Source organism: Pogona vitticeps, chromosome 1, assembly GCF_051106095.1.
Source record: "Pogona vitticeps strain Pit_001003342236 chromosome 1, PviZW2.1, whole genome shotgun sequence".
In the NCBI taxonomy this organism is placed as follows: Eukaryota; Metazoa; Chordata; class Lepidosauria; order Squamata; family Agamidae; genus Pogona; species Pogona vitticeps.
This window is the reverse complement of record NC_135783.1, coordinates 45,455,248-45,708,442: the sequence shown is the minus strand read 5'-3', so window position 1 is coordinate 45,708,442 and position 253,195 is coordinate 45,455,248. Positions and strand designations below refer to the sequence as shown.

The 253,195-nt window shown below is 39.6% G+C and overlaps 1 protein-coding gene and 2 long non-coding RNA genes across 4 annotated transcripts; 1 reads left to right on the top strand and 2 right to left on the bottom strand.

Moving 5' to 3' along the window:
- The first annotated feature begins 34,545 nt into the window (after nucleotides 1-34,545).
- ZFAND3 (zinc finger AN1-type containing 3) lies at nucleotides 34,546-185,839 on the top strand. 2 transcript variants are annotated; one of them, XM_072991544.2, is made up of 8 exons: nucleotides 34,546-34,933; nucleotides 36,402-36,587; nucleotides 83,458-83,498; nucleotides 86,569-86,595; nucleotides 127,435-127,614; nucleotides 147,798-147,863; nucleotides 163,652-163,822; nucleotides 183,305-185,839. In XM_072991544.2, the coding sequence occupies exons 3-8, from the start codon at nucleotides 83,471-83,473 to the stop codon at nucleotides 183,457-183,459; spliced, it is 627 nt and encodes a 208-aa protein (XP_072847645.1). In that variant the 5' UTR covers nucleotides 34,546-34,933; nucleotides 36,402-36,587; nucleotides 83,458-83,470; the 3' UTR covers nucleotides 183,460-185,839. The 2 variants fall into 2 exon arrangements, with proteins under 2 accessions (XP_072847645.1, XP_020640705.1); XM_020785046.3 differs by lacking the exon at nucleotides 36,402-36,587.
- LOC144585837 (uncharacterized) lies at nucleotides 58,030-72,715 on the bottom strand. The gene is made up of 2 exons (XR_013540403.1): nucleotides 72,155-72,715; nucleotides 58,030-72,099 (listed from the first exon to the last, which is right to left on the bottom strand). It is a non-coding gene; the product is annotated as an uncharacterized LOC144585837 (long non-coding RNA).
- Nucleotides 185,840-228,148: 42,309 nt separating the features above from the next.
- Nucleotides 228,149-245,745, bottom strand: LOC140706909 (uncharacterized). Its single transcript, XR_012086843.2, has 2 exons — nucleotides 242,552-245,745; nucleotides 228,149-228,291 (listed from the first exon to the last, which is right to left on the bottom strand). It is a non-coding gene; the product is annotated as an uncharacterized LOC140706909 (long non-coding RNA).
- Nucleotides 245,746-253,195: the final 7,450 nt, after the last annotated feature.

Sequence of the window (253,195 nt, the reverse complement as noted above, 5' to 3'; positions counted from 1 at the left end):
CTTCAGACAAACACTGGCTCTATGGCTTGGAAATGGCGATGAGCACCATGCCCTAGAGTTGGACACGTCTGGACTAAATGTCAAGGGGAACCTTTACCTTTACCTGGATCTACACCAATTTGTAGATTAAATTCACTTTTGTCTCAGAACCAAATTTGCCCAACCTTCTTCAATCTGGACCTCATACAGGTTAGTCCAGATCAGTCCGATTCAGTGGTACACAGTCCAAATAACACTAAACTGTGCAAATAACATTGCCAGCAACGTTATTTCTTGCAGTGCTCAAATCTTTATTGCTTGGCACAGTAAATTGCATTGGAGTGAATGAATAGGGATTTAGTGGCTCCTCTGTAAGTTCCAGTGATTCAAATGGGTCTACTTTAACTTACTATGGTAAAGTAAGTTACAACAAGAATAAAACCATTTAAATAAATGGAACTTATATTTATTTATTTATTTATTTATTTGTTTGTTTGTTTGTTTGTTTGATTGATTGATTTATACCCCGCCCATCTGGTCTAAAAGACCACTCTAGATAAATTGATGCATTATTTGACAGCCTTACTCCAGTGCAATTTACTATGCTAACCAACAGGATTTGGGCCATGATGTTACTTCCAAGCTCTGGTGGGTTTTGTTGTTGTTGTTGTTGTTGTTGTTGTTGTTGTTATGTACCATCAAGTTGTCTGCATTGTATGATTACCTTGTGAGTGAGGGATTTCCAATGTGAACTATACCACAACATCCCTGCTCAGCTCATGCAAACTGAAGCTCATGGGTTCCTTTAGGGAATTAATCCATGTCATTTTTGGTCTTTCTTTTTTCTTGTGGCCTTCAATCACTCCCAGCATTATTGTCTTTTTCTATTTTCTCCCCCCAAAGTAGGACAGCCTTAGCTTAATCATTTTTACTACAGAAATAGCTCAAGCTTGATTTGCTCTATGACCCATCTATTTGTCTTTCCGGTAGTCCATGGTATCCACAAAGCTCTCCTCCAGCACCACATTTCCACTGAACCATTTTTTTCCCCTGTCAGCTTTCTCCACTGTCTAGCTTTCACATCCATACATGGTAACTGGAAATATAAGACTGGGAATGACTTTGTTCTTGGTCTCCAGTGACACATTTGCCCTTGATGATCATTGTCTATTCCTGGGGGTCTGAAAGGGCTGCAATGTGGTGAACTGGGAAATCTACTTCTGTCAACCCAGCTGCATGCTCCTAAATCCAATATCTGAAAGTAAATCAATGTGTGACTACATTTGGTCATGACTGTCCCTTGTCGCATTGTATTTCTCTATTTCTCTATTGTGTGTCACCATTCCCTTGACTGCCATCTCCCTCTGCTCTCTCTCGTTCTGCTTCCATCTTTATATAGGTAAAGCAGAGGCATATATTAACTGCTTATATAGCACAATCAGCATAGCACAATGCTGTGACTGAGCTACAAAATATATTAGAAATAAATTATGAATTTTGACCCTTTAAAACCCACCAGAATATTGATTTGTTTAGCTAAAACATAAAGGGTGGTCAGACAGCAACATTAATGCCATGCAAAGGCAGACCAGATGCCCATCCTTTCCAGTGCCCTTTATCTAGCTTAGTGTGGTATTTTAATTTCTTATCTTACATTAAAATATTATATGGATGTAGAATAGATGATTGTGGGACCATCTGGGGAGATTCTTGCTCATCCAATTTAAAGCCTGAAGCATTATAGTCTACTTTTTTCATATCAAAAGTGATAAGGGAGTATATGTTACTTTATCTGTATTTAATTATCCTTTTTTAAATAGCAATATTCACATTACTTTATTTATAATAAATGGATAATCCCATTCAGATTCATACTGATCTCTTAAGCACGATTTTGCCTCAGGGGGTCAGCTAAATTATGCATTGCATAGAAAATGTTTTTATCTTGTCTTCTCTTTTTAGTGTAACAAAACATTCTCTTCTTATATTTTGGGGAAAAAATAAACAAGAACATCGTTTTATTCTTGGCAGAGTTCATTATTCGAAGGTACTGATCTCTTTCTTGAATGGCACCACACACTCGTAGTCTTTATGTACCTTTTATGACATCAGTAATTTTCATCCTTTTCATCCTAGCAGTTTCCACCTGTAATTGACTTCAGGCAATATCCCTTTTTAAATCCCTTTAACTGAATCTGTATATACTGTATTACCTTGCATAAGGAGTCTGCAATCATTGCAATATTATACAGCCTACTGAGTAGGCCTGTTGCTGCTCTTCATTTTCCTCCAATTGTCACTTCTTTTGAGGTCTTTTTGAGCAGTTCACAAAGTCTACAGGGATGCCTTCAAAAATGGCTACAGTTAATTTAGAGCCCATTTATGTGAATGACTACTCTAAAAAACTGCATTTACTTCAAGTTTTTCACTTCCAGATTTTTTTTACCTGTCACCATCCTGTTCATTCAGCAACCACTTCATTAGCCTCAACAACTGTGATATGTCGAATTTAACCACCTCATTATGCACTTCTTTCCCTGGACCTTTCGTGGTGTACACTTGAAATGTGCAATGCTATCATTAGTGTTTGATTGGACTGAACTCAAATCGTTTGTTGATTTCCTTTGCTTTCTGTCTGGTAAACAGCTCTTGACCCATGACTTCACATCTTGACCTGTGTTTCCTTGTCATGTTTAATGTCTGTTTTCAGAGACCAAGGACCTCTTTGCAATCATATGATATCTGTGTAGTTCTTTTACAGAACATTTTAAAGGTTTTTTTCCCTTTCTAAATTTAAACTGCAGCCATAGATGAGAAGGGCAAAAGCAGAAATGAAAAACAAAGAGAAGCCTTCATACTTTCTTCACCACATTGCTCATTAATATGCAATATCTATGTATGCCAGGTCAGTAGCATTCCATTCCCTGATCTTTCAAGGTTAAAAACAGAGGACAGATCCTTGTGGTGTCACAGAAGGCTGGCAAGCATGGGGTGGCATGCCTTGTGCTGCTGCCACTAGAGCTCATGCAAGAGAAAGCTTTATGGATTGTGACGCCGGTATACCATTTTCTTTTTTCTTTCTTTCTTTTTGTGTGTGTGCTGAAAACGGCCCAATAGGTCCAATGCCAACATGTCAACAAGCCAGGAATGAGAGCAGCCAACTCAGAGGGAACCAGTGGGTACATGCATTGAACCCATTGTGCCATTTGAAGCAACAGATTGGCCCTTCACATGAGCCAGTGAGCCCTGTGCTGGTCATAAATAGCTGAAAATGTACCTAGGATTAAAGCCATCTCTCTCCCCCTCTCTCTCTCCTACACACAAAATCAAATTATCTCCTCTGCTGCTGCATTCCTTGAGATGCATCTCCCCACTTGCAGACCCAGAGATGCATAGCATTTCTGAGACTTCAGCCAGCATGCTAAGATCAGACAGCACCAGCAATATCCTTGATGAAAACTCTGTTGTTTTCTAAAACTTCTCATATAAGCTTACATGAGTGTAAGAAGGTCCTTCTCCAGCGGGGGGGGGGCGCTAGTGGTGAAGGCGGGAAAAAGACTAGGAGGCCCATCTAAATTTTCATAAACATCGTTTTTATTACAAACAGTTTCCAACTCGCGTGAGTCAAAGGGATCTTGTAACAGATGATCCGGTAACAAGTTATAACGCTTAGGACGAACAATTGGAGGAACATCTTGATCCCCTAATAGGGAGCCGGCCCAAACTTCTCGTGGTCCGTCATCTGTCTTATGGGCGCACTCCTCACTGCGCACACCATGCCGCAGCATGGGTGGCGGGCCCAATCGCCCTCCAAAGGCCTCTTCTGAAACTCCGGGCCAGGACGAATCACCCGCTGCCCTCCTCCAGGGTAATTTAGGGGGAAAACCGATACTTTCCATTCTAGAGGCTCAATGCCCCTACCTCTAGCTCCCGTAGTTAATGGGTCTGGGAGCAGTCCTCCTCCTGTCATTAGGTTGGGGAATCCCGGAGTCGCATCAGTCCCTTGGGTCTGGCTGAGAATGGGTTCTGTTTGCACCCCTCTGTGCCTAGGTCTGTCTGGATTGAGATCCGTCCAAGTTCTGAATTCGCGCGCGCTTTCTCCCTCCTTTATCTCCTCCCACATAATCAAATCTAACTCCTCCCCTCCTTCCTCCACAAGACACACCTCAGCAGCCTTTTCGGTCACTATCTCCGTTTGATCTAACTCTATTAACACTCCTTCCACACATCCTCCTTCCTCTATATCTTCTTTCCCACCAGAGGACGGCACACTGCCTTCAGCTCCTTCACAATAAGGTACTAAATTTATGATTAAGAACTGAATTAGACTACAGATGTAAGCCCTATATGGGGCTGCCTTTGAAGATTGTCTAGAAAGATTGGTGCATGCACACTAAAGCCTTAAGGTTTAGCAAAAATACTGTGCTGGTTTAAAAATAGCCACATGGGTTGCCCATCTGTTTCCAGATTGCACACACACAAGAAAAAATGCTAGTTTTACCCCAATTCCAAACTAATAAGGACATTAAGGTTTTTATGAGGAATTGCCTGTTCTTAAACTACTACAAAAAAAATGCCTTCAGAGGCCCTTCTTGGTGTCTTCCAGTTCCTGAAACACAGCAGTAGACAACATGGAGCCAGTCTTTTCTGGTCTGGGTGGCAATGTGTTCTGCTTTATATGGGATACGTCTCCAACTGTCTTGTGAAAATTACAATCTTGCATGGCCTTAATACTACTGGAGTTTTTACAACCGCGCATACTGCCTAAGGTAAGTTTTATTATGCGGTCATAGACCCGATTATACAAAGGCAAATACAAAGAATAAATACATAGTATAGTATAAAATCTTGCTATAGCATTTTGCAAATTCTCGTAGGTAAAAATAAAAACTTAGCCACTAACTGTATTGTGATTTGATTCTCTCCAGACAGCAGAAACTGCCTATCATTTGTATGGCTAGGAGGGACTTTTCTGGGCTAGAGTGACTGTCAATCTATCCAGCACTAACCAATTGTTCTTCTTGCCTGCGGATTTAAAGAGAGTCCTGCCTCTCTGCTGAGTGTTCTCTTTCCCTCTCTGTTGTCTGTTGGAAGTCAGTTGGTTTTGTTGTTAGTTCGCTGTTATCTCTTCATGACTGTAGGTAATGAAATGTTTTTTCCTGCTACTAATGTCTCAAAGTGAGTAATTGAGACTATGGGTGGACTGTCTGGGAACATGAAGCTATTTTACTCGCTGGACCTCTATACTTCTGCATATCAAAAAGGAGAATTTTAACCAGAAATTCAAAACTCAGCAACAAACACTGGATTTTGTGTGAAACGGCATGACATGCTGCTACACAACTTTGCCACTATTTTGATTGATGGAGACTTCCCCACCTCTGGCATCGGCTGGCCCCTTTACTTCTGGTTCCATGTTTGTTTTTATCTTTATTCTCAAATCATCTTTCAAGAAACTAGCATGGAGTTCAGCTTCATGCTTGAGACTCAATTTTTACCATTTTCCTTCTGATTGTAACTACAGCTGAGGACTGTGGGTACACTTCTTTCTTCTAAAGATGCATCTAGGCTTCTCATTTTACTACAAAAGGGCAAGACTGTGTGTCTCACAGAAAGCAGGTGAGACTGGCCTAAACCTCTCATGCTTCTGTGTCGTCGCCTCCTGCCCCTGCTAACAACAGGAATAATCAAATTGCTGGAATAAAACATGTTAACAGCCCTTCCCCCCAAAAATTGAAGGGGTGTCTGGTTCATATATGTATGAAAGGCAAAGAGCCTTAAGAAGACAGAGCAGAAGCACTGAAATTGTCTATTGGAAGCATCATACCAGGAGACTAAGCTGGCCCACTGGTCATCTGGTTACAGTCTTGGTCATTATGGAGGATATACTTTATTTCTAGTTAAATTATAATACAGTAGGACCCCCTCCCCACATTTTTAGAGGATCAGTTTCACAATCATTATGGAGGATATACTTTATTTCTAGTTAAATTATAATATAGTAGGACCCCCTCCCCACATTTTTAGAGGATCAGTTTCACAATCATTATGGAGGATGTACTTTACTTCTGGTTAAATTATAATACAGTAGGACCCCCTCCCCACATTTTTAGAGGATCAGTTTCACAATCTACCATGGATGCCTGAAACTGAAGATATGAGGAAACCCTATGTACAGCATACAAGGGGGTTGAACAAAGACCGCAAAGTGATTCCCTTATATGTTGTATTTTGGACAGCAGAAAATCATGGATAAGTGAAACTCTGGATATCAAACCCGCAGATATGGGGATTACCATAGTCCTTTCTAAATTTGCACTGAACAGTATAGGCAAGCAAATGCATATCAAGAAGGGCCCTGCTTTGTTTGACCTTCACCTCTCAAAATTGTTTCATATAAACATGAACATTTTATAAAGAAAAATGAAAAGAAAAATCCTTCTTGCACCTTCTAGTGGCAATATATTAAAATATATTGCTTTAGAAGTACTTAATAACTGTGTGCTATCAAGACATTTCTGTCTTATGAATGTCAGAAGTGGTTTATCATTCCCTTCTTCTGAGGGTACCATCGTACTGTGCAGGTTGCCCAAAGCCATACAAGCTAGCTCCACACTGGAGAACTGAACCCTCAGCCTGACTCACTGAGATATCCAGACAGCTTTAGGAATGCCTCAGGCTCCTTAAAATATGGCAAAATTGTCCATCTTGCCTCCCTGAGCTCACAAAAGGACTTTTTGAGCCATTCCCCCCCCCAAAAAAAATAGTTCCCCATCTCATTCTAGCAGTTTTGCACCTCTGAAACATCTCTCTTCTATCCACTGGTTCTCATTCCCCTATTACCTTTAGAAGCAGGTGAAATACAGTACTGTTAAAGCTTTTCATTTTATTTACTACTGCCTGCTACTGACTGACTGACTGTATGTATACTGTATATGTATTTTATTCTGCTATTGCTTGTTGGTCGTTTCATCAGTTTCTAACTCCTCCCGTTCTGTCATGATTTTAAACTATTAACCACCTCAGCCAAATCAGTAGAAGTTAATGCTATGGTGTTTTACTCTGTTACCAGAGAGTATATTCCAATGAGTTCGATGAGGCTTCTGAGGAAGCATGGATAGGGCTGCGTTCATTGTAAGAGATGAATGAGCTGGATATTCCTCTGCTTTGCCATGCATCAAGAAATTTCATTCTAAGCACCAGTGAGAAAGATAGAGGATTTGTTTGTTTGCTTGCTTTGTATTTCACCATCTCAATAAAAGTAGCATTTGTGCATCTCCTGAGGCTTCTTGAAAGAAGAAATATACCTTGCCTCAAGAATTTGTAAATAAGCAATATTTTAGAGAAATAAAGTGCATGGGAAACAATCTGCACACTTTAAAACTATGAATGGCTAAAAGATGTATATATATGTGTGTGTGTATATATATACTGTATGTGTGTACACATTTTAAAAATGGGGGAGCACAAATTGGATAAAATGTGTGAATAAATGTATGTGTGTTTGTGTGTTATGTGCTCTCAAGTCGCATCTGGCATAGAGTGACCCTAATAAGGTTTTCAAGATATGTGAGATATTTAAAGAGATGTTTTGCCATTGCTCCCGTTAACTTCCATAGCTGAGCAGGGATTCAGACCCAGTGCTCCTGAGTCCGACATTCCGTCCCCTGCACCACACTGGACACCCAAATAATTGTGTATAATTGGTATAATGTATAAAGAAGAGTGCCCAGTGGAGATGTGCACAGACACCCCAAACCAACTTTGCACCTGAACAAAACAAAACAGTTTAGTATCCTCCATGCCACATTCTCATTTGGGGATACTCCAAATAGATCCTTATCTGGGACTGGGTTGGTATTTCTGCTTCTTTAAGAAAACCAAATTTCCATCAGTAAGAAAGTGTGAACAAGACGCCTCGTGGTGCAGTGGTTAAAACGCTGTACTGCAGCTAAAACTGTGCTCACGACCTGGGGTTCAAATCCCAGGTAGCCGGCTCAAGGTTGACTCAGCCTTCTATCCTTCCGAGGTCGGTAAAATGAGTACCCAGCTTGCTGGGGGGGCAATGTGTAGCCTGTATAATTAAATTGTAAACCGCCCGGAGAGTGCTTGTAGCGCTATGGGGCGGTATATAAGTCCAAATAATAATAATAATAATAATAATAATAATAATAATAATAATAATAATAATAATAATAATAATAATAATAATAATAATAATAATAATAATAATAATAATAATAATAATAATAATAATAAGTCACTGACTGAATGGTGAAGGTGGGAGAGAAAGGGCTGCATTCACACTGGAGCTGTACAGAGAGCTGGATGTTTTATTCCCTCTTGCCCTTTTTTCCAACCTCAAGGAGAAAGACCCATCAGCTTTCTAAGGCAAACATGCACTGATGGAAGTTTTGATTTTTCCTCTCTGTTTTTTGTGTTGTTCCAACACCAACCAAAGAAATGAACATGTGAGTACCAAAACATTTGCAACTGCACCCATTTTCTGAGAGAAGGGTTGCATTTTCTGACAGAATTGCAAGGGTGCCAATATTTTTGGCCATGACTGTAGGTCGCCTCTATGCGTGAGCCAACCACACCTCAACTGCCCTTATTTCCAATATTGTGGTTAATTGAGCCACTTCAGAATATTGGACAATTGAACACAGGGAAAGTGCTGAATTTGCCAATATCATGAAGTGGCTTTTTATTAAGCCATTTCACTACATCAGAAATTGACACTGGAAGGAGCCCTCAGAGCTTTGATAGCTGCAAGGCTCCATTTTGGTCTGTTCCCAGTGCTTTCATGCACTGGAAACAGACCAAACTAGAGCACATCAAACCTCACCAAAAAAGTAGAAGCCCATTACTGGGACTCGAAACAATGTGGGTAGGGACACTTTGGAAGCAAATTGGTCCATTCTACAGTAGTAATTACATTGTGAGATTGCTGGGGGAAAAGTGAACCAGTCCACCCCACAGAGCACCAAACACTGGGACAAATGCCAGATGTTCAAGATTTATTGTTTAAAAGCCTGACTGAAAAGGAAGGCCTTTACCTGCTGACAGATGGACAAGAGAAAGGGAGTCTTCCTTGCTTCATGGGGCAGTGCATTTCAAAGCCTAGGAGGCATATAGAGAAACATAGGAACAGTTAGCAGTGATGCCTCAAAATATCCAGTATGGGAGTTCCGGCTTGACACCGCGACGAGACAGCAGCAGGAGGACAGAGCTCTGTCCCCTGGGCTGAAATTCTGACCTGCTTGGGACACCAAACGGTGTCGGAACCACCCTGGAGGGGTGGTGAACTGGGGGGGGGAAGCCTGTTGATCACGGGGGGGCGGCAGCCACCCCGTTCGATCCAGGAAACTCCCTAATCAGCCAACGGGCAGAAACAAGCAATCTTTGCTTGCCAAGTCGTCAGTAGCTGACTAATGAGAACAACAATCAAGCGATATAACATCAACGTTACTACGGGTGAGATAACTAATTGCTTCTGATTACCCCTGGACAATACAATTCCTATTTATAAGGGAAAGAACCTTCTATCACTCTCATGAATTATTAACGGCAGATAATCTGGAGAGAGGATAGTTGATATGAAAAAATATTATGAAGATTAATTGGAATTAACTACTGTACTCATTCAAATACATTTAAATACTTTAAGAACATTATAATTTGGGAATTTTCTCATAAGTTATTATAAGACAAGTTTCGATGCATGTTCCGACTCTTGTTTTGTCTACCTGAACTCTTTTGGCGTAACGCCTAGAAACACTGACCTTGAACATTCCTGTTCATCTCCCTTTGATTTTTTTATGCTCGGCTGGATAAAATTAACCCTAAAGTGGTTTTTTCTTTAAACTGCACCTTGGCCCAAAGTAAACCTTTTGGAACTGTCTCCAGAGACTTGGAATTTTAGTTTTTGTCAATGCAGAAATGTGGAAATTAGGCTACCAGGACATGGCTACAAACACAGAATTGAACTGTAAGGCTTGGCGCTTCTGAATTTTGGTCCAGGCCTACTTAGCCAAACTGACTAGCTGGCATAAACCCGTGGAAATTAGGCCATCTGGCCGCGGATACAACTACTGCATTCTACATTGAATTGGACTGTGAGACTTGGGGACCTTGAACCTTGGCTTAAGCTGGTGGGTATCTGGAGCAGAATGGCACAAGGACAATTTTGGGAGGAAACAAAATCTGCTCTTCAGACAATACTAGAGATAGTGACATCCCACTATCAAGAGGCAAAATTATCCAATCAACATCGGGAAAATTATAGTCAACAAGCAGTTGGGAATAACGAAGAAGGAAATGTGCCAGATGATGTAGACCAATCCAAAGAGGAGCCGGAGGAAACTAACCTAAAAGAAACCTCAACTTTGGACCAGAGGAGAGTACTAAGGGAAGACAAGGGGACAAAAACAGTAAAATTAACCAAAAAAAACCCTGGAAAACTCATCGAAGATAGACCAAGTGCTTAAAGAGCTAGTGGACATAAACCAGATGCACAAAATAGTTTCAGAGGGCATGAAAGATGGCATAATGCTTAGAGATACAAGAACACAAAATGAAAATAGGGAAATGAGAGAGGGAATTACTTAGAAAGATGAAAGGGAAAAAATGAGATGGGGCCCTTTAATGCTGGAAAACATGTATATATTTAACATCGAGAATTGTAAAAGGGTATACTGTATTCTTTATATTAAAAAGTAGAATTAAATTGAAATAAGGGAGCCCTAATCAAGATAAAGATGCAATATGGTGGTCTTTCATTTTAGGTAAACTAAACTAGATATAAAGCTGGAGTATGGACCTGGAACTACCTTTAATAAGAATGTTATTAGAAGACCTGAGAATATTGTATATTAGGAAAGTAGTGTTATGATAATAGCCATACTATATATCAAAATATGTATATGAATGGTTTGAATGTTTGAAAGATGTTTGGAATCTGGGGGATAATTGGGAAGATACTGAGATGTAAAAAACAAATAACTGTAAGCAAATATGTAACACGATGTTTGACAAGCACAAACTAATGTAGATAGGTTGAAAAACTAATAAAATGTTCATAAAAAAAATATCCAGTATGAATCTTGCAGCTGAGAAACCTCATAGACAATATAAAAGGACTATGATAGTCAAGTGTGACTTCTAAATATTGCTTACTGCTATCACAGAACCAGATGATATAGAGGTAAAAACAGCTGAATAATTGTATTGTGTCCTCCATTTATAAATCAGCTAATGCAGTCTTTTTTTTTAAAACCCCTGCTAAGTTTCATAAGCAAAAAATTAACATTATAATCTGATACTTCAATATCCACAGTAGTATGTAGGGAAGATACATTTAATGATAATAATGAAGAATCAATGTTAAAATGGGCAGAAACCTCCCAACTAGCCCTTATTCATGATAGCAAACCCCTCTTTCAGTACTATGAGATGGCAACATGGCTATAGCCTGAACCTGGTACAGTGGTGCCCTGCATAGCAACGTTAATCTGTGCAGCAAAAATCGTTGCTATATGGATTTGTCGCTATGCGGATTTAAAAAGCCCATAAGAATGCATTGAAACCCTTCAATGCATTCCTATAGGCTTAAAAGTCATCTTTTAAGCGAAAATCCTCCATACAGCGGCCATTTTGGGTGCCCGGTAAGCGAGGAAATCCGTCCCTGTTTTACCCGGCGGCCATTTTGGAACCACCGATCAGCTGGGGGAAAACATTGTTATGCGATAATCGGTAAGCGAAACAGCTTACCGATCATCACAAAGCGATTTTCCCCCATAGAAAACATAGTCGCTATGCGGATTCATCGTTAAACGGGGTGCCCGTTATGTGAGGCATCACTGTATTTGCCAGTGAGCTTATGGCCGAACAGTAAGTGAAGTTAGTCTGTGTTGGTGTTGTTTAGTTGTTAAGTCGTGTTGGACTCTTCATGAGCCCATGGACCAGAGCATGCCAGGCCATCCTGTCTTCCACCACCTCCCGGAGTTGGATCAAATTCATGTTGGTAGCTTTGATGACACTGTCCAACCATCTCGTCCTCGGTTGTCCCCTTCTCCTCTTGCCCTCACACTTTCCCAAATCAAGGCCTTTTCCAGGGAGTCTTCTCTTCTCATGAGATGGCCAAAGTACTGGAGTCTCAGCTTCAGGATCTGTCCTTCCAGTGAGCATTCAGGGTTGATTTCACAGAGAGGTAGCAACAAATAATGTAAGTCTCAAACCATCTATTTCAAATGCTCATCCACCCCTTTGCTACCATCCTACTCCTCCTGGATTAAGGTCAAGGAAACCTTTTTTTATAACCTTTGCGAATCTTCAAAGGATAATGGAGAAAACCAGGATGATAATGTGGAAAGAACTAATCACCTCTTAGAATGGATGGCACCCCAAGAAAGTTAACTCAAACAGGGATTTATCAATGCAAGAGATCATTTAAGTAGATCAAATGAACGTAGGTTTAGAAAGGGGAAGAATACTATAAGCTAGGGTCAGAAATCACACAATACACTTGCCCCTGTGTGTGTGCGGGGAGGAGGAAGAGACAACACCTAGGAGTTTGATTGCCATTTATAAAAGAAAATGCTCCTTTTGTGTATACATAACAACTACTTGTCACATAGACATTTAACAGATGATGCATTTCCTGGCGTAGGAATAATCTCTGCATGTCAGGATTTGATTTCTGCTGTTAAAAACACCGTAGCAAGTGCAGTAGGAAAAGGAAAATAACTGGCAACCCATCATCTGAAATAAACAGCTAGCAGTCTTTTCAACAGCTATGGATAATTAGACATGTCAGTAAAATAAAGATTCTGTGAGAACTTCACGAGCCCCTCTTTGGGGTTGTGGTAAAAAAAAACCCTAACCAATGCAAACATCTTGTGAGAAAAAAAACAAGCCATGTATCTCGTAGAAGCATGTTCTACACTTGGATCCTTAGGTTCCAACAATATGGTTACTCAGATACGCATTTCCTAGAGCTTATCAGGCCTTACTACCTCATCATTGTGGTTAGGATAGCAGCTTAATTTTGTAACCTTGCATAAAGCAGTACATTTAACTACTGTGTAAGAAATCGTGGTACAAATAAGGAGTATACATAGAGCACCACCTTGCGTGCCAATGGTTTCAGATTCAATTCCCAGCAACACCGGATGAGTGGGAGATACTGGAAAGCAGCTGTCTTGACTTGATATATGGCAGCTGTCTATGTAGCTTCACTGAAGTCAATGACACAGTAGTTCCCTCATATCGGTGGGGGATCGGTTCCAGGCTCCCCGCCCCCCCGCAGATGCTGAAAAATGCAGAACACTATTTTAATAGTGACACTATACATCGCATGGTCTCGGGCTTCCTCTAGTGGCCAGTTCTGGTAACTTCATCATTAAAATATATATATATATAACTGGGTTTTTTTTTTCTTTTCTTTTCAGACCATGGATAAGTAAATCAGCAGATACTAATCCTATGGATAAATGGGTCCTACTGTGCTTAATTTTTTTTGCTACATTTATATCCTGCCTTTCTGTTAGTGAACTCAAGGAAGTGCACATGGTTCTTTTTCTCACTGTTGTATTTCATAATACAAGTAGGTGGTATTGGGCTAGACATCCAACATTACCTAGTGACATTGGTTTCCTGAGTCCTAGTCCAATATTTGAACCATTGTTCCAAATTACCCACTTAAGAAGATTCATACATTTGACTGTATGTTTCCAACGTAAGGGCAAATCAAAACTTGGAAGTAAGGTAAAGGTAAAGGTTCCCCTTGACAAATTGTCCAGTCGTGTCCGACTCTAGGGGGCAGTGCTCATCCCCGTTGCCAAGCTGTAGAGCCAGCGTTTGTAGCTTGTTACATATAAGGCATTTTAATCTATGCTTCTTTTTCAAATAATTAAGGGTTAACACAGGTAGAATACAACTGAAACCAAAACCTTCCCAACCTTTGAATGTGAAAACTTTTACCCTGGCTCAACTTTGGGCCAATATTGTGGCTGTATCTCTGAAATGGAAGAGATTTGGATTAGGTGGAGCTTGGCTCCTCCCTTGATCTGCCCATTCTTTGCTTATTTTAAGGCAGTCCCTTCCTATCTCTAGTGGAAATCTGAGAATGAGCCTCTGCCAAGGCAGACCAGTAGTCTTGTCAGCCTGTGGGGCATACACCTTACCCTACCACCTACATCCAGTACATCTTTGAGTTAGGATTGCTCTAGAAATAAGGGTGGCAAGGCTTTATGGATATGGTCTGCTTTTGCCGCAGGACATTCCAACTTGTGGCACCCCTTTTCAGGATTTCCTAGGCATCCAGTACTCAGAAAAGGTTTCCAAGTCTCTTTTTCTGGAGGTGTTCTGAGACCTTGAAGCTTACCCAAGACCACAGAGGCTGGATCCTCTGCACTAAGGCACAGTGGGGAACTGAACTCCCAATCACTGACCCCAAATGAGGTACTCTGACTCACTGAGCCACTCAGCCATGAAAATAAAACATTGTTGTCTGTTGAGATGCACATCAAGCTGATCTGAAGGGGATAGCTATGGTGGACAGCTGAAGAGTTGGAAACCAGATACAGACAAAATGTATTAAAATACTGCTGTCAAGAGTGACATCTCTAACTTCTTGGCAACTTGAGATCAAACTCACTGACAATAATTAACTCCTGGTTTTTCTTTGCTATCAAGCCCAAGTTCAGATAAACTGGCTACTTAACTGTTGTCTCAATGAATTCCATCAGTTTATCTATTCATGAAACGTGAAGCAGATGAACAGATAAATAGCAATCTAAATACAGTATTTTCTTTGAGGAAGGAGATGTCGACCCCATCCTCTTATTACCTCTTCCTGTTTGCATTAGGAGTGATACCAATTGAACTCCTTAGTCCTATGTCAGATGTAGTAGAATAAGTCTCTCCACCCATGCCCAAACTTCCCCTTTTCTTCTGTCAAGATTTCTCACCTTTCTCACCAATGCAAAAGCACAACTTCACCACTAGCTAGAGTAGTGCAATTGCAGGTGGTCTGGAGCACTATAAAGTGGCAGGAAATTCTTAATCAGTATGTATGCTATCATTGTACTATGACTTATGAGAAGTGGAAGAGGCACTTGTGTGACTTTACATCTCATGCACCAAAATAACTTGGTTGGCTTTAGATAGGGATGAGGGTGGAGGTAGATGGGCTGTCATGTGCTGCTCTATCTCAGGTAGCAAAATGGCTATGTCGACCACAAGAAGTTGCTTGTTGCTTGGCTGAGGCTCATTCCCAGATTTCTGATAGGAGTAGGAAGGGGTTGACCTTTTCAGGTTGCTAGAGGTGGCAAACCTCCCCCCAGCCTGAAACAATCAGTGTTAAAGAACATCCTGCGGGAAGCAGGAGAAGGGACAGAATCAAACTTCAGACAGGACTTTGGTACTGTTAACCATGGGATCCAGTACTTTTTTGGGCTACTGCTCCCAGAGTCCCCCAGCCAGCATGGCCAAGCTTGATTTGATGGTAGCGGTGGGATCTCGCAATAGTTCTCTTTTACACCCTTACCAAGGCAATCCTCTTCCAGCCTGCCTGCCTCATTAACAGTGATGTGAAAATTACCCAAGCCCTACTTAATCCTTAAGCTAGCATGTGAAGCCCACACATGTTCAGCAGAGTGTTAGCCCTGCCTCTTCCATTCTGGGATGGAACATGGCAAGGGGACTGTCTGAAGAGGGAAAAACTGTTCTGTCTGGGAGCCTCCCCACACGAGCCTGCCTATGTGGCAGGCAGACATTCAGAGCATTAAACAAACAGACACAAAAACCCCTCTACTTTTTTTGAACTACAGCTTCCAGAATAATAATCTTAGAACTGCACCGCTGTCAAGGAGGCATGGTGGGGAACTGAACTCCCAACCTCTGGCTCCACAGCCAGATACTTATACCATTGAGCTATTCAGCAGTTCTCCCCATCAGCACAGCCACTGGGCTTGGGGGAAGTCTGGAAGATGGAGCTCCAAAAAAGTAACTTTCCCAAGCTCTGCAGGTATTTAGGAAATGAAGCCTTCCTATCATATCTCCAGTAGGAAAAGCTTTACGGTTGTTAAATTCAAAGGAGCTTGTCAGGAGCAGGGAAGCCAGCTGAGCTACCCAGGAGGACCTAAGCTTAAGGCTTCTACATATCATTCTGGCCTTGCTCCATCTGATTCACAGACATGTGGCCAGAGAAGATTTTTGGGGTGGAGGCATGAAGATGCATAATGGCAAATCTTTACCTGATAAAAAACCACTGTAAAGCTGTGAATTTTTCTTTTTGGGTGTTGTTGTTCTAGGCAGCGGGGCAGCATCAGCTTGTTCTTAAACTTCACATGTTCAGGGGTAGCTTGCTGGCACTGACGATCAAAAACTCTGTTAACAGAGCTGGGCCAAGAAACGGAGCCTGAGGCAGGTCATGGGTGAGGCTGAAATGAGAAAGAGGTATGAGAGAAATACCCACAAGCCGCAGATGACTCATTGCCACTGTGTTCTGACAACACCCAGGGTGTTGGTAACAGCCAAGGAGTAGACACATACGTGCCACCATCTACATCTTGTGGTGCCTGGCAGCTGATCAGCAATATAATAACTTCAGTGTAAACTTCAGATCAACAACAGTTTGTGCACACACCCCAAATGAAATGTATGCTGGTTTTAGTCAATATTCCAACCTATACATATGCAAGTTTAAACCTACATTTAAAATGGCTGATTATATCTTTTATGTGGAGACCATGAATGGACAAGGGTATTCTCAAACTCTCACATTGATTAAATTCACAGGTTCCATTGCTGTCCTTTCAGGAACAATCAATCTACCATGTTTCCCCGAAAATAAGACAGGGTCTTATATTTTTTTGCTCCAAAAAACGCATTAGGGCTTATTTTCGGGGGATGTTTTATTTTTTTCATGTACAACAATCTACATCTGGTTGCTGCATAATGCTGCACAATGGTGGAGAACGAGGTTTCACTTAATTGGGGCTTATTTTCTGGGATAGGGTTTATATTATGAGCATCCTGAAAAAAATCATACTAGGGTTTATTTTCAGGTTAGGTCTTATTTTCGGGAAAACAGGGTACTGTATCTTAACACAGTTATTTGGTCTGATGCACACACAGTTTCTGAATATTCTGAGTGATATTCTAAAAGAAGAATTCCATCTGTTTTATACTGTATCTTAGTTGAAAGCATCACACTTGATTTAGAAGTAGAATATAACATATAGAACTAGAACTACATTTTGCATCAAATCAGTTCAGCGGAAAAATACATCAACTCAACAGTGACTTCAATATTTGATTTAAGGCATAAGTTTACACTGAAAAAATATATACTAGTTTTAGCAACAAAAGGTGAGCTGGAGTACAGTGAAGACAGAGAAGTTGTTACTTCCACTTGTACTGGAATGAAAAGCAGTCCATAGCTTATGGACAGATGTCAAACATGTCCAATCTAATTCTGGCACATGAAAATATGGGTTTTGAGATTTACTAAATGGGTATTATATTGCAATCATTTTGCCTCAGAGCCACATATTACATGGCCAGCCCTAGTAACTTATTAACTCTGACAATGGCCTGGGAAGCTTACTTTTTTCAGTCAGTATTACCTGAGCTGAGAATTAATGTTTCAGAAGCAGCAATGTTGTCAATATTTTAAATTTTGTATGTAGGTGTTACAATACAGTTAAGGGGGTGCAATAAAGTTGCCCTGAAAATGAATGTATGTTTAAAAGTACAGTTTGGCAATACAGTGGTGCCCCGCATAGCGACGTTAATCCGTTCCAGGATTAACGTCGCTATCCGGATTCGTCGCTATGCGGAGGGGGAACCCATAGGGATGCATTATACTCTGTTTAATGCATTCCTATTGGGGAAAAACTCACCGGTAAGCAAAGATTCCCCCATCCGGCCGCCATTTTCGCTGCTCAGTAAGTGAGGGCAGGGCGCAAAAACGATGCAGGCGGCCATTTTTTGCACCCGGCAGCCATTTTGGAACCGCCAATCAGCTGTTTTATAAACTTTGCAACATGAAGATCGATAAGCGAAACGCTTACCGATCATCCCGATGCGATGTTTAGCCTAACTAAACATCACAATGCGATCGCAAAAAACATGTCGCTATGCGGATTCGTCGTTAAACGGTGCGCTCGTTAAGTGAGGCACCACTGTAGTTTACTATAGTCATGTAAAAACATTTTTTAGGTATACCAAAACAATTAGCTAGCTGAGCAAGGTCACCAAATCATAAACATCCTAGCAGCTGAATGCTATTTTGGTTATGACTTTTAGATATAGAGATGATATATACATATGTGATAATTTGTACTTTTGGTACAGTGGACCCTCGACTTACAGATGGCTCGACTTACAGACTTTTCGAGTTACAGACTTATCTGGCTGCAAAATTTAGGTTTGACTTGCAGCCGGGGAATAGACCTACAGACCAGGGGGAAAAAAAACAAAATGGAACAGAAATGGAATAAAAACGGTCGGTTACAGATTAATTGTTTTTCAATGCATTGTAGGTCAATGGAGACTCAACCTACAGACTTTTCGACCTGCAGCCACCATTCCAATACGGATTAATTCCGTAAGTCGAGGGTCCACTACAATTTCAATACCTTTGTATTGCAATATTTGGCTTTTCCAGAATTTTATGTTTTCAAATTTTGAAGCTACAGGACTATTTTCATACAGGTTCTCCAAATATTGTTAAGTCAAAACAAGAATTGTTATCAATATAATGACAGCTTGCTAAATTGTAGATTACAGACCATTAGAATTATAATATCTGCAACAATACAATTTCCTATTGGAAAATTATTACTGGATTTTTAAGAATTTGGACTTCCAAGGCCAAGGTTTGTTTATAGTTAAGAAGAAAGAAAAACAATTGGTAAGACTTATATATATAATGAAAGACTCACTTTCTCTCATTCAGTTCATAAGAAGATGGCTCTATGTTACAACACACACACCGGATAACCATAATAATCATGTTGCCATGCAGCAGCAGCAACAACGAGTAGCATGGATTTTCCTCCATTGATTTTAATTGAGCATTTAGAAAATTTGAGCATTTAGAAAATTTGTTATTTTTCTCTATGCTATTAATATGGTTAGAAGCTCATTTACTTCATATATTCTTACTTTTGATATCCTTGCTATATTTCCATGCTTTTAAAAGTTATTTTGTTACTTTTAAATGATGTGTTTTAGAGATGTATTTTCTGTTTGGTTTTTTAAACTTGCCTTTTTAAGGCTAGAAGCTCCTTTATTTTTTTATAATTTAAGTTTCCCCTACAACTTAGGTTTTAACACCTGCATCTTTTTGCAAGTTGTAAGGAAGGACTTTTTAAAAAAAAAGGCATTTGTGACTACAGATTTTTCTTAGCTGTGAGATTTGTGGACATTACAACTTTGAAGTATTTTGTGCATATGGAACATAGAAACAAGGTAAATAAATAGTATGTAGAATTAGACAAGCTGATTTTGTCTGGAATTATTACAACAAAGAAAAGACTTATACCTTGATACTCAGGTGAATTTTGATATGATTACAAATTATTGCTTGACTTCATTCTGGAATTAACCCTTTTTGGGGGATGCTGCCAGCTGTGATGGAACACAGGCTTCTGATTTTTTTAAAATGTTATTCCTGCAGGTAATATGTATACTGGCAAACATTATTTTATTTGTGATATTTACTCTTTATCTTTTAATAGTTAATAGCTATTGTCTTGAAGCCATTTTTTCTTTCAAATTTCAGGCCATTTTCTTACATTTTTCTCTTTTTAAATAAAAAAGAACTAAAGGAATGTTTATGTAGCAAGTTGCTCATTTGGGACACAATATTAATTATGGTTAGTTACTTTGGTCGTTGCAACAATTTACATAAACTACTTTTAAAAGCATGTTTCCTAGCTGTGCCCTAGGCTAGAGATTGATTTGATCTAGCAAATGATACTGGATATATAAAGCAGCAGAAGCACAATGAAACTTCTGCATGGGTAGGGTTGCCAGATATATGTGTACGAAAAGGAGGACATAGAAAGCCAAAAAGGAGGACAAAGGAGGACATATTGGGGCTCTGTGCACGGGGTGGGGTAGGGTGGGGGGCATGTCACTTTTGGAATTAGGTATTGGGGAGAATAGCTCTTTGATCATGGGGCAATACCATAGGCATTCAACCTACTCAGTCTTGAAAGGTCAAGACTGGGAAAGTTACATTTTCCGGACTACAAAACTCAGAATCCACTGGCCACTGTGTTTTCATGTTTCTAAAAATGTTTAAAAACAAAACAAAACAAATCTACATATACACTTACTGGGCTCCCAGGACCAATGGAGACAATCTTTTCCTTCCTTTAATGGAGACCCATCCCCCTTGCTTTATTTATTGGTTTTTTTATTTTAATAAAAGCATAATAAAGTGAAATAAAAAGTTTTTAAAGTTGTGTGACAGATTTGAAACACTTTATAAAAACCAGGAAAAAAACAGAAGGTGTGGATTTCTCTCAGCTTGAGAAATGCAAAGGGTGGAGAAAATGGATTTGCAGACAGACAGACACACACACACAAAGCCATTTTCTCCACCCTTTGCAATTTCTCAAGCTGAGTGAAATCCGTTTGTGTGTGTGTGTGTGTTCCAGCTTCCACAAGCATAGGGGATAACTCTGCATATGCTCCTGGACCTGGAAACACACTCTGCACATGCCTCAGGGTTGGGGTCAGGGCAGAAGGGGGGATAAAAGTGCCTCCTGTTCCCCGGCTTTAGGAGGAAGGAGATACAAAAGCCGGACATTTTGAAGTTTTTTAGTCTTGCCTGCCGGACGGAGGACATGCTCCTCAAAAGTAGGACATGTCCTCCTTTTGCCGGAGGTCTGGCAACCCTATGCATGGGACTCCTCATCCGTTCTCCAAAATATAGGCCCTTGACCTCTTGAATTTTCAGTTTATCAGTGTTTCAGAGGATTTTCAGGAAAAGGCTGGAATGCAGGGGTGTGGCTGCAGGAGAAATAAGGAATAAACAGACATTGGATAAAGGGTGCCTGTGTGAATAGGGTTTCCATACATATGTGTAATCTGCCTCTGAATTGTTCTCCCCCATCCCAAACTCTCACTTCATCCACATGATCCCACACTGCTTCTGAGAACATTGGAACTTCAATGGTTTGAAGGAACAAAAGGGAGAGCTACAGTACAAGAAAGTGAATATTTGCATGCACATTTTTGTATTTCTGCTGCATTGGACTCCACTCATTTTATGTCTAAATTTGAAAACATTATTTTATGGCGTGCCCTATTAAAGTATTTTCACTTTATAGTGGTGGTCTTTAATGCACTTTAAAAGGAAAAACTGAGTAATATTAATCCACTCAAACACATTACATTTAGTCTATAATAAAGATTAGCAAGTAAATTTTTACTATGTCCCTCACAATTTTTGTTCTCTTTCCCCTCTCGTTTTCAAAATATTGCTCTGCATACTTAACAGGCTAAAGGAATGAAGGCAAGGGTGAAGAACATATGGCTCTCCAGATGTTCTTACATATTATTACTCCTATCACCCTCCTGCTGGCTAGGCAGGCAAAGGCTCCTGGGAATTAGAATCCAAGAAAATTTGGAGAATCCCTGTTCCCCATTCTACAATATGCTCAGAAGAATAATGCTTGAAAGATTGCACAATAAAAATAAAAATGAAAAAAATTATCTATCTTTTCCAACTCCTGAGAGAAAAATACAATACTTAGAATTGCTTCAGAGGTGAAAAAATCCAGTCTGATTTTTTTTTATCAAGGAAGCAAAGCTATCTAGATGTATACTTTCCTGTGTACCAAATCCCCTAGAGAAAATTGTGTCTCTACATAATCAGCCTGTTCCTCTCTTGTTTATTTGGTTCAAAATCACTGCCAGTTGATGTATGCAAAGACAACTCTTGAGAAGGGCAGGTGGAGTGGACCACAAGTGGTACAGATCTTCCTTCCCATTTTGAGGGCAAAATTAGCATAACATGAGGAAACCACTCATCGCATTCTAACCTGTTGGAGAGACTCTCCATCTGATTGAAATAATCACTTTTTAACACTCCCTGCCTCACTCCCTCACTCCCCTCAGCTGGTATTTTATTTTTCACCCTCAGAACAAGTTTGTCTCACAATATGAGTATTTTGGAAAAATCTGGGTGCAGATAGCACATAAAAACATTATCAAACAGGACATATTTTAATTGCTGGGAGTTAAAGAAAGAGAAATGGAAGTATTGCCCTGCCATTAAAAGGAAAGGATCTATAACTCAGAACCTACATACATATTTCTGTTTTCCAAGATGCTGCTGCCAGTAAAGCAATTAGAGAGGACCAGACAGTTACAACATGAGCCAGGCAGACAGGCACTGGTGACAATACTTACATAAAATATGTCATCCATACATACAGGTTTGAAATGCTTGTGATTAAAGCATTTTACTGGTTATAACATGTGATTTTTGATCCAGGCTGTGTGTTCACCTCCTATCATTATCATTGAATTTATGGAGTATTTACTTATATACAACATACTAACACTGTCCATCAACAAAGCAGTCTCAGACAAGCAATGTACAGTTGGCTGTGGCTATATTCTGAAAAGACTGTTTTACAATTTTTACCATCTCTCTTTTGCATTAATATGCTCTTTGTGTTGAAATGATGACTCTACAGCAATCAGTTCTGTCTAAAATCATACAGGATGGCAGGGCCAAAATACGAAAATTATAATGAAAAACCGAGATATCTGAAATCTCACAAGTTACTAAAAGATAAAATAATTTACAGCCTGGACACTGATACTACCTTTGCAAGAAAAAGACAATGAACATGAAAAAAACATGTATTATGTTAAGATGACTTAAATGAAAGTGGATGGAGAGATTTTGCAGACAGAAACAGAAAGTGGCTCTGGATAGAGGTGTATATGTCAGTCATAAGCACATATAAGATTGAAGCCATAGAGGCACACAAGTCTGTTCTAAAAAGATGGGGATCCTGTCTGCAGACTCATGATTTTCCATTTAAATGGAAGGAAATGTTCTCAAGGGGCATACATGGTTTTTATAAAGTGGAGTAACAACAGTAGTGGAGCACATCCATCAATACGCATGCGATGTGCACGGTTTTGCAGGTTAGCCCTTAATGAGGCACGGTGAATGGAATCTCACAGAGAAGTAAAAAAAAAACAACTCTTGACAGGGAGAAAGAAAGAGCTTTAGCTTCATGGCAGCATATATGCTTTCCCTGCAAAAGTGCCCAAATTCAATCTCTAGGCTGAACTGCAGAAATCGATCTGAAATGCTGAAGAGTCACTGCCACTCAGTGTAAAGAATACTGAGCTAGAGTTACCCGTGGGTCTGATTCAATATAAGGCAGCTTCCTATGATGGAGAGAGCAGTATCTGTGGAATGTTTTCGCTTTCAAGCAGGTATTGCAAGCACAGAAAGAGGCGGCAGAAGGGTGACCCTACTTGTACTGAGGAAGTTGTAAGGCTTTGAAAGTGCCTTCCAGCCTGCTAAGTGAAATGGCTTTTCTTCTGCGAAGAACAAAGGAGAATCTCCTCCTCTCTGGTAGCAGTCACTTTCCTTATCTGATTGAGAAATTAAAACTGGGGAAAATAGCAATATTTCTCCAGAAATTTGTTCACACAACCCAAGAAACTGACTAGAATCCCTTGGCTTACATCCACTAGTCTAAGTCAGATGTCATAAATCACCGAGTGAAGAGCTGCTGGTTAAGACCTTGATGCTTATATTTCTCACGGGTCGAAATCCTGTTGCTTAGGGCACTAGTCAACTCCTTTGTAAGTTCCACTGATTCAAATGGGCCAACCCTAACTACCACTTACTATGATAAAGTAAGTCATAACAAGAGTTTGAATCAATGAAATTTACAGAAAAATTAACTCACCAGCATTGATTCAATAGTGCAATTTACTATCCTAAGCAACAGGATTTTGGCTGTTGTATGCTGTCATACACCTGACATGTGACAAAAAAAATGCAAGCCTCAACTTCTTAACTAGTGGCAAACCATCATGGCAATTTACAGTTTGACTTACACTGGTGGGCATAACTAAATGCATTCTGATCATTTTGGGGGGAGGGAAGAAGGATAAGTTCTATTTTTTTAAAAAAACTAATTTTTCCTGACATCAAAGAACTTAGAAGTAGGATGTGTTTATTTGAGGGTTAGAGTAAACAGCAACTATCCCAGGGCAAGAGAAACATGGAAGAGAATACCACCTGTGATTCCCAGCTGAAAAAATAAATTTATTCAAACACAACATTAACAATCTATACCTCAGCTTGGACAATATATTTCTCTCACAGACTTTGGGTTGTAGTCCTTCATTTGCTTACAGACAGCCACCCACTGTAAGGTTAGCAACCATCAACAAGAGACCTTGTAGTTTTGTGTGCAAAAGTTTATAGTAAATAAAATTTGTTAGTCTTTTAATGGGCCAAAAGACTCCTTATTATTGCTCCCAGAACACAATCCATGTACAACTGTGGTCTTAGTTACAGCTGGGAACATTTACAGTATAGCCTACTGTGCCAAATATTGAGAAACTGTGTTCTGCTACAGTTTGCCATCCTTGAATCTCTATGACTCCACAACTGTAAACATAAACACAGATTGCAGAGTCACAGCAGGAGCTGAAGTAGCATTGATAAAATTGGACTCTTTATAAGAATGGCTCCCTTAGAAGTACATTGAATATATCCAGCTGATACTTACACTCTGAAGGATAAAATTGTGTCATTTATCCATGTATTCCCATTCAAATTTGTTGCAAGCAACGTATCTGATGAGACACATTGATTCTCTAGTTAATGGAAACTAATAAATTGATTTTTTTAAAGGCCCATTTAAAATCAAAATACAGCTTTCTTTCCTTCCCTGCCCTTATATTAACTCAGCCTTTGCAGTTAGAGCCTATACATGATTATTTGAAGTGTATCGGTTTCAGTCTGATGCCGAAGCCAACAAACCCTAAAGGGCAGTTAGATTTCTGGAATACATAAAGATTAAGAGTGTGGTCTTACACACCAAGTCTGGGCAAGAGAGAGAACATGATTCATTAGGGCTGACTTTTCTCCTTGCAGACTCCAGTAGCAAGGGAGACTGACTGCTGCTCTTTAACTGCATTACAGTCTTAGAACACAAATGGACTTAGCATAAGGAGCATCTGTTTCAAGCATTAAATCAAACACAGGGAATCGGGTTATTATGTGAAAACAGGGAAAATAAAATACTCTATTCAAAAAATGCAGCGGATAACCAGAACTCCGACAATAAACAGAATCAGCGGATGTCAATCAGGGTAATCCTGCCTAGTCACATGAACACAAAAGGAAAGAACATTTCCGTTTCAGCAGCCTTCCAATTTTTAATTGGCGATCCCCGGATATATTGATCTACAGTTCATGTTATTGTCAATTACTTCCATATATCCAGCATCTGAAAGGTGGCAGTTGGGGAATACTGTGCTATAGGATTCCTCTTCATACTACTGTTAAAAGCATTGTTATGCAAATTAACTATAAAATGATTGCTGCCTGTTTGCTGTGTTACTTTCTAGGTCACAAAGGTTCCACCATAACAAGTTTCTTAAGCTGCTTAGGTTTTCTTCAATTTGTAGCTACTGTACAAACAGTAGATTTTCAAAGATTTGGAGGTGGTACTGCAGCCGCTAACCTAGCAGTTCGGAAGCATGCAAATGAGAGTAGATAAATAGGGACCACCTCGGTGCGAAGGTAACAGCGTTTAAGTCGCACTGGCCATGTGACCATGGAAACTGTCTTTGGACAAACGTTGGCTCTATGGCTTGGAAACAGGGATGAGCACCACCCCCTAGAGTCGAACATGACTGGACAAATTGTCAAGGGGAACATTTACCTTTACTGCAGCTGCATTTCTGAAGGCATCTGCTATTTTCATGTGTGTGTGTTGAAAGAGGTGGTTCTTTACTCCTACTGAATTTATGGAAAACCATTAAGCCTGAACAACATCAAACACTTAACAAATATAAAGCTGACCGCTGAAGAATTGATGCTTTTGAATTGTGGTGCTGGAGGAGACTCTTGAGAGTCCCCTGGACTGCAAGGAGAACAAACCTATCCATTCTAAAGGAAATCAACCCTGAGTGCTCATTGGAAGGACAGATCCTGAAGCTGAGGCTCCAGTACTTTGGCCATCTCATGAGAAGAGAAGACTCGCTGGAAAAGACTCTGATGTTAGGAAAGTGTGAAGGCAAGAGGAGAAGGGGACAACAGAGGATGAGATGGTTGAACAGTGTCATCGAAGCTACCAGAATGAATTTGACACAACTCCAGGAGGCAGTGGAAGACAGGAGAGCCTGGCATGCTCTGGTCCATGGGGTCACAAAGAGTCGGACATGATTAAATGACTAAACCATCACAACAAAAATAATATATTGCAGTAATATATTAGATGGCAAATAATAGCGACAACAATGTCAAAGAACAGCAAGTGAAGTCATTATAATATGACAATCACTAAATGATCATTAGTGAAATATACAAGCAAATTCCATTTCTTCAAAGCATAGATGGCAAATAAAATATTGAAGCATTATTGTTATGACATTAAACCCCAACCTAGTCTAACATTTTCTTCAGATTTAGCAGTCTATGAAAAAAAGCATATCTACAACACTTAGAGTTCTTAGATGGTTTCAGTAAAAAGTTCCAAAAAGTCTAAATGTATTTTTAAAAAATTATCCAGGAAAAGTTAAAAAAAGTTGAAAACATTTCTCAAGGGGGGGGGCAGGGAATTAAAAAAACACGCAAAATGAAGCTTTCTCATAAAATCTAACGGCAATGCTGTTAAAAAAAACAGCATTTTTCCCTGAAGGAGGTAAGCATACTGAAAGCAAGAAAATTACAGTTGAAATAGAAGATATAACTAGAAACATCTGCCATTAACAATTCCAACTGCCAATCAAGGCCTTTCTACAGCAATAGTCTTTTCATTCTTCCCTGTTAATATCACTTGTTTCAATCCACAGTTCTTCTAGTTAGTGGTCAATTAGTTTAGTGATAAAAATGTGTTCTTGACATGATCCAAATTCTTCAGGAATGTTCCTTAAATTCCTTTTTTTTATACTATGCTTGCTTCAGTGTTCTTCCTCAGCTTTGACACTAAGAGTTCATGGACTACTAATGACTGACAGAACTTTATATCAGATGATGGAGAGGTTTTACTCAAATACATGGACACAAAAATGACATCAGAAACAGTAATACTAAAAAAACCTTCAGTCTCCCTGGATGCTTTGTCTTTGATCTTCAGATGGCCATCTTTGAATGAAAGAACTTCCAAGATAGATTCCAAAGGGAACAAAACCTGTTATGTGTTAGGAAGCAAATGTCCTGGCTATGTAGGAGACCTGTACAGTTCATGGGACAAGCTGCTAGTTTACTTCAGGTAGATCAGTTCCTTTCACAAAAGGGAATGAGCAGAGGCAAGGTCAGCAGGAGTCTGCTTGCCAATGGTTCAAGGAATCTCTTCTGATAGTACACACAGAATTTATATCTCTTAGCCAATCTCTTTGTCTCTGGTGTTCAACTATTTCCAATTAGCACTCAGAAAGTCTTGAAATGCTGGCTATAATTTTGCTATAATCTTTTCTACCTGTGCCTTTCTCTAGGGCTCTTTGGCCATGTTCTGAAGGTTGTTCTTCCTGACGTTTCACCAGTCTCTGTGGCTGCCATCTTCAGAGGACTGGAGTAGGAACTCTGTCCATGCTCTGTTGCTATTTGTTGGATAGTTGAGTATTTATAGCTGTAGGAACAGCTTTTGTCTCTTTCAGGAGATAGGGTGATGATGGTGATCAGCGTGTTTTTGTTGTGGATGTATTGCTGTGATAAGGGGGAGAGATTATCTGTCACTGTGATTGATGGGTGTCTTTAGCTGTTCTTTTTTGTGCAATAATCCCTGGTCCTTGTGGCTGGGTAGAGTTCGTTGACATTTTGCAGTATTTTTCACTGTATTTTTCAGTGCTGGGACCTAGGCCTTGTTAAGTTTTAGACTTTCCTCTTTTTTGTTCAAGCTCTACTGGTGTTTATAAATTTCAATGGCTTCCCTGTGCAGTCTAACATAATGATTGCTGGCGTTGTCCAGTATTTCAGTATTTTGAAATAGAATTTCATGTCCATCTTTCGGGCCAAAGAGCCCGAAAAACCCAAAACAACCATCAGATCCCGGCCGTGAAAACCTTCTAGAATACAAATGCAGGTTTGTCTCTATTACTCCCCAACTGTTGTATGTTTTATGGTAACTATCTGAAAATTCCTTCTATTTGTATTTTCTGTATATCTACTCTCTCCCCCTAATCTGATGTCCTCCCCTGGATCAATTATAAACCACACTCTGCTATTACCAGGAATTTTAGAAAAAACACTTTTCTCTACAGTATTTTATAAGTGGATATCTGTTTATCTAAACCTGGAAATATTTATCACCGACCAATTATCTTGGAATAACTCTTAATAACCAACATTAAGATGTATATCTGTCACCCCAGAACATCCAGTAATACTTATCTACCACTGATGAGACATGCCACCCAAGTAGGGCTTCTTAACTTTCATCACATTTTATATTCCCCTCTTCTCCATAACTGCATAAAAGTTTGTCTACAAAAGCTGCATTCCATGTATATAAAAGCCATGAAGGCTTATGCCAAGTACAATCCATTTGTCTTAATTATGCCACAAAATCCTTTGCAGAATTTTATTACTTTACTGCATTTGTAGGTCAGAATGTACAAATATATTTTCTGCTTTAATGACATATGGTATATATTTTCTCTAACTCATTGTTAAGAGGCATCAGGAGGTGTATTGCATTTTAAATAACTACAGTGGTGCCTTGCATTACGAGCGCTCTGTTTGACGACGAAATCGCTATGTCGATGTTGCATTTCTATGGGCTTTTTAAAATCACATGACGACGTTTTCGTTTTACAGCGATTTTCGCAGAACGAATTAATATCGTCATGCGAGGCACCACTGTACTAGGTTTTTCTACTCCTGTTTTTCTCATGCAGGAAGTTAGCAACAAGAAAATAAAGGGACAAACAAGGTACCTCTACTTGTTTACTTTATTGCTGCTTTCCAAGGCACAGGAGAAGAATTATTTTAAATAAAAAGCAGCAATTCTATTCTTCTGCCCTTTTACATTCTGCATTGGTAAAAAAGCCACTCTATGCAGCTAGGTAGGTAATTTTTGATCCTGGAATTCATTGTTTCATTGTGAAGAGAGCTGTCCACCTTTGATAGATCTGTATATTATGTCATTTGGGAAGCCCACAATTAGCAGGTCCCTTTTTCCCTCCCCTCTTGCTGATTGTGCTCCATGCTTTCTAACTTCTTCTACATTCCTGATATGTTAGAAGGAGGCAAAAAAGTTTGCCAGCTCAGAATAACACAAATACCTTCAGCATGGGCAGTTTTGCATTCTCAACTCACTTTAATTACTATAGCATGGCTATGTAGTACAGAAGTAAAATGGGCTTGATTTGCTGCCCTAATATTAATTGTACAGTATTTCATTGAGAATATATATTATAGCTGTAGAAATGGGCAATGTATTTTTAACATAAACCATTAAGAGAACATCTGTCATTATATACATACTCACCATACCACACCCTCATTATAAAATGTTATTTAAAATAAGAACGGATAATGCAGCAACCGGTGTCAACTGCATTACACCCCAGCATGTTCCAACCAGCCCAGGTACTGATCCTGGGCTTGTCTGCTGTTTTGCTACCAGAGTGTGGAAATTGCATGTTCATTTGGAGTCCCCATTCTGGACTTCAGCTTGAGGTCCAGCCCTGACTGCCACTGTCTCTAAACAAAAGAACAAACAGATACAAAATTTGTATAAGAAAGGGCACCTTTGAAAATCAGTATTTCCACTGCCAGTCCACTGTTCAGGTAACCTGAAAGTGGTGACACATATAAAACAAAGTTATATTAATGGGGAATTCCATTAGGAAATTGCAAAACTACAATTCAGCAAGCAGTCAATTTCTGTCATTTCAGGTTAGTGTAAAGACAATGGATTTATATCCTGCTGCATGTACTAATGGTCAACAGTTGCTGCTGCCATGGTCACTGCACTGATTTTTCATTTTAACTGGTCATGATTTTCTGTAGCCATTTATTCTCATTGTTGCCTATGTTCTCCGCCCTCCACTTTATTTCTGCACCCACATATATAATTTGTTATCTGAGCACAATCCTTTATACATCTAAGGAAGAGAATTCTAGACCATGAAAGCTCTACGCAATTTAAAAAAATTCCTTTAGATTACCACATGATTATTTCCTGGCATCTTCTGGTATTTTTAGAAATGTTACCACTATGTGTGGCTTTTACGTCTGAGGAAGCAAGTTCAGGATTGTAACAATGTTGTAATTCTATGGTAACAGCAAGTTAAGATCTTGTTCCTGTTTTTTTTCCTCCTTGGTTTTAAAAGTTAAAATAAACAGGAATGCTGATACAGTGGGGTCTTGACTTAAGAACGGCTTGAGTTAAGAACATTTTGACTTAAGAACCGCTCTCATAGGAAAATATTGACTTGACTTACATACTTAGATGTGAGTTAAGAACTGAAAAAAACCACGTGGGAGGAAGGGAAAGTGCAACATTTGAACTTTCATTTAACTGTTGGCCAGTGAAAAGGGTGCCTGTCTGCTTCCTCACTCCTCCCAGCATTTAGAGAGTGGATTGGGAGACAGTCTTCAGACTGCCTGGTACTGTACTGCCTGGACTGTATTTTCCCTGCCTTCCCTGAACCTTTCTTGACCTAAGAAAAAAAGAAACAAAATATCCCCCTCTAGTGGTCGAAGGCAGAACAGCAGCTTCCCATTAGTTTCTATGGACAGAAAAGAGCAGATACGGATCAAATGGTTTTCAATGCATTCCTATGGGAAATGCAGATTTGACCTGAGAACTTTTTGACTTGAGAATCGCCTTCCAATACGGATTAAGTTCTCAAGTCAAGACCCCACTGTATAAATGAAGTAGAGGTGCTCTCGTGCCTTTAATAGCAACATCGCTAGTAGGCATCCTTCAGTCTCGAAAGACTATGGTAGCGTGCTCTGTATGGAGGACTTGGAACAGCGTCTAGTGTGGTTGAGGAGGCCAATTCGAGAGTTACAATCTCTTCCACACTGAAGACAAATCCAATCTGTCCCCTGTCCAGCTCCCTGGTTTTGCTTCCTTTGTGACTTCCTCTTTGCCTCGGCCTGCTGGACAAGGGTCTCTTCAAATTGGGAGAGGCGGTGATGTACCGCCTGCCTCCAGGCTGAACGATCAGATGTCAGAGTTTCCCATCTGTTGAGGTCTATTCCTAAGGCCTTCAGATCCCGCTTGCAGATATCCTTGTATCGCAGCTGTGGTCTCCCTCTGGGGCGATTTCCCTGCACTAATTCTCCATATAGGAGATCCTTTGGAATCCAACCATCAGCCATTTTCACAACATGCCCAAGCCAGCGTAGACGTTGCTGTTTCAGTAATGTATGCATGTTGAAAATTCCAGCTCGTTCTAGGACTACTCTATTTGGAACTCTGTCCTGCCAGGTGATACCAAAAATCCGTCGGAGGCAACGCATATGGAAGGTGTTCAGCTTCCTCTCCTGCCGGGCACAAAGTGTCCAGGACTCACTGCAGTACAGGAGTATGCTCAGGACACAGGCTCTATAGACCTGGATCTTGGTATGTGTTGTCAGTTTCTTATTGAGCTATACTCTCTTTGTGAGTCTAGAGAACATGGTAGCTGCTTTCCCAATGCGTTTATCCAGCTCGACATCTAGAGAGAGGGTGTCAGAAATGGTTGAGCCAAGGTACACAAAGTCATGAACAACCTCCAATTCTTGTGTGGAGATGGTAATAGAGGGAGGTGAGTCCACACCCTGGCCCATGACTTGTGTTTTCTTCAGGCTGATTGTTAGTCCAAAGTCTTGGCAGGCCTTGCTGAAACGATTCATGAGTTGTTGGAGGTCTTCAGCAGAGTGGGCAACAATGGCTGCATCGTCTGCAAAGAGGAAGTCCCGCATGCATTTCAGCTGGACTTTGGTCTTCGCTCTCAATCTAGAGAGATTAAAGAGCTTTCCATCTGATCTAGTCCGGAGATAGACACCTTCTGTTGCAGTTCCAAAGGCATGCTTCAGCATGACAGCAAAAAAGATCCCAAAAAGTGTTGGTGCGAGGACACAGCCCTGTTTCACTCCGCTTCGGATGTCAAAGGGATCTGATGTTGAGCCGGCAAAAACTACAGTGCCCTTCATTCCATCGTGGAAGGACCTGATGATGTTAAGGAGACGAGGTGGACATCCAATCTTGGGAAGTATTTTGAAAAGGCCATCCCTGCTAACCAAGTCAAATGCTTTTGTAAGGTCTATGAAGGCCACTAAGAGTGGCTGTTGTTGTTCCCTGCATTTCTCCTGCAACTGTCGGAGGGAGAATACCATGTCAGTGGTGGATCTATTAGCTCGAAATCCACACTGTGATTCTGGATAGACTCTGTCTGCAAGCACCTGGAGCCTCTTCAGCACAACACGGGCAAGCAGCTTCCCTACAACGCTAAGAAGAGAGATACCACGGTAGTTATTGCAGTCACCCCTGTCACCTTTGTTCTTGTACAATGTGACAATGTTTGCATCCTTCATGTCCTGTGGTACTCCACCTTCCCTCCAGCAGAGACAAAAGATTTCATACAGTTCAGTGATGATGATCCCCTTACCGCATTTCAGCACTTCAACAGGGATGTTGTCCCTTCATAGCAACATAACACTATGAAATCTGAGACCTTTTGTGAGGAGGATAGAGAAACAGCTAAGAGTGAGCCGTCCCCTCATGTAAGTGAGGTAGAATCAGAAAGATCAAAGAAACCTGAGGCAAGAGGACAAGCAGAAGAGGTAGAGGAAAGTCGCCAGTTGAAAGTAGAGAGAGCTCGAGAGGAAGGAGCGCACACAAAACAGAAGCAGTTGGGACCGTTAGAGAGACCAGATGCAGGAGACAGGAGATTGTTATACCGCGAAAGAGGAAAAAATACCAGTAGAAAGACCAGAGGCAGGAGACAGGAGATCGGTGTATCGTGAGAGGGAGAAAACAGATATATATTTTAACTACAGAGGAGGGAAATTTCTAGAGAGACAGAGAAGGTGTGTCTTTAGAGAGAGTGAGTCCGGGAAAACAGAGATGCCCAAGTCTTTTCAGTTCCTGTCAAAAGACTTGCAGTGAACCCGATAAGCGAGGAGGATGAAAACCGAACTAGCAGTAAAATAAGACCCATCATCCCTGGTTTAAGTCCGGAAGAATGGACTGTACTAGTGTACCTGAAGAAACAAGGTCCAGCACGCCTGGTACATCACATCCCACCAGAAATAGAGAAAGAAGTCCTGAGAGAGGGAGATTGGGCCCGCCACCCATGTTGCGGGACTTTGTGTGCAGTTCGAAACAATTTTCTGAGAAAACCAATGGAGGAGGAAAGAGCAAAAACGTATTATTAAAAGATTTGAACGACGAGAAATCTCTGTTATAATTTTGGGAGAGCTCGCCATCCCAGTTATCAGTTCAAGGTTCTGTTTGTAACCAAGAAGAAGTAAACACATCTGTTAATAAAAATACTTTATTTTGTAATTCTGACTCTTCATTTGTGTCTCCTGGAAGAACAACACCTCAAGATAATAGAGAACGCACTCACACCTTTCCGCCAGGCTCCCCCCAAACCACTGATTTTGTTTCCTTTTCAGGTTAAAGAAACAGGACAAAGGTCTACAAAAGGAGAACGAGGAAATTCCGCTACACTCCCCCTTCTAAACTGGAAACAGTCTGTGCAGTTCTACTGTACTGTATAGGCATTCGCTCAGAATTATTTCCAACTAAATCCGAAGGTGCTCAAAACCGCGTAAGCGTGTACAAAATCGCAAAATAAAACGTTAGCATTCTCTTCCTCTAAAATAAAAACTAAATTCTCGAGAAGAGGACGGAAGTAGGAGTACACAATGCCAGCCGGGGAACCCCGACAGGAATTCCCGCGGTCGCTCCCGCCTAGTCAGGGAATTCCATAAGCGCAGGAAAGGGATTCTCCCATAAGAAGGACTTGACTTCCCACTTACTTCCGGGTTCCTACTGTTTTAACGCATGCGTAGGGCTCCCTCTGCCTCACCCCCGGGATCCAATCTCTTCAGACTGTACCACTAATGGACAACAGCGTAGGGGGTTCCAGGTCTTTCCCTGACTAGTATTCTGGCACTCATTTGTCTTGGAATGCTTCCAGCTTTAAAGCTAGGACAATTCTAACCCTGTTGAAAAGCAGCTGTTTTAGCTACAGCCCTTCTTCTCCTCTTTCGTGGCTTCTACCTGTTTCTTCCCATTGGTATGCTCCCCTCCCAGTCGATCCTGCGGACGGGCAAGACCACCGTACTCGCCTGAGGGGAGGAGCCGAGGGCATTGTTGGGTCAGGGGGCGCACGCTACCCGCCGGGGTGGCGTGTTGCAAGCCCGTCACAACTCGCCGGTAGCCGCCGCCCGCAGCTCAGTGTCACCTCAAGCGCCACAGGGTGCGGCCGCCTGCCTTGCCGCCGCCGTTTTTTTGCCGCCGTTGCCGCCGCCGCGGCCATCGCCTCAATCTTCACCCACCCACCCTGCCACCCCTGTAGTGGTAGCGCCCGACTCCAGCTGACCGGCCTGGAATCCCGGTTTCGAGCCCCGGCCTGGACCCTCCCTCTGCCTTGAGCCACCCCGACCCCGAGAGAGATCTGGTGCCGCCGCCGCCGCCGCCATGGGAGATACCGGCAGCGAGCGCAGCAAAGCCCCTAGCTTGCCGCCCCGCTGCCCCTGCGGGTTCTGGGGGTGAGTACATGGTCGAGGGAGGAGGAGGAGGAGGAGGGAAAAAGGGGCCAGGCCTGTTGTGGCGAAGGGTGGGGGTAGGAGAGGGGGACCGTGGGGGGGGGGTGAAGCGGCGGCGGCTGAACTTGGCCTTTCCTCGTCCGGGCGGTCGGGGCGGGGGCGGAGGCGGAGGGGGAGGCCTGGCTTCGGGGAACGAGGGCCACAGCCTGGCCTGGTGGTGCCGCCAGTGGTGAGGCCGGGCCAGGGGCGCGGAAGAAGGGTTGAGGAAGAAGGGTTGCCTTCCTTCCCTTTCCCTCAGAGGGGAGGAAGGCGGCGGCTCTTCTTGTGTCACAGAGAGATCCCTTCGCCGGGCCTGCATCCATCTCGGGGGTGGGGTGGGGGAGGCCGGGGCTTAGAAGGCCCAGTCATCTCCTCAAGGGGGGGGGGGGTTCTGGCAAGAACACTTGAGATTACCTCCTATGGGGCTTCCCTTTCCTCCTCCTCCTCCTCACACCTTCGACCCCACTGATCCCATCTCCAGCCTGTCTTCCTTTTCCTTTCCTTTTCTCTTGGCAATGTGGCAGGTCGTTACCGTGTCATTCTTAGCTGTTGCCACATTTCAACTCTGTTTTACTTCCCAGGCCTTGACATCGTGGCAGGGCCTTCACAGTGGTTCATACAAATGGCAGACAATTTCCCTCAGAAAGAGTAGCTTCGAGTCCTTGCTTCTTCCCCTTTCAGTGTTTATTTTGTTGCTTTTGCCATCATCTGACGTTACCAAGATCATTTCTTCCGGTCTTAGATTTTCAGGTACATAATAACTGTATGAGCAGTGTAGGTCTCAGTGCCTGAGAGAGGAGGTACATAGAGAGTGATGGTCTTGTTTGTGAAGAGTTCGTAGGCCGCTTTTGTGTAAAAGGTTTTGCTTTTGGCACACATGACACAAAATATGAATGCTGTTATGTACAGTAAACATCCTAGTTCTGGTTTGCCTCATTTTTTTCCCTTTTCTGATATTCCTTCCAAGAAAAACCAGGTAGAATGTATGGAAGAAGATTAAATGGCTGGAGTTGTCCAGTAGAAACATCCAGTCTATGTTGTAGAGTTTGATTGTAGTGGTAAGCCTAGTACATTAAAAATTTATATATATATATAATTTATATATATAAAAACACAGATACAAACAGTGGCCAAAATCTAAGATGTTTGCGGAAGTGTCATTAGTTTTGGTTGCTATCATGCACCTCTGTCTTGCTGTAAAGACATACTGTATTCTAGAGGCCTTTCCAGTCATCCATTGCTGGGTTTGGGGTATTCTGGGATTTGCAAGTGAGGATAGAAGATTGTGCCTTCCCCTTTTTGCTGAATTCCACTTCTGTATAAGGGGAAGTCATGCCCAAGAGCCCATTATGTGTGCACTGTGTATGATGCGAATTATAACAAGTGTTAAATATTTGAGTAGAATTTATAATCTGCCCTGATTAATTCACAGATGATCATGCCATAACACGCTTATTAGTCTTAAAGTGCTACAAGAAACTTTGGGTAGAACCAGTGATGTGTGAACAGAAGTCTGCTCATGCAGAGGGACGGGCCATCTCTCCACTGCAACCCCACACTGAAAACCTGCTCTGGAGGATTGCAGAACTCTCCAAAGAAGAATTTGAGGATACTTGAGGTGAAGAGGACCTCCTCCTCAGTTACTTTAACAAAAGTTATTCAGTCAGGAAAACATTGGTGCATTTTACTTGTTGGGCTTGTCACAAACATGTTAATAAAGGTAATGAAGGAGATATGTAGTTATATTTGGCATTTGACTACTGCTAAACCTTCTGGCTACAGTGTTCTGTTTCTATGAATACTTATTCAGCCTAGTCACCTGTGATGAGCATAAATTTCTTTTAGCAGGAAAGTTTTTGTGCAGTGGAGTTTTTAAATAATTCATATCCCACCAATATCCCACAAACAATACTAGAGATGTGTGTGTTAGACATACGTTAGTAGACATGATTATATATGTATAGTTTAAGAGAATGTGATGCCTTAGCCCTTATACCTTCAAGAAGATGGCCTTTGCAGTTAAGTGATGTGTATATATTCCAGGAAGTAGATTAGAGAGGATCTTGGGGACTTTAAAGACGTACCGTACCCAAGTTGTCTTGACAGATGGCTGTCCAGCCTTTAAATACGTGATAAAGAAAATCACATAATTTAAATGCATGTTATTGTGCAAGCCTTTTAAAACTGATAAGTCATTTAATCAGGACTTTCTTGGCTTTTGTAGTGGATGGTTGTGTTACATGAAGGCTCTGAAGAATGATTAATTTCATTTGTACCATTTGCTCCCCCATATGCTTGTTTTACTTAGTCTTATCATATCAACATTCCCCCCAAAGATTTTGATTCCTGTCCTCTTTATTATCACTTCAGTCTTATTTCACTTTGCATTACTAATATGCTAAGATGGAAAGATTTTCTAGAGTGAGCAGTTTGGCATATTAGTACACTTAAACATTAATTTTAATGTTAGCACACCTTTACTTCCGAATTTATTGATAAAATTATACCATCTCTCTGTATAAAATGTCTCTTTATCTGGGGACAAACTGGATGTGGTACACTGAAAATTTCTTCCCATATCATTGGATTTCTCAGGATATTAAAATCCATGGAGGATTTCGCTTTCTTACATTTTGCATTATAAAGTACAAGACAAATGAATAACTGACATGTCAAAAGTCAAGGAAAAACAGAACCTCTTAAAGTTTTGGTCAATTTTCTAAAGTTAATAGCTGCTAGTCATGTATTGTATCTGACATCAGAGGCAATATGACCCTTCATCATAGTTGCTAAGAAGCATGGACTCTTTTGCACTCTTAAATACTGTATGTTGCCTGCTGCTTTACTGAGAAATAGCTATGAGAAGTATAAACCATATTGTTACTATGTTCCTGGCCTGCTTGTGGGCTTTCCATACTCATTACAAATAGCAACTTTCTTATAATTAACTTCTTTTTTCAGTAATTAATATTTATGCATTGCATCAGAATTATAATGGACTGAAGGATGGTTTCATTCACTTTTTACATTTAAATTTATTTTCAAATCTTACACCTTTAGTATTGTCATCTCACTAAAAGGCAAAGAGATATATCATACAATTGAGAACTGGCTTGTGCTCTGTTTTGTAGATGTTGAAGCAGCATCAGGATAGAAATAACTAAAACATAGCTATTCTGTTATAGGGAAATAAGAAAGTAAATTGTTCTTCTTTTTAAAGTTGCAAGTATTTTGTTTAATACATTTATATTCTATCCTATATCCTAAGACCCAGTGTGGATTTAATTTAAATCCAATCAATTTAAATCACAATTTAAATAAAAATGGATATTTTTGACAATTTAAATACAATTTAAAAAATGATTTTTTTAAAATTGAAACTCGATTTAAAAAAAACACTGATTTTCATCCATCCTGCTAATACCCCAGAACAGAGTACAAAAGAGGGGACAATTCAATATTTTAAAACAGTAGTAATGTATGTGCTCACATATGTCTGTGTTCACACGTTTGCTATGGGAGCAATAGTGAAAAATGATCACTTTTTAAAAGTAATTTTCCACTTCTGTCCTGTAAGTAAGCAACTGGTTGGTCACTGACAACAGAATGTTGGATTAAATACACTTTGGTCTGATCACGTAAAACTTGACATAATTAGTGGAACAGAAAGAATTGTACTGAAACACTCTTTAGGAGTAATTTTTATTTCATTCTCTTTTAAATTCCTGGATTGTTTTTATCAGTTTGATGGCTTATGTGGTTAGTTTTAATTTTCTGTTTGTCTCAGTGTAAAAGTTTTAATTGTTTTCTTCACTTTAAAATTTCCTATCTAAAACATTTGCACTCTTTTAAATAGTATGTTGCCTGCTGCTTTACTGAGAAAGAGCTATGAGAAGTCTAAACCATATTGTTACTATGAAACAGGAGAAACTTATAGCTATATGTACAATTCTCTTTTTATATGGCTTACATTATAGCTGAACTTTTATGTTCCTGGGTCGGATTACAGTGGTGCGCTGCATAGTGACGAAAATCAGTGCCGAAAACATTGTTGCTATCCGGATTCGTCGCTATGCGGGAACCCCCCCCCATAGGAACGCATTAAAATATATTTAATGCATTCCTATGGGGGGAAAACTCACCGCTATGTGGAAATCCTCCATCTAGCTGCCATTTTCGCTGCCCGGTAAGCAAGGAAAGGGCGCGAAAACACTGCGGGCGGACAGTTTTCCTGGCGGCCATTTTGGAACCACCAATCAGCTGTTTTTAAAACATCACTATGCGAAAATCGGTAAGCGAAACGCTTACCGATCATTGCAAAGTGATGTTTTGCCATATAAAACATCGCAATGCGATCGCTTTTGCGATCACAAAAAACTCATCGCTATGCAGATTCGTCGTTAAACGGGGCACTCGTTAAGCGAGGCACTACTGTATTAGTATTGTTATAATGATAACTACTATAGATCTATAGTTGGTGATTTGTATTTCAACATGTTAGTTGTATTTGTAGGGAAACAGTACTAGTTGCTCTGCAAGATGATCTCCTAAGGGAGGCTGACAGGAGCAGTGTAACCCTGTTGATGCTTCTGGATTTTTCTACTGCCTTTGATACTGTTGACCATGATATCCTTCTGGGAACACTATCGAGTTTAAGGATTGGGGGCTTTGCTTTTTGGTTCCAGTTCTTCCTTGATAGCTGATCATAGATGGTATAACTTGGGGATGCTGTCTCAACTCCTTGGGACTTCCATTATGGGGTCCCAGAGGGATTAATTATCTCCCCAATGCTTTTTAGCTGCTAGGAGAAGTCATTTGGAGAGCTAGAGTTTGCAGTCACCAGTACGCTGGTGACACACACCTCTATTTCTCTTTTGCCTTGTCTGCAGAAGATGCTGTTCAGGTCCTTGAGTGTTTCCTGGCATTGAAAATGGACTAGATGAGGAACAGTAAATTGAAACTGAATCCACATAAGATGGAGATTTTGCTGTTAGGGGGATTGTCAGACTGGATAGGGGGTAATTTACCTGGTCTGGATGGGGTTACACTCTCCCTGAAAGATCAAGTCTGCTGCTTGGGGATACTCCTGGACTAGGCACTCATTATGGAGGTTTAGATATTGGCTGTGGCTAGGAGTGCCTTTTATTAGGTTTGGTTGATGCCCATTTGTGCCGCTACCTGGATAAAAAATGCCGAATAACACTGGTTCATGCTTGGTAATCTCAAAAATATACTCCTGCAAAGCTCTACGTAGGGCTGCCTGTGAAAACAATATGGAAACTTCAGCAGGTTCACAATGTGGTGGCTAGACTAATTTCTGGGACTAGTATATTCAGTCACTTTTCCCCAGTCTTGGCTCACCTACATTGGCTCCCTATCTGTTTCTGTGCTAAATTCAGGGTGCTGGTTATAACCTATAAAGCTCTTAACAGTTTAGACCTTGATACCTGTCAGAATGTATGTCTGCCCCAGAAACCAGCTATCAGTTCACATTGTTAAAGGTGGCCACACCAAAAGAAGCTAAAAAGGTGATGAGGTACTGGGCTTTTTCCATGATTGCCTCTATTCTGTGGAACAAACTTCCAACTGAGGTGTGCCAGGCTTTGTCCCGCCCCCCCCATTAGAAAACTAGTAAAGGCAGGAGTTATAAGACAGTCTTTAAGGACGTATCCCCAAATGTTCTTTTTATCAATTTTTAAATTTAGGCTCCTCAAGATCCATATAATAAAACAACCACCTCAAACACAAAGGTTTTTTTAAATGAATCTCGAGGAGATTGTATTATATGGGGTGGTGCTGGGGGTGAGAGATTTGGGGGATTATATCTTACTCTGTAAACTGCCCAGAGTAGTGCATTTTCACTAATAGGGTGAAACACAAACCAAATAAAATAAATAAATATTCAAATATTTTGTATATGCTTTCGATAATGTTGTTTTGAGTTTTTCTTCTTATTTTCCTCCTTTTCCCCTTTCCTTGTATTTATCATATTTATGAGCATTGTCAACTAAAGCTGAGGTAGTCTGAATTTATTGTACAGTGGTGCCTCGCTTAGCGATTGCTTCATTTAACGAGGAAATCGCTTAGTGATGACTTTTTCGGAGTGTTTTTATGCTTCGTTTAACGATGGTCCCTATGGGCGATTTTCGCTTAGTGATAGTTGGGACCATGCTTCGCATAGCGATTAAATTTTGGGTCCCCTGTTTCGCTTAATGATGGTTTAAACAGCCTCATGTTTGCTGTTTTTTAAATGTTTTTCTGTTATTTATAAAGTTAAAGTTTACTCTTTAAAATGTTTGAAATCATAAAGTGCACTTAATAAACCTTTGTTAATCAAATTTGACTTTGTTCTGACTCTTTTTTAATTTGTTGTATTTTCCCCCCATTGAGATGCATTGAATAGGTTTCAATGCATTTCAATTGGGGAACTGCGTTTTGCTTAGTGATGTTTCCTATGGTGATTTTCGCTTAAGGACGGCAATTCATTCCTATTGGAACAGATTATCCGGTTTTCATTGCATTTCAATGGGAAACCGTGTTTCGCTTATTTTTTTAACCAATTAACATCGTTAATTTTTTTAACCAATTAACATCGTTAAACGAGGCACCACTGTATTTATTTTTTTCAGCTTTGTTTTGGTAATTAGTTGTTGGATGTATTTTTGTTTATACTCCCATTTTTATAGACACTTTTAATGAACATAACTATGTTGCTTTCTATTTATGCTTCTTTTTGATGATGGTGGCAAGTTGTCAAATATTTTCAGATAGTTATAAAACGTAGACAGCTAGTTTTTATTTTCAGAAACTTAGAAATCCACATCAACCACAAGTTGAGTAACCACTTTGACCCACTGCTACCTTAATAGCATGCATTCTTTATTGTTGTTCAGTTTTTTTCATCATGTTAACTTTCTGTTCTAAATTTACTCCCTGATGTAGAAAAGAGAATGAAATGCAGCTTGTTATGTCTCATGTTTCTTACTAAGCACAGCATCTCTTTTTCTATTGCTTGTTAGCGCTGCAGTAAATAAGGAAGTCCTCCCGCACTGAATGGGATCTTAGGTTTTTTTTATTGTAATGTAGGGCTCTGATCTAAACTACCCTGTTTTCCCAAAAATAAGACCTAACTTGAAAATAAGTCCTAGTATGATTTTTCAGGATGCTCATAATATAAGCCCTGCCCCCAAAATAAGTCCTGGTTAAGTGAAAACCCGCCCTCCACCATTGTGCAGCAACCAGAAGAAGATGACATGACTGTATTTGAATAAATATAGATTGTTATACATGAAGAAACTAAAACTTCCCCTGAGAATAAGCCCTAATGCATTTTGGAGCAAAAATTAATATGACCCTGTCTAATTTTGGGGGAAACACAGTACTTGTTACCTGACATTTTTGTTGATTGAATGTCACCTTCAACTGAACCAAAGTATGCTGGTAGTAAAGCATCAACAACCTACACGCCTGCTATCTACACAAGTTTTGCTTTGAAGATATTCAAAGCAAGTCTTGGTCATCAGTAGTACAAATCTCTGAAGACACATACTTTGGGATGGTATGGGGAGAAAGCATTTTTAAGTCTGACCAGACATCTTAAATGTCTGGCCATTCTGAGGCTTGAGCAAGACAATGGATTTGTCTATATATAATGTTTTTGGGGAGTTAAAACAGAGGACAGCCTACCTTGGCACATGCTCATTGCAAGTCTGTGCCTGTTTTAAAGCCAAGCCAAACCCCAGAATAGCACAGATTGAATATATAAACATGTTTTTCATGTGCTACATGGCATACCTGGCATACCTGCCAGTGTTTTAAGACTGGCAAGCTTGCCAGACCAAGATCTGAGGTAGAAAACAATTTTTGATAATCTGGAATTTTTCACAAGGTGAAAAGCCGCTGTATTGCATTATCTGTCAGTACAAACACCAACTTGAGAACTTACTCAAGGGAAATGAATGTGTTCACCTAAAAGACATACCTTTCACTTGCAATTAAGTTATTCACTCCCTCTCCTTATATTTTTAACAGTTTGGTTGTCAGAAGTGAGCACTTTTCTTAAGACAAAGTGCAATGTTTTGCAATGTAGACTCCTACCTTCATGTGCAGAATGTAATGTGTGTAGAGAGTTTTGTAGACTTATCAGAGAGTAAGAACACAGTTGCAAACTTTTGGCATTTACTTTCATATTATTATTTTTGTCTTGAAACTTCTTACAAGTTTCCAATTAATAGTGTGCTTTGGTTTAATTTCCTGACACTACTATTTGTTCCAAGAAGAAAAAAATATTTGGTCTTTTATATGAAAAGACAGTTGTTCTACTTGGTGATGCAATCAAAATATGTTATGCTTAGAAGTAGTACTTGCCAAAGATTGCTTTTTCTGCCCATCATCATAGTTTTGTAAGGGAAATGCCTAAAGGAATGCACTTAAATAAATAGGTTGTAATGTGGAAATATTGACTCTTGCTCTTTCCACTAAAATTTCTACTTCTGAGATGTTTCTCAGAGTTTCTAAAATGTAATTTGTGAAAGTGGCTGTTCCAGTACAGTACTGGTTTGCAGTGGCTTTTAAATTGACAACAGTTATTTTAGTTTTTTTTTTAAATATATATATATATACACTGGTTTATTTCAGTTAATAGTGGAAATTTTTATTTTTACCCAGGATTCCACCACTTTGATAATTAATTGAAGCAATACTGAAAATAGTGGCATTACAGTACTACAAATTTTAAAAGGAAAGGGTGGGTATAAATTCACATATATGAATATCTCTCAACTTCTGTTGTTTCAACTGCACGGTGTGCCTAGATTGTGATCATATTTAAAAGGCCACTTAGTGTTGCATAGCAGTAGGAATAGCCTTAGAATATAACTGGCAGGATATTGCATTTGAGCATTTCAGAAAAAGATTATTTCCTTAACACCTTGTCTTTATTTTGTACAAGGCAATTCTCTTAGGAGCAATGAAGCAGACCACCCTCCTCCAGCTCTCATTTTATATATGCACAGTTTATTAGATAGCTCCTGTGTCAGGAGCGAGATTTAGGAAGCAACAGTGAGATACAGGAAGCTGGACTAGATGGGCCCTTAGCCCATCAGGGCTCTTCTTATGTTCTTATGTAACAGGAGTCGAGTGTTAGTAACCATCTACGTTGGTAGCCCCATTCTATTAAATAGCTTGTTCTTTTGTGAAATTTCTCCGATTCTAAAGTTAAATGAGTTTTTCTTCTTGAAATGATGTTTGATGAATAAAATTAAGGTGAATAAAATATAATTAATTCTTTTGTTCAGAATATTTTTTTTTTAAAAAACTGTGATTCTATCATTTAAAGCAAAAAAGCAAAGCATGATGCTTATATACCACCTGATAGCGCTTAATGCACTCTCTGGGTGGTTTACAAGTTAATTATGCAGGCTGCATACTGCTTCCCTGCCCCCCAGCAAGCTGGGTACTAATTTTACCGACCTCAGAAGGATAGAAGGCTAAGTCAACCTTGAGCCGGCTACCTGGGATTGAACCCCACATTGTGAACACAGTTTTGGCTGCAGTACAGCAGTTTTAACTGCTGTGCCACAAGGGTGGTTAGTTCAAGCAGCGTACTATTGTGTATTAATGACAACAGTTTTGTGAACCTAGAATTGATCCTAGTAAAAGTATTGCTCACCTCTCTCTCTCTCTCTCTCTCTCTCTCTCTCTCTCTCTCTCTCTCTCTCTCTCTCTGTGTGTGTGTGTGTGTGTATTCATATATATACACATACATTGCAAAAGATAAATTCACACATTCTGGCCCATATTCAGAGTGCTGGTAGCACTATTGTCGTCTCATAATATCTTCCTTAGTTTTCTCTAATTATTCCAGGTTTTTAAAAAGAGGGAGGAATGACCAAATCCTGTGCTAGAAGTTACCTGGGACTAGATCCTTTTGGATATGATAGGATCTGCTCCTATGTAAATTGAGGTATCACTTTTCCCTTTTTAAAAAAGCCGTGATTTGAGGTGGCCTGTTAAAATCTTTAGACACTACATTAGTTGACCACCCTGTTATAAATAAATAGATGAGATAGTAGTAATTATTAGAATGTCTGCTAAAAATCAATTGGTCCAGTTTTCTTCACTGCAGGAGTTGTAAGGCAAAACTCATTATTCCTATGTATACATGTGTTCTTCCCTTGGCTTAAGGTATCCCTTTACACAAAAGAATGTTACAATCTCCTTGAGCAACAGCTTCTATTTTTCTAATATTATAATAGCCAACTTAAAACAACTTTGTTGACAGTTGAAGGTGTTGATGGGTGGTCTTCTCAGAGTGGCATTTGGGCCCATGTAAATTATAAAACTAAAATAATTGTGGATTTCTGGAATCTTCGAAGTATACTTGTTGGCATTCACTTATTCATCAGGGGGAACCTTTTGCTTAAAATGTGAAGTAGGTGTTAACATTTTCAAAATTAAAATTGATGCTGAAGATGGACTAATATAGTGGATTGAAAATGTTTCAAAGGTGGAATTGAACTTGGAGTTGTGAGATCAGTGACATCTAAAATGCAATTGTTTCAAAATTGTGAGAAATACCCAGCAGGAGAATTGGCTAAAGTCTAAACTAATGAACAACTTAAATTAAACCATTGGGGGCCTGGTTTTCAAAGAAAAAAAGGGTTGTTGCCCAATTTAAAATGTAATTGATAAAGTAAAGTCTCATATGGATCAACCAACCCTACATATAAATTAATGATTCACAGAAAACTGTTGCTAAGTTGTAGACAGCTTCAGCATATCATTGCATTCATTCTTTTAAAAAGTAAACTTCCAAGCTCTACCTACAGGTGAGGGGTGATAACATTATAAAATGATATCTGCTACCTGTTGTTTTAAAAAGTACTTCTATTATCTTTTTCTATTTAAAAACAGCCTAGTTAAGGCAAGGGCAACTTTTTTGGGTTGACCAATGTAATGTTTTAGCCCTGGTTAGATCAAAATACAGAGATATGCCTAGAGAAACTATTTGGAGTGTTGCATCTTAGGCTAGGGAGAGAAGCACTTCCACTGTACACAACTGGAACAATGCCTATTATGAATTTTTTCAGTTATCTCACAGAACGGTAGAACTAACACAGTCATTTTCAACATTAAATCCCAAACACTGGAGAAGTAACTAAGAAGCCTATAGACTAAATATCTAGTAGTTATTGTAGATGTATAAATTCCTCCTTGCTTAAGCTGGTTAAGAATTGAGATTGTCTTTTAGTGTGATTTTTCTGTTGAAGGCAGATTTCAGACCATATACTTATTGATTTACAAACCAAGACTGCACTTTAGGACAGTCTTTTATTTTTGAAACTGAATGTTGTGCTGATTTCTTTTTATTTAAGTTCATTAGCTTTGTTGCTGTCCCACTTGTTTCTGTATCAGTGAATACTTGTGTACAAGTAGTTTAACAACATTCTAATGATTATTTAATTAGGATTGGAAACAGTTGGAAATATGGGAAAACAAGAGGCCAGTCTCTTTATATAGATACTATGTAGACAGTCACAAACGTCAATGTCCTGCAGATGTTTTGAAGTCTTAGCCACACTGCCTCTGAATAGCAGGTTTATAGTTTTCTGCACTCCTGTAGGGTATCTAGCTGGGAATGGCTGGTATAGAGCCGACCCAGTTCTCATGCAAAAGGAAACTTATTGTTCCCTCCCTCCCTCCCTGACTTAACCTTGAGAGATGCTTATAAGCATTATCAGTTAGTTAAGAGTGCATATCAGGGGATGCACTGATTTCCTATGTTTTCAAATTGTAAGGCTAAGACTAAAAACTTAAGAGTTTTGATAAATAGTGTATTTGAAAATAATCATTTTTTCTTTGCTCTCAAATAATAACATAAAAGGGATAAGATTTGATTCAAGAGTAATTTCTTGAGTACAGGACCTATAAGGAGAGCCAGTGTGGTTACTGGAGCGTTGTACTAGAACTTCAACAAAAACAGGAAAGTTTGAAACTCAACACAACTTGGCTCCCAGCTCTGAAAAATACAGCGTGCAAAAGGTCAACGAACTCTACCCAGCCACAAGGACTGGGGATCACTACACACAAAAGACCAGCTAATGACACCCATCAATCACAGTGACTGATAATCTCTCCTCCTTATCACAACAATACACCCACAACAAGACACACTAATCACCCATCTCCTGAAAAGGACAAAAGCCTATCTCACAGCCATAAATACTCAACTCCCAAGCAAACTACACCAGAGCTCAGAGTCTGTCCTCTGAAGATGCTGGCCACAAAAACTGGTGAAATATTAGGAAGAACAACCTTCAGAACATGGCCAAAGAGCCCAAAAAACCCATATCAACCATTGGATCCCGGCCGTGAAAGCCTTCGCGAATACATGTTGTACTAGAACTTGGGAAACTTGTGTTCAAATCCCTGCTTGGTCATGGAAGCTCACGGGGGGGGGGGGGGACGGGACAGGACAATGGTAAACCATTTTTTGAACATTTCACATACCTCATAAATCCTGTCAGGTTTGTCATTTTTTGGAAACAACTTGACAGCACGTAACAAGGGCAAACTTCTAAAATTTATTTTATATATTTATATGGTTTCTTTGTTATCTTTCTCCTATAAAGAGACTCAGTCTGGCTCATGCTCACTGAAAAATGCTTAGGGTTTTTGTTTGTTTAATTTTTTGGTTTTTGGATTGTGACCACTGAATGGACAGTTGCTTTTCTGCAAAAAGAAACACATCTGCCCTCAAGGGTTAATCTCCCTGTATCATACTGAGAGTCCAAGATAATAAAATGCTTCTCTCTTGTGCTCTCTAGTTTATGCAATTTGCTCAGTTCTCCAAACCCCCTTATACAAATACAGTCATGGCCAAAAGTATTGACACCCTTGCAATTCTGTCAGCCCTTCTCTCAGAAAATTGTTGCAGTTGCAAATGTTTTGGCACTCACATGTTCAGAGTGGTCCTCACTGACCAGATAGGCAGGGTATAAATTAAATAAATAAATAAATAAATAAATAAATAAAATAAATTTCTTTGGATTGTGTTGGAACAACACAAAAGCAACAACAACAGAGAAGGAAAGTCAAATCTGATACAATCCCACACAGATTATTTGACATGCTCCTTAGTACAGTTTTCAACCCACAGGTTTATATGTATGCTCAATATTGTTATCAAAGTAGGGCAAAATGAAATGCAATAAAGAAAAGGACAATTATAACAATTAACACTCTGGTTTGCATAAACATCCTGGCAACAATGGGGTTACTTACATGAGTCAGTTATCCTTGGAGGTGTTAAAGCCTTGCTTTCTGCTTTTAAGACGGTGGCTATTTTAATTGAAGACTGAAATGACAAGTTTAATGAGAGCCCTGTTGGAAGAAATATTTAATCCTTATTCAGTGATAATGAGATAGGAAGCCCTGTCTTTGTCTAAGCCAAGAGAGATACATTTGAACTTTTTGCTGTTCTTGATCAGCTGTTTCCCTTTTGAATCTCTCTGAAGTTCTTTAAAGCAGTGGTCCCCAACCTTGGGCCTCCAGATGTTTTTGGACTTCAACTCCCAGAAATCCTGCCCAGCAGAGGTGGTGGTGAAGGCTTCTGGGGGTTGTAGTCCAAGAACATCTGGAGGCCCAAGGTTGGGGACCACTGCTTTAAAGGATAACAATTTATGTTAGGGATAGTGTGTCAAGGAAGGCTGAATTGTTCTGTCTGGTTTCTGAATATTGGTGTTTATAATGACTGGTTTTGTGTCCATTTATTTTTCCATATAGCAGTTGGCCTGTTTGTCTTACACAAAATATTATTGGGTCTTGATGGCAGAAAATGTTATATGTCACATTGGAAGATGAGATGTACAAAAAAACCCTGATGTTGTAGGTGATATTAGATTCTTTCATAATATTTTTAGTGCAGACACGAGAGGAGAGTTGACGTCAGGGTTTTCACTGGATTTGCTTTGTTCATGTGTTTATTACATTTATTGCTAATGAGGATTCCTTTCAGTTTGAGTATCTGTCTATGTAGGCCTCCCACCAAAAGAGGAAAGGAAATCTTGTCTAGGATAGGCTATTGATCTGCAAATGGTACATTTGAGTGGTTTTGGTTGGGAACTGTAGATTACAGTTAAGTGGTATTTTGTTCTTTGTTCTCAGTTTGTTATATAGATGTTTTTAGCAGTGTTGATTTGTTATGTTTTCATTTCTTACTGCAGGCTGAGTAATGCCTTTTATAAAGCCCCCAAGTTGAGAATCTCTGTTTGGCAGGGCTGAGTAAACCAGGTTGTATCATATATATGGTGGGCCTTTAAACAATTGGCTTTGTAATGTGTTCTGGGTAAAAGTTGAAGTTGTATATACAGTGGTGCCTCACATTACGACGTTAATTTGTTCCAGCGAAATCGCTGTAGAACGAAAACATAATGCAAAAAGAAAAAACCCATTGAAACGCATTGAAACCCATTTGAAACGCATTAAAATCTCCAACTCATCATCAGCGTCAAGCGTAATGCGAAAAGAAAAATGAAGTTTATGAAGCGTAATGCGAAAAGAAAAACTCAACGTCCAGCAAAGATCCTCCATAGGGCGGCTGTTTTCGCTGCCTGTGCAGCGAGGAATCCATCCCAGAAAACAGCAGGGGGGCATTTTGTTTATCCGGCGGCCATTTTGAAACCGCCGATCAGATGTTTGAAAATTGTTGTTTTGCAAAGAATCGGTTCCCGAAGCAGGGAACCAATCATCGCAAAGCGAAATTCCCCCATAGGAAACATCGTTTTGCGATCGCAAAAACTTCATCGTAATGCAGTTTTGTCATTAAACGGGGCAATCGTAAAGCAGGGCACCACTGTATATGAGTAGCTGTCTGTTGGTTTCTGCTTTGAAATGATGCTTATCTATTCTTCGTAAAATTTGAACGGTTTTGTCTAGAAAGTGGACATTTTGCATTTAATGGTTTTTAAGTTGACACTGATGATGAGTTGGAAGTTATTGAATTTCTGGTGAAGCATCAGTTGTGCCTTATTTCCATGAATCCCAATAATGAAAATATCATCAATAAATCTCAGAAGGGGATTCTGTGGTTAGAAGCTGAGCAAGCATTGTTCCGTTATACACGAAGATGTTGATATAATGTGGGGCCTTGTGTGTGCTTCCTTGCAGTAAATATATCTGGAAATATGTGTTACTTTGTGAGAACAAAGTTGTGGAGTTTGGTGGTTCAATGTGCCTTAACTTTATCTGGGATGCTATTCTTGATGGTTTGTCATCCATCTTTCTGGGAACTATTGGTGTACAAAACCTCAACATCGAGTGGCCATGCTTACGATTTCTGGCAAACTGCCTATGAGACAAAACAGGCCATTTCAGTTAAAACGAACAGTCTCTTAAAAATAGGAACTATTGCTTTAACACCTTGAAGAACAACTGTGTAACTGATGCTACTACTGACAGGATGTTTAGACTAATCATTTGTGTTATGGAGAAATGGTGTTCGGGAAATGAAAGCCTCCTGCCTGAGTGTTTGGAAGTAACCTCCATTAAGCAGATAAAAATGTTTTCACCTGGGTATTTTAAATCCTGCTAATAGTACTGTGGCTATAGGGTAGCTCTTATTTAATGTCCACTTGACTTTATTATGGCTAAAAGCAGGTATTTTCCGTCATTTCCAGATTCCAGAATCACTTATCTGCACGTGGTCCCTCTTATCAGAATTCATCCTCTCCAAAACAACATCCCAATTCACATTGCATCCTCTGTTAGTGGTACTGAAAGTCACACAAGATGGAATGGAAATGACAGATTTGTACTAATGTTCATGGCAGTCAAGACTGTTCGTGCTCTATAAGCAGGCTGGAACCCAGAATTCAACGATTCCAAGTACTGTAACTGCTATCCTCCAAGAATGCCTGAAGCTGAATTTCATCACCCTCCTTGTACACCTTGCCTCCAATGGAAATGGTTGCCACTTAACAGTACAGTGGGGTCTTAACTTAAGAACGACTTGAGTTAAGAACATTTTGACTTAAGAACCGCTCTCATAGGAAAATATTGACTTGACTTAAGTACTTAGATTTGAGTTAAGAACTGAAAAAAAACCACGTGGGAGGCAGGGAAAGTGCAAAATTTGAACTTTCGGTTAACTGTTGGCCAGTGAAAAGAGTGCCTGTCTGCTTCCTCACTCCTCCCAGCGTTTAGAGAGTGGATTGGGAGACAGTCTTCAGACTGCCTGGTACTGCCTGGGCTGTATTTTCCCTGCCTTCCCTGAACCTTTCTTGACCTAAGAAAAAAAGAAACAAAATATCCCCCTCTAGTGATCGAAGGCGGAATAGCAGCTTCCCATTAGTTTCTATGGACGGAAAAGAGCAGATACGGATCAAATGGTTTTCAATGCATTCCTATGGGAAATGCAGATTTGACTTGAGAACTTTTTGACTTGAGAACCGCCTTCCAATACGGATTAAGTTCTCAAGTCAAGACCCCACTGTAGTTCTTATAGATCTCCAGGTCCAGAGAAAAAGTAATCAATAAACAGGGCAAGCACAGAAGTGTTGCTGAAGCTGATAGAGGGCACTAGCAAGAGTACTGGTAAAATGTGTGCTTTAAAATACTTAAAATTGATTCAATGTATTTAGAGTCCCATAGTTTTCATCTCTTACAATGGATGATCAGTAAATATATCTGTGGCAATGATGGAGAAATTTTATAAGAAGAAAATAGTTTAGTATCTTCTGATTCTTTTTCATTTTTCATAAGCACAATCCAGTGCAATCTGATAAGAATGCCTGAACTCTGCTTAATTGCCATTATGATTCTGTGGGTCTTTGATGATAAATAAAATGTTCATTGGGCACCTTTATATCCAGATAGAGCTTTAATATTCATTAAAAGAAGATGTGTGTTCATGCTGCCAGTTAGACAAGTAAGAAACAGTGAAAGCCATGATGTGGCAGGCAGTTTATTTATTTATTTATTGCTGATATTCAAAACAGTTATGATGTTAAGCCTGATAATTTCTTTTTCTTTTAATGTAAGGTTGGGTCAACTCAGAGTTATTCGCAGCAAAAATAGAAATCTGTGTCTCAGTATGCACTAAATTCTCATATATTATGAGAAATTCAATTTCTCATTGTTAGAGAATCTATGAAGGAAAAGATTGCGCTTTTAGATGTGGTTTATTTGCCCAAAGTTTACTGATACTTGACAAGAAGTTAATGTTCTCTTAGGTCATTTTAAAAACAAAGCAATTAAATTCTCTGATGCTTTGCTTCTATTATTATTATTATTCCCAGGGAGGCATGAGAGGCTTCTCCTCAAAAATCTTGTATTTCTGTTCCTCTTTGTTATTAGAAGTGCTAAAAAATTGGAAAAATTTGGAAAATCTCAATGCAGTGTGGTATTAATTGAAAGGTTAACTCACAAAATCAAATTGAAAAATGAGATTGAAAAATTAGACAAATACATAAGAATGTGTTATCCCCTTAATATTTATTTCTGCAACAGTGCTCCGGCAGTGCTCCAGTCGGTCATCAAATGCAACTGACAATTTTAGAAATATTTATTATGGTATGTAATTTAGTATATGGATGAATAATGCTAATGTTATACTTCCAGAGAATGACAAACAGCATCTCTACAGTTGTACTAGTTTAGTAAATTCTGTCATGGTTATACTTCCTGTTATCTGCCATCCTGATCTCATAATCCTTTCCCATGAACCTCAGACCTTAACTTTATTTTGCAACACTCAATTGTATCTTAAATGTTGATATACATTTGCTTTTTCTATTTGAAAATGATTTAAAATATAGATATCTAAATTATGCTGGCTGGATAGCTCAGTGAGTTGGAGTACATGGCTACAAACCTAATGTCTGTGAGTTCAGATCTTCATTGTGCTTCCTGGGAGAAGAGTCAGTCTGTGTAAGTCAAACCCACAGCCCCCCCCCCCCCCGAAGAAGAGACTGGGAATTCACTTCTGAGTACTCAAGCAAGCCTTGGCAAAGGTTGCCATAAGTCAGAATTGACTTGATGGCTGCTGCTGCTGCTGCTGCTGCTGCTGCTGCTGCTGCTGCTGCTGCTGCTGCTGCTGCTGCTGCTGCTGCTGCTGCTGCTGCTGCTTCTTCTTCTTCTTCTTCTTCTTCTTCTTCTTCTTCTTCTTCTTCTTCTTCTTCTTCTTCTTCTTCTTCTTCTTCTTCTTCTTGTTAATAGTCGTTGTTGTTTAGTCGTTTAGTCGTGTCTGACTCTTTGTGACCCCATGGACCAGAGCACGCCAGGCCCTCCTATCTTCCACTGCCTCCCGGAGTTGTTTCAAATTCATGTTGGTTGCTTCGCAGACACTGTCCAACCATCTCATCCTCGGCCGTTCCCTTCTCCTCTTGCCGTCACACTTTCCTAACTTCAAGGTCTTTTCCAGGGAGTCTTCTCTTCTCATGAGATGGCCAAAGTATTGGAGCCTCAGCTTCAGGATCTGTCCTTGCAGTGAGCACTCAGGGTTGATTTCCTTTAGAATTGATAGGTTTGTTCTCCTTGCAGTCCAGGGGATTCTCAAGAGTCTCTCCTCCAGCACCACAATTCAAAGGCATCAATTCTTCAGCGGTCTGCTTTCTTGTTAATAGTAGTAGTAGTTTATTTTTAGTAGGGTGGATTTGATTTAAATCATGATTTAAATCAATGCAGGATAGATAAAAATCAATGATTTTTTTTAAATTAAAAAAATCAAAAATTCTAATGTAAAGCTTTTTATTTTATTTTTTAAATCATTGATTTTTATCCACCCTGCAGTGATTTAAATAGATTTGATTTAAATCAAATCCACCCTGATTTTTAGTCTTATTTATGATGCCATAAGTGACTGTCTGGATATTCATTCTTTCACTGGTGTTCTGTGATTTGCATGTATCTTTCCTCTCAGGTTCAGTAGTTGTTTTAGCTCAGCACCCTATGCCACAATGTAGGTATACTATATGCCTTTTTTTTACCCGGGATTAGCAATGATCACAGCTCTATTAGCACTCTGTTTCATACTGGTCAATGTTAATGATGCATGCATACTTTTTTAAAATCTCAACTGCCAGTTTCAGGCAATTAAGATTGTGCCAGTTTGTATGAGGACATTTATTATATGCACAGGTACCTGTGTAGTCCCTAAATGGTAAAGCCTTATGGATCATGGCATTATTAATCATAGACATTGTGGTTTCACTGTCAATGAAATCATTTGTAGTTCTTGCACTTGCTGATCTTTACTGTACTTCCTTTACAGTTCAAGCAGCACGCTTTGCTTCAAAGCAAAGTTTGTTTAATATCCTGCTTTTCTCTACACACTGAAACCTAAGACAACTGGGACCCACATTTTCTCCTTGTTTGGGCTTCATTAAACATTTCCATTGTTCTGAGGGTTACTAAATTGATCAGAGGGGTTCTTTTAGAGGAAAATACTTTGTACCCTGTGGTTTCATAATGCTGGCAATACCTATCATATCAGAGGTCACTGTGAGGAAGAGTAATGCATCTGTATCTAAGGCATAGTTTGGAGCTCGCTGTTCATTTATTTGTCACCTTTATGGAAAATAGAGGGAGGAGCTTCTCTGTCGCTTGTTTGGTTTATATAGCAAAAAACTTGTCTCAAGGTAGAGAAAGTTTGCTTGGGTACCTTTCTTTGCTTTTGAACTTGCCTTGCTGTAATATAATCTATACCAGTTGTTTTGGCAGCCAGGTTGAAGACTTTTCTGTACGTACTTGATTTGTTTGACTGATTGTTTGTTGGTTTGTTTGTTCGATTGATTAATATGTCACCTTTCTCTCATGGGGACCTAAAGGCATCTCACAACAATTAAAATAATACAGTAATAGAAAGTTAAAATATATATTACAAAAATTTAAAAAAGTATTTATTTATTTTATTAGATTTATACCCCGCCCATCTAAACAGATAGTCTACTCTGGGTGGCAATGGTCAAGATTAAAAATAAAGGTGTTGGACCAAGAGAAGGGGCTCCACAGAAGATCTTAGAGACCTAGTAGGGTCATAGGGAGTGATAAGATTTTGTATTCTTTATACAAGGCTATAGCATTTAATTTTAGATAGCAAAACATGAATAGTAAAATACTCTGTTTAAATGTAAAATAAACCTAAATTGATATAGTATGAAGTAAGCTCATTGTAGATGTCTCACTCCTGAAGGGTGAAACAAACCCTCATGCATGTCTCAACAGGAACAATCAAGACTTCACCAGGGGAAAAAAGTCTCTGGCTTGAAAAAATGGCTCTCAAGTGAACAGTACTGTAGTGCATAGTCTTTGTCTAAGACACAATATGTCTCTGTCAATGAAAACATCTCCTGTGCAGATCAATGTAAACTATGATGAAAAGTTTAAAAGGTACCATAGCCACTGTGTTTGAACACATAGAGGATGGTTGCCCCATCTTAAGCTACTTGTTTTGTAAAGGAATCTGCTTTTGAAAAAAACAACATGGGAGTAAAATTTCTATTGTTGCTTTTGTTCCCTCGAAGGCTAAAACATTTCTAACATTTCTGACTTATAGCTCATTTCAGTCTGAAAGTTTACACTTAAAGATGAGGGTAATCTAACATAGTTCACCGTACCATGCTATGTGAGGAAAATGCTTCATGACACAATTCTTTTCTTCTGTATAGCTGATAAAAATAGCTATGTACTGTGTTTCCCCGAAAATAAGACTTAACCTGAAAATAAGCCCTAGTATGATTTTTCAAGCTTTGTAATACTGTATAAGACCTACCCCCCCAAATAAGCCCTCGTTAAGTAGAACCCTGCCCTCCACCAGGGACTCACTGAGATCCTCTAAGCCCTCGAGAGAGACTTAAAACGTCATCCTCTCCTCTCCCCGTTCCCTTGCTCAGGGAGGGGCTGGGTGGTCAAGGAGGAAGGAGCCACATCGTGCTGGGAACTTGCTCCTTTGCTCCTAAATTCTCAACAGCTCTTGGGATCACACCTCTACAGTGTGTATGCTTCCTTCCCTCTCCAGCATGCAGCCAGGCAAGGCTAACAAAGCACAAGGTTGGAGGGCGGAGGTGATTTCAGAGTTCCAGCCCCCACCAGCCAGCCAGACTGCTACCCTGCCTTTATTTCCCCCCACCCCTCTTTCTCCTACCATAAGCCTTTTAACCCTCCTCTCGTTTGGCTCCCTCTTCGGTGCTGCCGGCAGGGCCACGCCATGTTGAAGCAGCCATCCTCTCCTCAACCAGGCTCACTGGCTTCAGGCCCCCTCCACACCAACACTGCCCCCCTCGACCACTGCCGCTGCCAACACTGCCATCATTTCCCACAAAACAAACCCAGCAACCGCCAGCCCCAACAGGAGCCTCAGCCCAGGCACCGCCACTGGAGAAACCTGAGCCACCACCATGGCGCCTCTGGGCAGCAGGGGTGGCAGAGGCACCCTTGGAGGAAGTAGCACCAGGTACATTTAAAGAAGGGGAAGGAGAAAGGGTGTTTGAATGAATGTAGATTGTTGTTCTTGAAAAAGTTAAACATCCCTTGAAAATAAGCCCTAATGTGTTTTGTTGAGCAAAAATTAATATAAAAGCCTGTCTTATATTTGGGAAAACACGGTATATATTTTTGAGGCCTTCCTATGTATTGTGAAATTTTACATCCATAGTCATTTTTCGAGTGCTAAACCATAAACCATAAATGAAAATACAGCAGAATAAAATATATTTACTTCTTATTATATTATACTGCCATCTGATTAGCTTGACTCTCAAACATTCATTTTCACTCCAAAAAACTTTTACTGGATTTTTATTTTTTTTATTTGTATTGTTTTATTTGCAATTTGCCTTTATTCATTCATTCAATGAATGAATGAATGAATGAATATGGAGAATGAATTGACTGGCACTGTGTGTACATGTTTGTGTACACTTTCTCTCTTGTAAGTGAGATCTTACTGAAAGTCATCTCCAACAGAATATTGTAAGGAATGTAACATTTATCATTTAATGAAAATTCTGAAGTACTTTATATTATTATGCCTTTAGATAAAATGCTGTTTTGTTGGCAGGTATCAATATCATGTGGTTTGCCTTGCTGGAGAATCAGTTATGTGTTTAAAACAATACTGCTTTAACAAAAATCAATATCCGTTCAATAAAATGCATTTTTAGCCAGAGAAAGATGCTGACATCAGTTTGTTGGAGAAAATATTGATCTTTGTGTTAGATGCAACAATTCATTATTTTTAGATCTTGCTAATGCCATTAGTATGTACTGAGGCTGGAGGAAGTTAGAGATGGCTTATTTTGTTTGGGCACAGTGGCCTTTATTGTACCACTTGTTTTGGAGGAAGATGAAAGGAAGAGTTCATTTTGAAGATTAAAGATGAACAACATTTTCCTGCTGTTGGGGGGTATACCCATGTTTTTGCTGAGGATTTCAAGTGTTCTTATAATACAACTTTTCTCCTTAAGATCTCCCTCACTCCTCAGCTTCATTCAGTCTACCATGTATCCTTTACTTTCCCGTTTCCCCTATTCTCCAGCTAATCTTTGTGCTTATATGCAAGCTTACAGTTAATAATTATCTAGTATTGATGCTCAAGATGTTGTAACAAAGGCTTCTGCCTTATATGGAGCAATAAACATCTAATGTTCAAGCTGGATTTCAAAAAGGAAGAGGCACTGGAGATCATATTGCAAATATCTTCTGGCTACTGGAGAGCAGAAGATCCACTTATGCTTTCTAGACTACAGCAAAGCCTTTAACTGTGAAGATCATAAGAAACTTTGAGTTGTTATGAAAGAAATTGGTTTGCCCTGGCACTTGATTGTCCTGATGTGTAATTTGTATTGCGAATATAAAGAGAGAATATGCTTTTCTAGAGGCAAAGGTTTCATACAAGGCACACAGAACATATAATACAAAAAGCTAGACTGGATTCAGATAGATGAAGGAGAAGCGAAAATTGATGGAAGAAACTTCAACAATTTAAGATATGCAGATGACACCATCTTTTTTTATTATTATTTTTTTATATAAATCCATCCATATTGGTTTAGCATCGTGTCACCAGGGTACAGCTTATAAACATTTGTAAAACAACTACTACACACATTATACTCCTAATCTATACAACATCCTTCTAACCATTGATAGAATAAGTCCCATGTTTGGTAATATTTTGTATCTTCTTTTCCTTTGATTTTCAGTGTTAGTCTGTCCATTTCGGCACAGTCCAATATCTTTTTAATTATTTCTTGATCTGTAGGTGTTCCTTCCTTTTTCCAGTACTGTGCATAAATAATCCTCGCCGCTGTTAGAATATGCAGTATTAAATATACATTTTTTTTCATTCTTAGAAACCTTTATTGGCATTATATGGTACAAGGGAGTACATAGCACAGTTACATTCCAGTTCCAGGTAAAGGGAGGGGCAGGCAAGGGGTTGTACAGTGGTGCCCCGTATAGCGAGGTTAATCCATTCCAGATTAACCTTCGCTATACGAAAACATCGCTGTGCGGGTAAGGAAAGCCTATTGGAACGCATTAAACTTATTGCCACTGTCTCCCCCCCCCCCCCCATTTTGGGCACGCGAGCCAAAAAGGTTAGCCAGCACAGTCCTAGGAGCTGACTGAATATCCCAAAATCTATAAGACAAATCTCGATTTTATGGTGAGGAAGGAAATTGTATTTGTTTAGCTTTTATACCAGGCGACATAATTTATATTGTGGCTCAGTTTCTAAAAATGCGAAGTAATAAGAAACTAGAGCAGTTTAGAATTGGGCCAGATAAAGGGGTTGCTTGTCTGCAGTAGGTGATTTAAACCTACTGCTGTCTGACAGGCAAGAACTCAAGGTTTTTATTATAATGTTCAGATGTCTTGTTTTTTTCCTCCTGTATTTTCAGCTCATACAGCTGAAACATCATTAAATTCCTGGAAGTGCTGACATGGGAAACTGGTTCTGTTACTTTAATGATACAGAAAAATCATTTTGCTGTTCTCACTTCCATTTGCTGATTTACTCACCTGCCTCTAACATCTGTTTTAAAAAATTACAAATATAAAATGGTTTACATTTTTACATAGCTTTCAAAGTAACACTTGTTTAAAAATGGAATTATATTGAAAATTACAGCTGATAAAGGACGACCAATATGAAAAAATGCTGTGGTATTCAATAAATGTTGTCTCAAAATTTTGAGGAGACATTAAAATAGAAAATATGTCAATGCTACTATTTCTGCTCAGTCAAAAACCGGTGCAATAAATAGACGAGTTTAATAAATTAAGAGCATTCTAATAGCATTTCACTGCTATATGCTGTCTAATGCAAGCTTATTGGCTTTTTACCAAATCTTTCTGAGCTCTGAGTTTTACAACATAGATTTACTTTGCCAAAAAAACAAAAACAAAAACAAAAACAAAACAAAAAACACCAACCCACAGTTTAACCTTGTATTATCCTTACTGGTATAGTATAAGCATAATTATAGATTTCCAGAAATAAATATCTTTTATATAATAGACAATTATGTTTTATTTATCTAAGGTTCTTTATACAGTTTTTTTATTGTAGCTTTTTAATCATTTCGTGCATATGATGGTTAATGTAGAAAAAAAGTTAAATTAGATTAAGAAGATACATACAAGCTATAGTGTTAGATTCTAAGTATATTATGAAGTAAGTTGCGAAAAAGGAATTGAATGAAAGATTGGTAGTTGGATATTCTGAGGGCTTTCCCAGTAAGAGAACAATGTGTTAGCCAAATATCTGCTATAGTGCACTTATGCAAGTGTGTACTGTACTACACTGATGTGAGCATTGAAAGGTGTATATGTGTGTTTTTGTTTTTTGTTTTGTTTTGTTTCATTTTTGGTATGGTCAGCATGGCTACATTTGCTTTATGTATGAATGATTATATTTTGTTGAACTTGAGAACTTTGTAGTTTTTGTGAATTCTGGTTTTCTGAAATTATTCATGTCCTGCTTGGAGAGGCAGATCTCTTTTTAATTTGAAATATCATCATGGAAAAAAAATACTGCTTTGATTATATATGCTATAAGAAACTTTACATATGAAAAAAACAAGGTGTCTTTTGAAAGCAGGTGTTATGTGAAGCAAGTGCTTAATATTCATCAACATGAAGGCTGGTATCTGTACTTATGTTTCTACTACAGAAAACTGATGTGAACAAGAAGGAAACCCAAAGTGAGATCTGAGCAGTATGAGCATAGTATACCAAGATTGCTTTTATTCCAATAAGGCAAACTAGTTTTCCCCATTTCTAAGGACTACTAATATTGCAAACCTGTACCATATGCAGAATATTTTAATATTGATATTTCAAAAACTGCGGTACCTGTTAGCACTGGGAGACTTGAAAGATTATTTTAGTTACTCTGGTACTGGCCAAAATCCAAATACTGATCTATGCTTGTGTAAATAATTAAGTTGTTGTGACAGATTGCTGCTAATTAACAAGTAGCTGGTGTCCTGTTTCCATGCAGTGTGTACTCAATGAGCCAGGATTTTGCTCCTGTATAGATGTAGTCTTGGTCGGGGTGCAAAAGGAGATGCCCAAAGCCAAGCTGAATAAAGACACTAGGGAACAAGAATAATTGTCAGGTTGTCAGTCATAGTCCATAAATGCAGGCTTTACCAAGTCAACAGTACATTCAGGAAACAAGGAGAGGTGCAGTCATGAAGCCAGTCAGAGTTGGATTGGCTAGAGATTTAGCAGTGAGGGAAACAAGGAGGGTTGAGATCTGGGAGCAAAGGAGCAAGACCAGCCAGAAACAGATGTTCTTTCTCAGTATTGCATGGGTGTTTGGATTGTGTTTTTATCTTTTGGCCGTGTGGATATCTCTCTTATGCCAGCTGCTATTAATCAGCTATTCAGGATAGATGGAATGTTTTTTCTGCAGATGCTGATTTCCCCTCAGCTTAGTTTTTGTGTCTACACTCCTGGGGACTAAGAGGGATGTTTTCCTCTGAGACTTCGTTTCTGTTTAGAGAGAAGGAGCCTTTTTCATAAAAGGCAGGCTCTGTCTTGGATGTCCCTGTGCTGAGATTGCTGTCTTTATTCAGCTTGTCCCCAGAACTCTCCAGCTGATGCATGTCCTGCTAGTTGTGTTCCTGAGTGTGTCCCAAGTTGTGTGATGTGGATGCATCAGCTTGTTAATGATGTTAACTAGCATCTTGTTAATTAGTGGCAGTTTGCTGCTGTGACTTATGCCATTTCACTTATGCAAAGGTAAATTGTAAGTTGGATTCTGGTGTTTATATATCATACAAATCTATGGTTTTGAAGTTCATTTGGTAATATGCAGGTGTTAACCAACATTTATATTCACTGTGCACAGATAATAACTGTGCTGTTTAAGCAAAAAGCACTCTACACTCTAAATGAAACAGTAGGTAATAGCAACGGGCACTATATTTGCTGACTGTTCTGGGAGCAAATCACATTAATTAGCAGATAAATAGCAGCTTTTGGAGGTATAATTGAAAGAAACAAGAATTTGTACTTCTGAATCTTTCCTAAGCATACAGTTCCTGTTATGGGAAGCTGCTCTGTTAAATATGCATGCTTGCCCTTCTCTTCTCTGAATATATAGATTGCATATAGAGTAAAAAGTGATGTTTTCTTCAGATTTATAGTTTTCAGAATGGTAGCCATGGTAGTCTTTGCAAGGATACAGTATTAGACAAGAAATAAAACAAAAGCAGAAACAAAACAAAAAATTCAGAAGACAAAAATGTTATAGCACCTTTAACTTCTATATTTTAATGTGAGCCTGGGGTTCCATTACCTAACCACTGCCACAGAACAAAGGAAAAGAACTGGATATCCAACAGGGATCTTAAGTCATTACTAATTGTGAAATGCTGCATTGACTTGCACAATCTGCAAATTTTATCAACCAGCAAACCAGCCAGCCAACCAACCTGTCTCTTTGTTTTGGGGCCATGTACTGTATACATGACTCTTATGTCTGAGGAAGTGGACTTGAGGCATGCAAGTTCACATTAAAATTTAGCAGTTAATCTTTAAGGTGCCACAACATTTTTGTCTTTTTTCTTTTGTTTGTTGTCTCCTTCTGAGAGTCTTACCTTATCATCTGCAATCAAAATAAGAAGCAAAGGTTGTGTCATGTCTGTTGTTGTAAGCTAAGTACTATATTCTACTTCAGCGGAGTATTAATTTCTACATATTTTGAATTTGGCAGTTCAGACACAGGACGGGAACATTTTGTTTTTCCTCTTTATAAAATGTACTAAATATCATTGCATCCAAACAAAGCTCTGATTTTTGTGGAAAGGAGAAGTTACAGTTAATTATTATTCTGTGCTGTAGTCACTAGTGTGTTTGGGATTATCTCCACAAATGTGTAGAAAACTAATCTGAGATAAGAACATAGCTGTATGCTGTGAAAATTGATGTAATGTTCCATCTGCCTCTGTGGTCCTCAGTGATTGAATATTAGCTGAAATAAGTACAGTGATTATGGCAGATTACTTTCTGTTTTCAATTAATAAGGCGGTGTGTGATACCAATTTCTAGATCTCTCTAGAAATGGTTCAGAATAAAAATATCAAAGTGATTTGTAACTAAACACACACTACCAGTTTACACTTGCCCATTGCATGTCTTGATTACTCATTGCTGAATTTGTGAACCAACTCAAAATAAGGCCTTGAGCTTATGACAGAGTTTTATGTGATGGAATAATGATTCATTGGTCACTGGGTGGGCAGTGATGGATTAGGACTCTGGAGGCCTGGATTCAAATCACTGCTCAGTCATGGAAACTCACCTGGTATGGTGGTGTGAAACTGGAAAAAAAAAACAACGCTCCTTAAATATCTCACTTACTTTGAAAGCCCCTTTAGGGTCATTATACCGTATTTTTCCATGGATAAAATGACACTTTTTCCTAAAATAATTAAAGGAAAAATTGAGGGTCATTTTACACATGGAAGTAAGGAGGGGGGAGGGATTAAAGGGCTTTGATCCCTGTTTTTCCCCTTCACGTTTTGCAAAGAAAATGGAGGGGGAAAGTGATTCCTGCTTTCCCCCTACATTTTCATTGCAAACGTTTATTAAGTAGATGTTATGGGAGATGTCAAAAATAATACTGCATATAGAATATTATATCTCTGAACTTCTCAAAGTGCTAGAGCTTGGAGTAGGGAAATGATTATATTGCATTTACTTGCATATAAACAGTTCTTACTTAATGTAAGTGCATTTTGCTATCTGTTTCACATACTTCTCCCAATCCACATTGTTAAAAGTGGCTACACTAAAAGAGGCTAAAAAGGTGACAACAAAGAAATGGACCTTTTCAGTGGTGGATCCTATTCTTTGGAATAAGCTTCTAACCAAGATGCGCCTCTCCTGATATTTAAGAAACTAGTAAAGACAGACCTCTATAAAGCAGCTTTTAAGAATATATTTCCAGATGCTGTTAATATTAATTTTAAAATTTAGGCACTTTCTTTTTTGCTGTTTTGAGTTGGTGTATTGATTGTTTTAGTATACAGTGGGGTCTTGACTTGAGAACTTAATCCGTATTGGAAGGCGGTTCTCAAGTCAAAAAGTTCTCAGGTCAAATCTGCATTTCCCATAGGAATGCATTGAAAACCATTTGATCCGTATCTGCTCTTTTCCATCCATAGAAACTAATGGGAAGCTGCTATTCCGCCTTCGACCACTAGAGGGAGATATTTTGTTTCTTTTTTTTTTTTAGGTCAAGAAAGGTTCAGGGAAGGCAGGGAAAATACAGTCCAGGCAGTCCAGTACCAGGCAGTCTGAAGACTGTCTCCCAATCCACTCTCTAAACGCTGGGAGGAGTGAGGAAGCAGACAGGCACCCTTTTCACTGGCCAACAGTTAACTGAAAGTTCAAATTTTGCACTTTCCCTGCCTCCCACGTGGTTTTTTTCAGTTCTTAACTCAAATCTAAGTATGTAAGTCAAGTCAATATTTTCCTATGAGAGTGGTTCTTAAGTCAAAATGTTCTTAACTCAAGCCGTTCTTAAGTCAAGACCCCACTGTATTGGGATGGAACAAGGGGTGGTGATGGGATGTTTTGTGTTTTCTTCTGTAAACTGACCAGAGCAGGGATGAAAGCTCCGTTTTTTCATCCTTGTGCAAATATGAAATCAAATATTTTGAATTTGCTTGTGCAAGGTGTTGAGTGACTCATTATGGCTACATTCACCTAGATGTTGCTTGCACTAATTGTGCTTATTCTACTGTCAGTAGAGGAACACCTAGCAAAACAATGCTGATGCCTGTCATTTTTCTTCTAGTCTAATGTTAAAACAGATCTGAACATAGCTGCTAATGATAGGCCGTTTCAAAGATTTCCTAATTCATATGGGTGCTGTAAGTTGTAAAGTGACTTGATGGCATGTAACAACAGCAACGTTAAATATAGCCCATATTTTGAAAAATAAAATGAATGCAAAATACTAAAATTTAAGGCAGAAAATATTTTTCTTTTAACAGCATGTTTTCCTGTATATGTTGCTGGAAGTCATAGCAGTCATCAGTTTGCTGTAGTATATACAATGAGTGCATCCATTATACTTTGTTGTTCTCTTACACTATTCCCCAGTGATTTAAAAACTACCGTATGTATTGTTTTTTATTCCTATACAGTCTCTGGACCAGAATGAAGGTTCCACGTAGAGCTAAAACTGAATCGTTATGATAAGTCTTCTCATGCAGGGCACTGTTTCAAATATAAAGGATGTACACAATGACACTATCTGTCCAGTTGAGGAGAATCCGTGGCCCTCTTTAGGTATTTGCTTCTTGTGCCACTTGAAATTAGTGCTGGGTAGAAGTGCCAGAAGAAGAAAGTTATTTTCCTGAGGGTACCGTAGACCCAGTGAAGTAGTAACAGCTGAAAGAGAAGAGAGGAGAGGCCGTTGAATATTTTTGTTCCTCCCCCATGACTCCCCACAAAACCCTTTTTCCACCAAACTTTAAAAGCTAGGAACTGTTCAGTAAGGCCTGCAAGATTGAAGGGAGTGTGGATTATGCATTTCTGATAAATACTTCTGCACATGTTTCAGAATCCTATGGGCCACTGCTGATTTTAACTGTTATGATGCCAGGAGGTGTTTTGTTCACATGCCTGGTCATTTTCCTGAGTTCAAAATCAAGAAGTATCTGAGCATCTCATCAGTTAGCCACAATTAGCTACAGCATATGCAAACTTTATGTGAACACCAAAGGGATTTCTAGTTCTAGTTGTATTTTATTATGTAAAATTTGGTAGGAAGAGAGGTGGAAACTTTTGATTGGATTCAAATTTGGCAAGTTGCATTTGCAATATGAGCCAAAAGTCTATCATGAGATGTCTTTTGTGAAAAACTTTTATTCATGGCTGGTGTCCACTAAGCAAAAGGAATTAATGGAGCATTGTCAGCTTTTCAAAGAAAAAAAAGAGTTTGCCATTTTCTGATGGTGCCTAGTCACATTAAATTTGTTATATTATTAGGTAAAATAAAACAGTTTGGTATGTTACTATAAAAGGAGATAGTGGAAGTATGTATTTATTTGAAAGGACTGCATTTTAAATGATTAAAAAAAGGAAAGTTTTTTTGTCTGAAATGTTATAGGGCTGTTTTCTCTGAAACATTTAAAATTCCCCAGTTGGGAATAAAATGCAAATTTTGACCTTGATACATAGAATATCATTTCCTAAAAGGTTTGATTTTTCCATCAAGTGATAAAATCAGAGGCCATTTCTGTTAATGTGGATTTTTTAAATCTGCATTTTGCTTGGCACTTATTTCTTTTAGTTCCCTTTTCAAGTCTCAGGTGCTGATCATATTCAATAAATTCCAGACATCTGTTGTGATGTTTAATCCCAGATTGGCTGTTGAAACTAAATAGCTGAGTTGGTGAAATAGAACATGAAAACATGCAGCAGTGGTATAAGACAAGGTTTCTATGTGGGGAAAACTAAAAAAAAAGTGAATTTTATGCTCTTTGTAAAATGGGCAGATGATACCACACACTGCACTGACTATAGGTGGAATGCCCAGGATACAGTACTACTGATGACAGTTCATTTTATAGTAAATTGCTGCATTTTTGCAATAAATTGTAAATTGCTTTTTGCAATAAGTTGCATCATTAGAACACCTTGTTGACTCTCTTACTTCCTCTTTCTCCCTGGTATACATTTACTGGTTTGTGTTTGTTTTGATTTTTGTATCTCTGAGTATTAAAAATATTGGAAGTTCTTAATTTTTAATTCATATATAGTATTCTCACAGAAGATAAGTTGTGGTTGCCTTCAAGCAATAACTTCCATGTAGAGCTATCATCCCAACTCAGCATATAAAATATTGTGGAAACTTGGATGAGTTAGGATATGAAATGGAGCAAATATTTGTGTGTTATTTTAAAAAAAAACTCTTAAGGAAACAATTTACAGTGCTGCAATACAGTTTTAAGGGATTATTTTTCTGTCATGTTCAGAAGGCCTATTTAATTGTTGCAGCTGATATTTAACCAGGATCCAAAGTATTTACATAATCTACTTACTGAATATATTTTTTCTTTATCTTAAAGGAAATCAGTGATCTGAAAGGAAGTTGGCATCCCGAGCTTCATTTAGCCTTACCTGCTCATGACTCTTTGTAGGGATATATATAAATACAGAGGACATAGTATGAGTACTCCATATGTATGAAGAAATAGATTTTGATCCCTGAATGTTCACACCAAAACAAATTGGTTAGTATTTAAAATGCTATGGTAGCTTATCTTTTTTCTTTTTCTTTTTTCCATTTTTTCCCATTTAATTGTGCCAACCCATTCTACATTTCCCTGTATATGAAGACTTTGGAGTGTAAAATTGAAACAATGGATACTTGAGTTTAAAACAAAATGTATGTTTAGAAAAACTACACAAATCCTTTTCCGTGCTGCTCATAATCACACCATCACCTCTTGTCAGAATGTATTTTGCCGCTTACAAAAATATTTCTTAGTCTGCAGTGTCACTGTAAGTTGGCTGCACAGCTAGTGTGCTGCTATATAAAATCTTGTTTCATGCTGTAAATGCCAGAAGTTCTGCCATGGTCACTAACCAACAATGGAGAGGTCAGACAAGAATTTCTTCAATCCTTTCAGACATTATATAAAGGTCAGCACAGTATATATTTTGGAAGCTTCACCAAAGCACAGAATGCTTTTCATAGTGAGCTGGTACTGTTCATATCAGTTCTTTCTAAAGCTCAGTAGTGACTCTGTGTGAAGTAGAAAACTGATAAAGAATTCAAAATAAAGTTTGGTTATCTTTTGAAAACAAAAGACGATGAAAGGGAAAGGCAGGTGTGAACAGGGTAAAAGAAGTAATTTGTTTGAAAGCTGCTTCTGTTTCTCCAAAAAAATCATTCACCTGAAATTTGTTTCCAAATACTGCTGGATTTTTCTATGTGCTTTTGGAATGAAGTTCTTGCAGTGTAGAGGAGTAATACTGTCCAGTGTTATGTGAGAGGTTTAATGTGAGTTTTGGAGATAAAGAACACTCTCTTTTAGATAATCTCTCCTGACTCACAAATATGGGTTTTCTTGTAGTATTCAGCATGTTCTGGAACTTTCCAAAACTGAGCTATTGAATTTTGTCTGGAGTTTTGTCTCTCCCTACCAGCATTCTTTCCCATTCCCACAGTTACTTTTTGTCTATCAGTAAAACAGCATCAGTTTGGAAACCTCACCATCTACAACTCTGACCTTCATGTCTATATACAATTCTCATTTTCTTCTTAAGTTTTTTATGTGTTCATCTCTCTGACTAACCATCCTGGCAGTGGGCTTTTACCCTTGTTGCCACCCCACAATATCTTCTCTTGCAAACAAGAATTATGGTCCGTGTAGCTAGAATTGTGTTTGCTGGCCGCTCCCAGGTGTGTTGTCTGCCTTGGTAAGAGTCACTATAGTCCTGCTTTCAAGCACTCTCTGGCTTTCACACCACAGGGCTGATACTTGACTCAAAGCACTCTTGTGGGAGAGGACAGTTTTCTTCTTATAGGCTTTGGCTAAGCAGCAGCCACTCATATCTGTGGTCATTTGCAAGTGATCCCTACTGACCAACACGATGATTGCTACTACCTCGGTTTCTCCTTTACAGTCAATGACAGTACTGTCCTCTCTTGATTTTGACCATATCAGTTCTGCCTACCTTGGCTTTGGGATCCTCATGTGTAACCACTGCTTCAGTCACTCACAGACTTAAGAGTTCTTCTAAGAGCTTGGCAGCAAAATACAGTGGTGCCTTGCATTACAACGTTAATTTGTCCCAGTGAAATCGCTGTAGAACCAAAACATCGTAAAGCGATTTTAAAAAGCCCATAGAAATGCATTAAAACCCAGTTAATGCGTTCCTATGGGCTGTAAACTCACCGTCCAGCGAAGATCCTCCATAGTGCATCCATTTTCGCTGCCTGTGCAGCGAGGAATCCATCCCAGAAAACAGTGGGTGGCCATTTTGTTTACCCGGTGGCCATTTTGAAACCGCCGATCAGCTGTTAAAAAATCATCGCTTTGCGAGAATCGGTTCCCGAAGCAGGGAACTGATCATCGCAGAGCGAAATTCCCCCATAGGGAACATATTTTGCAATTGCTTTTGCAATCGCAAAAACGTCGACGTCAAGCGGTTTCGTCGTTAAACGGCGCACCCGTCTTGTGGGGCACCACTGTAGAGGAAGAAAAAGGTAGAAGGATAAGAAACAGGAGCCTACCCTTTTACCTTCCCTCATCTCGCTCCTACAAGAAAACAATTCCCTCTGCCAGAGCCATGCACACTGCAATTAGCCTACAGTTTCTGTAGCACAAGGTGTTTGTAGCATGAGGTGGTTGGTACTGAGGACAAAGGAATTTTTGCCTTTGTCTGTATCTGTTGGCCCTAATGTATAAGAAGAACATTACAATGTTGCTGCCATCTTCCAATCAGTGGTACACCTCCATCAGCACAACACACCATGCAACCAACTGCACTGTAAAATCCCTGGCAAGTATGGTGACACTTCCATTTAGCTCTCCACTAGGATTAGTGACTGAAATAGAGAATTTTCCTGTCAATCTGAAAATGTATGTGGAATTATTTGAAGAAAAAAAGGGGATTAGATTGAAAGACTGGTTGTATAAAATGAGATCGAAAGATCAAATGAAACAAATCCTTCAGAATAAGAATATTTCATGGTTGAATTATATGCAATTAGAAAGATGAATTAATGGATGGATAAAGAAATATAATAAAGGTTGAGAATACACAAAGTATGAACGGTTTCTATTATCATAGGAAGATAATCAGATAACTGATTCACTAAAGGGTATAGTGAGTAAAATTTATGGACTCCTGCTTGACTTAGAAGATTTTATTTATTTATTTATTTATTTATTTATTTATTTATTTATTTATTTATTTATTTATTTATTTATTTATTTATTACATTTATAGTCAGCCCATCTAGTCATATAGACTACTCTGGGCGGGTAACAACATAGCATATAACAATTTACAGTGAGAAAGAAGGATTGAAGTTAATGTGGGAACAAGATTTTGGAAAAAGAATAAATGAGGACGAGTGGAGGAAGATGTGGAAAATGAGGGTTTTAAGATTTATGTCAGTGAGAATAAGAAAAAAATTTAATTGGACTTAAGATGGTATTTAACACCGACAAAATTAAATAAAATTAATGCTAGTTATCTGAATGTCTATTGGAAATGCGAGAAGGAAATTGGTACATACTTTCATATGTGGTGGGAATGTGAAAAAATACAAAGATTTTGGAAACTATTCTTTAAAGAGTTAAATGACATATGTGAAAAAGATATAGAATTTAATCCTGAGATAGCTTTGTTATCAATATTTGAGAATGTGGAATATGATAAGATGATTAAAGAATTGATTACCAATTTATTAACAGCAGCTAGATTAATAATAGCTAGGCAATGGAAATCAGAATCTGAATTTCGAATGGATGAATGGTATAATGAAATATGGAATATAGCTATAAGTGATAAGCTAACTTGTAATTTAAAGATTAAGAAAGAGTTGAAAAAGAATAATTTTTATGATATATGGGGCAGATTTTTTGGAATATGTGTTAGCAAGTGGAAAAGGGAAAGCTCCAAATCAAGAATCAATGTAGTCCAGAGAAGAGGACAATAATAGAAGAAGAATACTGTATAGATGGAGGAAGAAGATTATTGCAAGAGGTCCCGACTATGGTAGTGGGGAACACAGTTAATTTTATATTTTGGTTTATGTAGTTTATGTTTATGTTATAGTTAAATAATTTTTTTTTAAAAAAATATGATGACACTTAGGCATCATACTCAGCCGTATTGTTGGCTCTTGCCCCTGAGGTCCACTCTTCAATGAGAAGGTTATGTTTAGTCACAAGATTGATAATAAGTTGGAATATGAATACAAGCTCTAGTCCTCCATTTGTAGACAAATGGTAGGCTGTAGAGCAGTGGTCCCCAACCTTGGGCCTCCAGATGTTCTTGGACTACAACTCCCAGAAGCCTTCACCACCACCTCTGCTGACCAGGATTTCTGGGAGTTGAAGTCCAAGAACATCTGGAGGCCCAAGATTGGGGACCACTGCTGTAGAGCAGTCCTCTTACCTCCATTCCATCCCATGCCATTTCTTTGTGCATCTAAAAGGTGACATGCTGAACCTTTGCAAGTGGCAGGAAATCCTCATATTTGCTAAGATGTAGTGTGGTGTCTTTTGGAGGCACAAAAGATGGTTTGGGAATGGCATGCAGGTAAGAGGGTTGGTCTGCCTCCTGCTGTTTGACCGCTTTCAGTCCCATAATTCAATCTGAGGGGCTGATGCTGAATTATGGGACTGAGATTTCCCCCCCCCCCCCAATATATCCATTCATAGCAGTGACATTTCGCACAGCAGGATCAACACAAGGGTGTGAGTTCTGGCAGAGCAGTTCTGTCCTCAATTCATTGGTGATATTCCAGCTTCCTCCAAGGTAAGTTGGTGAATCTCCCATATGTCTGAGTCTACAGAGACCACGAAGTCTAGAGAGACCACGAAGAAGGACAGGCTGCTTCCCTGTAACTGTTTCTTCAAGTAATCATCTGTGGCATTCACACAATCAATCCTCCTCCTTTCTTAGGTGTCTTGTCTGTTTGGCAGATACAGAACTGAGGGATTTGGAGCAAATGCTGGGAGTATGCAGTGTGGGAAGAAGCAGAGCTCCCACCAAAACTCAGTGGCTCAGCTTTGAAAGATTCTAAGACATCCTGCACAGCATTTGTGTGAGTGCCACAGATGACCACTCAAAGAAATATGATTACAAGGAAGCAACTTGCCATTTCCTAATCTGCTTTGCTCAGATTCATGTCATAAAATATAAGAGTGAGAGACACTCTTGAGCGTTGCTTTGTTTTTCTCTGATTGGTGTGAAAACACTGGTTGTAAGCTGGAGAATCGCTGCCAGTCAGAAAATAATAAGAAATAATGTTCTGACTTGACATAAAAGCATGTAATATGTATGGAGGTTCCAGAACAGATGAAGAATTCAGGGAATAAAGTTTTTGGATATATTACCAAATTAGAATGGAACTCATGTTGATGAATTCGATTTGAAATTACAACAGAATAATTGCTAGAAAAAATGATAGACAAGGGAACTCAAATCACACATTAATGAACACAAAAGAATTGTACAGAAAGTGTAACTTGTGTGGATTTGATTTAATAATTATTATCTAGAAAAGTGGAAACTTAATTCATACTGCTGAGAAAATGTTTACTGAGCAAATTGCTGGAATTACATGACCTGTGTAGAACTGTATATCAAAGCTGTCAGTTTGTTTCAGATTGCACTTCAATCCCTGGTCCCTTTATAGCCCTTGTTGGCTTGTGTGACCACCTCTACTCAGGCTAATCACATTTAAAATGTCCTTACTGTTAGTAGTCTTGCCTTTAGCCTAAAAACATATGAGCCCAAGCTGTTTTAAGAATCAAGCATATTAGATCTTTATTATTATAATGTAACAACTGGTGAAACTAAACAAGAGTTCAACTTCAGGTTACACTGTGTTACGTGCTAGTTTTCAAACATCTAGCCTCCCTCAGACACAAAGTAATTCTCCCAAGTTCTAGCCCACTCTTAAAATTGGACCTCCCTCATCCCTAATATACAGTGGAACCTCTACTTACGAACTTAATCCATCCCAGAAGATGTTCATTAGCTGAAACGTTCATAAGGAGAAGCTCCATTTCCCATAGGAATGCATTGAAAACCAATTAATCCATTCCAGCCGAAGAACAAAATACAAAAAAAAGAAAAGAAGAAAAAAGAAAAGAAAGAAAGAAAAAAGAAAAAGAAAAGAACAAGAAAATAAATACAGCAAGTCCCATGCTGGGACTGCAAAAAGCAAAAAACAAACAAATCCAAAAATAAACATTGGAGCAAGTCCCACGCTGGTACTGAAAAACCCCCACCAAAAAACCAACAATGCAGAAACATAACCCCCCAGCCCAAACCTACCCTCCAAAACCCACCCAGAACAACCTTTTTAAAAAAAGGAGCACCTTACTCGTCTGAAGCCTCCCGGCGGTTCCCTACTGTCACAATCGTTGCCATCAGAGACCTCCTGGGAGTCCCCCATCAACGCCATTGGAGACCTCCGGGGGGTCCCCCGCCATCGTGATCGCCGCCTTCGGAGGCCTCCCAGAGCTTCCCCACCTGACGCAGGCTTTCCTGGGGTAGACCAGGCCTACCAGGCCTATTGCGGCAGTGGGGTACCCCCAGGATGTCTCTGATGGCTGCGTTCACGGTGGCAGGGGACCCCCCAGGAGGCCTCCGAAGGCGGTGATCACGGGGGACCCTTGGGAGGTCTCCGATGGCTGCGATCGTGGTGGCAGGGGACCCCCAGGACGCTGAGCCTCCCTTTTCCTAACCGTTGGGGTGAAAGCCTCTTCACCACCAATGGTTAGCAAATTTAAATTTCCCGCCCTTTTCCCCTGCCTTTTATGTTCATATCTTGAAGCTCCGTTCACAAGTAGAAGCAAAATTTTGCGAACGGAGATGTTCATAAGTTGGATTGTTCGTAGGTAGGGACGAATTACTTTCCATTTGTTGTGTAACAGATGGACTATAAGGACGTATAATAATAATAATAATATAATTTATTATTATAATTTAAACATTAGTCAAGACTGAAAATATTTTTTAAAAATTTAAAAATACCTAAATTTCAAAATAGTCCATTCCATAGACATTTACCACTTAAAAGCCTGTCTGAAAAGGAAGATCTTTGCCTGGCAACAGTAGGACAAGAGGGAGGGGGCCAATATGGCTTCTAAGAGCAGTGCATTCCAAAGCCTGGGAGCAGCCATTGTAGCAGGATCTCTCATGTTCTCACCAGAGCTTGGGAAGATGATAGAACAGAGAGAAGGGCCTCCCCGGAAGATTTTTAAAGCATACTAGGCTCATATGGGTTGTTCCAATCCTTCAGATAGCCTAGACCAGGGGTGTCCAACCTTTCACCTTCCCTGGGCCACATTAGAAGATGAAAATTTGGTTTGGGCCGCACATAAATTAGCCATCCTCTGCAGCCCTGCTCCAAGCGCGCTTACCGGCAGCTGTGATCTCAGACAGCAGAGGCTGCCAGCTTCGACTCTGGTGGCTTTATGGGGCTAGGAGGGGGTCCACCTAGTGACAGGGACGGCACAGTGCAGTCACGCAGCCCCCCTCTCCCCTCCCGCTCCTTCCTTCCCTCACTCCCCCCCTACCGTTGTGACATGCCCCAGCCGCATTCTGGCCGCAAGCGCCGGCAGTGTAACTTGAAACTTTGGAATTTCTTTAAAAATAAAAAATTGCACTGGGCCGCATTATGAGCCGACCTGGGTCGCATGCGGCCCTCGGGCCGCAGGTTGGACAAGCCTGGCCTACACCAAAGCCATACAGGGCTTTATAGGTAAAAAAAAAAAACCTCAGCACTTTGAATTGAGCCTGGAAATAGGTTCTGTGAAACTGTTGTAAAAAGGGAGTTACATGCTCCTTGTAGCCAGCTTTGTTGTTAAGTCGTGTCCAACTCTTCGTGACCCCATGGACCAGAGGACGCCAGGCCCTTCTATCTTCCACTGCCTCCCGGAGTTTGGTCAAATTCATGTTGGTAGCTTTGATGACACTGTCCAACCATCTTGTCTTCTGTCGTCCCCTTCTCCTCTTGCCTTCATACTTTCCCAACATCAGAGTCATTGTAATCAGCACCAGTTAGCAATCAGGTATGGCGTTCTGAACCAGCTGAAGTTTATGAACACTCTTCAAATATGCACCTCTGTAGACTGCATTGCAGTAATCCAGATGAAATGTAACTAAGGCTTGTGTATTTTCAGCAATTCTGCCCTGCTTTTCTTTTTAAATAATTCTTACATTTTCCAGATGGGCTGGTGAACCATGGATGTTATGGGGCTCAAATTTGCATAACCCCTAACCAATATGACAGACTGTCATTAATAGTGGGAACTGCAGACCAGAAGTATCTGGAGGACTGTATGTTTTCCTACCACATTATTCAGAAATGCAAAAGCCATTGTTAAAATCCTCTCAAAACAAGCAGTATATTAAGATCACAATTTTCATGCAGCACTGTGATTTCTTCTGAAAATGTTTGGATACTCTATATCAGTTTAGGAAGTGTTAAAATATGTTTTTAAAATGTAATGGTACAGTTAATGTGGTTTAAGTGGTAGGTTCATGACAATTTAGAGCTTACCTATGCTTATCTTTGAGACTATCTAATTTGGATGTCATATCTATTTATTATTTAAAGAATTTTTGAAGCAATGCATTGTTAAAATGATTGGATTAATATTTGTAAAACATAGTGTCATTGTTGAGGGGGAAAATCCAATCCACGTCAATGAATTGTTCACTTTGAATTAACCATACTAGTAATTCTTGCAAGTAGGCATGCTTATGTTTACATTTTATTGTGTTGTTTAAAAAAAATCAGTGAAAGCAAGGCAGATTGGCCTTGCCATAACTACTCTGTGATTTCTGTGTACATGCATAGTTCAGTGACTTGCTTGAAAGGCATTAATTATTCTGCTCAATTTTGTGTCATCTGAAAACTGATTAACTAGATTGTGTATATAATAGTTTGATTGACATCCCATGTACAGAAAGTACAGCTTGGGGAGAGTGTTTCGGCCCCGTGGAATCTCAATTGTGGGGTTCCACAGGGGTTGATTATCCCCCCCAATGCTGTTTAACATCTATATGAGGCCACTGGGCGGGGTCATCAGGGGTGTGTGGAACATCATGTCATCAGTACGCTGATGACACTCAGCTCTACATCTCCTTTTCACCAACTGCAGGAGATACCGTTCTGTCCCTTCAGCACTGCCTGGGGACTGTACTGCAGTGGATGCAGGAAAACGGGCTGAGGCTGAACCCGGACAAGATGGAGGTACTGAGGGTGGGCGCCCCCACAGTTGGGGGCCTGGGAAACTCCCTCTCTTTTGGGGCTGACTTGCCACCAAGGATGGGGTCCGCAGCTTGGGAATCCATCTGGTCCCGGCGCTCACTATGGAAACTCAGGTGGCGTCGGTAGTCCGTACCACCTTTTTTCACCTTCGGCGGATAGCCCAGCTGCGGTCCTATCTCGATGTTGGGGCACTCACTACCTTGGTGCATGCACTCGTAATCTCAAGATTAGACCACTGTAATGTGCTCTATGTGGGGCTGTCTTTGAGACTGTTGCGGAAACTCCAGGTGGTGCTGAATGCAGCGGCCAGACTACTTAGTGGAGTGAAAAAATACCAACACATCTCACCCACTCTGGCCGCACTGCATTGGCTGCCCATTCAGCTCAGCATCGACTTCAAAGTGTTGATGCTTACGTACAAAGTCCTAAACGGTTTAGGACCTCGATACTTGGTGGAACGCCTACTCCCACCAAGAACTACCCATATCACTCGATCAGGTCAGGAGGTGAGGCTGAGGAGTCTGACGCCAAGGGAGGCCCGGAAGGAAAAAACAAGAAACCGGGCCTTCTCGGCGGTGGCTCCTCGCCTCTGGAACAACCTACCTCCGGAGATTTGTGCGGCTCCCTCGCTGGGTATCTTTAAAAATCAACTAAAAACACGGATGTTTCGGCAGGCCTTCCCTCCAGTAAATTCCTGATGTTCTCAAGAGTATGCATTATCTTGATCTTGGATTTCACGTACAAAGTGGACTGACTCACAAAAGAAACCCCAGGCTTGAGTGCAGGAGCTGAGCAGGGCTGTTGAGGAAAGGACATTTTAGAGATCACTCATTCATAAGGTTGCCAAGAGTCAGAGGTGACTTAACGACACATAACAAATATTATGTGTATATAATTGTACACCTGAAGATCCTGTGTGTTCGGGAATTTAAAGGACTGTATGTTTTGAAACAGCTCTAGCCTTTCATTTGGGCTTGCTGATTTACATGCTGCAGAAGACAGAGGAATCTAAAGCTAGTAAGAAGGTTTAAGTTATGCAGTAGACTGTGTAGGAATTGTCATGACCTAATGATCAGGTTTCTGACTGGCATCTGGGCAACATAGGAACAAAATGCTAGACTAGATCAGGGTTTAGTTTGACCCACCATTGCTTTTTTGTGTACTGTGTACAAAGCAATTTGAAAGAGTGGCAACTGAAAGAATAATTTAAACTTTGGTTTTACTGTCTTTTTCTTTTTAGTTTATTCATTTCCTTTATACATACATTTTTTGTGTACATTTTGTCCCAGTGTGTTTGAACATTCTTTGTAAATTAAACTGAGTTCAGCATTTAAGAACAGAATTAAGCAGTGAGCGTAACAGCACATTTTATTTCACTTCCAATATGTGTACTCATATTTACACCAGAAAAGCTCAGAGCTTATCTGTTAATAGTATTAATTGACCAGGATTATCTGGTATTTTACCTTCAACTATTGCAAGTTTATAAAACACAAAATGATTTGTTTATATAGCAGTGGAATGTAGCATCTCTGAAAGGACATACCAAATCCCTTGTCAGGACTTCAATTTTCCCTTCCAGTGTTTACCAACAGTCCCCCAAAAACATTTTACACTGGCCTTTGTCTCCTTCTGGTAGTTATTTACCTGCAAAAATAAACTTCCCAGGGATGAGGCACATAATTATTTGTGAGGTAGCACTGATATATTCTGAAGATATGGTAAGGAAGGGCACAACAGGCACAACAGAAGTACTAAAATTGACATGGATTTTGGATCTTTTTTCACTACAACTATTACAATTCACAAGGAATTCCTCCAGCCAGTAGTTTTTTTTTACAGCTATTATATACAGAGACTAATAAACAGACTACCAATCCCACAACTCCTTGTATTTTCCATTGAGTTTAGGAAGTCCCACCTACCATATGTGTACTGAAGCTCCTCCAAGAACTTGAATTTTTGGCCACGGCATCCAGAATTCTGGCTGAGGGAATTTCTGGGGAATTGTGGTACAGTAGTTGTATTGGAAAAAAAAAATCCAAAAATCTCATACCTACCCTACAGTATGAGAGCTGATGATGCGAAGTTGAAGATTTTGCATAAGAATTTCCAGTTATTTTTCCTTTGGTTAAGATGTTCTGCAGAATTTTTTCTTTAAGATGTTGTTTCATAAAATTCATTAGTATCAGTGAATGGATGTTGATACAATATTGGACAAATTTGGTTGATAGATTGTTCTTCTCTATAGTCTCTGTGATTCATAACTGTGGGTTACTTCGGTACCTGTACATGCATCTTTGGAACTTTACAGAGCCTGTGGGTCTAACCCCTGGTGGTGGTGATCTGGCAGTGTTTTTCCAGTATTAAATGCCCCCCCCACACCATCTCAAGGGTCCCAGGACTTCCCCAGGTTAAAGGGAATTCCTGGGGAGAATTTAATTTAACATAATTTAAAAAGAAACATTCCAGGCTGATTATGTCATCAGCAATTACTGTGGTACAGTTGTGTCAACTCAATTTCAGCCAGCGTAATCTTAACCACTATCAAGTTATAAATTTATCTATTGGCTCTGTAGGTCATAATCAAAATTATGATTAATACTTGATTTATTTTCAGCTTTGACAGACTAATGATTTTCTTCTTTTGAAACTTGGGAAGTTTTCTTCCTATGGGTTTCTAACCAGAATATCATATTGGTGCTCCAATTAAGATTCTTTATGGGCCACCAAATAATTCTAGATTTAGAATGGAAAAATAATGCTGATATGTTATTCCTGTGAGGAAAGTGACCTGCTCAGTGTCACACAAGGAACTTGGGCTCAATGGGGATTTGAACCCAATCTCCCCACATATAGCTGCTGTTTGCAACTATAACTGCTATATCAGATGTATCAGTATAAATATGGATTCTTGGGACATTCGGAAGCTTTGTTTAAGAAATACCAATCAAATAAATGTGCTATTTACTTATTTAAAATATTTTTACTTCACCTTTCTCCTTGGAAGGACCCAAGGCACTACATCAATTCATGTTCTATTTGGAACATAATTTGGAAATCTGTCAATAAAATTTTTGAGAAAAGTTTCTTTAAAAATTTTCAACTCATATTTCTGTGGAGAACCTCCATTACTGATCATAATCCACAGTGATGATGTATAGGTCTAGTTTATAGTAAATTGTGCAATATCAGAAACACTTCATTTAAATTGCTACACTTGAATTGTGCTAAGACAGCTTCCCTTTATCCATTGAACATTTTATTCAAACATTCAGATTTATAAGGGTGTCAAGATGACTTTGGTGTAAAGTCAATATCAGGCAAAATTTTCAGTCCTTAGAAAATCATTATAATGTGTCTGCTGTTCCTTCCTTGGGAAGGGCATCTGATTGTTGTGGCAGTTCTCTCTTGTTCTGTGTATCTATCAACTGTCAAGGAGTCACATAAAACAGATGCTCTTGGTTAGTGAACAAAGAGATAAGAACATAATCAGTTTCTAATGTTGCTGTAGCTGCTGCTGGTTAACCAGCTGCTGATTAATTCAGCTTCATGTCTGCAGTGAGATCTGGTACCCTGTTTTCCCCCAAATAAGACAGGGTCTTATATTAATTTTTGCTCCAAAAACGCATTAGGGCTTATTTTCAGGGGATGTTTTATTTTTTCATGTACAACCATCTACATTTATTCAAATGCTGTCATGTCATCTTCTGGTTGCTGCACAAGGTTGGAGGGCGGGGTTTCACTTAAGTAGGGCTTATTTTTGGGGTAGGGCTTATATTATGAGCATCCTGAAAAATCCTACTAGGGCTTATTTTCAGGTTAGGTCTTATTTTAGGGGAAACAGAGTACATTTCTTATTTTAATCACTTCAGCAATTGGTTGGAGAGCTCTTTAACCACCACTAATTTTATATTTTTCAAAAGTCAATATTTTTAAGAGTACAAAACCTACATTTCCAGGGGCAGAATGATTTTTCTGAGCACTCACTATTTCTGGAATATATTTTCAGCTCATGCCATTCTGTATTTCTGTTTGAGACTACAGTACTATGTATCATGGTTTTCAGCTTTATTAATGTTCTTTAAGGATTCGATTCATAAGGAGAGTTTTCTGCTGCTCTTTTTAGATTCAATCTTAAATGGAGTGGTTTTCCCTCTGTGTGCGTAGCCCCATTATGTCCTGCATATTCTTCATCACATATTGTTTATTTAATTGTTCTAATCATTACATATCATGAATTAGGTTGTCATTTCCTTCATTGCATAATATAGACAGTTTGCTTCATAACAAAATGTTTGGTGGCTTGTCCCTTACATGTCTGGAAGAGCAAGGAAATTAATACTCATTCTGTTGGTCATTGCTATATTGTGCCTTGTTATCTCAAATCTCTCTGAATTGGAGATCACTCAACAAGTGCTGTGCTGCCCTTGACATCACTAAAAGAAGTTTATGACTATGTGGGACTGCTGTAACTTTTTGAAATTCTCTGGTTTTTTAAATGTGGCATTACTAATGCAGGTAGAACTGTTGTTGGATCACTATAGACTTAGGCACTGCTGTCAGTGAGCCTTGCAGAACATTTATTACATAGTAGAAAACCATAATTATTAGTGTTTATCTGGCTTACTGTCTCTGTATCATCAATCCTGGTGATAAACTTTGTGATCACTCTTAGAGGTATGCAAATGTGTGTTCTTGAACTACATAGCTGCCTGTAGAATTGTGAAGGTTGTAATCAAAACAACAAATCTACATATGCATGTTCACTCTTAATCCAATTCTGTCTAATAGCTGTGATTCAGAGAACAGGTTTTTGTTGTCAGTCGTTGTGTTACCATCTAAACACAATTTTAAACCTTCCACACGTTTATTGTTTTTCTATTATGCTCAGGATGGCAGAACTGTGAGAAGAATGAATCAGTCACTGAAATCTTATTGGCATAAATTTGCCTGTGGAAGGCTGATGATTTCAGCAGCAATTGATGATTTTTGGAAATTAAAGATTTCCTACCTCTGTCCTGTGGCTTCCACAGCTCCCATGTAATCTCTTTCGCCACGTGGAAGCTATAGGAACTGTGATTTTGGAGAAATAAGTCTAATTATAGAAAAGCACTGCTGCCAGGATAGCATTACTGGTGGTGACAGTTTTTGGTAGTCAAAATCTTCCTTCTATCCCATGGTTCCCATGGGATAATATTTAATTTCTGAAAATTGCTCACTGCTAATGATATCAGCAACCCTCTGTAGGCACAGTTAAACCAACAGGATTTCAGCCAGTGAAGAATAGCATCTATTCCCATTCCCCCATTTAGTCACTTTAATTTCCACGACCTTGAAAGGAGTATTAAAGCTTTGTGTAGGTTTTTACTTCTCTTCCACTCTGAAATCTGATAAGTGTTAAGTGTTGTAAATTGACGTGGAATTGAAGAATTGAGTTGATACACTTCTATTTTAATATAATTTAATATTATGTAAAATTGAATTGTTATGACATAATCTAGTTCTTGTTACAATCAGCATCTGTGCAGTAGCTTAACATGTATATGTTGATACTAAGTTTTATTAACAGTGTTTCTTGTACTACTAAATTAGTAAGTGGCTTAAACTGTTATCTTAAGATATGAACTTTTTATATTCAAAGTGCATGGTATTATTTGTTTGTTTTTTAGACTATGGCTTTGTTTTTATATCACTCTTTCATGTAGATTTGAAAAAAAATGCTATGAAGTCTTGAAATTGAAACTATCTTAGTACCTGTACAGTGGTGCTTCGCATTACGATGTTAATTCGTTCCAGCAAAATCGCTGTAGAATGAAAATGTCGTAATGCGAAAATAAAAAGCCCATAGAAACGCATTAAAACCCGTTTAATGCGTTCTGATGGGCTGGAAACTCACAGTCCAGCGAAGATCCTCCATAGGGTGGCCATTTTCGCTGCCTGTGCAGCGAGGAATCCATCCCAGAAAACAGTGGGGAGCCATTTTGTTTACCCGGTGGCCATTTTGAAACTGCCAATCAGCTGTCCGAAAATCATCGTTTTGCGAAGAATTGGTTCCTGAAGCAGGGAACCGATCATCGCAAAGTGAAATTCCCCCATAGGAAACATCGTAAAGCGATCGCAAAAGCGATCACAAAAAGTTCATTGTAATGCGGTTTCGTCGTTAAATGGAGCGATCGTAAAGCGAGGCACCACTGTACATAGTTAAAAGCATTCTTATGAAAAATCTGAATAATTTGAAATTTACCTCATCTTTTTGGCTTGTCCTTAATAGCTTCTTGGTGAAATTCTTAGTATATAGCAGTCCTTCAAATGGTAGCATCTAAGCAAGAACACATGCTAAAAATCTTAGGGTTTCACTTAGCCTGATTGAGGTTTTTTTGAACGTAGGTATTTGTTGGCAGTTTAGTCTTAGTATAGGTACTACTTGTATAGAATATACACAGAAGCTTGGTAGGGCTACTCTTGATTTGCCTTTTCAATAGAAGTTTGACCATGTTCCTCTTGGCACTTATATATAGTTGACAAGATAAGCTCACTTTTACCATACCAGGTAAATCCGTGTTGGTTCTAAATTATATTAGCTTTCATCTTATTTGAAAAGAACTTTCATCTTATTCGAGCAGAAAACATCTACAACCCAAGAGGGAGAAATATAAAAGTTCAGCACAATAGAAAGCCGGATGTTGTAGCTGGTACAAACTGTGCCAGCCATGAAATTTGTATTGTATATAGTTTCCATAATTTCTTTTTGGTAGCATTGAATAAGGAAGAATGCAAGATTATTTTTCAACAAAGCTGGCTTGCTTCCAAACCCCCACAAAGAGCAGCCAGGCACTTTGGACGTTCAGATTTCAGTGGACACAAAATGCATACAGTGGACCCTCGACTTACAAACTTTTCGAGTTACAGACTTCTCTGGCTGCAAAATTTAGGTTTGACTTTCAGCCAGAGAATCGACTTACAGACCAGAAAAAACCAAAATGGAACAAAAATGGAACAAAAATGTTCGGTTACAGATTAATCGGTTTTCAATGCATTGTAGGTCAATAGAGACTCGACCTACAGACTTTTCGACCTGCAGCCACTGTTCCAATACGGATTAATTCCGTAAGTAGAGGGTCCACTGTACTGTATACTGTAACTGAATTAACACAAGGTGCTAGGGTGAGACATGCTTTTCTTTAAAAGAAATTACCATAAAATATATTAAATTCAGAGTGGTGTTTACTGTAGAAAGGGGGGGGGGAACACATGATATCAGTTGAAAGGTATGAGTATGTCCCATTTCCGTAGGTGTTAACAGTATGACTGTTGTAACCAAGTAGTCAGTGGCTTAGACAGCATATATATTATTTAGTTTTCTGATAAGAACATGCCACGGTAGGACTGTATCCTCCAAATTAGGCCTTTTTAAGAGCTTTATGTCCCCAACTGAGTTTCTACTATGGATGCAGTTCTTCATACTAAGTTGTTTTTAGTGTTGCTAGATAAGGAGAGGCTACAGTATGAATGTCTATAATATTTAAGCGAGATAATCAGCCTTTTGTGCCATACTGTGGAAGGCATAGCCGTGAAAACTATTGGGATGCATTCTTTCTCTTTGAGAGAGAACAATTCCTTTGGTTTTGATTTCAGCTCCTTTATTTTGTGTGTGTGTGCGTGTGCGTGTGCGTGTGTGTGTGTTTGTGTGTTTGTGTGTGTGTGTGTGTGTGTGTGTTTTTATATATATATATATATAAAATAAAAACCCTAAAAGGCTTCTTAGTAAAGATGCGTAGTGACATGTCCTCCCACCTTGGTCCAAAGTGGTTAGCCCAGTATTTCCTTAGCCTCACCATGACAGTTGATGATACAGATAGCAGGCCAGAGTTTCTGCTGTATTATCTGTCTTCCTTTCCCTTCTCCTCATGCTCCATTCCTTAAACTTATATATGCATTTCTACAAAGAATTGTTAAGCTCTCCTTTTTTTCCCCCTTGCCCCAGGTCCAGCAAGACTATGAATCTCTGTTCCAAATGCTTTGCTGGTAAGTGCAGTGTAAAGGTTTCATCTTGAAGGGGTTTCTGTGCCTGAAAAACAATGATAGTCTAAATCAGTTGGCAACCTTCATCTTGGAGTTTTGTATGGGTGTCTGTTTCTTAGCGTGTGTGCATGAAATCAGATTTTTCTCACTCCAGTGCTTCATTTTTTTTGCTCAGTTTTGGTGAAACAATCTCCAGTGTGTATAAAATAACTTCTTGTGTACAGGCACCAATCAAGCCTTCAGAACTCAGGAATGTCCTTGAACTAGACAACTCCTGTTACAACAACTTGTGTTAAAAGTTTGGATTACTGGGTTATAATTTTGAATTCAGTAATTGAATTTCGTTAACTAGTTAGTGCTAAAGTTTGTGGCTCTTGATCCTCTTGCACATGGGAGAATATTCCTGCCATTGATAGAATATTTGACTGTATGTGCTAACGGAGGGTGTAGATAATTCTTGAACATGTACATTGCTTTTACTATTCTTTATTTTGTCCTCTCAATAATAGTTACTGTTATTCCCATTGAACAGGTGGGGAGCAAAGGCAGAAGTGTTGAGATTTGTTCAGATTGTTCAGACCTCTATATATCTGAGCACAGTTTTGAATATTGTTTTCTCAGGTGTAAATCCATTATTGTGTTTTTACAAGATGTCCTCTTAACTTGTAGCAAGAGCTTTTAAGTTCAAATATTTTAGTCCTGTAGCATTACAATTAGAGATGGCTATGGACCAAACTACAAACCAAAAAACAAAACAAAACAAAACAAAAAACAAAAAACACCACAAAGCAGGCTGGTTCATAGTTCAGTTTGGCATTCCATTTTGCCCAAATGAAACAAAGCACTGAACTTTTTTTCCATCCAGCACTTCATTTTGGCAAAATGGATAGCCCTGTCCCCTTCCTGCTGCCCACATTACCTTCCTAACTGGTCCTGTTGCCTTCTCCTCTTCCCTCTCTGCTGCCACCATCTTCAGAGACAGCAGCCCAGTATCCCTTCTGGGAGCTGAGCCAGCTGTCTCTCCATATGCACCAGTCAATCAGTTGACAGGCACCCACATGTTCAGAGACACTAGGCCTGGATCCTGGAAGGGAAGCTAGGCTGTCTCTGCACATGTGCTGGCCTATCAGCATGGGGGCAGTGGTGCAACTGTAGAAGATAAGCTGTGCCCCACCAGGCACTAACCAAAACCCGAGCTCGTTCAAGGTTCAGTTTTCTGGTTGGTTCATCACAAACCACAATTTTTCATGGTTTGTGCCCATCTAACTACGATCATATGGTTGATAGAAAGAAACTTTGATAGAAAGAAACTATCAGTAAATTTTGAAAATGCTTATATACTAAATCAAATATTTATATTCAGCATAGCATTAGGCAAGTCACATACTCCAGCCCTTTCTTCCTGATATGGAGAAATATTAAAGTAGACAAGGGAATAGTCTTAAATAACAGTTTGCATGACAACTGAAAGATGGGCAGACTGTAGTGACCCCCTAAGTATGTAAAATATGATTGAAGGAATTAGGAGAAATAAAAGGAGCTGAATGAATGAACTCCTTTGTAATGTCTATGTCAAGTTCAGGTATGTAACTTAAATGTTCTTCTGCTGATGTCACTCTGGAGCAATTCAGCTGTTAATAAGCCTCCACCTCAGTCTCAGCACCAGTAAGGTAGCATGTGTTACTACAATGAAAAGTCTTGTGATCAGATCCACATCTGATTTGTATAGTCCAACGTTGATTTTAGAATTTTAAGATATTTTGAAAACAGTGAGTAATATTTAGGATCCCTTTAAAGGAAGGAAACCCACCAAAGACAGTGACAGGTTGAATTTCAGAATTACTGTTTTAGTTCAAACAGTTGGAAGTACCTAACTAGTTTCAGTAATAGAGTTTCTATTGTGCTCTATGTGTCTGTGAGCATTTACAAAAAAATGCAAATGAAGCTGGATAGTTAATTTGAGAACCTGTAAAATGCTGCGTCTGTTTAAAGCCAAAACCACTAGGTACTAAAGTGCTAGTTTTAATAACTTACTGTGGCATGAGATTTCAAACTAAGACCCACTTCATCAACTGTAGCTGTACTATAACCCAAGAAGCTTGGTAAATAGAAATGTACCATGGATATGTCGATATTGTGAGTACTGTATCAGATGCATATAAACAGCAGTTCACTAGCTTGTGCTCTGCCACATTCATCAGGATATACGAGAAGTTCATACATAAAGGCATATCTCTTGGACTAAGTACACAAGTCTGTTAAGGACCATTCTCACCCTGTATTTAACTCTAAAGGCCCTATTCCCAATATATACAGTACGTTGATCATAAATTCGAGATAATACTTCATGTGTCTAATGAATTGGAATATATTTCAGAAGCACTTCTGTCATAATAAATGTATCAGTCTGTAAGGCTTTTTCCCTGCAACCAGCTAGCATTTTCTCCTCTAGAATTTCTTACTTCCCTCTCTTCACTTCATTTAAGCATAAGAATATGATTCATTGTCCTGTCATTGTGATATAGAATACCATTGCAATATAAAATATAAAAAATGGATTATGTTATTAAAACTTAAGTTCTAAAATTTGATTGTCCCACCTTGTCAGTTTTAAATGTTTTTAAGTGCCAAAATAAACATATGTTTAGACTGCAAGGATGTGATTTCTCAGTGCACTGTCAGGGAGTTAGACATTTAGACAAAAATGTGAAGTACAAGTATAATTTGGCTTCCTGGATACCAATTGTTCTTTTCCATTATCAAATTACTATAAAACAATCCCCTGATAGTATGGTGACTGACATTTTTTCTCCGAGGTTCAAATACATTAGTGTAGTACCCTGGGATTTTAGCTTAAACAAGAAAAATGTTGATCTTTTAAAACTGAACTTTAGTATAATGAAAATAGTTAAAGAACTCATGAGCTTGAATTCTCAGAGACATATGTATATTTAAGCCATATTTTAATGTTCATATTTAACTAGATTTCTTAGAAACTGAATGTATGAAGGAATATTTGAGGTTTTTAATCTTCACTTCATTTTCTCTTTCTCTCTCTCTTATTTTTTTTTAGAAAAAAGAAATCCACACAATGAAAAAGGTTAGTAACAAACAAAATTCATTGAAATCTTTTTTAAACAGTTTAGGTCTCCTATCTCTGTCCTTTCCACAACCCAATTGCTTTTGTTTCAAATTCCATAGAAACAATACATAAATGTATACATTACAGCATCAACAAAGTTTTAGTAACAGAGGCATTTCTCAGTATATCACATGACTAGATAAAAAGTATATTATATTCCTTCCAATTAAATCTTCTGTATTTCAGATATATTATGATCTGACATATTATAGAGACAAAAAGTATGCTTAAATTATATGGGGTCTATTCTGAATCAAGTACTGTATAGGACAGTCTAAGGCCAAGTAAAGAAAGTGTCTTGCATATGTTTGAAGTAGTAACAAATGAATGACTAAATGATCACATGTTGCTTGCCAATTTCATTTCACCTGTTGGGAAAAAGCTGGAGGCTAAGTGTTTCCATGCACAACTGAAAGGTCTTAAAATTCCACATACTGAGTTGGTCCAGAGCACTAATTATGCAGGAAGCATGGTCCGAAAGACATGCTGCTGGGTACCCAGTTTCAAGATAGATCCTGCACTATGCTGCCTACTTTTGTCATTGTACTCCATCAGATGTAGATGGGGTGGCACACTGTCTTGCTTTAATCTGCTATCCTTAAGTGTATAGTTTGAATGTGAAGAATGCACACAATGCAAATAAGTGGGAATACATTTGCAGCTAGTTATGCAAAGAAAAGGTAAAATGTACAAAATATTGTGTTACAGACAATTATAAAGTCTTTTTTGGAAGTTTATAAGAGAGAGCTTCTCTTGGTACACTTTCAGGCTGGTAATTCTTTGTGTTGTTTTATCTTCCCATTCGTTTGTATACATTTTGTTAAACTGAATTACAGCCTTCGAGTAGATATGAGTTACAGATTCTCAAGAGAACTTCTAGATTACCTGGTCCAACCCACAGCTTCATGCATTTTTGCAGTGCAGGGTGCAGCCATAGAATCTCTTGCAGATGCCTGTTCCACCTCTGCTTAAATATTTCCAGTAAAGGAGAACTTGCTATCTGCTGAAGAAGTGTTCTTCACTTTTGAATAGCTCATACTGTACTGCTAGGCGGGAAAATCTTAATTTTTAATCCATGTGTAGTCTAGCATCACAGTGCCTAAAACACAGGATCTTTGATTAATACAGCAAACATACTGTATGACAGCAAACTAAAAATTCGGATGACCTGCCCATGGAAGTACCTGCTCTGGTGATACTAATGAGGTGCTTCTGTTCAAATGTGTGAATGGATGCAGGAAACTTGCAACTTGCTGCCTCAATTGCTAAGCAACTGTTTCAAGTTGTTTCCCTGTCTCTTTAGGGATATTGTAAATGAGGAAGTCCAAGAAAATACTGTTGTTTTGTGTGTCATCTGTCACCTCCTACTTACTGCAACCGTATGACCTCCAAAATGTCCTGCCTTTAAGAGCCGTTCTAAGCTCTTGCAAACTCAAGCCTGTAGCTTTCTTTTATGCAGTTAATCCACCTTTTATTTGATCTTATTTTCCTGCCACCTTCTTTTCATAGTATTATTGTCTTTTCCAGTGTGTTTTCTTGTGATGTGCCCAAAGTACAACATCCCTCAGTTTCATCATTTGTTTTTAGATAGGGTTCAGGATTGATTTGATTTAGAACCCACTTGCTTGTCTTTCTGATGGTCCAGGATATCCTTAATGCTCTCTCCAATATCATATTTTGAATTAATTATTTTTCCCAGTCAGCTTTTTTCAATGTGCAATTTAACATCCATGCATGATATCCAGAACTCCAATCATCGTGAAGATCTTGGACTTGGTTAACAGTGGCAGATACTTGATGATCTTCTATAGTTCCTTCATAGCTGCCTTCTCAAGACTAAATCTTCCTCTGGTTTCTTGCCTGCAGTCTCCATTTGAATTAATGACAGAAGTGAGGTATACAAAACTTTTTAACAATTTCAGTTTCTTCATTGTCAACATTAACGTTATGTAATTCATCAGTAGTCATGATTTTTGTTTTAATGTTCATCTACAGTTCTGCTTTTTCACTGTTAATCATCATTAACATCTTAGTATTGCCAGAAATCTAAACCACTGAGCTATCCAGCATTTCTCTTTCACCTTGCTTGGCAGTCATTTCAAGTCATTGCTGCTTTCTTCCAGTAATATGATATCATCTACAGATCTTAAATTATTGATGTTTCTTCCACAAATTTGCAGTCTACCTTCATCTGAATTTAGTCTATCTTTCAATATATATGTTCTGTATTCAGACTGGATGATTAGGGAGATAAAATACACACAAGTCCAATACATTTGCCTAAGAGCAACCGTTCTGTTTCTTCATTGTTTAAACTTCCCATTGCTTGCTTTACAGTGTAGAGTTTACCTTAATTCATACAGTGTGGAAGGGATTGCCACTCTTGAATTGGCCTCCTCAGCCACACTAGACGCTGTTCCAAGTCCTCCATATAGAGCACGTTACCATAGTCTTTCAAGACTGAAGGATGCCTAACCCCATGTTCCACATTCCAATAATATGAGTTGTACAAGGGGGTGCTGATACGTATTGAGCCTTTCCCAGAAAAAATTGAGCTAGGAAGCTATAAATTGCAGGGTGTATTGGCCAATTTGTCTGTATTCAATGGTGCAAAAATCAACTACCAATTATTTTAACTTATCTTTCATGTTCAGGTCCAAAGTGAACATGGCAGCACCTCCAGAAAAGTTCAATGTGGAAGAGCATAGAGATATAATCAAGTTCCTGTTTCTCCAAGGGAAAGGTGCAAAACAGATCGATGATGAAATGTCACAAACTAGGGGTGACAGTGGCCCTTCATATGCAACAGTTAAACATTGGGTTGTCAATTTTAAAACTTGCCATTTCGGTATTGAAAGTGAAAAACCCAGTGGAAGCCCTATTTCTGTCTCTGTACTTGCAAATGTGAAAGCCATCCATGACATGATCATGGAGGACCGCTGAATATCAGCCAAAAGTATTGCTATATAGTTGAAAATATAATGTGAGAGAGATGTCCACGATGACTTGGAAATGAGAAAGCTGGCAACAAAGTGGATCCCTAAACTCTTGACAACCGAACAAAAGAGGAAACATGTGGAGTCATTGGTGGCTGTTTTGGAACATTTTGCAAGTAATGAGTCAGATTTCCTGGGCAAACTGAGACATGGATCTACTGTTATGATCCTGAGACAAAGGAACAATCTAAGGAATGGAGGCACAGTGGTTTCCCCAGGCCAAAAGAAGTTCTGTGTGCAAAGGTCGGTGCAGAAGCAAACGGCAACAGTTTTTTGGGATAAAAAGGGAGTTCTGCTGGTGGACTACCTCCAACAGGGTTCAACCATCAATGCAAAATATTACTGTGCTTTATTGATGAAGTTGAGGCAAAACATCAAGGAAAAGCTCTCCAAAGATGTCATCCTGTTGCATGACAACGCCTCGTCACACACTGCAGGTGAAACAATGGCAAAACTGCCATCCTTAGGCTTTCAAGTGATGCCCCATCCACCCTATTCTCCTGACCTGGCTCCTTCTGACTATCATCTGTTCCTCAAACTCAAAAAACACCTAAAGGGACAATGATTTGGGAGTGTTCTGGAGGCAACTAATGCTGCAAATGAGTGGTTACACCAGAAGTCAGAAGAATTTTATTTGCAGGGACTTAAGAAGCTGCAGAACAGATGTTGCAAGTGCATTGACTTCCTGGGGAAATATGTAGAATAGTGTGGCGGTTACAGCTTCCTAGCTCATTTTTTTCTGGGAAAGGCTCAATACCTATCAGCACCCCCTTGTATAGCATCTGATTTTCCTTTTGTCTCTGAGCATATTGGCCACTAGATATCTTTCCCACTTTAATTTAGCTGCTTTGTTAACTATAGTGCAGTTTGCTTTTGTTTTTTGCTCTTCTCTAGTAGCTGAAGTGAGAGTCTCACCATCCAGCACTATCTCTTGTTTCATTTTCGATTGGTTTTCAAAGTAATATTCAGAATGGTTTACCCCTGCCACCTTCTGTTGGAGTACTAAGAAAAAGTAACTTGAGCATCGCAGTGCTCACCTTCCATCACTTCTGCTGCTCAAAAGCTGTTCTCCAGGAATTTATGTATCCCATCACCATTGGAACTATCAATTCTCCTTTGCTAAAAGGACTGTAAATCCTGAAGAAGTCAATACATCTTAGTCTGATGTCTCATCTCTGACCATTCTGCCTAGGATGACTGCTAGGAGTCCAGACTTGTAACAGAGTCTGAGCTCCTGATGACATTGCTCTCAGTTTCCACAACACATTCATATCTTCACACATGTTAAAGTGTGCTTTCAGGAGAAAGATGAAAATATTTCTTTTATTGAAACTTTGCTCACATGGAATCCGTCTCAGCTGCTTCAGAAAGGAACAAACTGAATTAAATATGTCCTTCAAATATCCTGATAGAATTGGGAGATATAAGAGAAATATCTGGAGACATATTTGGCAGAAGAACGAAGGAGTGGAACTACTAAAAACCTGCTTATACTGTCAAGATGTTTATAGATCATAGATGTAGATTTTGCAGTTTGTGTTCATGTGGTCAATGAGATGTGGCGGAAGATTGAGATTGATACGAAGCTTCAAATGGTGCAGAATGCAGTGACCAGACTTCTCACTGTGGTGAGAAAATAATCAGCATATTTCCCCCACTCTAGCTGCCTTGCATTGGCTGCCCATTCATGTCCGCATTGATTTCAGAGTGTTAATGATGACATATAAAGACCTAAACAGTTTAGGACCTCGATATCTATCAGAATGCCTCTTCCCACCTAGGTCTACCCGGATCACTCATTCTAGCCAGGAAGGGCGGCTGAGGGGCCTAATGCTGAGGGAGGCCCAGAGAGAAAGAACATGAAATCAGGCCTTCTCGGCAGTGGCCCCTCATCTTTGAAACAGTCTGCCCCCAGAGATCTGCCTGGCTCCCTCGCTGCGTGTTTTTAAGAGCAAACTTAAGACCTGGCTCTTTAGGCAGGCTTTCCCTCCTGTCATCACCTGATTATTTTTCTCATCTTGAACTATATGATTACTGTTGTATTTTATTATATTGTTTTTATTTTATCTATTATTGTTAGCCGCCCAGAGTAGACTTCGGTCTAGATGTATGTATGTATGTATGTATGTATGTATGTATGTATGTATGTATGTATGTATGTATGTATGTATGTATGTATGAATTAATAAATTAATGAATTAATGAATTAATAAATTAATAAATTAATAAATTAATAAATTAATAAATTAATAAATTAATAAATTAATAAATTAATACTGTAGCTCCAGCTAGTCTTTTATGGGCCAACTATAAACAACTAGCTTTCTGCATCACAATCATATGTTTTAAATAGAGACTGGTGCCATTCTTCATAATTAATATGCAATTTTAAATATTCCATTTTTGAAATTACATATTGTAAAGCTGGAGGAAAAAAGTAGCATGTTTGTATGTCAGGATAACTAGATTTTCAGTAATTGGCTTAATTTGATATCAACATTCATAAGTAAATCTGTCTTTCTATAGAGGCTTCAGTGGGTTGCTTTTAGTACCAGTTGTTTTGAGTTTTTTTCCTTCTGGTGTAGAAAACTTTGAGATCTTTCTCAAAACCCATGCAGTAATTACAGTTATTTCTCCTCTTACTACTTGGTTTCTGAAGATAGTAGGATTATACAAGTCCTTCTAGTTCATCCACAACTGTGCAGAGATAGAATTCCAAATTTTATTTCTGATTTATTGAACCATACTGGATAACAGGAACTATATTGCTGTTTTGTTGTGCTGCTGTAAGGTTATATCAGAGCTACACTACATAGCAAGACTAAAGGGTATGGTTAATTTGCTTTGGGCTACTTCATAAAATCATTTCCTTTGGCCATCCTTTTTGGCAAGTTCAAGTAAATATCAGATAATTGCAACCCAATTTTAACAGACAGTAGAAATTACTATTGTGGATAGCAGAATTAATGCAGTCCTTTAATTCCACAATAGTTCTTTCATTTAAGCTACCAAATTTACTTGAGATTATTTTATGCCTCTGCCAAAAAGCAGAATATAAAATATTAAATTAAAATCATCTTTGTTTTATTTTCAGTGTAGGTTGAGAACAACATAAAAGCTGCTGCTTTATTGCTTCAGATCAGCGCTTCACCTCTCTTTGTGGCAATTTGAAGGATTCAGTGTGTCATTTTACAGGCTTATCAAATTGGCTCATTAAGTGGCTAAAGGCTGTAATATCATACATAGCCTTGTGCTGTCCCTCCTTTCTTTTCTATCTGACTTACAGAACAGCTTTTAGGTTCACAGTGCTCCCTACTGTTGGTTCAGAAGTCTTGAACTGTTGTATTCATCCATTCCTTCAGCAGGCTTTATTCAAACAAACATGGTGGTATTGCAGTGTTCTTCTGGGACTATTGTCGATAGTAGTGTGTGACATTTACATGTATCATATAAAGTAGTGTTTCTTATTCTGTAGTCTACTGTGTATTTAAATAAAATCATCCTCTATAACATAAATATAGCAGAATTTGCTGGGGTAATATTTCCTTAGCAGTATTTATTTCCACGTATAATTCTCTGAAGTAAAATATATTTGAATTTTCCATCTCTGCTGTTATGTATTGATATTAAGTAGTGTAATGTCAGCAACAAGATATGTCCAGAGGCACAAAAGCAGAGTGTGACGTTATTGCATTCAGTGAAAGGGCAGTTATGCTCTGAGCTGTCTGTTCATGAAACATCCTCTTGTGAATAGGAGGGCTGCAATACAATTTCTCTTGCATTACAGCCTGATAGAAGTTGGCACCTCAATTTGTGTTTCTCCATTAGGCCGGCGCTTTGTGGTGTATTTTAACAGCATTCAGGCTTGCATTTATAGCTGAAGCCTGGTATGTGTCTGCAAAACTGTTACTGGAGTCATTCTGAGTAGCACTGTGAACCTGGCAGCACTTTGTGTTCCTTTTCATTTTATATTGAGCTGATTTAGAATGCTTTTTAAAATGTTAGCATAGATGTTCTAAATGGTAATAAATGTGGCTCATGACTTTTGAAGTATAGCTTTGAGGTCATTCTTACAGTATTCTGACAAAGGACCTAGATCACAAATTCCCAACCTGAGGGTTGCAACCTCCAAGGGGGTCACAAAGTGTTTTGTGGAGAATCATGGGTCACCTACATTCTAAAGAAGAAGAAGAAGAAAGAGTCTTCTCTTTTTTTAACAGTTCCCAAAGCATTTCACTTTGATCTGCTTTGTACATGCAGCCGGCCTGCCGGTGCTGACTCCTTTCTCTTCACATCCACCCAATGCTCCCCACCCTTCTTGCTTCACAACCACTCCCCTCCCAATGGAAAAATTCAGGCAGCACATATTGTGGTCCTGGTTCTTCCACTAGTATATGAGGCCACCTCTCTAAACTCCATGCATGGTTATATATATGGGATGGATCATTTGCATTGCTGCTGCTTGATGAGGGAGAACGATTAAACAAGGCATGTGGAAAAAAATAAAAGGGGAAAAGAAAATCTAACTGGTGTACTTTTTACCACAGGCAAAGCATTAAACCACTGTATAGCTGGTTCCATCTGATAAAATTATATTCTGAAATATCTATTTTTAATGTGCTTTCTTTATTTCCATTAAAATGTCTTTTTATGCAAATGTGGTGATGGCTGTTCTAAAGGGATTTGCAACTCGAAAAAGTTTGGAAAACACTGGTCTAAATCTTCAAACTATGTAGAATGTTTATATTACACACTTGCATAGGAAGTATATAATTGTATATTAAATGTAGTTCCCACATCATAAACTTTATGTGAAGAGTTGCATCATGGAAAGGTGAGTGGTTATAAGTGTATTCTGAATCTGAGGAGGAGTTTTGTTCATTTAAAATACAGTATCCTTCACCCAACTTTGTCCACATTAGTTTAAAAATTGTGGTTAAAAATAAAATTAAATAGCCATTATTAATGTGTCTAGAAATTCTTCTAGACACTTGGAATAGTAAAATGATATTTACATGGTACCAGAGGAACACCTAGGGACAGTGTTCTACATATGACTAATTGGGTGAAAAAGTCTCTTATGCACTCCACATCAAAGAAGTAGCTTAGCTGATGATGAAGTACAGGCAGGATGATGAGGAATAAAGTATTTGTTGATCTACCATGGCCCGAGCTATGAAATGGACAAATGGATTCTGGTCATTCAGATCACAGAGAGGTTCCCCTTACTTCAGGGTTTAGCAGTTGTGGCCATCCAGATTTTCTTGGGCTCTAACTCCCAACAGTGTTTGCTAATGCAGCCAGTAGTGAGGTATGATGGGAAGCACAACACACACACTGCTTTTAAACATCTTTGGAACCATTGCCATGTCATCTAAATACCATTTCAGCATGAATTCTAAAACACTTCTAGTGTGCCTTTGTGTTAAAATGTATGATCTGTTTAGACATCAGAAACATACTAAATTTAAAAACTCTAGCCACCATAAAGGTCTGAATTGTAGTAGTGATGGATTAGCCTCATTCTGTTACTTTTTGATACTTCTGTACAGATTCTGTGAATGCTGGCACAGTTGGCCAACCATCATTAAAGTTCTTTAGTCAGAGACAGAGATGGCATCAGGTATTATGTGTTTATAATAATAATAATTGTGTGCTAGCAAGTCAATTCTGACTTATGGCAACCCTTTCTAGGGTTTTCCAGGTAATGGAGACTCAGAAGTGGTTTAGCTTTCTGGCAGCATCCTGGGAATATGCCGCTTCCCCAAGGCCACACAGGTTGGCTCTTCTGGAATGCACAGTGGGAATCAAGCTCCCAACCTCAGGCTCTGCAACCAGATATCTAACTCACCGATCTATCCAGGCAGCCATGTCTTCATAGAGAGGTGCATTTTCCTTTTTGGCAAAATGTTCATTGCCTCCTTTCCATTGTAGCATTGTAAGTCTCTCTTATACATCTGTTACAGTGACAGTATCACAAAGTTATAGTGATGGTATCACTGTAATCTTACTCCTTGCATTGTTTACTGAAATAGTGTCTCCAATTTAGTTCTACGTTTGTGTTCTCAGATTTTTTAAAATGCTTAGAAAATTTGTGGACAGACTTTTATGCATTGTTTACATGAAGGGAGAAGAGAGTAGATAGTGGGTCAGTGATTTTTTTTCTTTAGACCATTATTTGTTGTTATGTGCCATCAAATCAGAACTGACTTATAGCAACCCTGGAAGGGTATTCAAGGTAGGTGAGGTGTTTAACTATTGGTTTTACCAGTTCCACTCCCAATGAGTTTTCATAGAAGAGCAAGGGAATCGAATTGAGGTCTCCTGAGTCCTAGTCCATTGCTTTATCTGTTGCATCACACTGGGTTCCCATTATATTAGAGTGTCACATTACATTATATTTTATTTTGGTAACACACACTCTTTATTTCACAAATGCAAGAGTGATAGAAAAGGAGTCCTCTCTTTTGTCCATACTTAGCAATTTGTCTGAGTTATAGAAAATCCTGTCCTCTCTTTTCTGTATTTGCTCATTTGGAAACTTTTATAGTTTATAAAGACACTAGTGATTTGTTCCCCATCCTCCCCATAGAGTTAGTTCCATATTACAATTTAATTCCACGTCCGTGTTGTGCACTCCTGAGCCGTTAATTTGTACATTTTGATGCAGTTTGTTTCATCGTGTTTTTGTAATCCAAACTGAATGTAACGAGCTGTGTGCTTTTGGGACTTTGCCTTGCCTTGCCAATTAGAACAAGTGGTTACTGAGAGAGAGTATGTTTTAAATAAAACATGGCATTGCTGAGTGGGATTAAGATCTCTAGAGAATAAAAGGAACCTTTAACTCTTTGTCTCCAAAAAGAAGACCAACGTATGGGAGGATCCATTTAAAATGCCATATTCATTCCTTTTAGTAAAGTAAGCAAACACATATTTTGTTAATTATCATTATGTTTGTTATTGACAACATTCAGTTTTCAAAGTTATTTGTGGTTTGCTGAAATTTAGTATTTGTTCCATATTTTCAAGACCTGCCTGTTGGAAGCAGAAAGAGAATCAGATACTTAAACACCATGTTTCTACTGTTCTTACAACTTTCTATTGTTCTTACAACATATTTTTATTGTTCTCATCATACCAATGGCAGGAGTCAAGATGGTCTACAACAGTGGTGTCCAACCTTAGCCCTCCAGATGTTCTTAGACTACAGCTCCCAGAAGCCTTCACCACCACCTCTGCTGGCCAGGATTTCTGGGAGTTGAAGTCCAAGAACATCTGGAGGGCCAAGGTTGGACACCACTGGTCTACAAGATATTCTCTTCTGCTCAGTACTATTGTTGAAAAACAGCCCTGACAATTGCTTTCTGTTTGGGTGAGAAGTGGTTAATGGATGAAAAAGGAATCATCTTCTGCGATTTCTCATTGCATGGTGTCATGCAATGAGATTGCACAATGAGAGTGCACAAGAGATTGTCCTGTAGACCATCGTGACAGCTGCCCCTGATGTTGTCAACATTCAGACTATCCTTTGCTGTGTAAAGCTTGGCATCTTTTTTCCTGCTGATAACTTAGGCCCAATATTTTACATTAATATCAGGCCATTTCTTGGCTTTTTGAATCGTGGATACAGAAACACAGTATCTGACATTTATAAACCAGAGGTCGTTTGAAGAATTGAATTCATATTTCATGCTTTCATTAAATTGCAATGTGTGAAAGATTCTAAAGACATGTAACCAAAGCTTTCTTTCTAGACTCTCTCCAATCTTTGGCTCTCTCTCTCTCTCTCTTTTAAATAACACAGGGTTAGTTCAGATATTTCAATTAAACTATCCACTGTGGAGTAGATAACCTTTATAGTTTTATTTCTATTCCATTTTAAATGGATATTTGAATTAGTTAAATAATAAATAAAATGTAGAGTAAATAGTTAGCAATAGTTTCTTCCACTGATGTATTTTGTTAAAGTTTAGATCCTAGCAGATTTCAGACCATTGAATTACTGTAGTGGAAAAAGATCTCAACATTTAATTGTAGACTGAGAAGTATGCAAAAGATCTGTATCCTAAATATTAGCTTACTTTCATTGGTTATCTCAGACTGTGCATTTAAGACTTAATTTTAATTTTTAAAATATTTTATTTTTTACTTTTTATAATGAATTCCTTTTATAAGTGATAAAGTTATGCTATATTTGTACTCTTCTTTGAGCCGTGTGGTAAAATCTAGGTTAGAAAAATATTCTGTTATCTGTACTGAATAAACATCAGCTTGTACACATTTATGGATAGATTCAGTAATCCTTGCCTAGTAAATTCTGAGGAGAGAATTAAATGTTTTGGACCCAGTAAACCTCCCTATGGGAACTTGGTAATTGGAACATGGCTTTTATTTATTTATTTATTTATTTATTTATTTATTTATTTATTTATTTATTTATTTATTTATTTATTTATTTATTTATTGCATTTATATGCTGCCCATCTAGACATAGTCTACTCTGGGCGGCTCACAACATACAGGATAAAAACAATTTAAAATATAGACAGTTTTACATAGATAAAGACAATATGATTAATTTAAATTAATTGTTAAACTTGTAAAATCACGATACTATGTTTTATAAGTTTAACAATTAATTTAAAGCAAGCAATCTCAAGATGGCAAGAATCAAAGAAGAGAAATAAGAAATAAGAATGACTTTATTGACTGGAGGGAAGGCCTGCTTGAATAGCCAAGTTTTCAGCTGGCTTTTGAAAATGCCCAGCGAGGGTGCCAGCCAAATTTCGGTAGGGAGGGTGTTCCACAGCCGAGGGGCCACCGCCGAGAAGGCCCAATTTCTTGTTTTTTCCTTCCGGGCCTCCCTCGGCATCAGACCCCTCAGCCGTCCCTGCTGGCTATGTCCGGTGATTTGGGTAGATCTGGGTGGGAGAAGACGGTCTGCCAGATATTGAGGTCCCAAACCATTTAGGGCTTTATATGTAATCATTAACACTTTGAAGTCAACACGGAAACAGACGGGCAACCAGTGCAAAACAGCCAGAGTGGGGGAGATATGCTGATATTTTCTCACCCCACTGAGAAGCCTGGCTGCCGCATTCTGGACCATCTGAAGTTTCCGCATCAGCCTCAAAGGTAGCCCCACGTAGAGTTACATATTTGGTATAGTTTTCTACATTTTCAAATCTGTAATGGATTTTTATGTTGCATTGTAGAAGCACAGGCATTGGCTGTGTTCTCACAACATGAGAAGCAAAGATCTGTAGGACCTTGACTTGTCAGGACTTACTCCTGATTGCTGTGGAAGTGACTGAGCTACATTGGTTGTGCTCCGTGGTTGATTTACCCCAATCATATAACAGTGGACAGCTTCCTTTCTCTAGTTTGTTTACTCCCAGTAAACTAGATAAAGAAACTAGAAACTGGTTTATTGGATATGAACAAATGAAAAAAGAAAAACTTGATCATCAGCGCACAGCATGATAAACCAATCACATGAGCAAAGCTGTTTGGTTTATTGACTCCTGCATACAGGAGCAGTAGAGCTACATGCACCAACACACTGCTCATTCATGACAACCCAGAATTTCTGTGGACTCTTGACATGTCCTTATCATTAAGTGATATTTACAGTACTAGGATTTTATGTAGCTCCTTTCTTCACTTGGTTCTCAAGACAAGTACATTGCCTATATTTGCAAGGAACTTTACCTGCAGAAACTATGTGTTTTCTCTCTATATTTGCCTGAGCCTAAAGGTAAACCCTAGTTTGTTCCACAGTAATGGAGAACATGTAGCTGTGTCAGTAATGATTTCTGAAAACCAGAAGTTGTTAGCTGCAATAGTAAATGTGTATATATTTCTGACATGTTGTTTGGTATTAGATTGTATGCCTTTTGATCCTTTCCTCTATCTCTGTTCTCAGTCAATCAACTGAATACCTAGATGGCTGGGTAAGATAACTAGAAAATTAATTTGTCCTTGTTGAGTACAGTAGTGCTTGAAATAGGAGCATTTTAACTTTGAATAAAATTTGACAATTTTTGTGAAGCTTTTTTAAACTTCCTTTTAACCTTTTAAAATATTTCAGGTGGAAAAAATCAGTAAGTGTATTAAGGTATAAATATATAGATTTTCAAACACTGCTTTCTTCTTTCCAACCAGTGAACTTCTAGAGAAGTTTCTCCACATCTGTAAAACATAAATAAGCATAATTTTTTTAAACATGATAATTCCTAAAAATAAATTATATTAAATTAAATTAAACTTACATTTTAAATTAATACACAATGTGCAAAAGTCATAATTAAGCATTTTTCCACCTGATCTCAGACATCATTAAACATATACTTGATTCTTTTTCTGTCTTTGAGTCATTATTTCCGAACCATACAAAACTGTTAAAAAGTAGCCAAGATTCTAATGCAGAGGGTTGTACATTATCCTGATCAATTCCAGTACAGTAGTTAGCTGCTCAGGAAGTGAGTTGCCAAAGGTTACATATTTTATGAATAGTTGTCCACCCAGAATGTTGCACTAATCAGGTGGGGTGCTTATAAAACCATTAAGAAACGTTGCCTGGTGAGGACACTATCCTAGCTGAGTATTTGCCACTCATGGAATAAAATCAGAATTCATTGCTTTTGTGTTCTCCTGCCCTGCTTCCTGCAAAAGGAACAAAATGTTTATCTAATAACCTCTTTGCTATTTTTGCAAAAGTGAGGAATTGTGAGCTGTTGTGTTTTCTGTAATAGATGTTTCTAAAATCTACAGATAGAATGCTCTTTAAAAGAGTTTTAAAATGATGGTGCTGTTCATTGTCTTAACTAGGGACACCATTGATACCTTGTATAATTTGATCTATAAAGAAAAAATGTCAGCATTCTGTAAAAGATAACTTTTATGCTGGTAGCATCTTAAGCAAGCCAGGTCTTTAAAACAAAATTAGCAAAAAGTGATTCTTGACACTCAGTAGTTCTCTAACAGAAAGTAAAATCTTTAGGCTTTATAATACTTTTTAAAAATTCATTTCTATCAGTTGTATGTATTTATATGGTGCAATCTCATTCTTTTGTATTTCATTCTCATTGAAAAATAGATACCTATGATTGAAAAATATCATGTAATACAGGTTCAGCCTTGTTTAATGTTCATGACTAACAACTATGAAATTTCCACATTCTACTATATTTTACACTGCCTTCACCAGAATTAGTTTTATAACCATTGTTTAACACTTCAAACTCCAGTACTGTTATTCTCAAGTAAATACCATCTAAACCGCAGAAGCCTGTGCTGCAGGGTCAGAAGACCAGCAGTCGTAAGATCGAATCCACGCGACGGAGTGAGCTCCCGTCACTTGTCCCAGCTCCCGCCAACCTAGCGGTTTGAAAGCATGCAAATGCAAGTAGATCAATAGGGACCACTTCGGTGGGAAGGTAACAGCGTTCCGTGTCTAAGTCGCACTGGCCATGTGACCACGGAAGATTGTCTTCAGACAAAACGTTGGCTCTATGGCTTGGAAACGGGGATGAGCACCGCCCCCTAGAGTCGAACACAACTGGACAAAAATTGTCAAGGGGAAACTTTACCTTTACCTATGACAAACTTCCTGATGGTAAGAGCTGTTTAGCAGTGGAGTCAGCTACCTCAGGGACTGGTAGGTTTACCTTTGTTTGATATTTTAAAACAGAGATTGGAATGCTTTTCTGGCATTCTATAGCTGTGGATTCCTGTGTTGTCAGAGCATTTGACCAGATGATGCTCTGAGAATTTTCCAAACTTCTTACAGTCCTATGATTTTGTGCTCCCTTTTCACAAAACTGAATTTGACTATGTCTTGTTAACTTTCTTCTCCGGGATTTGGTGGTTTTTTTATTTAGTGGATGTTTTAATATGTTAATATCTCCACTTACCTTTTTAATAGTTTGTGTTTTCTGCCACATTGAACGCTTCAATATTTGTTACCCCCTTGTTTCCATTTATTGGGAGAAAGGTGAGATACAAATTAAAAAAAAAACTTTTTAAAGTAATTCTAACAACACTAGTGATCTTATTACAGACTTTTCATACCTTTAGGAACATAGGTGGGCAGAGTCTGTTCTTTAATAAATTGATTACACTAACTGTGGCATAGATATTGTTAGTTACTGTTAATATATCTGCAGTTTTTAATCATATCAGTGAATAGGTATGCAAATTCTGATAGCATAAAACAACTGCAATATAACACAGTGGTATTAAGATGAAGCCTGGAAAATATAGTAAAAAATATTCCATAATTTAGTGGTCAATCAACTGGATAACATATTTTGCCACATGTTGGCAAACTGATGGTAATTGGTAATTAGTCTTTGTTATATTCTTAATTATTTATATTCAGGCTTAGTGATTACTTGCAGAATTTTTCCAGGTGTTGTCTCTCCCTCCCCAGACCCCATGTCTTGTGACAATATTTTTAGTTCGTATTATCAAGCACTTTACAGTTGGGCTCTTAAAAATTTAGCTCAGACACAGCATGGGCTTGAAGCCAAATGTGGAAATGTAGCTTTATTTTTGGTTTAATCTTAGGGTTTAAATAAAGGTTAGATTGAATATGCATAGTCAGTCTAATTTTGTTGATCTTTGTGTAATATATAGAAAAAAGTGTGTTACAGTGTGTATTCGTGTATTTGATATAGGAACCTGTGCAGGTCTGTAAAGTGGATGATGCAGTGGGTTCAGCCTGCATTGCTACTTTTCAGATGCTTCTAACCCTATTTACTTTATATTACTAGTATTGTACAGGACTTTGTGCTAGTGTTTTCAAGCCAGTTTCAATTTTGTATCTTATCACACTGGGTGTTGTTGTCGTTGTCATCAGCAGCAGCACACTGGGTAATTTTTAAAGAAATACATGAATAGGTGGAGTAAGCAACATGTCTTCTTTTGTGATAAGATCTCTGAATGCATGGAGCACCTCTCTGGAATCTACCTTATCCGTCACTTCCCTGACGGTCCTTGTGCTCTGACACAACTTACTGAAAAAACCCTCATTCACAGTAATGTCTAGCGTTTCTGCAATTGCCACCTGCTCAGTGTAACCATTTCAATCTGACCATATTCTTAATTACTGGGCTATTTTAAATCTTTCTCTATTTCACATCAAATGCAGGCCATGTTTAAGTTTCAGTAAAAAATAAATAGCATATTAAGAATAGCTGACCTGTTCCTTCTTAGCTAGGTTGACTACTTCCATCTACCTCAAGGGATGAACAGTGCTCCTTCTAGGAAATTTTAGATATAACAAAGTTTTACAGTTTGTGAAAGATGGGGTGGAGTGACCTGATGGGCCATGGTTATAGCACTTCAGTCGTTCAGCTCACAGCTAACTTCACCTACCACATCTGTAATTCCATAATTGATAGCTGCTGTTACATTAGAATAGGTTGGATTTGATTTAAATCATGATTTAAATTCAAAAAATCAGATTTTTGACAATTTAAAATCTAAAAATAATTCCTTATGTCAACCTCAATGTGCATTTGATTTGATTTAAACCTATCTGGTATTATCAGACAGGTACAAGATTTCTGAGGGAGTCTTGGCTCAAGGGGCTGTGCAGAGAATGAAAGCAAGTAAGGTATCTAGTAAAATTGCTATTCCTTTCCCCCCTGAATTGTGGATTTCATGCAAACGTGCTTGGACGAGTTCACTAGCAATGAAGAAGTGTCCCCTTTTGTCACCTGAGACAAGCTTTATCTTGTCTTAATGAAGGCTGTTTCTGACACATATTGTGCTATCTAGTAACAATTAGAAGTTTCTGCAATAGTATTCCATTGACTTTTTTGGCAATGAAGACTGAAACTGCATAATTTTTACCACTGTAAATGTAAGAATTTGCCTTCCAAATTGTACTTGTTGACCTGAAGCAAATGGAAAATGCTTGAAGCTATTGATACTTTTCTGGCTCCGTTGCTGGCTTCAGGGTGAAACTACAGTAGTTGATTTTACCCTTTCTCTTGCCTAAGTTAATATTAGATTGTACAAAAAAGGTATTAACAGACTCTCAAATGTGCCCTGCCCTATTAGCAAGGATATACAGTGATACAAAAATGAATTTGTCAAGAGTTTTATGGCTCCATGATCTATGGTACAATATTAATCCTGCTGCAGTGTTATTAAGTCATTTTTCATCTCCTCTCAAATTAATGTTGACGTTCTATTACTGGAATTGTTCTTCTCCTCAGATTAAAAGAAAAAAGAAAAAAATCTTCCCTACTAGAATATTAAAATTAATTGTAGCATAAGCAGAACCTTGCTTGAATCCTCGTCAAAAGTCTGTAATATAAATTTATTTCTATACTTTATGCTTGTTTTCCTGCATGGAAAAAATGGCTGTCTCACACAGTCAAGGGCATGAAAAACAGAGGTAGAAGACCAGTTACAAGTGTGTGGGTTAAGAGATCATTCCTATTATCTTCCTTATCAGATGTGGGTATACTCAGCTGCGAATACTGCATCTCAGAAGAATGTAGTATTTGCATTATAACCACAACATCTATCTCTTTTCCTGATCTTAATATAACAAAATTGACTTTGCTCTGTGATGAGAGAAGTCTTCTGACTATTTATCTGTAACTTGGTTAATTTGTTTATTTAGACATACATAGACATTAACATAATCGTGTAAACTTGAATTACACTTGGGTCCTGGAGTGGGATGCAGTAGTTCTGATGCCACATTTCTTAAAGCTGTGGCTGACAACCAAAATAGAACCTTTTCCCCATGGCCCTCATATTTTGCTCAAGCAGTCAACCCTTGTGCTATGTCTCAGTTAGTTTTAGAAATTTCTTTCAGGTTCAAAACAGGCATTCTATGTAGTGTGGAAGGTTGCTGCTCTGTTTATTCATTCTGTATCCTGCCCTTCCTGAGATGGTGTAGTTTTTTCCCACTAATCTTTGTGTGTAGGTTTTATTTCATGAAAACGTTTAGTGTTTTGTATGAAGCTGCCATTTTATTAATGAAATCAGTAGGTTAGTCATACAAATTTTAATTGATTAAATCTGCATGTATGAACAGAATTAAACATCAAATTCATATGAGTAAATACAATCTCCCTGCTGGATAGACATCTTAGCATGATATGGTGGTTTGAGTATTTCCACAAAACTGAGAGCAGTGCTGTTTGAGGGTGGATTTTATGCAAGTCTTGACTCCTAGGTAGAATCACCCAAAGTGGATTGTCAAAGCTGAGGCACCAGACTAAGATGTGTCTATCCTCTTCAGGATTAAGAGTCACATCAGCAGAGAAGAATTAATAGTCTTAATGTTGTTGCAGTAGAAAAACTCTTGAAGGGCACCTACTGAGCAACAGAAGTGGTGGAAAATGACACTGATGGACAGACAACTTTAGTGATACTCAGGTTACTTTTTGTTAGTACAGTGGTGCCCTGCTTGACGACAATAATGCATTCCAGGAAAATCGCTGTACAGCGAAATTGTCGTCAAGCGAAAAAAAAACCCATTGAAATGCATTGAAAACCGGCCAATGCATTCCAATGGGGGAAATACCTGCTCATCCAGCGAAGCTCCTCCATAGGAGAAGTCATTTTGCATCGCTGTCTTCCGGAAATAGGTCCGGAAAACAGTGGGGAGCCATTTTGAAAACCCTGTGATCAGCTGTTTTTAATCGTTGTGAAGTGAAAAATCGGTCCCAAGTCTATGAAAGGCTTCCCCAGGGCAAAAGAGAGCTCTACGGAGCCTCAGAACTAAAAGGTAGGGTATATCAAGCTTTTAATTAGCATAAATTAAATGTTTCCATTGCCTGATCCAGGTTATATGGTACAAAGTTACGGCAGCAGGATTTTGTACAACATCTAACAGCTCACTCAGTGGATATTGGGGTGGCAGTGGAGGATATTACCTGAGGAGTAACCAGAGTTATATTAGTTCAGTTTGTATTTTTACCATTTGAAATAAATAACAAGGATGACAGAAAAACGTATAGGATGGGCAACAATGTGCCTTCCTGCTCGTATGTTAGTTTCAGATGTAATTGCTGCTGAGAGCAGTGGATTCTGCACAGTAGAAGGGAACAGGGTGCATTTTTTTTTTAAGGAAGTTGCAACAAAGATTTGCCAAAATGATTTGAGCATTGTGCAGCATCTACCAGTAAATGCCAGCACAGTATACTCCAGTAAGTAGAAAGTTTGTATAAATAGAATTTTAGGCGAGTGTGCTCTCTCTGTCTTTCTGTATTTGTTTGCTTGCTTGTTTGGAGCTTGTGTTATTAGCCAACAGATGTTTAGCAAAGCAGGTCCTTTTTGTATTGCATTTGCTACAGTGTACTATGTGGACAATGTTGTGTGTAATAATAATAATAATTGTGTGTCATCAAATTATAATAATTGTGTGTCATCAAACCCTTTCCAGGGTTTTCTAGGTAGAAAATATTCAGAAATGATTTGCCATTGCCTTCTTCTGGTAGTGCCCTGGGACTGTGCCCATGGCTACACAGGCTTACTCTTCTCACAGGAGAGACAGTGGGAAATCAAACTCCCAACCTCTGGCTCCACAGCCAGATACCTAAACCACTGAATTATCCAGCCAGAGAGTGTGGTGTATAAAACCCAAGGTTAGATCTTTCATCTCTACATGGTTGTGGTTTATACTGCCAACTGTCTGGTTTATGGTTTCCTCCTATATATTAAATTTCTCACCTAAGCAGCTTCCCATGTCTTTGCTTTTAGATGTTGCTTCAACAAGGAAGTGGCATATGTACAGATCTGTCAATTTTCAGTATGAAAAATCTTCATATCTAAAGTAGAAGTTTTCACCTTTAAAGCCTTGAAGCCTGCCTATGTCTTTCTATCAGTCAGTGTTCACAGTAATCTACAGATCTGAAATACTGTGCTAACCCTATCCCTATTAAATTGATATCTCCCATCCTGTAAGGTTGAGAGACTATGAAGTTGCAAAGAGGAACTGCCCTGAGAAGCAGATTGATACTAAGATCTTAAATAGCATCCTTCATATGTATTCAGTGAAAGGGGAACATATAGAACTTTTATTTTTAGGTTTATAAAATGCCATATGACCTTTCTTTCTTTTGCTTGGTTCCCATATGGCAAATTTGGCTTGCATTTTAAAACTACCATTGTATTATTTATGCTGTCTGATATTTCAGTTGATTGGGTTTCCTTTTAACTCTTGTAATAAGGTTTCAAAACAGTTTCGTTTCCTTTAAATTTTATTCACGCTTGAAGAGCACTGAGCTATGTACAGAATAACTATTATGTGTTTCTGCCTGTTACCTCTTCTCAGAAAAAGAAAGCAAATCTTAAATCCACAGCAGATAGTGCTTCCTGTTAGTACATTTTTTTAAAAAAAAATAGTGATTGTGAGGTGAAAAACTGAAACTAAATTATTTGAACAAATTAAATGTGACTAAATCTGATTAAAACAATTTAATTTTTTTTTATTCAGCCTGGTTTTGTCACTTAAATTCTTCTGTACAAAAGTGTATTAATAGATCAATATTTGTGTGAAAGAAACCTCTCATCTAGTTTGCATGTTTTTAATTAACGTTAAAGTATTGAAATGGAATGTGAAACTGGATTCTCTTGTCCTGCTATTATCAGACACCACTTCCTGCCATCCTGGGAAATATGTAAAGTTTCAATTAACATTATTTACTTCTGGAATTCATTGAAAATTAGCAAAGAAACAAGGTAGGGAAGTAGTGATTTGCTAAGTGGGAAATATTTTGGCCTGTTATATGAAGGGAGTAGTGACTAGATCATTCCACAGTAGAGTATTATCTAGTGACTGCTTTTCACTAGTGCATTTTTGGAGCCTTCCTTGTTAGTGACACTTACTTTAAAAAAAATCCATGTCAGTCTGTAGAAGCATAGCAGATAAAGGCTAAAACAAAAACAGTGTGTGTGTGTGTGTGTGTGTGTGTGTGTGTGTGTGTGTGTGTGTGTGAGAGAGAGAGAGAGAGAGAGAGAGAGAGAGACCTAGCCACTATATTTTACAAGCAGCCTGCTATATGAAAGATATGCGCGCACACACAAACACACACACACCTTCCATACAGCAGGCTGCTTGTAAAATGCAAGGGCTAGGTTAGCTTTCTCCTGCCAACCTGTCTGGTTTTCCGCATATTGCTCTGAAATGTTGGATAAGAAAAATAATCAAATGATCAGGTTGAAGAAAGCATGTGGTGTACAATCTAGAGTTATTTTCCGAATGTATGGATTAGATAAATATTTAAATATAAACTTTAATTTGGACACAATTTTTGCATTCTTTCCCTTCCACGATATGTCCTTTATTCTTTAATGTAAATCTTAGTTATTAAATATTGCAGTATTTTATTATTTATAAATAATTGTAATCCTAGCTTTTGAATTCATTTTTTAAAAAAATTATTCTGTGAGAATGGGTTACAGATGTTCTCAGTGATCACTATGAACGTTCTCTCGGAATATTACCCACAGTTTCAGATTTCTTAAAATTTGCCTTTGTTTCCTAAACAATGTGTAAACAGTCAATTTAAAATGGAGGGACAAGTTGGATTTGAAATACGTATACCTTCCTGATTTGTGAGAATGGAAGAGAGAAATTGACAGTGTTATAATGCAGGAAATATTTGTGAGATATGTATTAGGTCTGTCAGTTTATTGTGCTGTCACCGAGGCACAAAGGAAAGTGTTGACTCTTGTGTTAATCCTATGAACTAGCCTTTTTGCTCAAATTTTAGGACCTTCCTGATAGAAATTTATTTACTTAACTTGAAATACACGTTATTTCCTCCTTCACATGGTGCTTGTGCATAGATATGTATCTGTACTGTACACCTTATTCCGTGGTTTGTGTTTTAAAAGTCTTTTAAAAAGACCCTCTAAACCTTTGGATATTTTGTTGCCTGAGACAAAGGAAAAGATGGTGCCACTGTTTTCGTGTACATAAAGTGACTAGACTGGCAGTTGAATTTTTCAGTGCTAGTGGTGGTATGTTGCTTTCTTGAGGAGAACAGATTTGCTTGGTGTGTGTATGATATAAACTATGTAAACTACATTTTTGTCCTTCAATATTGTGCTGTCACTCTCTGCCAGCCTAGGATCTGTCCGTGGCAACCATATATTTTTCCTATTAGGAGAAAAATGATCAATCCTTATTCTCTCACGAGAACAGTAAACCTTTAAAGAATGCCTTCATAATTGTCCCTGGCTGTGATACAGACATATTGAGAGGCAAAGTTGTGAAACAGAATATTTTCTTGGGTGGGGTGGGGGAGAATTTGGAATTTTTTTCCTGATGCTTTGTTTTGCCATAGAAAATTTTCTACCTCTCCCTCTCTGGTTTTCGACCACATTTTTCTCAATTTAAACTGTAATTGATAAGCATTATTACAGAGAGTGTGTGAAATGAAAGGTGCTACAGTTTTATCTAAGCAAAAGAAAGTTAAGTTGTTGATATAAGATATAGCAGATACTTACAACTATACTTGATACATAGTATAGCAGATGCAAGCATATTCTTTCAGATGTAGTCATTTTTGTGTGTGTTAAACATAAAGGAAGTATATGGTAATTTCATTTTTGCAAATATTCCAATAAAATAATCCCCACATAACATGTATGGCTGAATATAGCATTCAAAATATATTCTGTAGTTAATTTAATTTGTCCCTAAGCAGCTTTTCAGTTTGAATATTATGTAGCAATTGGGAAAAACTTTTGATACATTTATGCTGTACGTAAAATTGACATGGATTACATTTTTCATTCTTTTGTTTACTAAAATTAGGTATTTAATATGTGTTATTGAGGAGAATGTATTGGAGAGCTTGTTCATCAAACAAGCTTGCTGAATTAGACAGTATTATGTAGAACATTGGAAGATGGTTTATTTTTTGAAAATCCTGCCCTAGTTAAATATTAAAGCATAAATACACGTTGTCATCTTTTCGGCTTTCAACATAAATTACCATTTTGGAAAAATTATGGCTCTCGTTGACTTGGAGAGCCCATATGGATACTCTTTGCTTAAAATATGTCAGTTTACACGATAGGTTCCCAAACTTTTTTGCCCCGTAGACCATTTGACAACTTATTTGTTTTCGTAGACCCTCTGCCTACCTAATATCACATTTTCCTAAACCTATTAGCTTCAGACGTGTTTTAAGGGTTTTTTGAAAGAATGCACAAGTGTACAAAAAAGGACAATTTTTATTCATACCTTTTACCAATAATGTTATGAACTTTTACGTTACTGTAGCATACCACAATACGGATAGTACATAGTACCTAATTAAATAATATTATGTAATATTATGTACACAGAACCCGTGTTTGGTATAATTATGGATCACCTAAATATTTATTATGATCTGCCTAATGGGATCTGCTCATGTACACCCCCATTTACATCTCATGCACCCCCAATTTTTTTTCTGTCTGATGTGGACCCCCTGCAAATCGAAATCGACCCTGGGGGTCCGCATAGACCACTTTGAGAACCATCGCTTTGACTGTGCGGACCTTTGTCTGCAAGGTGATGTCTCTGCTTTTTAAGATGTTGTCTAGGTTTGTCATCGCTTTCCTCCCAAGAAGCAGGTGTCTTAATTTTGTGGCTGCTGTCACCATCTGCAGTGATCATGAACTAACATAGCTAGCTCTTCTAAAACTATAACATACTTACGGGTCTCTCTTTTCCCAATGAAAGGTTAAGTATGTGCCCCTGTTATGATTTATAAGTAGGTGGTAATAATACATATTTATTGATGTCTTCTGATTGGCACACCTGAAACAACATACTACAGCACAGGTAGAACCAACAGATATTTTTAGAAAAAAATTAAACCATTTTTAAAGAGCATACAGAATAAAATACATCTGGTGTCCAGCAGAGAATCAGCAGGGATAGAACAACGCTGGCATTGCTTGGAGGTAATTCCACAAGTTGCTGCTGTGCAGAAAGCACTGTTTTGTGTATACACCCCAACTGTGGTACACACAGCATGCTCTCTGCAAGAGATCTTATATTCTAGACCAGTGGTCTCCAACCTTTTTGGGACCGCAAACCAGCTGAGTCTCTGAGGAAGGCGGGGGGGCTTGCGGGTGCATGCACGCTCTTGGTCACATGCGCAAAATGGTGGGGGAGCACCCGCCCACTCCGCTACCCCTTCACGCATGCACAGGGGCGCCTGCACACCTGCCCACCCCTTCGTGTGGGCACTCAGACACTTGGGTGCATGCATGAAGCGGTGGGGGCAGAGCACCTGCCAGCACCGGCATGAGCACTCTCCCACCTCTTTGCGCATGCGCAGGGGCACCTGCATGCCCATTCACCCACCCACCCGCCACTCCTTCGTGTCGGCGCATGTGTGAAGGGATGGGGGAGTGCTCACCCTTGTGCTGGCACACATGTATGTGTGCAAAGCAGCTGTGGGGAAGGAAGTGTGTGCGGGGGGGGGCAGGAGGTCTGTCTTTGCAGCCCGGTCTGGCTCTGGCCACAGACCGGGACCGGAGGTTGGAGACCTCTGTTCTAGGCTACTGTATATGGGGGATACATTATTTCAGATATCCTGGGCCCAATCCATTTGGACTTGGTAGATCAAAGGTCAAAAACAAATTAGAAACCAATGGAGATGGTTAGACCCAGATTATAGCCCTCTGCATTTTGTGGCAACTGTAGCTTCTGAACACTTTTCAAAGACAGTCTAACTTAGTGTGTATTGCAATGGTCTAATCAAGTAGATTATTAAGGCATGGATCATTTTGGTCAAATTAGAGATAAAAGGACCTCTTAAAATATTTTTCTTACATAAAAAAAAGTTGAACTTTAAAATACTTTACTTTATCTATTCGCCAGGAAACCACAGGCTTAAGTTTACAAGACCTGGGCAGAACTGTTAAGGACCTGACATTTTGGAGATCACTCATTAATAATGTTACCATCAGTTGGAGGTGAATGGACAGCAGATAACATCATCTCTTTATAATATTAGTTGGCCTACACAGTGTGATTGTTAAATTCTATGTGAAAACATATAAATCATGGCTACCTCTGGTATTTCATGTCAAAAGGCAGGTTACTACTCTGTGTTACTAAACAAAATGCATCTAGGCAGTTTCTTTATTGAGGATGTGCACCTCCTTTCCTGGATAAACCCTGGACTCTCTGATAATCTATTTAAAATATTTTGAAGAATGTCCATTAGGAATATTATCCTTCCTCTTATAGAGTTGTAATTACAAATAGCTAATATCAGCTTCCTTCTTCATGGCTCATATTTGATATATAGCATGCCCTAGAGAAAGGTCAACTTAATCTCCTTGTATTGTGAGTAGTAATTTATATTTTTTTCACTAGAAAAGCAGTTCAGTGGCCCTGCAGGGTAATGTTTAATAACTGAGACTGCAAGTTAAATTGGCCAATTGATACATCTCTGCTCCTTTTGTAATGACACTGGAGACTCTGAAGAATCTCACACTCATTTTGTTTGATTATTCTGATTGTTTCTTTTAAATGCAAAATATGAAACCATTTGCACAACTGATAATAACCTTTCTGAATCAAATGTAAATCCAGAGGTATAGAGAAACTTGCAGCTGCTACTGTTTAGTCTGCTAGTAAGGACATTTTAGTGGACAGTTTAAAGACAAATACAGAACTTTCTAGTGCATGGATGAAATCTGTAACAGGAAGTAACATACCTAATGATATTCTGTACTTCAACATAAGAACATAAGAAGAGACCTGTTGGATCAGGCCAAAGACCCACCTAGTTCAGCTTCCTGTGTCTCACAGTGGCCCCACCAGATGCCTTTGGGAGCACATGGGACAACTAGATACCTGTCTCCTGATACCCCTCCCCTGCAACTGGCATTTTGAGGTATCTTCTTTTTAAGCCTGGAGATTATACATCCCTGTCATGCCTTGTAACCTGCGTTGGACTTTTCCTCTAGGAATCTGTCCAATCCCCTTATAAATGCTTCGAGGCCAGATGCCATCACCACATCCTGTGGCAAGGGGTTCCGCAGACTAACAACATGCTGGATAAAGAAATATTTTCTTTTATTTATTTATTTATTTATTTATTTATTTATTTATTTGATTTATATCCCGCCCATCTGGTATATTTATACCACCCTGAGCGGCTCTCTCCTCACTCTCTTCTCACTCTCCCAACACTCAATTTGAGTGGATGTCACCTGGTTCTAGTATTGTGTGAGAGGGAAAAGAGCTTCCCTCTCTCCAATTTATCCATCCCCTGCAGAATTTTATATGTCTCAATTATGTCCCCCCCCCGGGTGCTTTTTCTCCAGACTAAAGAGCCGCAAACACTGTAGTCATTCTTCATAAGGGGGGTGCCCCAATCCAATCATCATTCTAGTCACTCTCTTCTGCACCTTTTCCAGTTCCACTATGTCTTTTTTGAGGTGCGGTGACCAGAACTTTATGCAATACTCCAGGTGCGACCTTACCAGTGTTCTGTACAATGGCATTACAATGTTGCCTGTTCTATTTTCAATCCCCTTTTTAATGAAACCTAGCATGGAATTGGCATTCTTCACTGCTGCCGCACATTGGGTTGACACTTTCATCAAGCTGTCCACCAAGATCTCTTTCCTGATCCATCACACACAGCTCAGAACCCATTAGCTAATAATTAAAGTTTAGATTTTTTTTTACTCAGTGTGCATTACTTTACATTTTCTTACATTGAAACACATTTGCCATTTTGCATAAACGTATAAATATTTCTCATTTAGTCTCACTCTTATGTATGAGGAAGCTGACTTGTCAATGAAATCTCACATTAAAATATAGTAGTTTTTTAAAGGTGTTACAATATTTTTGTCTTCTTTATTTTTTTTTTCTTTTGGTTTCTGCCTGATATCTTTTCACTCCAATCTCCAAAGGCCCTAGAGTCATCACACTGCTTAATCCTGTGTATTTTAGATCACTTGAGAACCATTATAGCCTCATCTTAACACAGTGTGCATGATAGGGGGAACAAAGGAACATTGTGGGCAATAATCACTGGGAGTACGGAACTTGCATGTATCTGTACAATATTGCAACCTTGTGTTTCTCCTCTTAGAGAGCTGCTTTTTGGACATACTTTTATGCAGACAAATTCTTATGTAAACTGGAAGATCCTATAAATTATGGGTTTTAAAATTTACTCTCCTTGTAGGTTTGACTTATTTAAGCGTAAGGGCCTAACAGCCAGTACAGTACAGTCTTGTATGTACAGTATTATGTGTAGAGGATCCCATTATATTTATTTCACAAAATTGATTCACTTGGGGGAAAAACAACGATTCATGCATCAAAGATTCTGTGCACAAGGAAATGGGACAAGTGAAGAACTAAGCTGCATTTCCTGCTTGGCATTCAGTTAGTCAGGCCACCTTTCCATTAGAGTTACTGCAGCTGGTATTTGAGGCAAGTTATTAGTGTGCCTAGCGACCCATGGTTTTCTGGGGAGGCTCAGTGCCTTTAAAAACTATGTCCAAAAACTTGATCTGCTTTGTTCCACTAAGCCAGTGTTCTTGATTTGTAAGATTCTTTTGCAGTTCTTGTTTCTGTTTTTGTGTGTGCAGTGTTTTAGACTAGATACAACTTTCAGGAAAATCAACATCCGATACTCCCCCCCCCCCCCCGGTCTGTTAGTAAAGAAATGCAGATGGAAAGCAAAAATAAATCCTGCATTCATGTACAGTATTTCTTCAGCTGAAGGAAGATGAGAATCACATGACCTCTAAGGCAGCTTTCATTCATTTTTGTATATTGTCCACGCTTCTTCAGGAGTTTTGTATTCCAGCCTCTGTTATGTTACCACTGTGTACTTCAGTACCTGAAATGCTTATGCCTATTGTCTGAAATATAATGCATGTTGTCTAGCAAGTAATCTCTAATTCATGACTATATAATGTTCTTAGAAATATTTCATCTAACTCACTTCATATTGTTTATTAATTCTATCTTGTTCAAGAATGCTACCAGTTCTATAATAGGCACTTACCTGTTTATAGCCTGCTGGTGCCATTTTACTGAAAGCTCTTTAAAAGGAAGAACTTATTTCATATTTGTTTCTCATGCCTTGCTACTTATGAGGAATTGTGTACATTTAGGTACATAATATAAATTCTGCACGTTCTTCTATCACCTTTTCTCTCCACACTGGTAACTCTTAACTTGGCTCAAAGAATTGTGACATGACAGTAAGACTAGTTGAAACATACATTACCATCCCTCCTTGCCAAAGCTGAATTGTGATTTGACCTAATACTTTGCCAAACCCCAACTATGCAAAGGAGATGAATCCAGGAAAAATATATTGAATGAAATATATAATATTCTTCAACAGAATGTTAACTGGTTACTACCCACGGAAATAAGCCTTAACTATGTGTTTAAGTGATTTTTTTTGTTAGCTATGTTCCTCAACATGAGTATTTCTTAAATTTAACTGCTACCAATAACAAATCCTAGACTGAAGTCTCCTGAAATTTATATTTCTGTCATGAATGAAGTATAATTGAGAGTGCAGCCATGCACACGTAGATCTGAAGAAAACTGTCAGATAGTGGAGCTGTTATTAACATGAAAATCTCCTTTGCATTCAAGTCTTTGACATTATGCACAGAGTTTGCAGAGCTATATAAAAATGTTTGCTTTGCAAAGTGTAGGCTGCTGCTAATTTGTGCGGTGGAGCACATGCTAAATAGAAATACCTGTTAAATTAATGACCACCATCTCCTTGAAAGAGAATGCACAAGTGCATCTTTCCATTTTTCTTTTTCTCCTCTCCCTCCCACTACAGAGTTTCATGTTGTTCAGATTGCTGTAGTTCTACTTCCTAAATGAGCTTTGTAGCACTAAGTTAATTTTCTGCCAGTATTGCTTCAGGCTGATGACTGTGGATGTTTGTGTATCCATTAAATATGCTGCCAGAACATGTCCACCACTTTCTACCTTTTCCATTAAACGGCTGTCAGCAACTTTACTGAACTGCTCTTTTACTGTGCACTAATTGGAGCAAGGCTGCTAGGTGTGATGAAAACCCTCCATAAAAAAGAGCAAGATCTTCAGATATCTCAAAGAAGTAAATAGAAATGACATGAACAGTTAAATCAGATTTTGTGTACAGTCACAGCATTATTAGCAGGGTGATGATATAATTTTATTCTAAATTCTCACTTTGCAGAGTTAACCATCTACTACTATGTATCAAATAGAATTTGTGTACAGTATATACAAATACATATTGGTAGAGCTGTGATAAAGGAATGCCTTATCAAGGTTTGTGAGTATCCCCTGCTGGTTCTAAAGCTGCTTTGAAGTGAAATCAGTTAAAATTGCATTGAACATTACTCCAGTTAAGGTAGATGATGTGAGGGAAATGATCTCGTTTTGTAGACTGTGTTGTTATAAGGCTTGTCAAGGAATCCTGAAAAGTTTTGAAAGCTTGAGGTTAGGCTTTAAACCCCTGAATTCACTAGTAATTAATGATAATCCAATCATTTTACAAAGTGTGATTGTGGGTATATGTCTGTCTTTGTCTAGGTGGCTTTTTGGAACCAGATATATGTATTTATCTTTGTACTGATACTTTATGGTTAATTAGAGACATTCTAGTACAGTACTTGGCAGAACGCTTACTCCCAACTAGTTCTACCCGTGTGAGCCAGGAGGTGAGGCTGAGGAGCCTGACGCTGAGGGAGGCCCAGAAAGAAAGAACTAGAAACCGGGCTTTCTTGGCGGTGGCTCCTCGTCTCTGGAATAACCTACCTCCGGAGATTCGCGCTGCACCCTCACTGGGTACTTTTAAGAACCAACTAAAAACATGGATGTATAGGCAGGCCTTCCCTTCCAGTTAATTCCTGTCCTCTTTCCTTTTTTTTTTCTCTTTATTTTATTTATTTTTAATTTTCTCATCTCATAGAATCATTTAATTAATTAATTGTTATAATTTTTTTAGAACTTGTTATCCTTATGTTGTAAGCCGCCTAGAGTGGTCGAAATGACTAGATAGGCGGGGTATAAATACAATAAATAAATAAATAAATAAATAAATAAATAAATAAATAAATAAATAAATAAATAAATAAATAAATAAATAAATAAATAAATAAATAAATAAATAAATAAATAAATAGTGTAATTGACACTTCCATGAAGGGAACAGTGTGGACTCCTTGATAGGGATTCTAGGACCCAATTCTAAACTGATGGCCAGAGACAGTTCTTGCTTAAATAAAAACTCTTTATTGGACACAACAGGTGCCTTCTCAACTTCAAATGGTTCCATTTCCAAGAGACCAGGGTAAACAGCTGTACCCACAGGGTATGCCATCTGTCGCCGTCTTGTAACCCTTGACTCCTATGAGCGGAGACAGCACACTGACATGGGGGTTACTCACCCTGTCCCCTCACAAGCAGCAAAAAGTCTGTACATGAAACTCCCCTTGCCTCTGAACCAAGCAATAGTTTATGCTTTGTCTGTATACAACTTTTCTATTCTTGCAGTATTCAACTTATTCTGTAGTACATGCTCTTGCCCAAAGAGCATAGCAGAGAAATGGAATGCAACCTGAATAAATATTGGGAAACAAGCTTATTCATGTTACTACAACATGCTTACATCACTTAGCCATCCCCCTGCCCCTTGAATGGGACCAAGGAAAGGCTTCTTTGACTTCCATTGGCACCAGGATGGGTTTGATTTAAATCAAGTTGATTTGAATCACAATTTAAATGTTTAAAAATGATGGGGAGGGGTGATGATTTAAATAACAAATAATTTATCTTTCTACCCTGACTGGCACTCAGCAACTCACATAATATGAGGGAAGATCAGTATAAAAAACCCTAGGCTCCATCACACTCAAGGCTTTTCATAGGTGCAACACTTGAGTTGGTAGATGTTACTGGCTTCATTTTATTTATTTATTTATTTTGACTACCCTCTGAGGCAGCATATATGTTCTGAAAGCAAGGAGAGGAATCCTGGACCCACAACTCTAATCTTCAACCATGCTTTTAGAGGGGGAAAAATCCATCACACATGTATATAAATCTGCATCTGCATCCTGGTTGGCTTTGTACAAGTCAGAACCTAGCATTTGTCAATAAACAATAGTTACCTCTTCTGGCCATTAAATGATCTATTGGATTGGCTTGCATTTTTGTCCATGCAGTATTAGGTGTTTGTCAGCCAAAAAAGCTTACATGATCCGTCGATGCTGCCTTTGTGTAAGTTTCAGCAATGCCTGTAGCAGTAATGTATTTGTACTGATTCTATTTTCCTGCAACCCACTGCTCATGTGTCATGTTGCACCCTATTCAAGGAGGTATGATGGAGGTCTGAGGAGTGGCTTTCATGACAGGAGCTTAGTTTTCCTTTCACTTCTTTGAATCCAGGACTGGTGTCTGTGTTCATCACTAAATCCACACTATCAAAATAAGAGAGTGAAGAAAAGCTTCATATATTTTTCCTTATTGGTGCTAAGAAGAATTCCACCTAGTCTGTAGTTCTTGTACATCCAGTATCAACCATGTTCAGTAGTTATGTGTACATTAGAATTAAATGTTAAGGAAAAAGAGCAAACTGACTTCACCACCTCCACTATTTCTTTTTTCATCAAAGCAGCAAGTCTGAAGGATGGAGAGTTGTTAATCCATGAAAGTTCTCCATACAAACCAGAACACATAAAAATTAAGATTTTTTTGCTCCTGTGGAGACCCTTTGCAGGTTGATGAGCCTTTCTGCTCCAGATCTGTAATTTGCATTAGCAGATTTGTAATTTACATTGTTGTTGTTGTTGTTGTTGTTGTTGTTGTTGTTGTTGTTGTTGTTGTTGTTGTTGTTGTTGTTGTTGTTGTTGTTATAAAAACACCAGACACAGCCAAAATTATAAAAGCATTGACTGGTATTATATAACATGTGCAAGTTTTAAACAAGAACCTAAGTATCTGTTAACTATCGGCGCAATATTAGGCTGTTCCTAATATTGCCGTCTTTTGGTAACTCTGATGGTGTGATTTCTGAGATCTGCAACTGCTTTTATGTGAAATTTCTTGATATTATCCCCAAAGCCCCAATGACTACAGGGACCACTGGAGTGTGTTTCTTCCAGAGGCGAGATGTTTTGATTGCCAGGCCTCTGTACTTTGTTAGTTCTTCCAATTCTTTATTTTCAACTCTGGCATCCCCTGGAATTGTCAATGTCAATGATCCAGTTATTTCTTGGTTCTATTACTACTATGTCTGGTGTGTTATGTTCAAGGTGTCTATCTGTTTGGATCTGGAGATCCCACAAAATCTTGTCTTCCTGATTTTCTGACACCTTCTCTACCTGATGTTCCCATGAGTTTTTGGAGGCCAGCAAATTATATTTTTTTACATAATGACCAGTGCAGTAACTTCGCCACTCTATATATCTAACTTTGTTATCTGTGCAATCCTTGGACATTCACAGATGCAGTGTGACACAGTTTCATCTTTTTCTTGGCAGAGTCAATATTTGCTGTTAGCATTAATTCCTTGAATCTTTCATCACATTGGTTTGGGGTGCTTGTTCTTGTGCAGCGAAAACCAAACATTTGGTTTCTTTCTTAACGCTCCCCAGTTTTAACCATGTCCATGTTGAATTATGATCATGCTTTCCATCAATATTTTTCAGGTGTTGTCCATGTAGTGGTTTGTTTTTCCAACTGTTTAATTTCTTTTCAAATTGTTGTTTCTTACATTGAGCCTTTGTTTCTGTTTTCAAAATATTCTTCATTTTCACTGCTTTCAGTAATTTTTCTCTGCTTGTACTGACACAATCATTTAGGCTTTTTTTCTCTGCTACCTGCTATATTTGCACACACACATATAAGTTTATTTCATGGCACACAGGCCGTTGCAAAGTACATCAAATAAAAACAATACAATACAGTATAATTCAATACACTGTAGTATGAGGGGGGAAACCCAAATCAAGTTAGATATAATCACAGCTAAAAACCTCTAACATCTTAAAAAAACCCTAAGGAAAACTAAGTGAAGGCAGTTGATAGACATCTGGTGCCAATAACAAGCATCTATCGTGGAAGGGGGTACCCCTAGGGTACATGAACCTAAGTAACCACTTGATTAGTAGTAGTGGGGGCTACAAGTTTCATTTTCATAAGCATATATATAAACCTTGGCATTCGAAATGTAATAAATTTATCTCTGTCTGAGAGTAGGATTCTGAATTTTTCCTAGACAGGTCTTCCAGGATATTTTTCCAAAATAGGCTTCAAGGAGCCTTTCATGGTGGGTCACGAATAGGGGACAGTAAAACACAGCATGTACTAAGTCCTCAACTGATTTTTGGTCACAAGAACAAACTCATAGTATGGAATTTGTGTGTAACGCCCTTTTAAGCTAGCAAGTGGCAACATATCAAGACGTGTCTGAGTGAAGGTTTTTCTATAGGGCCGTTTTTAGAGTGCCTAGCAAACCTCCATTTGTGTCCATTTGTCTGCCTGAGGTCTTCTACTGAAAATCATAATTTTGGTTTTCTCATAATTAACATTAAGAGAGTTCTCCTTGCAATAATTACTAAATTGTTTTAATAATCTTCTAAGACCTGTTTGTGTGGGGAATATTAGCAAGGTATCATCTGCATAGAGTAATTTTTAAACAGACTTTCCACCTACTCTTACAGTGAAAAATTGCAGTCTAGTTAACCTGGCTACCATATCATTGATGTACAAATTGAAAAGCAATGGAGCTAGGATACAGCCCTGACGGACACTGTTAGATGTTTTAACTATGTTAGATAGTTGACCAAAAATGCCGGTTCTGACCCTTAGGGAAGTATCAGTATGGAGATCTTTGATTCTTTGTAGCAATCTAAGATCTATTTTAAGATTCATAAGTTTTTCCCACAAGCAACCTCTTTGAATGGAATCGAAAGCAGCTTTAAGGTCAATAAATGCTACATATAATTGTCCTGAAGATGCAGTAGCATATTTGTTAATTAGATGGTTAAGCAGAAAAATATGGTCCACTGTTGAATGCCCCTTCCTAAAACCAGTCTGTTCAGGAGCTAAAAGATGATATTCTATCACCCAGTCTTCCAATTTTAAAAGGAGATGTCTTGCATAAAGTTTGCCTATTACATCAGGCAAACGTATAGGTTTGTAATTGGCTGGGTCCTTTCGCTCGCCTTTCTTATAGATGGGCACAACAAGTGAAGATGACCATTCTCTAGGGGTGCCACCCACCATAAATATATAAGTAAATAAGGTAGCTAGAGTTGGGGCCCACCAGTCATGAAAAGAGTTAAGTATATCTGAGGGGATAAAATTTTTCTGGGAGCTTTATTGCTCTTGATTGTTGAAATCAATGATTTTATTTCTTTAATTGTGACTGGAGGCCACATTGTTAGATCACTGGGGGTTGATATTGGAGGTGGAGATATTTCGCTAGTAGAGGGTGGATCATTGAATAATTTGGAGTAATACTCTTCCCAACGTTCAGTGGGTACATAAGAATCCAAATCATGGCGAAACCTCCCCTCTCCTGATGCAAGCAAACTAAATTCTGCTCGCATCAGAATGTAATAGACAAAATTAGCAAAATAATAATAAGATAATAGGGAAAAAATTAAAAAGTAAGATAATGATAAACTACGGTAAATTCTATACATATGTAAAAGTATACAACTATAAATGCAAAAAAATCCAAATTCCAATTTCAGTTTGACTAATCAATACTGAGTCCAGAAAATACTCAAATATACATATAGTTATAATAAGTCCATCAACCAGAATTGAAAATTTAAAACGGTGGGGAGCTCCCACAAACGTGAACAAGATAATAGAAGTATGAACAAACACTGAGCAGGCACTCCCAAATTTTCTTTAGAGTTCTTAAGAAGCCCACAACTGGGTGTCCGTCTCAGCTCCCAACCATCCAAAGGCAAAGTAAAGCTGTCTTTAGACTTTAGCTGTCTTTAGACTTTGCGGCAACAAATATCAAAGTTTTGAGGGAGTCACATTCTCAAGGCGGAGAAGCAATCTCAAGAATCTGCTGTTCTTACTCCGTGAATCTCTACTTGATAGTGAGTATTTGATAATGAGTACCTGCTTGATACAGAAGTTACAAAGCTTTTCAATCAAAGTTATAGAAAGAGGGGCGCTTCAGCTGGCTTTCCGTGGGTTTGGAAGTTCTCGCCAATTAATCAACAGTTGAGCAGTGTAGAGGAAGTGGGAACATAGGAACTACCATCAGACAAACAAAGCTTTTATTCCCTGCCTCAGGCGAATCTTCTTTTCCAAGCCTCTTGGCCTCAGTGACGACCCGTCCTTAGAGTAACAGGAGTATACAGAAACTCTTTAAACAGAGAACTTAGATAATGTCACCAGCTTTGGGTCCCCAGATGTTGTTGATGTCAGCTTCCCAAAGCAGCAGTTATATTTGGTTGATTATACTTGTCCCATCACCAAAGGTATGCACAACAAACTGCAAAGTCTAGTTTACAAGTTGTTTGTTTTCGGATCTATTTCTGTTTCTTAGTTTGGCGTCAAGCACAGCAAGAATACTAATAAATACAGGCTGTCTTGGACAGGATAATTGTTTAAAGAAAACTTTAAAAGATTAGACAGGAGGATGCAGCACAAACAAACGATGTTGTCTCACCCAACTGGAACCAGAACCCCTGCTATATTTGCAGTAATCCATGGCTTCTGATTTTTTGTGGTAAATATAATTTGTCCACATCACTGTTTGGATGTGTGTGATAGATGTTCATTAGTTTCCATGTTTTTTTATCCAATTGTTCTAATTCATTTTGAGTCCAGTCTGTCATTTCAACTGGGTATCTAATTACTGGAACGGCCCATGTGTTTATGGCTTTGATTCTATTTCCTCCATTTAATTTTGATTTTAAGATTTTCCACAGTCTTTTGATATATTCTCTTTCTGTCAGTTCTTTAACTTTTGTGTGCACGATGTTGTCTGCTTCTAGTATTTGAAGGTATTTATAATTTTCATCAATTGATAGCGATTTTATAACATTGCCATTTTTAAACTATATTCCATCTAGTTTTTGGACCTTACCATGTTGTTGTTGTTGTTGTTGTTGTTGTTGTTGTTGTTGTTGTTGTTGTTGTTGTTGTTGTTGTTGTTGTTGTTGTTGTTGTTGTTTAAAAAACACCAGACACAGTCAATCAAAATTATGAAAACATTGATCAGTATTATATAACAGATGCAAGTTTTAACCCCAAACCTAAGTATCTGTTAAATATTGGCACAGTATGTATGTTGTTCTCAATATTGTTGTTTCATTTTCAAAAAACTTGAAGGAATCACCATAGGAAAGAGAAATCTAGTAAATCATTTTCAACCCCTGCAGTTGCTTGCTTTTAAATAGGGGTCCCATACTTTGAAGTGATTCACTAGGTAAGATAATGGACACATTGATGTGTCATGTCCAAAAGCCTGACCCTTAAACAGAGACCTTGTAGCACCATTAAACTTCATAACAATGTTTGGTAGTTTGAGTCTTTGTTAGTACCTCTGAACTGACACCCTTAATGGGTTAATGCTAGTGTGAAACCAGGTAATCATTACAATCATATCAATGTTTATCTGAGTACCAGAGTAAAAACAAATTACTTGCTCCTGCCAGGGCTCACCAAAAAGGTAGCTTCCAAAAAATTAAACTTGCTCCATCTTTTTGGAAGATTTATTTTATTTTTTTTATTATATTTATATCCCGCCCATCTAGTCATTCGACTACTCTGGGTGGCATACATCAAACAAAATAAACAATTAAAATAACATCAATATCCAAAAATAATCATTCAAGATGGAAAAAGACAAAGAAGATAGATCAAATAGTGCCCAGAGGGAAGGCCTGCCTGAATACGAGGTTTTTAATTGGCTTTTAAAAATACCTAGCAAAGGGGCCATATGGATCTCTGGGTCCCCCAAGATGAGAATAAACCATTGTTTTTACTCAAGGCAGGCAAAGAAAATTATTCCAGGCAACTTTTTCTGTAGTTGCTGTGATGAGAAGTTATTCCCTGTGAACTTTCATAATCTTTTATAACAGTAGTACAGAAAAGATCTTGTTTTGTTATAAGGACACATAGCAGCTACATTATAACAAACGTGGTTTCCAGTTTCATCAGAATACAGGAAACACTGGTTTTAGTTCTAGTTGAAGCAAAGCAATATAGTAGTGCTTTGCAAAAACTGGCAGTTCTGCATATTTGGACAGAACAGAAAAAATATTTGTTACAAATTACAAGAGAAAGCTTCAAATTTCCTCTTTTTGAGGATAGCAGAAAGAGGAGTCACAAGCATGAGTCTCAGTGACTAAAATCCTGTGGCTTAGAAAAGTAAGCCACACTAGGGTAGGCTCATTGTTAATCAAGACAATTTCAGTGTCTGTGTTGTATTTTCATAGAACTTCATTTCTTAAATGCAACCAATGTACTTATGCTGTACCTGAATGAATAAAGCAGTATGAGCAGAAAATATTCTTAAGCCAGTACTCTTCCATCCACGTCCAAGGAGGTTAGCTGCAGTGCCACGGGCTGTAAACCTCTTGATGATATTGTGCACAGTGGGCACAGGAACATTAAGATCTCTGGAGATGGACTTGTAGCCCTGAGATTGTTAATGTTTTTCCACAATTTTTTCTCTCAGATCCACAGACCACTCTTTAGACTGCATTCTTTTCTCCATGCTCAGTGTCACACACAACACAAAGGTTGAGTCAACTTTTCTCCATCTTAGCTGGTTGCAAGTGTGATTACTATATTGCTCACACTTCTTAATTGCGGCAGGTGCATCTAAATACAAATTAAAGGAGCATCACATGCTTGAAATGTAATTATTTCTTACAATTTAGACAGGGTGCCAATAATTTTGGCTGATGCATTTTTGGGTTTCTGTGTGGGATTGTATCAGATTTGACTTTTCTTCTGTGTGTGTGTGTGTGTGTGTGTGTGTGTGTGTGTGTGTGTGTGTGTGTGTGTGTGTGTGTGTGTGTGTGTGTGTGTGTGTGTGTGTGTGTGTGTGTTCTAACGCAAACCGAAGAAATGAACATGTGAGTACCAAAACATTTGCTACTGCAGCAATTTTCTGAGAGAAGGGCTGCATTTTCTGACAGAATTGCAAGGATGCCATTATTTTTGGCCATGACTGTATATGATAGAGTATTTTTAATGTGTCTTTCTTTAGTTTTTAATAAAGTATTTCAAAAATTTTAAAAAGAAAGAAAGAGGTTTATGAAAGTTATAGAAAACTAGAGAATATGTATGAATACTAAGCTAATATAGTGTAGTTAATATGACTGGAGAAAATTGCTACTCAAGCTAGAATTATAGAAGCTTGTGTGCATTTCAGTGGGGATTTTTTTTCACTTGACAACGATTTCTCTTAACAGCGATTTTGCTGGAACGCATTTTTGTCATCAAGCAGGGCACCACTGTATACACTTGCAGAAAGATTAAGTAAAAGACATATAATCTGATTAGAATTAGAAAAGTTACTTTTGGAGGTGGGAGTTGGTTTGATAGATGTTACTATTAATCACTTTGCAGTGACAGATAAGAATTTATGTTTCTTCATACACCAGGTTCCTATCTTGGTAAAATTCAATACTCTGTGTTTCATAGTGCCTAGACTGGATTCAAATGTAATCTGAGGACACTTCTCATTTTGGAAAAAGGTGATAAGCAAAGTGCCCACCTGATATGCATTATGCATAGAGACTCTAGCCATTTGTGCTAGAATAATGACATTGAGCTTCATAATTACATGTAAATCAAATGACTGTAACAGCTACATGTTAGCTGTATTTTTATAATTTATATATCACAAAAGAGGTGAGTATTGAGCTGAATCCTTGAGACTTTCTGGTGAAAATGAGCCATTTCTTTGATTTCTACATTTGGAAACCTCTGAGAAATCTGAAGTCAATAAATAATATCCAGAGTATATCATACTCACACTTCTGCTTCACCATTTTATTAAGTTTCAAACAGCCCTTCAGAATATTTCACACAAAGGGATTGCAATCACATCCCAACTATCCTTGCTTATGTCCTGTCCCCACAACCATAGTACAGATCATGTGCTCATGTTCTGGGATCCTCTACCACTGGGTGATTCTACATTAAGGAAGTTTCTGTTAGAAGTTGTGTGTGGTATAAGTATAAAAACTTCCATTTTAAAAAGGCAAGAAATCCAGTTCTTAAAAAAAATAAACAAAGCAAGCCTTTGGATCATGAATGTGGTATGATTCAAAATGCCAGCAAGCAGGTCAGTATTGCTGTACAATACTGTCCCCATAGTGCCAGCAGGAAAAAGGATGGCAAGCTTTAAGCAAAGGGCGCTTTGAATGTTGACAACACCTATGATAGCAGTTGCATACCCTCTTGATCTCACCATTCAAAAACAACCCTGACAATTGGTTTGTGTTTGAGTGAGAAGTGGTTAACTGATGAAAAAAAAGGGTTTCTGGAATTTTTCCTTGCTTGGTGTCACTTTGTGAATGGTAGTGAGCATAGGAGGGTATCCTGTAGACCATCTTGACTGCTGACACTGGTGTTATTAGCATTCAGGCTGCCTTTGCTATGTAAAACTTGGCATCCTTTTTGCTGCTGGTAATGCAGACATGATATTGTGTAGCAGTATCAGGCGATTTCCTGGTGTTTTGAATTGTGGATACAGAAGCACAATATCCCACATTCATAAAGTGAAGATTTTCTGAAGAATTGGATTCACTACCTCCTCACAGAGCATAAAACCTTGTACATTTCAGTGGAATGATCTGTGACTTGATAATGACAACTTATGGTCATTATCATGAAACACAACATTACCAGGATATTATGCACTGTGATCACAATATTTGCGGTGTTAATATAATTGGGGACAGGTAAAGCTGGTTCAGGAATGTATAGGGATGTGGGGATGCTGTGGGTTAAACACCAAAGCCTCTGGGCTGCAAGGTTGAAAGATCAGCAGTTTGAATCCATGCGACAGAGTGAGCTCCCGTTGCTTGTCCCAGCTCCTGCCAACCTAGCATTTCGAAAGCATGTAAAAATGCGAGTAGATAAATAGGTACCACCACGGTGGGAAGGTAACGGTGTTCCATGTCTAGTCACACTGGTCACATGACCACAGAAACTGCCTGTGGACAATGCTGGCTCTACAGCTTGGAAACAGGGACGAGCACCACCCCCAAGACTCGGACACGACTGGACAAAGGGGAACCTTTACCTTTTTAAAGCTTGGTCAGAATATGAGTAAGCATTTTTAAATTAAAATAAAACATTAACACATTTAAAGCAGAAAGTGAAACTGGGCAGGAAATCTTAGCAAATGTTTACCCTTCTTCACTCAAATCTAAATCCACTTGTTATTCCTAGCTAGAGGAAACTTAGTAAAAAAAAAAGGCTGACTTTCCATTCAACAATTGATACATTGGGTCTACTTTAGTCAGAAGTGCTATTTTGCTTTTAATTATGGATTGTGTGTGTGTGTGTGTCTATATCCCCCCCCTTTCCATTAGCATAGTACTATACTCAAGTTTATTTTTATTGGGTTCAGTCACAGTGTCTCAATACTGAAAATCTAAGATTAAAAGTGGGGTTAAATCATAGGCTATACAGATAGCTGTAATGCAAAAATATTACGTAAAATATAACCAATAACATGTTTTCTGTACAATGAACATTTACATTTTTGTGATCCTGTAATTGCTTTAAGCATGCAATTTCCCCAACTTTTTATCTTGCTAGAATTTCAAAAGAAGCAACCAGATGATGAGTCCACTCCGAGCACAAGCAGCAGCCAATCGGATTTGTTCTCTGGAGAAACAAATAGTGACAACAGTAATACCTCCCTTTCTACACAGACTGTTAACTCCAACCAGCAACTTCCGACAGAATTGAATGTAACTTCATTGAGCAAAGAGGAATGTAAGTGCACAGTCCCACAGTCTCTCTCTCTCTCTCTCTCTCTCTCTCTCTCTCTCTCCCCTTTTCTAGTGACTTTTGTTTTAGCTTCAAAATAGAGAGAGAGAAAAGGTGGAAGATAACATGAAAACTATTATTTTTGTTGACTGCAGGAGAAAAAAGTGAATAATACATTTTTTAAAATTCTGATTTACTTTTAGCTAACTAGGAAGGACTCAGTTTACTTATACTTGTTCCTTTCAGAACACTACAACTTGTCTGTCTATAATGATGTCTTTTAGTCTGGAGCCCATGTTCCCTCAATTGAAGCTTTTTTGAGAAAATTCCAGATTTTGTCAAATTCACTCAATGCCTAAAGCAGGAGTACAGAATCTTTTTTAGCCCAGGAGCCAAATTCCAATTCTGTGGATACCATTTGAGACCAAAGCTAACTAGTTGGTGCTATTCTTACCGATTTGGAGCATACGAAGAATACCTCATATCTATGTGTCTCTGCTTAAAAGTAAGTTCCAGTGCAACAGCTTCCAAAGCAGCATCAACTTCCAAAGTGGCATAAAGTCAGTTCTATGCAACATCCACAGAGCAGATTTAATAAAGGCATGCAGTGTTATTTCAGGTGGAAAGTGAATCACTACTTTCCCTCTTCTGCTTGGTGAAACCATTCTACCAGCTAGATAGGCTAATGAGATATAGCCCAAAGAGTCTTTTGTTCGAGTGTCCAAAAGAAGGATGCTAGAAAACCATAAGCTATCATGTATTGGAGAAATTCCATAAATATCTAGACAAGATTTTTATAGCTGTGTTTCAGTTTTAATAAATGAGTAGCTATACCAGTGTTGTTCATTACATATGTATTCTATTTTGCAGAGAATGTTATGATAGAAAGAGTACTTAATATTCATCTGTGTGTTTCAATGTCATAAGTTGTTTTCAAAGTAGTGAATAGTGTGTAGCATTCACAAAGACAGTTGAAGCTACAGTCTCTTGTGTTAAATAGATGTTATCTGGTGGAGGCAGGACAGAGACTCTTACCCGAATATGAGATCCAGATCCAGTTTTTTTCTACTGCTAATAGTCGAAATCAAGTTTGAATGAGATAATGGGTTAGGGTAGATTCATTCATTCAAAACATTTTCACCCTGCCTTTCTCCTAAAATAGAACCCAAAACAGCTTACATTATACAGTGGTGCCTTGCTTGACGAGGATAATCTGTTCCATTCAAATCGCTGTCAAGCGAAATCCTCGTCAAGCGAAATGAAAAAAGCTCAATGCGTTCCAATGGGCGAAATACCTCGGCGTCCAGCAAAGATCCTCCATAGAGCGGCCATTTTCTGGTGCCTGTAATGTGAGGAATCCGTCCTAAGCACAGCGGGGAGCCATTTTAAACAGCGGGCAGCCATTTTGAAACCCGACGATCAACTGTTTTAAAATCGTCGTAAAGCGAAAAATCGGTTCCTGAAGCAGGGAACAGATCATTGTGAAGCGATTTTTCTCATTTAAAACATTGTTTTGCGATCGCAAAAGCGATTGCAAAAACTTCATCATTAAGCGATTTCCTCATCTAACAAGGTAATTGTCAAGCGGGGCACCACTGTAATGGTTTGGTTTAGATTATACCCGACTACCCCAGTGGTTTTTCCTACTTTCTTCAATTTAAGCTTGAATTTTGCTGTAAGAAGCTGATGATCAGAGCCACAGTCAGCTCCAGGTCTTGTTTTTGCTGACTGTATAGAGCTTCTCCATCTTTGGCTGCAGAGAATATAATCAATCTGATTTCAGTATTGCCCATCTGGTGATTTCCACGTGTACAGTCACTTCTTGTGTTGTTAGAAAAGAATGTGTGTGATGACCACCAGCTTGTTCTCTTGCCAAAACTCCATTAGCCTTTTCCCTGCTTCGTTTTGAACTCCAAGGCCAAACTTACCTGTTGTTCCTTTTATCTCTTGACTTCCTACTTTAGCATTCCAGTCCCCTAGAATGAGAAGGACATCTTTCTTTGTTGTCAGTTCTAGAAGGTGTTGTAAGTCTTCATAAAATTGGTCAGTTTCAACCTCCTCAGCATTGGTGGTTGGTGCATAAACTTGGATTACTGTGATGTTGAAAGGTCTGCCTTGGATTCATATTGACATCATTCTATCATTTTTGAGATTATATCCTATTACAGCTTTTCCCACTCTTTTGTTGACTGTGAGGGCTACTCCATTCCTTTTATGGGTTTCTTGCCCACAATAGTAGATATAATAATCATCTGAATTGAATTTGCCCATTCCCATCCATTTTAGTTCACTGATGCCCAGGATGTCAATGTTTATTCTTGCCATCTCTTGTGTGACTGCATCCAGCTTGCCAAGGTTCATAAATCTTACGTTCCAGGTTCCTATGCAGTATTTTTCTTTGCAGCATCGGACTTTCCTTTCACTTCCAGGCACGTCCGCATGTGAGTGTCCTTTCAGCTTTGGCCCAACCACTTCATTAGCTCTGGGGCTACTTGTCCTTGTCCTCCGCTTTTCCTCAGTAGCATGTTGGACGCCTTCCGACCTGAGGGGCCCATCTTACAATGTCATATCTTTTTGCCTTTTGTTTCTGTTCATGGGGCGTTCTTGGCAAAGAAACGCAAAGGTGGATTGCGTTTCGTCGGAATTCTCCACTATGACCTGTCCGTCTTGGGTGTCCCTGCACAGCATAGCCCACAGCTTCTCTGAATTACTCAAGCCCCTTCGCCACAACAAGGCAGCAATCCATGAAGAGGCTAAAACGGATTAAAAGCAATAAAAACTACAAACCATCCTGTTTTAAGGCCCCTCTTAGACAACCAGTCATTAAGGCCAAACTTCCCAAAGAATGTGCAGTAGCACCCCTCACAGCACCCCACATCTCCCTGGGGTGCCGTCAAACCAGCCAGGGTCAATGCAGAAGCATTTCTTTGTTTCTTCACTGAGCCAGCAGTGCTGCTGCTGTTCTTTTGGCTGGCTCCAGCTCCTTCCTGCTTCTTCGTTTCCTGCTCTGCACAGCACCCCTCACCACTTTTCCTGCACAGCCACTTTTGTTCAGAGGAGCCTCAAGTGGGAAAAGTTTGGGAACTGCTGCATTAAGAGAAAGCCTCCCTGAAAAGAAAGGTTTTCACCTGCTTGCAGAAGAACAGAAGAGAGGAGGCCAGCCTGGTCTCCCATGGGAGGCTGTTCCAGAGTCTGGGAACAGTGACAGAAAAGGCCTTGTTCTTTATCATCACCAAATGCACCTTTGAGTGCAGTGGGACTAAGAGAAAGCCATCTCCTGATTACTTTAATAATCAGACTATAAAGGGAAATGCAGTCATTGAGATAGCTTGGCCCCAGCTTTATAGGTCAAAACCAGCACTTTGAATTGTGCTCAGAAACAGATCAGAAGCCAGTGGAGCTTCTGTAACAGGGGGGTTATGTGATCCCTGTAACTAGACTGAGTTAATCTGGCTGCAACATTTTGGACCCACTGAACTCTTTTCCAAAGGCAACCCCGCAGAGAGCATGTTACAGTAATCCACCCAGATTACTGAGGCATGTGTAACAGAGGCATGTAGTGCCCCAGCCAGATCAAATCTCTCCAGGATGGGCCCAAGTAGAGCACTAGTTTTAACTATGTAAAGTCACTTCTTCTGCTGCTGAAACCTGAACATCCAGGTTCAGAGACAAATCCAGTAGCACCCCCAAGCTGTGCAACTGTGTTTTCAGAGGGAGTGTAACCTCAGTTCAGCACAAGTTCCATTCCTTGCTCTGCTTTTCGACTGACCAAGAGCACCTCTGTCTTGTCTGGATTAACTTTCAGTTTATTCACCCGTATCCAATCCTTTACTGACACCAGACACTGATCTAGAGCTGAAACAGCTTCTTCAGATTTAGATGGAAAGGATAGAGTTGGGTGACATCTTCATACTGGTAACAGTGAACCTGAGTGAACTCTGGACTCCCAGTGGTAGATGTTAAATAACATAGAGGACAAAATAAAAACCTGAGGGACCCCACAAGCCCATGGCCAGGGTGTCAAACAGGAGTCCCCTGGCACCACTTTCTGAGTTCTCTCAGAAGGACTAGAGCTACCATAGAACAGTGCCTCCAAGTCTCATCCTGGAGACATGGCCCAGAAGGATATCATAGTTAGTGGTATTGAAAGCTGCTGAGAGTCTAGTAGAATCAACAGAGACACACTCCTCCTGTCCAGTTCCTGACATATGCCATCCACCAAAGCAGTCTCCATCTGATAATCACGTCAGGTTGAAATTGATCTAGATAATCCATCTCATCCAGCAGCCCCTTTAAGTGAGAAGTCATGACCTGCTCTAGCACCTTACCCAAGAATAGAACATTACTGACTAACTGGTAATTATCCAATACTATGGGATCCCATTAGGGCTTTTCAACAATGATCTTACAACTGCTTCCTTTAAGCAGGCTGGGATCCTACCCTGCTGCGTGGAGACATTCACCACTACTACTTCCATTCCCCCTCTGGCACCTTTTTTTAAACCAGGAAGGGCAAGAGTTCAACAAACATGTGATATACCACCTCTCCAAAGGTCCTGTCCACATCATCTGGCTGCAAAAACATAAACTTATTGATTTACATAGGAGAAGCAGGGGTCTTCACTGGAACTGTATCAACTACAACATCCAAGTCAGAACATATCCAAGCAAGATTGCCTGCAAAGTGTCATGCAAATCCTTCACAGAAAGCTATATTGTGGTTTGTATTCTCTTCCTGTGGGGCAACATATAATAGGCCCATGACCATTCACAAGAGCTCTGCCAGATGACTCTGTACAGATGCAATGGAGGCAGAAAACAGTGACTTACGGCATCTGCTGCTGCTGCTGCCACTACCATGGAGTATGCCTTCCAATCAGACCTAGCCCATGTTCAGTCAAATTCATCCTGGGTTTTCCACCACCATTGATCTAGTCTCCATCCCAGTCTGTTGCTCTTTCTGTTTTCAGAGGATATAACAATAGGGCCCATTGTAAAGAGAAGAGAAGAGAAGCAAGAATAGTTATAAAACTGTTGTTGAACTTTGTAGTTGAGATTTCAGTTGCACATTTGAATGGTTCTCAGGGACATTACATATAGAAAAGCAGGATATTGATTCAGAAGGAAATGCTCAGACCTTTTCTCCAGAGTGTAGTTGTTGCAAAGTGTAGTGCAGGCATTTATTGGTGCAATAGTCTACTTGGGGTCTTAGGAGGTACAGTCTTTACACCCGTTTATCAAATCCAGCTCCATCCAATGAGGAGCTTTTAGATCTTTGCATATGAATTGGAAAACTTAGCAAATATCAAATTTGTGAAATTTCATTTGAAATCTGAATGTTTTATTTCAGAGGAGGTCCTACAGTCTGAGATAACGAGATAAACTGATATGTTTGTGTAATAAAGCCAAACAAACTCTGTCACACACTGTAATTTACTTGCAGTATGATTCTTTAAGTCCAATATAATTATGTACTTACAGTGTCATTGTTTATGTATCTACATGTATGTACACTATCTCTCTTATTTAGTCATGATCACCATTTCTGCAACTCACCATGAAAACCTCAAGATGGTGTAATTTTAAAAAAGTCTGCTGTTTTCTCCGCTCCTGCCCCAATAGAGGCCATCAGAGGTCCAAAATGTTCAGTTCCCTACCTCTTGTGGAAGGCTTCCATTATGTTCCTGAGCACCTCTTTTGTTGGACCTGTCATGTATTGTAATGTTTTCAGTGAAGAAAACTTGGCTGCAAAGATGTACAAAGGGAAGGACTTACTTTGAAAATAAGTTTTTGTGTTTTAGGCTTCTGCATACAAACTAATGCATGCTCCAACGTGATAAATATTAGCATAGCCAGCAGCACATCTGAAAATATTACCTATAAAAAATTCTTTATGGCTTCCTGCTGGAATGGCTGTAAGTGAAACTATGGTTAGATTTATTTACAGTTGCAGCTATCTCACTTCTTCCTGCAGCACCCCCTCCCCAAACAGTACTTCTCTGATGTAGCTCAGATTAGTGTCATTTATCAGAGCTAATTAAACAGCAGATGGAGCTTTTCTGATTGATGATGGACTCTGTGTGGAAGGTTCTTTCCTGTAATGAAGAGCGCCCAAACTTTAAATGTCTTCTTTGATTTTAATTTAAGGGTGGCTTTTTCCTGTTTTTTGTTTGTTTGTTTTTTTGTTTTTTAGGGAGTTGTATAATGCATATACTACCTTCATTATAATAATGTTTCTTAAAAGATTGATATTTTTCAGTGCAGTGTAGTGATGTACAAGCTGCATGCTTTACTCAATACATATGGTTGTACTTCAACAAAAACCAGAGCATGAGATAATTTAACTTAATCCCTACCAAAGTGTGAATAGATCTGAATGCTCAGTAATTGTTTTCTTAATAAATCAATTCAGATGGCAGCATTTTGTCAGAGAGCAGCCTCCCCTCCAAACCAAGTCCACATAAATGTGCTGGCTGTGCTTAATTGCCCTGCAGGATAAACGGAGTATAATTGCTGTGAACCATTTTATTCATCATGTTATGGTGAAAGGTCTATCTTGTTAATGGGTGTGTTCAGTGGGAAACCTTTTAAATTCTTTTCCAAAGTATCAGAATAGTCTAGGTGGAGCAAAATTCTATATTCTTGCAAGAATGTGATTGTGTTGCCCAGAAATGGTGATTGCATGAATTCCTCTAATTTCAGTAATTCTTCCTTTAAGACCGTTTTATTTTCTCCAGATGTAGTGCTACACAGTCAATTTTTTTCTTACAAAATCTTTATGTAGAAAGCTAAATAAAGTACAGTGGTGCCTTGCAAGACGGGTGCTCCGTTTAACGATGAATCCGCATTACGATGAGGTTTTTGCGATTGCAAAAGCGATCGCAAAACGATATTTTGAATGGGGGAATTTCGCTGCGCGATGATCGGTTCCCTGTTTCGGGAACCGATTTTCGCTTCCTGACGATCAAAACAGCTGATTGTCAGGTTTTCAAAATGGCCACCGGATGCTCAAAATGGCTCCCCGCTGTGTTTAGGAGCCATTTTACGCTGCACAGGCACCCGAAAATGGCCGCCCCATGGAGGATCTTCGCTGGACGGTGAGTTCTTAGCTGATTGGAATGCATTAACCAAGTTTTAATGCGTTTCAATGGCTTTTTTATTTTCACTTTACGACGTTTTCATTCTACAGCGATTTCGCTGGAACGAATTAACGTCGTAATGCGAGGCACCACTGTGCTAATTAAAGTACTGTACTAGATTTTTTTTGTCACTATTACTTTATTAGAATTGCTTAATTGGGACAGATCTTCTGAAAATGGCCAAATACAGCTGTTCAGAATGTCAAAAAGGCCAATGTCTCGTCATTGCAGAATATTTGGATTGCTTTTACAAGCTGTGACTTGAGGACCTAACTACAGAGTAACATTACATATGTGTGAATTTCACAAATTAAATTTTTAGAAGTTATTTCAAATGGTTTTGTGGGGGATTTAAATGTTTCATTGTACTCCAGCCTGAGTTATTTTGATAGAAAAGAGAATACACTGTCAGCACAATAGTAGTATTAAACAACAACAATAAAAATAAATATTTTTCATCAGGAATATAATGCAGAGAGAAAAGATTAACACTTTCTCCTTACAGTCCTGGAAATTGGCAGCCTCTGTAACTCAATGCTAAAATTATGTTAAATGTGACCATATATGTAACCATGATCATTTCTTCAGCTGAAATTGTTTTGTTCTGTTGTTTTAAATGTTTTAGTATTGATTTTATTTACTATTTTTAATATAATACTTGTTTAATTCTTTCTTAATATCTGTGTACTTACTGTTTTAGCTTTTAAATATTGTCTTTTTAATTATTTAAGCCACCTTGGGTCCTTTTTAAGGAGAAAGGCATATTAATTTTTTTAAAAATAAACAAATACTTTAAATGAAAATTTTGCTTCATTCTCACTTCTTTTTGCTGGATTTAAACCATGAAAGAAAGGGAAATACCTATAAGCAGCTTTTGTGGTAAAAACAAAGTAGAGAAAATCTTTTCTGTTTAAAAAAACCCTGCTTTCAAAAATATATTTTGTGAGTTCATGAAACTATTGTAATACCATTACCCAATTGCTAGTGAAGTTTATGTTCCTTTTTTCCTGAAAACTATAGGTGTGATTCTGGTTTTCAAAGCATATTTATAGGTGATGTCTTTTCTTTCTTAATTATTTTGGCTTTTTTGTTTTGTGTTTGCATTTGGTTTTGGAGAACGTCTTTTTTTGAATTTTTTTTTAGTTTTAGTGTTATTTATATGCCTCATTTCTCCCAACAAGGGACGCAAAGTGGCCCACATTATTAAAATTCACACAATGTGAAAACACAATAAGTTAAATAGTAAAAGATAAATTATGTATGATTTAAAATAAAATTAAAAGATTACAACGTGGAAACATTAAAAAGATTAAAATTTCTGCTAAAATAAGGTTCAGGGATTCAGTTATAATTGTTAAAAGCCTGCCTGAAGAGATGGGTCTTTAGCTTTTTTCGAAAGGATAAAAGTTAATGGGCCATCCTGATCTCTCAAGGAAGAGCGTCTTGATATTAATGAATTCACCAACACAAGAGTACATCTGACAGTATTATCCATAAACAATTTGTTGAGCTTTCCAGTAGGTGGCTGACTCTGTAAAATGTTGATCATTTGGATATGAAAGCTGAGAAATTTTTCTTGTCTACTTCTTCAAAATCTGGTTATTAGGAAAGTCTGTGTGTACTTTATTAAAAGGTCATGCCATATTCTTTCACAGTTTCATTTCATTTGAGTCCTTCATCCCTTATACTAAGTCTGTCACATTGTTTTCTTTCTTTCTGTGCAATTGCTACTGAAGCTGACATTACACATGTTTAAGTGAAAGCTAAGCTGTAATATGACATGAAAAATGTCAGAAAGGAAAATCTTACTTGGGCAGTTGGATCAGATTTGATCTTTCAGAACTACTTCATTTCAGATTACATAAATTCATTCTAATATGTGCTTCCCTGGAGTCCACAAATTTAGTTTAGATTGTGAAGCATATTTAGATCATTCTGAAGAAATGTGTGAATATTATTGTCCTGTAATGGTCATAAGCCCTTTGCTTGAAAAAACAAAATTGGGTTTAGTTGTATTCGCGTAGTTGAAAATCAAATTTGACACTAACCTTTGTTCCTCGAAATTTTTACAGATCCAAAATATACTGTGTAATTTGTTCATTCTTCCTGTGTGTGATCAAATTGCTCCTCATCAGCCATATGTTCCATTGGAATGTATTCAGCTTGCCTAGTGTATGCTTCTATATGGATCTACTTGTGTTGTTGTTTGTTGTTTAGTCGTTAGGTCGTGTCCGACTTTTCGTGACCTCATGAACCAGAGCATGTCAGGCCCTCCTGTCTTCCACTGCCTCCTGGAGTTGGGTCAAATTCATGTTGGTAGCTTTGATGTCACTATCCAACCATCCCAGTTTGGGATTCCTCCAGTCCAGCCTTTCGCATGATGTATTCGCATGCATATAAGTTAAATAAGCAGCCTTGTCATACTCCTTTTCCAATTTGTGTAGCAATGCCTATATGCACAAAATCAGTTTTGTGTGGTGGAATGTGGAAATGACTCATTCAGTACTATCACTTGTGTATATTACAAGGATGAAGCCCAAGCATTTGATAGTGGCTTGGATACTGTGTCATCAGCAGTACCCAAGCCACTTTCAAATGCTTGGGCTTCATCCTTGTAATATGACATATTATTAATAGTTTAAAATCCAATAGAAACAACAGAAAGGCTTAAATCACATTTGGAGGAATTTGAGGATATAACGGGATTAAAAGTAAATTGGGGAAAGTCAGAATGTTTATTATTAAACCACTCGGATGAGGAGAAAAGAAGAATGAAAACAATATTTGAAGGAAAAATGGGAAATGTTATTAAATATTTAGGGATTAATATTACCTGGAACTTAAAGAATATAATTAAAATAAATCTAAATAGATTGATAAAGAGATAACTGGAAGGATAAAAGATTATCAGAAATTAAAGATTTCCTGGTTTGGTGGAATTGCATTATGCAAAATGAACATTATTTTGAAATTATTATTATTTTTTGGATGCTTCCTATAAAGATTACAGAAAAACAACTGAAAGAATGGCAGATAATGATAAATTGTTACTGTAATGGAAAAAATGAGTGAGGATTAATAAAACATTATGGTATGTAACACAAAAAAGGGAGGTCTTGGATTACCCAATTTAAACTTATACAGCAAATCAACTTAGACATATCCCAGATATTATTAAAGGTAATAAAATTTTAATTTGGACAGAACTAGAAATGCAGGGTAAAGAAGAAAAAAAATGAAAGTATATTGTTTAAAGAAAAAATGGAGAAGACATTACAAAGATTACTAACCCTTTCCTTTAAACTATGTTAGAAAATTGGAAAAAGTTTAGAGGCATATTGAGCCCACCGATCTCTCCTTTATCCCAGGTGGTGGATTTAAAGAAATTTCCAGAAAATCTTAAAAAAACTTTTAAGAATATATTAAAAGACAAAAGGATAAGTAGGATAAAAGATTGAAAAGATGAAAGATAAAGGAAATATAAAAGAGATTTTGGGAGGAGAGGGGATTTCTTGGTTTAATATGATTCAAATACAGTAGAAAGGTTGACAAGGGAATGGCAAAGGAAGAGAAATGTAGAAAAATGACAAAATTTGAAGAGAGTATTGAAAAAAAGACTGAAATTTATTTATTTATTTATTTATTTATTTGATTTATATCCCGCCCATCTGGTCTGGTCGACCACTATTAGAAGAAAAGACAGAAAGAAAGGGAACTGTAAGTCAAAGATATAAACTATTAACTCAGGATACCCAAGGATTAAAAGCACAGTGGCAAAATGATTTGTATAAAGAAGTATTAGGAGAAGAATGGGATAAAACATGAGATCAAAGAATTATGAAGGCCATGTCTATAAGGATAAATGAAAATTGTTACAAGGTAATATGGAGGTGGTATTTAACACCGGTAAAACTGAATATAATAAATAAAAATGTATCATCACTATGTTGGAAATGTAAAAAAGACGGAAACGTATTTACATATGTGGTGGTTATGCAAAGTAAGAAAACAAGAATGGAAACAAATTGTTAAATAAGGGAATAAGGGAAATAACAGGATTAAATATTCAAATGTCCCCGTCAATGGCGTTATTGAACATGGTTAAGAAAGAACAATTCTTGAAAGAAAATAACGATTTAATTGTAATAATGGTTACGGCAGCAAGGTTAATTTTTGCAAGAAACTAAAAAAATGATAACCAACTCAATTTAGAGGAATAGTATAGAGAATTATGGGATATGACAATTAATGATAAATTGACATGTGATATGAAAATAAGAAGAGGCCTATCAAAAATAATGATTTTAAGAAAATATTGAGTGTATTCTTGGAATATGTATTTCGGAGAGGGAAGGGGTATACGCCAAGAGAAGAAACAGTGAAGTTTTAGAGAGAAAATGGATTGAATGAATTTAAAAAATATTATTAATGCTAGCCCTGAGGGTGAAGGTGGCACTGGTATATTATGTAATTGTATTTTATTGTGGTGTTAGGTTTATGCTGTTTAAGTCGGATGTTTGTTTAATTAAAAAAAATTAAAGGAAAAAGAAAAAAGAAAATGGCTTGGGTGCACTAAAAGTTCCAGCTGCATGGTTCCCCTCCCCTTTCCAAACACTAATTTGAACCATCATCCCATGGTGGGGGGAAAATTGCAGTTAATTGCATGAGGTTCACATTTATGTCAGCAGGCATTTTTGCACAATTTTCCCCAGTATTCTTAGGTAAATTAAAGTCTAGACCTTCATGCAGGGCTGAACAAAACTTTGGCAGACCATGTATGAGATCAGCACCTAGGTTTTCATAGAAGAAAAATGAAGAGATTATGGGCAGTTCTTGCACCTTCTAGTGTCCATGTTTTATAATTATTCTGAAGGTAGGGGATCCTGGGGCACTGGTGAGGGGCTCAAAACATGGTAGCATTTGGTCTCCTGGGTGGCACATGGGGATTGCAGCTAGCATGCTGTTTATCTTTGTTTTAAGGGATGCATGGTGAAGATACGCTGGTTGGGCAGGGTTTCTTGTTAGATTTTTGGTATGTATCACATTTGATGGGGGGCACGGGTACTATCCACTCCCCAAATCCTAGGGGAAGCAAAGTCTGCCACAATGGTGTATGAAGTAGTTGTTTCAATCAGAGAAGAGGAGATAAACCAGGAAGGAGTAGGCTAGGAAATTGAAACAGCAAAAGAACAAGGAAGTTGGGGGGAGGAGCATGAGGGTACAGACACCCACCAAGGCTGCTTTAGAACATAAATATATAGCATACAGGTTTCCAGACTTTCAGAAATTAGTCAAGCTTTTATAAGTTCCTTTAGTGTCCTGACAGAAACTCAAATAATTTAAAAGCCATCTGGTCATATTTTAAATAGCCATAACAACATTTCCAGATATTTCTTGAGCGTCTTCATAAATCTGTGTATAATTACTAACAAATGAGAAATTATTTGTAGAATCGAAGATACATCTCATTATTTATTGCATGGCATAGTTTTTAAATTTTGTGGACATACAAGCTTTTTAATCCCATTTTATCTCGGGGAGCACTGAACCCAGATTTCAGATGGGAATAATAATGCAAAATAAATTGTGTTGACATAGCTCCCTTCATCTCAGTATCCTGCTTTAATATATTCCTTACAGGAGATAAATGAGCTATGGAAAGTTTTTTAAGCCTTCACAGTAAGAGATTGAATTCAGATGTGTGCACGGAGAATGAATTATTTAATTTTCATCCATTTAACTAATTTTAATAATATAACTTAAATAACTTTTTGAGTCTTCAGTAACAAAGCAGTTTCAACATGTGGCTGGAGAGTAGTGTCTTTGGAGACTTCTGTTGGAGATGTAGCTTCTCTCATTTTATTTTCCTATTGATTTTGAGTACTAATTTATGGCCTTTTCCAAACTTTTTTATGTAGATAAATTAAGCATGTCTCTTCCAATTACACATGCTCATGGCTTGATTCAAGGTCTACATGAAGTCACGGGGGGACATATGCTAGTGTTTTGTGGTTCGGTGTCATCACTATGTGATGACACCCAACTGTTGCTCTTTTCCACTTACAGTAACCTTGCTTTTGAAGAGCATCTCTGTAATGAAACAAAGCCTTAAAAATGGGAGGGGGGATTATCAGAATAAGATAAGATTTGACAAGACCATATTTAAAGAATTTATTTTTTTCCTGGAGAAGGAAAAGTAAGGAAATATAAGGGACACCATATGGCATTCTGTGTAACTCTTATTAGCTATGATGCTCAATCATGTTTTTTTCCAAATTATTTCATTTTCTTTAGAAGGAAAATCCAGAAGTCCCTATTTTCTGTAGTATTCTTAAAAAGTTCATTTATTTAAAATATTTTACCCTTCCTTTATCCTTAAGAAGGACCCAAGGCACCTTACATCATCAAAAGACAATATTTAAAGCCAAAAACTATAAGTATGCAAATATTTTAAAGGATCAAACAAATACCACACTGCGAAATGATAGAAGCAATAATAAAAACACATTCAATACAGTAACATATAACATTTTAAAAATCTCACTTAGGCAGCCAGTCACTGAGGAAAAGCTTGCCTGAAGAGAAAGGTCTGCTTGCAGAAGTACAGCAAAGATGGAGCCAGTTTGACTTCCTGTGGGAAGGAGTTCCAAAATCTGGGAGTAGTAACAGAGAAGGCCCTGTCCAGTGTATCCACCAAATCCACCTGTAAAATTCATGGAATTGAGGGAAAGGCCTCTCCTGATGATCTTAAAACCTGAGCAGGCTCATAATGGAAGATACGGTCTTTGAGGCAGGTTGGACCCAACCTGTTTAAGACTTTCTGGATTAGAACTAATACTTTGAATTATGTCTGGAAACAGATTGGCAGGCAGTGGAGTAACTGGGGTTGTGATCTCCGTAACCAGCCCCAGTAAGTATTCTGGATGCCTCTTTTTGGACCTACTGAAGTTTCCTGACACTTTCCATAGACAGTTCCACAGAGTACAGTATGTTACAGTAACCCACCTGAGAGGTAACTAAGGCATGTGTCACCATGGCCAGATCAGATCTCTCCAGAAACGGGCGCAGCTGGCACCCTTAATTTTAATAGTGCAGGTACTCTCCTTGCCACCACTGAAACAGTGGGTATCTAGGTTTGGCAATGAATCCAGGACCACCCCACAGAAAGAAAGTATTCTCAGAAAACATTGCAATGTGAATAAAAATAACCAAGAGAAGAACATTTAAATCTGTTTTCTGGTTGGGATTTTGCAGATATCTTGCAAATTCTGGTGATATCTTTAAAAAATCACCCTAAACTTTAATAAAAGCAAGGAAAATAATTGCATAAATCTGCTTTTTTGAGGGATATTGTAGCAAATATAGTTTGTATGACAACCTTCGTTAATGTGTCCAAATATGCTTGTCTTCTGAAAGAGATACAGTCAACCCTTGACTTGCAAACTTAATCCGTTCTCGAAGGAAGTTTGTAAATCGAAAAGTTTGTAAGTCGAATCAGCATTTCCCATAGGAATGCATTGAAAGCCAATTAATCTGTTCCAGCTGTTTTTGGTTCTTAGGTCGAGGGGCAGTTTGTAACTCGAATCTTTAGTTCCCATAGGAACTAATGCAAAACCGGTTAATCCGTTCCTACCACTAAAGGCAGAATTTTTATATTTTTTTCCTTTTAACCTAAGATGACTTAGGTTAAAAAAAAGGAAAGAAAAGAGGGAGGGAAGGAAGGAACAGACACCTTTTCAGCAGAAAACCTTTAAAAGCACCTTTTCACCCAAGGCAAGCACCTGGGAAAAACCAAGCACCTTTCAGACAACAGATCACCTTGAAAAGCACCTTTTCAATCAAGACAAGCTAATACAAGCACCTTTTGGGGAGAAGGGGGCAGCAAAGGAGGGAGGGAACACCTTTTAAAAATCCAAAAATCAATTTTTTAAAAAAAGCCAAAAAATAAAATACCGTCCGTACTGCACTGTACCAGGCAGTACCACGCAGTCTGAAGACTGTCTCCAAATCCACTCTCAAAATGCTGGGAAGAACGAGGAAGCAGACAGGCATCCTCTTCACTGGCCAACGGTTAACTGAAAGTTCAAATTTTGCGCTTTCCCCACCTCCCATGCGTTTTTTTATTTGGTTCGTAACTCGAATCTAAGTTTGCAAGTCGAGTCAATATTTTTCTATTAGATTGGTTTATAAGTCAAAATGTTTGTAACTAGGGCCATTTGTAAGTTGAGGGTTGACTGTATTCAGTTCTTCAAAAAACCTTCCAATTTATGAATATGAATATTGTCCTCCTTTATCCATAATTCAAAACACCAGGAAATAGCCTGATATGGCTGCAGAATATTATGCCCATATTGGGAGCAGTGAAAAGATTCCCAAGTTTTACATAACAAAGGACAGCCTGAATGTTAATAGCACCAGTGGCTGGTGCCAAGATGATCCACAGCAGTGATTCTCAAATTGTGATCCCCAGGTGTTCTTGGACTGCAACTCCCAGAAATCCTGATCAGCCCAGCAAGTCGTGAAGGCTTCTGGGAATTGCAATCCAAGAACATCTGGGGACTCCAGTTCGAGAACCACTAATCTACAGGTTATCCTCTTGTACTCACTACCATTCACAGAGTGACACCAAGCAAGGGAAAATCCCAAAAGCTGATTTTTAAAAAATCTCTTAACCACTTTTCACTCAAACACAAAGCAATTGTCAAGACCTTTTTTTAAAAAAAGAAGTATGAAAGGTAGCCCTAATTGACAGATTCAAAAGATTACCCCCAGACCTGGAGCTGATTTCCCTTTTGAAAACTTGTGTCAGGGGCCTGGTCTCAGAAATCCTGAATGTTTACTGAAAGCATTCAAACCTGGGACAAACACAATTGCTCTGTATTTTTGTAATGTGGAAATAACTCTTTGCTTTGAAGCTTTGTTGAAAATTCTCCTATATGATACATTGTATTTTCTGCCTGGTAAGTCTGTACCAGACATGCTCATTTTGTAACACAGTCAATTTTCCCCAATTGGAAAGGCGTCTTTTTAGGATCAGTATTTCAGCTCCTGCAGCTCAGATTCTTTCCAAATTTAAAAAGTCAATGGGGCCAAATGCTATCTTTTAACATAAGCAAGGTGGTATTTTCAATGTACATAAGCTATTTTAAAAACATCAATTTTTGAATGGGGGAAATAATTTTACTTCTAAAAAAAATCATCACTCAAAATCCCATTGTGTAAACTTCCCCAAATTTAGCAGAGAGCAAGAGCAAACTGTCTGCTACACCTATACAAAACTTGGTGGTGATTCAAAGTCCACTTTTAAAGTTATGATACTTTATTTGGGCTACCTCCATTTTTAAAATTGCCTTGTAGAATGCTGATTTGCTCTACTGCACAATAACATAACCTAAAACTTTCTCTAAACATGAAATTTGGTATAGCAGTGTGGCTAATCCCGCAAAGGTAAAATCATCAAGGAGATTATGATGGGAATGAAATTGTCAAGATATTTAATAAAGAATGATGCATTTCTAATTAGTCCACAGTGTGTGTAGTTGAAAAATTAATTGTGGTGTTATGTAAATGTCATGTTAATTAAAAGAGAATGTAGAAGTACAATAAATCTCCAAAACAAGCTGCAAATTTTTGTTACTACTTACATAAAGTTACAGAGGATTTATAACAAAATGTATATTGATTTATTACAACTTTTACCTGACAGTTTAGAAGCTGCTAAAGGAGGCATGATGATAACACAACTCGTTTCTATGCTTCGATTAAACCATAGAATTATATTTTGTTGCTTGTGTTTCTTCTTTCTATCTAGATTTTTCTAGATTTAAGCTATTCAAGAATATTATTAATTTAAGTTACGTGCCTTTCTCATTTTGTTTACAATAGGTGATCGCAGAACAGATTTCTCCAAATAGTATTAGGAAATTTGTTGATACTAAACTTGAAAGCTACCAATCCAGAAATAATTGGATGCTGTGTACATTACTTTAGTAGGCACTGTGACATGGAGCAGATGTCACATAACAAATGGCTTCTTTCTAGGCCAGTGGGCTGCTTAGAACTATCCAACACAGTTTTATATAAGAGAATAATTGGTCATAGTTCAACTTCTGTATTTCAGTGAGGGACTTCAGCACGCATGTCATGTTTTTTATCCACTCTGTAAGCGTTTCATACAAGCAGCCGATCTGTGGTAGAAGTAAAAGCAGTTTCTGGAAACGCTACTGCTTTCTTCCTTTTCAGCCAGAGCTTCTTTTGCAGTCTGTAATAGGGGAATGCACAAAACAATTCTGTGTTGTATTTCTCAGTTTTAAAAGTTCAAAAGAGCAGTCACTGAAGTTATATCTCAAATGTTAGTGGTAAAGTTCTGGATATGTTTTGCTGCTTGAACTTGTAATGATTGAAACATTTTACCCTACTTTATATGTGGTGTTCAGTTATTGCTTTGTCATCAATAAGATCAATATGGTCCATAGTATCAAATCAGGAATATAATTTAATGTGTTTTTTATGTTTAAGATTAAAACATAATAGTAATGTAATTTACTACTTCATCATGATTCTAACTCAGGGATTATTTTGCCTGAATGGAAAAAAATATTGTTCATATGCTCTTCAAGTAAAATATAAAATTGGATTTCACTAAATTCACAGCATAAAACATTTATAACTTTCTGTATTATCCTAATATTTAAGAATAAAAGTAGTTCTGGCTATCCTGCTGTGTAACATCTGTCTAAAAACAGATTTCTATTGTCTTCATCATTATACTGAAACAGTGTCCTTATGATACAATGGGCTTCTGTGCCTATACAGAGAATCATCCAGAACATTCTAGGGCTGAGCAGAAAATTCCACTTCCAATCTCCTATCATAAAATTCTTTGTAGTTGTAGAGACAAACTAATGCCACTAGTAGAAAATGTTGTTTAGGAAAATTGGTACTGTATCTCGCTACAAACTGCACACACCATATTTCTGGAGAGGCCTTATCCTGTCTGGATCTTTTGATAAATATGACATATGTCAAAATAGTAGCTATTATTTTCTATGCGCAATCTCACATTAGCTTATTTAATCATTCTTTATTGTAGTACAACAACAGCAGCAGCAGCAGCAGCTCTGAAATAAAGGCACACATTGTTAATCTGATAAGCACCTCATTCCCATTGCTTTATACTTCAAGTAAGCTTCAAAACTGTGAATGAAGAATTACTTGTTCCATAATACTTGTAAATAAAGGTTCACTAGGATGTTATCACCTATTAAATATCAGGTTGAAATATGGGATCTCCTATGTCATCTAAAATTGTCTTTTTAAAAAGTATTAACTAAACTCATTGGATGGCCAGAAAAGCCATTTCAGCATTATCTCTTATATACTGCTGTACCTGTTATATATACCATATGGAAACAGCTCTTCTTGACAGCTCATTCCAATGGCCACCATAATATGTAACTATAGCATGTTGAGAATTCCATATCATGGGGAAACAGAATTTATTAACTGATGTTATGTGCGAAGTGACACTGGGGACAACTTATGCAAAAGCATTTCCTCATGAGAAGTATGCTTTATACTGTAAATTACATTCTGAAACTTGTTGGAGAGAATGATAATACCTGGCATTTATATAGTGATATAAATCATTCAGAACCATGAACTACCCTGAAAGATGAGCCAATGTTATCCTCCTGTTGCTGGTGGCGAATTGGAAGAATAGTTACTGACTTAAAGGAATTAATGGCCCATATGAGACTTGGTTTGCAGATTCTGGGCTCATATGTCACCTTCATAACCAATATAAAGTATAAGGTTTGCTAACCTTCTGATGCATTAGAAAGTCAACATACATGCTTCTACAAAGCTGTTTTATGTTCAATTATTATTACATGGAATTCATATGTTCAGTGTATATTGACTGAAATGCATTGGACAGTTACTAACAAGGTGACTGGTGTAGCAAACTCCCTCGAGTCTAGAGTAGGGGTCTTCAAAGTATGGCCCATGGGCCACATCTGACTCGCCTTTCCATTTTATCCAGTTTCTTCCCTTCAGCCCGTGCACATACACATGGGGGTGCTTGTGGGGCGGTGTTGCATGCAGGTGGAAAAGGGGGTGCGGGCATGCGGGTGGGTGGGTATGCATGCATGCACACATGTTCCTGTTCCTTCGACCCTTAAAATGTTGAAAATACCTTGCGTGGCCCTCACAGTCAAAAGTTTGGAGACTCCTCGTCCAGAGGATTATTTTGTGATACATATTGAATACTTCTAAGCAATTTAGAAACCTCTCACCAAAAACCAATTGCCATTTTTATGCATATAGGTAATATTGGTTTCAAAGAATATATGTGTGTGCTGGATATAATGATTTCTTGTGGTATGTATATTACCTTCAACTGTTTTGGATATTGTTCTGTTGTCACCTCACTATGTAGTCTTGTATACTTTGCAACATCTCCATTTTTAATAGACAAACAACATATAAATGAAATTGAAATACTGTTTAATAGTTTGGACACAAAATTATCAATATTTAAGTTGGTAAAATTTTATAGAATTTAAATAAAATATTTGAGTTAAAGATAAAGTGAGTTAGGGTTTGATCACTGGAGATCCACCTAAGTTGATAAAAGAGCAATGAACTAGGTGTTCCAGTTGTTTTCCAGATGTATTTTTAAGAGATGCCTCTACCATAATCACACCAGAACTATTGCACACAATACTGTTTAAACTTTTGTCAGTTTGAAAAACAGTTTACCGCAGAACATAAGAGGAGCTGCTTCATAGAAGTCTAAAAAATCCTTTATGCCAGAGTACACATTTGACAGTTCTTTGAATCTGAAGCAAAATAAATATGAGGTGATAAGGAATGACTTGCTAGAGGAACCACAATCTCCATCTGTATTCTACCCTATCCATGACATTTGAGGATGTCTTATGCAAGTTTTTATTAGTTACTTTTATATTAGATATAATTCTGTTCTAGATATATCACGTATAGAAAAAGTAGTACATGAGGACTGACTCCCTCTCTTCTTTATTTCAGGTGGGCCATGCACAGATACAGCTCATGTCTCCTTAACCACAGCAACCAAAAGATCTTGTGATTCAGGTAAATTTTAATATCTTTTACAGTTTATTTTAAGCTGTATATTGAAACAGTATATATCTTTGGTGAGCTACTACTCTGAATCAATGACTAATGACAATTGATTGCACAGAACATAGGAGTAAGTCAAGATTCTTAGAATCCAGTGTAGCTATATCCTATCACTGTGCTTCATAGGTGGCTTACAACAGAATGTAGCAATTAAGAACAATCATTTAAAAATGCAGCTATTGTAGAGGGTCACAGTGTCTTCTTAACAACAGTAGGTCTTGCAGAACAGGTACGTGTTCCAGATTCTCTGATTAGCTTTGAAACTGGAAGGTAGTCATTGGCTAAGCAATAGGGTTCCACTCTGTATGTAAAAATATAAAAACATAACAGCTTCGACTCAGAATGCAACAGTTGTGTGAAAATCTCATATAAGAAAAAAACATATCCCCTGCCCCTTAAGCTTTTGCATTGAGAGAGGGAATCATGTACAGTCTGTATGTTTAAAAATCTCACAAGTTACTTATGCTGCTTATAAAAATTACTTTAGAAAATTTTCTGCTGCAGTACGTCTGTAGTAGATCAGAATATAGTCAACACAGCAGTATACATCCTAGATTTTCCCCTCAGCCAGCTGCCTCTAACTGTAAATTAACAATCTTTATCTCAAGAGTTTCCAGTTATCATGCTAAGGCATGAGGCAATGTCTACTGTGTTGTGCTATATAAAATTTAGCACACCAAAACTAGTAATGGTATGCACATATTATTTCAAACCTCTGAAGGCTAGAGGGGCCAGCTGTGAGAGGACATACAAAAGCTCACTTGTAAGGGAAAATATCACACACACTTTCCTTGAGAGACATGTAATCATTGTCATATATAACTGTGAAGGGAATAAACTATCAAATCTCAGTATCCATGCAGTTAGTTAACTTTTGTGAAACCATGAACTGATTTTTAAAATGTCATTATAACTTTTGAAAGTATCAGGAATTACACAACACAGTTGTTATGTGAAAGAAGTCTGGGATTGTAACATACAGCCCTGCTCTCACCTGTCCGTCACAGCTGGGCAGTGGAACATCAGCCAATGAGGGGACGGAGGGTGGTGCAGAAGGGGGAGGAGCTGGAATATATATAGGGGTGTGTGAGGTGTGAGAGGGTTAGATAGGGAGATTGAGAGTTAGTGATTAGCATGTTAATAGGCCTGTGAGCCAAAATAGTCAGTGAGGAAAAGTCTGTGTGATTCAGTGAATGAGAAACAGTGATTTACAACTTGATTATCTACCTGTGATTTACTCATTTTATTTTATTATATCAATAAACCAGTTTTGTTTTGGAAGAAACACTTGTCCTTTTTAAACATTGATTATAATTGGTGACAGCAGTTGAAGAGGAAGAGTAGTGAGCAGTCCTGGAGGCCTGAGTGGATAGAGGGAAGGGAAAATATCACACACACTTTCCTTGAGAGACATGTAATCATTGTCATATATAACTGTGAAGGGAATAAACTATCAAATCTCAGTATCCATGCAGTTAGTTAACTTTTGTGAAACCATGAATTGATTTTTAAAATGTCATTATAACTTTTGAAAGTATCAGGAATTACACAACACAGTTGTTATGTGAAAGAAGTCTGGGATTTTTAAGCAAACTCATTCAGTAGAAAAATGGGAACTACCTGCTAAACCAGAGTTCCTCCCTCTCCCACATTTCTTTGTACTTTGGCTAACTTCCAGGTATCAAGAAGAGAGAAAGAGGAGGAGAAGAAAGAGCTTTCACTGAATTTTAAGATATGATAGCAAGCAATAGTTGTCCTTTGGTGTTCTAAGATCAGAATCTCATTGGACCATGAAACCTCTGTGTGCTGCATTACCCCCAGAAACCCAAAGAAATGGGATATACCTAACATAATTCCCATCAGTTTGATGTACATAGGTTTTATGTGCACTAAAAAATAAGTCAGAATAGCAAATTCAGTGGCTGAAATTCTGTTGCTTAGCATAATAAGTCACACTAGAGTGGGCCCATGGACTCAGTAGGGATATGATGATTCAACTCCTCTGCAAGTTCCATTGATTCAAATGGGCCTAAATTAGTTACGACTTAGTTTAGCCTAGTACATTGCAACTAGAGTAGGCCCATTTGAATCAGTTGAACTTACTGCTTGATGTAATGCGACTTAATACTCAGAGCATAAGGATTTGAGCCAGTGACTATTTCCTTGGATCTGCCTCTGTGTATAAACACCACTTGACATGCTCACATTTTTGTTGTGCATCTTATGTCCAATAAGGATAAAAGGCTATGGGTCTTCTATTAAATAGACATTCTTTAGATCTGCACTCGTAAATTGTCTGTACCAACAATCTAAAAAAAAGGTTAGTGTGGCCTTTTATTATAAAAATAACTTGGATAGACTTTTGTTGTTCAGTTGACCTTTAAGGTGCTCTTCAAGGCTCTCTAGTATTTGACTGGTAGAAGGTACCATGTTAAAAATCCAGCTATCTTTGGGCCTTCTCACTGGGAGTCATGTGGTGATAGAACAAAGGTGTACTGTACATCATCAATCCTGGTAATGACAGTGCACATTAATGACCTTTTTTTCTTACTCAGTTCTCAGTTGTACTAATAGAACAGCACACCAAGCAAGGCTGTAAATAAAAGTTACTGCCTAATAGGTGGGCACTGAAGTGGAACATACAAGAGCTGAGGCACAGAGACCTTATTACCAGGTATCAGCAATTATAAACAGGATAAAGTGTCCAGGACATGCAGTGACACAGCAAAGGCTAATGGAGGATGGGAGATGATAATATACCAGGATAGTATGATGGATGTTGATGGAATTTTGCTGTCTTGTTTTGTGGTCTTATTTCTGTTATCAGTAGTATTATCTCTTCCATACTTCGAATAAGAGAAGCAGATCATTTTTTATCTGTTGCCATAAATGTAGAGAAATGTTTTGCATAGCTCTGGATTAAAGCCGGAGCTATTATCAGAAAGAAAGAAGCAGAAGTAAAAGGTGACAGAAATGGGATTAGAATCCTAAATGTAGGTTTTTGGTAATTTTTCAGAAAACAAAGAGACGTATTTTAAGCATCATTGAAAAAAAAATAAGGCGCAGAAAAGAAAAACTAAGACATCTCTTCCATAATCAATTAATTTTGTTGTTGTTTAGCTATTTAGTCATGTCCTACTCTTCGTGACCCCATGGACCAGAGCATGCCAGGCCCTCCTGTCTTCCACTGCCTCCCGGAGTTGGGTGAAATTCAAGTTGGTAGCTTCAATGACACTTTCCAACCATCTCATCCTCTGTCGTCCCCTTCTCTTGCCTTCACACCTTCCCAACATTAGGGTCTTTTCCAGGGAGTCTTCTCTTCTCATGAGATGGCCAAAGTATTGGAGCCTCAGCCTCAGGATCTGTCCTTCCAGTGAGCACTCAGGGTTGATTTCCTTCAAAATGGATAGGTTTGTTCTCCTTGCAGTCCAGGGGACTCTCAAGAGTCTCCTCCAGCACCACAACTCAAAAGCATCAATTCTTCAGCGGTCAGCCTTCTTTATGGTCCAGCTCTCACTTCCATAAATCACTACTAGAAAAACCATAACTTTGACTATGCGGACCTTTGTCAGCAAGGTGATGTCTTTGCTTTTTAAGATGCTATCTAGGTTTGTCATCGCTTTCCTCCCAAGAAACAGGCGTCTTTTAATTTCGTGGCTGCTGTCACCATCTGCAGTGAACATGGAGCACAAGAAAGTAAAACTTGTCACTGCCCCATATCTTCCCCTTCTATTTGCCAGGAGGTGTTGGGACCAGTGGCCATGATCTGAGTTTTTTTGAGGTTGAGCTTCAGACCATTTTTGGTGCTCTCCTCTTTCACCCTCATTAAGAGGTTCTTTTAATTCCTCCTCACTTTCTGCCATCAGAGTGGTATCATCTGTATATCTGAAGTTGATATTTCTTCCAGTAATCTTAATTCTGGTTTGGGATTCCTCCAGTCCAGCCTTTCGCGTGAAGCAGAAGTAAATGTTTTTCTGGAACTCTTTGGCATTCTCCATAATCCAGCACATGTTAGCAATTTGGTCTCTAGTTCCTCTGCTCCTTCGAAATCCAGCTTGTACTTCTGGGAATTCTCAGTCCACATACTGCTGAAGCCTACCTTGGATAATTTTGAGCATAACCTTGGTAGCGTGTGAAATGAGTGCAATTGTACGGTAGTTGGAGCATTCTTTGGCACTGTCCTTCTTTGGGGTTGGGATGTAGACTGATCTTTTCCAATCCTCTGGCCACTGCTGAGTTTTACCAAACTCGCTGGCATATTGAGTGTAGCACCTTAACAGCACCATTATTTAAGAATTTAAATAGTTCAAAGGGAAGGCCATCACCTCCGCTGGCCTTGTTGTTAGCCATGCTTTCTAAGGCCCACTTGACTTCGCTCTCCAGGATGTCTGGCTCAAGGTCAGCAACCACACTATCTGGGTTGTCCAGGACATCCAGATCTTTCTAGTATAATTCCTCTGTGTATTCTTGCCACCTCTTCCTTGATGTCTTCTGATTCTGTGAGGTCCCTGCCATTTTTGTCCTTTATCATGTCCATCTTTGCACAAAATGTTCCTTTAATATCTCCAATTTTCTTGAACAGATCTCTGGTTTTTCCCTTTATATTATTTTCCTCTATATCTTTGCACTGTTCATTTAAGAAGGCCCTCTTGTCTCTTTGGAAGTCCACATTCAATATTCTGTAACTTTCCCTATCTCCCTTGCATTTTGTTTCCCTTCTCTGGTATTTGTAAGGCCTCATTGGATAGCCATTTTGGTTTCTTGCATTTTTCTTTGGGCTGTTTTTGTTGCTGTCTCCTGTACAATGTATTGCCCATTTGGTGATATTCATGTGTAGAATCGCCTCTTGTGTTGTTGGAAAAGAGTGTTTGTGATGACCAGCTTGTTCTCTTGACAAAATTCTATTAGCCTTTGCCCTGCTTTATTTTGAACTCCAAGACTCCTTTTATCTCTTTTCTCCCTATTTTAGCATTCCAGTCCCCTGTAATGAGAAGGACATCTTTCTTTGGTGTCAGTTCTAGAAGGTGTTGTAGGTCTTCATAGAATTGGCCAATTTCAGCCTCTTCAACATTGGTGATTGGTGCATAAACTTGGATTACTGTGATGTTGAGAGGTCTCCCTTCGATTCATAATGAAATCATTCTATCATGTTTGAGATTGTATCCCAGTACAGCTTTTCCCACTCTTTTGTTGAGGGCTACTCCATTCCTTCTACGGGATTCTTGCCCACAATAGTAGATATGATAATCATCTGAATTGAATTCACCCATTCCTGTCCATTTTAGTTCACTGACGCCCTAGATGTCAATGTTTATTCTTGCCATCTCCTGTTTGACCACATCCAGCTTCCCAAGGTTCATAGATCTTACATCCCAGGTTCCTATACAGTATTTTTCTTTGCAGTATTGGACTTTCCTTTCACTTCCAGGCGCATCCAGAGCTAAGCGTCCTTTCAGCTTTGGCCCAACCACTTCATTAGCTCTGGAGCTACTGTACTTGTCCTCCACTCTTCCTCAGTAGTATGTTGGACGCCTTCTGACCTGAGGGGCCCATCTTCCAGCATCATATCTTTTAGCCTTTTGTTTCTCATCATGGGGTTTTCTTGGCACAGATACTGGACTGGCATTGCCAATTCCTACTCCAGGTGGATTGTGTTTAGTCAGAACTCTCCACTATGACCTGTCCATCTTGGGTGTCCCTGCACAGCATAGCCCACAGCTTCTCTGTATTACTAAAGCCCCTTCGCCACGAGAAGGCAGCAATCCGTGAAGGGGAATCAATTATTTGCATACCAGCAAATCAGTTGGCTTTACTGGGTATAGAGTACCTAGTAAGTGGTTTAACACAGTGGTTCTTAACCTTTGTTACTCGGATGCTTTTGAACTGCAGCTCCCAGAAACCCCAGTCAGGACAGCTGGTGGTGAAGGCTTCTGGGAGTTGCAGTCCAAAACTCCTGAGTAACCCAAGGTTAAGAACCAGTGGTTTAACATACCCTTTTTCTGCAAGAAGAAAAAGGGTACCTTCCCACCACGGTGGGCATTCCGTGTCTAGTCACGCTGGCCATGTGACCACAGAAACTGTCTATGGACAAACACTGACTCTACGGCTTGGAGACAGGGATGAGCACTGCTCTCTAGAGTTGGACACGACTGGACTAAATGTCAAGGGGAACCTTTACCTTTACGTTATCTTTTCTGCGAGAGGCTGGGAGAGTGCAGGTTGCAGAAGTTACATAGGCTAGCTCAATCAAATTCCATGTGAAATCAAGTTCATGACTTCCAACTGTACATTCTAGTACCAAGTATGCTTATCCAGCCAGTATTTAATTAAAGGGAAATTTAAACAAAAAATTAGAGATGCTGAAATATCAAAAGGGAAGGTTTGACCAGGAAAAAGCAAAGATAGAAGAACCTTACAAAAGAGATGCAAGGCTGACAAATTCCTCTAAAGAATATTGTGATGAAAAACTTGGAATTTTTAAAAGTGCAATAAAATCTGCTCTCAAAGAACATGAAAAAAAACTGCAAGGAGTAGATGTGATATTTGTAGAGCAATTTGAAGCTGCATTGAAGGAATCCATCAAACTTCTAACAAGAATATGTAAACAAATGTGGAGAACAAACTTATGGTCTACAGAGTGGAAATGTTCAATAAGGGGACTTTTACACTAACAGAAATGGGTAAAAACAGAAAAGAGGCTTGTTCTTTCTTTTTCACATTCTTTTAATTTCCTACAGACAGCTTCTACAATCTGAATGCTTTGTTTTATTGAATGAGAGGATCATGAACACTTTGGATTTTTTCATGTTTTCTCTTCTGTTTGCCCTTTCCTTCACCTCTTATCTGCCAAATAGCCTGAGAAAGTTTAATCAAATAAAGTAGCAAAGCTTGTCATCAGCTACCGAACAGAAATTGCAGATGTTCAAACTGGATTCGGAAAAAGAAGGAAACATGCTAGAAGTCTTGTTAAAATATACATTAACTACCAGAACATATTAAATTCATAAGAAAATCAGTCTGTGCTTTATAATACAGTAAAGCCATTGATTAAAATAGATCATGTGAAGCTACGAATTGTGCTAAAAGAAATGAGTATGCTGCAACATTTGATTTTCTTCATCTGCAACCTATTTTCAGTACAAGAGGCAACCGTTAAGGCAATATGGAGAAACAATGTCATCAAATCATAGAACAATTGAGTTGGAAGGGGCCTCATAAGGTCATCAAGTCGAACCCTCTGCTCAGTGCAGGAATCTAGATCAAAGCAGATCTGACAGATGACCATCCAGTTTTCCCTTGAATCCCTCCAGCTTAGGGTTTCCAGTTGGCAGAGGTGACACATAAAGTGTTTTATCTCCCATCTCTTCAATGTATGTACATAATATATGAGAAGCTCCTGTAGATTAGACTCAGATAAATTTCCACCAGCTCTCAAAATGTATCTAGACTGAAATCAGTATATTGTCCTAGTTAAGTAGTGGCACTATTATTCTATTTGTCTATTCATTTTTTGGTATATATTTTAAATTATTGTTTGTGTTCTGTGAGCATTTTTTGGATTGTTGTAAGATACCTTGAGCGTTGTGAGATACCTTGAGCATTGTGACTGGCCCAAATCATGTTGCTAAGTGTAGTAAATCGCACTATAGGGGTTTAGTGTGTCAACTATTCTGTAAATTCAGCTGTTCTTTCCATTCTGGAAGGAGGTTACCAAGTATAAACCCATACCATTCAGAAACTAGATTTTCCTTTTTAAACTGATGCTGAGAAAATGGGTGAAATCCAGTATCAAATAGAGATCTCCTGCTTGGAATACTGCTACATTTTTGTTTGATTGCTTGATTTTATTTTGGTTTTAAATTATCTGAATAACAATGTAACAGACTGCATTTTATTTATACAGTGAATCATTTTGAGAATCTAAAGACTGACCAAATAAATATGTTTAAATATGTTTAAACAAGCTTTTTAAATGTTATATTGCAGATCAGAAGGAAGAAAAGGGCAGTAGTCAAATCTCATTTAATATTTTAAATGAATGATTATTTAGTTATGCTTCATTGTGCCACTTAATTTTCAAATTACTTGTGCTTGATAGTATTGAGAACTGTAAAATTCAACCAGGATCAGTCATGATATGAGAACTTCACCTTCCTCTCTCCCCTCATGTTGCCTAAAAACAGTAGTCACTGCTGAATGGCTCAGAGAGGGAACAGTCCAGTTGTTTTCTCTCTGGGCAGTTTTTAATTCATAACCCACTGAATATAACCAGGTCATATTCAAAACATAAAACTCTTTTCATATGAACTGATTCCATTGTATGATTACCCAGAATCTTACATTAATGCAGCTATGTCATTTGTACTTGACAATTAGTTTTAGCATTAATTATGTCTCTTTAATAACATTTCTGAAACATAAGGAACGCATTAAGCCCATCCAGTTGTCACCAATGCATTTACTAAGATGTGCAGTAAAGAAAGCACCCACAAATATGGAAGTATCATTTAATGTTGCAATAAATTCTTATCTTTCTTTCTTCTACCAACACTCTCCCCCTTTCACAGTATAATGTCAGTGGGACCCTTCCTTTCAGATTTTTCCACAGTATCATGTGCCTATAAAGAATGTGAGGGAGATTCAGGCACCCAGCAATCTATAAAAATTAACAAGAAATTATTTAATCTCCCAGTCCTAAGATTTGTTGCACCAGCATACTGTTATGTTCTGACTAGCCTTACAGTAGCATTAAGCATCTCAGAAGCTGAAACACAACTATGTTGCTGTCATGCATGATAGAACAACAAAGATGTGGGTGCAGATATTTAGAAAATAAGTGGTGATCACATCCTTACCCTTTTTTGTTAATTGCAATAGCTTTAAGTCTTTGTATTCTGTGCTATTTCTTATATTCATGTATTCTATTCAGTTTTACACTAGTTTTGCAAAATAGTTTTTGTATGCTTAATTTTTAATCATCATGTCATGGTTGGTATATCATTGATTTAACTGTTGTAAAGTTCTTTCTCTGGGATACTCTTAAGTCAGAAGCAGAGTATTATATGTTTCTCTTAGTCAGCAGTATAGCCTTTGTTATGAGTAATTTGTTTTAAGGACTGGCTAAAAAACAAAATAGGCTGTTTCCATAAAAAAAATAGCTTTCTACCTCAGCCTTTGTCATTGGAGAAATAATTTAAAATAAGTTTATATATAATATTGTAAAATGTTTTATTTTTAAAACAATGGGGCTGTCTCAATATGTCATTTGCCTGACACATAAGAAGGGCCATACCTTGGATCTGGTTTTCTCAATGGCACTGAAAGATGATGGTTTGGATGTGGAGGGACTGGTTGTGACCCATTGTCATGGACATATCACTTCCCGGTCAAGTTTAGTCTATTAGCTTCGTCTCCCCTCTGCAAGGGTGGGGGATCTATTAAGATGATCCGCCCTCGGAGACTAATGGATCTGGATGGTTTCCTGAATGCTCTGGGGGATTATCCGTCTGATATGGTCGGCGCTCCTGTTGAGGCTCACCCGGGCGGTTGACATGATTGCGCCCTCTCCCTGCACACAGAGCCCAGACAGCTTATTTCGTGGCAATACGGCTGGCGAAACGGCAGTATTTCTGCAGCCGTATTGCTTCCTCAGAATGTTGTCCAGCAGAGCTGTTTTGGGTGGTCTGGGAGCTTCTTCAACCAGGAAATCTGGTGGAAGTCCCGGACTGCTCATCAGCTCGCTGTGATGTTTGCCATTCATTTTGAGGGGGAAATCGCTCAGATTCACAGTGGGTTGGACTCCACCGTTACTGCAGAATCAAAGGATGTGTTCAGTGTGCCGTGCTCAGATCAAATATTAATGGATGAGTTTCAATTGTTGAGATCTGAGGATGTGGACAGGGTGCTTGGATCTGTCTCTTCTGCCACCACTCTCCTTCACCCTTGCCCATCTTGGCTAATTGGAAGATCTGCCAGGGGGTTCACACCTGGATGTAGAAGGCCATGAATGCCTCTTTGAGAAAGGAAGTCCCTACCACCTTGAAAGAGGTGGTAATTTGACCACTCCTTAAAAAGCCTAACCTGGACCCAAGGCTGGTGGTTAACTATCAACCAGTGGCAAACCTCCCTTATTTGGGCAAAGTGTTGGAGCAGGTTGTGGCCGGACAACTCCAGACGCTGTTGGATGTAATGGATTTTCTGGATCCATTTCAATCAATCAGGTTTCAGGCTGGGTTTTGGTACGGAGACTGCCTTGGTCACCCTGTACGATGACCTTTGCCGGGAGAGAGACAGGGGGAGTGTGACCCTCTTGATACTCCTGGACCTCTCAGCAGCTTTCAGCACCATCGACCATGATGTCCTTCTGGATAGGCTGGATGGGTTGGGAGCTGGAGGCACCATCTTACGGTGGTTCCACTCCTTCCTGGCTATGGGGGTACTCCTGGACCCCAGTCTAACTCTTGAAGCCCAGGTGGACTCGGTGGCCAGGGGCGCCTTCCTTCAACTGAGGAAATTATACCAGCTACGGCCCTACCTGGACGAACGGAGTCTCATGACAGTTACACACGCACTGGTAACATCTTGTATAGATTACTGCAATGTGCTCTACATGGGGCTGCCTTTGAAGACGGTCCGGCGACTGCAGCTGGTCCAGAATCGAGCTGCACGGCTGGTGAGTGGTGGGGCTGCTAGGGAACACATCAAGCCGATTCTGTTTAAATTGCATTGGCTACCACTTGCTGCCCGGGCCCAATTCAAAGTGCTTGTTTTGACATATTAAGCCCTAAAAGGCTTGGGGCCTGGATACCTGAAGGACTGCCTCCTTCCGTATGAACCTACCCGGCAGTTAAAATCTAGCCAGGGGACCCTTTTGAAAGAGCCATCCCTCAAGGAGGTAAGAGGGATGGCTTATAGACAAAGAGTCTTTTCAGCAGCTTCCCCCAGACTATGGAACGACCTTCCAATTGAGATTCTTCTGTCACCGATGCTGATGACATTTCGGTGCCAGGTCAAAACCTTCCTGTTCCAGAAGGCTTTTAATGGGAATAATATCAACTGTGGGTCCTGATGGCAATTTTTAGAGTATGTATTTTAATTGTATTTTAATTGTTGTAAGCCACCCAGAGACCTTTGGGTTGAGTGGGCGGTATATAAGTTAAATAAATAAATAAATAAATAAATAAAAAATAAATATTAGAATATTTTGAAAGCATTTAACAGATATATTAACAATGATAAGTAATGTCCCAAGGCAGGATATCTTAATAAGAAAATGAATCCAAAATGGGTGGAAATTTCTTAAAATGGAAATTCTAAAGGCACAACTACAAGCAATTCCAAAAAGGTGGAAGACAGAAACAAGGGGAAAATAACCAATGTAGCTTCACAAAAAGCTCAGAGAAGACTTGAAAATAACAGCAAACATATATAGGAAGTGGAAGGAAGGCCACAAAGAAAGAGTATAGACAAGTAGCAAAGAATTGCAGTTATGGTGTTAGGAAGGCAAAAGCTGAGAATGAGCAAGAGACGCTAAAAGCAACGAAAAAGTATTCTTCAGGTATATGTGTAACAAAATACAGAGAAAAGAAACAATGGCTCAGCTACTCAGTGGGAATGGAAAAATAGTAACAGATGACAAAGGCAGAAGTGCTCAGTTCCTACATTAACTCAGCTTTTTCTCCCCAATGACCCTCCTAGCAAAGTGCAAGTGGACAGGATTGCAGCTTGAGATTGAGAAATGGTCAAGAAATAGTTTATTCTTTGGAAAAGTACAAATCTCCGGGACTATATGAACTGCACCCAAGAATATTGAAGTAACTGGCCAAAAATATCTCAAAACCACTGTCTATTATTTTCTTGAAATCATGGAGAATGGGTGAAGTGCCTGATGATTGGAGGAGGGCTAATGTTATCCCTGTCTTCAAAAAAGAGGAACTTGGAACTACAGACCAGTCAGCCTGACATCAATGCCATGGAAAATTCTGGAGCAAATTATAAAGCGGTCGTTTTACAAGCACCTTGAAAACAATGCAGGCTGTCCTAATTGCCAGTGTATTTGCTACCTGTATGAGATTCACTCCTGGTCCTGAGAAAGAAAATTTAAACTTCCCCTGCTCTCTTTAGTAAATGTAATGGAATTTAATTTTCATTATAGTATGTTGATTTTATAATCATTATTGTGTTGCAAGCCATCTTGTGTGGTTTTGTTTGTTCTTTGGTGATGATTATGATAGTGAGAAAAGAAAGGTAAGATATGAATTGCCATAATTTTTTAAAAGCATGACCTAGTTATGCATCCAAATGCCTCACTCATGAACTAAAACTATAAGCCTATTGTCATAGAATGTTGGGAATGCAACAGATTTAATTGCTACAGTTGCATATAATCTCGTAGAAAGTGTGACACAAGTTGTTGGCTCAAGAGTAAAGGAAAAAGCCTAGGAGAAAGGGTCAAAACAGAAAATGCTTAAAAGTTCTTTGTACAAATAATAAGCAGTTCTTCAGTTTGGCAAGTTGTGTTTTCACAATAGAGAGAGGTGAAAAGCAGTGTGCTCCAGGGATCTGTCCTGAGACCGGTGCTTTTCGAACTGTACATAAATGACCTGGAGAAAGGGATAAGCAGTGAGGTGGCCAAGTTTGCAGATGACACAAAACTCTTCCGGGTGATGAAGACCAAAAGGGATTGTGAAGAGCTCCAGAAGGATCTCTTCAAACTGGGAGGATGGGCACCAAAATGGCAAATGTGTTTCAATATAAGAAAATGTAAAGTAAAGCACATTAGGGCAAAAACTCAAAACTTTATCGGCTAATGGGTTCTGAGCTATCTGTGATGGATCAGGAAAGAGATCTTCATGTGCTGGTGGACAGCTTGATGAAAGTGTCAACCCAATGTGCGGTGGCAGTGAAGAATTCCAATTCCATGCTAGATATCATTAAAAGGGGGGAATGAAAATAAAACAGCCAACATTATAATGTCATTATACAAAACACTGGTAAGGCCGCACCTGGAGTATTGCGTATAGTTCTGATCGCCACACCTCAAAAAAGAATAGTGGAACTGGAAAACATGCAGAAGAGAGCACCTAAAATTATTACTGAACTGGGGCACCAGCCTTATGATCAAAGGCTACAGCATTTGAGGCTCTTTAGTCTAGAGAAAAGGCGCCTGAGGGAGGACATGATTGAGACATATAAAATTCTTCAGGGGGTGGATAAAATGCATAGAGAGAAGCTCTTTTCCCTCTTATGCAGTACCAGAACTAGGAGACAGCCACTCAAATTGAGTGTTGGGAGAGTTAGAAGAGGCAAAAGAAAATATTTATTTATCCAGCATGTTGTTAGTCTGTGGAACTCCTTGCCATAGACTGTTGTGATGGCACCTGGTCTAGATGCCTTTAAAAGGGGATTGGACAGACTTCTGGAGGAAAGGTCCAACGTAGGTTACAAGCTGGCAATCGCCCACGTCACTCATGCCATTCATATGCACGAGCTGATTTGTATGAAACTATGAGAGGACTGGAGGGGCGGAGTCAGCAGCTACATGAGGCCTGGTGGGAGAAGGAGGAGTCAGATAGGGTTAGTTAGTCAGAGAGAGAGGGAACAGATACTGAGAGAAATAGAGCTGGTTAGGAGAATAGGTGGAGAAGGTGGTAATGATATAGCATGCTGCTGCCTCGGCCATGGAGGGGAAAAGCCATGAGCTCTGAAAGAGGCAATTGGGCGGCGGCAGCGAGAGGTGCCGGAGCGGAGCGTGTGTGAATGCTCCTTTGCTTCCGTCTCTACCTCCTCCTCCTGCTGCTGCCTTGGCCACGGAGGGGGAAAGCCGTGAGCTCTGAAAGAGGCAATTGGGTGGCAGCAGCAAGAGGCGCCCGAGCGCGCGCGCACACTTCCGTTTATAAGACAACCCTCAATTTTTCCTCTAATTATTTTAGGAAAAATGTCATCTTGTACACAATAAAATACAGTATGTACTTAGAGAACTGTTGATGAATTGCTTATGTATAATGTGTGTCTGAAGAACTTCCGTTATTATTCAATCTGCTTCACTCCAATAAATAAGTTCTGTTTCTGTTCACAAGAGAAGTGTTCTGACAAACGTCATTTATATTGTGGATTGAGGTAATCCACTGGTGGCAGCGAGAAGAAAACGCGACATGAGCCTTTGTGAGGGAAAGACAAGCAGGGGCCACAAGGGCAAATGCCACAGAAGCCATGATGGGATGCAGAATCCCCAGGCTTAAAAGGAAGGTACCTCAAAATGCCAGATGCAGGGCAGTGGTATAAGGAGACAGGTATCTAGTTGTCTTGTGTGCTCCCAGAGGCATCTGCTGGAGCCACTGTGAGATACAGGAAGCTGGACTAGATGGGCCCTTGGCCTGATCCAGCAGGGCTCTTAGGTTCTTATTTGTAACTATAAGACACCCAAAAGCTTGGGTAACAGCACAAATCTGTTCAGGCATTAGTAATCTCCTTTCATCTACATGCTTAGATGGGTGTACCTAGTCTCACTGTCTTCATCATATTCTAGACACAAGGACTGGGGAAGTCTTGAATAAAATAGGTTCTTGCTTGCCTGTAGCCTCTGCACATGAACAAGCACACCAGTTTGCCAACATTCTTATTTGTGTGCAGAGTTTAGATATGAGTGCTTGATCGCTGAATGTAGAAAATTATGATGTGGAAGCAAGAACTCTCCAACAAGTCCCAAGAGCTTCCCAGATGTGTTGAACCAGAGGCAAGCCAAAGCCCACCTGAGCCTGTTAAGTCATTTGTTTGATCCAGTGTTTCATTGTCAGCGGAAGTACTGGGGCAGAATCCTCCCCGCCCCAATGATTCTAGCTGAACATTTGAACCATTTAGTCCTTACTTTAAGCACATGCTCACATAATCCTTTGAAATGGCTTGTGGGCTTGAAAATGATTTTTAAAAAACTCACTGTGGTATTCTTAATATCACAGGCATAATATATTTTCATTTCTCTGATTTAGAGATAGTTTACCTCAAGCACTTTTCAATTTATAGTTTTGGTAAGAAAAGGATTTTCCTATTTTTTTTTCCTAACAACATCATTTTTCCAAGAGAAACAAACATTACAAATAAGGTTATTAAAGTACGTAGTGCCTTCTCCTGGTTTAAAGAAATCCTTTGAGTCTGTAGCAGCATGTACATGTTGTGTTTAGTTTATCTTGCTGTGTGTAATCATTTACATTTAGATTGTTATATTTGTAGGGGGAAGAACGCACAGTATGGTGCTTTCATGTGCCTTCGTTTGGTTATTGGAACAAACTGTGTCCTAAAAAAATCTATCTCCTGTTCAGCCAGGAAATGGGCTGAAGTGTGTTCAGTTGTTTTTTTTCATCAGAAGCAACATTGGTCTGGATGGAGATATTGTGGCTAAAGCTGTATAGTATGATCTATAAATGAGATGAAAAACAAATGTTCTCATTGTCCAGGCTAGCATTCTCTCGCCATGTGTCAACAAGAAGTCAAAACCGCAAGCATTTTATTTTGTATTTAGTTTTATCAATCAGGAAGGGGTCTTCTGAAGAACAAAGCTTAGATATATTCGCTTAGATAGTTTACTAACCTTGTGCTTGATAATTGACTGTATGTGAGGGGGATTTTTAAAAGCACACTGTTTGCAAGTGTCAATATACACATAATTAATTCTGTGACTAGAGCACATGCCTTGCTGAAGAAAAAGCTAACACTGCACCCCAAATGCTTTCCCCAAATAACAGATTCACAGTTGGAGAACGAGGCTTCTCCTGAGAAACGACCACGGTTACTGGAGGACAGTAATGACAGACCTGAAGAAATCAGCCGTTCGAAACAGAAGAGCAGACGTAGGTGTTTCCAGTGCCAAACAAAACTGGAACTGGTACAACAGGAACTGGGATCATGTCGCTGTGGTAAGGACTGGCTGCCAGTTTTGAGATTAAGGTTTCCTGTAGAGTCCTATTAAACCTCCCTTGCATATTGGGAAAGTATGAGTTGTGATGTTGTGACACATCTATTACTAGTAGAGAAACAATGTGACACATTTGAAGTATTTACAGTCTGGTAAATTCAAAAGTCTCTAAGCCCTTCACAAGCATTGCACTCTTCTGCATAGACAGACAATTATAAAAGTTAATTACACAGCCAAATGAAGACATACCAGTGTGTAAACGTTTCCTTAATAAGAAAAGTTTATGAAATCTTTTATGCTATCACATGTAACAGTCTTCTTGCACAAACAAAACATGTCAAATCTAGTGACTCTTTACCTTTTTACACATGCAAGAGCTCCAGTACATGAACTTGAGAATTTTCAGAGCTTTTGCTATTTACTACAGCACTGCTGTATATGAATTAAGGAGGGTTGTGTGTGGTACCTTGAGGCATCATGTATTAGTGGCTCTTTATTTAAATAAGGAAAACTGCTCAGGTAAGCTAAAAAAAGTATGAAGTAATTCATAACACAGCTGTAATATACCAGTTGCTATAATGTACTTAAGAGTGTGTAAGAGAAGTGTCTTGACCTTTTTTCCAATAACATTAGTCATTCTCCCTCTATGTGCCAGTATGCTGAGTTACAGAACCAATACGGTGTGCTGCTTGTATACATATTCAGAGCTAATACCTACTCTTCTCGAATATGTCTGTTCCTAGTGCTGTTCTGGAATAATGTGTGTTCTGAAGTCTTGTTTCAGGAGACTAAAAATAAAAAGGGACCAATATGTGTGACCAGAGTTGAGACTTCCATATAAGTCTAATTATCTAGGCAGCAAAAATCTGACTACATTACTATTTTAGAGGTGCCCAGAAATGCAAATCTGATGACAGTTTGATTACTCAGTACAGTATTCTGTAAATCATTACTGATAAGAGAAGGGAGTCCAAACAAAATGTTAAAAGCTTTAAACTCATTCTTGTATCAGGATCCTATTTCGCAGAGTGATAAAGGTAAAAGGTAAAGGTTCCACTTGACATTTAGTCCAGTCATGTCCAACTCTAGGGCATGGTGCTCATCTCTGTTTCCAACCATAGAGTCAGCGTTTGTCCAAAGACAGTTTCCGTGGTCACGTGGTCAGCGCGACTAGACATGGAACGGCATTACCTTTCCACCAAGGTGGTACCTATTTATCTACTTACATGCTATCTATTTACATGCTTTCGAACTGCTAGGTTGGCAGGAGCTGGGACAAGTGACGGGAGCTCACTCTGCTGCATGGATTCAATCTTACTACTGCTGGTCTTCTGACCCTGCAGCACAGAGGCTTCTGTTGTTTAACCCGCAGCGCCACCACGTCCCTCATTTGACAGAGTGATAATAAGTAAAAATCCTGCTGCTGCAATTCATAAGGCTGATGATGTCATCAGCAAAAGTGGGTGTTTTTTTTGTTTTGTTTTGTTTTTGTTTTTTTGGAAAATTTTATATTTCTGACTTCTCTCCAAAATGTCGCACAGCTTCTGTGTCATTCCTTTCATCCTCAGGGTGCCATCAAGCCACAGAATGGAAGGAGGAAGTATTTAATTATAGAAAATAAAAAATGCCTTTATCACTTGCAGCAATTTTTGGTAATTAAAGACTTTCCCCTCCCATCTCAGAGCCTCCATGGCTTCCTCACAATGAAAGGGATTACATAGAAATCTGAGGACCTGTCACTAATGATGCAACTGGATTAAAGCTGAAAGGATGTCTATTGGTGAACAGGCACAGATGTGAAAGGAAAGCCCAGTGCTAAACAATACACACACTTAGAACATGGAATGTGAGAAGGATGAATCAAATTACTGGAAATCATAAAGCAAGAAATGGAAGGTTTAAATATTGCAATATATGATGTCACTGAACAAAAGTGGACTACAATGGTAGGTTTTCAGTCTGACACTATTAAGTATTTTCCTCTGGAAGTGACAAACTCAGAAGAAACAGAGTGGCTATAATACTGAAGCAAGATGTAGCATGGGCTGTTGGGAGCTATAATGCAAGATCTGGCTGAATAATATCAGTCAGACTTCTGGGAAAGCCTATCAACATAACCATCATTCAAATCTATACTCCAGTTATACGTAGATGCTTAAGAAGAAGAAATTGAAAGCTTTTGCACAAGCGTCCAGGAGATAATACCGAAGCAAGGCATATTGATAATCCTAGTGACTGGAATGCAAAATTAAGAAACAAAGTAGAACCAAATGTTGTTGGAGAATTTGGCCTAGGGGTCAGAAACAAAGCAGAACAAGTCATAGAAGTCTGTAAAGCCAGCAATCTATTTATTGCACATACATGCTGCAAACAACTAAACAGATGACTGAATGTGGACATCATCAGATGCCCAATATAGAAATCAAATAGACTATATAATTGGAAGTAAGAGACAGAGAAGCTATATTCTCTCTCCCAGAACAAGAGCAGGAGCAGATTGTGGTACTAACTATATTCTTAATACAAAAAATGAACTGAAAAAAAATTCAAAATTTTCATAGTTAATATCAAAAATTAAAGTAAAGCTGAAAAAGAAAGCTAAAAGAATAATCTTGCCAAAATATAATTTAAATTACATTTCTGATTAATTTAAATGACACATAAAGAACAGGTTTACATTACTAAATGTAACTGACGATGAACCAGAAGAACTGTGAATTGAAACCAGGGATATTAGGGGAAAATGCAAAAGAACTATTCTTGTAGTTAAGAAGAAAAGTAAAAAGGAAGGAAAAGCCTAGATGGATGATGGAAGAAACTCTTTAAATTGTTAAGAACTGGTGAGAAGCAAAAGCAAAAGGGGACAAAATTACGGTCAGAATCCTGGATACAACTTTTAAACTACTGTCACATGCAGACAAAGAGAACTATTAAAATAATCAGTGCAAAGAAATAGAAGAGAATAATGAAAATATTAAAACAAGAGATAGCTTCCAAAATAAGATATCAAAGGGACATTTATAGCTAAATTAGGAATGCTTAAAAATAAACAGGGAAACACAACTGTCTGACTGGGATAAAATAAAGAAAAGGTGGGAATAATATGCTGAAAAATTGTTTAGAAGAGAAAAAAGGAGGACAAATTCCTTTGAAATAGAATCCTGTGATGAAGAACCTACAATTTTCGAAAGCAAAATGAAAGATACTTTGGAAATACTTAGAACAAATAAATCACAGGGATAGATGGAATACCAATAGAACTATTTCAGGTTGCAGAGATTGAATTTGTCAACATCCTAACAAGAATACGACAACAAATATGGAAAACAAAGCAGTGGTCTATGACTAGAAATGTTAGATATACATTCCAATTCTCAAAATGCCAGGGAATGCAGTAATTATAGGACTATTGCATTAATTTCCTGTATAAGCAAAGTGAAGCTTAAGGTGTTACAACATTGACTTTTATTCTATATGGAGTGAGAAATACCCAGTGTTCAGACTGCATTCAAAAAATGAAGAGGTGCTCAAGATCATATCACAGATACACACTGGCTTCTGGAGCACACCAAAGAATTTCAGAAAAAAGTCACGCGATGTTTTATGGACTATAGCAGAATCTTTGATCATGTGGATCATAGCAAGTTATGGATTCTTCTGAAAGAAATTGGTGTATCTCAGTGCATGATTGTCCTGTTGCATAACTTGAATTATGGAGAAAAAGCTACTGTTAGGATAAAATATGGAGAAACAGATCGGTTCCCTATGGATGAAGGTATCAGATAAGGGTGTGTTTTATTTCCATATATGTTCAGCCAGTACATTAAAAATATCATATGGAAAGCTGGACTAGATCTGGGTGAAGAAAAAGTGAAATTGGTGGAAGAAACAATAATTTCAGATATGCAGATGACACTGTCTCACTGGCAGAAAGCAGCAATGACTTGAACCAACTTTTGGTGAAAGACAAAAGTGCTAAAGCAGGACTACACCTGAACATGAAGAAGACAAAAATCATGACCACAGAAGAACTTTACAACTTTAACGCCAAGAATGAAGAAATTATAATAGTAGTTTTTTATACCTTGATTGAATCAACAATCCGAATGGAGGGTGTTGCCAATAAATCAGAAGACTCAGACTTGGAAGGGCAGCATGAAGGAATTAAAAACATTAAGTGTAGGGATGTGCCACTGGAGACCAAGTTCACGATCATCCATACTCTTGTATTCCTGACTACTATATCCAGTGTGAAACCTGAACAGTGAAGAAAACCAGATAGTGAAGAAAGTTAGGGGAAAATTATTTGTTTGAAATATGGTGCTGGAAGGGAGCTTTGTGGATAACCTGGACAACTATAAAGACAAACAGGCTTGTCCTAGACTAAACCAATACTCAGCTTCCTCTAGAAGCAAAAAGAAAATGAGCTGGTCAACTTTTGGGGCACATCATGAGAAGGCAAGATTCACTGGAAGAGACATTAATGCTAGGAGAAGTTGAAGGCAGCAGGAAAAGAGAAAGACCAAATATGAGATGGATCGATTCCATAAAGGAAACCACAGGCTTGAGTTTGCAAGAGCTTGATAGGGATCTTTTGGAGGTCACTCATGCATAAGGTTGCTGTGTGTCAGAGGCAATTTGACAGCAGATAACAGCAACAATAGTAGGGCAAGGTTTCTTTGGCTTATCCTCTTTTAAAACGGTGTCAATCATCCCAGCACCTCCAACACTATAGCATGCTCTAAGATACTTGTATTTAAAAGGATTGTAGGACACCTTTAGAGAAAACAGCCACTGCACATGTGCTTAGAACACAAACACAGTCTCTTTTCTGTCGAGAGATTTTCTTATGTATATTCAAATAATTTTTCCATTCTCTTCTATTCTGGATAGGTTATTAACTGCTGACAAGAAATTCTCATCTCATAAATAATGCTTGAGAGACATTGCTATATAAATTGAATGTGTTACAAATTGTGATGGGCTTTTTGTAGTGTGCTGTGCCTGGAGCAGGAGGAACAGAGGATGTCATTTTCATTAATTTGTAATGAGGCGCCAATTAAAGGCAAGGAAGAAGCTCAGAAGAGAAGAGTCATAGGGCTCCCCTAAATCTTCTATCCTTGGGGTTGTTGTAGGATCATGCAACCAAACCTTTCCCTAAAATTCCATTAAATTACAATCTCATCTTGCACACACACAGAGATAAATTCAGCTTCCCTTTGATCTTCAAAAGAGCAATTTGTAAGATGAGTTCTGCGCCTTCTCACACAGCAAACTGGGAGAGGCGAGGGGGATTACTAATTGCCAATGCACTTCTCAGGCTGTGGTGAAGAACAGAATGTGAAAGCAGATTTTCTTTCTGTGTGTTTCTTACTGGCTAACCTTTAAATCAGCACCACTGCAGTAATGTAACATTTTTATAAGATTCTTTTGGGTGTCAGTTTCACTAGCCTTATATTCATACAGTGGTAATCGCTGTCAGTGGGTAGATTGTTCAGTGTCTTGGCTTCATGTGATAGATAAGAATTCTTTTTTCTTGCATGCAGTCAAGTTTTTTCCAACTGATGGCAACCATGTGAATTAATTGTCTCCAGAAGGTTCTGTCATTTACAACCCTGATCAGATTTTGTAGACTATACAGGCTGTGACTTCTTTTACTAAGGCAATACATCCCATATTCGTCTTCCTGCAACCCTGCTTGATTTTCTTTGCCTCATGCCCTGCCTTCCCATATGGAGACATTACGGGTTCTTGGCTGGATGGTTGAGTTAATTTGTTCTGTTTATTTGTTTTACTTTATGATTTTATTGCCATTTGGTTGTGATTTATTTTACATTGCTGTGTTGTAAACCACGAATAATAGTGTTTTGTACTAATGAGGTGGTATATAAATGAAATAAATAAAATCCTTTTTCCCTACTGTGCCTTCACTGCTTCCTAGCATCACTGTCTTTTCCAGTACATCCTATCTTCTTACGGTATTTCCAAAGTACAATGGTGTCAGCTTTGTCATTTTAGGTTGTAATAAGGGTTTGGGCTTTATTCAATCTAGAGCCCATTTAGTTTTCTTGTTCTGGTGGTTGATAGTTTCTGTAATACTCTCCTCAAACACTGTATTTCAAATGAATTGATTTTTGTCCTGTCAGCTATCTTCATTATCCAGTTTTCACATCCGTACATACCATTTAGGAACACCTACAGTATAGATAGCCTTGGTCTTAGTCTCCAGGGACACGTCCTGATATTTCAGGATCTTTTCTATCTAGTTCCTTTATAACTACTGTTCTAAATTTATGTGCTCTTTTGTTTGTTTGCAGTTGACAGTTGAACTGAGCTGTAGAAAATCCTTAACAATTTCAATTTCTTCACTGTCAACATTAAAGTTATGTAATCATTCTGTAGTCCTGTTTTTACACATTATTCTTTGAATTTAATAAGTAGTCAGTTCAAGTCATTGCTATTTTCTACCAGTGATAAGGTATCATCTCAAATCCTAAATTATTGATGGTTTTTCCAAACATTTTAATTTCTTTCCCTTATTCTTTCACTTCTGAATCTATATATAAATCGGATAGGTTGATAAATTACATACCTGTACCCTTGACCAATACCTTTGCCTGTTGCAGACCTCTCTGTTTTTCTGCATTTTATCCTAACATAGCTTCTTGTCTAGAGTATGTTACAACTTTATTAAATGTTGTGGCATGCTCATTTCCTTTAAAATAATCCATAGCTTTTCATGATTCACACAGTTTTTTGTTTTTGTTTGTTTGGGTTGGGTTGGGTTTTTTTAGTTGTTGTTCTTTTGTGTTTTTGTGGGGTTTTTTGCTATAATCTATAAAGGACAAACTGATACTCTTCTGAAATTCTTTGGTAAGCTCCAATAGCCAATGTATGTTTGCAATATCAACTGGAATTCTACCATTATTCATATAAGGTTTGCATAACAGATAGCCTAGTTGTTCAGTCTACATATGATTTAGTTTATGTTTTGACTAATTAAATTTTTTAAACTTATGAATATTTCTTAAAATAGCATAAATGCTGTTAAACAAGACACTAATTCTAATTCCAGTACCATTTGAGTTTTCCATTTATGAACTGTAAGATTGTGAGGTCTCTCATAACAAGATTGAATTTACAGTGTCTTCTTGGAGTGGTATGAAATTGCAAAAAGGCCAAAGCTAAACTGTTTCCTGCTTCAGTGAAGTCTTTACAAGGCGTACAAGGATGGTGTGGGGGTTAGGAATAGGATGTTCCACTGCTGAACAAGCCCCAGGAGGCTTGTGAAAGCAGCGCTTCGCCGGGGTGGGTGGGTGTCAGGGGCAGGCCCGCCACCCCGCGGCAAAGCGCCACTTTCAGAAGCCTCCCGGGCGCTTTTCCACTGCTAAACAAGCCCTGGGTGGCTTCTGAAAGCGGTGCTTTGCCGCAGGGAGGCGGGGGCGGTGCCAGGCCTGCCCCTGACACCCACCCCCACCCCGGCAAAGCGCCACTTCAGAGGCTTCCCCAGTGCATTTCCACTGCCTGTTTACCTGCTGGTAAAGCCCATAGAAGCCTCTGACACCCTGCACTGATCAGCTGTGAGGGGGCGGGGGCAGAGAAGAGCACACACATCCTACCCACCAGCAAAGCACCACTTTAAGAAGCCTCCCGGGGCTTCATCTTGCGAAACAGGGTCATAGTTAAAATCGTCTTGTGAGGCACCAAAGCCCTCACCGGACCCAATCGTCCAGCGAGTTTTTTGTCCCGCGAGACAATTGTCTTGCGGGGCACCACTGTAATGTAAATGAACAAAGTCAGATACATTGTCCTCCCTCATTCAGCTGCATACTGGCAGAGGAAACCAATATACAACACAAATTTGTAGCCTCTGCATGCAGGAATTAAGCTCATTGAAGTAAAGATGTAATGACTACTTGACAATTTTTGACTTTTTGGACTCTCATGACACAGAGATTTTTGAGAGCAGCAAAAGGTAGAAATGTTGAAGATAGTTCACCCTCCCTCCCCCATGAGTTTTCTGCACAGGATTAAGTTTGTAGTTGTAGAAGAGGTAGCTGCGTTAATCTGTGCAAGCATTATAAGGGAAAACAAACAATCCAACCATGATCTCTGTATTGATATCTATACCTTGATGCCATGTATAAATATTTGTCATGTTTTTTCTCCTTCTCTTAAAGTGGACTTGTCTGCAAAAGCTCACATCAAAAAATATAAGAGTTAGTCTTTAAGGTGCCAACATAGTTTTGTCTTTTTTTTTTAACTTTTTATTTTGTTTTCACCTATAAATATTAAGTTTGATAGTCCTGTGCTGCTTGTGCCTGATCTTCAGCACTATATTTGCATCTTTCTGCTATTTATTGTCAATTTCATGCTGGTCAGTTTCAAATTGTGTCAGCTTGAAAGAATGTTCCTGTTGTCAGTTTCAGGACCTTACACTGATCAATTTCAAATGGGTCTATTTGTCAGTCTGAGAGCCTGAAATTGACCAAAGGTACTGACAAGGAATTATGTAAATTCCTGTGCAGTGCATCAGGAATTATGCACAGGATTTGGGGGGGGGGGGTGTTAAGATATGTAAAGTCCCAGAGGAGGAAAGGTAAAGGAAGAAAATTCTGTAGAAAGCTGTAAAATACAGAAGTGTCTAGATTCACAACCTTAAAATGAAAAATTCAAGCTTCAGTTAGTAGTATGAGTATGTGATCTACAGTTGCTTCAGCCTCGTTCACAATTATGGTATTGACATATTGTGGTACTCTGCTAAACTGTCCATAGATCTGAAATTTGTTTTATTTATAGTCAAATGTATTTGCGTTAACGGAGGGGGAGATTGGAAAATGGTATGACACTTTCTGAATTGGAAATGCACTGTACTATACTTAAGTTGTTCTAACACTAGCTTAAGTGATGAACTTTGTTTCCATAACCTAATGCATTTTGTGTACAAGGGAAGTCTGAATTAGAGTATGAGATGTAACTGTGCTTCATCTCAGCCAAAAAGGATAGGAAGATAAGCTATACCAAAAGGCTAGGTGATTAAGGTATACAAGCTAGGGAGCTAAAATCTGGTATATTAACAGTACAAGGCATTTCAATTACTAGTAAATCCTGACCAATTTGTACTCCTCTCCCCAAAAATATATCCTAAAATAATTATTATAGACCTACTAGTTTGTAATAATGTGTTAATCTAGATACATTTGCATATAGAAAACATAATTCTACAGAAAAAAAACTGTAGCATTTATACCCATCCAGTCAATAAGTTCTTCTTCGTGGCCTCTGTGAACGCACACAATAAGGTTTTAGTCTGCACTTGTGCTGGACTCAGAATATTCTAGAGGTTTCGAAAAAGCATGCTCTGCCCACCTCAACTCTCAATTCCATTTTTACCACCATCATGTTAGGAACTTCTCATGCTCTTATTCTATCCTCTTGATTGTCTTCAGCTTTGACTCGGATTTGTTTTTGGACTATGAATTTTGTCTCTGCTCATTTCCCCTCATATCGGTTTTTGGTTTTGATCATGGACTGCTAGACTATGATTTTGGAATACTCCTTTACAGTCTTTCCTGCACTTTTCTATTGGCTTTGACCTCTGGACTGGTTATATCGTGTTTTTTCCCAGTATTCTGTTTTGGATTTGGTATTTTGATATAATTGTTGACAAATTTGGAATGTTCTTTGACGCTTCTTTGCCACATCGACTTCGTTATACTGTGCCTCTCTGTTTTCCGACCTGGATAGTTTTCAACCTTTCATCTCTGTGAGTTTGCCTCCTGTTGTATCGTTTATTTTACTGATTTATGTCCCCATCGGGCCCTTTTAGGAGGTGCATTTTGTGTGCTCAAAAGCTGCCATTTTCATATGACCACGAGCACTGCCTTTTTTGTTTGGGGGAAGGGCATCAACCCCATTCTTGCAAGGAGTGTAAGAAGTTTACCCGCCCAGCTTTAAAAGCTCGTCAACAAAGATTAAAACTTTTCCTGTGGGATAAAACCCTCTCAGCCTCTAAACCCACCACCATGGAGACTTCCCCGACCCCTTCCGGGACTCCACGGACCAAAGAGCCAACTAAATCTCCACCTCTCTTACTGGCTCTGAAGACTGCAGAAAAGGCGGGAAAGAAGTCTACATCTTCAATGTCGAAGAAATCATCCACTTCATCGTTGACAAAGACTAAAAAGCTGACGTCATCAGACATTCTGAAAAAGAAAGACTGTTGTTAAGAGTAAAAAAGATCTACACTCTACAAAGGCTGATCGACTTAGCGAAGTCCCTCCAGTATCAGCATTTCTTCCATCACCGATACTAGAAGAATCCCCTTGACATCGGGAGTCTGCCTTGGAGGATGGTGGATCACTTCCACCACGGCAGGCTCAGGCTGTGGTATCTTTACCTAGCTGCTCACCTAGCCCTGGCCAGCTAGATGATGTTCCGATGTCCAGCCAGGCTTCTGCCCCTTCTAGCCCTGTCTCTCCCAGGCTGGCATCAATCGTACAGCTTTCCCAGTCGGGATCATCATCTCCAAGTTCTCCACCATGTAAAAGAACCTCCAAGAGAAAACACATCTCTCCTACTCGACACCACTCTGCACATCGAGAAATTGTTGTTCTCCCCAGTTCCTCTCGGCATCGACACAAATCCAGGCGTGACGGCCCTATATAGAGAGAGCTCAATCGAAAACGGAGATATTAATCAACAGCGAATTCCGCCTTTGAGCATTGCCTTCGTTCCACCTCTTATACACCTTATTAAAGAATGGTGGACTGTACCTTCCTCCTCCACTCAAATCACTCGCAGGATTGAGAACCACTACCAAACACACGGTACTGAGACTACCTTTCTTATTAAACATCCAATTCCAAATTCAATCATAGTGCAATCGAACCAATCCAGAACAGGAGAGAAGGCCAGAGTGATTCCAATCAATAAGGAAGGCAGAAAACTGGATGTCCCTGGAAGGAAGATGTATTCTTTTGCCACATTTTTGCTCAGAGTCTCAAATTACCAAGCGGCCATGGGGGCTTATCAGAGGTAGCTATGGGCGAAGGTGCTCCCCACACTTCAAGCCACCCCAGAGGAGACTAGGGCTGCCGTATTAAACACCTACTCAGAAGTGCTCAACGTGGCTAAACATCAAACTCTAGCTTCCAGACATTCAGCTGACGTGGCATCAAAATCTGACTTCAGCTATTGCTGTTCAGAGGCATGCTTGGTTAAGATCTTCAGGAATTTCTGAGGATGCTAAAACATGCATTGAGGAACTCCCTTTTGACGCTATCAGCTTATTTAATGGCAAGACAGATGAGTCGATCCACCTTATTTGCAGTTTTTCATTGATAAAGTGATTCTCTACCCTGATGTATCCTTTCTCCCAAAAGTTGTCTTCAATTTTCATGTCAATCAACCCCTAATTCTACCTACATTGTTTCAAAACCTTTCCTCGCCGGTTGAACAGTAGTTCCATTGTTTGGATGTTAGAAGGGCTTTAGCCTATTACACATCAAGGACCAAACACTTTCATTCCTCATGCAAGTTGTTTGCTTCCATGTCCCACACAAGGGTTCTCCAGCCTCTTCTCAAACAATTTCTCAGTGGATAGTATCCACCATTGCATTGGCTTATGAACTGTTGGGTAAGACTCTTCCAGATGGCCTGAGAGTGCACTCTACCAGAGGCATAGCGACGTCCACTGCCCTGCTCCATGGTGTAGATGTTCAAGACATCTGTAGAGTGGCTACATGGTCCACTGCATCTACTTTCATAACACACTATAGACTGGACCTTAGGGCCAAGAAGGAAGCCAGCTTCGGGCGAGCTGTGTTGACTTCGTTGATGTTGTGACGGCCCTCCTTCCAGTAAGTGAGCTTGCTAGTCACCCTATTATGTGCATTACAGAGGCCACGAAGAAGAAAGAGAGGTTACTTACCTGTAACCATGGTTCTTTGAGTGGACCTCTGTGAATTCACACATCCTGCCCAGTCTCCCTGCTATCCGTCACTGGTTTCCATTCTTGAATCTCTGAATTATAGAGCACTGCCGGTGGCGGATAAAATGGAACTGAGGGTTGAGACGGGAGGAGCATGCACTATAGGGGCAATGTTCAATCAATGTTACTTTTTCTAAAGCTCTAGAATATTCCGAGGAGTCCAGCTCAAGGGCAGACTAAAACCCTATTGTGTGAATTCACAGAGGTCCACTTGAAGAACCATGGTTACAGGTAAGTAACCTCTCTTTCTCTGTATAACTTACTTTGTTTTTTTAACTACATCTGTATGTTACAGCAGAAGAGCAGGACAATTTTTAAAAAATAATTCAGCATGTAGGGAATTTAATGTACCATATACCAGATGAAAAAAAATAGAGTTAATCTGAACCTAAGAGAAAGAAAAAGCAATTGGAACATTTTCATCCTAATGTATTGGTTGCTCATATCCAAGCAGTGGTTCAGATACTTTCCAGCAGAGGCATGTGGTTATTTTTGTCTGTAATATAACCATAATTGTAAATACACTGAAATGTTTGAAGCTTGAACATATAATGTCTGTAGCCACTTATAAGGTTAAAATGCATACACATATGTAAATGTCTCTGGAATTTTTGCAACAGACTGACTCTCAGCCTGGAAACTTACCATTATTTATTCTTCTTCCTTATTAATGTCTTATCTCTCTAGCATTGTCACTGGGTTGAAGCAAAAAAAAAAAAACCTAGATGACACATATATTATCAGGCTGCCTAGTACTGCTTGCTTGTTTTAATTAAAGCTTTAGATACACTTGGCTTTTAATTAAATCCTCAACTTTGGGGAGGGATGCATTAGTGTAGATAAATGTTCCATACAAGCAATTCAAGAGTTATGAATACTAAACCAGGTAAATATTCTGTATCGACAGATGATGAGAGACAGGTGTCTAGAATTATAGAGGTGATGATTTAAGGCCAGTTTTGCAACTGCAGTTCATATATTTAGTTGAAGTGGGAACAACTTTTATGAAAGCCTTTATCACCATTGAAACTATCTTGCACTTTCAGTGACTTCTAAAGGATTGCCTCAAGGACAATGCAGAAAGTCAAAGTGATACCTGATGTGCAAAGTTTACTTCTTGGACTACTGTATAGACTATTGCTCTCCCTCCCGCTAAACAGATTTCCTTGAACCTGTGTAACATTGACAAATCTGATTGACAGTATTGTTTTGGGTTTTTCTTGCGTCCAGTACGTACTGCCTGATTGACTGGGGTCACTTCAGAAAAAATGAAATAGATTGTGCACTAGTTTCCTTTGACCCATGTTCCAGTAAAGATACCACTGTATAAGAAAGACACCAAAGTCGAATTTCTTTCCTCACTGAACCTTGGCTGTTTAGCTTTTCTCAGGAAACCTGCTGTAATCAAAGTGCTTGATTAAAGCAAGTTTCCTACCTGTGTAGGTAGAGAAAAGAGAGAAACAGCATCTACAATTGGAGGTATTTAGACTGTCAGGATGAGCCCAATGACTTCTGCAGGATAGCTACTTTTCCATTTAAAGGATACTGTGTAAATTATCCCTTATTCATTTACTTGGATTTTTTCTTCTGTTTCATATAGTCTGTTGCTCTTAAAATGAACACTGTATAATGTGAGCTAATCTTGTATTTAGGCAATGGTGCAGGTGGGAATTAAGTAGTGTATCCATTTCAAAATTAGGCTCTTCATCAAGGCAGAATCTGTATGAGCTTCCCTATCCTAAGCAAATTATCATCTTTTAATAACTAATTCCTGCTACAGCATATACACATAATAATCAAATATAGATAACATTGAAAGTATGAGCTTGAGGCCTACCTGAAATAAAGATGTAGTGTAAAAAGAAAGTCCTTTCTCTGTGCGTTCATGCATCCCTGTTTATAGCCCTTTAGATATAATCATGTTTTCCTATGTGCTCTTTTATAATTGATTGGCTTAGATCTCTTTTTCTGATTTCCCTCCTTAAATTTCTTGCACTAAATATGAAGTTATTTGCAACATCAGTTTTTGAATTGAACAATTTGCATAGTAGTCCAATAACACCTCTAAATTGTCTGGCAGTGTTGTTCCAGGATTCTTACTTCATCCATTTAAAAAACTGTAGCTTCAAGGTGTGCGTCATCTTCTAAACTTCTAACTCTTCTACTATTATATATCTGAGCTATTTCTGCAATTACACTTTTGCTACCTAGCTTATGCAGCTACCTGCCTAAGCTGACACTGGCAGACTCCAGTTAATTTGGTCTGCAAGTTGTATGTTATCAGTCGTTTCAATAAACTTCTCCAGTTCAGATAAACCATATTAAGTTTGTTAAGATTATATCCTACTCATGATTTTTACTTGCAGTTATTAATATAAATGCTAATAAGAGCATGGTAGTGCTAGAAGAGGCTATAGCTTGCATATACAATGCCTAGATTCCCTTCCCATCAAAATTATCTGGGGTGTATCACCTGTTCTGTCTGCCAGAATTTCTACAATCTTTAATGGAGAAACCCTGAGCGAGACTCTCCAGGATATTTTTGAAACTAGCATTATATTATTGTAGAGCTGGAAAGTACCCCAAGAATCACTGAGCCCAGTCCTCTGCCAAAAAGGGAAATACGCAGGTAAAGCATTCTTTATAAATGACAATCTAATCTCCGTTTACAAACCTTCAATGATGGAAAGTCCAGGGCTCTCTAAGGCAGTTCTTTCTGTTGAACAGTTCAAACTATCAACACATTCTTCCTAACATTTAGAGAAAATCTCTTTTCTTATAATTAGAGTCCATCACTTCAAGTCCTATCCTCTGGAGCTACAGAAATCAAGTTTGCTCCATCTTCCTTATGACAGCTTTTCAAATATTTGAAGGTGGCCATCATATCACTGCTGAGTTGTTTCTTTTCCAGGCTAAACATTCCAGTCCCCTCAGCAGTTCCTCACTGATTTCCAGATCTTTTACAATCCTTGTCATCTCTAGACAAATTCAAACTTGTCAGGGAACAGGGATGCAGCCTGTCCTGGATGAAATTACTCTTCCCCTGAAAATGCAGGTGCACAGCCTGGAGTACTCCTGGATGCCCAGGTTTCAGCAGTGGCCAGGAGTGCATTTGCACAGTACAAACTAACACCCATTCCTGGAGACGTCTGATTTGGTCAGTCTCAGCTGACCATACCCCTTCATCATACTGACTATGCTTTCCTTGGATACAACAATAAAGAAGTTTCTAAAGGGACTTAAACATACACACTCAGAAATTCAGCCAAGTTCTCTGTTGTCCTCTCACAACTAATGAAGTCCTTCAAGCCAATGGTGCCATGTGATCTTTACATTCTGTCATAAAAGGTTACTTTGATCTTCACCTTCTGTCATGAAAAACTACTTGTTATTGCCTGCGCAATAAGATGTGCATCTGGGTTTTACAGGCTGTGTCTGCCCTATCTTATTTTTCTTAGGGACAAGGTGGTTCTTCATCCTGATACCACTTTTCCATCAAAAGTGGTCTCCTCTTTTCACTTAAATCAGGACATTATGCTATCTAAACTCACCTTTCTAGTATTCCTGCCCTCCATTTACTGGCCTTTTATATCTTTAGAACAGTACCCTTTTACTCTTTACTCCTTCTATGCTGTATATTATGCAGGATGTTGCAAAGGATCACCAGTGTCCTCACAGCATTCCGCTCCTTGAGTAGTTAATGACATACCAAATGACTCATATCTCACACCCTTTCAATTTGAAAAGTCATTTGACAAGACTAATGGTGACATCAGCAGCAGCATTTCAAGTCATTCCTCAGACAGAGATATGCTGAGTTGCTACATGTTCCCAGCAGTCTATCATACAGCTCTAGCTCTTGGACAGGTGTGCCTATGCTCATGCTTCCTTTGGTATGTCACCTTGTCATTGATCCTGGCATAAACATCTTTGATCCTGGCATAAACTCACCCAACCTTCCTCTGCCCAGTGTATGCTGCCACAAAATAACAGCAAGCCCCAAACCCTTTTCCTAATTCTGTGATTGCTCTCTAACTTGTAGTAGGCATTCCTTCCCCTGCATATCCCTTTTACCAAAATCAGGAAAATATTCATAATCCCTTTTTGCTCCTTCTTAAACACTGCTGCAGCTAAGAGCTGGATTTATATTGCCCTGTTTTAAAACGTAAGAACACTGTTGGTGAAAGACCCAGCCAATGTTATTTTGGTGACATAGCTTCAACTGTCTGTCCAAGGATTGACCACCAGGCTGCCTGGTGTAATATTTTGTGACTGCTAATTTAAGCAAACAGGATGTATAAACAAAAAAGTTTTTTTTTAAAAAAAAAAAAAGGTTCTATATCACAAGCAGTTAAGTACTTATACACCTGATTTTTTTTCTTTACTTCTCTCCTTTTTATAGTTTAAACATTTAATTTTTATATATGTCTATATAGATTCTGGGATTTACACAAGTTCCAACAAGAACATACATTAGATTTTCACAGCTTCTTCACAAAAACAAAATACTTTCTAATAGCACAGCTCTGCAAACTTATTTCACAGCTATCTTTCTTGTCTCATTATTTGCAGTCTCTCTGAGACTCTGACTTCCCCTTTCCTAGTTCTTTCTGCCTCTAACTCAGAGTGAACTGAACTTAACTAAATACTGGAGTGAATTCTCTCTCTCAAACTTTCTCTCTCCCCCACACACGCAAACACACACACACACACACACACACACAAATTATCAGTTTCAGTTGTTGGCAGGAAAGAATAGCTTCGTTTCTGGGTTTGAGGAGTTGGAGGGGAGAGTTAGTATTCTGCTTGTTTGACAGCAGAAGGACAGGAAATGAAAGAAAGAGCACAGTTCTTCATGACTAGATCTTTAAAGCATTTTACTATCAGAGGCCTTACCGCACCATCATACTGAGGACAGGAAGACGACTCTGCTCTGATTGTAGAATGACTTGCTCCAGTTTGGCTGCAAATTTCAAACTGTATATCCTATTACATTGCTAAAATGTCACATGGAATAAATGAAGTAATACATGAAGTCTTCACTCCCAGAGGCTGCTTCTGGGTATTATATTCTATGTTGTTTAGGTGCAAAACATGGTGGTCCTCCAAATGTTCTTGACTAAGTTCATATGCATCTTGATCAGCATAACTATAGATGACAAATACTGTGAGTGGCAGCTCAGTAAAGGATGGAAGACTGCATTCTCTCCCCCATTTGCCAGGAATGCTTTGCCTTCTCCTAATATGCTAAGCAGGTCATAAATAGGTTTATGACCTAGGAGTAGGTCATAATTAAAGTTGCAGAGATTTTAAGAAAAACATCCACAACAAAGCATGATCATTCATCAAATAATATTACTGTTGTTTGCTTTAGTGTTCGTACATTTTTGTATTTAAAGTATGAATACTTATAAAATTTACTTCATCAGTATTTCCTTCTGGATGTTGAGGCTTCAATCTGGTGAGGAGGAGCACCAACACCATGGGATGCTGCTGTTTTACCCTTCAGATTTCCGGATTCTGTAGACCTTTGTGCAGGTGTAGAACTCTCTGTAAATTTAGTTTTCTTCTATTCATTATAGTTTTCTTTTCCACCCCTATTGTTGTGCTGTTCACATGTATATATTGATGAAACATGGTACAGAAAATATTCTTAGTGTGATTGTCTGATCATTGAAGCATAGTTCAGATCTGCAGAATCCAGAAATCAGAAAGGTAAAAGAACAGCATCTTATGGTGGTGGTGGTGCTTTTCACAAGACTCAACACCCAGAAGGAAATATTGATGCGGAAAATTCTGTGAGTATTCCGAATTTAAGTACAAAAATGTACAAACACTAAGGCACACAGTAAATGATGAATGCTCATGGTATGGTGTGTATCAGTGATGATGATGATGATGATAGTGATCATCATCATCATTTTATATCATCAAGTCCACCCTTGTCAAGGAGGCACAGTGCAGAATCAAACTCTGAAGTTCTGGCTCACCAGCTAGAGACCAAACCACTGAGCCAATTAGCAGTGTGCATCAATAACAGAAGTAAAAATAGAAGAAAAAAAAGACGGGGAAGAACTTCTATAATCTGTATATGCACCAGTTCCAGAGCTAGTTTTAGAGATCTTCCTTGCTAAACAGGAACAAAAATGAAGCCAAGGGACAGGAAAACCCTCGAAAGTGATAAAATATAATTTAAACATGATTATAAGTTATGTATCTAAGAATGCTAGTTCTATACTATTTGAGCCTATGTTCCAGAGTCATATAGGTATGGAAATATTTTGTGATTCCAAGAAACCTGCACTAACACATTCTCTTGGGGAGTACTGCACAATGGTACATAACTATAATTTACTTTCTGAATGTCTTAATTTCTGAATGTTTCTGTTTGGTTGTTAAGTGTTTACCCTTGTCAATTAGAATTTCAGATCCCTTGGAAGTGTAAAATTTCATGTGAAAGGTGAAAGTAAAAAGAGTCAGAGCAGAATTCTGTGCAGGGATAACTTTTCTAGGGTTATTTTGGAAGTGGCTTTGTTTGAGTTACCTATAAAGAAACAAATGTTTTATCAATTAAACTTGTCATGTAGCATAAGCTTCGGATTATGGATGATTGAACCGTAGTGCCCTTTTATTCGGAAATAAAGCCAACAACCAGCAAAATGAGCATGGCTAAATTTGAAATGTCAAGTGTTCTTACTGGTAAGATGAGTTATTTGGCTCTGCTTGTAGCCCATAAAACCCAAGACTACATCTCCTCTATATGCTGCAAATTAGAGATGGGGGTATTTTAATTTGTATACAAATACGAATAACCCCCTCACAGGTGGCATTAATGAGGGTCCAGCCCCATGGGACTGCACGATTGTGCCAGTGGATCCACTCGCCATTCTTCAACCTTGCAGCAAGGCTTCTCCTCTCGCCTCCTCCCAGGAGTGGCGAGCGGATCGCCCACTGCAGATCCATTGGTAGAATCACGTAGTCTGTGTCTGCGGTGGATCAGTGAGTGGACTGTCCGGTCCCATGGGGCTGGAACTTTATTAATGTCACCCATCTCTACTGCAAATACAATCACTGCTGCACACTTACAGAAGTCTGTATTTAAAATTAATCATCTTCAGGGTTGTGCAGCCCTGTTGGTAGTTCCAAAATTAAATGATGTTATTAAAGTCCAAATGTCACACGTCTGATAGTCAGGCTAGCTTCTTGCTTAGAGATGGTTTCAGTTTGCAAGTGGAAACGGAATGGTTTCAAGACCCTCCTCACCCTCCTAAGCTAAGTATTCTGCATTCTTAGGAGGCTGGAAAAGTAGAATGCATTATTTGTTGCTCTCAGTTTGGTAATTACTGTCCTAAACGGTGACAGACTGAGCTAACTGGTATGACAAATGAATCTGTCCCCTGTAATGTCTGGGATAATTCCACTGTTTTGTGGTGTTCCTGTTCTTAATACTTCTCTTTTCTCTCCTCCCTTTCCCCACTTCTGCCTTTATAGGTTATGTCTTCTGTATGTTGCATCGCCTGCCTGAACAGCATGATTGCACATTTGACCACATGGGCCGTGGGCGTGAAGAAGCCATTATGAAAATGGTGAAACTGGACCGGAAAGTGGGGAGATCATGCCAGCGCATTGGCGAGGGCTGCTCCTGAGCTGCAAGACTCTCTACAACCAAATGCCGTTCTCTTAGTTCACTAATGTTAGCCTTATTTAGGACAAAGTCAGCCAGACACCTTGTACTGGGCAAGTTTCAGACTACAGCCAATCAATTTGCTTTCTTTAGCCAACCATCCTGGTACTGTAGTTTAGGGGTTAATGGTGATTGACATTGATTTCTGGCTGGTTGTTCAGGTGCCTGCTAGCCACCATATTAAAAAAAATGAAGAAATATTTTTGAGCATGGGTAGTGGATTTTAACAAAAAAAAACCTAAAGGCTTCTGTTATTGCAGGAATCGAGCTCTTTAAAAAAAGAAAGAAAAAAAAATAAGCCTTATGCTGGTAAGTTTCCAGCAGCTGGGTAGAAACTGATGTAAAAGACTGCTATGTGTACATACCTCTCTGGAAGAAAGAGCCCTAACAGCCTGGTTTTCCTATCCTAGTTAACCTTGAAGGGGTGATACTCTGCTTAGAGCAGGCAGTGCAGCTGCTGAACCCAGAAAACCTAAATGGTCACTTATGCCATCTTTCCATATGTTTTCTGAGGTTAGGTAGCATCACCAGCATCAGGGACTCTCTTGGGATGGGAATCTCCTTTACGAGAAGCCACAAAGATGGAGACAAATTCTTACGACAACTTTTATATCAAACACATTACAGGGAAACTATTTCTTCACTTAGGTGGAGGAGCAGACACTTTTGTTAAAGTTAGCTCCATTCTGGAACAAGCAGTAAACAGTGTGCATTTTCTACACAGCATCTACATTGTTTCTTGAAGGGTGTTATCAGATCCCATATGCCAACCATTGTGGCTGTATAGCATCAGCCAAAACCTGATTGGCTCTTGTTTGCCTTTTGCTAAGTGCAGGTATCTGATAACTGATCAAATAAGGCTAATGCACAGCACAGTAGCCATGGCTGGATCCTACAGACTGACTTTCTGTAGCTAAACTTTTATTGAGGGGTAAAGGACATTTTGTAGCAGACAGACTTCAGTAACAGTATTGGGGAACAACCAGGAAAATCTACCCTTATTGAAGAGTTTGTATGCTTCCCTTCCAGTGTGTTAAGGAGATAATCAAAAGGGCTGTTCTAGCCTTGCAACTATGCAACTTCACTGTCTGTGAAGGTTTGTGCCCATCATCTGTTGCAAAGCAGTTGATTGTGGAATGCATTGCATGACATTGGGACTCTCCAGATGTTCTTTGGAGCTTCAGTTGTCTATTGTGGTCTATCAATCTCACTGAGCTGAACTGCACAATTTTTTGTCCTGTGCAGTGGCAGAAAAATGGCTATATCTGTCTGCCTTCAGCTATGAGCAGATGTTTCTGTAGAAGGAAGAACTCACGCTGGTGGTGGAATAGTGTGGTATATTTACCCCCCTGAGCCAGTTCGTGCTCCATTAGCAAATTGGGAATTAGGTATATAGTTGGGAATGGGAGGCCTGTTGGAGGAAGGGACAGATTGATTTGTCTCACACTTGGACAAGTAGGTTACTTTGAAGCCACCTAGTGAATTAATTACCCATATGTCACTCTAAAAAAATGAGTTGTGAGTCAAACAGTTTAAATAAATCACTGACTGTTGCATTTGTGCTGAAAGTCACTCATTTACAGATTGCATTTTATTTACTTTGGTAGCCAAGTGGCCAGTGGAGGAAGCTCAGCTTTTGCCTGTATTACAGCAATGCAAATTAGTAATGAAGTAAATCTCCAACATCCCACCATTCTAAAGTTCAGTATGGAAACGCTATTTGTGTTGTACTTTGAAATCAGCAATGGGATTTCCAGCTGCATATTCAGTTTCCTAAGGAGGTATTCCCCTTCCATCGGTATGAGGGGGAAATAAGACAATTTTGTTTGCGTTTGCCATGAAGAGTTCAGGAAAAAAAAGGACTTCAGCTGCTGCCGCGCTATGCACTTTCTTCACTTATAAAATCCTAGCATAGCATTTGATGGACATTTTGATTGATATACAAGACTTCTACAGATTAATAATGAAGATGCTGATTTTCCCTTATTAATCCTTTCTTTAGCCCTGTTACAAGTGCACAGTTGGTTTCAAGGTGGCTCTTGAGCGAACATTACTCCAAGTTCATGTGGATTATGGACAATGTTCACTTTTTTAAAGTGTGTGGGGGTTGTTCCTTTGCAGTATCTGTTCTGTGAAGTTTGTAAAACGTAAAGAAAGCTTAAGTTCTTGTATCTTTAAAGAGAATCTTATTTAACCCTTTTTTGTGTTCTAGATTTACTTAACACATGTAGCCTAGAACTCCGTTTTAGTTTAACATTGTGAAAATATTAAAAGGATTGTAGTTCTTTTTCCTCCTGCTTAAAAGAAACAAAACCATTAAACAGATCAGATTAAAATTTGAATTCTTCTCTGAATTTTGCAATAGGTATGACTTAGCATAGTTCCTGCTATAGCTTAATAATTTTTCATATGTGATTGCTTATGGGGAGAGAGGGAGGACAGGGGCCTCTTTGCTACTTTGCAGCCTTCAAATGTATTTATTTCCTCCTGCTTGATATATGACAGTGTCCAATGCAGATGGAGAAACATGTGCTCAAGTGAGCAAACAGAATACTCCATTCATTCCAGTGAGAATTATGTGCAAGTGGTTAGCCAGTAAAGCACTGGCATATTTGGATTCTGTCTGGAAAGTATTCTTGAGTGTTGAGCAATTCTAAAACTTAATTCCAGGATACAAATACACTGAGTTCTCTGTGCACTGACATTATTGTTATGGCATAAAAGACAATGTATCTCTCTATACCAGATGTTCCTAAATTTATTTTGATATCACATTCACCTGGTGTTTCATCCCATGCCTACAATTCAGTATTCATGGTTATTAAGTGCACCCAACTGAATTGTATAGCAAAGCTGTACAAATGAATCCTTGGTTATCAAAGTTCTGAAAATGTACAACAATTTGAGTGCAGATTAATCTTGTTAAGCAGAGAGAAGCCCCTAGATTCTACTTGAATTAATTCCTTTTAGAAAGGAGATCCATATCTCTGTAGTTTCAAACAAAGGTTTGTGTACATATGAGCGTGTGAAGCGTTTACTGCATAAAGTCTAAGTTGCTCAGTGTTATGTTAAGTTGTTTTCCCACAGAGGAAGTCAAGGTTCAAAAAATAATAATTCTCTTATTCTTTTCTGTTTTGTATATATATTGTTCTCTGTTTAAAAGCCACTGCATTTGGCTTTGGTTTCAGTGTTTTGGTACTGGTATCATTCTAGCTTCTATGGGTAAAAGGCATCACTGATCTTAATATTTGCATTATATTGTTCTTCTGATGTTTCTACAACAGCTTTTTTTTCTGTATTACACTCATTTTTATTTAGCCCAGAGTCATCATGAAGTTTCATTAAGAAGCTTGAAGGTCATCTTCTCCATGAGCTTAATTCCATCCATCTAGAGCTACTTGCACCATATCCTTTTGTGGCCTAAGATGCATTTTTCCACTCCACTTTGACAGCTATTGCCATGTTGATGCCAGTGTTTGAGAGATGTGAAATAACAGCAACAATAAAAGCCAAAATATTGTGGCATCTTTAAGACTAATCAATCAATTTCTGTGTGATTACAATACATTGTTGAAGTGAAATAAGGATTTTAGTCTTAAAGGTAGCACAGTATTTCTTTGTTTTGTTTTTTTGCTGCTAAACAGACTAACATGGCTAACCTGAATGTCCAATATTACAGTTTCTCCATATGACACCCACCCACTGGCTGTTTGCCTTTATTTTCACTGTTGTTCAAAGGCAGTGGTTCTGAACCTTGAGTAACCCAGGTGCAATTCCCAGGACCCTTCACCAGCTGTGCTGGGAGTTGCAGTCCAAGAACACCTGGATTACTCAAAGTTGGGAGCCACTGGTCTTTCTTGGGTATGGATCGAGCTGCCTCACAATCCTATTGGTGTTTGCATACAGTTTGTAACATGCAATTGATTAATAAGACCAGAGCATATTTGCAAGCAATCTAGATGGGTGAATTTCAGCACATGATGAAGTGGCCTTCTGCAAATTGTCCAAATGAGATGCATTTCAGCTCTTCATTACTTAGCTGCAGTTGTCTATGGCAAGTTATGCAGGCCTTAGGCTAATGCCAATAGGATTCCAGTCACTAGCATTTAGAGTACCTTGGTTGCGATTCTGTGTCTGAATCCACCGTTAATTATTATACAGAATATAAAATAAGGTACTGCTTTATTCATGTTGTCTTTCTCCAATATTATCTAGGTAGATTATTAAGCCAGCATAAGATATGACTTGCTGCATTTCAAAGCTTTCACTCACAATGATCCATCCATATGTACTTCCTCTTCTGACACAATAGTCTTCTAATTGATGGAATATAATGTACAAGGAAAATACTGTTGTTGTTTTTCTTCTGCAACTTGTTAATTTATTTTAAGTTTACTTGTACCTGAGCCTTATAATTTTTGAACATACAATCTATATGTATAGTATATGTCCAGGAAAGCATTACATGAGATTCATGCTTTTCAGTAGAGTGCTGTTGTGATATGCACTGGCCCATACCTGGGCAACATTACCTTTGCACATCTATTCCATACTAAAGTCTATTTCATATCATTGTATTCGCGAAGGCTTTCACGGCCGGGATCTAATGGTTGTTGTGGGTTTTTCGGGCTCTTTGGCCGTGTTCTGAAGGTTCTTCTTCCTAATGTTTTGCCAGTCTCTGTGGCCAGCATCTTCAGAGGACAGCAGTGCTGTCCTCTGAAGATGCTGGCCACAGAGACTGGCAAAACGTTAGGAAGAAGAACCTTCAGAACACGGCCAAAGAGCTCGAAAAACCCATAACAATCTTTCATATCATTTGCCACTTTTCTGTCTAGGGGACTAAGGTGGCTCACGATCAAAACCACACAATAATCACCTTTAAAATCGTCTCCAAATTCAGTAGGTACAGCATTGCTAAAAATAAAAAATAAAAACTTACCACTTAAACCCTTCCTGAAAAGGAACGTATTTACCTGAGGATGGAAGGACAAGAGGAAGGAGGCCAACCTGCCTCAGGGCAGTACGTTCCAAAGTCTAAAAGCAGCTACTGAGAAGACCCTTTCTCACATCCTTACAAGCCTATGATGATGGTTGAACTGAGGGAAGGGTCTTCCCAGAAGATCTTAAAAGCAACTAAGCTCATATAGTGCAATACAGTCCTTCAGATAGCCTGAACCCAGGTTATAGGGGACTTTATAGGTCATAAGCAGCACTTTAAATTTGGCCTAGAAACAGACTGGCAGCCATAGAAGTTGTTGTAATAGGAAAATTATGTGCTCTCTGTAATCTGTGTGAGTCTGCAGTTGTACATACGCTTTTGACCAAGATGTGGAATACAAGCTGTGTTTTCAAGAATGCTGTTAACTCTTATCACATTTAAGCTATGCCTTAATCTTCTGTATGACCCTATCGTGAAAGAAGTGTTACTAACTAGATACAGTAGTATGTCTGAGTCCTCCTCCTCTGTTAAATTCTGTACTGTACTGTTATCAAAGCAGAAGACATAGCAATCTTCAGTAAGACGCCAGAACAGAAGGCATACAGGGACAGGTTGCCTGACTGGAAATCAATACATCTGATTACATTCTCAAAGTGCAAATGTGATGTATGGTTTTAACTTGTATTTGTTAAAATTGATTTAAAGCAAAGAATTTGTCATGTGCACTGAAAGGGAGATCTCATTATTCTAAATATTTATTCTAAACTGGATTGAATGAGATGTGTTCATAGCTATAATATATGCTCATTTACAAAAGGATCATCATGATCTAATATCTCAGTGAAATGGAGCATCTAGCTGGGCTTCAATTCCCCACTGTACCTTCCAGAATAGCCATCCAAAGTAGTCTTGGCCAAGGTACGCCATCCCAGAGCAACTGTAGAAGAAGTGACTGGTAAACCATTTCTGAGTAATCGATACCTAGAAAAGCTAAGTAGGGTTGCCATTAAGTCATAATTGACTTGATGGCCCATCATCATAATCACCATCATTTTTATTACCTAGAGATAACATTTTGTGGCATATCTTTGGACTTCTCTTTCCTAGAGCAGTGGTTCCCAACCTTGGGTCCCCAGATGTTCCTGGACTAAAATGCCCAGAAGCCTTCACTACTATTTTTGCTGGCCAGGATCTCTGGGAGTTCTAGTCCAAAGACATCTGGGGATCCAAGGTTGAGAACCACTGTTCTAGAGGCCCCAGCCAAAATGGCAATTGGAAAAAATTATAAGAGTTGTAATCTATAATGCTTCTAGGATAAATTTTCCATAATCCTCTCTTATGAATGACAGACGACATAACCAAACACTGTGTACTGCTTTTTACACTCCTTTGGGTTTTTGGAAGTTGAACAATCTAGTTTGCTGAACTCTAATAGAACGTAGTGTTCTGGCTTCTATATAAGATTTATATGTCCTTACCACCTCCACTAACTCACCTCTGTTTTGCTTAACCTAAGCTTACAAATGTTTACTCACCATGGGTTCAATGAGTTTTATTCCCTACTAATTGCTGAAGATTATATACATTGCTCCACTAGAAAATGTCAGTTTAATTGTTCTAGAAAGGAACAGAGAAACATGTCACATTTATGATTGTATCACTTTCAAAACATCCAATGAATTAAGCTTACAGCTTAGGTGAGGGAAATGACTACAGTGTGCTTCGAGCAACTTGAAATGTGTGGGATATTTGCCTTCTATTATGACTTAGATAACTTTCACTCTTTTTTGCTGATGATTTTAAATTACTACCCTTTTGTTCAGTCTCTTCTTTTTATAAAAATTCTGATTACCAGTAGTTGCATTCCAGTATATATTATGCGTCATCCTGCCATATTTTTCAAAACCAGATTTGTTCTGTTAAAATTATGACTAGAGATTCAGTGTATACAGTTCAGTCTGGCAAATAATACTGGGGCCTGATACAAATGATTCAGAGATTGTTGCCTCTAACTACAAAGTTCCAGCTGTGGGGGTTCATGCCTTTATTTCTTGTTGCATGTAGTTGGAGGATGATTAACAAATAACGTTTTAGTTGCCCCAAAATATCATAATTGCCCCTTATTTGCAGTTTCTTTTCTTCTAGGAGCAATATTTTGCTACATAAACATACTACATGGAAATTAACAATGTGTAGTTAGGCTTCTTCCTAGCTTAATACTGCTTGATGCAGTAACAACTCAATGCCAGACTAACTAACTGCACATTACCACAGAAGACTAGAAATGCTATTGCCATTTCTGCCTTTATCTTTTGCACTATAATACTCAGCCAAAGCCATCTAGATGGTTTTGAGTTTTTTTCTTCCTTTGGTAGAGCGAGAGGATATGTGTAAGTACTGAGCTGTTTGCTTAATTAGGAGTGCTGCATACTATGGAGTCTGTAGCACATCTGGTAGAAAGGCAGTCCTCCCCTAGGCTAAATTATCTCACTATGGTTAAGAGGAAGTTTCCTGCAACTGCAGTATCGCTGCACACCTGAGTTCAATACAAGCAATGGCTTATATAGAACTGAAATATTGCTGTGGTTAGCCTTCTTGTATTGCAAGCTTCAGTGATTTAAAAAAGTAATGAATTAGCTGGCAAGATTGCAGACAGAAATGGCAAGTATCTCTAGATGGGCCTTGAATTTATTTGTGTTCTGCTTTTAAAAACAAACTTTCAGTTTTGATGCTGTTGATCTCAGTTGTATTTGTTAATGTGGCTTATTGTGATTTGAAAGAAAAAGATCCTGGTTTTGTGATATTTACTCTGTATCTCATTTTGAGTATATTTTATAGTTTTTAAAAAATGGATACAGATGGAAAAAAATGTGAATGTGAAATGTGAACAGTAGTTCTAGAAATGTACAAGCACTTGTGGATTTGTTAGATAATCTAAAACAGATATACAGAAAATACACAGTGGAGTTATTTAGATGAAATACTAATTAGGTAAGTTTCAGTTAATTAGAACACTGCCCTCTGTAACCATATTCAAACAGACCAGAAAGCTCATTTGTATGTTCTGTTTTGTTTGGGATTTTGCTTTCTCTTTTAGCTCCTGGCGCTCTCTTGACATTGCTCCAGGGCCTGTAAAATTAAACTGTTTCAAAGGGGAATTCTTTCCGTGCCTTTGTTAGGCAAAGAGATGTTTGTTTTCTTGTAAATCAAAGGCCTGGGGGAAGCAGAGCTACCATGCTGCTTGGGAGTAAAACAAACACAAATTGCATTATGTGTGCACATTTGCACACACATCTCACCCAGCATCCCATTGAAGCTTTGAGCAGAAGCCAGGCTACACTGGAACCACATTGCCCCCATCTGTCTCATCCTCGTTCTTTGCCCTTAGCCTTGCTATCCTCTAGTGGTTGTGAGATTATTTCATTGCTATTCACCCCTAAAATGTTTTTCTCTTTCCATTTTGCATATGTGAAGGCTGAACTTAGGCTTATAATGTGAAAAATGTCTTTCAACCATTGAATAGAAGCTAATAGCAGGAAACATACACAACAGCCAGGTCTATGAACAGACTAGGAAGTGATTTTAATCCACTTTGGTCTGCGCAAACAGCAAGTGCAGTACATACATTATTGTTACGGCATTGGGCCATACATAAAACAAAACTGAATTCAAACCTTCAAAGACTGGCATGCAGTACAAAGAGCCATACCAGACATACAAAAAGTAAAATATCTAAAACAGCACATATAGCAGTGTAAGACCAAAGTCTAAGGGTTTAGCTGTCTATTCTGGCTACTATAGCATGCCGCCCAAAATTTTGCTACCAGTTCCATAGTAGTACGATTTTGGTTGATTTAACAATTGATTACAGTAGTCCGAGTCCAATTGACCTGCCATATCTTTTAGAGGAGGTGTAATATATTTTCCTTGAATCTTATTATGCCTGTTACATCTGAACATCGTATACTCAATAGATTCTATCTCATCAGATCCACAAGGGCAGAATCTCTGTTCCCTCGGTTCTTCTTAAATCTGCCTTCCAACACCACAGAAGAGAAAGCCTCACATCTAGCCAGAGTAAAGGCTTTCCTAAACTTATACGTCTCGAGCTGTGATAGATAGGCCATAGGGAGCGGACGATATTTATGCATGTCTATTACTCTAAAATTGGGGCATCTACTGGGATCTACCTGTCTCTCCATATCCAATGCCTAGAGTGGTATTTTAGACCAGATGGGCGGGGTATAAATCAAATAAATAAATAAATAAATATTCTCAGTTAAAGGGCTGATTTTGCTTCATTCCATTGTATACTCAATATTGCTTGAGGAGAGAAGCCAATTGCTTGCAATTAATTTAGGACCACTTTTAGCCACCTTGCTTGAAAATTGTCCTCCAGGAGTAAAGGAGTTAATCCCTGTAACTGAAAGTTTATTTTGAGCCAGTACTGAAGGGAGGGTTAGTACTATTTGGGCTACCATTGTTAGTGAGCCTGTCTAAAGGAATTTGTGCATTCGTTAAGCATCTTGGAAATTAAAGTATTGGTCTAAGGAATTTAGACTGAACCCACTCTATCAGGTCAAAGCTTCTGGGTGGAGGTGCCATAAAGCATCTGGCTGATCACCTTTGCCAGAAAGAGTTTTTGGACTGCTGGAATATAACGACCCCCTTTTGAATTGTAGAATCTTGATGCTGTTTTTTCCCCTTGGATGGCTGCATATTGTATATGGGCAGTGGACTGTTGGTCCAGATAGGTGGGGTAAATAAATAAATAAATAAATAAATAAATAAATAAATAAATTTCTGTCCCCACTGGATTGCAGGGCCATACCTAGTTATTTAAAACAGGAAAACTGCTCAAGATATTGCCTATTTATAATCCAACACCTTTTCTTTTGTCTTCTACCAAAGGCCATAATTTTTGTATTTTGATAATTTATTTCTAAATTCCTTCATTCTGCAGAAGTCTGCAAATTTCTTAAGGGATCTCTTTAAGCTGATTGGAGTTCTTGCTAAAAGCACAGCATCATCCACATAAAGAAGGATAGAAATATGTCTTTGATGTAATTTTGGAGAGTGAATACTAGGAGAATTCAGGTGTTCTACTATGTTGTTTGTTTATAAATTAAACAATGAGGGGGCCAGTAAGCAGCCCTGTCTGACTCCTCTATGTGTGTTAATCGGTTCTGTTAAATTTCCTTTCATATTGAGCCTAACCTTGAGATTTGTATTATCATGTAGCACATACAACAGTAGAATCGTTTATCTATTTAGGTGGCTTCTAAATTGTCCCATAGTTGCTGTCTTGAGATCGAATCAAAGGCCGCTTTCAGGTCAACAAATGCGGCATATAATAATGGACCCTTTGCTGCATATTTCTCTATAAGATGTTGAATAATAAGGCAATGGTCCATAGTGGATCTACACTCTCTAAAACCGGCTTGCTCTACAGCAGTCCTATTTTTTTCGATCAACTAGGTCTCAAATTTGTCCTTCAGATGCCTAGCATATAGCTTACTGCATATGTTTAAGAGACTAATAGGGCGATAATTTGCCGGCTCATCTCTTTTTTGAATAAAGGTACTACTATTGCTATATTCCATCCTATAGGAAAGAGGCCCATAGAGTCGATATAGGTAAATAATGCTGCTAAAAAAGGTGCCCAGTAGTCCATATTTTCTTCAGTTGGGCAATATGGGATTTAATTTCCTCCTGGGAAACAAGGCCAGGCCGGTAGATATTTGAATTCACCAGCTGGGACTGGTGTTGGTAGAAGGTCTTTATAAAGCTGATTAAAATAGGCAATCCATTTACAATGGGAAATTGGGGGGTCAATTTGGCAGGGGAGATTTCGTTTCTTGACTGTAACCAGTCACCAGATCTTAGAAGAGTTTTTCTGTTTTGCAGCTAGAATTATTTCTGTCCATAGTGAATGAGTGTATTGTTTTTTCTTTTGATAAATTATGTTTGTATGCTGCTTTTTGAACCCAAAGCTTCTGTTGGATTTTCTGTCTTTGTTGTTTGATTAAAAAAAAAAACCAGTAATAGATGGCTGTAAGGGCTTTTCTTGCTCCTTGGCAATCTTTATCAAGCCAGGGTTTGGACTTCCTAAAAGATGTTAATGGGTGGTCTTTAAATTCAGTGAAATTTATTTTTAATTCCTGTATTAGACTATTATAAATCTTAATGGGGTCATTCTGTTATGTTGATATCCAGGTCTTCAAATTTAGGAATACGGTGATCTTTGACCTCTATTTCTCTAAACCTGAATTGGATTTGTGTAGACCATCTCACTCTGTGACTTAATACTTGTGAGCCTTCATATGAAGGCTGATCAGTCATAATTTGAATTGTAAATAAGAATTTAGACTGAAGCAGTAGGGGAAAATGATCACTCTCTAAGTAGAGTAACACCTGGAAGCTAGTTATCAGTGGGATTAGTGAGGCACAAACTAGCATTTAATCAATAGTAGGAGATCCTTGGCCTGAAGTATAAGTGAACTCCGCCGGATGATCCTCCAGAAGGGTTCCATTCAAAAGGTGATCCAATGGGAACCACTGTTATAAAGAATCTGAAATCTGAACTTTATATATTTACTGGGCAATGTATGTCTTCTGCTGAATTTTGGGTCCATCATGACAAATATAATGACAAATATAATATAAAGAGTATTTTTCTGGAGTAACATCACACTTTTTGGGGGACACAGTTTGGGCTCATGCCTTACATGACAACTAGCAGCAGATGAGCACTGACCGTATAATCCTTCGCTGGGTTTTTCTCACCTTTTATTTCCTGTTTTGTACTGGTATTGTAATTTAAAATAGCTGTAGTTCACCATTTGCAAATTTATATGTTGGTTTATTGTATGTAACTCCTGTCTTTCTTTCAGCAAGCACAACACCCCTGGTTCTCTTTTCTCCTAATTTATTCCTGCCGTGTTAGGCTGAGAGAGACTGTGACTATTGCATATTCAGTCAGTCAGGCTGGTGGCATTCTAAACCTGGCTATTTCAGATCCCTGCCCAAGGCTTTCTGAAGATGGAAGAAATCAACCTTGACCTCACGCAAAAACAGTACTAATTGTTATTTAGAACAAAATAAATATGAGCAGTTTGTATATTTCATAGTGCATATGCAATGTGCAGTGATAAAGGCTGACGTTTGGGAGCTCAGCATAGCAATTTCCATAACTAAACCTTCAGTTTTGGAAATTCCAAAAATGCAGCCCAAAAGATTATCTGGTTTCCTCTAAGATCACCATGTAAAAACAATAGTAAAACTCAAAGGTTTATGAGTTTCTAAGAGTTTCAGAAAAATATCAGTCTATGCTTCACAGGCTACAGCAAACCCTTTGACTATGTAAATCAGTGTTTCCCAACTTTTTTTTGAGTTGTGACCACTTTTGTAATAGCCAAGTAACCTGTGATTCCCTGCCACGTTGGCATAAAAATGCTGACTTGACAGCATATAACAACAAAAGACATTAAAATTTAGATATATATTTTTTTTACAATATAATTCTAACCTAATATTTATGTATGGTTTCTTGTCTGTAACCAAACCACCTCTGAAAACAAGTTAGGAAGAGTTTGTTATAAGGTGGAACCTTTCGAGGTCCACCTTGTCCCAGCAACGAAGTCATCCCTTGCCACTTTTCCACTACAACTCCAAGACAAGCATGTTGCCAGTGGTAACTTCAGGTTTCCCCAGTGTCATGTTCCTAAGCTGTGTTGGATGACAGCAGCCATACATGGTTGGCTAAAGGCTGGGGCCATCCTGATGTATGCTCACCTGGGAGGAAGTGCCATTGAATTCAGTGGGGTTTTGTTTCCAAGCAGGTATGTCAAGGATGGTCCTGTAAGGTGTATTGGGTGCAAAGGTGAGGAAAGGGCACATTTTATAGTGGGGGAGAACATGAGGGACAAGAAAAGAGGAAAGGTGGGCAAAAAAGTAGACCTGGGATTTTAAGCATGAAAACCAGGGACTCCCAAATTGGGGGGGGGGGGCTGAAACAGCAGACAGTTTGAGCCCCTGGTGGGTGGCATTTCCCCCTCCCTCCCCCATCAATACTTTCTAGAACATTTTTTCCAGTTGGAGCTGTGCAGCTATTCCTCCTATTTAGCTCCTTTCCTGATTTGCTTGGTATTCTGCGCTCCTATTGAACAGCTGCCACATCTGAAACTCTGCCTCTTGCCTCCCCTTTTGCCCAGATTCCCAAAGCATCCAGCCAGAATTGTAATGTTTCCAATAGTCACCTCTGCAGCTAATCTTTCTCAAAAAATAGTTGTGATGATGGAGCTTGGCTGCCTCCCAGAAGACAGTTTGTGACCCCCTTTGGGGTTGTGACTCACTGTTTGGAAACACTGTTGTAGATCATGAGAAACTATGAGTTGTTCTCAAAGAAATGGGTGTGCCTCAGCACTTGATTGTCCTGATGTACAAGTAACAAGAGGCTACCGTTAGGACAGGATATGGAGAGACGTAATGGATTCCGATAGGCAAGTGTGTTAGACAAAGAGTGCATTATATCCCCTTAATGTTTCTGTTCAGTCTGTATACAGAAGAAACATATGGAAAGCTGGACTAGATTCAGATGAAGGAAGAGTGAAAATTGGAGGAAATAGTAATTCAGATATGTAGATGACACCATCTTACTTGCAGAAAGCAATGATGACTTGAAACAACTATTAGGAAAAGTGAAAGAAGAAGGTGCTAAAGCAGGACTTCAATTGAATCTTAAGAAAATCAAAGTCATAACTAAAGAAGAACTGCACAACTTTAAAGCTGACAATGGAAAAATTGAAATAATCAGAGACTTTTTATATCTTGGTTCAATCATCAATCCAAAGTGAGACTGTAGCCAAGAAATCAGAAGACTGAGGGTAGCAATAAAAGAGCTGGAAAAGATAATCAAGTATAAGGATGTGTCACTGGAGACCAAGACCAAGATAATCCATGCTATTATATTTCTAGTGATCATATATGGGTGTGAGAGCTGGACAGCTAAGAAAGCCAATACGAAACAAATTGATTTGTTTGAAATGTGGTGTGGGGGGGGGAGCTTTGTGGATACCCTGGACTGCCAGAAAGACAACCAAGTGGGTCCTAAATCTAATCAAGCCTGAGCTATCTCTGGAAGCAAAAATATTGAAACAGATTGTCCTACTTTGGGCACATCATGAGAATACAGGATTTGCTGAAAAAGATAATAATGCTGGGAAGGTTTGAAAGCTAGAGATGGGCATGAATTACCAGTTCGGCATGGTTCGTTTACTGGTCTCACATGTGTTCCATGGTTCAGCACTTCACCCCCTCCAGCAGGTGCCCCACTCAAGAGGCAGTACCCTGGCTTGCATGCCCCACTTTCCCCAGGCACTGCCTCTGAGTGGGCACCTGTCAAAGGGGGTGAGGCACTGAACCATGGAACACTTGTGGGGCTGGTAAACAAATTGCGCTGAGCTGGTGGTTCATGCCCATTTCTATTGAATGGGCATCAGGAAAAGAAGACCAAATATGAGAAGGATTTGACTTCCTAAAGGAAGCCACAGACTTGAGTTTGCAATGGCTGAGCAGTGCTATTGAGGACAGGATATTTTGGAGATTGCTTATTCATGGGTTGACAAGTCAAAGGCAACTTGAGAGCACATAACAACAACAAAACGCAAGGAATTCATTGATACTTCATTCTTTTGCCAGAGCAAGAATAGTCCACTCATTATTTTGATGATTCCACTGTTCCTACTCTGAGAAACCCATACAGCTGTGCTCTTCCACATATACTCTCCCATTGTAACACTATGTCTTGTATATAACTGAATGAAGGCAAAAGCTGCTCCCCGTCACCATTTAATATTGAACATCCTCTAAAATCTGGTAAGTCAATTACAGGTGTACAAATGAAATCCTCAATACGGATTAACTTAACAGGTCAAGAAGAATCACATAAATGCAGGTTTCCTAAAACTGTCCCTGCTCTGACAGGAAGTAGTTAATTATTTCCCAGAAAAATCAAAGAAAGGCTTCCTTTCATGTAGATAGCTAGCACATCAGGAGGAGGCAGATGTAAAATTCTTCCTGAGCCTGGTTTTCATGGGGAAAAATTCTACTGGGCCAATCGATTTTAAAATTGTATAACCTAGAAAAAACTGTGTCATATGGTTCTAATGAAGACTGGCCATTGAGCCCAGTTCACACAAATAAAAGATAAAACTGTAAGCCTGTTTCTGAACTTTATCACTTCACACTTTCACTTCAGTCATGGTCTCGAGACAGAGTTTGACTTTAGAGTTCATGGTTACAACATCTGGTCTTTATTTTTGCATTTTCTGTGCTTTCCTGCATCTCCTAAGTTTTGTTCTACTTAACCAGATATAGAGTGATGGAGCACCTAAAAGTTTGCACAGTTTTCTGGTATTTTGATCTGATATATCAACTGCTGGTGCCATGTGTGTTCCAAATAGAGATAACATGATGCAATGAATCAGTTGTAGTTGGTATTCTTAAATACAGCCTAGAATCCTCCATAATCATCTCCCTTTTCTCATACAACCACTAACCCTTCTGCAGGCCTGGATGGAGAGCCAAGGTAGTGAACTACTATGTTCATCCCCTTGTAATAACGATAACATCTGTGCAAGGCCTGAATTGCATCATGAAGCCTCAACATAGCTGATGATTTTGCCTTTATTGAATGCTTTTTTAACTGATTTCATAAAACATGACTCTTCTTTTCTTCATTCATCCCTATTCGAAGTGATTCCTGTAAATTGTCGTCCCAGTAAAATATTTCCTTGATACAAGGTTTGTTGGTTTGTTTGTTTCATTGATTTGTTGTATATACTATCTCATTAGCGCTATGCACTATTCTAGGCAGTTTACAATGGTAAATAAAGCATATATGAATGAAATACAAGTAAACAATAACATTGTGACTTTTCTCTCTGCTTTCGCATGGGCTGGCTCTATTCCAGTCACGACCTTTGGAATTCACTGGATCAGATTTCTTTTAAGGTGAACAGAGAGCAAGGTACCACTGCCACGTTCGCATAAACAATTTGTTTCATCAACAGGAGAGTTTAGGGGAGTCCTGCAGTGCAATATAAGCTCTTCGGGCAACTGTTCAGAGCAAGATCACTCCTGCAGCACTGCATTAAAGGACATTCTGCTTCAGATTCCAATAACCTCAAAACATCGGCAAAATAAAGTTTCCCTTCAGAATGGCTAGGATTTCTTTCTAGCTGGGACTCTAGGGAAGGCTTCAGTTTCTTTTCTATATTTACCCTAGCGATCAATGAGAAAATCTTATTGTATCTGTTGGTTTCTCAGTTTGGTTGGAAAATAAATCCACAAATATATAAGAGTAGGGTCCTTTGTGTCTGACCAAAATAAATGATACTCTTAGTGGAACAGACAGGTCATTTTATTCCCTTGTGTTTGCCAGTATGAATCCTTCCTACTTCCATTATCAAATGGCTGGGGAAATGTTGCTGGGTAAGACAAATAGGACAAGGGATTTCTGTCACATTCTGAACTCTGCTCCCCCCACCATCCAAATGTCTCTCTACATATCAAGATTTCTGCTGTTGTTGCTTTAATTGTTGCAACACAAGGCATTGCTTTGTGCCACTGCTAAGCAGGCTTGAAGGGTTTCTCTATGGGTTTGTCAGAGAGGGTGTCCATGCTTATTATCTTCCCTCTCCTTGTTGCTGTTGTGCTATCTTTTTTTCTTTTCTCATCAGCTGTTTCTGTTGGAGTTTTATTTGCACCCTCACGTGCCGTCTGCGGTTTGTGTGACTATAGCACTAACCAATTGTTCCCTCTATCCTTTGATTTCAAAGAGAACTCCACATCTCTGCTGAATGTCAATTTTCCCTCTCTTTCACCTATTGGTGGGAGGTATGGGTTTTTGGTTTTGTTTTGTTTGCTGTTGATCTGCTCAGGCGGTTGTTTAAGTATCTATGCAGTAAGGAAAGCAGCATGCACAAGTCTGAAATTTCAAGCAGCTGTTAAGTAAAGAAATACAGTGGTGCCTCACATAGCGATCACTCCGTATAGCAATGAAATCGCTTTGTGATGGACTTTTTGCCATCGCAAGAGTGATCACGTTGCGATGGTCCCTATGGGGAAAATTTGCTTTGTGATGATCGCGGGGAAGTGATCATCACAAAGCCGCCATTTTCTCACAGCTGATTGGCGGTTTCAAAATGGCCACCAGAAAAACAAAATTGCCTCCCGCTGTTTTGCCTCGCTTTAGAGGCACTGAAAATGGCCACCCCTATGGAGGATCTTCGCTTTAAGGTTAGTTTTTAGCCCATAGGAAGGCATTGAAGGGGTTTCAATGCGTTTCTATGGGCTTTTTAAAATCGCTTAGCAATGAAATCACTTAGCAGCGATTTTTGCTGCACGGATTAACATCGCTAAGCGAGGCACCACTGTATTTTTATTCTTTCACCTACAAATGTTTCAGAGAGTATTATTGAGACTTTAAGTGCCAGTTAATGAGAAAAGGATGGATTCTAGGGGATGTGTAGCTATTGCCCTCTGAGTTTTTGTACTTCTGCTGCATAGCACAAGGAATTTTACCAGAAATCCAAAACTCTGCAATTTTTTTTCAGTATCTGTATTCACACAACATGCAAGGGGACACTGCATTATCTCCTCACTATCCCCTCACGCTAAGAGCAATGTTGTAATAGCCATTGTTTCTATTTGCCCATTTGAGGTCTGTGTTTCCATTCTGTTGGAAATAAACAAAAAATTTTTTAATTCTTTAAATATAGCATTGAGGATGGAAGCCTGCAAAGGTTCACAGTGCAAATGCAAAATTCCCAGGACTTTGCTTTTACATCTCTAGCTCTTTAGATGTTCTTCAGAAAATTGGGAGACTGAACATATTTATGCATTTCTACTATCCATCTGCTAGGTTCCTGCTACATTATCTTATTTCATGCTAGCCCCTTCCCTACGCTACAGATGGGACAATGGTTGTAGTAGCAGGTGAAACAGACAGAGGCTAAACAGTAACATGGGGTAGTCTTGTGTGTTCTTGGTAGGGCTGAGCAAGACTCCTTTTTGAACCACAACACTAACAAGCAGAATGGAGAAAAAGCAAGACAGGAAGAACGGGGAGGAGATTCTAGAAGAAAGAGAGGAGAAGCACGTGGTGCTCAAGGTTTTTGAAATCTCAAACAGTGAACAGAAAGAACAAATGGCTAAAAATGGGGGGGGAGGCGGTAGAAAAAGAATCATGGACAGAAGCTGCTGTGCACATGCACATATACCCTGCATTGCACACAAACACTCAGTCCTAAATGAAAACTATCAGGGGTAAAGGGAGTCAGTGCACTACCCTATGCTAACTGAGAGTTGAAGTGAAAATGCAGAATATTGTCTCCCATGGACCTCAGCTGAAATTTTGGCCAGTTAACTAAGTAACTAGACACATCCCAAAACTGTTGATCCACTTTCATTGTTGTCTGAACAGAAGACTGGGATTTCAAAATAAATAATAGCAGATTACCTTTTAAGAACAATTCTGAAGAATCGTGTACAAAGCTGTGAATGTAACTATTATGGCTCATGGAACATGACAACCATTCCTAGCAGTAGTCAAATATTCGAAGATACAGTGATACCTCGCTAGACAACGACCCCATAAAACAACGAATCCGCATGACAATGAGGTTTTGTGATCGCTATAGCGATTCGCAAAAGTCATTCCAATGGGGGATTTTCACTGGATGATGATTTGGTCTGTGCTTTGCGAACCGTTTGTTCGCAAGACAATGATTTTTACAGCTGATCTGCGGCTCCGCAAAATGGCTTCCCTGTGTTTTCGGGACCCATGCTTTGCAGGACAGCCATTTTAACAGCTAATTGGTGCTCGCAAAATGGCTTCCCTATGGGCGTTCTTCGCAGGACAACGAGGTATTTCCCCATTGGAACACATTAAACAGGTTTCAATGCATTCCAATGAGGAAACGGATTTCACATGATGATGATTTCGCTAAACAGCGATTTCTATGGAACAGATTATCATCATCATGCGGGGCACCACTGTAATCGTTTCTAGTTCCTCTTTTGAGTGCAGACTGTACAGAAAGAATACCTTTTGTCATCTCTTGATATCTTGAAAATTTTAAAGAATTCTAATCAATCTATTTCAAAAATTATCAAAGAAAATCAATTTTTCCCATACACAACTTGAAAAAGAATAGCAGCCTGATCAAGGCTTTCATTATTTTAAGCAATCAAAGTAACAATCAATCTTAGATCATCAGTACTTTTTCTGTGTTGAATAATAACAAGTATGGATTATCAAGTCAATTCCAACTTATGGTGACCTTTTCCAGAGTTTTCTAGGCATAAAGTTCTCAGAAGTGATTTACTATTCCATTCTTCTGGTGCACTGTGTGACCATGTATCTTAAGCAAGACCACACAAGCTGGCTCTTTTCCTACAAGGCACAATGGGGAATCAAAGACTTGATCCCAGATGTTCTGTCTCATTTTGTGTTGAATAAATTCAGATAATATAATTCATGTGATCTGCCTGAAACACAGTTGAAATAACTTCCCAGTTTTTTAAGAAGAATATCAGTTAAAATCCAAGGATCAACATTAATTAGAGAGATGGCTCTAAACTTTATACATTGAATATGGACTTTGATAGACTTAGGAATCACATATTAGACACATCCTATACCAAAGATGGTAAAGAACCAGATACAAAAACTTCCATTTTGGAATTTAAAAATCTACAAAAGCTTTGTATCATTCCCTAAGAAGCCCATCAGGTCCTGACAGGTCCTGGTGATTTCCTCTTTTTCAAATGCATGATAACTGTCTTAATTACACATGTACACACATTTTAAAAAGTCTAAATTCGGAAGACAGAAATGAGGAAAAAATATCTTCGGTCTTGCTCCAACTGCCTTTATGATACAATTCAGAATAAAACTTGTAAAACTGTAAATTAGTATTGGCAGAAGCTATATGTACAGCATTTTTCTCATCCTTGATCAATGAAATGTAACTTATTCTTTTATTGCCCAAGGCAATATGCCAGCATCTTTATTGCTCCCTCGCCACTTTCCCAATATTACTGCTGATACAAACAAGTTAAGAGGAAAAGCTTCTGTGGCATTATTGTGCCGTCCATATCTATTGTTTTGTAGTTCTCAGTGAAGATCAGGGAGGAGAGAGACTGCAAACATTGAAAATGTTTCAACTTAACAGTCAAAAGTAGATTATTTCATTGTTCTGAGCTTCTTCTGGCTATTTTAATGATCATGTCATTGCGGAATTTTGGTTATTTCTGTCAATTAGCAGAGTATGAGGTATTAAAAACAACAACAGCCCAGAAAATATGGAGACAACAGCTCAGCCTCAAATCCTGACCATCCGTTTGGTTTCTTTTTCACACAAACTAATAATAATAATAATAATAATAATAATAATAATAATAATAATAATAATAATAATAATAATAATAATAATAATAATAATAATAATAATAATAATAATAATTTATTGTCATTGTAAGTATATACACAGTATACCCATACAACGAAATTCACAGACCCCCAGAGACCAGAATAACTAGCTTGTTAATATGAAATAGCATTTGAAATAGAAAAGGTTTTTTTATTATTTATAGTTGCCACTTTTAGCTATAGTCAGAAGAATTAAAGGGGGGGGTGAAGATGGAACCTTCATCACATGGAAGAACCTCCCATACTTGCTGCTTTGTCAGGGGTGAGAAGAAGAAGAGAAAAAAGGCTACCAACAACAAAGGCAACAAACAAGAAAAGGGGATGGAGGTTTGCCTCAAATGTCAGAAGTGGGGAAAGAACTCTGCCGGTTAGTGGCAAAGGACACACATTAATCTGTAAACACCCCCTCCTATTGCTACCTAGTGTTAGTGCATGCAAGATTGCTATTTTCCCAAAACACGTCTACTGCATCTGAAGTTCAAAGTAGAGTCTGGCAACAGCCAGCAATAGAGGAATCGTCCCCTCCCCCTGCTACCCAGAATGAAGCCAGATGGAAGGCAACCACCATTTAAATGATGCTTGTTTCTTTTCACATTAAAAACATTTTCCATAATCTTTCCTTCTTGATGTCAATAAATGACAGTAATAGAGGAAGCAAGATAACAGGAGGTCCCCAGGAGCACAGAGCCATGTCTGGGTCTCAGATGATGGACAGTTGAGTAGTGTCTGCCAGATGGCCTTAAAACCTGTGCTTTGGCTCCCTCCGCTTTGTATGACTGCCCTCTGCTGCCCTATGCAAATTGAAAGTTTCTCGCAAGAAAGGGAAGGGTAAGGGTTTGCATAATTTCACTGCTCCTTTTCCTTATGGCAAAGTCTGTGTGAAGTTCCCATCGGAGCAGTCTTTCAAAGCTCCGGTTTTTTGCAGCAGCTTCAGTTGCCTGCAAACAGATATTTCATTTCCAAGAACTCTTGAAATCTGCAACTGTGTTTCTTCAACAGTTTTAGAAGCTGGTATCTAATCAGTTCTACTTGCATCTCCACCAATACATTTTCATGGAGATCGATGTCCTGTGCAATGAGTCAACCTTCACCAGGCTAATCAGTCTTGGGTACTGAATCTAGTGCACAAAAATGAAAGCAAGGCATTTTGAAATAACATTATAGATTTTTGTTAATTGCAATCAAACTTTACTTTTGTCTCTTTTGTAATAGCACGTTTGCAAGTATTAATACACATTAGCCAGGTTGCTGTTTTTCACAACTTGAAACTCTTAGTCAGCTGCCAGAAACATCTACGGCCAAGCTCATCTCAGCTATGAGCTGTAAGCTTCATCTCTCTATTTTAAAGAATTGATTTATAGATCCATAGGGGAGACTCATGCCCGTTCTGATTATGTGACTATTGAGGGGCTGCCAGATCAAATGAAGAAGGAGTTCCATAGAGTTGTGGGTTAAGGACTCACTGTGTATATATGGAAATAATAATAACCTTAAAATAATCCATTAAAATTCAAGACATAAGTATAGATTACCAATAGCTCTCAGTGCTAAAAGAAACATCAGAAACTATTGATGTACAAAGGAATTATTACCATGTTAACATGTGTGAATCCGGAAGTAGCTGGGCCAGTTGTATGACAGCTAGTATAAAAGTGGCTTTATCAGAAACCTTGCTTATTTGATTTTCTGCACATTTATGGACCTGTTTCCTGACTCTGGGATTGTGGGAACTGTAATCTTGTACATCTGGAAGGTGCAAGGCTATGGAAAGTCTGAGGTAACCTGAACCTTATTTCACGGCAGCTGTGCTCATGGCTGAAAACTGTATCTAGAGAACTTTCTTGTTTCATCCATCTGCCTAAAATTGTAGCTTAAGTGATATATTGACTGGCTGCCAAAACCTGATCCTGTTCCACAATCTGTGAATGTCCAAAGATTACACAGATTACAAAGTTAGATATGACGGAGTGGCAAATTTAGTGTACTGGTCATTATGCAAAAACTATAACTTACTGGAACATCAGGTAGAAAAGGTGTCAAGATCAGGTGTCAAGATCTTGACTTCCAATGAGGAAGTCAAGATCTTGTGGGATTTCCGGATCGAAACGAACAGTCACCTTGAACAGTCAATGTTTTTATAAGTGTGATTGTGTCTGGAGGTTATTATTATTATTATTATTATTATTATTATTATTATTATTATTATTATTATTATTATTATTATTAGTAGTAGTAGTAGTAGTAGTAGTAGTAGTAGTAGTAGTAGTAGTAGTAGTAGTAGTATCATTATTTATTTATTTATTTATTTATTTATTTATTTATTTATTTATTTATTTATTTATTTATTTATTTATTTATTTATTTTATATGCCGCCCACACTACCCAGAGGTCTCTGGGCGGCTTACAACAATTACAATTCAATACAGTAAAAGATAAAATGATTAAAATACAATTAAAATACAATTAAAATTGCCATCGGACCCACAGCTAATATTATTTCAATTAAAAGCCCTCTGGAAGAGGAAGGTTTTGACCTAGCGCCGAAATATCATCAGCGTCGGCGCCAGACGAATCTCAGTCGGGAAGGCATTCCATAGTCTGGGGGCAGCTGCCGAAAAGGCCCTTTCTCTACAAGCCGTCCCTCTTACCTCCTTAAGGGGCGGCTCTTTCAAAAGGGCCCCCTGGCTAGATCTTAACTACCGGGTAGGTTCATATGGAAGGAGGCGGTTGTTGTTGTTGTTGTTGTTGCTGCTGTTGTTGCTATTGTTATTGTTGTTTCATTCCCTTGTAAACAAATTTCATCTCTGAACTGTATATTATTTAAATGGCATGTTATTTGTTTATTTCTGGTTGAAAAGACTGCTATTCTGCTAAATTAAAACCTGCAAATGGGCTCAGTTTTATCTCTGTGGCATATATAGTTGGGTAACAAGAGTAATTACAGCAATTAGATGTTAATTGATATCTGCTGTTCTTTGGAAGCTTGTCAAGGTTTCAGTGAAAGGTAGCATGTCTCACATAGTGGCTGAAATCCTGTTACTTGGTGTTAGTAAACTGCAAGTAGAACAGGCCCATTGAATCAGAGCAACCTGTGGAGGAGCTGACTCACCAGCTCCTTGTTCATTCAATGAGCCTACTCTCATCATGATTAATTATGCTAAGGAAGAGGATTTTAGCCTTTATATATTCCTGTGTGCTGTATTCCAGAATGGAAACAAAGGAAAATAAATCCTATTTTGGCTGAAATGAGCAAAGCAGAAGTGAATTAAGTAGAATGAAGACTTGGCATTCAGCGTCTTAACTCGGATGTTTTGGCTGGATTAGTTTGTTAGTCTGTTGAAGAGAAACTAGTGAAGAGTCTTGTTGCATCCTAGAGGCTGACAGGTTTGATTAGTTCTAGTCTTTTAGGAGCTGCATCCCCCAGCATCTGTTGAAGCCCATAATAGAGTTGCCAGGGAACAGGGCACTGAGTGAAATCCTTTGGAATTGTGCTTCCCCAGGCCTCCAGGAAGGATAACAAATCTCAAGGCAGGTGGTCTTGGAGGACGAGAAAATTTAATTCCTTTCCCGCTGAAGCACCCGTTTCCACCTATTTACAGCTAACACCAGGGCTCGCTGGTGTAGTACTTATATATTTTATGCATTTTGTGCTTCTTGCTCAGCATCTGTATACTAAAAAGCCAGGAGCAGGGAGAGGGGAATAGGCAGAGTGCTGGCAGATGCTTGAAACCCACTGTGCCATCTGAAGGCAGGAAGTGGAGCACCAAGGCTGTAACTCATGGACCTTATCATTGTATAAGCCCTGGCAGCATCAGTGGCAGCAGCACAGACCAGGGTGCTACCTCCACTCAGGCTAGCCGTTTCCACAAGTGCAACCAGCAGGGCAGAGAATGGAAAAGGTCCTCACATGTCATGTGTGTCATAGTCATGGATGCAGAGAACATGTGCCCAAATGGGAAGGGCAACAACCACTGAAGCTTTGGGCTCATTTTACTAAAGAAAGAAAGAAAGAAAGAAAGAAAGAAAGAAAGAAAGAAAGACACAAACACACACGAATGAATGAATGAATGAATGAATGAATGAATGAATGAATGAATGAATGGAGGTTTCTGCCCCCGTCCCAGCATCTGGCTCTAGGTTTCCTGGTTACTTGGAATATTGCTGACCTGACAACCCTAGTTCATTAAAGCTTATGTACAGTATAACAAAGCTAGTCTGTAAGATGCACAAGACTTTTTAAGTACAGTATTAGTGATTGTCCTGGCTTGAAGTGGTGAGTTGGTTTGTGTGAGAAAGAGCCCTGTGATCAAGATTTGATTGTAAACATCATGAGAATTTGGCTGAAGAATTCATCCACTACCACCCAGTGAGAGGCCCCAACAGACCTTTAAAAGGTTGTAGGGTTTTTATTTATTCCTATATGGTGACAGAGGACAATACCTAACTTCCTATATGTGCTCTTCTTAACTGAGTAACAGAAAGGTAGAAACATGCCTCCCTGACTTGCAAGTCACCACCCCTCCCAGAAGACCCATAAGGGTCACTTTTAAAACTAGCCAGTCCAGCACCTTACCTACAAATATGATCCAATTGAGTCTCAAAGCTACTTGCTTAGAATGAGCAGCTTCTCAGTCCCTGATCTCACATTTTACACTCTGTTTTTATGTCAGACACAAACTGGACAGCCCTCCAAATAAATGCCACTGCCTTGCCCCCACAAAAATCCTGTCCTCTATGAAAGAGGTATTGGTGACTACTCTAATTCTGAAGCATCCCCACCATGAAATAGAACTGTTAGTTAGAGCAGTGGTCTCCAAACTTGGGCCTCCAGATGCTCTTGGACTACAACTCTCAGAAGCCTTCACCACCACCTCTGCTGGCCAGGATTTCTGGGAGTTGAAGTCCAAGAACATCTGGAGGCCCAAGGTTGAGGACCACTGAGTTAGAGGACTTCCTGGACAGTCCTCAACCTCACAATGCCTTTTGTTCTCTGGCTATACCTCCTCTTCTCTCACAGATGGGTTTATTTATTTATTTAGATTTCTATCCCACCCATCTAGACCAAAGGTCTACTCTGGGCGGTACACAGATTTAAAAACAATAAAACCAATAAGCATGTATTATAAATCCAAGGTGGCAAAAGTATAAGAAATTAAGATACGGCAGGAGGGAAAACCTGCCCAAATAGCCAGGTCTTGACTTTGCTTCTGAAAACACCCAGAGAGGGAGCCAGGTGGATTTCTACTGGCAAGTTGTTCCAAAGGCGAGAGGCCACTGCCGAGAAGGCCCAGTTCCTCGTTCTTTCCTTCTGGACCTCCCTCAGCGTTAGGCCTCTCAGCCACCTGGCCTGGCTGGAACGAGTGACTCTGGCAGAACTGTGTGGGAGAAGGCGCTCTGCCAGATATCGAGGTCCTGTTTATGTTCATATTTTAAGGTGTTTAAATGTCACCTCTGCTAATGTAGTATCAGGGGAGGGAAACAAAAATAATACACTGTACTGTACAATAAAGTTATTAAAATAAATGTAATTGGAGTGAAATTGTCAGCATCTCATGATCTAAAGCCATACAGTGTCAAAAATATCTACCTAAAAAGGAAAGTCTTGTAAATTCCCAAAACCTAAATGGACTCTAGCAGCTCAGTATTAGGATCTCTGTAGCCACCAGAGATGGTGGGCTGGCTGGGGAATCATGGGTCATCAAGGTCATAGAATACTAGGAGTTGGAAGGGGCCTATAAAGCCATCAAGTGTAAACCCCTCCCACCTGCTCAATTCAAGAAATTGTTAAAGTACGTATATCTAACAGATGGCTGTCTAGGTTTTTCTTACATGCTTGCAGTGTTGGGGAGCTCATCACCTCCTGAGCTAAGGCCATTGTCATACCGTCCTAAGTTTTTCCTGACATTCAGCCAAAATCTGGCTTCCTGTAACTTGAGCCTATTTTGAAAGTTTCGGAAGCCCAAGGCTTCTAGAAAATATAGTTTTTTAAAAAAAATATTTTACTAGGTTTAGAGAAAGAGTGACAGTAGGTTGCATGTCTCTATAATTAGCTTCCTAGTCTAGTTTTTTTTAAAAATCTAGCTTTCTTTTAATTTTATTTTGCATATGTTATTACTAAAATGAACATATTTATTTACCAAGCATTGAAAGCTGAACATTGCCCATTAAAATAAACCTGGATATTTTCATGGAGGGAAATATTAGAAGATACAGAAAGGGCTCTTCTGAGGGATCTCCCAATAATTTCCTATTTTACAAAAGGCTCAGCTATGACTATGATTTTATACACCACATTTCCCCCGCCTTTCATCAGTCAAACACCCAATGCAGGAAAGCAAAACATAGCCAGAAGATTAAGAATATAGATAATTAGCCAGGCTTATGCTTGAAAGAGACATGATTATCTGCATTTACAAAGATAGCTTAAACGCAGTACAAGTCCCAGCCTTGTTGTATGGGTTTCTTCTTTGGACCCTCAGACCCTCAGTCAGCTGAGCCTCTGTCTGGCTAAATTGCATCTACTTGCGTAGTGCTTTTCCTAAGCCCAGAGGCGCCTTGATGCTGTTTAATGATGCTAGTTATGCTGTACAATCTCACTGTTTCTAGGAATAGATATGCTCAGACATCAATTAACACCTAAATGCTGGAATTACTCTTGTTACTTTGCACTGGATGCCACGGAGATCAAACTGGGCCCAGTTGCAGTTCTGTTTTTAATTTAATGGGATTATGGGTTTTTTTCAAGACTGCTAATAATAATAATAATAATAATAATAATAATAATAATAATAATAATAATAATAATAATAATAATTATTATTATTATTATTATTATTATTATTATTATTATTATTATTATTATTATTATTATTATTATTATTATTATTATTATTATTCAGTGACATGCTGATCAGAGAGCACATAGTTCAGAGATCAGGATGTTTCTAAGGTAATGAAATATACAAGAGCAGAGCTTAATTGCTGATGGCAAAGGGATGGCGTTTTTACAGGAACTGTTTGCCCCAGCCCTGCCGTTTTGTGTCCCCTTCCTTTGCCTTCTATACTGTTTGTTTGTTTGTTTGTTTGTTTGTTTGTTTGTTTGTTTGTTTGTTTGTTTGTTTGCCTCTCTCATGCTTGTCTGTGTGATTTTGTTCTTTACCGGAGAGCGGGAGGAAGGGAAGCAGAATTTGAAATTACAGTGTTTGCTAATTTAATGGATTCTGTTTTACTTCAGCTGCCTATGGGAACATCTTAAGGGAAATAGCATTTCATAGTTTGTTTTATTATTATTATTATTATTTCGTTGTTGTTGTTGTACCTTTATCCTTCTGAAGAGACAGCAGTTCAAATTCAGAGAAGGGAAAATAAAAATAAAAGTAGGACATCAGAGACCTAGTAAACTGAGAAAGATCATCAAGAGGAGAAAGAACACCCTGCAGTCTGCACAGGGATTGATCTAAGTGACCATTACATCTCCTCCGTTGGGCCTACCTCACTCAGCTCCCGCCACCAGCGGGCTACTCTTGGCTATATCTGGGTTATCACCCTCAGAGGATGGAGCTTACCCATGGCTTGCACCAATTTTCATGCTTGGTTCCTAGCATTATAGTTAAAGGGGTCCCAAGTGTCAATTTAAAGCATCAGGGAAGTGCTGCCACCCATCCTGGATGCAACGGCAGTTATGCTTTTATTGCACACTTCAGCAGCAGGCTGATCATATAAAGCTAACTAACGTCTGCTGTGTCAGACCTCTGGGCCTTCATCCAAGGGTTAGCAATAGAGAATTTCCATTAGATGTGTATTTCAAGTTGTCTTCAAATAGCTGGCATAAAGATGCTGGAAACACTACTTTTTGGAACCACAACTCTTCAGCTCTGACAGCCAGCATGGGCATATTTCCAAATATTTTTTTCCAAGCTCTGCTGATGCCTTCCATCTCTCCATGAATGTCACGAATTACCAAAGACAAGTAGCAACTGCCTCAGGGTAAATCTACTTTACCCAGGGATAACAGTCACAAAAGCACAATACTTTTGATTGAGAGCCACTGGATGCATGTTCATATATACATGGGATGCAAGCAAATGTCCCCATTCATTTAAACAGACAAGAGCTGCTAAGCATCTATATGCAAACATGAGCCTCCCCTCCACTGATGATAATCCTGTGCATACACTGGACCCACACAGAACCACAGTTGACTTGTGCAAAAGACTGGAATCCAGGATGCTGCACAACATACAGTTTGTCATTTTGGTGCAATTGCTCCATCAGCAGATTATTTAGCTACCCTGTCACCTGTTGTCCCATTCTAGAGATACAGAATTGTATCAACGAATTTATCATAGCAGCATCTATGGTTTCATAAGTAATATGTGGGCAAATGCCATACTTTTAGGAAAAACAGAATTGTGTATGTTGCAGTTGTCAAGGACTTCTCTGTTTCTTAACTGAATGTGTTTATCTTTGCAATTAAGTCAGGCTGGGCCACCTTTTTTTGAGCATATAGGAAAGAACTGAGGGGTAAATGGTATGTGTGTTCACATTCCATGCATGCATGCAACATTCCCTCTAAGCTGTGCGGATGCACAATGCTGTATTGGTGCTGCACACATGCAGTTAGTGTTGCTGCTCATTTGGTTCTGGTTCTGGCTGGAACTTTGCATATGTGGGATAGAGTTTCTCTAATTTTCTACTGAGCGGAAATCCTACTAAAACCTTTATATAACTCTGCACTTAAACCATCTATAACAGGGGACTTCCTATGTTTTAATATACTTGTGACAGTTTTCACTTCCTCCCCCAAGATCAATAGATTTAATATTCTTGATTATTATAATTTAAGGGACTTCACATCCATCCAATGAAGGAAGGAATCTACAGATTTTCTATCGGGAACACTTCAAATGTAGAGGTTTGAATAACATTTTGCAAATGAGTCACTTGTGTCCTTCCAGAATGATAAGTTTAACAATTTCCCTTTTTTTGTACAATTAGTTCTTTATTTTAATGAACTTGCCAATGATCAGGAATTTTTGTTGCTAAATTCATGGTGCTGTCTTTCTAGATAAAGGATTACTGTGTATGTCTTATGTTGCAGAGTCCTGAATTTTGGTTAAATTCCTCTAGCTCCACAAGACAAATTCAGAGACTTACAGAGCCGAATAGCTTCAAGTTCTTCAGAGTAGTCCACTCCTTTTATAACTAACTGGCACTTACAGTCTCAATAACTCACTCTGAGAAATTAGTAGGAAAAAAATAGTTCAACGACAACAAACTGACAAACATGAAAGCTTTCAACAACAGACTTTAGAGAGGAAAAGATAAACACACAGCAGAGACAGGGCTCTCTTTGAATTAAAAGGCAAGGAAGGAATGATTGTTTAGCGTTGGATAGACTGACAGTCACCCCAGCCTAGAGAAGTTCCCCTCAGCCAAACCTGCTAAAGACAACATGTGAGGATGCAAAAACTCCCACATTTTATTTAAGTCTTTTCTAGCTCTTGTTTTTTTTACTGATCAGTGTCCTGTATGCTTCAATTATTGTCTATACAGTCTCTCTTCGGTTCTACATTAGCTATAATCTTTGCTTCTCAGGGATGCTAATATCTAAAATTACAGTGCTGCATCCCATACCAAAGCTTTTAGGCATGCAAGGATAATTCCTAGTTACAAAGTATTGGATAATGCCCATTCTTAGCTTATTGGTTATTAGATTTCTGTGTAGGAAATTAGGACTGCAGTGCATGGATGAAGTAACAGCTAATGATAGACAACATTCCCAGGCTTCTGTTGTATTCTAACTCTAACCGTATTTGAAGGTGGTAACAAGACCCTGGAGGTTAAAATATCACCATTCTGAGAATGAGCCTAATGCTATGTAAGCTTTAAGTATCTCCTTCTAAAATTATGTGGTTATAAGTTCCCAAAAACAGAAATAAAAATTTGCTCAGAACATGTCCAGAGGGATTAATAGGATAAACCATATATAGTTTTCCATGCTTAATCATACAGATGCTGGATCTGATATCTCCTTAACAGAGCTTGGAAAGGCATTACAGTAGTTGTTGGACTGTAACTTCTAGAACTGATCCATAACAAGCTGGAGTTGTTGTTAAAAAAAAAAACACAATTTTTCCAAGCTTTGGGTCTTTTTGATTCCTCTCAGTGTTGGGTTGGAAAGCAGCTACAGTACATTAATACTGAAAGCAAACATCTACAATTAGAAGGATGTTCAGGATGCAGAATGGCCAGATTCTTCTGTGTAAATGAAGGTGCTTTGTTGATATTCATGGACATTTTCTATGGCCAAGTGATGTCTTACTAGTAAGATCCATTGAACTGAAGGAAATGCAAGACATTCTGTTAATAAAGTTTTTGCAATGTTAGGCCATTCTTGCATGCAGATTAAACCAGTCTGTTCAAGCAAGAACAATCTTACCTTGTTTTAAAAGCAGGGAACAATTTTTTTTTTTCTGTAGAGGAGACCAAGCTTCAGTTTCTTTAGGATCAGGGAACTAGTGATATCAAGATAAACAAGTTTAACATAGTTCTTTTTAAAAGTCTGTTGTCCTTCAAAGCACACAAAAATGCTAGGTGTATCAGACCAAAGTTAGCTCACTCTTTCATCCATGAGGGCACTTGTTAAGGTATATAATTTTTATATAGCCTGAACATAATATGTGTGTGTGCAGAACAAGATTAAGATGACATCATTCCTTCATCCCTGGCTGATGCAATTCTCTGCAATATGAAGATTGCCACACCTGTGTGCATGAAGTCACCTTAGACGGGATTGGACCAGACTGATGCCAGAATTGTATTTAAGAAATGAACTCTGTACAGTCTTTCTCTTCTCCTGTGTACTGATGTCTGCATGTCATGCTGCCGGTTTGAATACTGAATACTGAAGTGCTGTATGTATGTATATCCTGTATATATTTTGTAAATACACTGCTGAAAAGAAGAAGCTGTTGTGTGCGTTTATCTGCGCTTTACTCTGCGAGAGACAAGATAAAGTCACAGACGCACACTCCCTTAACAGCACTGAAGGTTAGTTAGCTTTCCTAAGCCTTTCAGTCATATTCTGCTGCAAATAATGGGTCTGATTGCCAGTAGCCCTGCTATTAATACAGTAAGGCTAAATAGAGGGTTTCTGGTTTTTCTGAACACTTCTGATCTACCATAATTCACAATGGTGGGGCAAAGTTAGAATTTTTCTCTAGTATCTCTGGAATTAGATTTCTTTCATCTTCATCATCTGTATAGTTGGAACATGATGTGTTGCTGGAGGACTATGATATAGTTCCATGCTCTTCTCATGCTCCATGTTCTCACTGATTGTTTATGAAATGAGGAGGGAACCACCCCATCTTCCTTCTGATATTGCTTACTTTCCCTGCTTCTTCTATGCTTCCACAAATCTCACTGGGTGATTGATTGCTGTTATTTCTGTCCTGGCTTTCTTCCAAAAAGGGACCCAGGGCAACTTTTCACATATAGAAAAGAAACTCCATGGAAGATACCAATTCCAGTTACCGACTCTGCTTCCCAAGAAATAACACCATGATCAAATGCTGTTCCAGACTAAAACTTACTCCCTAAACACAGAAAACTAGATGTTTAATGAAATGGCTGCACCCTAGGCTTTTCTTAAAGAGAGAAATGGAAAGGTTATGTGGAGAGAGAGGGGAAGAGAATCTCCTAAAAAGAAGGCTAGGAAATACATTTATAGTTGATCTTATTTATTTTTCCATTAAAACATTTAGTCCTCTGCCCATAGACCACAGTATGAGCACATGGTGATTTGTTTGGTTTGCCTTGTGCCTTCTTTTGAAGCACACAGAGAAACCACTTTCTCTTTTCTAAAGATATGAGGAAAAGAAAGGCTTGACTTGCCTGTATCTTTCCCCTGTGGTTTCTTCGAATTAAAAAGTAGTCATCAGTTATGAATGCCATGATTGGAAAAACGAAGATAACCACAGATAAGAACTGAGCAAATCACAGGGCAAGCAAGCATCTTGTAAATAACTGTAACAACAATGGAATTACTGTCAAATCAAATTATACAAATTACAGGTCGTAAACAGCCTCTCCGAAGCAGCCCAATTGATTACTCAAAGTGAAATGAGAAATGCCAAGAGGAAGCCTGCAGCATACTAAACACCACCTTGTCAAAGGCATGCACCTCAACCACCAGTCAGCAGCAACCAGCCTCAGTTCTTTCTTTCACGCAGGAGATTCTTAGCCATGAAACAGGCAAAACCACGACCAAACTCCCAGATGTGGAGTGACTCCTGGGTCCAAGGCCCAGCTAATTTCAGTTGTGATGCTTGGATTTAAAATAGTGCAATTCTTTGATAACCAGGCAGTGGGGTGCCTGAAGCTTGAACTGTTATGGGGCCCCCTTCACAACCAGCAGTGAGATCTGGTAACCACTAGTATCTCCTTCATTGGAGTTGTTCCACAACAGATCACCACAATTTTTAAAAAGTCTGAACTAAAGTAACTTCTGGGACCCCTCTGGGATCAGGGGCACTGAAGCTTGTTTAATTAGCTTCACGGTAGATCCATCCCTTCAACCAGGAAATTCTCAGCTTAAATTTTGTATAGGCTACAAAATAGGATACAATAATCAGGAATTATTGTATCTGACTTTTTTTTCTACACTTCTGCTTTACAGATAGCTTCTGTGCAACATATTTTGGACATATACTGGTCAGTGATCTGAGTGATGATTGTGGCATACTTTGATGCTTGCACAGTCATGTTGCAGAAGAAGAGTGTATCCTTAAAATGTCACACCTAATATTTATATTCATGTTCCACCATGCATTCACATTCTTTTAACTGAAGAGACCAAGGTTGGGATCTGTTGTTTTCTTCAGGCATGGTCTGTACTCTGCCATGCCTTTGTGATATCATCCTTCCTTTTGCCAGAGTATGGGATTTTCTCAGAATTAAACCCATCATATTTTATACCTGCTACCTTCCAGATAATCTTTGTGTTTGTTCCTTCATTTTTGTTAATGAAGAGGATCCATTAAGAAGAAAAGATGAGTGAACAGTACCTTCTAAATCCATAGCAGTAGAAGTCAGTGATGTCATTGTAAATTTTGAAATGCAGATATTCATTATTACAGTTCCCATAACTATCCCCTGGGAGAGTCTAAAAATGCAGACAGCCGGATCAGTTCATATTAACAAATGAGGGCAATTTTTAATAAATATAATGGCTCTTAATTACACACACAAGATCAAAACATCTTCAAACATTTTCCGTTAGAACAAGGGAGCTTACAACAATATTTTCTGGTGAAAATCCTTTTCTCTCCTGTCTACTATGAAGATTACCTCTAAACTCAGAGGCAACAAGGAAGCCTGAAGGGAGTAGCAGGCGATGTCCTAGTCCCTGCAACTCAGAAGGTCCTAGGGCTTCAACCCTGTAAGCCCTGGTTCCATTATACTACTGTTAGAAATCCTCTATCAGATAGCACTGGCAGATGCCTATACAGCTACGACACAAAGCCAATGAGACTGTTGTTGACCCATGCTGTCTAATGCAGGTGACTTGCCTTGAAGAATTCCCATTTCTCATTGTCTGTAGTCCTCTATTAAACCTTAGCGGGTTGGAGCATCAAACTATCCGTTAAAGCCCATCACAACGAAAGTTGAAAAGATAACACCTCCATCATATTGAGCAGAAGAAAGAGAGAAAAAGAGAGAAGGTTAACCAATATGGTTGTCATATATACAGTATTTTGCCAGGTGTTCCCAAACTTTAGGCCTTCTGCCTAGTCCCACTCAACATGTACCTAGAACATAAACCTGTAGCCCAGATATTGTATCCAAAGAAGCAGATTATAACCTCCTAAAGTTCACACTAAAATAAATGTGTTACTCTTAAACTTGCTACAATACTTGTTTGTTATTGTTGTTGTTGTTGCCATGTTGGGTCCTTTTTTAGGAGGAAGACTGGGTAAAACTATTTTAAAGAAATAACATTTTAAAAGCGAATAATTTGTTGTAGAACAGACTAATATGGCTTCCTCTCTGAAAACCATAAGAACAGTAGCAGAAAGACATTTCTATACATAATGTAGCCTTGAACCTCTCCTGAGTGGATAAAAGCCACACTGGGCAGCTTTTGCCATGATCTGAATCCTGCACCCTTGCATAAGGCCAAGAAGGCTCTCTGTCATAAGAATATATCACATTCATATAGAACGGTGGAATGGGCAAAGCATCTCTTGTGTACGACCTAACCATTCTTTCCTTAACCCTACAGCCTCATGTCTTCAGAGCTGTCCTTTAATGCTCCATTCACTGGTCCTTTTGCTCATGGCCTCCTGTTTTCCCAGCTCTGGCTTCGGTGTCACTTTTGAGATATTGAGGTGAACTTTTCTTTTATAAAGTCCAAGACAAGGTAATTTTTTGCAACTTTCCTAGATACTGTAGCTCGTTACAACAGATTCTGGCAGTTTGGAAGTGTTCCCTTCCACTCAATATTTAATCTAAATTGACCACACCACAACTTAAATCAATTCTTACTTGTTCTTTGCTCGACTGCACAGTCATTTTCCATCTTCATCATGACACCCTTCTGCTTGAAAACTAGTTTCCTCTCCTCCCTCAATCATTGTTCCTTGCAAGGCGACCCAGGGTTTGCTTTCCTTTCACATAGAACTTGTATTCCAGTCAAGAGTCCAAGCTATCCCTCCTTCTTGGGCCTTTTTTTTCTGTACAAAGTTTCATATTGCCCATGATATCAAGATTTTTCCATTGGAAAGAATACTTTGTTTTTCCCCCTTCCAATTTTGCTATTTGTCCTCTGTTCCTTCTGCGCTTTTTCCTACAAAAGTAGATGACAGCGTGCCACCTGTGGGGGCTTCCTATATTATTTGCATAAATCTGCTTTTTTGCCATCGGCAATTGAGCGAGGATCCCACATATGGTTTGTGTCAGCTATGCGTGTGGTTCTTTTGTCCCCGTTAATTTCATGATTGCTCTGTAGGGTGGATCTGACCTCGTGGCGGCTGAAGAAGAAATATGTCTGCCTCTAGCCTAACGTCATCTGAGCCATACATGTCTTGTTACACCTTATCCCACAATGGTTCCAGAAAGAAACTACAGCTTCTAAAAGACAGCTGCCGAAGGATAAAATATAACCAAGACTTTACAGTGATAACTCATATAGTGTAGCATTAAGATGAGGATTGGAGAGACCAGGATTCAAAACTCCACTTGCTCATAAAGCTTATTGGTTGAACCTAGACCCATTTTTTTATGTGAAAACCAAAGCAGGCTCCTTCTGAAATTACCACAGCAAATTTAAATAACCCCCCAACGTCCCTCTGTTATCTATCTATCTATCTATCTATCTATCTATCTATCTATCTATCTATCTATCTATCTATCTATCTATCTATCTATCTATCTATCTATCTATCTATCTATCTATCTATCTATCTATCTATCTATCTATCTATCTATCTATCTGTCTGTCTGTCTTTGTTTGTTTGTTTGTTTGTTTGTTTGTTTACTCACTCACTCACTCACTCACTCACTCACTCACTCACTCAATTAATTAATTAATTAATTAATTAATTAATTAATTAATGGATTTATATCCTGCCCTTCTAGACAGGAGTCTGCTCAGGGCGGCTCACAACATATTATGCACAAACAAATAAAACAACAATTAATTGTTGGCCTAGGGCTGAGCAGGCCCAGGAAATCCCACCTGATACCAAAATGACCACATAAACACAATTCTGGAAGAAAAGGACACATCTTTATTGGTTTCAGCAGCAAATTGTTACCCTGGCATTGAGATGGATCCAAAGGATTGACAAGCCCACATGCCTCTCAATGCTGACTCCTCAGCAATCTGCCTGGGGTGACAGACCATGGAGGCCATACGGGCGTATGCCACTTCATGGCTTCCCTGCCATCTGGGTGCAGTGGCGGGCATATGGCTCCTAAGCTAGGCCAGAACTCACCCTGTCCTCAGCTCCGTTTAAGGGGACCCCTTTCAGGGGCTGCAGACCTTGCCTGGAGCAAGTTAACACCACTAAGATCCATCCAAATGCCCCAGCATGTCACAGGCCAGGCCCCCGTTCAGCTCCCGCCAGAAAACTGCAGCTGCAACCAAGCGGCTATGCCCTCCTTGAGGTTGGCTAGCTAGATGTCGTGACCACTGTCCCATAGGTGGACCCCATCGCTGTAGAAAGGGCGCTTCATCTTGAAGAAGATACCAGCTTCCTTGATCCAGCTGCCACCTAAGGCCGCAACCATATGCCCCACCGCTTGAGTCACCTTTTGCCTTGCTATGTCCACTTTGTGTGGGTCCCAAACACCCTGCCAAAAAATGGCTGGGGAGCCAGGGGAAGGTGGGTGGGACAGAGTGAAATGGCATCATTCTGGCATGCCAAGGCCCCCTTTATTTCAAAATTTTGCCAGGGCCAATGGGAGGCAGCTGCATCACCACATCCTGCAGTCAGCCCCCGTGTCTGGCCATCCATGGCTCCAGTGCCATCTTAGGGAGCCCTGATGTTGCCCAGGGCCACTGCTCTGGCAACAGCAAGGAGGCCCAGTAATGGGGGGGGGGCTTTTTTATTCCAGTGGAAAAACTCTTAGGTGCATTTGGTGGGAACACATGAAAGGGCCTTCTCTGTTACTGCTCCCAGACTTTGGAACCCCCTACCACAGGAAGCCAGACTTGTTCCATCTTTGCAGTCCTTCCAAAAGCAGGCAAAGACCTTTCTCTTCAGGCAAGCTTTCCCTCAGTGACTGGCTGCCTAAGTGGGATTTTTAAATGGATTGGTATGCCTTACTGCTTTGAATGTGTTTTTAATATTGCTTTTATTTACATTTCACAGAATGGCATTTGTTTAGTCCTTTTTAATATTTGTATACAGTCATGGTTACAGGAAGCGATTGGTTTCAGTTAGTTTTCTTCCAAAGGGGGTGCTACCAAATATTAAGTTATGGGTGCCAATAATTTTGGCCAGTGCATTTTTGGGTTTCTGTGTGAGATTGAATCAGATTTGACTCTTCTTCTCTGTTTTTTTTTGTGTTTTTCCAACGCAAACCAAAGAAATGAACATGTGAGTACCAAAACATTTGCAATTATAACAATTTTCTGAGGGAAGGGTTGCATTTTCTGACAGAATTGCAAGGGTGCCAATATTTTTGGCCATGACTGTTTTAGCTTTAAATACTGCTTTTTAATGATGTAAATTGCCTTGGGTCCTTTTTTAAAGAGAAAGGTAAAACAAACAAACAAACAAACAAACAAACAAAATAAATACGTGCGTGCGTGCGTGCGTGCGTGCATGCATACGTGCGTACGTACGTACGTACATACGTACGTACGTACATACATACATACATACATACATACATACATACATACATACATACATACATACATACATACATACATACATACATACATACATACATACATACATACATACATACTGAGAGAAGGAATACTATTATTCACTGTTTTCTGTTTTTTAAAAAATGTGTAGAATGCTTTTAAGGCAGGTTTTTCAAATATCTGCATTAGCTTCACTTTAGGTCCTTAAATATTTTCCAATAACAACCTTGTAAGATAGTCTAGTATTAGATTATTACAATTGCTGTATATTATAGAAATGTACAACTCAGATAATGTTAGGGTAGAGAGAAACAAATCTATTTTCAGGAGAGTTAGAAACAGGGATAATTGCTTCTGCTGTATACAGACGTCCCAATGTTGCCTCATGAAATTGCAGAGTTTTTGAATTATTTCTTGTATTGCTTGATAATGCTGATCATGGAGACTGTCTCTAAGATCTAAGAATAATAACTTCCTTTGTCTACGACAGTATTGATAATTTCTTTGTAAAAATTTTCTTACCCTTTTCCCATATTCACTGCTAACAAAACTCAGGTTACTTGATAGGTTATGAAGCAGCACCTTTTTCTCTGCCTATTATACCGGGTATATTTGTCACTCTTCCTTGAGGAAGACCAAGAGTGGCAGTGCTTCTCCTCCTACCTCAGACAGCAGAAGAACTTGTGTCATCACTGAGGAGACTGACAGCAGCCTATTCTTTCTCCACCTCACAACATGCCCCCAAAGGAGGCTTCAACTGTGAAATCTCAGTGGCTGCAAGGAGGAGAAGGCAAAATAAATAAATAATATTAGAAAATTTGAGCCACATATCACCACGCCCTGCTCCCAACTTGCCTGCAGTTAGTCAGAAGAATGTAGAATGAGGTACTGGGCCTGCCTCAATATTTCCCCATACCTACTAGACCCTAAAACTGATATTATATGGCCTTTATACTTAAATTTTTAAGAAAATTGCTATACCACTTTAATGAAATTTAATGCATTCTTCTACTTTACACCTCTAATATCAGGCACTCTCTCAAACTAGGCTAGACTAGACAATACAATACAGGTATCATGCTTTTTGCAGAGATGTTTCCCTACCAACAGAATGAGAAATGTTTGCTTCCAAACACATTTGATTTTCCTCACCTGGCTATATTGCATTTAACATGCTTTTTAAAAAAAGACCATTGGAAGCAAAACACTGGTGTTATTTGGAAATTTGATTGCTGAGTTTCGAATCTCTGAAGAAATTATTTTGCAACAGAGAAAACAAGTTGGTTTTCCTTTTAATATCTAGAATTAAGTGTGCTGTCTTGAGCTTTTTGGAGGGAAAGTGGGAACTGGGCTGTAACACCATTAGTAATACAACAGTGATGACAATGATAGTAAATAATGTAAAGATAATATCAAAGAAATCACAGTGTGGATTTCGAGCTAATAGATCCACCACTGACATGGTATTCTCCCTCCGACAGTTGCAGGAGAAATGCAGGGAACAACAACAGCCACTCTTAGTGGCCTTCATAGACCTTACAAAAGCATTTGACTTGGTTAGCAGGGATGGCCTTTTCAAAATACTTCCCAAGATTGGATGTCCACCTCGTCTCCTTAACATCATCAGGTCCTTCCATGATGGAATGAAAGGCACTGTAGTTTTTGACGGCTCAACATCAGATCCCTTTGACATCCGAAGCGGAGTGAAACAGGGCTGTGTCCTCGCACCAACACTTTTTGGGATCTTTTTTGCTGTCATGCTGAAGCATGCCTTTGGAACTGCAACAGAAGGTGTCTATCTCCGGACCAGATCAGATGGAAAGCTCTTTAATCTCTCTAGATTGAGAGCGAAGACCAAAGTCCAACTGAAATGCATGCGGGACTTCCTCTTTGCAGACGATGCAGCCATTGTTGCCCACTCTGCTGAAGACCTCCAACAACTCATGAATCGTTTCAGCAAGGCCTGCCAAGACTTTGGACTAACAATCAGCCTGAAGAAAACACAAGTCATGGGCCAGGGCGTGGACTCACCTTCCTCTATTACCATCTCCACACAAGAATTGGAGGTTGTTCATGACTTTGTGTACCTTGGCTCAACCATCTCTGACACCCTCTCTCTAGATGTCGAGCTGGATAAACGCATTGGGAAAGCAGCTACCATGTTCTCTAGACTCACAAAGAGAGTATGGCTCAATAAGAAACTGACAACACATACCAAGATCCAGGTCTATAGAGCCTGTGTCCTGAGCACACTCCTGTACTGCAGTGAGTCCTGGACACTTTGTGCCCGGCAGGAGAGGAAGCTGAACACCTTCCATATGCGTTGCCTCCGACGGGTTTTTGGTATCACCTGGCAGGACAGAGTTCCAAATAGAATAGTCCTAGAACGAGCTGGAATTTTCAGCATGCATACATTACTGAAACAGCGACGTCTACGCTGGCTTGGGCACGTTGTGTGAATGGCTGATGGTCGGATTCCAAAGGATCTCCTATATGGAGAATTAGTGCAGGGAAATCGCCCCAGAGGGAGACCACAGCTGCGATACAAGGATATCTGCAAGCGGGATCTGAAGGCCTTAGGAATAGACCTCATCAGATGGGAAACTCTGACATCTGATCGCTCAGCCTGGAGGCAGGCAGTGCATCACGGCCTCTCCCAATTTGAAGAGACCCTTGTCCAGCAGGCCGAGGCAAAGAGGAAGTCACAAAGGAAGCAAAACCAGGGAGCTGGACAGGGGACAGATTGGATTTGTCTTCAGTGTGGAAGAGATTGTAACTCTCGAATTGGCCTCCTCAGCCACACCAGACGCTGTTCCAAGTCCTCCATACAGAGCACGCTACCATAGTCTTTCGAGACTGAAGGATGCCTACTAATATCAAAGAAATCCTTACATGCCAGTAGGTGAGTCTCAGCTCTTAATCAAGCTAAAGGGAAGAAATTAACTAGCTGTAAGGTACCTATCTCTTAAAGAAGAAATCTTGTTCTGAGGTATTTTCATAAAGGCAGGCTGACATGTTTACATCAGGTTTCAATTGTTTTGCTGGTTTAGGGTCACAGAGCAAACTAATAAACCTTCAGCATGTGAGGACATTACTTGAACAGTGACAGGCTCCCTCATCACCTTCCTTTTTCTCCTAACTTAAAGGTTAAGAGTTCAGGCAACCAAAAACCTAACTGATTTCACCATCCCCATCTTGTTTACTTTTTTTGCCTGCCTTGTGCCAAATTTACACTTACATATGATGGTCCATAATAATTCTATGGAGGAAAGGAAAGCAAGGGTTTCCCAGTCTAACTCTCTTCACTCAGAAGGAAGATTGCAACTCACCAAACTTTATTTTCTTGTTACAAGGTTACACAGGATGTTATTTAATTCACCTGCTTTATTTTTTAATAAAAATGTCTTTATATGAGACAATGTGTAGCCTGTATAATTAAAAATTGTAAACCGCCCGGAGAGTGCTTGTAGCGCTATGGGGCGGTATATAAGTCAAATAAATAAATAAATAAATAAATATCGTAGAGGACAAGGTGTACCAAAGCAGTAAGCTCAGAGTCAGCTGAATAAGTTTCTAAATGTGATAAATAAGTAACAAGGGGGAAGCACAGGGCCTCAGGAGGCACAGAGGTGCACATGGAGATGGCCACAGAGACCCAGAAGTGCCAGATTAGCAATTTGGACATCTTTCCTCACAGTCTCAAAATCCTTTGTTCAGAACTCTCATGCAAGGCAGGAGACCTCATTTCACTTCAGTGTTTGTACTGCATGTTTTCCTTCCAAAAGGAAGCCAACAGAGGATAATAACACTTTATTATCAGACTTCTGCTTCCTCCTGTCTGGGAAAAATGAATAAAAAAAATAGGAACATGGGGAGCAGCTTTACATCATGTCAGATTTTTATTTATCTAATCCAGGTTTATCTACTCAAACCAGCAGCAATTCTCCAGGTTTTAAGGTTTTTCACAATACCTGCCACTTGATCTTTCCAATTGACAATATTGAACCGGAGACCTTTTCCATGATAACACCAAACAATATTTGTGCCCCCTGAATAAGACTGCTCCTAGACATAAAGATTTTATCCAGATGTAGAGTGTTTATTGGATTGTCTTTGCCCATGGTCATCAACCCACTCCACCAGATCCTCCCTAGCAATGCTCCTCCAGGTGGCCACTCTAAAGAAGGTCAGGAAATCTTCCACAAGAAGTCAGACCTTCTTTGCTGTGGCACCAAGACTGTGGAATCAGCTCCTGGTGGAGCTGCACCTGGCCCCATCCTCCCCACACATACATTCAAAAACCTGCTGAAAACACTATTCATCAGAGAAGCCTTTCATGGCACCCCTACCTGATTTTTGCCTTGCGTGCTGTATTTTACTTTTCCTCTTGAGATGATGCCTCTTGTAGTTTTGTATTGCTTGATTGTCTTTATTTATAATGTTAGTGTTGTTATGTCTTAGTATGTTGCAAACTGATCAGAACAGTATGTTGCACTAATGGGTGTGGTACATACATACACACACACACACACACACACACACACACACACACACACACACACACACACACACACACACACACACACACATACATACATACATACATACATACATACATACATACATACATACATACATACATACATACATACATACATAACCAAAACCCGCATTTGAGTTGATCAGGACACAGAAGCAAGCAGGAAAAAAAATCACAATGTCCAGCATTATTTTATTTTATTCTATTTATATACCACCCTATTAGTGCAAAGGGACGTGGTGGCACTTTGGGTTAAACCACTGAAGCCTCTGTGCTGCAGGGTCAGAAGACCTGCAGTCGTAAGATCGAATCCACGCGATGGAGTGAGCCCCCGTCACTTGTCCCAGCTCCCGCCAACCTAGCAGTTCAAAAGCATGCAAAAATGCGAGTAGATAACTACAGTAGATGCCACCTTGGTGGGAAGATAAATGGCATTTTGTGTCTAGTCACGCTGGCCACATGACCACGGAGGATTATCTGTGGACAAACGCTAGCTCTGTGGGTTGGAAAAGAAGATGAGCACCGCCGCCTAGAGTTAGACATGACTGGACAAAATTGCCAAGGGGAACCTTTACCTTTACCTATTAGTGCAAAGCAGTATTCTGGGTGGTTAACAACATAACAAAAAAGAATAAACCATACAATAATATAATCATAAAGTAAACCAAATCAAACCAAACAGAACAATTAAATCAGCCAACCAACCAAGATGACTTCATGTTTCCATAGGAGACAGAAGTTCATGAGGCACAGAAAACCAAGCAGGTTTGCATTGAAAGGCCTCTCTGAAGAGCAGAATCTTCAGCCACCTTCTAAAAGTGGCAAGGGAGTGGGCCGGGCACTGATTGACAGGGAGCTGGTTCCAAAGAGCTCATGCCACTGCTGAGAAGGCTTATCCTCTCATAAATTATATTCTGGCCCTCTTCAGAGTGGCCACCCTGAAGAGTATTGCCTGAAAGGATCTGATGTTAGGGACGGATGATCTTGGGAAAAGGCATTCCAATAAGTTACAAAGTCCCAAACTGTAGAGGGCTTTATAAGCTAGCATCAAAACCTTGAACTTGACCCAGTACATCACAGGAAACCAGTGCAGGTGAGCCAGGACTGGGGAGATGCAATCAAATTTGGTCACACCCATCACCAACATGGCAGGCGCATTCTGGACCTGCTACAGTCTCCAGGTCAACCTCAAGGGAAGGCCCACATAGACAGCATTACAGTAGTCGATCCTGGAGATCACCAATGTATACACCAACATCCTGAGAGCTCCCTTGTCTAGGTAGGGGCAGAACTGAGTGATAAGCCTCGGTTGATTAAAGGCTGCTCTAGACACAGCTGCAATCTGGGAATCCCAAGACAGAGCTGGGTCCAGGAGCACACTCAGGTTCTGAACTTAGTCCCTTTAAGTGGGAGGTCTACACCATCCAGCTTAGGAAGAATAGCCACTAGCCTATTTGAGGGATAACCCTCTCCTCCCAAGGAGGTTCTCCACCTTGTCCGGGCACAACTTGAGTCTATTAACCTGTTCCATTCCAAGGCTGAAGCAAGGCAATGCTACAGCATTTGGACAGCAACCACTGCAGAGGTTGAAAAAGAGAGAGAGTTATGTAGATCACACTGGTAATACCATACTCCTGATGACATCCCCCAGCAGCTCAACATAGATGTTGAAAAGACGGGATATTGCTAACTCCTGGCGCACCGCACAACTGAGGGTCCAAGGGGCAGACAACTCATCCCCAAGCAGCGCTCTCTGGACATGGCCCCTGAGGCATGATTGGAGTCAGCTGAATGCCAATCCCGATTCCCACATCCAAGAGTCTGTCCAGAAGGATACTGTGGTCAATGGTATCAAAGGTCACTGAGAGATTGAGAAGCACCCACAGATTCATTTCCCTGACTCTCCAGGCCAGGCAGACCAATGTCAGGAGCAGTGGTGGAAGGGAAGGAACAAATCTCATTTATTGTTACAGGGTGGTCATTGTGTTTGGGTACACAACTCCAACCCTCTCTGAATGGCACAAGCAGGGCTCACTGGCTTCCTGCATGTGATGGACGCATAATATATTTTGGAAGTCGTATAGGGGACCAACGGTGAAGGACCCACTCCTTCACGCCTGCAGACACTTACGTTCCCACTGTTGAAGAGGCTCCTGCCTCTTGTGACATCACAAGGCCCCACATCATGACCTCACAGTGACCCATCCCATGGCATTGGGCCCCAGATATAATGAGGGGATGGGGAAGATGCTCCCATGAAAGCCCCTGACAAAAGACACTTCAAAACCATTCCAGAAAAATACTTTTATTGGCTTTTGAAAAGAGGCTAAAGGGGTATCCTGGTCCTCAGTGGAGACAGCCTGGCTCAGCTCCAGCAGGATGCCTGCCTTCTGGTCCCTCACATCACCCTGGGGAAGAGGATGCTTCTGGCCCTGCAAGAGAAAGAGAGAGAGAAACAACTAAGCGGCGAGCTCGTCCACTGCCGTCAACTGGCTTCAACCCAGGCGTATCCACGAACCAATGTTCTGGCAACTTCATCCCGAAGGTCCACCTGCCAACATCCACTGGCTTCCATCAGGAATATCCACCCATTCATCTCTTCCACTCTGCTTCTGAAGCCAGCCTCCGCCAGCTCCCAAATGCTTGGGTCACACACACCCCCTGGCGACATCCCCATGGAATGCCAGCCAGCCCATTCACACACACTTTCTCTCTCTCTCTCTCTCTCTCTCACACACACACACACACACACACACACACACACACCAGCCAGCCAGCCCCCTGACACACACACACACATTCACTCCCCTTCCGACACACGCCCGGGCTTCCATCCACCAATATCCACACAGCTTCCGCCAGCTGGGTTATGGCTAACATCCACCGGCTTCATCCGCCAACCTCTGCTGGCCTCCGCCTTGCGGCCTCAGCCAGCTTCCGCCAGCAGATTCCACCAGCTTCTGTCAGCCAACCTCCACCGACTTTCCCCCGGTCCATCGCCGACACCAGCCAGCTTCAAGCCACAGATCTCCGCCAGCCTCGAGCTGTTAACTCGCAAGCCCACTTAGCAAGTTCAGAACTTGCCTTGGGCAGAAGGGCTGGGTCCCCTGCAGCTGCCGCTGCTGCCACTCTCTCTGCCAAGCTGCCCTCTGGCCACTGGCCTCCCTTCTGGTCTCCTGCCCTGCCCAGCAAGCCCTTTTTATCTGCCAGCAGAGAGGTGGGGCCCCTGTGAGGTCACAAAGACCCACGATGATGGGGGGTTGGGTTCCCAAGGCAGCAGCCACACCCTCAGGAATGCCTGTCCTGAAGATGATGTCAACAGTCCCTCTGATCATGTGATTTACCCACAGAAGCATGCATTTTATAAGATATTTTAACATATCTTTTTATTAGTGGCCTATAAATGTATCACCAGTCACCAAATTCCTCTGATTGTTAAATCTCCCCATGTTGACCTTCTGACAGGATTCTAGGCTGGCGCTCCAAAAAGTTATCTTCCAGCATCTGCACGAAACAGAACTTTCCTAAGCTCTGAGCTAGGGAAAAATGAAAGTAATAATTGAATAAGGATGGGCACAGTAACACAACGCAGCCTTTGACCCTTTTGGGGGAGGGTCTCTCTCTCTCTCTCTCTCTCTCCCTTTGCCTCTTTTTGGACATTTTTTCTTGTCCTTGCCATGAAAAAGATAGAATAGGAGCCAATTTTAAAAAGACACACACCAGTATTTTTAACAACATCCCTGCACTATCAAACATGCAGCTGTGTTTCAAAGATGCCTCCAGCCTTTGGAACTCCCTCCCACTGGAAGCCAGACTTGCCCTATCTTTGCTGTCCTTTCATAAGCAGGCAAAGATCTTCTTCTTCAGGCAAGCTTTCCCTTATTGACTGGCTGCCTGTTCTAGAAATTATGACTATGCGGTCAGCACTCCTGCTTTGCAGATTCTTCACTAGCAAAGTTCATTATGCCACAATCGTAGTTACGTTACATTTGCTATGTACCTTTGGACAACTGGATGCCTCCAAGGCTCTCATCTTTTTCACTATACAGTAGAACCCACTATCTGTAGGGCAGAGGTCACCAACCCCCAGTCCACAGTCCAGTGCTGGTCCGTGGCCTGAGCCGAACCAGGCTGTGGAGAAGACTTCCTCCCCCCCTGCACACACTCACCCCTGCACAGCTGATTTGCGCATGCTGCGCGCACCCCGTGTGAGCACCGTGCTGCCGTTTGTGCATGTGCACGAGTGAGCGAGCGTGCATAAGCGCCATGTCACCATTTGTGCACGTATGCATGTTCATTCGAACTTTCTCGTTCACACATGCCCACAAGCTTAGGGGTGCCCCGCCTTCTGCACCCGGTCTGCAGGGTGAAAAAGGTTGGGGATCCCCACTTTAGATGATCCTTTTTTTAAGGACTCACTTAGGGTTCCGTGGATATTGGGCATGTGAGAACCGAAGATGCTCTGGAAAACAATAGTGTGAGGGAATGTGGATGGCAGTAGGAAAAGAGGAAGACCCAATATTAGGTGAATTGACTCAGTAAATAAAATTACAGTCTTGAGTTTGCAGGATGTGAGAAGGACTATTAAATATATGCCCTTGCTAATTCGTAGGATCACCATAACTCAGAAGCAACTTGACAATACAACAACTTCCATCAGACCCAGACAGTATGGTCAATCATAGACAATGGGACCTGTAGTGAAGAACCTGTAGGAAGTTGGTCAGTCAGTGGCTATAAGCAGTAACAGCTACATGAACACTCCATGCATTATTTTAAATATAGATGCAAGGTATAATGTTCAGATACTTGGGTCTTTTGGAAGTGTGACTCTGAATTCTGGTAAAGATTAACAGAAAGTGAATCAAGTTCTCTAATTTCTTGATTCCATTCAATCACAAGCAAACTGACTTTCCTCTGTGCAGGTTCCCCCTTACCCTGCCAGTCTGATGTGGATCCCAGTTTAAATAAGAGTTTGTTTAACACAGAACATCCACAAACCCTGGCCTATATCAAGGCATGACTCAGCAACAAACAAGAATAGCAAGGGAATATAATGCGGATGTCACCCTCTTGCCCTGCTTCTGAGCCTCAGAGGTATCAGACGCTCACCTAGACAGATCTAGCAAGGCAGTTCTTCTGTAATTGGAAGCAGATAGTTTTTCACACGGTGGGCCTCTCAAGCCCACTGAAATTTCACAAGGCAATAGATACTGCTAAATGCAAGGAAAGGAATATGGCTCTTGTGGCAACCAAAGGATACCCAGGCCCATAGTGACTCATGCACTGGGAAATTCACATGTACATCGATTACTGTAATGTGCTTTGTGTGAGGTTATCCTTGAGGTTCCTTCAGAAGCTGCAGCTAGTATTCAGTGGGATACAGGGCAGTGCTTGAAGTATTACACCTGTGATGAAAGAACTATACTGTATGGCTGCTTAACAGTTGTTGAACAAATGATTACATGTTTGGGTAGTGAGGGCACAACAAAGTTAGATCTGAAGGGGAAAGAATGGGCAATATTACTCCATGAGTGTAATAAGCGACATTTTGTAGAGACTTAACAAACTTATTTTTTAAGGCCACTTTTAAAGACATTTTGATAGGAATTTTTAAGAACCATGCCATAGTCTCACCAATTCTTAAGTGGATTTCTTTGAGTAATTGAAAGTCATTTTAAAAAGTAAAGCACAATTTCTTGTAATCATGCTTCTTTATCGAATTAGTAAGTTTATGCATTTGGTTAGTAAGTCTATGCATTTTTAAACAACGACAAATAAGACGAGTCTTTCTATCTGGCATGAACTATCATCCTTTTCAGACAGAAGGCTGCACAGCTGTGACAGTGGTACAAAAAATTAGCTGTGCCAATCCTCCTCATCCCACTCCATTAGATCAAATTGGAGAGAGTTTGGAAAAGTTACCTTTTCTCAGACTTCCTCAAACAGAATGCCCGGGGTAATCCAAAGAGAGGACGTTTCCAAATATTGCCAATAAAAGCAAACAGATTAGTTGCTACAATTGTCCTCCAGTAATAGAGGAGAATTCTTGCAATGTAGGGACTAAAAGAAAATGTGATACAAAAAGAAATGAGACAGTTTCTGTGCTCTGACACTTATTTATTTATTTATTTATTTATTTATTTATTTATTTATTTATTTATTTATTTATTTATTTATTTATTTGTTTGTTTGTTTGTTTGTTTGTTTGTTTATTTATTTATTTATTTATTTATTTATTTATTTATTTATTTAATTTATATGCCGCCCACACTACCCAAAGGTCTCTGGGCGGCTTACAGCATTTAAAATACAATAAAGACTTGAGTAATGAAAAGTGGGCTCTGACATCTGTGGCAGAAATATGTATTATACAAGTAAATTACAGAAATAAGGTTTTGTTTATTTTATTTCTAAGATGTATTAGTCGCTCCATACCTAATAGCTCCCAGGGCATGTACAATAAAAGCATGTATAAAATCCAGAAACCACATAAATGATATAAAAATGGGCATAATAAACAAATCAATTAAAATAAGCAAGCAATTAAAAGCAGCAGAGGCTGAAACAGACACTATAAGTTCCAAAAATACCACAGAGATAAAAAAAAACTACTTAAGAAATCATCACAGCAGAAATACAAAGAGACTTTAAAAGACCATATAGGGAAGAAAAAGGTCTTTCCCTAGTACCAAATGAATAGCAAAGTGGGCGTCAGTCAGATCTTTCTGGGGAGGGTGCTGGCTGTTATTTGACCATTGGACGACAGCGCTTAAGAAAATGGGATATGGCCTAAAGCTAGGTCTCTGCACAGCCTCCCCACAATTCAGTTTAGGAGCCAGGTTGTGAGGGTGGGTCAGAATGTATCCTGATTCAGTCCAGGGAAACGTCTGCCCTAGTCTGACTTGTGTCCCAGAACTGAATCAGCTTTTAACATAGATATACAATATGATGATCCCCCCCCCCCCCACAGACCTGTGGGATCAGAATCCAGGGATCCACTGTCAGAAAATAGAGACATTATGGACTCCAAAGTGGAGAGTAAGCATGCCAAGTTTCAGGCAGCTAGATTCAAGGATTTTTGTATTAGACACCTTTAGATCATGCTTTCCGCCCACCAAAATGAAAAAGCAATAAAATCTGGTAAACAGAAGCAATGTGTGCACTCTCTGATTTGCTTTCGGCCATTGAATCTGAATCAGTTTGCAAATTACTTCATCCTTACCTCAGCATCAAATCTAGACATGGATGAAGACCTCATATGAACCAGTCCAAATTTGTTATTTATCCAAATCTGGTGCACAATCCTACTTTATATTGCACCACTGGTCCATGTAGTCCAGCACTGTCAAAGCTGACTGGCAGGAGATGCCCAGGCCTTCAGGCAGAATTCCTCAAGTGATTGTTGGCCCAAGCAGAAGGGTGTCCATGAGTGTGCTCTGCACATGTCCACCCACACACCTACCCCACTCCCCACTCCCCCCTTCTACTCAGTCATACAGAATTTGGGGATAGAGTTAATCTGGGATGCCAAGGGTCAAATCTGGGATCTTACACGTAGAGCATCATGTGCTTTGGTACAAAGCTGTGGCTCCTTTAACTAACCAATGGTGTGCAATGTTAGATTAAATGAGGTGTCACAGGTTAAACACCCTGTTACAAAATCCATACGCTTGAAATCATTTCCAGACTCTTCGCTTGCCAAAGAACTCAGTTCACCTGGAGTTCTGAATCTTTACTTCTTTGGACTACGATTCCCAGAATCTCCCAACCAACAGGGCCAGCAACCATATTGGCTGCAGATTCTAGGAGCTGTGATCTGAAAAAGTAAATTTTCCAAGCTACAATTTACATATCAATAGTTTTGATGTCAAATTCTGTTAGAGGCACACACCAACCACCTCAATTAATTCTTACTGAGCACAATTCTTCCTGGTGTGCTTTCTTGCAGTCCCCAGTAGAATTAGTGTGTACTGGAATGTCTTGCACACATGTTTACAAATGGTTGAGTATGAACACGATCATAGCAGTTGACTGGTAGAGTATGACTAGCAGTTTAAACAGCTCTTTTCCTGCTCCTTTCCCTGTTTATGTGATGCTTGAAAGCCCTGGTACTAATTTTATGCTGGGATTATTCAAAGACTTGGGTGTTGGATCTATGATGTGCTTCAGCTGATACAGGAGGGTGGGACGTGATTGCTCTTTCATTTCTCCATTAAAAAGGAAAGCAACAAAGCTTTGCTTCAGCTTATTTTTGTCAAGCCCTTACAGTGCTCTGGAGATTAATGGGGCTGCTCTGTTATGTTAATACCTGGCTACTCATTAATAGAGCTGTCCCCTTTCCGCACAAGAATACGATTGATAGTTGGAATTCTGACACTGGCAATAGAAAGCCCTTTTCTTTGTTCCTCAAGAGAGGAAAGTTTCCAAATAGATTTATTTTGCCATGAAAACACAAAAGAGCCCGTGGTGCATTAATTTTTCATACGGAGAGGATATAAACAGGTTGCGTGTTTAAATAATTTATTTAGAGTCCTAGAATAGGTAACATCTTCCCCCCACACACATACCACGTTATTCATCATTTTGAGGAATAGGTACTTGCCATCTCCTGAGTGTTTTCCAATTGGTGTAGTTATGCAGGCACAGTGTAGGTGCCAGCCAATAACATCTTGATATGAGTAGCTCCCTTCCATTTATTGGAAAAAGTTTACCATGGTTGTTTGACTGCAGTCCTATAATATGCAGTTATTGGGGAGTATGGAATTCACGTGTCAGTGGGCAGTGGGAGGAGGCATACTGGAGAGTAAAGGAAAATGTTAACTCTATGGGGATATCCACACAGTGCAGTGAGACTGCCTGAGGTCAGGCTGAAACAGCAGAAACCCAAACTGAACTGTCTCAAAAATCCCCCAGATGGGATAGGGCTCTTATATGTGCAGCCAGGATCAAACCATAGGAGGGGCTGGAGGGTGTGTTGGCTGAATGCTAGGATGTTGGTGAGAAAGAAGAGTTGAAAGTGTCCCCTAATATGGTTAAGGAGAATCCAGAGATGGGGTATGTGCCCGTACAAATATACCAGCCATTGTTTGGAGATCAGCCAGGTAGAACCTCCCTGGATCCGCCAAATAACATCTCTGGGAATACTCCCCACTCATGCTTCAAACTACTACATTTCTGAAAATCTTTTCTACAGAAAAATAGCATGGAAAGGTACTTAACAGTTTCAGAACATCAACATTTTTAACAGTAATTTTGCAAAATACATCACGATTCACAACTCAGAATGGTCCCATATGGGATCACTGCTTCCCATCACCCATCCATTACTCCTTTCCCTTATTTTCAAGTAGCACACACAGAAATTACTGATCTCTGGTGAGATAAAGTAGTTTAAACCAGTTTAAAACTGTATGGGATAATTTAAAAAAACAACAACAGAAAACAGGGGCATAATGAAGGAGTGCAAGTGGTGTAACATTTGCCTCCATGCTTCTGCTGTTACTACCATTTCTATTGCTCCATCTCCTGCACTTACAATATTCTCCTTGATTTCCTAAGACTTTTTGATGGGCTACAAGTAGGAGCACCCCCCCCCTCATGCTGGGGCTTCCTTTCTGCAATTTTGCCATAGTCTGGTCCACTGAGCAGTGGAAATATACACAAAGATTGCCGACTAGCTTGTCTTTTGGAGCTTGAAATACCATCATTCACCCTCTCCAAGCTACCCAGAAATATGCTTTGTGGGAATCTGCATTTTCTCTGTTTGGTCAATACCACACAAGTTGACTGTCAAGTTGGTGTGTCACTCCCAGGCAGAGTGTTCAGAGCAATGTCACTTTTATTCTGCTATCACAAAGCTGTTGAAAATGTGCTGACAGGGCAAGAGGTGTAGCTAGACTTCTCAGATGAAGAAGTTGGCCAACCAACTAAGCATATGTGAAAGCGTGCCTGGAGCTTTCCTGCACCCATGTTCTAAATACACCACATAGATTTGACCATGGCAGCATCTAATTCCAGCAGCTTGATTTCCTCAACAGGTTTGATTATGTCTAGGACTTCTGAGCCCATGTTCCAGCCCAGTCACATGCAACTAAAACTTCCAAGAGGCTGTTTTTGTAAAAGCTAACGGATTTGTGGAAAATTATGATTCGCTTGCAGAAATCCTTTCAAATGCCAAGCTCAGCTGAGGAAGCAATCCAGTAGATTGTCCGACACTAATTTGACAGCCTGGGGCAGCCAGCCCCATTTCCCTCTATACCCAGAGAATGCACCTGGTTATAAAGACACCTGCAAATGCTTAACTCATTGCCCCAAAGCACATGGGTGAACATAGCTGTAGGAAGAAACCTGTGTGCTACGCTTCTGCTGACTGATTTAGAAAAGACAGAGCAAGAAAATGGGAGAGCAGGAGTAAAGTGATGAAATGAAGAAAGGTTGTCAAAAAGGGCAATGCAAGCTCTCTTGGAAATTTCCAAAAGAACAAGCACATGTATTTTCTGAACAAATCTGCTGTCTGGCAAAAATCTGTTTACCACCTGCCTTATCTTAGAGTCACAGCTGAAATAACAACATGGCTTTTCAGTCCTGGCAGGTAGCTTTCCATCTGACTCATTTAGAGGCAAGGTGACTTGGGGAACAGCAATGTTCAATGTTAAATTACATTAATACTGCTATCGGCATGTGAGAGGTGACTGGCAAGGGGGTGGTGGGTGGAGAAAAAGTGTGAGTAGCTCTGGGGAAGAGAAGGCCTGGGGAGGAGAAAGTGGGAGAAGGCCAATGTGCTACTCAAACAAGGAATGATACCAATGGCACGATCCAGCAGAATGCCATTCATTACATTTAAGTCCCACTCAAATAGTGCTGGACTTTTCTTCTTGTCTTTGGCTGATATTGGATTAATCACTGATAACCGTAAACAAAATCTGACATTTTCTTTGTGGCTTGAGAGCACCATTTCACCTCCATTATCTCAGCAATTCATGCAATAAATCACCAGAGTGTAACTAAGCCTAAGAACTGAAACTATTCAGTGGCCTATGATTCCCTGCCTGCTTTTCCCATACCTTCCTCTTTATTTCCTCTGATAAGATCCTCAAAGCTGAGACCTGTCCCCTTTTATGTTGATGTTCACTGCACGAATGTATAAGTAATAATAAAAAATTAAGCTCAATTGACCTTTGTCTATTCAGGGAAGTGCAACCTGTTCTGTTTCCTGTGTGTGTGCCATTGTGCCATCAAGTCACATCTGACTTGCAGCAACCCTACTAGTATTTTGAAGGTATATGAAATATTTAAGGAACACCACCATGAGTTTCCACAGCTGAGGGGGACTTGAACCCAGGTCTTCTGAGTTCTAGTTTGCTACTCCACTCACCACACAGTTTCCTACCCTCATCGTAGGATAATGCCCTTGCTTTGCTGAAGACACATAGAAAGAATGTGCTACAGCATCTTTTGGTCTGATGATGATACTACAAAGCAAAGATTGCACAAATGATCTTGAAGGAGAGCATAGACATTGGTCCTGAGAGATCCTTCCTCACCAATGTAGGTATCTAACCTCACAGACTAAAACCTGTTTTCATCCAGCACGGTCTTGCTCAGTTGGAGGACGCAGTCTTTGATTAAATCAGCTTCCCTTTCCTCCTCCCTCTTGGACATGTCTCTAAACAAATAATGTCCCCAGTAGAGATGGGTGCTGCTCTTCTCCTCCTCTTTGGGCATTCGACCAGTCCCGGCAGGAGTGTGTGCTTCCCTCCTCCAGCTTCTCCAGCAGCTGCCCACTTAAAGGCAGCACTGCAGGATTCCCTGCCTCACCTTCTTGTCTGAGTGAACACACCTGTCCAACTTTTCTCCAGCCAGTGTGAGGTAGTGGACAGAATATCAAACTCAGACTGGGTTTGAATTCCTGCTCTACCTTGGAAACACAGGTAGAAATCACCTCTTAAATATCTCACATTCTTTGCAAATTCTATTAGAACTGCTGTAAAGTCAAAAACAACACGCGCACATGCACCCACACATGCACACAGACACGGACGCACGCGTGCACACACACACACACACACACACACACACACACACACATACACACACGCCTTTTCTGAAACTACAGCCAGCCTTTGGACTGTAAAGTTAGTGTAGCAAAATCCTCCTCCCACCTCAGATAAAGTGCTTAGGTTTTGGCCCCTGAATTAGTTCTATTTGTTCACTTGTTATAAATAGGACTGAAGCTAAGGGTCAAATGAGCCATCGCAGAAAGGGGGAATTCCTTAAGAAAGGGGGAATTCCTTAAGTGCCGACAGAAATTTGATTTTCACAATGCAAGCTTTTCATGACTTTCATAGTTTGCAAATCAATTCCTTTAATTTTGTTATTAATCATTGGGCGATAACCATGGGCTTTCTTTTCAGATATGATTGACAACACACAAAGGTCTTCTAGAATCATATCTCTGGAACACTAATGTGATTTCAGCCTATAGTGATGTTCTGTCTATAAATAAGAATAAATATATGAGTTGCATTTTCCTAAAACTGTTTATACAGAGCTTTGGCTCCCCAACAGGCCACTGAAGGGATTTTTGCAAGAAAATGATGCTGATGTATTGTCAAATCTGGCACATACAAGTAGCCTCTTCCCCCCTCCCGCCAGCACACATGTTGTTTTCCCTTTTCTGAGCACAGAGGATTATATTTTGGAAGGTTGCCTCACTCCCAATGGATGGGCCTGACTCTCAGCCCTGCATCTCAGTCCTCCCTGGCTCCAATAAATATGATTAGTTATTATAAACAACCAGGAGAATATTCACAGCTTCCTTCACAGGGAACAGCTAAACTCCTTGTTTGCTTTCCAAGCAAAAGGGAGCACAAAGATGGATCCCTGCTGTCAGCCAGCAAGAAGTGGTTACAGTAAAATTCAAAAATATATAGTACAGAGTAAACAACAAGCCACTCTGCAGACTAGAACAAAACTAATATTGCAGAAACCCACAGATCTTTTTTTAACTCTTTTAACCATGCTACTGTTCTTTAGGGATGTGGTGGCGCTGTGGGCTAAACCGCAGAAGCCTGTGCTGCAAGGTCAGAAGACCAGCAGTCATAAGATCAAATCCACATGACGGAGTGACCTCCCCTCGCTTTGTCCCAGCACCTCGCCAACCTAGCAGTTCGAAAACATGTAAATATGAGTAGATAAATAGGTACCACCTCGGTGGGAAGGTAAAACGGTACTCCCTATTCACACTGGCCATGTGACAACGGAAACTGTCTTCAGACAAGCGCTGGCTCTACGGCTTGAAAAACGGGATGAGCACCGCCCCCTAGAGTTGGACATGACTCGACTAAAAAATGTCAAGGGGAACCTTTACCTTTACCTTAATGTTCTTTAGTGCCAAGTCAAAACCGACTCACAGTGACCCCAAATAAAGCTTTCAAGGTAAGTGGAATGTTTAGGGGTGTGGTTTTATCAGTTCCACACCTTCAGTGAGCTTCAACAGCTAAGCGGGGATTCACACCCAGGCTTCTTGAGACCTAGTCCAGCACTCTGTCCACTATACTCTGTCATACCACACTAGGTAGTCCCATTTAAACCATACAGTTCATAAAAACTTAGGTAAATTGGATGGTTATGAGAGCAGGCACCAAAATTCCCAGGACTAAGGTGAACATTCTTAGCTAGGAAGTTCCATATCTTGGCAGGCAGACGAAACAAGACCATAGAAAAGGTCCGGCTGTCTCCAGCAATCATCTGTCTAACATGGAGTGCATTTATACTACCCAGCAATAATGGTATAGCAAAGAACAGCTAATTTTTTATTCCCACAATCAGAGTCCTTGAGCAGTCCAACTTGCAACCACTCCCCAGTTCTGGAAGCATATCCCAAATGCTGTTTAGTTTTAAATGATAAAGAATGAATATATTTGTAAGTATGTAAGTACAGTGGTGCCTCGCATTGCGACGTTTATTCATTCCGCAAAAATCGCTGCAGAACGAAAAAGTCACAATGCAAAATAAAAAAGCCCATAGAAACGCATTGAAACCCCTTCAATGCGTTTCTATGGGCTGGAAACTCACCGTTCAGTGAAGATCCTCCATAGCGCAACCATTTTCGCTGCCTGGTAAGCAAGGAATCTGTCCCAGAAAACAGCGAGCAGCCATTTTGTTTACCTGACGGCCATTTTGAAGCAGCTGATTAGCTGTTTTAAAATCATCACTTTGCGATGCTCGGTTCCCGAAGCAGGGAACCAATCATCACAAAGCGAAATCCCCCCATAGGGAACATCGCAAAGCGATCGCTTTTGCGATCGCAAAAAATGTGTCGCAAAGCAATTTCATTGCTAAACAGAGTGATCGCTATGCGAGGCACCACTGTACATGCAGCTCTGAGGCGCTACTATTTTTCTTTTTTAAGGTACACTAGCCTCTCTGAATTGTAGGGCCAATGGCAAAACTGGCAGCTAGCCCAACATTCTATACCTTTGCTTTACAATAAAGATGAAGCTTTGACTCACACTGTGGGCAAAGACTTTGCTTTGACTTTTCTTTAAGTAGTACATCTGTCTTTCCCCAGAGAATCCCAGAATTGTGCTTCAGGCTGCACCAAAGCTAATATGAAGAGTAAAATTTCCCTCATTAACAATGCAAACACTGCCTAGTGGCTCTGTTTTGCACCACCTAATAGCCTATGTTCCCAGATAATATAGTGTTGGAATATGGCATTGCATCCTCCAGGGGATGACTCTGAATCATTGGTTCAAGCTGTGGATGACACCTGGGTGAAGATCAAGATTCAGGAAGTACAGGCCTTCACAGACCACATAAATGCAGTGGACCCAAATATCTAGATCACCAGGAAGACGCCAAAGACAATCAGCTGGCTTTCCTGGACTGTGCAGTCATCACAGGATCCAATGACAGTTTAGGAATAGAATTCTACAGAAAACCTACACACATTGATCAATACCTCCAGTTTGACTCTCATCATCCATCACAACACAAACTAGGGGTCATCAGAACACTAAACCACAGAGCAAGAAACATCCCCACCTCCACAGAAGCCAAGAAGAAAGAAGACAGATATCTGAAGATAGCCCTTAAAGCCTGTGGATATCCAAAATGGGCCTTTAACAAGGCAATGTTCCGACCCAGCAGGACAATGGAACCGTCTGAGACTCAGAGCGGATGGAAGAACCTGGTCATTCCTTACATGCTGGATGTGTCTGAAAAGCTCAAAAGGATTTTTGGTAAATACCACATACCCATGCACTTCAAACACACTAAGGCAGAGACTCGTCCACCAAAACACAAAAGGAGCAATATAGTATATGCGATCCAATGTAAAAAAGAGTGCTCGGAGCTCTACATTGGAGAAACCAAACAGGCACTAAACAGGAGAATGGCCCAGCATAGGAGAGGCAATGGCTCAGGACCATAATCAGCAGTGTTTCTTCATTTGAAGGACAAAAGATGCTGATCTGATGACCAAGATGTGTACTAATTTTGGACTGAGAAAATAGGTGGTTTCAGAGAGGGGTCAGGGAGGCTATACATGTGCATACAGAAAATCCTTCACTCAACAGGAGTGGAAGGCTTAAATATAATCTGTCTCCTATTTATCATGCTGCCCTTCTATCCATCCCTAGAAAGATCAGGACTACACCCACCAGAAAGACCACTGTTAACAACTGTTAACAACCCATGACAATGGGTGGAGAAGGACTGCAGAAGTGGGATTTTTGCCTCACCCCCTCCCCGTCCTTTGCCCATCTAACAAGCCTATTCAGACCAGGGGGAAGTGAAACCAACATGGAGGATATATCAGGGATCTCCTACCAACTTTCCTCAGACTGAAAAAGCTATTTGGATGAGTGAAACTTTCAACCTAATAAGAACGTTGCCATGATTCAACTTCCAGATAACTTCACCTGGATGACTGAGAATCTTCACAGATAAAAACAGGGTTGATTTGCAAGTCTGGTTACTGAGGCACATACTTCTGAAGAAATCACATTATGGGTGGGAAAAAAGCAAAGTGTGCTGTTTATATACCGCTCCATAGCACTTCAAGCATTTTCTGGGCAGTTTACAAGTCAATTATGCAGGCTACGCATTGCCCCCCCTCCACAGCAAGCTGGGTACTCATTTTACCGACCTTGGAAGGATAGAAGGCTGAGTCAACCTTGAGCCGGCTACCTGGGATTGGACCCCAGGTTGTGAGCACAGTTTTGGCTGCAGTACAGCAGTTTAACCACTGCGCCATGAGGCTCATTAAACACATGGAAAACACATGATATCCTCTTAATATTTAATTTAATCCTCAGATTGAAGTTCTTTGTGTTCAATATTCACCAAGGTCAGTCTCCTGCTTGCATTACACCTGGAGCTGTCCATGGTGTGATTTGGCTCCTGAGCGTCTTTCCTTGAATCTGAGCCTTGCTTTTGACTTGAATTCATGGACAAACCTTCTACTTGGGCTTCAGACACCATCTGACCATGTGTACCACCCAAAACAGAATTATTAGTTCAAGAAAATGGAAATGACTAGCCCATATAGCATAATTGAAGAACCAGTGTTCTCTAGGACTTCTATAGTTAACTCCAGTCAGGGTATTAAGAGGTGAACAATGATGGGAATTCTAGGACAGCAACATCTTTCCCTATTTCATTTTAAAAAGAGGTATGGCTTACCATTGCTGGACCCTCAGCAGTGAATGCTCTCTGCAATGAGAACTGAGCTTGACTACATCCTCTATGGTTCCCATTGTGTTCTGGTCCCAGAGCAGGTGAAGAGAAGGATAGGGCAACTGTAAAATACAGAGGAAAACTGGGCAACTGTTATAGTGGAGGAACTGAGGTACAGCTGTTGCATTACAGCCTATTTTACTGTCCTAGAGATTTTAAATATATAATATATTCAGCATGCCCCTCCCATTTCTCCTTTCTATATTAAAGAAGGAAGCTTTTATTTTATTTCTGTGCTTATAAGATTTATTTATGAGTTGCTGTTTTGTCCACAAAAGGCGTTCAAGGCAACTTGAAATTTATAATGCCCCCTTTCAAACTTTAGCAGATAGCCTTTTAGCATTGCTAGACTTAAAATACAGCTGTCCTCTTCCTGGTAATATGTAAAATGACAAAACAGCTGCTTGTAGGACTCATTGCTTATTAATTTTAATGTTCCTTCCTTTAGAAAATGAGATTATCTGATTATGTTTCTGTTAGAAGAGAAGGCAAGCTGTCTGGAACACCACTCCCCATGTTGTCTGAGATGTGCTTCGTGGGAGACAGAAATGTATGCCATGTATAAAATGGAAGCTGCTTTTTTTCTCTCTGAATATGTCTTAGTTTTCCTGGCCCTTAGCTGCTGAAGATAGTGACTTCAGTTTCACAGGGTGGTGAATAGGGATGTGGTCTTTCCTGGTTTTCGACTGTAACCCGCAGAATCCTCCAAGAATTCTCCAGGCCTGGCCCCCAGTCAGTCACGTGATTCGGGGAGGTTGATGGACCAGGTGCAGAGAACTCTGAGACTCATAATCCTACCCATGAGGCTGCCAGTTAATAGATAGAAACTGTTACCTGAAATACCACTGTCTGCCACACAAGCTTAAGCTTGACTTCAGAGGCTCTGCTACCCCAAGACCCCAGGCAAATGAAGTTTGCTGAGTAGCCACAGGGGCAAGGGCCTTTTCAGCACTGGCACCTGGTTTTGGAACACAGATATTTGATAGTGCCATCTTCACGGTCTTTTCAGCACCAGGTCCAAGTGAACATATTTTGTTTCACCCAGACTTTCCAAATTACTCATGTCTTATTTGGATCTCTCAATTTACAGTCTGTGTTTATTTTTGTCTGTCTTAAATAGCTGTTTTGGAGTGCATTTTAATGTTTTATTTGACTTGTGACCTGCTCAAGGAATTTGTGTTGATGGTGGCAATACAAATATAGGGAAAAAAGACCCTACATACCTATACCTGGGAGGAAGCCCCACTGTACACAGTGGGACTTACTTCCAAATAAAAATTGGTAGATTTAAGGAGACTTTCAGCACGATTGGTAGCAACAAGGCAAGAAGAAGAAGAAGAAGAAGAAGAAGAAGAAGAAGAAGAAGAAGAAGAAGAAGAAGAAGAAGAAGAAGAAGAAGAAGAAGAAGAAGAAGAAGAAGAAGAAGAAGAAGAAGAATTGGACTTAATGTGGACCTTCTCTGTGTGAAGCATGACATGCTCAGCCTGTGGTGGCGGCAGCAGCAGGAGGAGGAGGAGAGAAAGCTCCAGCCAGGTGGGACATTCTGCTCACTGCCCCACCTTAAATGTCTTCATTGTTTCCTTACTAAATTCCCATTGCAGCAATTTCCAATCCTATTATAAGGGATATTAAGAAGGAAGAGAAATTGAGCCACAGATACTGTTTGAAAGGCAACCGTCTCATAATCCCTTTGCCTCTAGGTATGAATGAGTTGGGGGGGGGGAAGAGAACCATTCACCATTCTCACTATGCAGCAGCTACTCTGTATGCAGGGCCAGTCAGGTGCTGTGTACACAGACAGTGTTTCCTTTAAAATTGAATTTTGTACCAGGATTTTATGTGCGCCATAGTAAGAGATTGTTTAGTAATTCCCACTGTCATGTACCATCTTTCTGGGCAAAACACCTCACCTTTTTATCACTCCGCTTCAGTGGCAGACGCAGCATATCTATCTGCACAGGCATCGGATAAATTTTCTCTGTTTGCACCTGCTGGCTAATAATCATTGAGGTCTCCAAGCCAATTAGTGCAGAAGTAGTATTGCTGGCTTTAAGAGGAACTCTTAAAGTGTGCGCTTTGAGGGACAGCTCAGTGAGACCGTCCCTCACTGCCTCCTCCGTTCCAGTCCCTTCTCTTGAGCTTGTTCTCTATCACAATAGAACTCGCCACCTTTCCTCCTGGGCAGTAGTGGGAAGAGTGCCTCTGTCCCCGTCACCTCTCTGAATAAAACCAAAAAAAATCAGCAAGCGTCATTTCCCCATTATGCTCTCTACCTCTTGGAGGAAAGCTGCCCCTCTTGAAGACATTCATGTATTTAAATGTATGTATTTATATCTCAGCCTTTAGCACAGGTATTTCTCAGGATTGCTACAGAGGCTCTATAGAATTGCATTAAGCAAGCCTTCCTGGTTCTCACACAGCTCTTGGGTATAAAGGCCATTATCAGGAGGAAACAAGGTGTCAAGCCTGTTTTAAGATTAATAGCGAGCTGTGTTCTGTGAATGCTGGGCCCTCCATAGCCAAAATGAGATTACAGCTGGCCCAAGGACATCCAGTGATTTGTTGAAGTAGCAAAATTACATATAATTAAGGAAAAAATACTGGGGCATGGGGATTCATCCCATGACATCATCTGACCAAGTGATTTCAGCAATTAGCATCCTGACTGAATGTTAGACAGAGGTGGAAAACTAAGTAGGAAGGTTAATTACCCTGAAGGAAAGCACGCCATATACTGTAGCAATATTTTGCTCCATATCTTCATATCCCGACTTTAAACTTTTTGGCACAAACAATTACAGCATTTCAGTCTTGAGGATATCAGCATTTCCTGGGTTTTCTAAAATAAGCAATCATTAAATGGCAGCAGGCACACACGTATGTATACACTCACACCCCTGTAAAGAGTTTTCCCTCAGCCAACTCTTTCTGAGAAATCAAAAGGCTTCCATGATAATAGATCTGCTGCTACCAACCCATCTTTCCTCTTTCTATACAACAAGCAGGAGGAGGCATACCTGTTATGGGGATATGTTTCTCTCCCTGTGACGAGTTTAAAAACCACAAGTTCTGAAGGTCAGCCTTCAATGGGGAAGTGTATGTTGACAGCAGAAAGACCCAGGACAGGATGGAGCTTCAGCTAAGGATAGGTTCTTCATCGTGGTCTTCTGTGAATGCACACAAAGGGTTAATACCAGCGCCAGCGTTGGGCCTCTCGGAACATTTTCTAGCTGCAAGAGAAAAGTAACAATGTTTAGGACTACCCCTACTGCGCACGCCCAGCCTAACCGTCCCTCAGTTCCATTTTTCCGCCTAGCGGTTTGGAGCCTCTCGTCTTAGCTGCGTTTATTGCGATCTATTTGATTCTTTGGTTTTGACCTAAGCTTCGCTCACGGACTACCCTAGCGCTTTTTCCCTTCAACTTGACGACTCGGTGTATTTTTTGGCTTTACTCGGACTGATTTCGGACTGCTCTGCCTTATCCCTTGGACTTGTCGTTTCGGTTTGCTTACCGCCCTATGTCCCCTTCCGGGCCATTCAGCAGGTGTGTGGTGTGCGACCGCAAAATTCCCCACCAGGACGGCCACGATACTTGCCTGTATTGTTTGGGGGAATCGCACAATCCCAAAACTTGCCCACACTGCAAAGCCTTCACTAAAGCCGCTCTTAAGGCTCGCCAGCAGCGCCTTAAACTTCATCTGTGGGAGTCAACGTTGTCTTCCACGGCGCCCTCGGAGGGGGAAATGGCTTCCACTTCTCGAGCAGCTCCTGTTCAGTCGGTCGTCTCTAAAGTTTCCAAAATGTCGAAGAAATCCGCGTCGTCGAAATCGGCCGTTCCCGCTTCGAACCCCAAGCCTCCGGCTCCGAAAACTAAGCCGTTGAAGTCATCCAAAGCGAAGGCGGCCGCCCAGCTTAAAATGACATCCATTCGACTTTCTCCGAGTTCGGGTTCCATTCCATCACCGATTCTTGAGGAGTTGTCGAGACGCTTCGAGGCCTCGTCCGAGGCACCCGCTCCTCCTCCGGCTCGACGTACTGAAGTTATACCACCATCGGGAATGTCTTCCCCGACGCCGAGCCAGTTAGTTGGTGTCACTACTGGTCTCGCTTCCGCCCCACATAGCCCTTTTCCTGCGGGCCAGGGGTCGCCTCCCGTGTCGATCTCGTCCGTGCACTCGGACTCGAGATCTCCTCGAGAGAAGGTACCTCGATCACCTGTGCGTTCCAGGTCGAAATCTCCTCGAGGCAAACGTTCCCGCACGGAGAAGCATCGCTCCCCGAGTCGGTCCCCTTCCTCCGGCCGCTCGAGGTCGAAGTCTCCTCGACGGAAACGGTCGAAGAAGAGACATCGAGCTTCCACTCAGTCCGACTCTTCCCATCGTTCGGACTCGAAATCCTCTAAGCGCAAACGCTCTAAGAAGAAGCGCCGCTCCCATCGACGTCGTAGCAAGCATCGACGTCGTTCCTCTTCTTCTTGCTCGGCGGATTCCGACCACGCTAAGCGTCGTAAGCGCCATCGACGCCGACGCGACCGTTCAAGGTCTCTTTCTTCGTCTTCGACGTCCGCATCTCGAGACCGGTACCGCAAAAAGATCCGGTACATCTACTTGTCTTCTTCCTCGGAGTCGAACCGACCTCGACGTCGACGCCGAGCTATTTGAGCCGGGGAACGGCCTCCTACGATACCTGTTGCCCCTCCACCGCAACCGGTTCCTTCCACCTCGGCGCCGACTGCGGTCCCTATTCGACCCCCGACAGCGCAGGTCGGCATCGAGAAACCCCCTCCAAAAAAGAAGAGGGATGTCTTCTCCTCTGATCCAGATGAGGTGTCCACGGAGCAGTCTTCTGACTCCGATCAGGAACAACCCCCACCCATGCCACCGCACGATTTACCCCCGGGTGATCTGGTGCTTTCAGATACAGGTGATCCTCACGCCCCTTCTCCATCTGAGGATTTTTCTTCCTATTCTCAGATGATGTCCAGACTTGCCAAGACTCTAAAACTGGACTTGAATCTCCCTTCGCCTCCGGGTGAGGACTTGTTCTTCGGGGACATCAAGAAGGACAGTACCGCTCCCCCCAGTATAGCCTTTGTGCCTGTGGTTATGGAGGCCATTAAGGAGTTCTGGGCTCAGCCTGCGACTACACCTAATGTCCCTCGTCGCACAGAGCACTTCTACAAGATTCATGGGGCTGATACTCACTTTTTACTCAAGCACCCCATTCTGAACTCACTCATTGTTGAAACAAGCTGTTCAAGGCCGTCGGCCAAGGCCCACGTTACTCCAGTTGACAAGGAGGGTAAAAAGCTCGAAATTATCGGCAGGAAAATCTACTCCCTTGTTACCTTACTACTTCGAATCATAAACTATCAGACTGTTCTGGGGGCTTATCACAAACAGCTATGGCTCAAGCTTTTGCCAGGGCTAAAAATGATACCTGAAGACACCCGGCAAGCTTTCCTTAACTCATATGAGGAAGCTCAGACGGTATCCAAGTATGAACGTCTTTCCATCAGACATGCAGCAGAGATCTCTGCCAGAGTTCTCATGTCTGCCATCTCTATCCGGCGCCACGCTTGGCTCCGTTCTGCAGACATAATGGAGGACGTCAAGTCAAAGGTTGAAAGCCTCGCCTTCGACGCTACCGGGCTGTTCAACGAAAAGACCGACTCCCATTTAGAAGACCTTCACAAGGCTAAGAGGACTGCCAAGTCCTATTCTGTTCAGACTCAATCTAGACAGCGACGCCCCCAATGGCGTAAATCTTATGGTCAATATCAATCTTCTCAACAGTACCGCCCTTACAAACACCTACCTCAGCAGCGCTCTGGCCAGTCCTCTTCTTCTGTCCAGGGCTATCAAGGATACCGGCCTCGTCCGCCCCATCGCCGCCAACCCTTTAAGCCACCTGGCAGGAAACAAAAACAGTATCTTTGACTTTCGGCCCCCCATTTTTACCCGTTCACCTCCTGCCACCCGTCTTCAACCGTTTCTCCACAACTGGTCTGCCATCACAACCGACGCTTGGGCTCTAAAAATTATTCAGCACGGTTACCAGCTGGAATTTATAAGATCTCCTCCGCTCGGGTTCATAAATCATTCCCCATTCGACTCCTCGCTCGAAGAAGAAATATTGTCTCTATTACAAAAAGATGCCATCTCTACAGTACCACCCCGCGACATACACTGCGGTTTTTACTCCCGCTACTTTGCGGTGTCAAAAAGAGGAGGAGGCATAAGGCCCATCCTCGATCTAAGACTCCTAAACACTTACCTGCGACCCAGACGTTTTCGGATGCTCACCTTAGAGTCCATCATGCACCTGCTAAAGAAAAACAATTGGTTCGTCCTCATAGATCTAAAGGACGCATACTTTCACGTCACTATCCACCCCGACCACCGCAAGTTTCTTCGGTTCATCTTTCAGGACACAATCTACGAATTCCAGGCCCTGCCATTCGGCCTGTCCACAGCTCCCCGGACCTTCACCAAGGTCATGGCCCCAGTGGCAGCTTACCTTCGTCTCAGGGGCATCCACGTTTACCCTTACCTGGACGATTGGCTCGTAGTCTCCACCTCACGAAACCGATCTCTGAAGGACACAAAATTTATCCTGTATCTCCTTCACAATCTCGGTCTCACTGTCAACAAACAGAAGTCTCAGCTCATTCCCTCCAAAACAGTTCAATACATAGGGGTCTGTTTGGACGCCGTAAGGGGTCGAGTTTTTCTCCCCCCAGAGAGGGTACGCAAGATTCAACGAGCCATCAGGAAATTTCTTCCCCGTGCTCGGGTGACAGCCCATCACGCCCAGCACCTTCTCGGCCTCATGTCTTCTACAACACCGGCGCTAGCTCACGCTCGCCTCAAACTTCGGTCGCTCCAATCATGGTTCCTCACCCTTTTCGACCCTATGATGGACAGCCAGAGGAAGCGCCTTCGTGTCACCCCGGAGCTCACCAGACAGCTCCAGTGGTGGATGTACACACCCCATCTCACGGTTGGCCGGCCCTTTCGTCCACTCCGTCTTACCGTTCAGGTCACAACAGACGCCAGTCCGTCCGGCTGGGGGGGCGCACTGCGGCCGTCACACCATTCACGCCCTCTGGTCACCACAGGAAGCCATGTTCCACATCAATCACCTGGAACTGCTTGCAGTTATCAAGGCCTTCAGGTCCTTCCTTCCTCTGCTACGCGGCCGCGGAGTTCAGCTGGTGACGGACAACACTACCACAATGCACTATGTCAACAAGCAGGGAGGAACCCGCTCTCATTCACTCCTGTATCTCTCCATCCTCCTCTGGGAGTGGTGTTACCGTCATCATATCTACCCGGTGGCCATCCATGTAGCCACAGAGGACAACACAGTTGCGGACACTCTGAGCAGGCTTCAACATCAGACACACGAATGGGAGTTGAACCCTCTGGTCTTCCAGGACCTTTGCCGCCAATGGGGGACCCCAGTGCTGGACTTGTTCGCATCCCCTCACAACACGAAATGCTCCCGGTACGCGTCCCGGGCAGGTCTCGGTCTCCACTCGCTCGGCGACGCATTCATGATCCCCTGGAACCAGGGTCTCTTGTACATATTTCCACCAATTCCGTTGATACAGAGGTCCCTGATCAAACTCCAACGCTCAATGACTCCGGCCATTTTCATTGCACCTTTTTGGCCTCGCCAAGTGTGGTTCCCCACTCTAGTCAGCATGGCTGTGGACTCCGTAACCCTTCCGTTGTGGCCGGACCTGCTGACCCAGGAAGCAGGCAAAGTCCTTCACCCCGACCTCGACACGCTCCATCTGACGGCGTGGAGGATCGTCCAGAAATCCAAGAGGTCTTGACCAACGCCATCAAGCCGTCCACGTCTCGCTTGTATGCCTACAAGTGGAAAAGCTTTTTGAAATTTACCCAGCAGAGGGATCTCGTCTCCTCCCCTGTATCTCTTTCTACGCTTCTGCAGTATCTTCGTTACCTGTTTGATTTCCACCTGTCTATCTCTACTATCAAGGTGTACCTTGCTGCGGTTGTCTTCTTCCAGCCCAGAGCTTCTCCCTCTTCCCGCTTTTTCTCCCATCCTACCGTCAGGATGTTTTTGAGGGGTCTCTCTAACCTCCGACCTCCCGTTCGTCCTCCACTCCCTCAGTGGTCCCTCCACTTGGTTCTGCATGCCCTATCCAGACCCCCATTTGAACCCATGGCTACCTGTGACCTCAAGATGCTTTCTTTAAAAACGCTGTTCCTAGTGGCTATCACCTCTGCTCGTCGAGCTAGCGAGTTGGCAGCTCTCCGCCATGACCAACCTTTTCTTCAATTCTTTAAGGACAAGGTTATGCTTTACCTGGACGTGTCTTTTCTTCCGAAGGTGGTCTCCGACTTCCACGTCAATCAGCCACTTATTCTGCCAAACTTGTTTCCGTCTCCTGCTACTGATGTTGAACGCATGCTCCACATGCTCGATGTTCGACGATCCTTAGCTTTTTATGTGTCCAGGACCAAGGACTTTCGCCTGGCCAACAGACTCTTTCTTTGTTACTTTGGCCCAAAGAAGGGCTGCCCGGCCTCGCCGTCCACTCTCTCTCGGTGGCTCGTATCTACCATCGCCCTTGCCTACGAGCTCAACCACAGAGATCCTCCACAGGGACTTAAAGCCCATTCCACCCGGGCTGTTGCCTCATCGACTGCCTTACTCCGTGGCGTTGACCTGCCCGACATCTGCCGGTCCGCTACATGGTCCAATGCCTCTACCTTCATAACCCACTACAGGTTGGACGTGAGGGCAAAAGAGGAGACCAGATTCGGGAGGGCAGTGCTAGCATCGGCTCTTCAGTGACAGCCCACCATCTGGTTAGTAAGCGTGCTAATCACCCTTTGTGTGCATTCACAGAAGACCACGATGAAGAAAGAAAGGTTACTTACCTGTAACGATGGTTCTTCAAGTGGTCATTCTGTGAATTCACACAATCCCGCCCGGCCTCCCCTCTGTCTGTCTGTCACTGGCATCTCTATGACTCGAGGGCCTATGGCGGACAAATGGAACTGAGGGACGGTTAGGCTGGGCGTGTGCAGTAGGGGTAGTCCTAAACATTGTTACTTTTCTCTTGCAGCTAGAAAATGTTCCGAGAGGCCCAACGCTGGTGCTGGTATTAACCCTTTGTGTGAATTCACAGAATGACCACTTGAAGAACCATCGTTACAGGTAAGTAACCTTTCTTTTCATTACGCACTTAAAATATACATTGTTTTAAAATATATATCATTTAATATTTTCTAAAATATAACTACATAGATAATTATATACAGTGGTGCCTCGCTTGATGACGTTAATTCGTTCCAGCAAAATCGCTGTAGAGTGAAAACGTCGTCAAGCGAAATAAAAAAGCCCATTGAAATGCATTGAAAACCATTCAATGCGTTCCAATGGGCTGAATACCTGCTCGTCCAGCAAAGATCCTCCATACGGCGGCCATTTTTGGGTGCCTGTTAAGCAAAAAATTCCTCCTAAAAACAGCGGCGAGCCATTTTGAGCATCCAGCAGCCATTTTGAAAACCCGACAATCAGCTGTTTTGATCCTCGTAATGCGAAGAATCGGTTCCCGAAGCAGGGAACCAATCGTCGCAAAGCAAAAAAACCCATTAAAACATTGTTTTGTGATCGCAATTGCGATCACAAAAACATCGTCGTGAAGCGAATTCATCGTTATACGGGGTAATCATTAAGCGGGACATGACTATACAGTATATGATTCTGAAAGCATTACAGTATTTTCAAAATAATTAATGCAAAAGCAGAATCATCACAGGGCTTCTTCCTTGTGCACAACTTAATCATACTTTTGAAAAACACATACATTTCTGAGTGACCACCGTAACAATGCAATCAACATGCATCCCTCATACATCTAATTGACTGTTCCTGGCTTACCCACAATCTGACTCTGTTGGCCATTGGCCCAGCTTTCTGAGCCAAAACATCTTATAGAGAAAAGAAAGTAATTTAAAGTCTTCTGAATGATAACCACCATAGCCCTATTTCAAAGTACATATATTGGCTATCCTTAACACTTTCTAGTACTAATGATAAGCTAATGAATGAGGCCAAGCTCTGGTTTTCCTTGTGTTAACACTGTGAAATAGGCATGGCCATATAAATGAGACTGTTCCATTGAGTAGGTGAACTGAGACAAAACTATAGTACAGCTAAATTCTAGATTTAGTTCATCCAGTCCCTGCAGACTGGACATAAGGGTGTATAAGAAGCAAATATGAGTGATTCTGAGAGATTGTCTTAGCTTATCACTACACGACTTCTACTTGACAGTGGACCAACGTTATTTTCTCCTATTAGGAATGGGAACATAACTCAGTGGCAGAGCAAACTGCCTTCCATGAAGAGAGACATTTTTCTCAGGCAAGATGCATGTAGAAATAAGTTTTGACATGTGCAGCATCTATACACAGAGAAACGTGTCACTACCCATATATATCTTGGTGCTCGTCCAAGCCCCATTGAACTGGCAAGGAAGCAAGTTATGGTATGGTCTCAAATCAGGAATCACTGTTGCAGAAGATAAGAGATAGGAAGGTCCAA

Excerpts from the sequence above, each read along its gene's own strand:
- ZFAND3 (XM_020785046.3), top strand. The coding sequence starts at position 34,863 with ATGGGAGATACCGGCAGCGAGCGCAGCAAAGCCCCTAGCTTGCCGCCC. Across the intron at positions 127,615-147,797 it reads TTCATTGAGCAAAGAGGAAT|GTGGGCCATGCACAGATACA; the intron begins GTAAGTGCACAG and ends TCTTTATTTCAG. Across the intron at positions 163,823-183,304 it reads ACTGGGATCATGTCGCTGTG|GTTATGTCTTCTGTATGTTG; the intron begins GTAAGGACTGGC and ends CTGCCTTTATAG.